The sequence below is a fragment of the Trachypithecus francoisi genome, unplaced genomic scaffold, assembly GCF_009764315.1.
Source record: "Trachypithecus francoisi isolate TF-2019V2 unplaced genomic scaffold, Tfra_2.0 Lachesis_group20, whole genome shotgun sequence".
In the NCBI taxonomy this organism is placed as follows: Eukaryota; Metazoa; Chordata; class Mammalia; order Primates; family Cercopithecidae; genus Trachypithecus; species Trachypithecus francoisi.
Window position 1 is genome coordinate 304552 of NW_022681466.1, and position 288358 is coordinate 592909.

Consider the following 288358-nt stretch of genomic DNA (forward strand, 5'->3'; position numbering starts at 1 on the left):
TTGGGTAATATTATTTCTTTATGGTTTTCCCTCAGTGCTCTATTGACCCCCTAGCTTTTGTTATAATATAGTCTTAAGAGGTCTGGACCATGTAGACATCCACAGAATATCATATGGACACGTTGATGGCATCATGCTGATTAGACAAAATGAGTAAGGGAAGATTAGTATGCTGGAGGTTTTGGTAGGACGCATGTTTTAGAAAGTGAGGGTTAAACCCTGTGAAGATTTTGGAGGTTTTCACTTCAGCAAAGGTTTTATGGATCCAGTGGCTAGGGGTGCTTTGCCTATCTCCTTCAAAGTGAAAGACAAATTACCGTATCTTGCAGCCCCAACCAATAGGAAGGAAGGTCAGCATCTGTGATGACTCTTTAGATTCTAATGGCAACACATTCAATGGCTGGATATGTGTATATATGGATATATATATTATACTGACTCATAAATATACACTGACATATATACGTGTGTGTGTGTGGTGTGTGTGTGTGTGTATATATATATATATATATTATATATATATATATAAAGACTTTGGGGTACTGTTGGGAAGGAATGACTGGTTTTGAAATGTAAGGATATGGTATTTTGAAGGGGCCAGGGGCAGAATGATATGGTTTGATTTTGTCCCTACCCAAATTTCATCTTGAATTGTAGCTCCCATAATTTCCACGTGTCATGGGAGATACCCAGGGGGAGGCAACTGAATCATGAGGAGTGAATCTTTCCCATGCTCTTCTCATGGTAGTGAATAAGTCTTACAAGATCTGATAGTTTTATAAAGGGGAGTTCCCGTGCACATGCTCTCTTGCTTGCCACCATGTAAGCTGTGACTTTGCTCCTCATTTGTCTTCTGTCATGATGGGGAGGCCTCCCCAGCCATGTGGAACTGTGAGTCAATTAAACCTCTTTCCTTTATAAATTACCCAGTCTCAGGTATGTCTTTATTAGCAGTGTGAGAACAGACTAATACAGATACCATCTCACACCAGTCAAATGGCCATTATTAAAAAGTCAATAAATAATAGATGCTGGCTAGGCTGCAGAGAAAAGGGAGTGCTTCTACACTGTTGGTGGCAATGTAAATTAGTGCAGCCACTGTGAAAAGCAGTTTGGAGATTTCTTAAATAACTTAAAAAAAGAATAACAGAATAACCATTCAACCCAGCAATGTCTTTACTATATACCCAAAGGAAAAGGAATCATTTTACAAAAATGACACATGCACTTGTATGCTCATGGCAGTGCCATTCACAATGGCAAAGACTTGGAATCAACCTAGGTGCCCATCAACAGTGGTTTGGATGAAGAAAACTTGATATATATATATATATACTATGGAATACTACACAGTCATAAAAATGAATGAAATCATGTCCTTTGCAGCAACATGGATGCAGCTGGAGGCCATTATGCTAAGTGAATTAACACAAAAACAGAAAACTAAATACTGCATATTCACACTTATAACTGGCAGCTAATCATTGACATAAACGTATTTTGACACATTAGTATTTCCACTTAGATTCCGTATAAGATTTAACCATTTCATTACATCAATAAATAAAAGCCTTTAGAAATTGATGTATCTAGCACAATTAAGGGGTAGTTTGTTTATTATTATAGGAGTCATTTAATTTACACTAATTTGATGTGAGGAGACAATCAAATTCCTTTTTTCCTATAAGAAAAACTTAATTCTGGGAGACTTAGGCAGAAGAATCTCTTGAGCCCAGGAAGCAGAGGTTGCAGTGAGCTGAGATTGCGCCATTGCACTCCAGCCTGGGCAACAAGAGTGAAACTCTGTCTAAAAAAAAAAAAAAGAAAGAAAGAAAAGAAAAGAAAAGAAAAAGAAAAACTTAACCCTCCCATTTTTTTCTTTAAAAACATTACACTATTGAAATAGAACAGTATTTTCAACCTCAATGTTTCCATGCTTTTTGACAATGTAAAGATTATATCAAGAATAATATTGACTCCTTGTGCACATGTGTGAAACTATGGCTAGCTGATGTATCCAGAAAGAAATTGCAGCAATATTGAGTATATAATTTCCAATTGCAACCTCCTTCTTATTGTGAAATAGAAATGTAGTTCCGCCTTCTCTGTTCATAACACATAAGAGTAGATAACCAGATATGAGGTGATTAGATATATAAACTGATTTCACAGCTACCATGGAAAGACCATAGCATGTTTGGATGAGGTGGTGGAAAGAGCCTCCCTCTGAACTGAGATTTGAATAGGCTTTAGATAGACTAAAAACCCATGGCCTGTCTTCTTCAGCTTCCTGTCATTGATCATCTGGGAGAATCAAAATGGCCTGGATTATAAAGTGATTACAACTAGTAGGGCAGGCATACTAAATAAAAATGGGGTGAGTGTGCTTGGATGGGAAAAACTGGGGTGGAGAGAAATGATATTTCCTGTTTTGAAGCCTTAGTTCATAGTGAGGCTGAGGATGCAGGTAATATGGAACATGAGCCACGCTAGGATATATATCCTCCTGCACAGTCTTCCCCGATCAGTGCTGTTTATTGCCTTAGGCACCATCCTCAGCCACTCTGTGTTAGGCACTTAGGACAGTTCTGTTCAAAGCATGATTGCTTTATGCTCAGTGAAGAAATAGTCAAGAAAGTGAGAATTTGCTTTTGAAGATTTTGTAGCAATTTAACATTTCCGCAACGTCATGGTACGTGTTTTATATTTTAAAAAGTATTCATCTGCAGATTCGATATTAGAAGTAAAATAATCCTTCGGCACAGATAGTTCGAGAGAGGCTACTGCAGAGTGTTCTGGGAGGATGGGATTCTTCTAGACGTTGACGGCTTCCTGGAGCGGTGCTGGAGCTTGTTGAGATGGGGATGCGGGGATTGCTGTGGAAGGCATGTTCTGAAAAGAGGCACAGATGGGTTGTTGCCATGGACTCAGTATTTGGCAGGCCCAGCCACCCTGCCCCAGGGAGACAGAGCAACAGCTGTCATTTCCAAAAATGTGACACAAATGTGACTTTGCTTTTTATTGTATGTGTATGCGTGTGTGCATGCACATGTGTGGTTGGCATGTGGGTAAATGATATTGGTGAGGGAATTAGCAGTCCTGAGATGCAGAGATGAATCTAATGAATTCATATTTGGAGGCCCTTGAAAGAAGCCCTGTGCATGCATAATCAGGAAGCAGAAGTGCAGTCATAGGCCAGTCCCATCCTCTAATGGAAACGGCAAATTACAGCCTTAGCACTTCTCACCTGCAGCAAAAGAAATGTATGCTGTACCTGGGAGGGGGAGGAGGGCTTCTTAGAATTTGATGGATTTATTAGTCAGGGTTGTGTAGAGAAACGAACCAATAAGATGAATACATTAGATAGATGATAGATGATTGATAGATAGATAGATATAGATAGATATTATAGATAGATAATGGATGATAGAGATAGCAAATAGAGCTATAGATATGAAAGAGAGAGAATGAGACAGATTTACATTAAAGAATTGGCTCACATGATTGTGGGGGCTGCAAATCCTACATCTGTAGAATTTGCTGGCAGGCTGGAAATTCAGGTAAGAGTTGATAGTCCACAGGGCAGCAAGGTTTCTAGGTTGCAGTCTTAGGAAGAATTTCATATTCTTTAGGAAACCTCAGTCTGTGTTCTTAGGGTCTTCAACCAATTGAACGAAGCACCCACATTGCAGAAGGAAATCTGCTTTACTCAAAGTCTGCTGGATAAAGTGTTAATCCCACCTAAAAAATGCCTTCACAGCAACATTTAGACTACTGTTCAGCTGAGTAGCTGGGCACCATAGCTCAGATAAGTTGACCTATAAAATTCACCATCACAAGGGAGGGATTTATATATGCATTTTATTGCAGCAAAAACTTTACAGTTTAACATTTTATGCTTTTCCTAGAAGGAAGCGTTTCAGTGTGGAGTTGAATATCGCATCTTTCCATAGCTCAGACAAATCCCATACAACTTTGATTTGCTGAGCTGCTCCCGAAAACTGTACGACTTAAGTGTTCATGAAAGGTTTTAATTGCTTAAGAAAATAGACTGTTCATATGAATTACAAAGAAAAAGGGATTTTAGAAGGAACATTGGTATTCTGTTGGGGCAGGTTGGGGCAAGGCTTGCATAAATGAATCAGAAGTTTTGGGCATGAAGTCAGCATCTCTGTCATGGCCTATGTCAGTTGAGTCTTAGGTCCTCATATTTGAGGGAAGTGGCCTCCTCCTTTTACATCATGTTGGCCAAGAATGGTCTACACAGTCATCATGGAATATTGCATGGAGATAAGGAGTGGATGTGCCCCTGCCTGAAGCACTTATCCCATTCATGAGGCAGGATGACCCTCAAGGCAGTGCTACTTTCTAGAGTCAAAACTCAGGTAAGGTATTTAGGGGCCAGTTGCAACAGGAAGCACATTAGCCAAGGCAGTCTCAGAGAGTATTGCCAGAGGAAGAATCTACACCTGGCTGCTTAATGAGGTTAAGAGGCAAATGTAGGTCAAGCAGGCCAAGTAAAGAGGTCAGCCCAGCACTTTGGGAGGCAGAGGTGGGTGGATCACCTGAGGTCAGGAGTTCGAGACCAGCCTGGCCAACATGGTGAAACTTTGTCTCTACTAAAAATACAAAAATTAGCTGGGTGTGGTAGCGCACACCTATAATCCCAGCTACTCAGGAGGCTGAAGCAGAAGAATTGCTTGAACCTGGGAGGCGGAGGTTGCAGTGAGCCAAGATCACACCACTGAACTCCAGCCTGGGTGACAGAGTGAGACTCCATCTCAAAATAAATAAATAAATACAAATAAATACAAATACAAATAAAAAAGAGGTCAGAAAGCCCATGAACAACATTTGGAGGTAAGAAGTTAGCCCAAGAATAAAAGCATTAGGTCAGGGTGTCTAAGATCCCCAAGGATTGGTCCTGGCTGTGTAGGCACTTAAAGAGATTGTGCATGGCTGGACAGGAGAGTGAATTGGCCAAGAAGGTGATCTCCTAACTGTGGAATCAACCACTGCCTGATGTCCTGGATAATTGAGTCTGACTCCCAGTGGTTAGGCTTACCATTGTAAATCAGTCCTGAAGTATAAACAAGTCCATTAAACTACCCCTCCTGTTTACATTTTCTTTTATTCCCTGATTCATGTAATCTCTGTAGCTCGTATCTGAATAAAAAATAATAAAATGGGCTTGTTATTATGCATGTCGTGTTTAATTCTAACTGTAAAGTTTCTGATATTCTCCTGTCATGCTGATCTTCATGTCAGAAGAAAACGCTTTGCTGTTCACCATGAGTGCAGAAAACTGCTTACTAGAAACGATTCTAAACAGCAAAGGATTTATATTTGAAATAATACGGTTGTAATGAAAAAGTACTTATTTCTCAATCTCATTCAATACATTACACCCATAGAGTAAAAGATACAGAAAAACTTCTATGTTTTAAAAATGTAAGGCTGAGAGCAAAAAACAGACAATAAAAACCCTTCTCTAAATATTATTGGTGGAAAAGTCTCAAAGCAATAGAAAGTATATATAAAATGCCTGTGAATTGCTGTGCAATAAAATCACATGTATATGTGTGTGTGTGTATATTTGTAACTCAGACTTGTAAATGCAGCCACATTCATAGCCACACATCAAATGCATCAAAAAGATTTACTAAGTTCTTCATAATCAACCCCTAAAATCTCCAACTTCTTCACATATTCACATTTTTTGTCTTAACATGACATAATAGTTAAAAAATCAAAAATTAATTACTAATCAAGTTTTTTTTCTTGTAGACTATATCAGCCATTATTCAGAAACATTAATTCGTTGTTTTAAAAATAATTTCTCTAGAGATGTTTGGCACTTAGTATATGGAATCATTTATAATTGCATAATAGAAACAAAACAGAAAAAAGAACTTACTTTTGGGACATCTGAAGAAAGTGACCTACAAACTCAGCTTTCCAGAGAGATTGTGATCCTTGGCCTGTTGAATATCAAATTTACATGATCGCTCTTGGGAAAAATTCCTTTTTTAGTGACTACAAGCCAGGTCCTGTGGCAGAGAAGCGTCAGCTGTATTTGGTTGACCGGCTGTATTAGTATGTTCTCATGCTGCTGATAAAGACATACCTGAGACTTGTCAATTCACAAAAGAAAGAGGTTTAATGGACTCACAGTGTCAAGTGGGTTGGCGGGGGTGCTGAAAATCATTGCGGAAGTTGAAAGGCACGTCTCACATGGTGGCAAACAAGAGAAGAGAGCTTGTGCAGGAAAATTTCCTCTTACAAAACCGTCAGATCTCATGAGACTTACTCACTATCACAAGAATAGTATGGGAAGGATCCATCCCCATGATTCAATTACCTCCAACCAGGACCCTCCCACAACATGTGGGAATTGTGGGAACTACACTTCAAGATGAGATTTGGGTGAGGTCACAGCCAACCACACCACTGACTTTCATCATATTATAAAGAACTATCCTACAGAGAGAATCTGCTTTCATCTCTAATAATTTGTTTATTCTGGATATTTCATATAAATAGAGTTATAAAATATATGGCCTTTTGTTGCTGGCTTTTTCATGTAGTGTAATGTTTTCAAGGTTTATCTATGTTAGAGTATGTACCTCTGCTTCATTCCTTTACATCATTAAATAATATTTGATTGTATGGATGTACCACATTTTGTTTAATCTCTTATCAGTTGACAGACTGTGGGGTTTTTCTCTTTTTGGCTACTATGAATGATGATACTATATGAACATTCACACACAAGTTTTTGTGGGTGTATGTTTTTATCTTTCTTGGGTATATACCTAGGTGGGGTATTGCTGTCATATGGTGACATTTGACATTCCTACCAGCAATACATGACTACTCTAATTGCTCCACATTCTCACCAACAATTGTTATTTTCTGCCTTTTTGATAACTATCTTAGTAGCTGTGAAGTGGTCTCACATTGTGGTTTTGATTTGCATTTTCCTAATGTCCAGTGATATTGGGCATCTTTTTATATGCTTATTGACCATTTGTACAACTTCTCTGGGGAAGTGTTATTTAGATGTTTTATTGAAGTGGATGCTTTTTATTTCATTTCCTTAACTAACCACCTAGCTAAAATATTGAGTGCAATGTCGAATAGAAGTGGATAACAGACATCCCTTTATTGTTCAGAGGAAAACATTCATCCTTTGATCAGCATGTTTTTAGATATAGATTTTCCAAAGATTTCCTTTATTAGGTTGGAAAAATTCCCTTCTGTTCCTACATTGCTGTTGTTCTTATCAAAGAATGTTGAATTTTGTCAAATGTTTTTCTGTTTCAATTGAGGTGACTGTAGTTTTGATATTTATTTTATTTTTAACTTCTTTTTATTTCCAAAGGTTTTTGGGGAACAGGAGGTATTTAGTTAGATGAGTAAGTTCTTTAGTGGTGATTTGTGAGATTTTGATGCACCCATCAGCTAAGCAGTATACAGTGAACCCAATTTGTAGTCTTTCATTCTTTGCCCCCTTCCCACCTTTTCCCCGAGTCCCCAAAGTCCGTTGTATCATTGTTATGCCTTTGTATCCTCATAGCTTAGCTCCTACTTAGGAGTGAGAACATTCGAAGGTGGGTTTCCCATTCCTGAGTTACTTCACTTAGAATAATAGTCTCCAGTCCCATCCAGATTGCTGTGAATGCCATTAATTCATTCATTTCTATGGCTGATGAGTAGCCAATCATATGATGGAATATATGCCACAGTTTCTTTATCCACTTGTCGATTGATGGACATTTGGGCTAGTTCCGCATTTTTGCAATTGTGAATTGTGCTGCTATAAACATGTGTGCACAGGTATCTTTTTCATGCAATGACTTCTTTTCCTCTGAGTAGATACCCAGGAGTGGGATTGTGGATCCAATGCTAATTCTACTTTTAGTTCTTTAAGAAATATCCACACTGTTTTCCATAGTGGTTGTACTAGTTTATATTCCCACCAGTAGCATAGAAGTGTTCCCTTTTTATCTCATCCACGTCAACATCTATTTTTTTTATTATTATTATTGTTATGGTCATTCTTGCAGGAGTAAGGTGGTATCACATTGTGGTTTTGATTTTCATTTCCCTAATCATCAGTGACGTTGAGCTTTTTTTCATATGTTTTTGGCCATTTGTATATCTTCTTCTGAGAATTGTCTATTCACCTCCTTAGCCCACTTTTTGATGGGGATTGTTTGTTAACACATCTGATTTTGACTGATATTTATTTTATTAATGTGATGTATTATATTGATTGATTTTTTGGATGTTAAACCACTGACATTTATGAGATGGATCCCACTTGGCCATTGTGTATGATCTTTTTTGTATGTTGCTGAATTATTTTTGCTAGTATTTTGTTGAGGATTTTTGCATCTATACTCATAAAAGATATTGATCTGTAGTTTTCTTTTTCTTGTGATATGTTTGTATGGTTTTGGTATCAGAGTAATACTAGCTTTATAAAATGAGTTGGGAAGTTGGGAAGTATTACTTTTCTTGTATTTTTTGGAAGAGTTTGAGAATTGGTATTAATTCTTATTTAAATATATCTTTGGATTTACCAGTAAAGTCAGCTGGGCACAAGCTTGTTTTCCTTAGGAAGTTTTAAAATGACTAATTTAATCTCTTTATGTTATAGCTCTATTCAAGTTTTCTGTTCAACTTGAGTCAGTTTTGCCACCTTGTGAGTTTATATGAATTTATCTGTTTTACCTAAGTTATCTGATCTGTTGGCAAACATTTACTCATAGTATTCCCTTATAATCATTTCAATTTATATAAGATAGTCATGTCCCCTCCCACTTCCTTTACTAATTATTTTTTTGAGACAGAGTCTCGCTCGTTGCCCAGGCTGGAGTTCTGTGGCATGATCTCGGCTCACTGCAACCTTCACCTCCCGGGTTCAAGAAATTCTCCCATCTCAGTTTCCCGAGTAGCTGGGACTACAGATGCCTGCCACAAAACCTGGCTAATTTTTGTATTTTTTGTAGAGATGGGGTTTCACCGTATTGGTCAGGCTGGTCTCAAACTCCTGACCTCAGGTGATCCGCCCTCCTCGACCTCTCAAAGTGCTGGGATTACAGACGGGAGCCACCACGTCTGGCCCCACCTCCTTCTTTAGAAAGCCACCACCCACCTGCCAGCCAGTCCTGCCATATCCCCTTTTGCTGTTGCTCTTGCAGAGCTCTCCAAAAGGACTGTAATCCCAGGGGCAGCCCTGGGTCTGGTGGCCTTCATTCTCCGCCTGCCAAGCCTGATTGATAAGGGCTGGCCATCAATTTGTGACTTAACACACAATCAAGTATGGAATCCATTTTCCCGAGGGGGAAATCTTTAAAAAGCATGAAAACTAATACCCTGTGGGCTAAACCTTATACAACAGGAAAATAGAAATAGGATATTGCTTGGAAGATAAATTCACTTTTCTTTCTGTCTTCCACGGACTACACCTGCAAGTACCCACTTGCAGCCATTCCAGAGAAGTCCTATGTGAATGGACATACTGACTTACCAACTGGCTTGCTTTTTTCTCAGCTCATGATGGAGCAGTAGCCAGTCAAGCAGCACACATAAAATCTGTTTCATCTTTCCTTACCTTCTTCCTCTTTTTCTTAAGCTCACTGCCCTATTCTTACACCCTCCAAATGAAATTGAATTATTAGCTAAGGCTCAGCTGTCTGTGGTTGTCAGATGGGAGGAGTTGAACAAAACGGAACACAAAGATCTAAGGATGAGAAGACTACCTATGGATAAGATCTCTAGTGCTGATGGATAATCTGGGAGTCTTAGACTTTTAATGATGATTTCAGTAAAGAGAAACTTGATGTGGTTAATTAGAAAGGCCTTTCTTTCTTTCTTTTTTTCTTTTATTGAGACGGAGTCTCACCTTGTCACCCAGGCTGGAGTGCAGTGGCACAATATTGGCTCACTGCAACCTCCACCGCCCAGGTTCAAGCAATTCTCCAACCTCAGCCTCACGAGTGACTGGGACTACAGGTGCCTGCCACCACGCCTGGCTCATTTTTTGTATTTTCAGTAGAGACAGGGTTTCACCATGTTAGCCAGGATGGTCTTGATCTCCTGACCTTGTGATCCACCTGCCTCGTCCTCCCAAAGTGCTGGGACTACAGGCGTGAGCCACCGCACCCGGCCTGCTTGCTTTTTTTAGTGGGAGGTGCATAATCAGTTCTAATTACTGTCTTTGAGAAGATTGTTTCTTAGTTTGTGGTAGAGGAGTAGGAGCAGGAGGGAATAGCTGGTTTGGCCTGCAGCACATGAAACTCCAGGTGTAGGCCTAGAATCCTGCTGTGGTCTAGACTTTTTTTGGAAACGTATTTTAAAGTCATAGTTCCTTTGTTTTATTACTTAGTGTTCATAAACCTAACACATGTTCAGTTGAGCTTTAAGAATATCAATCTTCTGATTAGCAATGTAGAATACCTACTCTCCAGGGTATTGAGAAAGATTTTCAACTTGAATAATAGGAGGAAAATTTAATCAGAATCCTAGCTGAGAAAAATGTTTAACATGGTACATTTTTAAAGAATGTAGAGTTTATTTTTTCGAAGCCAAAACATTACCTATACAATTTCATGTGTCCTGAATCCCCAAGGATATTAATCCTGCAGGATATTGACAGATGCAAATTAAATACATATACATACTGTCCTATCTATTGCATGATAGATGCAAGCATGATAAATGATTTTCTCCAACAATGCTCAGCTCCATGACTGGAAAAGTGGAAAACTGCAAGACTTGACTTTGGGAGTTTAGGATGGGTTTGGTGGAAGGTAAAATGTGGCCTTGAAAGTATAGTTTAAGGGATAAAGGAGATGAAGTTAGTCAGGGTTGGAAGGCGGGTCAAAGTATGGATGGGCCTTGAAACTGTAAGTTCTCTTTTGAGTATCTAAAATGAATGACATAATTAACAGGACAGAGTTTGAAAATAGTGAGGTAATGACCAAATATTTAGCAAACTGAGCTACTCAAACAAAGTGTTAGAATAACACATGAGTTTAGCAGGAGATAAATGATAAAAAGGACAATATGAAATCCACATTATCTGATAGAAACATTTTTGCTTCAATTTTCCATCCTTTTTTTTTTTTTTTTTTTTTAATAGGACAGTCTTTTCCACCATTTTCAGCTCATTGCTTCCTGGACTCAACACTGTCAGTCAATGGGCTCCACCTTAAAATTTGTTCAGCATTAAGGATCCTAAATGAAGGACTGGGCAGTGTGGTTCTAGGAAAGCATGAAACTAGACAGGGAAGAGTAAAAATTCAAACTAAACCAATCATAAAAGAGACTCTTCTCTTGGTCAAACTCATTATGATTTACTATGCATCTATTAGTGAGGGAAGAACTGTAAGCCATTATCCAGCCTCCAGTTACAGTCTTATATTTTATTATATGTAAACAGAGATATTAAAACTGAGTTTATATTCTATACTGCATTTCCCAAAAATAAGTCTGCAAAAGTTTACTGTGACCTGAGGTAAATGTCTCTCTATTCTGTAAGAGCAAGTAATAAAATCTGTCAGGTTCTACATTTGTGAAACAAGTAAATCACACTAGGATCGCTGAGGTCCTTTATTTTTATTTTTTAAAAGACAGAGTCTCACCTATTGCCCAGGCTGGAGTGCAGTGGTGCAATCGTAGCTCACCATACCCTCAAACTCCTGAACTCAAGCCATCCTCCCACTTCAGCCTCTCGAGTAGCTGGAACTACAGGTTCATGACACTGTGCTCGGCTAATTAAAAAGGGGTGTGTGTGTGTGTTTTGGTAGGGATGGGGTCTTGCTATATTGTCCAGGCTAGTCTCAAATTCCTGGCCTTAAGCAATTCTCCCACCTCAGCCTCCCAGAGTGCTGGGATTACAGGCGTGTACCCAGCCTTCGAGGTCCTTTTCTGCCAAGAATTCTAAGATTATTTTGTAGTGCTGGCTTAAGTGCACTTCCAGGGTTCATGTGAGGAGTCAGTGCTGAGTCAGGGTCTTTTTTTCCCTGTAAGCTAACACATCTGCTTCAACATTAACCTTTCCTGTCAAGACAACTCAAGGAATGGCTTTTTACAGTGCCACCCCAGAAAGAGAGACTTCATTTTATTTTCAACAGTCTTTGCCACACTTGTTTTGTCAGAAGTTTTGCTGATTCAGTATATGCTACAGTTTGTTGAGGTCTTTATTTTCCCTCACAGAAATAATCTACAGATTATTATGTGACCTTACTGAGGCCCATGCCGTCTTGAAAATATTCAAAGGGACATGAACTTCAAACAAAATGTGTTCCATTGTCTATAGGTATTTCTATTAATTACTGAACATGTGTATTGCTAATTTACTAGATTTGTTCTCAAAGGACAATTTTTGCAGGTGGGCCGATTGTGCTAAGCACAGAAACCAAAATTCCTAAATAAGGGAGATCAACTGTCCTGAATTCCTCATTTTTTTCACTCAAGATAAAATTATCAAGCAGTTGGTTTAAATAACATATAAATAGAGCAGATTAGGCGAGATTTTGGAAATTTCTGGAAATATTTTGGGTTGTAACACTTGGGGAGTGGTACTGCCATCTGGTGGATAAGAGACCAGGGATGCTGCAAAATATTTTACAATACACAGAACAGCCTCCCCAACCACCACTCCAACAAAGAAGTTTCCAATACAAAATGTCAATCGTGCCACTGTTGAGAAACTCACATCTCATATAAGAATAAACTAAGTATCATTAAGATTATTTCTTTATAATCCTTGTAATATTTTCATCTATTGAGGCCTCAAAATAAGTTATTCTTACTTTCTATTTCAAATACTCCAAACATTTGTGCAATATAACTTTTAATCGAGGTGGGGATATTTCTTCCTAGTCTTTTTATATTAAGTTAAAGGACAAACTCATCCAACGGCATTGTGTCTTGGGTTTGATTGTGTCCAAAGAGGGGTTTGGAGGAGACATTAAAATATTTCCACCAACTTATGATAAGAATTTCATTTCAAGACAGTGATTTTTTTTTCTTTTTGATGGAGTCTCACTCTGTCACCAGGATGGAGGGCAGTGGTGGGATCTCAGCTCACTGCAACCTCTGCCTTCCGGGTTCAAGTGATTCTCCTGCCTCAGCCTCCCGAGTAGCTGGGACTACAGGCGTGTGCCACCACACCCAGCTAAATTTTGTATTTTTAGTAGAGATGGGTTTCACCATGTTGACCAGGATGGTCTTGATCTCCTGACCTCGTGATCTGCCCGCCTCGGCCTCCCAAAACGCTGGGATTACAGGTGTGAGCCACCACACCCGATCAAGACAGTGATTTTAGCACAAGATTTCAACTCTTTTGCTTTGAAATTTCTGTGAATATAAATCAGTAAATCAAAACGAGAAGATAATTTATTTTAGCACTAGTAATAGGCAAGTTACTATTGCTTGGCTAGACACTTTCAGGTTGATGCAATGTGAATACACTGAGAATGAAGGAAGTATCCACTAGCCAGAGAGTCAACACAGATAAATACGTGGGAAGACAATAGGAAGGATCACGCTTGCTGAGTTCTGCACCAGGTAAGGACTGGCAATAGGAAGCATGGAACAGTTCAATTGCAATTGCATCAGTGCCCTGCATGCTTAAGAAATTCTTACCCTAGGTTTTTGCTTTCATTGTTTTCTTGGCATGAACTACTGTACTAGTCAATGTAATGCTGCCTATCTGTTGTAATCAACCCCTAAATCGCAACAATCTCTATATCTTAATACCTCATGGTGGTCTGTGGCAGTTTAGGTTTTTTTTTTTTCTTTTGTTTGTTTCTTTAAGTTACTACAGTAGAGGACACCCACTTTCCTTCCCCATGGCCCTCCCATCTTCAAAAACAGACACAGAGCAACAAGTCTTCATGTTTCAGATCTCTCTGACTTCCCCTTCTGCCACCGTCCTAAGAAAGCTCTCTACATTTAAGGGATCAGATGATTACATCAGGCCCACACAGATAATCTTTCTTTCCTAATGTCAAAGGTGTCATGAAATATAACAGAGACCACAGAGCAATATTGTGTTATATTCTTAGGGTCCAGAGATTAGGGAGGCAGATCTTTACTGGGCCATTTTGGAAATTCTGCCTCTCATATAAATAAGAATATTTGTTGGTTATGTTATTATGAAGATTGCATAAAATAATCAATATATGTTCAGAACCTAATTATAATGTGTATTCTTAGTCTTATAAATAATGATAATATTGCCATTATCATACTATGCTTCCAAAATTACTATAGCTCTAGAATTTTTGTGTGGCTCAAGTTTACTGTTTCCGTTTCTTTTATAGAACTGTTGGATATAAATCGTTTGCTTAACACACTTTCACTGAGATTATTATTAGCATTTTTTTAGCTTTGGGAACATACTCTTAGAATACTGAAATGATGTAAGCATTTCTTCATCAGCTCCCAACATATAGCACATTGACACATTCTTGTTGAAAAATGCTTCACTGAAGAGCTGAGTCTGAGTGTCATTAGTGTGGATGAACTCAGTCTTATAAAATCAAGTCTTATTTAAGGCACAGGCCTTACATACAATGATAATGGCACAGTCTTTGGCAATTTGGCTCATTGCAAGAAACACTCTACTACTAATATATGTAAAGTGAACTACAGTTTTCAATGTATTGACTTGTATCAACTCATCTGTGACTTATAAAAATCAAGTGACTCAGTAGGATCAGTATTAATGTCTCTTTTTAAAAAAAATAAGAAGTCTGGGCTGGGCACGGTGGCTCATGCCTGTGATCCCCGCACTTTGGGAGGCCGAGGTGAGCAGATCATGAGATCAGGAGATTGAGAACATCCTGAGTAACACGGTGAAACCCCGTCTCTACTAAAAATTCAAAAAAGTAGCCGGGCATGGTGGCAGGTGCCTATAGTTCCAGCTACTTGGGAGGCTGAGGCAGGAGAATGGTGTGAACCAGGGAGGCGGAGCTTGCAGTGAACCGAAATCCTGCCACTGCACTCCAACCTGGGAGACAGTGAGACTCTGTCTCAAAAAAAAAAAAAAAAAAAAGAAGTCTGGGGCCCTTGGCCCAAGGTCTCATATGAATATTCTCATAGGTTGATGGAAGCGTTTTATTTTTAAAAACTAGAAGAATGTAAGAAACAACTAAAATCAAAGCCAAGGTCTTTCACACAACTGCCTTCAAGTGTTCAATTAGATAGCAATAGTAATAGTATTAACAACAACAAAAACTCACCTAAATAAGAGTATACAAATATATTGTGTTTATTTTAAGGTGTTTATAGGGTTACCAGTTGGATAGGTCATAATATATAGAGATATGGGAAATTAAGACCTATGAAGTTTTAATTCTTTGCATAAGAGTATACCCTTGCATCATTAAAAAAACATAGAAAAACAAATATGTTTCAAACTTATATATAACATATATATATGTATATATATGTTCAACTTGATCATTCAGGTTCTTACTGAAATTATTTATTTATTTTTATTATACTTTAAGTTCTGGGGTACATGTGCAGAATGTGCAGGTTTGTTGCACAGGCATACATGTGCCATGGTGGTTTGCTGCACCCATCAACCCATCATCTACATTATGTATTTCTCCTATCCCTTCCCTAGCCCCCCACCCCTCAACAGGCTCCAACGTGTGATGTTCCCCTCCCTGTGTCCATGTGTTCTCATTGTTCAACTCCCACTTACGAGTGAGAACATGCAGTGTTTGGTTTTCTGTTCCTCTGTTTGTTTGCTGAAGATGATGGTTTCCAGCTTCATCCATGTCCCTGCGAAGGACATGAAGTCATCCCTTTCTATGGCTGCATAGTATTCCACGGTGTATATGTGCCACATTTTCTTTATCCAGTCTATCACTGATGGGTATTTGGGGTTGGTTCCCAGTCTTTGCTATTGTAAACAGTGCTGCAATAAACATACGTGTGCATGTATATTTATAGTAGAAGGATATAGATCTCAAATTTGCTTTAAAGGCACAACAGACAAAACATGGACTCACAATCTAAACTCTGAAAAATGACAGAAAAGGAAAACCAGTGAATTAAGAATAAGTATTTTAAAAGTGAATTATAAAAAGCAAATACTGTGCTGCTGGGTAATCAATTGACTCCCCTTACCCGAAAGTCAACAGGATGTCTTAATTTATACTTTAATCAAAAACATAAGAAAATGTTTAATATTTTGAAGTTCAGAGAAAGAAAATTAAGCATTCTCCATGAAATCCTCAGAAATGTAGACAATTCTATAATAAATGCATTTTTGAACTTAACACAGTAGGAAACATGGGATTTGGTTGCTGGCACAAAGGCTGCGCGGTGTCGCTTAGCCTTATGCCCTACCATCACCCTCACTGACATCCCCTGTTGTCTCGCTGTAAGAAATACTATTGAGGATAATTATTGCATGAGTTTCAAAGGCATTTTGTACTACCTCTGAGATAAGGTATATTAAGGCTATAAAATATTATCTTTTAAAGAGTCACAGGATTAAAGAAAGACATGGGGTATTTGGAGCTTTAAGGCTCTTCCTGAGGGAGGAGCTTCCACTTCACCGAGGGATTAAAGTTATCTTCAAGAACACCCAGCTCCTGCTCCTTGGCAAGCTCCAGGAAAACCTAAAAGGAAGGAAAGCAGTAAAGAGAGGAGAACAATGCCATACTGCCTCCTGCAGCTCCAAGAGAATGCATTATACAGGTATATTTCATAGATGATATAGAATCACTAAAAATGACTCACCTGCTCCAGAGTAGACTGTGAAAGGCTGTACTCCTCCAGGTCGAAGCTCTGTTTAACTGCATAAGAATGAGCATACATTAGGAATTCTATTTTTTTTCAGTGAGTTTTACTAAGTTATGAACCAAAATACATGCAAGTAGATCTTAAACATAAAAGATAAGGTAATAAGTATTCTTAGACTAAATATGGGAAAGCAAATGCATGATATAGTCATATAACAGGAAGGATACTCCACCCCATTCGTCTAGAGTATTGGTAGAGGCACTACAAAACTAGAAAGCAGTATCAGAGGTTCCAGAGCATCTGTGCAGAACAAGCTAAGAGATGGTACCCTCTGTGCTAGACGATGACCACGTACCCCTCTATACCAGCCCTCATTCTTGTCTACTCCAAAGGCTGATGTAACAGATGTCTTCTGGTGGATGTCACCAATGGCAAGCCCATCAGGAAGGACAGGGGATACAGGAGGTCAAGGCATTTATTCTTTCACTTCCTCCCTGACACCAAGTGTTTGCCTTGTTTCTCTCAAGGTAGTAGGTTCTACATGACTCTACCCTCAAGTTCAGGTCACTGCTTCCTCTCTTAGTCCCTTTGGACATAAGAATGGTAACACTTCTACCGCTTCTCGTCTCAGGTAATTGCACTGTTTCATGTACCTTTGCAAAGAGTCTCGTTGCGGGAAGTCAGGGACCCTGAATGGAGGGACCGGCTGAAGCCACGAGAGAACGTAAGTTGTGAAGATTTCATGGACATTTATTAGTTCCCCAAATTAATGCTTTTATAATTTCTTACACCTATCTTTACTGCAATCTCTGAACATAAATTGTGAAGATTCCGTGGACACTTATCACTTCTCCATCAATACTCTTGTGATTTCCTATGCCTGTCTTTAATCTCTTAATCCCGTCATATTTATAAACTGAGGAGGATGTATGTAGCCTCAGGACTCTGTGATGATTGTGTTAACTACACAAATTGTTTGTAGAGCATGTTTGTTTGAGCAATATGAAATCTGGGCACCTTGAAAAAAGAACAGGATAACAGCGATGTTCAGGGAACAAGAGGGATAACCTTGAACTCTGACTGCCAGTGAGCCGAACAGAACGGAGCCATATTTCTCTTCTTTCAAAAGCAAATAGGAGAAATATCACTGAATTCTTTCTCTCAGCAAGGAACATCCCTGAGAAAGAGAATGTGTCCCTGAGGGTAGGCCTATGAATGGCCCTGTGGGGGCGGCCATCTTTTACGGTTGAAGCCGAAGGGATGAAATAAGCCCCGGTCTCCTGTAGTGCTCCCAGGCTTATTAGGACAAGGAAATTCCTGCCTAATAATTTTGGTCAGACAGGTTGTCTGCTCTCAAACCCTGTCTCCTGATAAGATGTTATCAATGACAATGTGTGCCTGAAACTTCATTAGCAATTTTAATTTTGCCCCATCCTGTGGTCCTGTGATCTCGCCCTGCCTCCATTTGCTTTGTGATGTTTTATTACCTTGTGAAGCATGTGATCTCTGTGACCCACACCCTATTCATGCACTCCCTCCCCTTTTGAAAATAGCTAATAAAAACTTGCTGGTTTTATGACTTGGGGAGCATCACGGAACCTGCCAAAATGTGATGTCTTCCCCAGACCCCCAGTTTTTAAATTTCTCTCCTTTGTGTTCTTTCCCTTTATTTCTCAGACCAGCTCACACTTAGGGAAATAGAAAAGAACCCACGTTAAATATTGTGGGTGGGGTTTCCCCCGATAGAGTCTTCTGACAAACACAAGTTCCTTGAATTATCCTATTTTGAGTTTACCGTCTGTTTACCAATTTGAACTATGACTGAGACCCCAACCATGTAGATACATAAGAAGAGGAAGATAATGAATGGAAAAATAAGACTGGAAGGCAAATATTTCTTTTGGACAGTGTCAAACTGCTGTGGCATTTTCTTTCTTCTTTCCTTAGACATAGGACTAGTCCCTATCTTATATCTGGAAACATGTGAAGAAGAAATACAGTGGGTGGCTGACTTCCCTGTACTTGTAGAGTTTAGAGAAGCAAAGATGCTTGTGTGTTTCTCATGGATTTCAAAGGGGAGGTATCTTGAGAAGATCACCTGGAAAGGTAAAGGGGTTTCAAGGAAGGGACTCAGGGGCTGCCAGGTGGTCACAGGAGCCAAAAGCAGGATGCATCACCCACCCCAGGGAGCTGTAGTCAGAGATAATAGATGAGAGGGGAAAGAAAGTCATCAAGGAACCCATAAAAGCATCCAATAAAAGCAAGGGCCAGCAATTCCTCATTTCTATACTGGTGATCCCAATGTGATATCATAACTCTAATGATCAGATCAAGCTCTGATGCCATATTATCTTTTCTTTTTTCCTCCTACACTACACCCTGGAGAGGCCCAAAACATTCATTTATGAGTCATGGAGGAAATAGAGAAAGAAAAAACATAAAACTGACCATGTCACCTTCCTAGCTGTAGGTCTCCAAATTTGAAGCAAGTATGACCTGGAAAGGGCATGTGAGGCTAGGGTTTTGCTGGAGTTTACATTACCCAGAAGAGATTGGTGGTAGGAAAGAATGAATCTATGCAACAAGGCAAAGGGATTGCCATGGAGCAGGCATTTTGCTTGGACGACACTGTGACTAGCCCATTCAATAAGTGTATGGCACCTGAGAATGTAACAGTGTCCAAGAACATTTGGAGGAAAAAATGCTAGCTTACATCTCCACATTTTGTACTTTATGTCATCTTCACATATTGGAGCAAGAAATTCTGATAAATAGTTGTTTTCCCCCTAAGTGAGAATTTCACTTTTAGCAAATTAAGTACTGCAGAAGAAATTTGAGGTGGGAGAGAACGCTTTTGAAAGCAGAAACATGAGTAGGCTTTTTAAAAAAGCCTCTAGGGAGGCAGCCTTCCTGAAACATCAATCTCTGTTCCTAATCCATTATAAAATACTTCCTGTTGATCTCACTGTGGAATCCTTCCAACTGGAAAGATGCCAACCAGCCATCGGGGCATAATGGTCAGTGTGGTTAGTGTGAAAAATGGCCACATAGACCACAGGGTGAGGTTGACCAACAGGATGAGAAAGTGAAATGAAAACCTATTTGGGTGATCCTAATCCTGTCTCAAGAAGAATCTCATTAAAAGCTAGGATGACCATCCTGGCCAACATGTTGAAACTCTGTCTCTCCCAAAAATACAACAATTAGTTGGGTGTGCTGGCAGGCGCCTGTAGTCCCAGCTGCTTGGGAGGCTGAGGCAGGAGAATTGCTTGAACCCAGGAGGCAGAGGTGCAGTGAGCCGAGATCGCATCACTGCACCACTCCAGCCTGCCAGCCTGGTGACAGAGCAAGACTCCATCTCAAAAAAAAAAAACACAAAAAAAAGCTAGGATGCTTGAGGCCTCTGATGAAGGCGGGTGACAAGCCAGAAAGTATAGCTCAAGATGGGGCATGAGGTTTCATACACTAACTCATCAGATTTCATACACTAACATGACAGGGAAAAACCAAGCCCCTGATACATCGATGCAGTATGCAAAGACCAAAATCCAAGGGTCTAAAATGAGTCACAGATTAACACACCTAAACAGAGACAGGAACCTCCTTATCTGCATCTATTAATAGATGGCTATCAAACAATACATAGAGGCAAAAAACAAATTCATATGTTTCTGCTTGTATGAATTTGTGGATAATCTATGCCTGAATGTCAATGGCAATGGTCTCTTTCTCCCAGAACCTTGTTCAATTACAGTAGGGTTCCTTAGCCCCAGCTCTAATGACATTTTGGTTGATCATTCTTTCCTGTGATGGATGACCAATGCATTGTAGGGTGTTTAGCATCATCCCCGGCCTCCACCCACTAGAAACCAGTTGCATCCAACCTCTCTGTCCCCACTTGTAAGAACCCCAAATCTTCCCAGATAATTGCCAAATCACCCCTTATTGAAACACATGAATTAGCAGTCTTAGTAATGTATTAATGATGTGATAGCATAATTCTATGTTTATGCATTTTTTAAATAGTGGTTTTATGTCAGATTTAGGTTTATCCATTTCCCAGAGTTTTGTCTCTAAACAGTCACTCTTACCTATCTCTAATTTGAAGAAAGCCTGTGATAAAGGTCGCACATCCTCAACAGGCAACTTATAGACCATCAGGAAGGAGAACCTGTGAAGGGAAGAGAGTGAGGCTGAACTCCAGGTGTCAAGGTTGCAACTCCTGATGGGTACAAGTCTAAAAAGGGCAACAAGGCTAGGCACGGTGACTCATGATTCCTGTAACCACTGCAATTTGGGCGGCCGAGAGGGGAAGATTGCTTGAGCCTATGAGTTTGAGACCAGTCTGGGAAACAGATTGAGATCCCATCTCCACAAAAAAACTTAAAAATTAGCCAGGCATGGTGGTGTATGCCTGTATTTCAAGCCACCATGGAGGCTGAGGCAGGAGGACCACTTGAGCCCATGAGATTGAGGCTGCAGTGAGCGGTGACTGCACCACTGCACTTTAGACTGGGTGACAGAGTGAGATCCTGTCTCAAAAAATAAAGACAAAACAATTAAAAGGAGCAACAATATCGTCAACAACTTGTTTAAATATTCACATCTGTATGGTGTTAGAGAGACACTCATAATGTAAGTGCTCTTTGATCAGCAAGAAGTCAATCTACTAAGAGGAGGAATGAAAGACAAAGGGAAGGAAATTGACAGCCCCTGTGCCTTATGAAGGGAAGAAGCAGAACTACTTACCCTTCTTCTTAGTGAGAAGAGAGTAGCATTTCAGTAAAAAGAACTAGATTCTACTGCTGTCTCCACACTCTGAGCCTCAGTTGATTTTACTGATAATAATATATAGAAATGTTAAGAGACACTATTCACTGAACTTTGACTGATGCCTGGCACTCTGGCATGGGCTTTGTGAAGGTGACCTCCTTTAATGAGGGATGGTTTTACCCTCTGGAAGGAACCCCTGAGATGACCTAAGTGCATGCATGCATCAGGAAGTCTCTGGCGCATGTTAGAGCCCCCATGCATGCTGATTCTCTTACAAGAGTCAGCTTTCAATTCAGCACTTTGTCCTCTTATTTCCCTCTTGTGGGAGCCCTTGGAATTGAATTTTCTCTAAGTAAAGTACTTGCAATTACCATAGAGTTAAAGAAAGAGAAGATAAAGCTCTTATTCTGTCATCATAGTGGAAATACAGAAACAGAAACCAAGGACTGTGATAAAACAAAACACCTGTGTCTACCTTTCCTGCCGAGCAGCCTGGGGGAAAAGCCTCAGGATCTCTGCATGGAGGGGCTCCACTTGTGCCAGGTTCTTCACCTTCATCTCCAGCAGGTAATCTTTGCCAAATTTGCTTTTCAGGTGTTGGATGGAACCGATACATCTGGAGGTAAGAGAAGGATAAAGTCAAGGAAGAAAAGAGAAAAATGTATGGCTTGTGATGTTCAGCCTCTGGAGGCCAGAGTAAGGCCACAGAGAGTTGGGAGTAACCATGCGAGCTCCTCACAGTGGGTAGGCTGGTTCAGGCAAACAAACTTTGTTCATAGCTCGCAACCTGGGGGTTGAGCGCCGGCTTTGACAGGCACTCACCTCAGCCTTCCCGACACCATGATGGCCACTCGGTCACACACTGCCTCGGCCTCTGCCATGTAGTGGGTGGTCAGGAGGGCGCCCCTCTCCGTGTTTCTAAAGGTGGCCCGAATCACCTGCCTAAAGTTAAGTCAAGGGAAAACACAAACTCATGGATATACTCAAGGTATCTGGAATTTTTTAAAAGAAGTTTCCATCAATGCACAGATGAAACATGCAGCGAATTGAGACTAGACAAAGAAGGGGTGTGTGTAGGGATGACAGGCGTGGAAATAACCAAACTATTGGTTAGAGTATATAATTCAGAGCATAGAAAATGGTATTGGGTAAGATGCTATTTATAAAAATACTAAGTTCGGGAATATTTATGAGAATGCAGTGGGAGCAAAGAAAATTAGGAGAATTTACTAAAAAGCTAGATAATCATGACATACTCCCTATAGGTACAAAATGACAGAATTCAGAAATTTCCCAAAAATAATTTTAAAATATATCAAAGATTTGGAATGTTTTCTTCCTCCATAAGAACTGTATATCAGGTGATGTTGCAGAAAGATTTAAAGCTTAAATATCGATGGATTTGACTGTATAAAAATGTTTCATGTAGGAACAGACACAAAATTTATTCGAGCAAATATTAGGGTGAGATAATACAGCTTTTTCTTCTGAATAAAAGCTGGTTGTGATTTGAAATCAGATAATTTATTTTCCTAGAATATTGCTTTTCCTGATACTGTGTGTGTCTTTCCCTTTCTGAGCAAACAATGATTTTGCAGACCAGTTTTCACAGGATCAATACACTCATGCAGTGGTTGCTCATGATAGCACCTCACCACATTTGCTGCTGCCCCTCGGGGTCCATCCCGGTTGATGGCTCATCCAGAAGCACCACTGACGGGTTCCCCAGGATGCTCAGCATGAAGCACAGCTGCAACGGGAGGAACAGCCCCTCTGGTTCCCATCTATGGCCCTTGCAGAGCAACACCAAGCCCTGCCCATACCTTTCGCTTTATTCCCTCTGACAAGGTCTTCACAGGAGCCTTCAGCTGGTCCTGCAGCTTGAGCACACCCGCTAATCTGAAGAAAACAGAGTCAATCCACATGATCCCAACACTGGCGAATGTACATGGGAGAATGAGCAAATCAGGAGAAACACAACAGTGGGGAAGGTGTTTACAAATGGTCAGAGTGGTCATAAAATTTAAACCATCTAGGTACTTTATGAACCTTTCATAGTTATCAAACTCATATTTTCAATGATGTCTTTCCATATTGAGAATAATTAGGCTGGACTGGGCGCAGTGGCTCACGCCTGTAATCCTAGCACTTTGGGAGGCTGAGGAGGGCGGATCACAAGGTCAAGAGATCGAGACCATCCTCGTCAACATGGTGAAACCCTGTCTCTACCAAAATTACAAAAATTAGCTGGGCATGGTGGCGTGCACCTGTAGTCCCAGCTACTCAGGAGGCTGAGGCAGGAGAATTGCTTGAACCTGGGAGGCGGAGGTTGCAGTGAGCCGAGATTGCACCACTGTACTCCAGCCTGATGACAGAGCAAGACCCTGTCTCAAAAAACAAAACAAACAAACAAATAAAAACCAAGAATAATCAGTCTGGGCACGGTGGCTCACACCTGTAATCCCAGAACTTTGGGAGGCCAAGGTGGGCAGATCACCTGAGGGTCAAGAGTTCAAGACCAGCCTGGCCAACATGCTGAAACCCCGTCTCTACAAAAATACAAAAATTAACCCGGCATGATGGCGGGTGCCTGTAATCCCAGCTACTTGGGAGGCTGAGGCACAAGAATCACTTGAACCCAAGAAGCGGAGGTTGCAGTGAGCACTGCAGCCTGGGCGGCAGAGCCAGACTCCATCTCAAAAAAAAAAAAAAAAAAAAAAGAAAAGAAAAGAAAAGAAAAGAAAAGAAAAAGAATAATCAATAAACATTTTTCTCTCCAGGCTCAAAGTGAGAGAAAACAACACTGAATGGAGTTCTAGATGACCAAGTCTTCTCCCACAAGCATGGGGTCATCAATTAGCACCTACCTGTCTTCATTTTGTGTGTATGTCATTAATACAACATGCCCTCAGCAAAGAAGGGAAGCGCCCCCCAGCTCCAGGTACCGTGTGATGGCGATCGTTGCATCCCCTTTCCTGAGCCCTTTCACGGCGGCGTACACCTCCAGGTGCTGCCTCACTGTCAGGTTGGGCCACAGTGCGTTCTCCTGAGGGCAGTACCCCAGGAAGCCCAGGGGGTCCCCTCCGCCACTCCCTTTCAAAATCACCTACACGAAATAAGTTCATTATCAGATTCTATCCCAAATGTCATGTATATGTATGTGCACGTAAGTGCATACTTCAGTGATGCCCGTCTCTTCACACACACAGGTGCTAAGTGCACAAATGCAAATCAGCAATCACTGAGTTCTGGGGAAAAGGTGGTAAAAGCCCACTTTAAAAGGCAGACATTCCATGGTTGTCCATTATAGTGTAGACTTTATTACCAATTCCATGACCATGATTCAACTCAAGGTTGCTGATTCGAGTAGCTTTTACTTGGCTTCATTCATTGATCCAAATATTCACAGGAATAGATACCTGTTGAGAAATCTGTTTCGCCAGTGATAGTTAAAATTATAGGATTTATCTTGCAATAAGGCAGTGGTTCTCAGCCAGGGGAATCCTCCTCCTAGGAGATATTTAACAATGTCTGGAGATACATTTGGTTGCCACAATTCATGTGTATATGCATTGGGAAAACAGTATTACTGGCATCTAGTAAGTAGAGGCAAAGGGTGCTGCCAAACATCCTAGTATGCACAGAACAGCTCCCCACAACAAAATGACATTATCAAGTACATAATAATCAAGGTTGAGAAATCCTGAACTAAGATATAAGCAAAAAACTTTTAGCACTGTGTTTAGCCCATAGGAACCAATATATACATGACAGCATTTACTATTTTTATGAGGCAGACTATGCTTTACAATAATAACAACGTCTAATGTGTCCTCAGAACTCGCTATGTGCCATTATCTAAGCATATGATATATGTTTAATGACATTATCCTATCCTTACAGAACCCCTGTATGTGTTAGATGTTCAGTTTATCATTGATGTTTTACATGCAGAAAATTAACACAAGCATGGATTATGAAACTTGTACAAGGTCACAACAAGGTAAATCTGGGACTTGAAGCTGGGATCTACCTTTCTCCATATTGGTCAGGCTGGTCTCAAACTCCTAACCTCAGGTGATCTGCCCACCTCGGTGTCCCAAAGTGCTGGGATTACAGGTGGGAGCCACTGTGCCCAGCCCTCATTTGCATTTTTAAAGACTGTTCTTGCTGCGGTGTGAGGCAAGAGTGGAAATGGAAGGACAGGAAACCTCTGTAGCAATGAACATCACTGTGCGACCTTCCTTCGTAAACACTCCCTCTGACATTGACCTCATGTTAAAGGTCAATAGCATTTTCTCTTCGAAGTTGTGGTCCTTTGGCTTCTGTCCATCATTTTCCCCAAACTTGGCCTAGACATATCACCAAGTGGTACTCATATATTATTCTAGTTTTTGCTTTGCAATTTAGGTAATTATCCATTTTTTAAATTACATCTGATTTCTCTTGTCTTAATAAACCCTGGATCTTTTACCATTAGCCCAGAATCACCATTGTCCTTCAAGAATGTCAATGTATCTGCAATAATACCCTCAACTGCTCTGTCACTACATTACATAATCAGGGCCAAGAAATGTTTCAATAATTGTAAGAAAGTTTCTGTGGTATACACCTTCTTAAAGACCTGTGAAGTTTTACTAGCTAATGGACTCTTATTGTTACACGGGTCACACATAATCTTTAATTATATTATATAGGTAGAGGACAGTCATTAAATATGAAGGTTCATGACTCTGCAACCACATAAGCAGGAGTTGTCATTATTCTGACAGTGGTTTCTAGTGTCATGCTGGGTGAGGCCATTAAATTCAACAAAGTTCATGGGATACATAAATCAATAAAGCAAAGATATCTGACTTTGAAGAAGATATATTTCCTTTTAATAGCTTTATTTCTCACTCAATAAAAGGTGTAGTATATATGATATGTAGCCCTTCTCAGAAACAAACTGTTTTTGAAATTAAAGACATAAATTTTTAATCAATCCTCTTTACTCAATGCATAAATCACACTAAGTGATTAAGGATCAACTACATAGTCTATTGTTGCCATCGATATTCGTTGTAAAATGTTTATCCGAGGTAGCACTAATGACCACATTCCTGTGTGTTTTACTGACCTGTCCTGCAGTTGGTTTTGTGTCTCCAGTTATCATCTTAATAGTTGTACTTTTACCAGCTCCATTGTGTCCTAACAGCCCTATAACTTCGCCTGAAAGAAAGTGGTATGCTCAGAAATATACAAATACGTGCAACAAAAACAAAAGCAAATACCATCTGAGGGCTCACTGTGTGTCCAGTGCTATGTGAAATGTGCTGCATACATTATTTCACTTATTCCTCTCTCTCTCTCTCTTTCACACACACACACACACACACACACACACACACACACCCCTGAGCATTATAACTAGCTTCATTTTACAGGTGAGGAAGCTAAGACTTAAAGAGGATAAATAACTTGCCCCACGTCATACAGACAGTAAGAGGCTGAGCTATAAGTTGTAACATATTTTGATTCCAAAGCCTGTTGTACTGAACACCCCCCCACCACTTTCACAAAATGTGCTGTTTTGGGGGAATGAAGAAAGCACTGCTATGCCTCCGTTGGCTCCCTTCTGTGTAGTATTCACCACAATAAAATTACCTAAAACTATACCATCCTTCTTAACAGAAAGACCACCTCTTTTCATTTTTGTTGTTCTGTCTGTTTGTGCTACAGAACAGACATAACTGTCTTCCTATGTAAAGAAAAAATGTCATTATCATTTCAACTGAGGCTTTCAAGCAGAAGGAGCAGCCTTAGCCTGCTGTGTTTGTCAATAGATGCCCCAGATTCAGACACTCTTATTCCCTGAATAATCCAGTCTTCAGATTCAAGATTGCTCTACTAACGGAATTACTGTTTCCAACCTTTTTTAACACAAAAAGAGACATTTCTTGTGGCAATTTTTTTCTTCCTTTTAGAAAAGCAATTTTTCTTTTTGCCTGCATATTCCTTCCGTAGACAGCTGGCAATGATGACGGGTGTCTGTAAAGACAAGTAAATAGCAACAGGACTTTATTCTCATCTTGAACTGAGAGAATGCTCCTCACTCTTGTCACCAAACATTTCCTTATACAGAATCATGAATCAAACCACTTCTTCCCCTAGAAACTGCCATTTTCAAGTGAACTCTCACAGTCTATATTCCTACAAGGAAAGGGCATTTGCACCATATTCTGGGATTTGTTCTTTGGAGAGCAGGAAGAGAGACAGTCACAGAACCAACAGATTTGATAAGACACACACTCCCATAAACAATCATGCACACAAACACATATACACGTCAGACAAGCTCTCTCTGAGTGACTTGCAATAAGCTTTACTTTGGTTATAAAACACAAAATCTTACTTAAGTTTTGTAATGTTTAGCTGTACTTATCAAAACTGCGACCCTGAAAAATAAATCGATGTAAGTCAAAGTCTCTGTGTATGTGTGCACGTACACGTACGTGTGTTTCTTGAGACAGGGTCTTACTCTGTCACCCAAGCTGAGGTGCAATGGTGTAATTATAGCTCACTGTAGCTTTGAACTCTCAGGCTCAAGTGATCATCCAGCCTCAGACTTCTGAGTAGCTAGGATTACAGACACATGCCACCACACTCTTCTAATTTTTTTTAAATTTTATTTTTCATTTTGTAGAGATGGGATCTTACTTGTTGCCCAGGCTGGTCTCAAACACCTGGCCCTAAGTGATCTTCCCACGTCAGCCTCCCAAAGTGCATTGTGTGTGTTTTCTTTGCTCTCTTAGATTTGTGGGCCTTGCATACCCACTGAAGTCAAGTAATAAGCTGTATGTGTAAGAGTGAAAGAACCCAAGTGTTTTTCAAAAACTAAACTTAGAAGGTTTATCTGTCAGAAAAAAAAATATTCGATGAAGAACATTTCTGAGTTCTACCTCATCAAAGTCTCTGACAGCCATAGCATTCGCTGTTCTCATTCTTTCCATCTGGATATCTTCCTCCTCTCCTTCAGGCTCCTCTGGGTTTGGAAAAACAGCGTTGCTTCTTGGAGAAATTCTGAAATCAAAACAGTGTGATAATGATAAACTTCAGGTTAAAAATCTTGTATCAAAATTAATGAATTTTCCCTATACTTCCAATTTTTGGTGTAGATTAATTCCTCTCTATTCTTCTACTTGCACCATCTGCCTTTCAAATAGCCTAGTTTCCTTCAAGGAGTAGAGTAATTATATCCTACTATCATCTTTGCTTTTACCGAAGCTTAATTCTCCTTGTTGATGGTGAGTTTCCTTTCAAAGAAGAGAGTGGTATACACCCTCTGCCAAAGGATTTTGAAGCAGAGTTGCATGAGGAAAGGAATCTAGGAACTGTAGTTTTGACAACAGTTATTTTGGAATTCTGAGGTCTTTGTGAGAACCATGTGTCCAAAGATTTGGAATCAAGGATGTGTCCCAGAGAATCCAGGATATCTAATCACCATACCAATGTTTAATTACTTACTGAGCACAGTCACTTCTTGGGAATGTGTGACAGAATCATTCTTTCCTCTCTGCTACAGACTCGTGCTTGCCTTCATCATCCCACCATTGATTCCTGCTCATTCTTTTATCTCTTCCTTGTACTACGTTCTGACATTCTGGCTGCCCGTTGGTTTCCTAAAACATGGCTGTCATCTTGTCACTCTTCTCTGCTACCACAAAAATTAGACTTAAGCTTGGTTTATATTTTGTATGGAAGGCCAAGTGTTCGTCTTGGTTTCCCGTTATGTAATTTGCAAAACCTTTCCTATGCTTTTCTGTTTCAAGATCCTCCAATATCCAGCCTCCCTTTCGTTTTTCATTATCCCCCAGCACAAGCCTACAAAGGAGCTCCTGGTGCCTTCATCTCATCCTTGTTCTTATTGCACAAACTACTCTTCCTTCCTGGATTGGCTTAACTTTTCCAACGCTTTTCTGTATTTACCCATTATTTTAGAGATTCTACCTCTTACGTAGAACTTTCCTCTACAGTAAAATTATGGTCTGCCTTAATTTTCCAGTGTCTTGTGTGTGCTAATGTGGTCTCTCTCTCTAGATTGTAAGCTCAGTATATATTCCTATACTATCGGTTATAAGAATTTTATATATTACAGTCTTTAAAAATCATCCTCTGAAGTGCCTTTTACTTAATTCAGCATATTAAAAAGTTCTTAAAAATGAGTATCAAAATGAAACATGAAATTCTATTTGATTTTCTCAACCTGAACACAGGATCTTTTCTCATTAATTTCTTCCTGCAGTTCGTTTCCAGACATCGCAGAATGAAAAGAAAAATGAGAAAATGAAGGTAAGGCTAGGGAAAAAAGACAATCAAAATTAGTATCACTATAAGTACAATGATTTCAATATTAGAATTAATTTAAGGAGTTTGATTATATAAAAATTTGATTTGATAACATTCATTTTTTCAAGGCTGAAAGACAACCTATTTAATATTCTTTGAAACTGTCAAAGTTAGCCTCACTGCTATTCAGAGAGAGCCCTAACAGAAATATAATAGTAGGAAGTGAAACCAGTACTACCCATGACAGATGATTATTGTAAAGACAGGGGTCCAGCGCCGGGCGCATTGGCTCACGCCTGTAATCCTAGCACTTTGGGAGGCCGAGGCAGGTGGATCACATGAGGTTGGGAGTTCGAGACCATCTTGACCAACATAGGGAAACCCCATCTCTACTAAGAATACAAAATTAGCCACATATGGTGGTGCATGCCTGTAATCCCAGCTACTCGAGAGGCTGAGGAAGAAGAATTGCTTGAACCCAGGAGGCAGAGGTTGAAGTGAACTGAGATCGTGCCATTGCACTCCAGCCTGGGCAACAAGATCGAAACTCTGTCTTAATAATAATAATGGTCCAGGTTAAAAGCCATCGTGTGTGTGTGTGTGCACGCATGTATGTGTGTGTGTTGCTTCAAATGCCTAAAATGTCCAAACCTTCTTAATTTGATGAAATTCAGAGAAGCTCAAAACACACAAAGGTTGTGTTTCCTCATGCAAGAATGTTGAAAAAAATGTCTTCTTACTATTAGCAGTGCCAGGAATACAATTTCAGATTCTGAAGCTCCTAAGTAATCCATGGAGTCGGGAGAAATCTGTAAAATGAGCAGTAAGTGTATTCAGGTGAACCCTCTTTATTTATTCAAGGAATTTATCCCACTTAAGATAAATTGATGCCTATTCAATGGCCTCACAACTATTCTACCTGATGCTCCCTTGGGTATCATGTAAAAGTTAATTTCAGACTGTGCAGTATGTCTTCTTTGCTTCCAGTGTGTCTCTAGGCTGGGATGCCTTTGTATATAACACTGTGAGTCAGCAGGATTTGCTCTGTTAGGAGAATCCTGGGCTGGTGCTGGCAGGACTCTGAAGCAATGGCAAAGCCTCTCCTCTAACCTTACCTGTATTTCTCTCTTCATTTGTGGTCTTCCCTCGATGATGCACCCAAGAACCCTGAAATCTTTATGTTGCTCTTGCCCTCTTATAGCCACTTTTGAGAATAATCACGGCAATCTTTTTCAAACTGAAGACAAAGTTCTTCCCCTAGAGTTCCACATGTATACATATACGTACATTTTTCCAACATCCTCCACTCTTTTGCAAATAAAAGGCAAATGGACAATTTTCTTTCCTGAGCTATATTTACCAACACATTTCCTGAGCAATTTTAAGCCCTTTGCAGTAAATTTCTATCACAGCCAACCACCATCTAGAGAAGATGACTTTCCCACATTGGATGGCATCATTTCAAATGATTTTGTTTTCTTAAGTGCCCCAGTTGCCCACTTTCAATAACTGTGCTTCATTCAAACTGAACCTCAGGCTCCCAGATCTCTACTCTGTCTGCTAATACATTTTGTTTTTTTGAGACAGAGTTTTGCTCTGTTGCCCAGGCTGGTGTACAGTGGTATGATCTCGGCTCATTGTAGCCTCTGCCTGCCGGGTTCAAGCAATTCTCCTGCCTCAGCCTCCTGAATAGTTGGGATTACAGGCAACCACTACCACACCCAGCTAATTTTTGTATTTCTAGTAGAGATGGGGCTTCACCATGTTGGCCAGGCTGGTCTCGAACTCCCTGCCTCAGGTGATCCACCTGTCTCAGACTCCCAAAGTGCTGGGATTATAGGCTTGAGCCACTGCACCCGGCCTCTGCCAATACGTTTTAATTTTCCAGCATCCTTATGCTAATGTTCTTACTCTGTAATTTGGAGTTGGAGAACTTCTAACACACCAACTCCTTTTCCGCTGTCCATAATTACCCTCACGTCCTTAACTTCATTCTCTAGCTTAGAATCCATGATATCTTCAATTCCTTTTTATATAGAACTACTGCTCACTTATTCTTTTCTTTGTCAAATTTGACTGCCAAGCATCCAACCCTTATTGAACCCAACTCTCTGCCTTTCCTAAACTGCATTTGAGAAGCAGACTGTAATAAGGAAAACTCTACTTTGCTGACTTCACTGAAAAGTAGGGCAGAGGGTCTTTGGCACTGTCTGTCCATTCTACTGACCTATGCTCTGAAATAGTTTTTCACATCAAATTCTCAAAATCCCAAGCCCTCTTGGCCACTGTTAGTTAGTGACTTCCCCCCTTACTTTCCTAAAAAATGTAGAATCAGTCAGAAGAGAATCATCTCATCTTTCTACCAGCAAAGCCACAAAACTATCTGCCTCCAGTGTCTGTATTATCTGATTATAATTTCATGTTCAGTATATGGAATGTCCCTGCTTTTATGGACAGCACCCCCTCCACTTATGGACTTTATACTATTTTTTCTCAGCTATTCATGGACTTACTCATGAGATAACCTCTATCTCTTTTTTCCAGTGTAAATTTCTCTAACATCAACATGGTATTTTTTTTCTTAGCACAAACAGACAAAAATCTACTCTCCCTATTCATTTATTCTTGAATTTTTCTGCTACCATTTTTGTCAAATCTCCTAGAAATACTTACCTTTACCCACAGTCACCACATTCTCCCTTCACGTTTTCTACTAAGTTCACTCTTACTGTGCTTTCGTGTTGACACTTTCATGAAAATCAACCTTGTTAAGATCACCAATGACATTCGGGTAGTCAAAGCCAATGGTCTCTTTTCAGTTGTCAGCTTTCTAGAGCTCACAGTAGCATTTGATGGTTTAATCATTCCCTCCTTCTTGAAATGTTCTTTATTGCCACCTGGCATATACCCTTATGAGCATCTGAGAAGAGCTTCCAGCACACAGAAGCCTGTCATTTTTGTTCTCTATCTCCCTGGCTCCATCTCAAATGAATTTGCTGGCTCCTCCTCTTCACAACCTCTAAATTTTGGAGTTCAAGGTCATGTATTTGCTTTCCAATCTCTAAATTTTGGAGTTTAAGGTCATGTCATTGGCCTTTTTATTTCTATTTCTACTCACTGCATAGGTCACATTATTGTCACATGGCTTTCATACCATCTGTAAATGGATCAATCTCAAATATCTTTAATCCCAATCACCACACACCCTGACTCATTGAATTCCCAACTCATGCATCTAACTGGCTACTTGACATTTCTCCAACCCAACATATCCAAAACTTAACAAAAGAAGGGCATCTCTTTAGCCTCCCAGTAGGGCTCCCAACAGTGAGCATTCTCATGAGAACTAAACTGCTACTCCCCTGGAGTTGCCTTTGACTTTCATAAGCCAAAGCATGGCTTCCTACTGAATCAGACTATGCCCCTTACCCAGGCATGGCAAGAGAACTGACTTTCCAAAGACAGAGACCTTTAAACTGTACAGCTGAGGACTCTACCTATATTTCTGCAATATTCATGGCTTTCTCAAATGGTCACACATTTCATGACCCCTGGACAGAAGTGGAACTACTTACCCCAGAAAAAATGAAGAGAGAGCCAATCAATGTGAAGGGAGGTAATAAGATGGTGCCAAAAAATAGCCCTAGAAATCCATATTCATTTAGATCAGTAGCAACTATTGAGAAAATGACCATCTAAAACAAAAGCACAGTATAGCATCACTAAAGTGTAACAATCTGAATTTTAGGATGTTTTCTAAGAGGGTGGGAATTCATCTTATAAACACTGTTATTTTCAATTTCACCCCCCAAGCCAGTATTTATGTCATTTCTTTCCTTTGCCGCATAGGATTTCATCACAGTTTTCTAGTGGATTTATGATGAATTTTTTTAAAGACACAATAATGCTTCCCAATCTCAACTGGCATACAAATTGGGTGAGACTCTTGCTAAAATTTAGATTCTGATAAAGCGATTATTTATTATACATTACTCTGCATTTTTCTTTTCTTCATTTTGCAATAGTTCATAGATATCCTTTTAGGCTTAGGCATACCAGCTATTTGTTTTCTTGGCAATTATTTGTTTGAATGGATGTGCAAAATTCAACAACTTTGCCTTCAGAAAACATGTTTTTAATTTTTCTGCTCCTATGAATGATGGTCTACATAAGTCTTTATGTATGGACACTTTTAGTCTTGAAGGAGAGATTCTGAAAAGTGTAACTGCAAGTTAAAATTTATGTGCATCTAAAAGTTTAACAGTTACTAACACTTTGTTTAAAGTTTGTGACATTTATTCTACAAACCATGAATTAGAGTACACATTACACCACACATCATTGACACAGGAGGACATAGTTATTTATTGTAGGTATCACTGATTTTATTGCTGATATTAAGTAACTAACTTTATAATTTTACCATTTGATATGATATTTACCATTGGTTTAGGTAATTTGTCCTTCTTGTGTTACTAATTTCTTTATACTAGGTCTTTTTAAGGAACTATATGATCTTTACTTGACTCATATAGTTTTCTTCCTTTAGCTGCTAATACTGAACCATTATTGTGTTCTGAAATAAATCATACTTGACTATTTTTAAATGATTCTTTTCTTTTCTTTTCTTTTTTTTTTTTTTTGAGACAGAGTCTCGCTCTGTCACCCAGGCTGGAGTGCAATGGCGCAATCTCAGCTCACTGCAACCTCCACCTCTTGGGTTCAAGTGATTCTCCTGCCTCAGCCTCCCAAGTAGCTGGGATTACAGGCACATGCCATCACATCCAGCTAATTTTTGTATTTTTAGTAGAGATGGGGTTTCACCAAGTTGGCCAGGCTGGTCCTGAACTCCTGACCTCAGGTGATCCACCCGCCTCGGCCTCCCAAAGTGCTGGGATTACAGGCATGAGCCGTTAAACCCGGCCAAATTATTCTTTTTCAAACTTATTTCTGTGTTTGCTTTCTTTCTATTTAGAGAGTTGTCTTTCATTTTTCCAAGTGAATTTATCAATGGGTTTTTAAAGCTTTTAACGTTTTATTATTAAAGTTATGCTTGCTTTACAAAAGGAACTCTTCAACTTTGTGAATTTTTTTCTATTTAAATATTTAAGTATTCTATAACCATGATTCCCAAAGTTATTTGAACTTCCTAAATGTTTAAGTGAATTAAGCAGTCCTTATCAGTGCTTTTGCAATTTTGCCTTTCTTGAATTCTTTATTTCTTGGTTGGATTAATTTTAACCCTAAGTGGTTCATCTTTCATGTGACTGTGATTTGTTCCTGGGTATTTTTCTTTTCTTTCTTTCTTTCTTTCTTTTTTTTTGTTAGAACGATTTATTATTTATTTATTCTTTTTTTTTTGGAGCAATTTTAGCTTCACAGCAAAATTGAGTGGAAGGTTAAGAGATTTCTCATACACCCCCTGGCCTCACACAGGCACAGCATTCTCCAACAAAGCAGTACATTTGTTAGAATTGATGAGCCTTATTGATACATGTTTAACACCCAGAGTCCATAGTTTACATTAGAGCTTACTCTTGTTGTTGTACATTCTACAGGTTTGGACAAATATTTAACTATATGTATTCACCATTATAGTATCACACAGGCCTAAAAATCCTCAGTGACCCACCTCTTCATCCCTCACTCCCTGTGACCCCTGGCAATCATTGATCTTTTTACTGTCTCCATAGTTTTGCCTTTTCCAGAATGTCATTTAGTTGTAATCATACAGATTATTAAAAGTGTATAGACTTTTCAGATTGGCTTCTTCCACTTAGTAATACACATTTAAGTTTCCTCCATGCCTTTTCATGACGTAAGAGCACATTTCTGTTTACCCAAAATAATATTCCATTGTCTGGATGTAACACAGTTTGTTGATTCACCATTTTGGATATCTTGGTTGCTTCCAAGTTTTGACAATTATAATTAAAGCTGCTATAAACATCATTGTGCAGGTTTTTGTGTGGACTGACTAACTTTTTCAGTAGGGCTTTTAAAACATTTACTTCCTGATTTTATATTTGATTATGTCTCACCTTTCCTAGAACTGCAACTTGGTAGATATAATTTTGGAAGAGAGAAATTCCATTTCCTTTCCCTCAGATGTTTGAAAACTGACACACAGAATTGCAGGAGATAAATCTGGGGCAGCTGGAAGTTTTCTCTTTTATGATTGGTTTACATTTACTTCTTGGGTGCCTTTATTTGGAAGTTTCATATCGTAATGAATATTGATCATTCCGTAACAGTTCTTCCTAAATTTAAGAATTTCTTCGATTATATTTTTATACATAGAAGTATAATAGAATTATATTATTTTAAAAGGATTATACATATGTGTAACAATGGATTTGCTACATTAAAATATTAATTATTCTGTTGTTGGATTGGCTTTGTATTTACATCTTTTTTTATTGTTGTCTTGCTGATTCATGGGGATTATCTTAATCCTTTATTTTATATATGTAATTAGATTTTCAGCCTTTTTCAGAATTCATTATTAGTTCTGAAATTATACTGATGGTTAGTGTGTTTAGGCGGATCTAAAATTTCTTCTTTTTTTTTACATTCAGGATGTTTTATTATTGTGACTCTGAGCTTTTGTCTTATTAAATGTGTATTCTTCTAAAAAATCTATAGGAAAAGCTGTAACGGAAGTTTTATTTGTTCTGCATTGTTTTGGAATACTTTATTAATTTCTTTGCTATGGGGATGCCATGCAGTACCTTTTTATCTTGGACATGTCTAACATATGCAGGTCTACTGAGATCTTCTATTTGCTCTGATAAAGCGCTTATCATTTCTGAACACGCTTTCTTTCTTGGCTGATATTGGCTTATCTTTTTCTCTGAGTAAATATTTTGATGTAAGGCATTGCTTTCTATCAGTATCTTTGAAACCTGGAGGCCTAGATGTATGCAGTGTGCTTAGCTTAGGCTGTGTGTAGCCTTATTGCTTTCTCCTGTAGGTCATGTCCAGTGTTCTGCACCAGTTTTCACTCTCCCTAGTAGGCAGTGAATCTCATTGTCAAGGAGTGCGCATACTATTAGACCTTAGGCCACAGTCCAGTTCAGTTCAGAGCCCTGTAAAATAGCAAACCTCAGCATCCCGCCTCTCCAGATGAAGCATTCTTCTCTCAAGGGTTTTTACTTACCTGTGCTAGGATGTCAACTCAGTCACTCTTGCACACCTTTTTGAAGCCAATTATCAGTATTTTATCAATTAACTTTTCCTCATCAAAATTGCTTGTTGAGGATGGAAGCGGACTTAGGAAAAGCTCCGCATTAGGGACTTCATTCTTTGGCCACTATATTTCCACTTAGGTTTTCTTTGTTTCATGCTACCCTGCTCTATGAACAAAGAGGTTCTCTCTCTACATAACAAATCAAATACAACTTGTATGATGTGTAAGTTAAATTTCTACATGCTGGCTCATTTTTTTCCCAATGAATCTTCCAGTTCTGAAACAGGTGATTTAAGTTCCACTTGCATTGAATTCCACTTAGATCTTTAGAGCTGATTGTGTATTTTGCTATTGTGTATTATTTGCTAAACAAATTAGGAGACTTCCATTTTCTTCATGAATTTTGCATTTTGTCAACATATTTCTTTCCTTATTTAAGACTTTTGGTCTAGAATTTGACTTCATCTGCTATTTGTGTAGACACTTCTAATTTCCTCATTTAAAAAAATGCCTGTTAAGTCATTGCCCATGACTTACGTGTGTTTATTGTAAATAACATATAGCTAATTTTTTAAATCCAGTCTGGAAGTCATTGTCTTTTCTTCTCATTTTCTAATTTATATTTACTTGTGGCATTTTATTTTTGTTTCTTCCAAATGTGAGGCATCCCCCATATCATCCTCTGGAATTCTCATACTCTGTGGGTGGTTCCACCTCTTTGAAAAACTGTTTGGCAAGGTCAACTAAAGTTGAACATAAAGTTGAATACACTATGACCTAGTAATTCCATTGCTAGGTTTATGTCTCAAGACACACACACACACACGCACCAAAAGACATACAAGAAACAAGAAAGTCACGGCGGTGTTATTTATAACAGTGCAAAACAAGAAGCCACTTGAATGTCCATCAACAACGAATAAATAAATTATAGTACATTCATCAGGAGACTACTACAGCAATGAAAAGAAATAAACTATTCTGGTTGCTCTCAAATGCAACAGCATGGATGATTCTAAATAACCTGTTGTCAATTGTGTACAGATATGTAATTATGCCTTCTACATGATTCCATTTTTATTAGGTTCAGAAACTGGCTACACTAACCTATGTGAATACAATAGGAGTAATGATTTTTATAAGGAGGAGGGACATTGGAAATGGGATGGAAGGGGGCTTCTAGGGTTCTAGTATCATTCTATTTATTGATGCACCTGGTAGTTTTGGGGAAGTGCTCAAAAAAACTACAAGACACATCAATAAATAGAACATTACTAGTGTGCTTAAAATGTGCATACTTTTCTATAATGTAGGCTATACTTTCCAACTAAAATTTATTTTTAAAAGGTCTCATTGGATATTATATAGAAAACAGTTAACAGGAGGCAAGAGTAGAAACAGAGGGACCAGTTACAGATATGTTGCGCTACTCTAGGTGAGAGAGGACGGAAGGTTAGGCAATGGATATAGCGGTGAAGTCGGGACACATCAGGCCAACTGGGAAATGTCTAGAGTTTAAATGACATGCATGTGGATTGAATGCCGGAAAAAATGGAGGGTGATCAAGGAGGATTCCAAACTTTTGGAATAAGAAACTAGCTGGGTGGATTCTGCTGCAATAATGTAATCTATTCAGAAATGACGAAGGCCGGGCGTGGTGGCTCACGCCAGTAATTCCAGCACTTTGGGAGACCAAGGAGGGCAGATCACCTGAGGTCAGGAGTTTGAGACCAGTCTGGCCAACATGGTGAAACCCCGTCCTTACTAAAAATACAAAAATTAGCTAGGTGTGATGGTGCACACCTATAATCCTATCTATTCAGGAGGCTGAGGCAGGAGAATTGCTTGAATGCAGGAGGTGTAGGTTGCAGTGAGCCGAGATCATGCCACTGCACTCCAGCCTGGGCTCTGTCTCAGGAAAAAAAAAAAAAAAAAGAAGAAAGAAAGAAAGAAAAAAGAAATGAAGAATAAGATTGAGGCGACAATTATATTTCAGGTATGTGATCACTAAGGTCTTCTTTAAATATTCAGGTGAAATTGCAAGTGAATTGCTAGAAGCAGAAGTCTCTACTCAGGGGAGAAGTTAGACCTGGAAACATGTTTGAGGATCATAGTTTATAGATAACATACACTCACTCACAGAGTAGACTTTAAATAGAACCGTGATTATCTTAGAGTAATTAAAATTTTCTAGAGAGCAGTATTAATTTGCCACTCTGCTTAGTACAAAGATTGAAATATGTTCTTGGATTTACAAAAAATGATAAAATAATAGTTACTATACGCATACTTACAATTAAGAAGAAAAATGACCAAATGCCACTATTTTTTCTCCCATTGCGAAAAATGAATGAAATCACATATGTCAAGAAAACAAGAGATGAGACATAGCCAACACTACACAGGATCTGAAAATAGAAACGTTAAAGTCCAATAAGGTAAATGCTACCTAGAAGAGTACTCATACTTACTCCTCAATTTTCCAAAACTATACAATAGCACAGGTAATCTGAAGTTCTTTGGTTTAAGATTAATAATATTACTGCATTTATGAAAAAAATAGTCTAATAAAACCATTTCATAATTGCTGCCACTTACTTGAATTAACAGGTTTTGAATTATAAATATAATCTCCTCTGGGCTAAAAATATAATCCATTATTTGCATTAGCAGGAGGATCAAGAAGTATAGGGAAACATCCACCAGTGCCTGGCCAAACCAGTATGCAGAAGGGTAGAGGCCTGAAATCCGTAGCTGGGAATGAGCTTTTCTCTGATAAAAAAATAGAAGAACCATCAAAAGCTTCTGAAAAGCTGAAGTTTGGGAAACTGCAAATATATAGTCATGAAAACATTCATTTTTGCTTCGTGTTTTAGAAATATTATCCTGATTTAGCAAATGATACCACCACTCACCACACCCTTGTTCAGAGGCATTGATAATGCTGCAAGCCACGTCATGATTTCATCGTCTAAAGGGAAAATGCACCACCATAACTAGCTAATGTTATGTCACAGAATGATTGGGCATGGCCTCAATGAGAAGACATCTTTTCTTTTTGAGACTGTTCTTTCCTTTGACATGAAAACTTGCACATTGCACAAAGGTTCAACATAAGTGGGATTACCATTTCTTGTAAGATACTTAAAATTTATGCTGAATGTAAATGGTGCATTTATCATTGGCATTTTATTTTAGGTCTAAGAAATGGTCCTCTAGTTGATTTCATTTAAAAACTCTTTAGGTTGGAATCAGCAAGACTGCCTTTAAAATGTTGCACTATTCTTACTGTCTTGCCGTAAGTCATATTTTCCATTATCGCACTGTGAAAACTAGTGAGTGGATTTTGCTATTGTGACCACTATAAGTCACATTATTACAGTGATTGTCATAACACAAGGTCTTGAAAATATGACCTGAACTATTTTAAACAGTAAAGCATAAAGGCAATTAAAATTTCAAATCTAAAATTGAGTCTATATAAGGAGATTCATTAGCAAAAAACTGGATTGCAAATAATTCTGGAAAGGAGAGTACATCTGGAAGGAAGTAGGAAAGAGGATGACAGTGAGGACTGTTGGAGAGTTGATATTTTCTATTCATCAACTTATTTAATATATATTTACAGAATGTGTACCATATGACTGACTTCATGTTGATTATGGGGCACTTGTAAATTTAAGTTGCAGGGGAAGAGGAAATAGAAGCAATAAGCAAATAAATATAGTGATAGCTACCTAAGTAAAATTGTGCATGTGTTAAGAATAATTCAGGGTTGTATTACAGCCTTTCAAAGAGAAATGAATTGTAACTCGGGGGTCAGGTCAGAGAAGGTTCCCTTGTGAAGTCATGGGCAGTGAATAGGATATATCCGGGTGACAGGTCAGAAAGCACTATGGGCAGAGAACAGTGGGAGAGAAGACCCTTTCGTGGAAAGAGGCTGATGTTCTGGGAAACTGGAAAGGAGCCAGTGTGGCTGGAGCATAGTTATCAAGGTGGCAGTGGCATCAGATTAAGGGAGAAAGATACACCTGGGTCCAGATCACCCACGGCTTTCAGACAATGGCAAGGATTTCAATCCTGCTCCTTGGTATGTTGAGAAACCATTGAAGGAATTTAGACAGAGAATTAACAAGATCAGCTTTGTGTTTCTAAGGTATTCCTCTGTCACACCGGGTGAAAAATAGAGACAGCTAATGTGGCCTTATAGGGTGGCTGTTGTGCTCGTCCAGAAGAGAGATGATGATGGTTCTGGCTGGTGTATTGTAGAAGAGATGGAGGAAAGCAGAAAGATCCTAGAAATATTTCAGAAGCATATTCCGTGACTTCACCATTAACCAGCTCTGAAGATGAGAGAGAAAGAAAGACACTGACATCATGGGGCTGCCAGTTAAATTTGAATTTTAGATAAATAACCTTTTGAGTATAAGTATGTCCCATGCAATATCTGGAAAATGCTTACACTAAAAAAGTTCATTGTTTCTGATATTAAATCTTAACTGGGTGTCTGTAATTTTATTTGCTTAATTCTGGCAATCCTAAAAAAATAGCTCTTAGGTTTCAGTCAAGATAAAAGAATGAAAGATGAGCCATTATTTATGAGATGAGTAACCATGAAGTAGGTAAAATTTAGAGAAAAATATTCCTGTGCTGATGATGTTTATGTTTATTCCTAGTTGACAGGAGACAGTTAACAACAACAACAACAAAAAAGCAAAGGTTCAGATAATGATAAGCAACATACATAGATTTTTAAGATAGGCTCATATAATAGTTATGGGAAATCTATTTCAGACTGGTTAAGCAGAGAAGGGGTCTTGGCTGAAATATTTAAATATTTGTGCTGAGATCTGAATTACTAAAAGCCAGCTGTAGAAAGAATAGAAGAAAGAGCATTCCAGCCAGAAGAAATGGCCAACGCAAAGGTCCAGATGATATTGGCATATTTGAGAACCAGAAGGAAAAGTGGGGTAGCTAGAGGAAGAGAGTACAAGGAGGAAAGGTAGAGATATAAAAAAGAGACAAATGAGGGAGGGAGCGTTCTGCCAGACAACATAAAGAATTAGAATTTAATTCTACCTGCAAAGAGAAACTGCCAGGGTTGTTAAACAAGGTAATAAGATGATCTAATTTAAACTTCTGAAAGTTCACTCTGATTGTATGAAAGGAATTAACTGCAAATAAGGAAACTGATGGGTAGCTCTTGCAGTGGTTTAGGCAAAGAATGACGATGGCTTAGACCAGGAAGAAAATAGTGGAGAGGGAGAGAAATGGATGGAATTGAAGTAGAACTTAAAAGAATTTCCAATGGATTAAATAAAGGAGATAAAGAGACAATGATAATGCCAGAATTTTATGCTAGAGCAACTGTAGACAATAGTGCCATTTGCTGAAAAAAGAAAGTCATAAGGTGGGCATATCTGGTCAGGAAAATACAAGTTTTATTTTGCCTATGTGTGAAATATCTATTATTCAGCTATATGGTAATATCACAGAAGCAACTGTACATATAGAAGTCAAGAATTCTGGAACTAGCTGAAAAGGGTCCTAGAACTAAAGCCTGGACATTTAGGCATCAAGCATTAACATTTATGGGAAAGTTACTATATGGGAAGCATGGTTCTAAGTAATTCATTGGTATTATTTCACCACATCCTCACAGAAACCTATTTCAAATAGATGTAACTAATGTCTCATTTTATAGGTGATAAAAATGAAGCATAGAGTGATTAAGTAACTTTTGAGGTTCATGCAGCTTGACGATGGAAATATTGACATTTGAACTCAGAGGAGTTTACCCACCCCCCCCGCCCCCGACAAAGTGTGAGAAAGAGTGTCAAGAGCAGGAGGAAAAAGACAGTGAATATGTGGTCTTATAAGAGTAAAGGAAAAATAGTATTTTGTGTTTCCCGTGGGAGAAGTCACTAAAGATCGGGACAGTTTAAGAGCAGAATAAATAAAAATTAAGTCAAGCCCTTCAAAAACATGTCCTATAGTTGATGATGGCAAGGACATGAAGACATGGGAGAGTGGCAGATAGACTCTGTTACAGGCTCCTTGAATTTTATTTTTTAAAAACTCACAAAAATGGAGCTTTAAAGGGACAATATTTTCCAAAAACAAGTCAAAGTGCTGTGGTGAGTTGGTCAGGGCTTTTAAACTGAGTAGCTTTACCACCATCTGGAAGGTAGAAACCACCACTGGGAGATGAGATGTGATTATGTCTGTGGGTAAGTGTCATAAGTAAAATTTTGAGTGATATACAGTTGAAAGTTGTCATTCCCTGTTAGCAGATGACATCTAAGCTGTCCTTCCTGAGGTCTCACATTTGTTTAAGAAAGATAGCATTTTCTTCATATTTGGCAATTATTATTAAAGTGCTTGATTATTCATTGCATCAAGTACAAAAATTAGATTTACCACTTGCATGTAAATTTATAGTTGTAAGGGTGGGTGAAGGGTTCTCTAGATATAAAAAACATATGAAGACTTTAACTCTTCTTACTTTGTAGTCACTGATGCTGCTCATTGCAATGTATGGAGTGAAAGAGGCTGCCACCGGTATCCAGAAGAAGGTGTTACTTCGGTACCCATACTCATAATCCGTATGCTCCTGAAATCATATGGAACATGTTGAGCTGATAGCGATTGGGCATCTGTTTCATCTGTACTTTCTTAACTAAATCACTCAAATAAATGAATTGGGCTGATCACTCAAAGCACTTCTCAAGGTCCTATGTGCAACTTCTTACCCACATTCATTTTCAGCCCTGTAGGACCTTCTGAACATGTAGCCTGATTTACCTATGAAGAAGCAAATTCAACCAAGTGATATGAATTGTCTAAGGTCACACAGTTAATAACTTGTAAGGTAGGCATGAAACGTCTGCTCTCTGACTTTATGGTTACAGTCTTACATGCATTGCTTATATACAAGGCTGATGTTTTAAGAGACAATAGAGATTGTGGACTGTCAGTGGAGGGGCTAGGAGAAAACCGGTCAGCACGCCCTCCATGTCAGGCGTTATATTTTTTAAAAAAAAATCAAAGCCCTATACATGTTAAAGAGGATCTTGAGTTTTGCTACAAGCCTTAATTTTAAAAAAATTAAAAATTTTAATTGTGGGTACATAGTAGATGTATATATTTATGGGGTACCTGAGATGTTTTGATACAGGTGTGCAATGTGAAGTAAGCACATCATGGAGAATGGGGTATCCATACCCTCAAGCATTTATCCTTTGCATTACAAACAATCCAATTATACTCTTTTAGTTATTTTTAAATATATGATTAAATTATTATTGACTATAGTCACCCTGTTGTGCTGTAAAATACTAGGCCTTATTCATTCTTTCTGTAAATATTTTTTGTGCCTATTAACCACTCCCACTCCCACTCCCTTTCGCAGCCTTTGGTAACCGTTGTTTGACTAGGTACATGAGTTCAACTGTTTTAATTTTCAGATCCCACAAATAAATGAGAACATGCAATGTGTGTCTTTCTGTGCCTGGCTTATTTTATTTAGCATAGTGATCTCCAGTTCCATCTACGTTGTTGCAAATGACAGCCTCTCATTCCTTTTTATGGCTGAATAGTACTCCACTGTGTATATGTACCTCATTTTCTTTATCCATTCATCTGTTGATGGACACTTAGGTTTCCTCCAAATATTGGGTATTGTGAACAGTGCTGTAACAAACATGAGAGTGCGGATATCTCTTTGATATACTTATTTCCTTTTGTGGGGGTAGCAACGGTGAGATTGATGGATTGTATGGTAGTACAAACCTTAATTTGATCTGTCATCAGTCACCTCACTACATTGCAAGTCATCAGTATGATGAGTTTTGATTTCTTTACTTCTCTGTTCTCTTACTCCCTCCTAAAACTCAGCACCCCCTGAGATATTACAGCATATAAAAGTGGCTTGACTAAAGATGTATATGTGTAGATAAGACCCTGGGAGGGGAAGAAAGACTACACATCCACCAAAGACTACATGTCCCATCTCATATCTTTGTCTGTGGATACTGTGGTTGATTTTTCCTGATTCGGAAGGCCTCTGAGGGAGGAAAAATCACAATTCATCTTGTCAGCCAGCTTCCTTACTCATGACTGAGTTTATAAATGACACAGTATGTCCATGTTATATCATATCCACCCACACTCAGAGTTTTATGTGACTCAGCCTGACAGGGTCCTTCCTAAGCTAAAAGACACTTGATGCCTCCTGGGTAGTTCGGCCAGGTGAGGACTTGCAGGAGTGGCTGGATGGGAGCGCTGTAGGACACTCCAATAGATGATAAAAATTATTGAGAAGGAGTCAGCACCAAGGCCTGAGCTATAGTGAGCCTGGTACTTTAAGATCAAGTAGAACAGGCTCACAGAATTGTAAGAGAGAATGCCAGGAGCTGGGTGGGGAAACCAGAGGTGGCAATTCAAAGAGAGAATTTGTCTACCTATGAGCTCGAGGTCAGCTGGGCTGGTGGGTAGCAAATACTCTGTAGTGAAGACATCTTTTTAAAGGTGGGAATTCAGGTTACTTGCTTATTCTTGGGAACATCCAATTCTTTGTTATCCAGATAATTGGCTAGTCTACTCAAATCTAATAGTTAATGAAACACAGTGACACCTCAGTGGGCCACAGTTTCCCCAGCTGTCTAATAATAACACAAGTTGAGAATCCCTAATCTGAAAATCTGAAATCTGAAATGTTCCAAAATTCCAAACTCTTTGAGTGCCAACATGACACTACAGGTGGAGGATTCCTTACCCGACTTCCTGTGAAGGATCACAGTCCAAACATAGGCACACAACACAGAGTTTATTAAAAACATCAAATAAAATTATCTTCAGGCTCTGTGTATAAGGTGCACATGAAACATAAATGAATTTCATGTTTAGACTTGGTCCCATCTCCAATATACCTCATTATGTAAATGCAAATATTCCAAAATCTGAAACAATTGAGAATCTGAAACACTTCTGGTCCCAAACATTTCAGATAAGGGCTGCTCAATCTATAATAGGAATAGTAATAACTATCTCAAATTCTGCTTGGTACATTTAAATATGCTACTACATATAAATCACATGGGAAATATCTGGTTTTGCCCTAGAGATTTTTGAAGGAAGGAGGACTGCTGAAACGTGGCTTGAAAGGACAATGGTATGATGTGCTTTGGAGAAGACAGGGCAACCCCCTTGACATCCCAAACCTCTGTAGCTTTCAGACAGCATGCCAGAAGCACTCAACAGTTCTCATAGCTCTTTCTGAGGAAGCACAGAGGTTAAAGCAAGACAGAAGTTATTGAATTACCTGGAAGATGGACACATCGAACAATGAACAATGTAGACTGGAGAAAGTTTGACGATGTGGACTTTCCTGCAGCAGCCTACAGAAACTCTGCAACCCTGAGTGTGTCGTCACCTACAGAAGGGTCTGGAGCCAAGCTAACCACCACCCCAAGACAATTACATGGGTCACCTGGGCTATGGTGACCACATACATAGAAACTACTAGCAACTAGAGAAAGCATGATGTCTCCCCAGCACCAGTTCCATAGGAAGAGCTCCATCTCTCCATTCTTCCATTCTGCCTCCAGCACAGCAGTGCTTTACTCAGAAGGGGAGGGAAAGAGGATAGTTTCAGAGCTAGGACACTCTCCCTTTTCTATTCCAAGGTGTTAGACTTCAAAGGGGAATGGAAGAGCAAATCACACCACCACCCACCCACCCACTTCCATGCCCCCTTAGGCCTCAATTTGATCCTGCTAAGTTTAAACTGAATAGAAAATTGAAGTTTAGGACTGCACTAGAATGATTCTTCATAACAAAAAGTGACCAAGAAGCTATAGAATATGCCCAGGGTGTCATTTAAACCAGACGAAGGGTGTTTCAACACAACAAGATGAAAGGTGACCTGAAGACACAGAAGTGCACACCCACATCTCTACCCCAGATCTTCTGCCTCTGGGCATCTAAGTAGGCCTGAGAAACTAGATTTTAAAAAAGAACTGCCTTAGTTCTCATTCAGCCAGTCCCCAGATCTAATAAAGCTGAACATTCTTTAATGGAAACTTCTTTTGATGCATCCCAAGAAAAATAGTTTTAATAGCAATAATAATGAGAAATATAATTTACTCAGCACCAGGAGTCCTATTTTATGTGCTTCATCACTCATTCCTACAATAACTGGTCCAACTTAGCCAGGTGCTCATATTGCCTCATTTACTTCTTAAGAAAGTTTTGTGATAAAGTCTTTAATCTATTTTTTGTAGATTGATGACTTCTATATCCTATAGAAGTCAAGTTGCTTAAGAAGGTCACATAGCCTGACCTTTAAGTCTGTTTCAACAATGTCCCACTACCTACGGCCACAGATGGTGACAGATCTAGACCAAAAACCATAATGAGTTTTATTTTCTGTTGCTCCATTGACACCAAGTCATCTGAATAAGGTTATAATGTTCTGTGGTCATTTCTAAATGTGTGTGTGTGTATGTGTGTGTGTGTGTGTGTGTGTGTGTTATAATGTTGCGTGGTCATTTCTAAATAGTGTGTGTATATATATTACATATACAGTGATTTATATATATAAAATATTGCACACAGATACATATATATATATACACACACACAAGTTTAAGAATAGGTTCACAAAAAGTAATGTAATATTATTTTAGCATTTCAAGAATTTTCTTGAAAACTTATCATGACACAGTATAAGTGAGATACAATTATACTTACTTCAAAAAATGTGCTTCTGTCAGTCTGAATGTGTCCTGAAGAATTAAAAATTCCAAGTAGCCCATTGCTAATGACATCCAGGAGGACAGGAAAGCAATTCAACCGTTTTGTGTTACATGCCACTGAAAATCTGTGATCCTGAAATATAACAAGCACCAATTCTAAGTCTTCATAAAGCAAACACAAAATTTAATGAGTGAATGTGTTAGAAAATCATTCAAGTTATTGATAATATAATAAGGCCCAAGCACTGAGTGTGATTAATATCACTATCACTCATAATATTTGATTAATTCTTAGTATACTTAAAGAATCCAATATTGTGGTTTCTACCCACCATAACATCACCATGTGGCTATTTATGCCCAAACATCACAAAACAAAATACTTCAAATAATATTCAGCAGCAACACTATGAAATTCCATAGTGCAGCCTCAGTTTAACCTGGCTATAGACTTCATTTCAAAATGTGACACATTCATTTTATAAGTACATAATGTTTGGATACTTGAGAAATGGGAGGCAGGCAGAAAGTTGTAATGAAAGCACAGGTTTTCACAAATTCTGTGCTTACTTGTAAAGTCTCCTTTAAAATAACGTGTGTGTGTATGTGTATAATGTGATTATTTTTCCCTCAGAGAAAAATATAAGTAAATTAATTATCCATATTGCCCAAAATGTGGGCAAGCTTTGAGAACACATTTTTGCAATCATAAACAAATCAAGTGTATTGTATTTAACCTAATTACCTAAACCAATGTTTATTGATGTTAAAACTACTTTACTGAGCATACTGAAAAATAACTTAAGATGTAATGAGAACTATCTTGAAGGTAATTTCTTACTTTATTGTTGGCATGGAATTTATTCCTGAAAATTAGCTGTGACAAATTACAAATGGCCACACTTTATGACACCTAACAGCTGTGATTTATGCGTTTAACATAATTATCTCATCTTTTCCATTTGCCTGCTGTAGAGATCTCTGACTCAAATTCCTACAGGGTCTAGGCAGGGGATATGAATGAGTGAAGCAGTATGAAGACACAGAAAACAGAAAAGCAAAGGCCAAGTCTACATTGGGCAGTTGTTCTCAGTTCCAACTGAGAATGAGATTTAATTATTGGAATGGAATCCAACTGATAATAATGATCTAAATAAATTAATTATAGCAGTGCATTCAACTTAATCAGGAATAAAATCAAATTTCATTACATATTGTCATGCTGGAGGTTACGGGGAAATAACTGTAGTTCAGCTTCTCCTATAAAAATGAGAACTATCCCATTTGTTTGTGTGAAATTGGCCTTTCATTCAGTTGATATGAATTATTCAAATTGTACTCCCATAGTCCATCTTTGGTGAAATACAGCAACTGGAGTCCAGCATACCTTTTCATCACCTGACACAATGATAGCACCATTGTAAGATGGGTCATCTGTGCCATTTCTGGTTCCAAAGGCATCCACTTCTATAGCTATGTTCTGTCGCCTCAGTGAATGTAAAAAGTTATCAATGCTTGACCCTACCACGACGGCAAAGATTAAAGGAAGCAAAAATGAAATAAAACAATAGTTAAGTAATATTAAAAATACATTACATCACACAAAGCATATCATACAAAAGGACTGTCTAAGGATTTTCTTAACAAAGCAGAACTGATGTTCTGGTACTAAAATTCAGTCTAATATCATAGGTGTGACAAGGTTACTTTATCTAGAGCCTAGGCATTTCATTATAATTTCTATTAGTACAGAAATAAGAATTGCTGTTAACATTATAATCCTTGAAGCTATTAATAGTCTATCTTTTTTTAATTTGAAACATTTTTTCCAGAAGCCAGCACAGCACAGATTTACAAAATGATACACGAAGACCTCAGAGGTGAGTCAATGATTTACCTCCCTACCTCCTCTTTAGTTGCTTTGTGCAACAAATATTAAGGTTAAGTAAACTTGCAGAATCTATTTCTAAAACAAACTCTCCAATGTTGTATTTTTCATTTTTTAACTTATTTTCTGTTTGGCCTCATATATGCTTTCTAAAACATATAGAGTTTATTTTTTTTTCTTAGCAGTTCATGCTTTTTGGGGGCAATCTCTCAACAAGAACAACATTAGCAGCTGCATTTCAGTCCCATGTTCACCTGTCTTATTGATGACCAGTAAATGGGTCAGAGGATCCTGTGGTTGTTGTCCTGGTGAGAGGAAGTATGTATTTGGAGACAGTTCCCACGGGTAACTTTGCTGATATGACTCATAGAATAGATGCTCCAAAAGTTGAGGGATAAAGCTAATACCAAAAAGCAATAATCTATGCAAAGGAAAATGTAAAAGAAAAAAAATTTTAGCAACTTTTGTGGGTTTTTAAGTTTGAGGGGATAATGAATATAATAAAGGGAATAAATTATAATCAATAACCAAACATTTGAATGATACATTGCCCCATTTTCTTGTTTCTAAAATGAGATGGATCATATGTATCTACCTTTAGTCTTTTGTTCTCTCTCAAGTGCCAAGTAGGACAGCTTGGCTTTGGGTTTATGAAGTCTGTGGATTATGACTCTTAAATCTCTCTTTCCAATCCCTACCTCATTGCCTTATTTCAGTCCTGCATTTCTTTCTTTCTCTGCACTATTGAAATTGGCGTATCACTAACACGCATACTTACTACACTCTGAACTTTATCCCATCCTGTTACCAATTTCTGTAAATTACAGCATTTTCTCATTCCCCTGGGCACCAGGGCTCAATCATTTTCCACCCATTTCTCTCCCTTAAATTTCTTTTCTAATATTTGGAAATTCATATCTATCATAGCATCCTTATTGCTTGCCTCCAAACCTTGTTCTTTCTTCCTCTTCTTAAGTTGGGCTTTTATTAACTCCTTCCTGACTCTTTTCAATATTGTTCTAAATGTTTGTTTTCATTGTCTCCAAATTCTACTATCACCAAACAATTTTGCACAATTACCCAATTAAGCTTCTTAACATTTTGTTGAAATTATGTCAATGACCTATTGAAAATAAAAAAATAAAATATTAATAGTTCCTTAGTATTCACAAAATGCAAACTCTTTAGCTCTATGAATATATTTCAAAAATATTTTTACTTTTTCATACACTATATGTTGCAATTAACTCAGATTAATAGTTCTTTAGATTTCTCATGTATCCGTATACTCACTAACACTCCCTCAGCTTGAATTTCCATTCTCCTCTCTCTTCTTCAAAATCTCCCTGAGCTTCCTATTTTGACATAATCTCCCTCCTACTAAATGCCATAGTTCACAGGATTGTCTATTGTTTACTGTATGTCTAATCATCCTCAAGGGTGGACTGTCAGGTCTGATTTCTTTTGATATATGTTATAATCAGTTAATAATAGAGTGTTGCATAGAGGTGCTCACTAATATTTTTGGATGAATGAACGTTCTCAGTGAATGAGTGTTCCTGATGATGAGGTTGAAGTTCTAGGGTTATATGTGAACCTTATAGTGGGTTCCAGATATGATCGTGAAGCCAAGGCAGACTCTTTTACCTCAAGACTGTAACATGGAAATTATGCCTAAGTTTCCAGTCTTCCAACTACAACATTAACTCTAACCCAAGTTTCCAGCCTGATGTTCTGCCTTGTGGATTTCAGACGTGCCAGGCCTCACAATTACATAATGAAATTCCTTAAAATAAGTATGTTTATATATGTATATCCTATTGGTTTCATTTCCCTGGGGAATACTGACAGCTACAGGTTTTGATACCTTGGGAAAAGAGTAAATGTGTCTTTAGGATGGGACCTAAGTACTAATATCCACGTGCTTTTGAAGAACTACTTCAACCTATTGGTAAGAACAAAATGTGTGTGAAATTTAAAAAAAGAACAATTCCAACCCTTATCTGTTTTAATTATATATCCACATGATTAACAATGGTTTATTTAATTAAAAAATGATTTCTTTGTTTAAAAGACAATGTGCATCTACTGAAATTTATTTTACTTGAGTTTCTTTTATGTTTTGCTCTCAAGTTTATTTTTAGTTCACAGACAAAACAAATCTGAAACACTCAGATACTCACATAGTCAACAGGCTTTTTCCTTCATTCTTTAACTTTAGGAAGCGAACTTTTGCTATTGCACAGACCTGCTGCCTCCAGAGCGCCATGCCACTGATTGTTTTCCTTGTTTCATGGAAGGAAGACAAAACTTGTTCCAGCTCAACAAGGTTTCCTATATCTTTCGCCCCATCAGTTTGTAATTGTCCCCAAATTCCAATATCTAAAACATAAGATCAGTATTTTATAAAGTGCCATTTTAGTTGTGCATTATTTAGCTTTTCCTGTGATAAATTTTCCTACAAAGGTGTCAAAGTTACCCTCTTGGGCCAAGATACAAGTAATCTAATGTATGACATTATTAGAGCAACTATTGAAGAAATGAGACAGAAGCAGAAAGTATTGATATAATAAAAGAAAATCTAGTGTTTTCTGATTTTAAACATCTTCTGTGTGTAGCTTTATAGGACTTTATTTATTCTAAGGAAATCAATGAAAAAAACTCATTAAGAAATCTATTTGTTGTAAAAGATAAACCACTTAGTATTTCTGACCAAGATAGGAGAGTTAGTATATATAGAACCCCTCTGCTCCCCTTCAAGAACATAAAAATGGGAAAACAATATTTTTAAAATATAGCCATGGTTAAAAGCAAGATAAAAGTTACCTGATTTGAGGAGAAGCCTAGAGAAAATGACTAACTCTGGCTTCTCGAAAGCTATAAAACATGTACATACATTAAAAGTTAAGTATAACACTAAAAAATGTAACAAGCATATAACTTCAAAAATGAATAAAAGAGGAAAAGGAGGATTAAAGAAAAATATTTGATTAATCCAAAAAGACACCCAGAAAATTGCAAAAATGAAAATAAAGATCATGGTAAAGAGTAAACACCATAAGATGATAGAGAACCAGTAAAAAAAAAAGTAGCTTAGCAATAAGAGAGAAAAGACAGAATGCTTCTCAAGGAATAAAGATGAGGCAGAGAGCAAACTTTCCAAAAGCAACAACTAAATCCCAAATACATTGGAATAATATCATTGAAATGCTACCACAAAAATAATTGTCAATGTGAACTCTAATTTTCTTTTCTCTAATGTATATTCAGGTAATATCATACCATATATTTATTATTTGCTGCATAAGGAACTAGTGTTATACATTGCTATATTCCACAGAGATACATTTCTTCTCTAAGTTTTCCCAAGACAAGCCTGAATCACAGCACCAACAAAAGTATATAATCTCATAATTTGGACATATTTTCAAGATAAAATACTGCACACAAAAATAAAATTCTTTCTTTCTTTCTTCTTTCTTTCTTTCTTTCTTTCTTTCTTTCTTTCTTTCTCTCTCTCTTTCTTTCTCTCTATTTTTTTTCTTTTTCTTTCTTATTTTTTGTTACCTGATTCATCAATAGTTGATTTTCCTTCTAATTTCAGAAACACCTCATTCAAAGTTGTTACAGAAACACCATAATCCTCGATGCCTTGGTTAGAACATCTATCGAGATCCCTGTAAAGTTCTAAAAGTGGACACAAAAACAGATTATAAGAATATACTTTATAATGAGAATCATATTTCTCAAAAATATAAAACATTGGTGATAGGCCAAATGTACTAACCAGAAACAAAACTGTGATACAGATGTTCTCATTTCTAAAATGATCCATATGGTATGTTACTTTTCATGTCTTTCTGAGATCAAAGTCTAATCTAAACATTTATTTTTTCATTCTTAGGAAACTACATATGTGTTTTTTTGAAAAAATTATATTTTACTTAATACATTTTTTAAAATTTATTTTTGTTATATTACAGGGAGTGTTTAATTCTAAATTTCAACTAATTAAAACATATTTTCCAGAGAACAGAGATTTGTGCTTTCTTGTTGGGATTGTTAGGGAATTATAATAACAAATGTAAAAGAACTAATGTTTATAGAAATAATTAAGAATAGACTCTTTGCTAGATTACTTTGCTGTCCAGGCTGGAATGCAGTGGCTCAATTTCAGTTCACTGCAACCTGCACCTCCCAGACTCAAGTGATTCTCCTGCTTCAGCCTCCTGTGTACCTGGGATTACAGGTGCGCAACACCAGGCCTGGCTAATTTTATGTGTGTGTGTGTGAGTGTGTGTTTAGTAGAGGCGGAGTTTCACCATGTTGGCCAAGCTGGTCTTGAACTCCTGACCTCAATTGATCTGCCCGCCTCGGCTTCCCAAAGTGCTGGGACTACAGACATGGGCCACGGCGTCCGGCCCATAAGTATGTAAAGCTTTTGAAAGGACAAAATATGTATGTAACTTTGCACCTCCTCTCTCTCAGTCTCTGTCTCTCTGTCTCTCTCTTGCTCTCTTTTAGCTTCTGACCATGGTGTGAAAATTCAGGAAAACTGAAAAGTGGATAAAAGATAAACTAACTCAATTTTATGATAAATTAAAGACTTCAATCTTAATTATGTGTTGGATAAAGAAAAATAGAGATGCAGTCAAAATTTCTAATGAGTCCTTAAGTCTACCTAAGGGTTAATTGTTGTTCAGTCTTTCTCCAAATTTCTCATCCCCTTTGGAATGCATTTAATGAGCAATCAGCTAAAACTTTGCTGTGTGATCTTCACAAAGATTTCTGTTTTTATAAGGATACATATCTCAAAGACGTTGTGTATGCATTGTGAACCATTATTTCACTTATTCTAAGAGATATATTTCATCATCTTTTAATATATCTGAAATAATAATGGATCCTAAATGATAGCAGATCATATTTTAAATGGCAGCATTATTTCTTTGTGTTTCTTTCTTAGTGGTACATCCTGTAGTTGAGGGTTTCTGATACCTGATGAAATACCATAGGTTCTACATGTCAGGTATTATTCCAGGTGCTTTATTTATATTTAATATTTTAATAAATTTGAAGGTATTAAATCATTTAATACTCATAACAACCTGGAGTACTATTTCAGTTTTCTTTTCACAAGTAAGGAAACAGATACAGAATAGTACTATAACCTGTTAAGGATTATAGAGCTAATAATGGTATAGCTGGTGTTTGACTCTAGACTGTCTAGCTCTAGCACTGAGTTTTGATCTCTGCACTTTGTTGTTTGGTTCTGTGTTTCTTTATGGACCAAGATTATGTCATGCTTATTGACTCAAACATGCAGCAATGACCCCGGTATAATTTCTTGAACTTGATATGGCAAACACATTTTTACAGAGTAAACTTAAAAAACAGTCTACCTCAAAACACTTAGGAAATGAAACAGTGCATTGGGAGACACCATGGAAAAGTAATAACAGCAGTGGTTCTCCAAGCTTCTGTGTTTGCAGCAAAGTTGTGAATTAGAGTATTTGGCAGAATGCAGGCCAATCCAAGTTATGTTCAATAACTTGAATTATATCATTATGTGATGGTGTTTCTAAAACAACCTATTTATTGTGTACAGTTCTTTCAGCTCTTCTTCAATAGCCTGCCACTGTATTTACATACCTGTTCCTGTCCTGACCACACTCTCTCATTCATTCCTGAAACAAATTTTCCAAATATTTCTAATTTTATCTTGCTGCTAGCCTGTGCCTCTTAATTACACATGTTGTGACATGAAGCATATTTAACATCTACATGCCTTGATTTACTCATAAGTAACATGGAGATAATACTAGGGGGTAATATTATAAGTGACCTTGGAGTTGGGAATATTAAATGAGTAAATGCATTGTGCCGTTCATCTAGCAAGCATTAAAACTAGCCATCATTCTTGTCACTACTGTTATTGTTAATAACACCATTCCCAAATCATTCTGTGGTTTCTACATTTTGTTACCTGGAAATTTGTTTGTCCTTTCCAAAGGCAAAATATATACAAGTTTTTCTTCACTTTGTGCTGTCAATTTGGCATCAGAGATGTGCTGCTTAACCAGTGAAGTTATACTCTCTGGATCACACCTTTCATTCAGATGCAAACTAACATTTAAAAAGAATAAAAGTTATTTTTATCCAACTCTGTCTCTAAAACAATTTCCTAATTATGTAGTATCTGCTTGTCACTTTATTAATATTTATGAGACAAAACAATGTATAGTTTACTGGACAAAGTAAGATGTAAAGCTACTAATAAAGTCCAAACCATTAAATCTATGCAACATGGCAGAAGAATTAGTATAAGGGATGCTTACAGTGGGAAGAGGTAACTCAAGGACTCTTATTTGGAGAAAAGAGATATTAAGCCAGATCTTGCCTGGAGTGAGGTAAAGGGAAACGCTTAATTTGCCAGCATCTACTCAAAAACCCAACCTCCCAACCTTGAATTTTCCCTTTGTAGTAATGCATGAGTTCTGCCAAAACTCAGAATTGAGCATGAGAAAACAAAAAACGGAGGTAATGTGATACAGTCATTAAGAATATGGCACCATGTCATGCTAATGCAGGTTCTGCTAAAGCTAATTTTATCATTTTGGGGTCCAAAATTTATTCAAGTGAAATCTGGCCTGTCTTTATTAAGAATATATAAAGTTACCCATGAAATTATTCGGTTTTTGAAAAGCCACTGTTAATCACATACACTAAAAGGTGCTAAAGTGACAGAGTGGTGAGAAGATCACAATTGACTGATGATAGAAACGTAAACAATCAGTTTGAAAAAAAGGCTATTCTGTACTTACAAGGCCTAGTACTTACAAGTGCTATCAAGAATACCAAATAGGAAGAATGCAGTACCTTCTCTAAAGAAGCTTACAACATATAAATAATATAAAGAAGCGTATGACAGAAGATGTGAGGGAGAAGGAAGTTGAGTTAATTCAGTTGAGTACTTTGCAGCTTGTCAAGTATTCATTCACTCAATGTTTCTTAGCCTTAACTGCAAAGTACGTATTATTACTACTATTACATAAATGAAGTTACTAAAGATCAAATAAGTCAATTAAGTTGCCTAAGGCAACAGTTCAAAATAGTGCTTTCAGGGTTCCAGAAAAGAGGATACTTGTTAAGGAGAAAATATTCAGAAAATACTTTCAGAAATGGTTAAGACTTGGACATGGTTAAATGGGTTGAAGAAGAACATGTTTGACAGACGTCCTCCCTCAAGCAGAAACAAGACAACTGAACTATGAAACATACTTAGAGAATAGCGAGTATTCAGTAGAGGGTATTGATTCTATTAGATTGTAACAAGTAATAATGATAGATTGGTAGATTTGTAACAGGTAGTAATGATAGATTGGTAGATTTGATCAGATTAGGCACTTTGAGTAAAAAAACAGGGGGATCCATTTATCCATCAGGATGAAGTTATTTGAATCATTTTTTTAAAAAAATCAACATTGTAGCGCAAAATACAGGAAGCCATTCATATCACACCTGTAATTTTGATCCAACGACTACCATTTACAAGTCGTGTGAAATTGGCAGATTATTAAAACTATCTGAAGTGGTATTTTCACTTGTCAAAGGGGAATAACAACAGTATCTTCTTAGAGTTATTTAGAGGATTGAATACAATAATATGAATATTCTATATGTAAATATCTTAGCAAGTACCTAAAACATAGCCAATACTTAAAAAGTAGTAGACATTACTCAATGATAATAATTATTATCAGTAAGAGAAGAAAAACACACAAGGATGGTGGAAAGAAATGAAGTCAGGGAGAATACAGGGTATTGAAATTGTCAAGATGAACAAAAGTAAACATCTGAAATATGAGAAGAGAAAGCATCGGAATATCAACAAATTACTCTTAGCAGGCAACACGTTGTGAAAATACTTTTCAAAAATTTTATTTAAACCTAGATTAATCATCCTTGAATGCTCAATGTCTATAATCTCATATATCCTGTGTTCTAGCTAAAAAACAAAGCAATTATGCCTTAGTTCTACCATAGCTTTCTTGAAATGAACTTAGTGGTTATAGGGCCTGCTTTAACCCATTGATGCTGATACCACCTGCCCCCAGCATTTTCAGCATGTGTCAACATGTCTCCAACATTCAGGGCTGTACCTTAAATGGTAGCCTATGCCCCATTTCTTCTTCAGGAACAGAGAAGAGCCTGCACATTTCACCTTCCCACTGGATATGAACACCTTCCTGTCTATTTAGAAATAATCAAAAGATAAGTTACACAAAGGACTTATTTCTTTACTATTCACAAAATGCAAATCCATTAACGATGTATTGTAGCAGCATGACACACTAAAATAGATACATTCTAATTCTGGCCGTACATAAACCACTTTTTTTTTTTGTTATCCAACAGCTCGATTGATAAATTAAGTCAACTTATTCTCTAGTGTATTGAGAAAAATTATACATCTAAAGGATCTGTTTCAGTTAAACTGCCATCAAGACTACCTAAAACAAATTATATCTTAAAGAGTGTGATACATATTTTACAACCAGAAAGCTGCTCTGCAATGGACTCAGAATGTTTCCATGGGGCCAAGTACTGTGGGATGCAGACCCACAAATGAGTAAGAGCAAAATTCTCCTGTCTTGGGTCATGGCAGTTCCAGGGAGACACAGCTGTGGAGCATAACTGTTCATATTCCACACTGTCTCTAACTTCTCACGAAGATACTTAAGGGAAACAAAATATTACCTGCCAGAATATCAGCCTCATCTATAAACTGGGTGCTGAAGAGAATTACTCTGTCTGATTTCCCCTCTTTCAGGAGATTCCATATTTGGTGCCTCGAAAGAGGATCCAATCCAGCAGTCGGTTCATCCAATAGCAAAACCTGGACAGGAGGAAAGTCCTAAAGTAATTCCACCCTTTCCGATAAGATCCTTTTAAAAAGTACTCTACTTTTAAAAGTATTTGGGAGAAATTTGTTAGTGCTTAATATTTCATCCTAGACGTTCTCTTATATTTATCATTTGCAAATTGTTTGACCTAGTAAAATACTTTTATAGTCTTCAATCTGATTTCACCAGTAATTTTTGTTTGACTTACCTGAGGATCTCCTAAAATGGCAATCCCAAAAGTTAGTTTCCTATTTTGTCCACCACTTAAGTTTTGAGCAAGGATGTCTTGAATATTTTCCATTTCTAAGTCTTGTACAACGCGTTGTACCTAACCAAATAAGGAATATTTAGTCCCAAATCCAGAAAGTTTATTTTAAAAACACTATCACTTTTCTGTTCTTTACAAAGGGCCTTTTTGCCTAAAATTTAGATGAGGAATTATGTGGAAATAACTTAGCACAACATTTTCTAGGTAAACAATCTCGTTTTCACGGCTGTGTGACATCTAAAATGCTCACATACCTCTTTCTCCACTTCGTGTGGCAAAATCCCTTTTATTTTAGCAAACAGCCTGAGGTTTTCTTTCACGGTGAGAAATCCAAATTGCACATTGGATTGTGGACAAAATCCAGTGAGCTTGCTGATATTTTCTATGTCAGCCATTCCTGAAAGCGTGTGATTATAGACAGTGACTGAACCTGAAAGCAGAAGGCAGAGAGTGGCCATCAGGAAAACGTGTCATGCTTCACTAAAGATCTTTTAAAATGGAAAACACTGTATGCCAGTTTTTAGATTCATTTCAACATTGTTTACTTGTAAGGAATATGCAATGAACTGATTAAAAATGTAATAATATTCGCAATAACATCTGATCCAGCTGGAATGCTACTTAGTAACCGAATAATCATAAAACTACTTATGACATATTTAAAACACAAACAACATTTTTCTAAATAGGTATAATACAATTCAATAAAATAATAAGAGAAACTCCTAAAATTTTTCTCTTAAATGCCTGGGTATAATGGGTAATGAAACTATTGAATTAATGAAACCAATTAAATAATTTTTTTTTAGATGGAGTCTCACTCTGTCGCCAGGCTGGAGTGCAGTGGCGTGATCTTGACTCACCGCAACCTCTGCCTCCCGGGTTCAAGTGGTTCTCCTGCCTCAGTCTCCCGAGCAGCTGGACTTACAGACGCCCGCCACCATAGCCGATTAATTTTTGTATTTTTAGTAGAGACGGGGTTTCACCATGTTGGCCAGTATGGTTTTCGTCTCTTGACCTAATGATCCACCCGCTTTGGCCCCCCAAAGTGCTGGGATTACAGGCGTGAGCCACCATGCCCGGCCCCAGTTAAATAATTAAATGCATATTCATGTGTTTGCCCGGGTACTTGTCCTTGAATAACTGTCTTCTTACCTGATGTTGGAACTGACAGCCCACTAAGTATGTTTAACAGGGTGCTTTTCCCAGCTCCACTGTGACCAAGGAGGGCAGTGATCTGGCCTTCATATATGTCAAATACCACACCTGGCATGATTAAAAAAAAAAAAATTACACTCAGAGCCTACATATCAACTTTACAGTCTCTGAAACTGTTGTAATTATTTTGCAGCATGAATAGATTGAGCTAGCAATATTCAAAATAAAATTCATCTTAAAATTATTTTAAAACTGTATTTCATCATTTTATAGTGATAGTATTGTCAATATGTTATTATGCAATTAATTTTTTTTTTTTTTTTTTTTTGAGACGGAGTCTTGCTCTGCCACCCAGGCTGGAGTGCAGTGGCCGGATCTCAGCTCACTGCAAGCTCCGCCTCCCGGGTTTATGCCATTCTCCTGCCTCAGCCTCCCGAGTAGCTGGGACTACAGGCGCTCGCCTCGTCGCCCGGCTAGTTTTTTGTATTTTTAAGTAGAGACAGGGTTTCACCGTATTAGCCAGGATGGTCTCGATCTCCTGACCTCGTGATCCGCCCGTCTCAGCCTCCCAAAGTGCTGGGATTACAGGCTTGAGCCACCGCGCCCGGCCGCAATTAATTTTTTGATAAAAGTGGTTTTATCAATAAAGACAGGCTAACTAAAATAAAGAGTTTTAGAGCTGGAGAATAAGATGAGTTGAAAATAAAGAATTTCATAATATTATCATATATCTTTCAAACCCATACGATTTTTAATGATACATCCTACTTTTTAAAATTGTTTTATATATATATATATATTTTTTTTTTTTACATTGAAGGAAACATAATGTGTTCAAATAAAGGAGAGACATATGCAGAATATCTGTGCTTAATCCCTACCAAGAAGTTACAACAGTGAGGCAGCCACTAAATCAAGCAGCCCCATTAAATAAAATATTATTTTGTTACCTCTCAAAGCTTCTACTGTCTCATGCTTCCCTGCATATTCTTTTTTAAGATTTTTGATTCTGAAAAAAAAGAGGGAAATGTTTTCAGAGAATTGTGAAAATGTGCAGAGGATTGATAAGTCAAGTCTCTGAGGCTTAATCAAAGCCTCAAAGAAAATCTGGGATTCTTTTCTTTCAAAGCCTCAAAGAAAATCTGGGGATTCTTTTCTTTCACACAGGCACTGGCAGAAGCACCCAGGGTACCTAATTAGAAGCAGGATCCCTGATCTTTCCAAAATGAACAGGCTAAAATATGGAGGGCACAGCTAGCACATGGAAATATATTGTTGGAAGAATTGTGACAAATGACTGGCTATGAGGAAAGCTGAAGATAAAATCAATGGTGAATAGATACTATGGTGGAAAAGAGAAGAGATGAAACACACCATAATAGAAATAGTAGGCTTTGGAATCTAATCATTAAACGATTCACAACTGGTGATGTCCCAGTTGTGCTACACACTAGCTCTGTTATAAATGCTATTACTCAAGACTCATTGAGTTCAGTTATTCAGCAGTGATAGGGGGATGACATTAATTATCATACAGAGTTGGATTGTAGATAAATAAGTAATATAAGCAGAACACAAAATACTTGAAACCAGTAAACTTCCAAAGAAGATGAGAGAGGAGGAAAAAGACCAGGAAAAGGATTTAAAACAGAGAAAGATTTTTAAAAGAGTGCATAGAAAAATATTTTACCAGGAAAAATAACTAATGGGTAGTAGGATTAATACCTAGGTGATAAAATAATCTATAGAACAAACCTCCATGACACAACTTTACCTATGTAACGAACCTGCACATGTACCCCTGAACTTAAAATAGAAGTTAAAAAAAAGAAAAAAGATTTTAAGTGAGTTGAAAGACTACTTACTATAAGCCAGATCCAGAGCATTTTGTCTACATTTTTACTTACATTATCACAACAAACCAGCAGGTAGGTTGCTTTCTCCTGCTTGGGCTGCTATAACAAAATACCAAGAATACACATTTATTTCTTATAGTTCTGAAGGATGGGAATTCCAAGATCAAGGTGTCAATAGATTTGGCTTCTGATGAGGGCTCTCTTCCTGGCTTGCAAACAGCTGCCTTCTTGCTGTGTCATCACATGGCAGAGAGAGGGAAAGAGTGCAAGCTCTCTTGTGCCTCTTGTTATAAATACGCTAATTCCATCAGGAAGGCCCCACCCTCATGATCTCATGTAACCCTAATTACTTCCTAACACTTTATCTTCAAATACCATCATTTCAAGGGTTAGGGTTTCAATGTATAAATTTTGAGGGTTATAATTCAATTTATCGAATAGGTACAATCCAGTTAAATATGGAAGTAACTGAAGAGGCTGCGCATTCAGATGCAATGACTTTCAAGTTGAGCACATATGGATTCAAATACTGTTTCTCTTTAAACTTTGTGGCCTTGGGCAAGTGGCTTGGTTTTGCCTAGCCTCTTTTTCCCTATCTTTTCTTTTTGAGACAGTAATAGGTATCAGCTTGCTTTATTCCTTCATTTCATCTAAGCAATAAAAACTATAGATTTTTTCCATATATTTTGATAACATTTAACTTTCATGTTTAGATAGTAGATTATAGATTAGGTAGAATCTACTCTGTGGTTGGTATAATAATACCTGTTAATTGACATCTCACTTTTCTGCCTTCTATACTGAGAGGCGATTATGAGCCCAGCTGGCTCGACCTCTGGGATAGAATGGTGCAGGCTTCAGAACTCTGTGCACTGGTCTGTTGGATGTAGCGCCAGCCACAGTAATGACACAGGACTGGCAGTCTTGAGCAGCTATGCCACAGATAAAATCTCCTACACTTTCCTAACCATCAGCTATGTGAGACCCTGCTTCCAATCTCCACCCGTTGCTGGGGATAATTTTTTTAGACCAAAAGACTAGTCTTATTACCCTCAATTCACAAATCTTCAATACCCTCCTCCTTGCCCACTGGGTAAATGAAAATCCCTTATTTCATCATTCAAGGCTTTCTATGATCTCTCTGATAGGACCTAATTCTGATATAGGCACTGGAAAGAACATAAAACTTAGAGTTCCAGCTTAGAAAGATGCCATGATTCTTGAAAACATTGCTATGTTTACATGCTCATAAGGAATGAGCAAATACTGCTCTTTGTTGTATGTTCATATTGGACCTGTGTTCAGAGACTGTATCATAAATGTTCTGAGTTAAAATATTACTGAAAGAGATATATCAGAAAGGTATTATTGAGGAGTGAGATTAATACAACATTGAATTATGAACGAAATTTGAGCAAAGATCTGGGGTAATATTAGAGATTTCTAGCTGTTTGGAAATCAAAGCAACCAGAATTGAATAAAGCACGTCCATCATCTAAGAGGGAAGATAGGCATGAAACTAACAGTCCTGACTTCTCATGTTTCCTTCCCATCTCTCTGGAGTGTCCTCTTCCCATGCCTGCATCGCTTGCATTTCTCTCCTCAACTAATTATAAGCCAGGAAGGGAAGATGAGAGGGACAAAGTGAATTAACAAAAAAGGGGAGTGAGAATAAAAGCAAGGGAGACAATGGCAGTGTTTGTCACAAAGAGAACAACCGAGGGGAGAAAAACACAAAGAGGAGAAATGAGAAAGATATGGAAAATGGAAATTCAAAAATTATTTACTTGTGGACGGTTGTTACTATATCATGAAATATTAGTAAATGTAAATGCTGAGAATGTGAGAAAATAGTGTACTATGAAGAATGAGTGTAGCCTTTGATGAGTGCAGCAGGCTGGATGTAGGTGGGTATGGAGGGCACAGAAGGCGATCTTTGCTCCTAGTGTGCTGCCTGACAGATCCCTGGTCTTGCCTGTTCTCCATTTGTGGCTTCAAGTAATTTAGTGGTTACCTGATGGCTTCTTTCCCACAGAATTCTGGAGACACTGGTTCAAAAGAGTCATTAGGTGTAGGATCAGAATCTGTTTCATTCTCAAGGACCACATGATTAGCTCTTCCATGTTGAAACCAAAAACAGGATTTCAGGAAAAACAAGGGAGAACATCGATGTCCATATTCAGCTATGTGAACAGGAGGCAAATGAATACTGGGTCAGTCATCACTTCAAGGATTCCATCATCATATCCATGCAGCCCTTTTGACATTAAACCTGAACCCACATTATCGTATTAAGGTATTACTGTTTTAATGTGCTTTTGACACACATAGAACAGTGAGGAGAAAATAACAGAGATGGCTAATATGATGTTTTTAACATGAGAAGCATGTAGCATTGTTAACTAACTAAAAAGCTCCTCAAAATGCAGAGAGATGTCTCAGGAGGAATTTAAACCTAATTACGAACAATTTTTCTATCTAGCTGTACTTATGTGTCCTTTTTATTTTTTATTTTTTAAGATGGAGTCTCACACTGTCACCCAGGCTGCAGTCCAGACGCATGATCCTGGCTCACTACAACCTCTGCTTTCCGGGTTCAAGCAATTCTCCTGCTTGTGATTTCTTCCATGTGGATCAGATAAGGTCAATATACCAAGAATAATCGTAAATATCATAACACTAATGATACATTCTGAAATTTCTTACTTGGGAGGTTTTAAAATAATCAGCGAGTCATTATTCTGTATCAGTACTCCCAGAAATGTGATGAATAAACTATTTAGAAGGTCCCTTCCTTCACTTCATTTTCTAATTTCCCTTTCTGCCTCTTCCTTAGCACTTATCTAGTATATATGAGGAATTGACAGACAAACCCCAGAGATGCGCAGATAAAGATTTTGTTTCTCTATAGAAAATATTGTACGTAAGGGTGGCATGGTGGCTCACACCTGTAATCCCAGCAGTTTGGGAGGCCGAGGCTGGCGGATCACCTGAGGTCAGGAGTTCGAGACAACCTGGTCAACATGGTGAAACCCTATCCCTACTGAAAACACAAAAATTAGCCAGGAATGGTGGTGCATGCCCGTAGTCCCAGCTGCTCAGCAGGCTGAGGTATGAGAATTGCTTGAATAGAGGAGGCGGAGGTTGCAGTGAGTCGAGATCATGCCACTGCACCACAGCCTGGGCGACAGAGCAAGGCTCCTTCTCAAAAAAAAAAAAGTAACAAAGAAAGGAAAGATTGTATATCGATTATGCAATTATAATATTTTTACTAACAACCTGCTGTTGTCTATCAAGTGAGTTAAATAGAAAAAGCACTTAAAGATTTCTAAGATCAAGTATCAAGCACCAGCATTCTTCATCTAGTTCTGATACAAACACTAATAGTATAATTATCCATAATCTCTCGCAAGTGTCTCTTTTTAAAAAGAAACACCCTGGAGTGTTATAGCAGAGCCAAGTCTTAGAAAGTGATTCTATAAACAAACTACAGAATATCATTAGGCTTGTTGTAGAAATTTTGAAAAACTGCTTGCTAATTTTTATTTAGTACAATGTAGAGTTATTTTGAAGACATGTAATTACTGAAATTGTGTTAAGTTACAGCCACATTAGTACTTACTGGGCAAAATTTTGTCAAAATATAATGTCAATGCCAAATACAGAAGGGTGTCAAAAACCAACATGAAAAGAGTAGCTATTATTAGGTATGGATTGTGTGAGGAATCCAAATGGGCATTAGAATTCACATCATAGTCCAAATGTATAAGCTGAAAAAAAAGATACAGCGAATTTTAAAAGAATTAATATGGCATTAAGAATTATTATTGTCTTATTTCTGCTACAACTGGGTTTGCAAAGATAAATAAAATTAATCTTGTCTCTACAGAGCTCTGTCTACTATTATAGAAGATAATTTTAATAGCAATGAAGTGATGTCAATTTGGGAAATGAATGGAAGTTAGTACTGAGCAGGCACTATCCAGATCCAGATCCACAGGCAGCCCCAGATACATCTTCTAGGAGGAAGTACAAACTCAGGAAAGGTGATATTTGAGCAGGACCTAATATAGTTTACAGAACTCTCTATGTCAGTACAAGAAGTGTTTTTAAGTTCTTTTTTGTTTGTTCATTTGTTTTTTGAGACAGTCTCACTCTGTTACCCTGTCTGGAGTGCAGTGGTGCTATTTCAGCTCACAGCAGGCTCAACCTCCTGGACCCAGGTGATTCTCCCACATCAACCTCCAGAGTAGCTAGGACTACAGATGCACTCTCACCATGACTGGCTAATCTTTTTTTTTTTTTTTTTTTTTGTAGAGATGGGGTTTCACCATGTTGCCCACGGTGGTCTCGAACTCCTGCCACAAGTGATCCACCTGTCTTAGCCTCCCAAAGTGCTATGATTTACAGGTGTAAGTCACAGCATCAGTCTTTAAAAATTCTTTTTGATGGATGCACATTTTCCATTGTATGGATGGACCGTAATTTATTTAACCATTAATCTACCAATGGACATTTACATTGTTTTCAATCTTATTACAAACAGTGCTGCAATAGGACTTTATTGAACTTAGAATGAGAAAAAAGGAGGGAATTCTCAACAAGGAAGCCCATTTCAGAGTAAAAACATGAAGTAGTAAAATATTTCAGTAGCTGGGCAGAAGACAGAAGAATAATGTCTTAACTAGACTGCCGTAGGAGACAATGAGTTTATATCTGGCATAACTTTTCATTTAGCATTTTATAGTTATGATATCATAACTAAAATTAACTTTTCTGAGACAAGGTTCAGTTTCACGTAGAAATTAGCAATTAAAAAATAAATATGTATTTATTCCAAATTCCTGGTTTTTAAATGCTTTTGATAACATTAAGGGTCATGTTTCCTGAGCATTGAATGGGACAAATGTTCTTTGGGATAATCCATTAGAAGTAGAAACTGAAACACCTCAATAATAAGAGTATGATCCTATATTTAGTGACTTATGAGGAAACTAATTACACTAAGAGAGAAAAATTAAAGTCACTCCTGTCTCATAAATGTTTATTTTTACAAAAGTTATAGAATGGAATGCTTAGAGCATGTTGCGTGAATTATTAAGAGGAAATCTGTGTAGAATGGTTTGTAAAAAGTGAAATCGTTACCTTAACTCTTACCTGGGCCATCCCAACAGTGAAGGCAAAGGGGCTAAGAAGACACAAAGTCCATTCCAAAAATGCAGGAAGATGTGTATACAGTGCTGTGAATCCCAGGATCCCCCAAAAGACGATAAGGAGAAAAACAACCAAGCCCGTAAGGAAAGGTTTCTTTATCAAGACACTCATCAGGAAAGCTAAAGTTATCTGAGAAAAGAGAAAAACTTCAGCTGGTATATAATTCTGTGAGAACCATTAGTAGCACAAAATAGGAATTTTATATTATAAAAGTATATTTTATCAGTTTTCCACCCCTAGACACTGTCTCATGCAAATACTATAAAGAGAACAAAAGAGGTGAGACCAGAATTAGTGATAAATGATTGGCAGCAGAGAGAGAGAAAGAGAATAAAAGACTGAGATGAAATTCACCAACTCACCAAAGACAGGCCATAGAGGAGAAAGAGGGTGAAGACCATCACAAAACCAGTCAGGACAACAATTTGTGCAGATTTTACAATAAGAGCCATTAAAGTGGCCATGATAAGGATGAAGCCAGCATACATCAAACCCCAGGAAAGCCTAGCAGAGAAACAAAGCAGTCAGTTAGAATGTTGTTACTTCAACACTTCCTTGATTCATTTATTCAGCAAATGATTTGTGAAGCTCACCATTTATCAAGGGTAAAGAAAATGCAATAGCTAACTTATCTCCTACCCTCAAGATCACGTAATATAAGAGAAGGTAGGCAATAAACAAGTAGAGAGGCAAAATAGATAGGTAATTGCAAATTAAGTAAAGTTGGGTGATACAACGGATGTCACTGGGAGAAGTTTCCAGAGAGAGCTTTCCTGGGAAGACATCTATGATGATTTCTCAGCTCTGGACAAGTTTTTTCAGTAAAGTTATTATATAAACAATATGGACAAAAAATGTAGATAATGAAGCAGGGTTCAGCACTTTTTTCTAAATAGCCACATTGTGAATATTTTCAGCTTTGCAGGCTGTACAGTTTCTGTTGCCATTGTAGCACAAACACAGTCATAAACAATATGTTAGTGATATATGGCTGTGTTTCAATAAAATGTATTTATGGACAACAAAATTTGAATTTCATGTATATTTTCACATGCCACAAAATACTATTGTTCATTGAATTTTTTCCCAAGCATTTAAAAATGTAAAAGACATCTAGCCAAACTAAGCTTCATAAGTGAAGGAGAAATAAAATCCTTTACAGACAAGGAAATGCTAAGGGATTTTGTCACCACCAGGCATGCCTCACAAGAGCTCCTGAAGGAAGCACTAAATATAGAAAGAAAAAATCAATACCAGCTACTGCAAAAACATGCCAAAATAAAAAGACCAACGATGCTATGAAGAAACTGCATCAACTAATGTGCAAAATAACCAACTAGCATCATGATGACGGGATCAAATTCACACATAACAATATTAACCTTAAATGTAAATGGGATAAATGCCCCAATTAAAAGACACAGATGCCAGTATCCAATTTGCCAAATTGGGTAAAGAGTCAAGACCCATTCGTGTGCTGTATTCAAGAGACCCATCTCAGGTGCAAAGATACAAATAGGCTCAAAGTAAAGGAATGGAGGAATACATACCAAGTAAATGGAAAGAAAAAAAAGAAAAAAGAAAAAAAAGCAGAGGTTAGAATCCTAGCCTCTGATAAAACAGACTTTAAACAAACAAAGATCAGGAAACACAAAGAAGGCCATTACATAATGGTAAAGGGATCAATGCAACAAGAAGAGATAACTATCCTAAATATATAGGCACCCAAAATAGGAGCACCCAGATTCATAAAGCAAGTTCTCAGTGACCTACAAAGACACTTAGACTCTGACACAATAATAGTGGGAGACTTTAACACCCCACTGTCAATATTAGACAGATTAATGTGACAGAAAATTAACAAGGATATTCAGGACTTGAACTCAGCTCTGGACCAAGTAGACCTAATAGACATCTATAGAACTCTCCACCCCAAATCAACAGAATATACATTCTTCTCAGCACCACTAGCATTTATTCTAAAATCAACCACATAACTGGAAGTAAAACACTCCTCAGCAAATGCAAAAGAATAGAAATCATAACAAACAGTTTCTCAGACCACAGTGCCATCAAATTGGAACTCAGGATTAAGAAATTCACTCAAAACAAAACAACTACATGGAAACTGAACAACCTGTTCCTGAATGACTACTGGGTAAATAACAAAATTAAGGCAGAAATAAATAAATTTTTTAAATCAATGAGAACAAAGACACAACATACCAGAATCTCTGGGACACAGCTAAAGCAGGGTTTAGAGGAAAATTAATGGCACTAAATGCCCACAGGAGAAAGTGGGAAAGATCTAAAATTGACACCCTAACATCACAATTAAAAGAACTGGAGAAGCAAGAGCAAACAAATTCAAAAGCTAGCAGGAGACAAGAAATAACTAAGATCAGAGCAGAACTGAAGGAGATAGAGACATGAAAAAACCTTCAAAAAAAAAAATCAATGAATCCAGGAGCTGGGTTTTTTAAAAGATTATCAAAATAGACAGACTTCTAGCCAGACTAATAAAGAAGAAAAGAGAGAAAAATGAAATAGACACAACAAAAAATGATAAAGGGGATATCACCACGGATCCCACAGAAATACAAACTATGATCAGAGAATACTATAAACACCTCTATGCAAATAAACTAGAAAATCTAGAAGAAATGGATAAATTCCTGGACACCTACAACCTCCCAATACTAAACAAGGAAGTCGAATCCCTGAATCGACCAATAACAAGTTCTGAAACTGAGGCAGTAATTAATAGCCTACCAACCAAAACAAAGCCCAGGACCAGACAGATTCGCAGCTGAACGCTACCAGAAGTACAAAGGGGAGCTGGTACCATTCATTCTGAAACTATTTCAAACAAGAGAAAACGAGGGACTCCTCCCTAACTCATTTTATGAGACCAGTATCATCCTGATACCAAAACCTGGCAGAGACACAATAAAAAAAGAAAATTTCAGGCCAATATCCCCGGTGAACATCGATGCAAAAATCCTCAATGAAATACTGGCAAACTGAATCCAGCAGCACATCAAAAAGCTTATCCACCATGATCAACTTGGCTTCATCCCTGGAATGCAAGGATGGTTCAACATACACAAATCAATAAATGTAATCCATCATATAAACAGAACCAGTCACAAAAACCACATGATTATCTCAGAAGGTAGAGAAATTACCTTCAACAAAAGTCAACATCCCTTCATGCTAAAAACACTCAATAAACTAGGTATTTATGCAACATATCTCAAAATAATAACAGCCATTTATGACAGACCCATAGCCAATATTATACTGAATGGGCAAAAGCTGGAAGCATTCTCTTTGAAAACCAGCACAAGAGAAGGAAGCCCTCTCTTACCACTCCTATTCAGCATAGTATTGGAAGTTCTGGCCAGCACAATCAGGCAAAAGAAAGAAATAAAAGGTATTCAAATAGGAAGAGAGGAAGTCAAATTATCTCTTTGCAGATGACATGATTGTATATTTAGAAATCCCCATCATCTCAGTCCAAAAACTCCTTAAGTTGAAAAGCAACTTCAGCAAAGTCTCAGGATACAAAATCAATGTGCAAAAATCATAAGCATTCTTATATACCAATAATAGACAGAGAGCCAAATCATTAGTGAACTCCCATTCACAACTGCTACAAAGATAATAAAATACCTAGGAATGCAACTTACAAGGGACATGAAGGACCTCTTCAAGGAGAAATACAAATAACTGCTCAAGGAAATAAAAGAGGACACAAACAAATGGAAAAACATTCCATGCTCATGGATAGGAAAAAATCAACATTGTGAAAATGGCCATACTGTCCAAAGTAATTTATAGATTCAGTGCTATTCCCATCAAGCTACCATTGACTTTCTTCACAGAATTAGAAGAAACTACTTTAAATTTCATATGAAACCAAATAAGAGTCCACATAGCCAAGACAATCCTAGGCAAAAAGAACAAAGCTGGAGGCATCATGCTACCTGACTTCAAACTATACTACAAGGCCACAGTAACTAAAACAGCATGGTACGGGTACCAAAACAGATACATAGACAAATGGAACAGACAGAGGCCTCAGAAATAACACTGCACATCTACAGCCATCTGATCTTTGACAAACCTGACAAAAACAATAAGTTGGGAAAGAATTCCCTATTTAATAAATGATGTTGGGAAAACTAGCTAGCCATATGCAGAAAACAGAAACTGGACCCCTTCCTTACACCTTATACAAAAATGAACTCAAGATGGATTAAAGACTTAAACATAAGATCTAAAACCTTTAAAAACCCTAGAAGAAAACCCAGACAATACCATTCAGGATATAGCCATAGGCAAAGACTTCATGACTAAAATGCCAAAAGCAATGTCAACAAAAGCCGAAATTGACAAATGGGATCTAATCAAACTAAAGAGCATCTGCACAGCAAAAGAAACTATCATCAGAGTGAACAGGCAACCTACGGAATGGGAGAAAATTTTTGCAATCTATCCATCTGACAAAGGTCTACTATCAGAATCTACAAGGAACTTAAACAAATTTACAAGAAAAAACTAACAACCCATCAAAAAGTGGGCAAAGGACATGAACAGACACTTCTCAAAAGAAGACATTTATGCAGCCAACAAGCATATGAAAAAAGCTCATCATCACTGGTCTTTAGAGAAATACAAATCAAAACCACAATGAGATACCATCTCACACCAGTTATAATGGTGATCATTAAAAAGTCAAGAAACGACAGATGCTAGAGAGGACGTGGAGAAATAGGAATGCTTTTATACTGTTGGTGGGAGTGTAAATTAGTTCAGCCATTGTGGAAGACAGTGTGGCAATTCCTCAAGGATCTAGAACTAGAAATACCATTTGACCCAGCAATCCCATTACTGGGTATATACCCTAAGGATCATAAATCATTCTACTATGAAGACACATGCACCCGTATGTTTATTGCAGCACCATTCACAATGGCAAAGACTTGGAACCAACCCAAATGCCCATCAATGTTAGACTGGATTTAAAAAATGTGGTACATATACACCATGGAATATATGCAGCCATGAAAAAGAATTAGTTCACGTCATTTGCAGAGACGTGGACGAAGCTGGAAACCATCATTTTCAGCAAACTAACACAGGAACAGAAAACCAAACACCGCATGTTCTCACTCGTAAGTGAGAGTTGATCAACGAGAACATATGGGCACAGGGAGGGGAACATCACACAATGGGGCCTGTCGGGGGTAGGGAGCAAGGGGAGGGATAGCATTAGGAGAAATACCTAATGCATGTGGGGCTTAAAACCTAGATGACAGGTTGATGGTTGCAGCAAACCACCATGGAACATGTATACCTATGTAACAAACCTGCACATTCCGCACATGTATCCCGGAACTTAAAGTATAATTTAAAAACGTAAAAGAAATTCGTAATTTGCAAATTGTACAAAAACAGCTGATAGATTACCAATCCCCAGTATAGATAATTAGATATAGATACACATTTATACATACCCACAGGACATAGATAGATACAGACATATAGATGAATATGAAGACATCTTTTCCCTTGCTATCAATGCTAAGTAAACAGGAAGAAAGTTCTTTAAAGGAGAAAGAGAAAACGCTTTCTAATCACAGATCTGAGTTAGTTCCAGTTCCTCCTGCTACATTATAACTATACAATCCTGAGAGGTAGTTATTTAATCTCTTCAAACTTCAGTTTTCTCTGGTGGAAAACAGGAAAAATAAATGAAATTATTTATCTTATGGGTTTAATATGGCAACTGGCTTATAATGTGTCCACAATGAACAGTTGGTTTTATTTAAAGTAGAAAATGCCATCATGTTTTCGGATGACTTATTTTTAATGGCTAATTGTAATAACTCCCTTTGCACAGTACACTTTTATTCATCTGAAATTGTTCATCTATATTCTACAAACTCTCCTTAGTTCCACTTAAATGCTGTACAAGTAAAATGCCTCAGGCTTTTCTTACGAGAGGAAAAAAACTGCCCTGATTTTTAATCCTTTCTCACTGGATTATTATTTTTAAAATCATCTTGGTTATTTTTCTCTAATTATTTGTATATCATTTTTTAAAAAACAGGCTGGGGTGGCAGCTCATGCCTGTAATCCTAGCACTTTAGGAGGCCGAGGCAGGTGGATCACTTGAGGTCAGGAGTTTGAGACCAGCCTGGCCAACATAGTGAAACTCTGTCTCTACTAAAAGTACAAAGATTAGCCAGGCATGGTGGCAGTTGCCTGTAGTTGCAATTACTCGGGAGGTTGAGGCAGAAGAATCACTTGAACCCAGGAGGCGGAGGTTGCAGTGAGCCAAGATCTCGCTACTGCACTCCAGCCTGGGTGACAGAGCAAGACTCTGTCTCAAAAAAAAAAAAAAAGAAAGAAAGAAAGAAAGAAAGAAAAAAAAGAAATTATCTATCTATCTATCTATCTATCTATCTATCTATCTTGACCAATTTTTTTAGTATTGAGTTACTCAGTTTTGATACAGAAAAGGGCATCAGAGAAAAACTTTCATCCTAAACCGAAGAAGTAATTCATCTTCTCCACTTCTTCACCTGGTGTATTGAACACTTGTGTAGAAAATCACATAAACTTTATTTTTTTTCTACTCATTAATGTCTAATATTCTTTGAAAGCCTATGTATCATATACCCAGAACCCTTATATACATTCTACACATCTTATTTAACACTGAGGTAATATCACAGTGTGCAAACGGCAAATTCAAGATTCAAGTCATTTCTTTCTGACTCCAGAAACTCAGGCTTTTACCGCACCTGTCTCTAATGCATCACTTGGCTAAACTCTTGAAAAGATCTTGCCATTAGTTGACAATTCAACCCTTGTTTCCTAACTTGCCTCTACTGTCGTCTCTGGCCATAAATCTCCCCATATCTCCATCAACTGACACCTAATATGGAGTGTTTATTCTTAAGCACCATGTAAAATATTTTAGATATATTTCTTTCTTTTAATTATCAGGACCAGTGAGAGATACATATAAGTATCCATGTTTTACAGAAGAGAAAACTGAGGTTTAAAGAGTTTAAGTAATTTTCCAAGATGGTAGCTACTGAATGCTGAGATGGAGACAACCCGTGGCTTCTCGCCTCCCAGGCGTACCACAGTGCTCTATGGCCTCAACTGAAATATCTCAATGTTTAAAGAACATAAAAGGTTTTCTTTTTTTTCAGTGTCATAAAAGTGATGACTCATCCAACACTGGGTCAAAAAATCAATCACCATTCCTAACGTAAGGTATCTGAAACATGTATTTTACTGAACATTGGAAACCTCAAGCATTTGTGTATTTGGGTTCACCCATATATGGTAACTAGTGACCAAGTAATCATCTAGCATCCTGAGTATTGGCAAACTTCTACAGGATGAGGCTTTCTTTAAGTCAAATAAATGTGGAAAGTTTCAAGTCACCAAGTCTGTAGGGTCATCTGCTCCACTCATTTATAACGTACTACTTTATGAAAGCAGCAAGTGTATGTATGATACTTTAGAGATCTAAGGCAGCAGTCCCCAACCTTTTTGGCACCAGGGACCAGTTTCATGGAAGACAGTTTTTCCACAAACAGGAGTCGGGGGATGGTGTTGGGATGATGCATGTGGAGTACATTTATTCTGCACTTAATTTCTCTTATTATTACATTGTAATATATAATGAAATGATTATACAACTCACTATAATGTAGAATCAGTGGGAACCCTGAGCTTGTTTTCCTGCAACTAGATGGTCCCATCTGGGGGTGATGGGAGACAGTGACAGATCATCAGGCATTGGATACTCATAAGGAGCCTGCAACCTAGATCTCTTGCATGACAGATCATCAGGCATTGGATACTCATAAGGAGCCCTAGATCTCCCGCATGCACAGTTCACAATAGGGTTTCAGCTTCTATGAGACTCTAATAACACTGCTATTCTGACAGGAGGTGGAGTTCAGGTGGTAATGCGAGTAATAGGGAGTGGCTGTAAATATAGATGAAGCTTTGCTCACTTGCCTGCCACTCACCTCCTCCTATGTGGCCTGGTACCTAACTGGCCACAGACCAGTAGCAGTCTGTGGCCTGGAGCTTGGAGACCCCTGGTCTAAGGAGTCAACCAGCTAAGTTGTTCTGTTTGTGCTGCATAATGGATTGGAGTCATACGATTTACCAGAATGCTGACTCTCGGAGTCCCATCATTGTCATCAATGACGTAATGTATCGTCTTTCTTGCGTAACATTGACTGATACATAGTATATAAATGTAGAAAAAGAAATAATGCAGAAGAAAATGAAAAAATCAGTTGCAACTCCTCCTTGGGCAACAAAAGGTAATATCTTCATATGTATACCAGTAACTGACATCAGCTGTTCCATCACTGAATGATTTGTTGCGATCTAAAGAAAGATATCAATGAACAAATTGTTATCATCAATCTAATTCCAACCTTGGGCTTTTTCTCTAAATTATAAGGAATCATGTACATTCTACATTTATATGTTTTATGTACATATGCCCTTCATGATCTGGCCCCCTGTGGTTCCTGAAACACTTTAGGTTTTGTCGTGACTCCTTAGAACAACATCACCCTCACTGGACAAAACACCACTCTCTATTTTAAGATTAGCTGGAGTGTCACTTCAGTTAGTAAATTTGCCCTGATGTTTCTTATCAGAGTATATCCTGCTTTATAGTTTGCCTCGTGCACCATTTTAAATTCCATGATAGAACCAGGCATGGTGGCATGTGGCTGTAATCCCAGCTACTTGGGAGGTTGAGGTAGGAGGATCACTTGAGCCTAGAAGTTTGAGGCGGCAGTGAGCTATAACCATGTCTGTGAATAGCCACTGCACTCCAGCCTGGGCAACAGAGTAAAACTTTGTCTCTAAGAAAAAAAAAGTTAAAAATAAAAAATTCTATGATAGAATCTAAACTCTTATTATGACTATATATCCATGTTTCAATCTCCCCCAGTACCAGTATCCCTGGAGAAAAGTGCCTGTGTTTTACTTATTTTCTGATCTCCAGTACTTAGCACAATAGTTTTAATATGGAAGTCGTTCTGTATACTGTGCCTCATTAATGAAGTAAATAAATGATAGAATAAGATAATCCATTAAATCACCATCCAGCAAAATTCAAATGTAATGCAGTTAGATTCCTTTAACTTTATACTCACTTCTATGATAGCAGCATTAATGGCAGCTTGAAAAGCTACAAAGCCTTTCTCCCAGAACTCTGAACCTTCACATCTCATTTTTTCATTCATTGCTTGACAGTGAGCTTTAGAAGAAGAACACATCCATTATTATGGGATGATACAATCTTGGCTACAGAAAAAAACAAAATTTCAAATGTTTCAAAATGCAAAGTCCGTGATAATATAGTGGATGGTAAGTCTTCTCAGCTGAGATTTGCAGAGCACACCCAAATGGAATATAGCAGAATTACTTTACGAATATTTTTAAGACCAATTCTCAATGATTTTTCATTATATTTTATAATTCTTTCCATTAGTCAAGATTGCTTTCCTTGAGCTCGGATCTTCTGTTGCTTATGTCAAGAAAACACTAAACTTTAAGAAAATGTTTGGGAGTCAATGAGCAACATCATTTTGTTCAGGTGTTTTTTTAGGAGCAACTTACAAATAATAGTAAATATAATTTCTTAATAAAACAATGTACTTAAGCACATAAGCTTCATTTAATAAATATGAATCTCCTTTATGTTCAGAAATTAAAGGTATATGTTGTGGTTGTATACGTTTGGGTAGTTTCACCTCTGCTATCAGGTATGGTCCCTTTGTGGCTACTGATACAATAGCAAAAAAAAATGTTTTTCTTCTACAAAAGTTACCTGAATGGTCTCTGTGCTCTTTCATCATGGGGATTCTATGTCCCCAAGAAAACTTCAAATGGTAGGAGAAGGTATCAGTAAAGATGACTCTCACTGCATCTAGTGAATAGTTCAAATCCAATTCATCCATGCTTTTTTCATCAGGCCACCCCATGATTGTTCTTCCTGCCATGTGAAGAAAAAAAAGAAATAGTTAAGCAAGAAGATGTCTACCTGGCCATATTCAATTATGTTGAGGTTATTTTATGTTAAAGCTATTTCCTTCCTAAAGGCAGTGCTGGGCCTAAATAAGACATGGAGGGGAAAACGGTGGGAATTTCTGATGTTCTAGATAAAATCAGAAATGTATGGCGAACATTTGTATTTCAAATATAATTTACCCTTCCAAATAAATCATTTAAACAATGTATCATTCTGTTCTTACATTGCTATAAGAAAATACCGAGACTGGGTGATTTATGAAGAAAAGAAGTTTAATTGACTCACAGTTCCCTATGACTGGGGAAGCCTCAGGAAACTTAGAATCATGGCAGAATGTACCTCTTCCCAGGGAGGCAGGAGAGAGAATGAGTGCGAGCAGGGGAGATGCCAGATGCTTATAAAATCATCAGATTTCATGAGAACTCACTCACTATCATGAGAATAGCATGGGAGAAACCACCTCCATGATCCAATCACTTCCCACTGAGTCCCTCCCTTGACTCGTGTGGATTGTGGGGATTCTGGGGATTACAATTCAAGATACAATTTTGGGTGGAGACACAGCCAAACCATATCAAACAATAATTTAAGGCACAATGAATTTGAAGTAATTATTGGTATTGGAAATTCCAACGGTATTGGAAATAATCATGGGTATTTGGTACTGGTATAAATATTGACATTGGAAATACCAATACATTGATTTAAATTCACATACAAATAAACCTATCTAAAGTTGGAATATATGCTGCAATTATAGTACATATTTTCATTTGGAAGTGGTGTCAATATAGCCAAATTTCCAAAGACAGCATAAAACTGTTGCATTTAGATAGTGTTTCCTTAAGAAACTTTGTTTACTCTAAAATATATAGTGCAAATGGCTGACTGTTACTGATCTAACCCAGGCCATTTAACCCATATAAGGGCATTCTCCTGGTGTAATTCAACAAGTTCTTTTGTCCTCCGTATTTTCTACAATCCAGCAGCTAGATCCAGAGGCTTAATCAGACTCAGGTCTAATCCTTTTTTGCCAGCTGATAGGTGTTGATGTGTTGTTTTATGAGAGGCTTATAATTGCTCATTGTTTTTCTTTTTGAGACATTAGCAGCTGTTGACCCTCAGCGCCTAGGTCCATTAATTCAATGGGAGTTTCAAAATGGTGATGTTTTATTTCTATCATTTTCTTTCATCTACTAATATAAGACATTTATAAAATAACATTTTCCATTATCTATTTGGTTGTGCAATAGTTAGTTCATGTGGGATATGTGCTTGTATTTTCTCTTTATTTGCTATTTTCCATAATAAGAACTCATTACAATAGGCTGAGTATCTCTTATCACATGCTTGAAATAAGAAGTATTTTGGGTTTCAATTTTTTTGGATTTTATATTATTTTCATATACACAATAAGAAATCTTGAGGATGGGACCCAAGTCTAAATGTGAAATTCATTTATGTTTCACATACACTTTATACACATTGCCTGAAGGTAATTTTATACTCTCTCTCTCTCTCTCCATATATATATATATAATATATATATTATATATATTATATATATATATATATATTTTTTTTTTTTTGAGATGGACTTTCACTCTGTCACTGAGGCTGAAGTGCCGTGGCACGATCTCAGCTCACTGCAACCTTTACCTCCTGAGTTCAAGTGAATCTCCTGCCTCAGCCTCCCAAGTAGCTGAGATTACAGGCACATGCCACCATGCCCAGCTAATTTTTGTATTTTTAGTAGAGATGGGGTTTCACCATGTTGGCCAGGCTGGAACTCCTGACTTCAGATGATCCGCCCATCTCGGCCTCCCAAAGTGCTGAGATTACAGAAGTGAGCCACCACACCCAGCCTATACAATATTTTAAATGATTTTGTGCATAAAACAAAGTTTTGACTGCGTTTTCACTGTGACCCATCACACGAGGTGTACTGGTCTGTTTGCACACTGCAATAAAGACATACCCAAGACTGGATAATTTATAAAGGAAAGAGGTTTAATGGGCTCACAGTTCTGCATGGCTGGGTGAAGCAGGAAATATAAGAAAAACAAGTAAAGGGAAAACAAGTCCTTCTCTGACCAGGCTGACTCACTCCAAAGTCCAGCTGGAGCTATGATTACATTATCTGCAGTGCCAGGCAGGGGCCCTGAAGAAATGGATTCCAAGAGCAGGGACAAGAAAAGCAAGTTCTTATCAGTCTCCCCGTGAAATTCTCTCCCCACGCTATGCTCTTATAACTACTTTAGTAACTATTTCTGCAAGTTTGCAAGGATTTTGTAAGTTCCTATTTTCCCATTTGTGCAGGATGGCAAAGGTCACAAGACATGCCTAAGTTGCAAAACCTGTCACGGTTTGATTAACTGCCTTTGTTCTGCTTCTGTAAGCTCAGTTTCCCCATTCCACAAGTTTCACACCACTGGCTAGCCACCCGCCTTCAGTTGCAAGAATAAAAGTCAAGCCCTGTCTTTGTTTGTAGCTCAGCCTCTGGATATTAATCTGCTGGGCCAGTGGTCACCTAAATAAAATACTCCTGTTCCACCCATCTGGTCTCTCTGGTCTCCTGATTTCCACAACATGGGGAGACCTCAGGACACTTACAATCATGGCAGATGGGGAAGCAGGCACCTTCACAAGGTGGCAGGAGAGACAGGAAGCAAAGGGGGAAAAACCCCTTATAAAATCATTAGATCTTGTGAGAACTCACTATCATGAGAACAGCATGGGGGAAACTGCTCCCATGATCCAATCACCTCCCTCCCTCAAAACATGGGGATTACAGGTACCTTCCTCTACATGTGGGGATTACAATTAAGATGAGATTTGGGTGGGGACACAGAACCAAACCTTATCAAGAGGTCAGGTGTGGAATATTCAACTTATGCATCATGTCAGCGCTCAAAAGGTTTCAGATTGTGGAGCATTTCAGATTTTGGATTTTAGAATTAGGGGTGCTCAACCTGTATCATCCTCTAATGGTAAAACAGTTACTTATATTTTTCATTTAATAACTTGATGAAAGCATGGACTTGTGCCACATTAGCTGCTGAGTTCTTTTGGCATAACCTATCAGGTCTTGATGGCTCTCTAAGCTATCTGGAATGACAAAGTTCTTCACCTTGTAAATGTCCTGCCCTAGATCTTCTCTTCCATACCGTGACTCCCAAGTTTTAAGGACACATGGGTGAGAGAATGAGACTATTCCATACTTACTTATTTGGTCTATCACAGTTTACACATTTAACAGTTTCAATTGCATTCCAAAACTATACTAGTAATATAATTTCTAAATATGGTTTCAGTTGCTATTCTCAAATTGGTCCTCTCTGCTTTCTGGTGGATAATTATGAACTCTTAAAGAAGTTTCTTTAGGACCATCAGATACCTTATTGTTTCTCTTTGTTCTCTTCCTACATCCAGAGAGAGAAACCATGCCAATTTTGTGGCTTTTAGAGCTTCATCCCATCCACATATATACTTTGTGGTACAAGGAAACATGTCACCTCTTTTCATTGTAAATATTGCCCATGGGTTTTTGAAATGATGTCTAGTTTCTCTCTCAATATTTATGTATTTGAAAAATCATGCTGTCACTACAGTCCAATGTTTCCAGAATCTTTTCACAAACATACATTTAAATAACTCTGGACTATCTCATTTCGATATGTACAATTATGAGGATAACCCTTTTAATATGGAATTTCCTAAATGGGACACTAGTGAACAAACCACAAAAAATCTTGAGACTTGGAAGGAATACACATTAATGTTGTTAAAAAACTCTAGAAACTTGAACATTCAATATAATTTATGAAGGAAATCTCAAAATGAATTTGCGCCTTTTGCAAATAAGGAAATTACTGTGAACAACCAGGGAGCATACCTTTTAGGAATGGGGCTGAAGCCACTTTGTTCATTATCTCTTGGGTAGTTTTGGATTCAGGTGCAAATGCAATAACATAATTAGTATCATTAAAATTATCTACACGTCCCAGATCCATTGAAGGCATTTGAGGAGAGTCATGAACTTGATGTAAATTGGAGAAAAATAGGTACAGAAACAGTACCAGAAGAAATGAAAAGAGCCATTCCTATATAGCAATAAGAGAAAAAGGAAGCAAACTGGTAGATGTTATACCACAGATAAATCATCCACAAACAATTTGAAACACTTAATTCTGTTATTCGGCTTGCATTCCATTTGTTCTTTCTCCTAGTTTTTAAATATCCTGATTTTCTTTTGCCCATTAATCTGCATATTTTAAAATATGCACATTGTGTACCAAGACAGAATTGTAACATCAATTCCAATTATAATTGGGAATCTAAGTTTACCACACTTTAGTGCAAGTGATAAAGGCTGGATTACTTTATGAATGGCCCAACAGTTTAGTCATGTTAAAACTTTAGTGACAGTGATAAATAAATAGTAGGAGACATGGAATAGGTAACCAGCTTCCGTCAACAGGAGCAAGATCATATTTTTACCTTCTGTTGCTGGTATGTGGAAGAAGATAGTCCCAAAACGTTGTCCCCCCAAAAAATGTAAAAGTCTTTGTCATTGTGACCACATTCGGGAATTGGAAATACAGCAGAATGCAATTGAAACCCAGTGATAAGAAACTAGTTAATTATTTAGTTATAATTCTACACATATGTCATTTTTAAAAGAGCTATATGTCATCTTCATCATATGATCCTTTTTCAGCTATGTGTGTTGGTCTATATCTATATCTATTTCTATCTTAATAGAAAAATAAATATAATGTTTATATAAAAAAGAGGTAAAAGTTTAAAGGTAAAACACCTATATAGGGTGGGATCTCAAGTTTTACATTTATATAATCTTTTCCCTATGCAGGAATTGCTGTATACTTTATTCCCTGCCAATTCAAGCATTCAATACAGGAACACACACGTATTGACACATGCATGAACACATACACACACACACTAGTTCATAAGATCAGATGTTAATATAACGTTTGAACTATGAGTATTCTATGAGTGATTTTATTATATTTTTCTGAGTTTACTAAATTTTTTGCACAAAGCACATCCAGTCATTCTTACGATCAGAAGAAAATAAGTACTATTTTAATAGAAGTAAAATTTCACAGTACCATTTTCCCATTTATTTACATGATCATTATTTCTTTCAAACTGACATTGTCTGTGTCTATAGCGACATTGTAGAGAAGTGCTACAATTTGCCTTTTGATTGTTTCTTAAATTTTGGATTCCCTGCCTCTTTTTCACTCTGGCCCTGAACTTCTCTCTATACCAATGCGTTCATGAGATTCAAATGAGCTCAGAGGTTAAGAATTGTTATCTCTGCAGTATAAAGATATGGCTTTATTTTTCAAGGAGTTTCTGAATATGAATTTTTAAAAAAATGCCTCTGGTAAGACATAAAACAATAATACATATTGTAATTTGAAAAATAAATTTTACTTGAACAAATAGCAAAGCCCAGAATTTGAAAAAAAAAATCTAGTTTGTTAATTAGACTACACATATGTGCAATATTAAATAATGAAAAAAAGTGTTTATGTTGTCTGATAAAATACTTTTTCATCCTCTAAATATGAGAACACATAGACTCTGAACCATACCAACAAGGTCTGTCTTTTCATCCTCCATTTTTTAAGACAGTTCTTGCATAGAAGAGCCCATGTTTGCTGACCCACACTCATGCATCTCTTGCTCATTTTGACCTGTTTCCTTTAAAAAGATGAAAAAAATGAAGTAAATGTGAAGTTCTAAAGTAGAAAACATTGTGCAATCAAACATAAAAGAAACATTGTAACAGCTGTTTCTAGTTGCATTCCTGGAGAAGAAGAAAGTCAAAAGGCTAAAATAAAAACATATGAGGCAATGTTTAAACCCAATATTGAAAGAAATAAGAATTAAAACAACTATCAGATATCATTTCTCCATCATTGGATTGAGAAAATCAGAAGAGTGACTAGTGTCAATCGCTGCTAGCTCCTCAGCTGTGGGTGTTGTTAAATTGTCTAATGGGGAGAAAGGAACTTTCTGCTCTGTTGTTGGGGGTACAAACTTACCCAGTCACGTGGGTAATTCATTACTAATTCATTACTACTTAGCAGTATCCTACCATCAATCAGTTCTGCTCCTAGATATGTAGCTCAAGGAGATTCTCATATGGGTTCATGAGGGGACCAGTGCAACAATGTTCTTTATAATGTAGATTATTGTGGCATGGTGTTATAAAACAAATTTTTATGGATACAGCCCTAAGATTACTATGTAGGATTCAGGAGCACTGGATTGGCATACACCCATCCACTTGAAGAGATCTTAAAAATATAGCTCCAGTTCAAAGGAAGAAAGAAAGAGAAAAGGTTGAGTATTAGGTCACAATATCATTGGTATCAATTCACATTACATGTGATACATATTTTCCAAAAATATTCAGGAACTAAATAATCATCATCCCTAATACAATAAAAAGGTTATCTTTGGAAGTGGGAAGGAAGAATGGAGGTTAGGTGAAAAGTGGGAATTGGAAATTAAAGAAAATAAGTAACCAAAACAAGATAGGAGCTTTGTTTGAATCAATTATTTTGTGTGAGCCGGGCGCGGTGGCTCAAGCCTGTAATCCCAGCACTTTGGGAGGCCGAGGCGGGCGGATCACGAGGTCAGGAGATCGAGACCATCCTGGCTAACACGGTGAAACCCCGTCTCTACTAAAAATACAAAAAACTAGCCGGGCGCGGTGGCGGGTGCCTGTAGTCCCAGCTACTCGGAGGCTGAGGCGGGAGAATGGCGGGAACTCGGGAGGCGGAGCTTGCAGTGAGCCGAGATCGTGCCACTGCACTCCAGCCCGGGCGACAGAGCGAGACTCCGTCTCAAAAAAAAAAAAAAAAAAAAAAAAAAAAAATTTATTTTGTGTGCCACAAACTTAAGAGATAACTTTTACCCAGGACATCATATCCAGTTATAAAGAGAAAATTACAGCCTGCACACAGTGGCTCATGCCTGTTAGAGACCAGCCTGGGCAGCAAAGTGAGACCCCATCTCTATTTTTTAAAAAATCAAAAAATTAGCTGGGCATGGTGCCTGTAGTCACAGCTACAAGCTACTTGGGAGGCCGAGGCAGAGGATTGCTTGAGCCCAACAAGATTGAGGCTGCAGTGAACGATGATCATGCTACTGTACTACAGCCTGGGTGACAGAGAGAGACCCCATCTCAAAAACAAACAGAAAAAACTATAACACATACTAGAAGGCAAAATATATATATATATATATGGAGGGCAAGTATCAGAATCAAATTCAGATATGGCAGAAATGGTGCAATTATTAGACTAGGAATTTGAAACAACTATGATCAAAACACTAAGGGCTTCAACGGATAAAGTAGATGACATGTAAAATGGGGCGGGGAGTGGGGGGAAGCCCACACCTGTTTTTCTGCATAAAACCCTTCTGATAACAAAAGCGTGGGTTTTTCCCACCAAGAAATTCTCCAGTTCTCTGTGGACACCAACTGGGTGTCCTAAAATTCAATTGATTTCAATTCTGACACTATCCACTTGGAGTTACAGCAGATCCCACAGATTAAGGACTCAGTCCCAAAAGACGGCCCCCCACTTCAGATGCCAGTTACAAGCCTGGGTCTTTTGTACTTCTGACTAACTGGCTACATATTAGGGGTTCCCACATCCACTCCTTGGATTTGATAATTTGCTAGAGTGGTTCACAGAACTCAGAAAAACAGTCTACTTGCTATTATCAGTATATTACAAAGGATAAAGCTCAGGAACAGCCAAATAGAAAATATGCATAGGACAGGGTATGTAGGACGGGACGCTGAGCTTCCAGTAACTCTCTGGGTGCACCACCTTCCCAGCACCTTGAGATGTCCACCAACCCAGAAGTTCCCCAAACTCCTTCAGTTAGGGTTTTTATGGAGACTTCATTACATGAGCATGATTAATAAAATCATTGGCCATTGGAGATTAACTCGAACTCCATCTCCTCTCCTCTCCCTGGACATCTGGGGATGGGGCTGAAACTTTCTAATTACATGGGTGATTCCCTGGCAACCAGTCCCATCCTGAAGCAATCTAGGTTATTTCTGCCATCAGATATCTCATGAACACGAAGATACTCATTTCACTTCAGAGATTCCTGGTCTTAGAAGCTCTGTGTCAGGAACAGGGACCAAATACTATAACAAATGCTATTCCCATCACCCCCATGACTCCAGAAATTACAAGGGTTCTAGAAGCTTTTTGCCAAAACTAGAGGGCAGAGACAAAATACATACTTCTTATAATGTGGCAACATGCAAGAACAGATGGGCAAGGTAAGAAGGGAGATAAAACTTCTAAGACAGAACCAAAAATAAATGCCCAATATTAAAAAAATACTATCAGAAATGAAGAATGCTTTTGATCTTTGATGAGTTTATTAGTAGACTACACACAGCTGAGAAAAGAATCCAAAACTGAAAAGAAAACAAAACAAAACAAAAGACTGAAAAACAAAACAGAGCAGAATATTTAAGAACTGTGGGACAATTAAAAATGTGTAACATATGCCTAATGGGAATATCCAAAAGAAAGAAAGGAACAGAAGAAATATTTTAAACAGTAATGACTGAGAATTTCCCCAGATTATGGCTAGACACCCAACCATAGATTCAGGAAGGTCAGAGAACACCAAGCGGAATATTTGCTCAAACAACTTCACCAAGGAATATCATTTTCAAACTACAGAAAATCAAAGATAAAGAATAAAAATATTAAAGAAGCCAGAGGAAGAAAACATCATTTCTATAGGGGAGCAAAAATAAGAATTTTATCTCACTTTTCTTCAGAAATCATGGAAACAAGAAGAGAATAAGGTATTTAATGTGTTGAGAGAAAAAATCCCCACCAACTTAGCATTCTACCCTTAGTAGAATGTACTCTGTGATATTATCCTCAAAAAGCTAAAGAGAAGTACTTTCTCAGCCAAACAAATAATGAGAGAATTTGTTGCCAGTAAACATGCCTTGAAAAAATATGAGAAGAAGTTGTTTCAAAAGAAATAAAATTATATGTCACAAATTTATATATAAGGCTGGGCACAGTGGCTCATGCCTGCAATTACAGCACTTTGGGAGGCTGAGGTGAGAGAATGGCTTGAGCCCAGAAGTTCAAGACCAGCCTAGGCAAAGTAGGGAGATCCTGTCCCTACAAAAACAAAATTATTTAAATTAGTGAGGCATGATGGCTTATGCCTGAGGCCCTAGCTACTCAGGAGACTGAGGTAGAAAGGATCACTTGGGCCTCAGAGGTTGAGGCTGCAGTGAGCTGTGATGGCGAAACTGCACTCCAGCCTGGGCAACTGTCTCAAAAAAAAAAAAAAAAAAAAAAAAATCGGCTCTACATAAAGAAAGAAAAAGCATCAGAGAAAGAAATAATAAGTGAACGTACAATAAAAACTTTTTCTTATTTTTAATTGATCTGAAACATAATAGGATATAATAGCAATGTATTCAATTGTGTATACTTATGTGCATACATGTATATAAATGGCACATATATAATATATGTATTACATTAATATATAATGTTCATGTATACTTATTTATAAGTGAAATGAACGACAGTAATGGTATGAGAGACAGGAGGGAGGAATTGGGGTTATTTTATTACTATAAGATACACTAACGGTGAAGTGGTATAGTGATATTTGAAAGTTGACTTGGATTAATTGTAAATATATATTGCAAACTCTAAGGCAACCATGAAAGAAAGTAAAAACAAATAGCAAAATTAAATGACATTCTAAGAAAGAAGGAAAAATGAAATTATATTAAATACTCAATTAAAACCACACAAGGCAGAAAAATTGTAGCCCAAAAATAGAATTGAAGAAGAGAACAAGAGCAATAAATAGAAAATGGTAACAAATTTGGTAGATACTAATCCAATATGTCAATAATCACTTTGATCATCAATGGTTTAAATGCACCAATTGAAAGATAGAGATTGTCAGAGTAGATGACAAAAAAGATGTAATTACATGTTGTCTACACGAAACCAACTTTAAATAGAAAAACACATATAGATTAAAAATAGATGCATAAATATAGATGGACCATGCTAACACTAATCAGAAGAAAGCTGGAATAACTATATTAATTTCATATGGAGCAGACTTCTGAAACAGAACAGACTTTTCATTCAAAAGAAGGAAAATTATCAGGGATAAAGAGAGAAGTTACATAAAGATAAAGCGGTCAATTTTCCAAGAAGTCATAGCAATCTTTAACATGTGTATGCTAACAACAGTGTCAAAATACTGAGAGAACTGCAAAGAGAAATAGATGAATCCACTTTTATAGTTGGAGACTTCAGCACCTGTCTTGGCAGAAATAGGCAGATCCAGCAGGTAGAAAACAAAATCAGAGTTGAACTCAACAATATAATCAACCAACTGGATAAAATGAACATTTCTACACATTATTTCACCCAGCAATAGCAGAAAATACATTCTTCTCATGCTCACATGGAATGTTCACCAATATAAACCAAATTTGGGCCATAAAACACATCTTAGAAAATTTAAAAGAATAGAAATCATACAGTGCGTGCTCTCAGGCCATGGTAGAATGACACCAGAAAGCAGTAATAGAAAGATAGATGGAAAATCCCCAAATACATGGAGGTTAAACAGCACAATTCTAAATAACATAAAAGTCAAAGAAAAAAATCTAATGACAAATTAAAACTTATTTTGAACTAAATAACAATGAAAATGCTTATCAAAATTTGTGGCATATAGTGAAAGCTTTATGTAGAGAGAAATTCACAGCATCCAATGCATACATTAGTAAAGAAGAAAGATCTAAAGTAAACAATCTAAGCTTACACCTTAGGAAATTAGAAAAAGAAAAGCAAATTAAATCCAAAGAAAGCAAAATAAAAGAAATAGTAAAAATTATGATAGAAATCAATGAAATTGGAAACAGGAAATCAATAGAGAAAAATCAGTAAAACCAAAAGCTGGTTCTCTGAGATCAATAAAATCAATAGGCCTCTATCAACGCTAACTAGGAAAAAAGAGGGAGAGAACACAAGTTGCTAATATTAGAAATGAAAGAGGGGGCATCACTACAGATCTCATGGACATTAAGGGACAATCAAGGAATATTATGAACAACCCTATGCTCATAAATTTGATAGCCTAGGTGAAACGAATCTGTTCCTTCAAAGAGACAATCTGTTGAAACTCACACAAGAATAAACAGACAATCTGAATTAGCCTATATCTGTAAAAGAAACTAATTTAATAATCAATAATCTTCAAAACAGAAAGCATCACTGGTGGTTCCCCAGTGAATGGGTTCACTGGGAAATTCTATCAGACTGTTAAGGACGAAATTGTATCAACACTCTACAATCTCTTTCAGATGCTAGAAGCAGAAAATGGAATAAAATTCTGAATCTTTGTTCTGTATCTTTTAACTCCTCGTCCTTCATCCCCTGGGATATTTACAAAGCCTACTTCATAAGGTGAAGCCTAATTAGATAGGATATACTGTGTAAGAGATAATGAGCAGAAGGAACTCGAGTAGAGTGATGGTGGTAATAACTATTTTGGAATAGTTGAATATGTGGTGATGAAGAGGCACAGAAATAAAATCCAGACCTATGTCACTTGGTCAGTGGAGATTTTCCTATGAAATATTCCAAGAGGTAGGGAGACTTGGAACTCATAGTTTTAACTAGTGTTCAGTGGTGTGAAAATGCATTTTGGGGGGACAGTATGGGCATAAAAATGTAATTATTGTAGAAATGACTATTGAGTCAAGGAACAGTTTTCGTGTTATTATAGACAAACCTTATGCTTGCAAAGTGGATAGCCCACTTTTACTGTTGGTAGAAAAGAGCACCCAAATTAATCTTCACATCTATGATGGCTATAACCTGCCTACACATATGTGGATAGGCGGGAGGTGGAGTGAGGGATAATGAATCAGCTGAATAGAGATAAACAAAAGCACATAAAATTGTCCTTGAAAGTACTTAAACAGATACCTCATTCTACTACTGTATTATTTAAATCAATATAGGGATAATTATTTGTAGGCACCAATGTTGCTCTGCTATTTTCAATGAGAGACAATCACCCATGCCTGCCTGCTTATGGGCTCAGCCTTGGCCTGGAGGGTAATCCACATAAGGGCCTAGGCTTACAAGAGAGAAAGAGAGAGAGAGAGAGAGGGTGACCTTCAGGCTTGCACACAGATCCACCAGTCAGCCAGACTCTCACTTTCTAAAACATGGACCAAGGCTTTAGTAAGTCTTTATAGAATTGTTTTCAGAGAACAAACAAAGAATTCAGGACATGTCTGTCCAAAAGTCATTAACTGACCTACTACAACATCATGAAGGTAACTTATTTCAGATATGACAATTTCAGTCTGGTAGTGCGGGTATAATGTAATTATTTATACTCTTTCATGTTAGCACAGCTCAAAAACTATAGTCACCCATTTCTATTTGTGGGTTCTGCACTTGTGGATTCGACCAACTGCCGGTAGATAATGCCCAGAAAAAAGGATGGCTGGGTTTGTACTGAACATGTAGATGCTTTTTTTTTTCCTTGACATTATTCCTGTAACAATAAAGTATAACAATTATTTACATGGAATTTACATTGCATTAGGTATTGTAAGTAAGCTAGAGATGATTTAAAGTACACAGGACAATATATGTAGGTTAAATGCAAATGTGACACCATTTTACATAATGGTGCCGTATATAAGGCAGAATAACAAAAATGGTCTGAAAGTTGTAGATCTTTAATGACCAAGATAACTGATAAAGAAAATGTAAGACCTAATCTTAGCTAACAAACCCAATATTCTAGGATGGGAAACTCACCCAGGAAATGATTCAAAGGTAGTAGTTCAAGCCTTGGTACAGTGAAGCACAAGGCCAGTTGACTAATAAGTCCTGTGTTTTCACGTCAATACCATTGTGTTGGACATTCCTTTTATCCTCTTTTGGCGCCATATTGAACAGGAATGGCAATCATAAGATTGCATTGCCCGTTCAATGGTTTTATGGATGAGGGTGCTCCTGGATCCCAGGTTCATGGTTCATCCTGCCATATTCATGGCAGGAGCAAAGCCATGAATATGCTGACCCCTTCTAGTATTCAAGAGACAGCTCAAGTGGGAAGATGATTTATTCAAGTCAGCCGCAAAGGAGGTAGTACCAGAGATGAAGCCTATCCATGGTCTATTGCAGGGAATATTGTGCTGCCATTGAAGTCTGAAGGGCAAGGTGTATTAGTCTGTTCTCACACTGCTAATAAAGACATGCCTGAGGCTGGGCACGGTGGCTCACGCCTGTAATCCCAGTACTTTGGGAGGCTGAGGCAGGTGAATCACAAGGTCAGGAGTTTGAGACCAGCCTGGCCAACATGGTGAAACCCTATCTCTACTAAAAATACAAAAAATTAGCTGGGTGTGGTGGCGGGTGCCTGTAATCCCAGCTACTTGGGAGGCTGAGGCAGGAGAACCACTTGAACCCAGGAGGCAGAGGTTGCAGTGAGCTGAGATCGCGCCACTGCACTCCAGCCTAGGCGACAGTGTGAGACTCTGTCTAAAAGAAAAAGAAAGAAAAAAAAAAAAAGACATACCTGAGACTGGGTAATTCATAAAGGAAAGGGTTTAATTAACTCACAGTTCTACATGACTGGGGAGGTCACACAATCAGGGCTGCAGGCAAATAAGGAGCAAAGTCACGTCTTATATGGCACCAGGCAAGAGAGCTTGGGTAGGGGAACTCCCCTTTATAAAACCATCAGATCTTGTGAGACTTGAATACTATCATGAGAACAGCCTGGGAAAGACCTGCCCTCATGATTCAATTACCTCCCCCTGGGTCCCTCCCATGACAGATAGGGATTATGGGGGCTATAATTCAAGATGATATTGGAGTGGGGACAGAGCCAAACCATATCACAAGGCATAGTTGAAGAGGAATGTGATAGGCAGAATAATGGTTGCATTTTAATCCTGGAATTTGTGAATATGTTACAATATATGACAAAGGGGAATTAAGGCAGTAGATGGAATTGAGGTTGCAATCAGCTTACTTTGAAACAGGGAGATCATCCTGGATTATCTGGGTAGACCCAGTGTAATCACCAGGGTCCTAAAACGTAAAACAGGAGGCACACGAGGAGATCAGAGTGAGGCAGTGGAAGAAGGGTTTGATCTGCTGCTACTGGCTTTGAAGATGGAGGAGGAAGACCATGAACCAAAGAATGCAAGAAACCTCTAAAAGTTACACAGGGTAAGAAAACAGATTCTCCCCTAGCCTCCAGAAAGTGACACAGCCTAGCCAACCCCTTGATGTTAGCCCAGTGAGACTCACCTCACACTTCTAACCTCCAGAGCTGTAAGATGATAACTCTGTTTTGTTCTAAACCATTAAGGTTGTGGTCTTTTTTTTTTTTTTTTTCACAGCAGCAATAGAAAGTTAATATGGGGACAGGTTTGGGGAAAGGAGTCCGAGAGCCTGAGGCCTGAGAACAAGACGGGAAGACATTGTCGGACATTCCTTTTATGACGCTCCTCATCAGCATAACAAAGGAGGGCATGGACTTATGGTTAAAAACTGTCCAAAAGTGACCAAAGAGATTCACCAGTGATGCAGATGAGTTCCTGATAATCATGCCATCAGAGCAGGCTGTAATAGCCTGGAAATCCTGACTGAAACCAAACTGCTACATTTCCAATTAAGAAATCAATGCTGTGAAAAATCTCAGTATCTGAAAGGGTTAAATATGATACCCATGTGACTACTCTTCTTTCTTTCTGTGAATTAATGTGTGTGCCAGAAAATATTTGCGAATAAAAAAACAATTACATAATCCCATTGTCATGAACGTGGTTATTTGTCTCTGAGCGTTAAGACTGATTTTTTTCCCCCACTGAACATCTTGGTGTAAATATCAGAGAAAAAATACACCACCCACCATAATAATATAAAACATCTAATTAGCTTAAATTGTTCTCAATAGGAAATTGTATAATTTGGAAATAATAAATTGGTTATAAAAAGCCAATCATTTCCCAGTCAGATAAAATTCTTGTTATTCACAGAACAAATTTTTCTAATTTGTTGCACTAGGCAACAAATTAGATCAAAATTTTAAAAAACTCTAATAAATAAGATCAGTGAAAATCTTTCTGTAAGTTTTCTTGATGAAAATATTCTCAAGCCATTTAAAAACAATTCAAAATTCAGAAAATTGTGCATCCTGCAATGCTTACAATTCCTCTGGCAGTAAAATTAAAAACAAAGAAGAGTAAGTAATTCCAATAACTTTGGAAATAGTTCATACTTATAAAGAAACATCATAACGTTATATTTATTTTTATTTTTTCAATAGCCTATTAGATAATGTACGCTATTTGTCCAAACATGCTTTAGTTATGGGGTAAAAATACAAATTCTTAGTTCTTCAATTGGTTATTTAGTCACATAAAATAAAACAGATGATTTGAAAAGTCAAAATGACTCGTTAATAACTTACTACATTTAATGGTTTCTACCTAAATGTCTGGCATTCCTATTTATAGTCTTACATTATATTTCTATATGCAAAATAACCACAATTTTAGAGGTTAACTTACTCTCAGGAAAGCTGGAGGAAAAATCTAGAAACACAGTTCATCCACGGGTCTCTGCATGTTCTGGAGAAGAATTCACATTCCTTTTGGGTCACTACTACATCATGCTTTTAATTTCACGTTCATTGTGAACAGTTTCTGTTTTATACTGATTTCCAAGGAGAATCTGGTCTCAGTTCAGCCAGGCTGCCAAAATATCTTCTGCTCACATGGTGATTTCTTTGCTGTTTTCCATTTCTTTGTTTCCTGCTAGTTCCTCAGCAGGGAGTTTGTCGTTGCAGATGGTTGGCTGGACATATCAAAACATCAGGAACTATCAAACCAAGAAGAATCTAGCCTTTCTCAATCGGTCTTTTCATACAAGGCCCTAATGGGAGAATTGACCCCAACACAATGATTTAAACAAAGATAAGTGAGAACCCAATCCAGAGAAGAGTAGAGCAGAGCAAAGTGGAAAATACATACATACATACATATGTTTATATGTATAAAGCAATAAAGCAATGTAATTTTTTTCAGGGTAATAAAGGAAACTGAGTTTTCATCTGCACCTCAGTTTCATTGTGTGCATATTAATTATAGCATCTTTCATGGTACTGAAGCGAGGAGAATCTTTAAAGAAATCTCACATAACAATTATCTGTGCTCCCAAAGCCTCCAGGTTTGTCACTTCTGCAACAGTTCCCATGAAACAAACTACTTTCTCCACCAGTAACTACTGAATTTTAGTATGTCCTGCCTTCCAGTATTGTTAGAGAAACATTTTTAACTGGTAATAGATGCCACTCGTCTATTTTTGAGCATCTTGTGTAAGTAGAAGAAAAGACTGTTCCAAAATTCTTAAAATTCATGGAGTTTATCTTTGGCTGAAGAGGATGGGGTAAAGGACCACTATCTTTCTGCTTACAGCCGGTAAGTCTGTTAAATTCTTCTGTACTGTAATTTCTTCCCAAACACACAGCTGAAAGGGAAACAATAAATGCATGCAATTCTTAAATCAGCCTCTTATCTGTGTCCCATGGACCATGATAACCAAATGAAATCTTCCTCACCCATTTCCCATTCTCTCAGTATTGATGCAATTATATTTATCCTTTTTCTAATTATATGGGATCCAGAATTTGCTCAGCAAGCAGTCTGTGGAAGTAGGCTGAACTCCTGAATCCATGAGACTGTCAAACTTTAAAAAAAAAAAGACTTCTGATTGTTTCCGTATGTCTACAGAAAAGGTTGGATGGTTGTATTTTCTGCAGAAAATACAAAATTATCACATTTAATAACATCGCCAACATTTTGTGCACAGAGAATATAATTTAGGAATTTTTTTTTTTTTTTTCCAGTAACTTGTTTCCTAGAAGAACTTTGTACCTAGGTTAGAGCTTATGAGTTCTGGCCCTAGTGGACTTTGACTTTCGGTTCTAAATTCTGTTTTCAATATATTTCCTTCAATGTACCACACTGTAATCTCTGTGGCACTATAACAGAACAAGCTCCCTTTCATTGATCTTCTTTTTAATATTTTCTAGATTAAATAATATTTATTTACTTTTTTTTTTTGGAAACGGAGTCTCCCTCTGTCGCCTAGGCTGGAGTGCAGTGGCGCGATCTCGGCTCAATGGAACCTCCGCCTCCCGGGTTCAGGCGATTCTCCTGCCTCAGCCTCCACAGTAACTGGGACTACAGGTGCCCTCCACCACAGCTAGCTAATTTTTGTGTATTTTTAGTAGAGACGGGTTTTCACCATTTTGGTCAAGCTGGTCTGGAACTCCTGACCTCAAATGATCTGCCTGCTTTGGCCCCACATAGTGCTGGGATTACAGGCGTGAGCCACTGCGCCCGACCTATTTACTCTTCTAAAGAAGCTTTAGAATCAGTTTACCAATTCAAAAATAATCCATGGAAGTTCAAAAATGAAATGGCACTGATTTTATACCGTAATGTATACTTTTTTTAGCAACTACATAGAGCATTTATTGTGTCTAAGACATACTTAAATATTAAAACATTTAATCCACATAATAATCCCAAGAGGTAGGCATTATTCTAATCACCCCATTTTACTAATCAGAAAGGTGAGGCCCAGGGAGTTATGTAACTTGACCAAATTCACACAGATGGTGAGTAGCGGAAACCAAGTTAAAACTCAGACCATCTGTAGAGTCTATGAGCTCGAATTACAAATGCTATGCTGTCTCATTTGCATATGTCTCTGTTTATTCCATTATTCTTACTTTATGTGCACATATTTTACAATTTTCCTGGCCTTTTGTTTCATTTATTTTGCAGCAGTATTCTCCAGTGCCAGAAACCTTACAAATTTCATGTGATGTATTTTGCACCACACTAAAACATTCTTCTTGGAATCCTTGCTGGCTATTTGTAAGGAGGACTTGTCATCCCACGACCTGTGTGTAGCCCTTCTCAACACTGTGCAAAAACAGAAAACTTGGTCTGTAAAGAGAGAAGGATGAAGGGGTCCAGCTGCCTGATAAAGAAAGACTGAGAATGTCTGCTTGTTTCCCAGGGGCTTTTATCTTCTTGCTTTCAATTCTTTCTCAGATCCGGCTGCACTGACTGCATGTGAGTTTTATCAGATATCCTCCAAACATTTCTCTTTGTTCTCTCTCTCTCTCTCTTTATTTTTTGGTGGCGTGATCTCCACCTCCCAGGTTGACGCCATTCTCTTGCCTCAGCCTCCCAACTAGCTGGGACTACAAGTGCCCGCCACCACGCCTGGCTAATTTTTTGTATTTTTAGTGGAGAAGGGATTTCACCATGTTAGCTAGGATGGTCTGGATCTCCTTACCTCGTGATCCACCCACCTCGGCCTCCAAAGTGCTGGGATTACAAGCGTGAGCCACTGCACCTGGCCCTCTTTGTTTCTTAAAAATGTAATAAATTCTATTTGGTCTTGTTTTGTGCTTTTATTTTTGCCTTGAAGTATCCTTTGTGTGATATATTCCTGCCCTCCACTTTTATTTGCAATTTGCATTTCTCAGATATATTTTGACAAACTTATTACATGCCTGAAGGATGCCTGTTGAAATAGTATAACTGCATTTCTCTTTTTACCTTATCTGCCAATCTTCTACTTTCCATGGGCAGGGCAGGGAAGGGGATGTAAGTCCTTAGGTTACCCAGTCCTCTTCTTTCAGTCATCTTATTTTACGGTCTCTTTAAATTATGCTTTCCTGTTATTTCCCATGTATCCATTTCTATAGTGACTGTGTTTTCTCTGTTCCTTTTTTCAGGTTCCCCTTTTCCTTTTGCCCCACCTGTCATCTACAAAGTTCTGGATCAGTATTTTGTTCTATTAGTGATTACCCTCAAATGTTAACAAACATATCAGAATCTACACTACTCTGGCAATACAAAAAATCAGCCTATATCTCTATCCATCTTTCTCCCCCATCTTCCTGCTCCTTATAGGATACAACCGTTAGCATATTTGAACTTAAAACGTTAGTTCTACTCCTTACTAACTGCAATGCAGGGCAAGTAACTTACCGTGGAGCCCCAATGATTTATGCAGGGAGCTTCAGTTTTCTCATCTGTGAGATCCAGAGGACACAATAGTATTTAAGAAGGGTTATTTTAGAATTTAGAAATTTAGGATTGGTGTGGAGGGGAGATGGTAGGGATTAAAGGAAATAACATATGTAAAGTATTGAGTGCAGTACCTTGCAATGAGGGATGACTCACCAAATGTTAGAGACTATACTCTCCATGGCTGTGTCAAAACTGGACATTATAGGTGTTTGTAAATTTTACCAGTCTGATTAATAAAAAATAATACCACTTTCGCTGGGCGTGGTGGCTCACGCCTGTAATCCCAGCACTTTGGGAGGCCGAGGCGGGTGGATCACGAGGTCAGGAAATCAAGACTGTCCTGGCTAACACGGTGAAACCCTGTCTCTACTGAAAATGCAAAAAATGAGCCGGGCGAGGTGGCGGGCGCCTGTAGTCCCAGCTACTTGGGAGGCTGAGGCAGGAGAATGGTGTGAACCCGGGAGGCGGAGCTTGCAGTGAGCCGAGATCGGGCCACTGCACTCCAGCCTGGGCGACTGAGCGAGACTCCGTCTCAAAAATAAATAAATAAATAAATAATACCACTTTGATAACTTATATTTCCTAGTGTTGTCAAGCATAGTTTAATATAATTTTTGGCCATTTGTAAATTTGTTTTACTATAACGAATCTGTCCATTTTCTCCATCTGTATTTTTGTTACTCTGTTATTCTATTATTGTTTTCTGTTTTTGTTTATGCTCTGACTGAAACTGTCTTATATTTCTCACTTTAAAAACAGGTTATTGCTTTCTCAGCCAGATATGATGATAAAGCGCTTTTGGTACTTGTAAGTTTGAGGTTTTCTGTTTTTCTTGCGAAGACACTTTAGGGTTTTTTCTTTAACCACAAGTGTAGGGATTTTCACGACAGTGTGCTCAGGTATAGTTTTCTGGGTTTTGTCCTACATGGCACTTTGTGTTCACTTGTACCAAAATACCACACAGTGGGATTTTGTAAGATAATAGCAAAATATTTATTGCTATTTCTATTTCTATTGTTGAACTATGCTAATGTGAATGCTCCTTCAACAAGGATATAAATAAAATGGTTAATAAGAAGTAACAAAAACAGAGATCACATCCAAAGAAAAATAAATATCCAGATGCCAGAAATGAAACAGGAAAACAAAGCTAAAAGGAGATTGCTATTTTAAGCCAGTAAGTTTTAGGGTGTTTTGGCAAAGGCTGATTGACAAACCAGCTAAAATATAATTCATGTGTAAGGATAAAATAGATATATCTTTATCCCAAAAAACTGAGATTTCTATTTTATGGACATATCTGAAAGAACTACTAATAAATATCCTCCAAGAAGGAAAAAAAAAACTGAATCCAGAAAGAAGTTGTTGAATGCTAGCAACTAATAAATATATTAGTGAACTAAATAAATATTGATTGTGCAAACTAATGATGATAATGACTAATGTGTGCAGGGGGCAGTATTAAACACAATGGACAACTCAAGTATCAAACAACAGTTATATGGGAGGAGAGAGCCATGATCAGAGTTAAGTTCCCTAAAAATCTTATAGTTTAGGAAGAGGACAAAGATATGATTAACTTTAAAACTACATTCTTCAATAAGGTAGCCCAGGTGAGTATTTAAATGTAATTTTTAATTAATTAAAAATCAATAAAATTTAAAATTCAATTTCTTCACCTCCAACATGTAAAGAGCTTGGAAGTCATTATTTCCTTTCTTGCAATAAGAAAAAAGCTAAGCAAACTGAAAATCAGTGATGTTTCTTGGACCCATCAGGGACTGAGGTTTCAGGGCAAACTATAACCCCAAAATCCAGAGAAACAAGTGAATACAGAGAATCACAGCCAAGATCAGCTTACTTGGAGCAGAAGTCACTAGAGCCAGAAATTGGTAGGACGAAATGCATAAATGGTAATTTTGATGAACTGCTGGAGGTCGAGTGTGGCCTGCAGTGCGGGGAGCCATTCCTGGGGTCAGTACCCTTAAGGGGCAGAGGCAGGTGGGTGTAACTGGAGGAGGGCAAAACCTGTGGGCATCAAGGATCCATTCACCACTAGATCTGGCACCAAAGCAGGGGAGGAGGGTCTGACCTCCCCATTCTTCTATCCTCAATCTGTTGCTGCTACTTCCTGTTGGATTAATCAAACCCAACTGGCATCCAGGCATCAAAGAAGAGAATTGGTGATGCAATACACAGTGGTCAGCTTCTTCTACAAGGGGTGTGTTAGGGAAATAGAGAGTTAAGCCAGCACTAAATCTCTCTACAACAGAGTTGAAATAGTTTAGTTCTTTTTCCATTTTTCTTTTGGTCCCTTCTTTTGTTTTATTCTGATCTTCCGTTTTCATATTCATGAATCTGCTCCTAAATATAATCCTAATAAAATCCAAGTTAATAGCTTCAAAAACAACCATATTATGATATTTTTTGCAAACTATGTCCATTTTAATACTTTTAAAACATTTATACTATATCTGATATTGGTTATTCGATATCTTGTAAATATTTCCGTAACACTTAAGAAAACTCAGAGTTTATCAAAAATACAAGTGAATATTTCACTATATTGTTATCTAAAGTGGTTATATATATTGTCATGTTATTCATTTGAGCAAGACAGGAGAATGTATTGCTTGGGTTTTAGAAATCATTTAAATACATTCAATTATCACTATAAAACAAATATACATTTATAAAGCACTAATGGTTCCAGAATGAATAAATTATAGGTTATTTATCACAGGTTTGGAAATGTAACTTTTCAGATACAATTATATCTGTAAAATATACAGATAAAATATTTAATTGCATAAAATGCTTATATAATAGATAAGAAAAAGATTAAAGCACAAATATAAATGAACAAAAAATATAAAAATTTAAAAAATAAAATGCAGCTCCCGGGCAAGATGGCCAAAAAGGAACAGCCCTGGTCTGCAGCTACTAGTGAGATCAGTGCAGAAGATGGGTGATTTCTGCATTTCCAACCAAGGTACCTGGTTCATCTCATTGGGACTGGTTAGACAGTGGGTGCAGCCCACAGAGGGGGAGCAGAAGCAGGGTGGGCCATCACCTCACCCAGGAAGAACAAGGGGTCAAGGAAGTCCCTCCCTAGCCAAGGGAAGCCGTAAGGGACTGTGTCTTGAGGGACGGTGCACTCCAGCCCAGATACTATGCTTTTCCCATGGTCTTCACAACCCACAGACCAGGAGATTCCCTTGGGTGCCTACACCACAAGGCCTCTGAGTTTCAAGCACAAAACTGGGTGGCCGTTTGGGCAGACACTGAGTTAGCTTCAGGAACTTTTTTTGTACCCCAGTGGCATCTGGAATGCCAGTGAGACAGAATCATTCACTCCCCTGGAAAGGGGACTGAAGCCAGGGAGCCAAGTGGGCTAGCTCAGCAGATCACACCTTTGTGGAGCCCAGCAATGTAAGATCCACTAGCTTGAAATTCTCACTGCCAGCACAGCAGTCTGAAGTCAACCTGGGATGCTCAAGCTTGGTGAGGGGAGGGGTGTCTGTCATTACTGAGGCTTGAATAGGTTCCTCTCACAGTGTAAACAAAGCTGCCAGGAAGTTCAAGCTGGGTGGAGCCCATCACAGCTCAGCAAAACCACTATAGCCAGACTGCCTCTCTAGATTCCTCCTCTCTGGGCAGGGTATCTCTGAAAGAAAGGCAGCAGCCCCAGCCAGGGGCTTATAGATAAAACGCCCATCTCCCTGGGACAGAGCACCTGGGGGAAGGGGTGGCTGTGGTCACAGCTTCAGCAGACTTAAAACGTTTCTGCCTGCTGGCTCTGAAGAGAGCAGTGGATCTCCCAGCACAGTGCTCGAGCTCTGCTAAGGGACAGATCGCCTCCTCAGGTTAGTCCCTGACACCTGTGCCTCCTGACAGGGAGACCTCTTCCAGCAGGGGTTGACAGACACCTCATAAGAAGATCTCCAGTTGACATCTGGCGGGTGCCCCTCTGGGACAAAGCTTCCAGAGGAAGGAGCAGGCAGCAATCTTTGCTGTTCTGCAGCCTCCGCTGGTGATACCCAGGCAAACGGGGTCTGGAGTGGACCCCCAGCAAACTCCAGTAGACCTGCAGAAGAGGGGCCTGACTGTTAGAAGGAAAACTAACAAACAGAAAGCAATAGCATCAATATCAACAAAAAGGATGACCACGCAAAAACTCCATCCAAAGGTCATCAACAGCAAAGACCAAAGGTGGATAAATCCATGAAGATGAGGAAAAACCAGTGCAAAAAGGCTGAAAATTCCAAAAACCAAATGCCTATTCTCCTCCAAAAAATCAAAACTCCTCGCCAGCAAGGGAACAAAACTGGGTAGAGAATGAGTTTGATGAATTGACAGAAGTAGGCTTCAGAAGATGGGTAATAACAAACTCCTCCGAGCTAAAGGAGCAAGTTCTAACCCAATGCAAGAAAGCTAAGAACCTTGCTAAAAGGTTAGAGGAATTGCTAACTAGAATAACCAGTTTAGAGAAGAACATAAATGACCTGATGGAGCTGAAAAACACAGCACAAGAAATTTGTGAAGCATACACAAGTATTAATAGTTGAATCAATCAAGTGGGAGAAAGGATATCAAAGGTTGAAGATCAACTTAATGAAATAAAGCATGAAGACAAGATTAGAGAAAAAAGAATGAAAAGGAATGAACACAGTCTCCAAGAAATATGGGACTACATGAAAAGACCAAACCTATACTTTATTTGTGTACCCGAAAATGACGGGGAGAATGGAACCAAGTTGGAAAACACTCTTTGGGATATTAACCAGGAGAACTTCACCAACCTAGCAAGACAGGCCAACGTTCAAATTTAAGAAATACAGAGAACACCACAAAGATACTCTTCAAGAAGAGCAACCCCAAGACACATAATTGTCAGATTCACCAAGGTTGAAATGAGCGAAAAAATGTTAAGGGCAGCCAGAGAGAAAGGTCAGTTTACCCACAAAGGGAAGCCCATCAGACTAACAGCATATCTCTCAGCAGAAACACTACAAGCCAGAAGAGAGTCAGGGACGACAATATTCAACATTCTTAAAGAAAATAATTTTCAGCCCAGAATTTCATATCCAGCCAAACTGGATTTCATAAGCGAAGGAGAAATAAAATCCTTGACAGACAAGCAAATGCTGAGGGATTTTGTCACCACCAGGCCTGCCTTACAAGAGTTCCTGAAGGAAGCACTAAATATGGAAAGGAAAAACTGGTACCAGTCACTGCAAAAACAAATCAAAATGTAAAGATCATCAGTGCTATGAAGAAACTGCATCAACTAATGGGCAAAATACCAGCTAGCATCATAATGACAGGATCAAATTCACACATAACAATATTAACCTTAAATGTAAATGGACTAAATGACCCCAACTAAAAGACACAGACTCACAAATTGGATAAAGAGTCAAGACCCAGCTCACATGCAAAGAAACACATAGGCTCAAAATGAAGGGATGGAGGAATATTTACCAAGCAAATGGAAAGCAAAAAAAGAAAAAAAAAAATCAGGGGTTGCAATCCTAGTCTCTGATAAAACAGACTTTAAACCAATAAAGATCAAAAGAGACAAAGAAGGGCATTACATAATGGTAAAGGGATCAATGCAACAAGAAGAGATAACTATCCTAAACATATATGCATCCAATACGCATCCAATACAGGAGCACCCAGATTCATAAAGCAAGTCCTTAGAGACTTACAAAGAGACTTAGACTCCCACACAATAATAGTGGCAGACTTTAACACTGCATTGTCAATATTAGAAAGATCAACAAGACAGAAAATTAACAAGGATATTCAGGATGTGAACTCAGCTCTGGACCAAGCAGTCCTAACAGACATCTACAGAACTCTCCATCTCAAGTCAACAGAATATACATCCTGAGAGCACCACATAGCACTTATTCTAAAATCGACCACATAATTGGAAGTAAAACACTCCTCAGCAAATGCAAAAGAATGTAAATCATAACAAACAGTCTTTCAGACCACAGTGCAATCAACTTAGAACTCAGGATTAAGAAATTCACTCAAAACTGCAAAACTACATGGAAACTGAACAACCTGCCCTGAATGACTACTGGATAAATAACAAAATTAATGCAGAAATAAATAAGTTCTTTGAAACCAATGAGAACAAAGACACAATGTACCAGAATCTCTGGGACACATCTAAAGCAGTGTTTAGAGGGAAATTTATAGCACTAAATTCCCACAAGAGAAAGCAGGAAAGATCTAAAACTGACACCCTAACAACACAATTAAAAGAACTAGAGAAGCAAGAGCAAACAAATTCAAAAGCCAGCAGGAGACAATAAATAACTAAGATCAGAGTGAAACTGAAAGAGATAGAGACAGCCTTTAACTCCTGGGCTTAAACAATCCTCCCACCTCAGCCTCCTGGATAGCTTGGACTACAAGCATATACCACCACACCTAGCTAACTTTCACTTTTTTTTTTTTTTTTTTCGGAATTTGCAGTGATAGGGTCTTGCTATGTTGCCCAGGATGGTCTTGAACTCCTGGTCCCAAGTGATCGTCCCACCTCATCTTCCCAAAGCATTAGGATCACAGGTAAGAGCCATCATACCTGGCCTCTTTTCTTATTATGCTATAACCAGGTAGTGTGATTTATCACCTGGTTTTCTTAGCTCTTGTGAAGATCTTTTTGCTGATAGATAGTTACTCAAATAGATGTTTTTACAGAAGGACAATCAGTGGTAAGAACTATTCTACCATCTTGCTCCATTCTCTCCTTGACATCATGGTGATTCTTTTATTCAATTTTATTTAATTTCTATATTTTTCTCTATTATACAAATTTTCTTCATTGATCATAAAAATATTTTTATTTTTATAATTTCAACTTTTATTTTAGATTCAGGAGGTACACGTGAAGGTTTGTTACATGAGTATATTGTATGATGCTGTGTTCGGGATACTAATGATCTAGTCACACAGATAGTGAGTATAGTAAACAATGGTTAGTTTCTCCTTGCCTCCTTTCCTGTCTATTAGTCCCCTGGGGGACTATTGTTGCCATCTTTATGTCCATAAATACTCAATATTTAGCTCCCACTCACAAGTGAGAACATGTGGTATTTGGTTTTCTGTTCCTGCATTACTACACTTAGGATAATGGCTTCTAGCTGTGTCCATGTTGTTGCAAAGGATATGATTTTGTTCCTTTTTATGGCTGAGTATATTTCATGGCTGGGTGTTCCTTTTTATTCCAGGGTATGTATGTACTACATTTTCTTTATCCAATCCACCACTGATGGGCATCTAGATTGATTCCATGTCTTTGTTATTGTGAATACTGCTGTGATGAACATATGAGGTCATGTGATTTTTTGGAAATTTATCCATTTACTCTAGGTTTTCTAGTTTGTGTGCATTTTCCTTTGGTCACATACCCAATAATGGGATTGCTGGGTCAAATGGTAGTTCTATTTTAAGTTCTTTGAGAAATCTCCAAACTGCTTTCCACAGTGGCAGTGTTCCCTTTTCTCCACAGCCTTGCTGGTATCTGCTGTATTTTAACTTCTTAATAATAACAATTCTCTCTGGTATAATATAGTATCTCATTGTGGATTTGATTTACATTTCTCTGATGATTAGCAATGTTGTGCATTTTTCATGTTTGTTGGCTGCTTGTATGTCTTCCTTTGAGAAGTGTCTGTTCATGCTTTTTACCACTTTTTAATGGGATTATTGGTTTTTTGCTTGTTGAAATAAGTTCCTTATAGATTCTTGATATTAGACCTTTGTCAGATGAATAGGTTATGAATATATTCTCCCGCTCTCTAGGTTGTCTATTTACTCTGTCAATAGTTTCTTTTGCTGTGCAGAAGTTCTTTGGTTTACTTAGGTCTCACTTGTCCATTTTTTGTTTTGTTGCAATTGCTTTTGAGGACTTAGTCATAAATTCTTTCCTAAGGCAGATGTCCAGAATGGTGTTTCCTAGGTTTTCTCATAGGATTCTTACAGTTTGAAATCTTACATTTAAATCTTTGATTCATCTTGAGTTAAATTTTGTATATGGTGAAAGGTGGGGGTCCATTTTCATTATTCTGCATATTGCTAGCCAACTATCCCAGCACCATTTATTAAATAAGGAGTCCTTTCCCAATTGCTTATTTTTGTCTGTTTGTCAAAGAGCAGATGGCTATTGGTTTTATTTCTGCATTCTCTATTCTGTTCCATTGGTCTATATGTCTTTTTTGTACAAGTATCATGCTGTTTTGGTTACTGTAGCCTTATAGTATAGTTTGAAGTCAAGTAATGTGATGCCTCTGGCTTTGTTCTTTTTGCTTATGGTTGTTTTGGTCATTCAGACTTTTTTATATAAATTTAAAAATATTTTTTCTAATTCCATGAAAAATGACATTAATAGTTTGGTAGAAATAGTGTCAAATCTGTAGATTGCTTTGGGGAGTATGGCCATTTTAACTATATTTATTATTTCAATCCATAAGCATGTTATATTTTTCTGTGTCATCTATAATTTCTTTCAGCAGTGTTTTGTAATTCTCCTTACAGAGATCTTTCACCTCCTTGATTAGATAAGCTAGATGTATTCCTAGGTATTTATTTTTTGTGTGGCCATCTATTTGCATACTTTTTATTTCCTTTTCTTGCCTCATTACTCTGGCAAGAACTTTAGTACTATGTTGAACAGGAGTGGTGAAAGTGAGCATCGTTGTCTTGTTCCAGTTGTCAAAGGGAATGGTTCCATTTTTTGCCCATTCAGTATAATGCTGGCTATGGGTTTGTCATTGATAGCTTCTATTATTTTGAGGTAAGTTCCTTCAGTGCCTATTTTGTTGAAGGTTTTTATCATGAAGGGATGTTGGATTTAATCACAGGCTTTCCCACACCTAATTATATACTCATATGGTTTTATTTTTAATTATCTTTATGTGGTAAATCACATTTATTGATTTGTGTATGTTGAGCCAAGCTTGTATCCCAGGAATTAAGGCAAGTTAATCATGGTAAATTATTGATGTGCTGTTAAATTCAGTTTGCTTACATTTTGCTGAGGATATTTGCATCTATATTCATCGGGGATATTGTTCTGTAGCTTTATTTGTTGTTGTGTCTTTGGCAGGTTCTGGTATTAGGGTGATGCTGGCTTCATAAAGTGAGTTACGGAGTAGTCCCTCATCTGTGAATTTTTAGAATAGTTTCAGTAAAATTGCTCAGCTCTTTTTTGTAAGTCTGATAGAATTCAGTTGTGAATCCATTTGGTCTGGGTCTTTTCTTGGTTGGTAGGTTTTTCATTACTGGTTCAATTATGGAACTTGGTGCTGGTCTGCTAGGGTTTCAATTTCTTCCTGGTTGGATCTTGGGAGATTGCATGTTTCCAGGAATTTATCCATTTCCTCTAGATGTTCTAGTTTGTGTGCATAGAGGTGTTCATAATAGTCTCAGAGGAGCTTTTGTATTTCTGTGGGATCAGTGGTAATGTTGCCTTTGTCATTTCTGATTGTGCTTATTTGGATCTTCTCTCTCTCTCTTTTTTTTTTTCTTTTTTAGTCTAGCTAGTTGTCTATCGATCTTGTTTATCCATTCAAAAAACCAATTTTTGGTTTCATTTATTCTTCGTGTGGATTTTTGGGCCTCAATTTTGTTAGTTCTGCACTGATTTTAGTTATTTCTTTTCTTCTGCTAGTTTTGGGGTTTTGTTCTTGTTCTTCTAATTCCACAAGGTGTTATGTTAGAGTGTTAATTTGACATCTTTCTAACTTTTTAAGGTAGGTATTTAGTGCTATAAACTTCCCTCTTATCACTGCTTTTGCTGCATTCCAGAGATTTTGGTATGTTGTATCTCTGCTTTCACTTATTTCAAAAGATTTTTTTATTTCTGCCTTAATTTCATCATTTACCCAAAAGTCATTCAGGAGAAAGTTTTTAAATTTCCATGTAATTCCATGATTTGGGGAGATCTTGGTATTGCTTTCTATTTTTATTCCACTGTGTCTGTGAGTATGGTTGGTATGATTTCAACTTTTAAAACTGTATTGAGACTTGCTTTATGTCTGAGCATGTGGTCAATCTTGGAGTATGTTCTGTGTACAGATGAGAAGAATGTATATTCTGTGGTGATCAGCGGAGTGTTCTCTAGATGTCTATTAGGTCCAATTGGTCAAGTGTCAAATTGAAGTCCAAAATTTCTTGTTAGTTTTCTACCTCAATGGTCAGTTTAACACTGTCAATGGGATGTTGAAGCTTTCTACTACTATTGTTTGTCTTGCTAAGTCTTTTCATAGGTCTAGAAATCATAGTTTTAAGAATCTGAGTGTTCCAATGTTGGCTGCATATATATTTGGGATAATTAACTCTTCTTGTTGAATTGAACCCCTTATCATTATGTACAATATGTGAACACCAAAAAATCACAGAAGGAATACTGCTTGGTCTTTGAATTTTTGGGGGTGATATTCAGAATTAAACAGCTATTTTTAAGGGAAAGAATAAAGTAATATGTTAAACTGACAGATATTTTAAAATTAAATAATATAAAAGACATGTGGAAAATATATAGATATACATACATGCACATACACTTACATAAGGGAGAAATGATTTTAAAATAATATCAAATCCCATAAAACTATTCAAAGATGACAAGGAAAATTAGCACCCCCTGAAAACAATAAGTTAATGTTGTTCAAATACTACTGTGACTCCCTTTATTTTCAAAAGGTATCATGGAACTACTTTTCAATGTGAGTGCTTGTCTACTTGTATGTCGAAGGACCTCTCAATACTTGGGAGGTGTTTTTTTTGTTTGTTTTGAGACAGAGTCTCGCTCCGTTACCCAGGCTGGAGTACACTGGCACGATCTTGGCTCACTGCAACCTCTGCCGCCTGGGTTCAAGCAATTCTCCTCCCTCAGCCTCCCGACTGGGACTACAGGCAAATGCCAACGCCTGGCTCATTTTTGTATTTTTATTAGAGAAGGGGTTTCACCATATTGGCCAGGCTGGTCTTGAATTCCTGACCTCGTGATCCACCTGCCTTGGCCTCCCGAAGTGCTGGGATTACAGGCGTGAGCCACAGTGCCTGGCCCCATACTTGTGAGTTTTAAAGCAATTTCTGGAACATTTTCAGAAGACTCTTGAGTTGTACTTGCTTATAAAAGAAAACTTGTATACCTGTTGTATCACGAACTGGTGTGAAGTAGTCATGCAACTCTTGGCTACTGAATATATCCTTCACATATTTCAGCAAGAGAATGTTTTTAGTAAAAGGTAAAAAAGTCTTTTTTTTTTTTTTTTTGAGACGGAGTCTTGCTGTGTCATCCAGGCTGGAGTGCAGTGGCTGGATCTCAGCTCACTGCAAGCTCCGCCCCCTGGGTTTACACCATTCTCCTGCCTCAGCCTCCCAAGTAGCTGGGACTACAGGCGCCCGCCACCTCGCCCGGCTAGTTTTTTTTTGTTGTTGTATTTTTTAGTAGAGATGGGGTTTCACCGTATTAGCCAGGATGGTCTCGATCTCCTGACCTCGTGATCCGCCCATCTCGGCCTCCCAAAGTGCTGGGATTACAGGCTTGAGCCACCGTGCCCAGCCAAAAATGTCATTTTTTAAAAATTTTATGTTTATATAGTTTGATTTCCACAATACCCAGTGCCTGACTCTTTGGGTGGCTTTACTAATATTTTGCATTGCCTTTATCACAGGTTTGCTATCACCCCTATGTTTGAGAGGAAGAATAATTTTTAAATTTATGTATTTATTAACTAAATATACAAAATACACCTGATGTTAATTTTAAATGATCTTTAAAATTAAATGTACTACTAATTATTACATAAAACATAAGTTTATAGGACGTCAACAAAAAATTACTAGGTTTGAGGTTTTAAGGTTCATCTGAATGAGGGAGGAGTTTCCATCTCATTGTTGTATCAACTTCTTCATCAAAATTTCCCACTTCCTGCTCTTTAGAAAGCTCTAAGAATACCTAATTAGGAGACAAAGAAGAAGGAAAGAAGGAAGAGAGATTATCAAGTTGTTGGTCTTCCAAACGAATAGGAAAATGCATGTTGCTTTCATGTGAAATTTACCAGGATGATACAAAGTCAAACCAGTTGACTTACCTTCTCCAATGTGCACTGAGAGAGGCTGTATTCTTCCAGGTTAAAGTTATGCTTCACTGATGGAAAAAAAAAAAGACTAGTATTAAGAGTAGATGCTTACAATTTATTACCAATAATTTTTTCAAAATCACAAATAATAAAAATGTAAATCATTAATATAAATAAAGTTGAATAAGCAAATACCTGATGTAAGGATGAAATAATGAAAGCCATAAAGATTTAATGTACATACTATATTAATATTGATGTTATCATTTTCTCATATTATGTTTCAGTAATATTTGTTTTGGTATTGCATGCATATGTATTTGGAAGATACATATGTTCCTTGAAGAACTAATCATCGGTCAAAATATTGTTACACATGAGGAAGATCCTATCCCATCCTCTTTAAGAGAACTCAAAACTCCCTTCATCCAGTTCATCTGTTATATCACCTCTCTGCTGGACTTCCTCACCAAAAAGTCTGTGTGACAGTTGTTACCAGATTCACATATCCATGTGTGCATACTTCACCATTTATACACTAAGAATCTGCTAGGTGTGAGGCACTCGTAGATACCAGAAATAGAACAGTCAAGAAAATAGACAAATACTCCTGCCTTGATGTAGTTTGCATTTTAGTGGGAGGAATTAGTGACATTAAATACACAAACACTTAAATATATGATAAAGTTAATGATGACAGTGGCTTTAAAGAAAAATAAAGCTGATTAAAATAAATAGGGAGCACTGGGCATTCTTTTTTACCAGATAGTCATATCGAGAAGGCTACAGTAATCAGGTAATAATTGAAGCAACACCTGAAAATGGGAGGAAGAGACCTGGATGCTTAGGAAGGAGAATTCCAGGAAGAAGGATTAGCAAGTACAAAGTCCTGAGGCAGGAGCTTACATGTCTGGCAGTATTTAGGAAGAACTAGAAAGTCATCTGTCTAGTGTGGAAGGAACAAAGCAGAGATATACATTATGACATATATTATGTCAAACATAATGAGCCAGGCATTGTTCTAGGTGCTTAAAATATTTACTCATTTAATCCTAACAACGTGGCCAAGTGGGCACTAAGAGTATCCATCATTGTAGAGACGAACCATCTAGATATGCAGGGATTGAGTACCTCACCCAACGTCACCCAGCTAGTAAGCAACAGGCCTGGGCTGAGAACCCAGAAAGATGGGCTCTAGAGTTTGAGTTCTTCACCATTATGCTGTGCTGAGAAAACTACACCACGATGGTCTGCTGTTGGGAATGATGGGGTCGAAAGCAGAGAAAATGATGACAGGAGAGTGAGTGTGGACAATTTCAATTAGCAAGAGGAGTTACACACAATCCAGGGGACGGTCGAAGCTATCATTCAAATAAGAAGGCCAAATACACGTGCACAGACACAAGGAGGTTGATGGATAGATGGAAACTTTCTCTGTTGCTTCTATTTTATTAGTGAAATACAAAGCAAGGGCATCTACTGAGGGAGAAAAGTGGGAAGGAGGTGGATATGTAAGGAAAGAAAGGGAGTAAAGTAATAATTTGGGACACTTGGTGTGAATGGATTATACAGGCCACACACAGGGCTTTTAGGGTGGGATGCCATGGCTTCACAGTAAGAACAGTCAAGCATGTGTGTTTCCTGCAGCTTCAGTCCCTGCACTGGAGATTAACCTCTTTTCATAGAATCAGATTAACCTAAACTGGGGTTAAATCGCACCATTACCTACCATTAGGATTCTTAAAAATCATGCCCTACAGGCCTGTTTTAAAAAATTGTCACCCAATTAGCTTCCATTAAATTATTATTTTAGTGTTAGTTAATTCTTCAAAAGATTTATTTGAATGTGGTCACTCTTACCTGCCTCTAATTTGTGAAAGGCCTGCGATAGAGGGTAAACGTCTGCCACTGGCAGCTTATAGGTTAACAAGGAGGAATACCTGAAAACAGGAAGATGTCGTATTCAACTCTGAGTTTCAAGGGGAGAAAATGAGCATCAGAATAAATATTGATACTACCAACAATTTTCTTCTTAAAATAAAAGTAATACAAATTAATGTATGGCTTAAATATGAAATCATAGCATTGTTTTGAAATGATTTTTGGTATCTGGCTGTTGCAGACAGCTCTCCTGGTAATAACTCAGCATAATTACACATGTGCTTAGCTTATGCAAAACCTTTGCTTGTTGAAAATCTGGTATTCTGAACTATTCCCTCTGGTTAGTTCAAATTAGTTTGGCAATTAACCCAAAATAAGTGTTCATCTTTGTCATCAGAGAGCTAATTCATTGTTTTGTTTTTTTAATGAATGCATTTTTTCTTTATTTCTTACACTTCCAGCAATTTGCATTACATTTACAATGGAAAATATAAACATTTAAATAAAAGTAAATTCAGGACTATTTTGTAAAACCATAAATAGTGGCAAATCTTGGTGATGGAGGTTGATATTGGCAAAAGATCTGCAGAGAAGACATACTTACTTTGAAGGCTTTCTAGGCCCTAGGGCCATCCAGAAGTAAGGAAATTGATAGAGCTGGGCTGCCAATCAAAAAACCTCAGAATCTCCTTGATTCCCCCTCCTCCCAGAAGTCTAACTTGTAAAGAATAACATGAGGTTGGGAGAGTTGGAGTTAGCAGTAGAGGAAGGACATAAAATACTTTAACTAAATACTTCCCTGACCTCTAAGGAAGAGCTATAATTGATTTGGGGCATCTTGCTTCTGTGTGCTACTTCTGGCTGTAAACCCTCATGCCCTATTCCCAAACAGGGGTTTGGTGCTCCCAGGTGGCACTAAGGTTGACCAGACGTCCAGGATTGGCCCTTTTCAGACCAGCCCCTGCTCTTTCTGTCTTATCATTTTTGATCTTCCCACTTATATTAAAACCGCTTCTCTGATTTGTGACACCAAACGTCTGGGAATGGGACGAAGTTATATGTTCTGATATCTATCTTAGAAAATTTAATTACATTTACACTGGGCTAAAATAAAATAGTAGCTTTTATGTCCTATTTTTTGAAGTGCTTATCTCTCCACGGCAATTTCGAATTCAGTTTCTGCTCCACCTTCTTGCCCTCCCCCAAACAACATACAGACGTACACAAACACACACACACACACACACACACACACAGATATGTGGGCATGCACACACACATACACACACACCCCTTTCCAGTCTCCATTTTAAGGTACGAAAATTCCATTAAAGAGAGACTCTTTGATGATCTCAATTGCCATTTGTTTCCTATGGGGAAAATTCACCCTAAATATTTACATTTTTTACATTTAAAAAATTTATATATGTTAAGCGTTTATAAGGAGGCCCAGGAAGGACACCACTGTGGTCCTGTGTGGGTTTCAGTCATCAGAAGCTCCTTTCCCCAAGTCTTTCCAAGTCCCCCTCTGGAGCTGGGAATCAGCCTGGGATGGCCAAGGAGGGTGTGCCTGGGCTGCCCCGAGGGACACAGCTTCCTGAGTAGGTCTCAATCTCTTATAATCTGGAATACTGAACAAATCAGTTTCTGCGGTCCCTAACTTTTATTTTGAAGTAAAATCACCATGAATTTCTCACACAGCTAAAAGGAAACCACTGAGTGGATAAAGCCTCTGTATTTCTCCATAATCAAAAGCCCGTCTCACCTTTCCTGCCCTGCTGCCTGTGAGAAAAGCTCCAGAATCTCAGTGTGGACCAAAGTCACTTGAGAAGGTTCCTTCACTTTCAGCTCTAGAATGTAATCCTTGCCAAGTTTGTTTTTCAGGTGTTGGATGGAACCAATGCATCTATGGGCAAGAAAGAGAATATGTTGGAAAAAAATATTGCCCTTTTTTTTAAATGTTATTCTTAAATTTCAAATGTAGAAGAAAAGGTGTCACCAAGGAAGCCAAACGGAAGGGCTCCAGCCACACAGGGATTTTGCTCTTTCCATGGGAAATCTCATTCTGGGCATTAAATGCAGGCTCTGGAGAGACACCCACCTAAGCCTTCCAGACACCATGATGGCCACACGGTCACATAAGGCCTCTGCCTCAGCCAGATTATGGGTGGTCAGGAGGATACCCCTCTCTGTGTTTTTAATGACTGCCTGGATTGCCTGCCTGAAGTGAGCAAAAAAATTAACAGTATTTAAAACAACTAAGTGCAGAAGAAAAACAAGATAAAATACAATATATGAATGACATTCAGATCCTAATTCAAAAAAAATAGTGCAATGTAAGCACCGACTAGGTTTTTGATAACATAAAGAAAAATTATTAAATATTTTTAGATATGCTAATCATATTGTAGTTGAGTTAAAAACCTTTTTTTAAGAGTTAACAAAACTCCTTATCTTCTGAAGATACTAACTGAAATATTTATAAATTAAAGAATATGCTGCTTTGTATTTCCTTCAAAATAATCGGAAGGTGGAGAAAGGAAGTAGGTGAAGATACAGATGAAAGGAGATTGGTTCTATTGATACCTGCTGGAACTTCTCCATGGGAATAATGGATTCATAAGCAATTCTCTACATTTGTATAAAATTGCCATAACAAAGTTTTTGTTAAAGTTGGAAAAGTACTGGACAGTGACAAATATGAAACTAGATTGAAGATTTTGTTATTCCAAAGGGTAAATCCTAGATGGGAAAGTAAGAAAAAGAATAAACCCAAGAAAAACTGGAGGAACAAATTTGACAGGTCACATTAAAAAGGAAAAAAAAAAAAAAAAACCGGAAAATTGTGTCAGGAAGTTAATAGTCTCCAAGGAAACAAAGTAGAAGGAAAAAAAGAGGAAACAGTTATAGACATCTCAATAATTAAAAGGTAAAATATTTTTGTATTTTAACAGTCCACATTAAAAACCTAAAACCCCAAGAAAATGTGAGGTTTCTTAAACCTGAATACCACGTGAACATCATGCAGATTAGATCATCTATTGGTTAAATATTTGTTTTCCTGATAATATAAATTATGTCCACTGAATCAGGAACCAGTGGGTTTGAGGACTGATTTTCCAAGATCACTTAAAATATGCAACATTCCCCTAATGTGCATCTCGCAGCTCTGGGGTATAATGATGCTCACCACATTTGCTGCTGCCCCGTGGGGTCTACGCCCGTAGATGGTTCATCCAGGAGCAAGACAGGTGAGTTTCCCAGGAGGCTCAGCACAAAACACAACTGCAATGCAGAAAAACACCCGTTTGCTGCCACACCACACCAGCTCTCCATAGAGCATCACACACCACACATACCTTTCTCATGGTTCCTGTTGTTAATTTCTGCACAGGAACATTCAGCTGCTCATGCAGTTTGAAAGCACTCACTAATCTGATAGAAAACAGAATGAGGACATCTGGTCAAGAGAAGGTTTTTGGAAAATCCAAGCACACAGAACAGTAACGGCATTGGAGGGAAGTTTAGCAATATTATTGTCAAAATCCTAACTCACAATTTTAAAAAAGAGATTGATTTTGAAACATGAAATTTTTTTTTTAATCTCATAAACAGTTTTAGGAAAAACTAGAATTCTGAATGAGAAACTGAAAATGGATGATTATTTCATGTCCAGGATTTTTAAATTAGAAAACTGAAATGGATGATGACTTATGGTGATTCATTCACTTATTCCTTGTCAATTATTTTATACAATCATTTTTTAAAGATCTCTCATTCAGGGATGCAGGAAGTCAGGTCTTGTCCCTCATCCCTGCTCTGCCACTGACACTCTGGAAGGGTGGAGATATCATATTCACTCTCCGTTCTTTATTAGTGAATTCATCATCATTGCAACAGTCTCCCTGCATTCTGACACAAAGGAATCGCAGGTCCCATCTGTACCTTGCGATGGTGAGCCTTGCATCCGCTTTGCTGAGCCCCTTGACAGCAGCGTACACCTCCAGGTGCTCCCTTACCGTCAGCATGGGCCACAGCACGTTCTCCTGAGGGCAGTACCCCAGGTGACCCAAAACTGAACTGCAGCCTTTCAGTTCCACCTAAAAAAATAAAAGAGCTTTAGAAAGGCATGCAGCCTTTTTTCCAATAGTGCAATTACTCCAGAAACTGACATATATAAACGCCTACATTGTTTAACCATCAAATAAATACTATAGAAATTATTTCATATATTTATCACAGAAAATGATTTAAAGTACTAACATAAAAATATAGTTTTACATGCAAAGGAGAAAAGAGACCTAATAAGCTCAGGTAGTTCCTGAGAAACCGATGAGGAGAAGGTAATTGGTTTCTGGTAATATTCCAAGTCCTGTTATAAACACTTGATGCCCAGTAAAAATTTCAAGAGGGGTATAGTCTTTCAAAGACGGACTCTGTATGTATCATGAAATTTCTGTTTTGGAAACGGAAACCATTTCCTCACTACCTCTCCAGCAGTTGGCTTTGTGATCCCAGATATCATTCTAATAGATGAACTTTTCCCAGCACCATTGGGTCCCAGCAATCCGAAAATTTCACCTGAAAGAAAGAATCAGACTATCAATATTGGAAGTGAAATACTGAACAACATAAATCTTTTGTTCCAGTGAAATCTTCTAAGACCTCTGTACCCTTCAGTTAGTACTATTTTGAGATTGATAACATACATGTAATCCATGTCACCAAAGCATGTTCTTTATTTTCTGTAATTATGCCAAATGTTACGGCAAACCTTGTGAATTTGATGTCAATACATCTGTCCTTCCCCCTCCCCACCGGATTACTTGTTTCACTTGGAAATGTGCCCAATTGTTTTCCATAATAGATGGCTGATGCACTGAGTACGTGTATGAACGATTCTCAAACTTGAGAAGTTAGGGATATTTTCTTCATCCCAAATTCAACTACCTGTGTTCAAGTTACCATCATCTTTCATCCCAACTGATATAAAAGCCTCTGAACTTGTCCCCCCACAACCAAACTGACAAATAAACAATAGCCAATCTGTAATCTTTTCAAAATATAAATTAAATATGACTCAAGTCCACTAAAAACTCTCCAATGGTATTCCACTAACTTGTACAAAACACAAACTCATTGCTGTTTTCAAAAGCTGTACCTAATCTGGCACTGCTCAGCTCTATAGCTTTATCCCTTCCATTTATGGATGCATCCAGTGGCCTCTTGGCTGAAGATCTTTCCAAAGGTGTCTGTGTCCCTGCCCTCACTGTTTCCTCTACCTGGATTCTCTTTGTCTAGTTCCTTCACAATTGTATTTCCAGAGTCTAAAACACTCCCTGGCACACTAAAAATATATATACATTGAATAAATGCTTCAGCAAGTAAAACTGTGCCTATGACATAGATGCTCAACAGGTAGTTCTAAAAATAATGATGAATTGTAAAAGGGATTATTACAGACCTTCTTGAACACAGAAAGAGATATTTCTTGCTGCTATTTTCTTCTTCCTCTTTGAAAAGCAACTTTTCTTCTGGCCTGCATATTCTTTGTGTAGACAGCTGGCAATTATAACAGGTTTCTAGAAGAGATGACAGCATGATTTTCCTCTTAAATTTCAGAGACTTTAGTTCTCTGCTGGAACCATTCATGCCTTATGTCATAAACCAAACCATATTTTGAGTTGAGAGTAATTCATGCTGCTAAATGTAATACCCTTTCATTAACGTAGAAAATATTTCTTGCTTCTAAATAGACTAAATTTCATGGAAGCAGCTCATTGTCTTGCCAGAAGAGGGATGGCTAACCTCATGGAACCATGTCAAATAGTCAGATAGAGTAACCCTTAAAATCTTAATCTCTATTTAGCATTCTACGACAAATCTAACTTAAATTCTTTAATTCATGAGGTCTTGTTTGGTCTTGCAATTACAGCCCTAATTATGAAAGCCCACTTTTCTCAAAAGAAAAATAAAACCATTAGGTTTTGTGTTCTTTTTAGCTTCTAGGAGACTCCAAATAAGTGAAGTGCCTTGATTATGCAGGCACTTCTTTGGAGTGTCCTAGACGCATAATATAGAAATGCACCAAACTCCAAACTTTCAAAATGAAACCCAGCGTATCAAATCCTGTTCTTGACAGTTCTTGAATATCTCCATTAACATCCATTTTGCCCCTTGTTTTTTTACCTCGTCTAAGATTGAAGTGGTCAGAGCAGTTGCTGTTCTTATTCTTTCTGCTTGAACATCTTCATCTTCATCTATGGGTTCTTCTGGATTTGGTTTAGCATCTCTACTTTGGGGGGAAATTCTACAGAGAAAATGAAATGTTTTACATGTGGTATTCTAGCTGTTAAAAGATGTGTCAAAAATCAGCATTCCTGTGATTTTACTACTGTCCTCTTCTCTAACATGCAGGTGATGATGTGATGATGACTGTCAACATCGCTTCTGCTTTTGCCAAGAACTCCTGTCCCACTAGCCAGAATCCCTTTCTTGGTGTTGTTGCCATTCTTCCAGTAAGAATCTTTGACCCTTTCAAATCTGTCAGCAGATATTGCTCCTTTCTCTTTAAAATCCATGTCACTTTCATTTTCTCTACTCAGTCTGAGCCCATCTTCATCACACCAGATTTTTTTTCAACATCATTTACTGCTCACCCTTTCTACGCCCTCCATTTATAAAACACTCAACTATGTTGCTAAATCAATTCCTGCCCATCTTTTTTCTTCAAGGATGCACAATTATCTCGGAGGAGAGAATGGCATATTTGGGTGCTTACTAAATTTTGGATGGAGTGAAGGTTTCTTACAGCTGCTTACAGCCAGAACTCTGCCTGGGAGTTCTATCTCTTGGCAGTAAGGCAGCAATCCACCTTCCCTCATGACAATCAACATGTGCTTCCCTTGTAGATGTAAATCTGTATTAACAAGATGATAGCGCAGACACCATCTAAGAATGTTAAAATATGATATTAAGTATAAAGTTAAATTTCATCCCAACCTGAAAACAGGATCTTTTCGCATTCTTTTCTTTCCATATTTTAGTTCCATGCATCTTAGAACAAAAACGAATAGCAAAGTCTGAAAGTAGGGCTATGAACAAAGAAATACAGTTATATTTAGGCATAGGTTCACAAATATTATTTAAACATTTGAATTAAGTTGGTGGTATTTTGTCTTTGGGAAGTAGTTGTGAATCATTCTCATAAGTTGGCAGAGAAATGTAGCTATACATTCACAATCCAGGTTAGTGAAACCTGTCTTCTTTCTTCTTGCCACCCACATTCAGTTTGTAAGTAAATTCTATCTCCTCTATCTTCAAAATTATCCATAACCCAATTATTTCTCACCCCTACTCATGGTACTCCTACTCAGGCCTAGGTCATTATAATGTCTCACCTGGAAGGTTGCAACCCCTTCCTACCTGGGCTATCTCTGCCCCTCTTGCTCTAAACATCTGTTCTGAACACAGTATCCAGAGCTACTTTTTTAATACGTAAGTCTGAATTTACCGCTGTGCTTAAAACCCTCCAATGACTCCTCCTCCATCACTCAGAGTAGAGTCAAAGCCTTTAGAGTAATCTAGATTACCCTGTGCAACCCCTTCTCCTGGCCTCTCACTTTATCCCATGAATTCTGTGGCCATCTTTCTTATCACTCTTTATCTTGGTCATTCAGTCAAAACCACACTGGCCTGGCTGACCCTGGATTGAGCCAGGGTCACTCTTACTACTTCCTACTGAAGTGCTCTTCTCGAAGCCTTTCCTGACCACCCATCTGATACCACACATATAATCCATTTAGTTTATTATCCGTCTCCTTCCACTAGAATATAAGCTCCATGAGGGCAGAGACTTCTGTCTTTATTTTCTCCTGTGCCTAGAAAAGTACTGACACATGGGATTCAAAGACAGTAGTTTCCTGCAGCCTAAATACACCAAAATAATCATTTTCCCTTTCACTTGTATTATTCAATTTTTGCCTTTTTATCTATTATTCAAAGAAAGTAAGTTATATTGCATCTCTGTCTTTTACAAGCTCTCAAATTTAGAGGAGGGACAGTAAACAGGATAAGTAAACAAAAAATTAATTTAATATTAAATTTTGGACATATATAGCCAATCCAAGCATGTAAAAAGTAACTCTAAGGGTTAGAAACATGTCTGAAGGTAATTGCTTTATCAAGATCATATAAAAACATTTTTAAAGTGGCACATTTTGGACAAGATCAAATTGTTATAGTGAATGACAGTCATCCAAAAGAATGTGTGCTGAGGTGGAAAGTTCTTCTTACTATGAAGCAAACTAGAAAATCAGTGGCACTCAATTTGAAATTTGCCTCTGGAGATTCTCTGTAGTGCTGCTGGTCTCTCTGAAAAGACAAAACAAAACACACACACACACTAATGATAATTCATCTGCTTTATGATTTGCATTTAAATAATATAAAATTCACATATTGACTATTTTCCTTATGAAGCTCAATTTCTCTGTGTGCACTAGTGACAAAGTAATTCCCCACAGAGAAGGAGAACCTCCTACTCAACTCTTGCTGTCTCTCAATAAGCAAGTAGCCTATGTCTGTTGCTCTCTTCCGATTTTTTTTTTTAATTTGGTTTTAACATTTGCAGAAAGTCTACTGAAAGTATAGCAGAGAGAGGTGTTGGCACTGGTAAAATTTCTGGAGGTTAACAATATTTTTCTTAAGCGCCCCAGACAAGCCTTTTCAGAGCCCCTTCTTATCCCAATGGTGACTATTTGCCTATAATGATAATTAGTTCCAGCATGTTATTCTTTCTTCATCAATCAATTCATTCAGAAAGTTACTCATTCCTCCTAAATAATACATGACAGATCTAGATGAGTGTATTTCACCTTGCAGGTCTACTTAAGAGGAAAATGCTTTAAGCAAAGGGATTAGTTTCTAATCAAGAACTTCAGGCATTGCTCAGCCAATGGAGATGTATTTTTGCAAATGGAAGGCTTTTCCAGTTCGCCAAGGACATCCCCGATTACGGAAGCCCTCTTTACTTTCCTTAAAGCCATTTCATTGGGTGGTACAGAGCTCCAAAAAGGGTGTTCTCCACTGAACTATCTTGCCCTGGCCTCATCGTATACTTTTCTCCACTTGAACCACATTCAGTTTCTTTAATGCCTCCTGGCTTTTCCTGATTTGGTGCCTTTGCTTTCTTCTGCAGAACCTGCTTACCTCCTGTCCCATTAACTAATTCTTATTCATCCTTTAGCCATGTATTTAAATATAATGTCCCCAGAAGAATTGTCTGACTTGCTAGAACACACCAGCTGTGCTTTGTGTGTCCTCCCTTGGCCCTTTGCCCTTGTGCTTTGTAACCTTTAGGTTCCTTGTATTGACTTGAGTAAGTTCGGTCTGTCTTTGCCTCCACTAAGCTTTGGGGAAGTCAGGACTGTGCTATCTTGCTCATCAGGTGTCCCCAATTACTAGCACAGTGACTAACAGAGAATAGTATTTGATACATATTTTTGAATGATTGAATGGAATCGCATATGAGTTTATACTCAGCAGCTAACAAATACCTGTCAAACCAAGCACATTTTTCCCCCAATCTGGCATTACCCATATTTGAATGGCATTTGACAATGCCTATATTTGGCAAAGTGAATAGGGCAAAAGTTTAAATGTTTTATTGAGATTTAATTTTGCGTGTGATATAATTCACTCATTCTGAGAGTAGAACTCAAGGAAGTTTAGTAAGCTTACAGAGTTATGCAAGCATCACCACAATTCCCCTTTTGAACATTTTCATCATCTCCCCAAAATCTCTTATGCCCATTTGCTGTTACTTCCCAGTTCCACTACTGTCTGTCTCTCTTGATCTGGGAAAAGCACTTTAATAAGCTACATATTCAAAATTAATGACACAGTTGGTAACATTTCTTACCACTTCCAAAAATGTTTTAAATCCAAGCAAGGTATATGAAGGAACCAATACCATGGTGGTAATCAATATACTTAGGTCAAAATTACTGATTAAAGCGGTAACAAACATGATGATGGAGGCCTACAAGGGAAGTTCAAATATATTGTATCAGACATATTCAACCCATTGGTATTTCGTAAAACATTTAAGATACAGGTGTTCTCATGATGTATATCATAATATTCCTATACGCAGATATACTCATTTGGCAATGATAGTTTCTACTTTTAGAGAGAGTAGGGAAGAAGCTTTTGTTAACAAGAATACATATGATCCCCAATAGAAAATTCTTAATAAAGACTGGAGACTAAGGTGAAAGCTAAAATGACCAAATAGACTTCTTGCCAGTGTATTATTAAATTTAATCCAAGACAAGAGGATAGAGGGATTACCTTTTTATGGCTAAGGTAACAATATTGCTAATGAATAAAAACCTGTATATGTTGAAAGTTACATGGCTATCATAAAAAAATGAACAATCCATACTGTCTCTCAACCAGACTACTGTGGAGCTTTCTCATTGTCCTTCCTGCTCCATTTCTTCCCCCATACCAAACAAAGGACTCTTCTGAGAGTGTGTATTTTTATTGTGATGGATTTATTTTATTTTATAAATTTTTATTGGCAAATGGGAAGGAATAAGGATAATTGTTTATTTTTTTGTTTTAAGAATCAATTGATCATCCAAGTATGTATTGAGCACTACCCTTTGCCAGATCTTATTAATGTACTGATTATAATAAAAACAGAATCAGAATTGCTAAATTCACTAAGTATTACATAAATGCCAGGTTTTAATAATTTAGCAGGAATTATTTAATCCTCACAACTCCATAATGTAGATACTTTTATTATCTCTCCCTTTACAAATGAGAAATCTGGGGTTTACTCTAAGTCCTTTAGTTCACTTAGCTGACTTCTCTTATTCTACCAGACCTCCACATTTCTACAATCTTTCCTCTCTTCTCATCCACTGGAACAAGAGAGGAGTCTAAACTTTGACAGTATGAAAGATTACTCCAGGACTCAATGTGCTAAGATGTGCTACTATACCTCCACCACAGAGCATAATAGGCTGAAAAGGTACTTCCTTATCAGACAGGGGTCTGGGGTGCCCATGAAGCACCACAACCCTGGAGGTACGGAAGTCCACTGGACTCTAGAAACAAATTAACTGCTGACTGTGGCTTCACGCAACCATGGAGAGACATCGCCTGCACTGTCCTTCCAAATGGATCCCACATCACCAAAGGACAACTACACTGAATATCAACACACTATACCTTCTGACATATGATCCTGTGAGGAGTAAATAAATTACCTTAGTCCTAGGACTAGCTTGGTTTAAGTTGATACTAGCTGTACGATGAAAGACAAATTCTCACAACATCTATTTTCAATACATATTTAGAAATAAATTATAAGTTATCTGTATGCAAATGCAAATTTTAGTGCAAACTGCTTGAGGTCTTTGTGAAGAGGTATAATTTTGAAACTTTTTAGCCTACTGAAATCAAGATGTGTTAATCAGCACAAGTTTTGAATCAGTATTTCCAACCATGCTACTGTCTCATATTTTTTAACATGAGGAATGACATAAGGTCTGAGACTCAAGTTTATTCCTGAGCCTGTCACTATTCTTCGTGTTTTTCTGAGCAAGTTACTTAATTCTTTCCTCTATTGAAGTAGGAAATTAAGAAAATAACAGAATAATAGTATAAGTAATAATAGTAAAAATTATAGTAATATAAGAAAAATAACAATGACTCATAGAATGAATTGCTGCATTAACCAAGGCTGAAAAGAATTTAAGTGGCCTCCCTCCCAGAAGTTAAAGTTAAGAGAGAATACTGTCTGTCCCAAGAAACATTAACCATATCTCTTTCCCACATATTTTGTAAGTTCTGTAAGTCCCTGTTATTCTTGCTGTGCAGCTGCAAGGTCACAAGATAGATAAGTGAAAGTTAAGTTGCAACTCATGTTTCTCCTAAGATGTAAGAAATGGCATGAATGATTAACTGCTTTTGTTCTCACTTCTGTAAACCTGCTTCCTGCTTCACGTTTTTCCCACCCCAAAATGCTTAAAAGTTGCTCGCTTTCTTTGTTCAGGGCTCAGACTTTCAGGACACTTGTCCGCTGAGCCGGTGTACACCTAAAATAAAAGCTCTCCTGCATCCCGATCAGTCTCTCTGTTTCCTTAATTTCCTGCAACACTATAAAATTAGGTAAATCATACTAGACAATTTCAAATTTCTTTCAAGTCTGACATTCCATCATTCTAGAAATATGTAGATTCCTTCCAGTGACAGAAAAATGAAATAAATAAATAAATACACTGAAATAGATAAGCATAAGAAGGGCAAAGAAAAAATAATCGGAAATTACAAATATACAAATACACATTTTACTATTACACTGCGGTGTAATTTTGTTTTTACATTTTGGACAGTCTTTATTTTACAAAACATACCTTGCCTCTGGAATATTGTCTTGCCTTATCTGAATCCATAACAACTTAAGCATAAATGGCAGCAAAGGATAAAAGGCATGCAATCATGTGTATATGTGTTTTGATTTTAAAAATACAGTGTTTTTCAGTGTCATGTTTGATTTTCTGCTGTGATCTTTTATTTGTGACAATTTTTTTCAAATCACAGTGAGAGCACCTTAGTCACCACCTTAGTCCACAAGCCTAAGAAGCAGTCCTGCATTATCATCTTACTTTAGAAAGAACAAAGTTAAATTTCTTTTGTTCATCTATTCACTTGCTGCCATATATACAAGGCAAATTCATAATATGATAATGCAGATTCTGCCTTCTGCTGTGTTTTGAAGGAAAATTGCTCTCACTGCACTCTCACTCCTTACTCCACAATGGGAAAATGGTTTCTGCTTTCTAAGTCTAGAGATGAAACGTATTGTTTTGGAAGATTCTGGCATATTAAGTTCTAGAAGGTCTGTCACAGTCTATGGAATTGATGCGCAGGTTTGAACTCCTGGAACTTGGCTGAGAAAATCTTGTCTATAATGCTTTCCAACCCAAAGCATCACTACAGAGCCTGCAGCCGTGAGGAAATCAAACCAGATCAGCTTCTCCACTAAAAGCTAAAAGGCAAGGGCTGAGGTATGTTTCTACCACTGATGTTGAATGCTCCCTTGTCTGAAAAATTTCCAGCTCTATACAAACTGGGATAAGTTGTGAGTATATGGTAAACCAGGGGCAACTATTTCATGAGGCACATAGCAAAAAAATGTGTCCATCTAGATGTGCATTTGTTCCAGTTTGTAATGATTTCTGTGTAATAAGGGTCAACACAAAGAGTGGCAAAAGCCACAGAAGGAACCATGATTCTAGTACGCTGTTTACCTAGGACTGAAGCACAAGCTGCTGAAAGAGCGTCTATGAGGGGCACTCACTAGGGCACCGGCAGCATCACTCAGGCTGGCAGGAGCAGACCCAAGTGCAACCATGTTGAACAATAACCCTGACATTTCTTGGCTATCACCTCCACGGTAGACTTCGTTCAGAGCTAAAACTACTGGCAAACACAAAGAATGAATGTGAATTCTTTGTTCATCTTTGCCAGACAGATGCAAGAGTGCTGGCTGAAAAGAAACCAACTGAGTGTCAGTAAGACTCTCTTCTACAGACGTCTAATCTAGCACCTGGGATTACCCTGGACATGGCAGTAAGTCTGTTGGCTGAACAAAAAATAGTTTCCATGGAAAGGATAAATGGAAAGACCTTTGGTGCACCAAATCCTCATGGCTGCCTGAAAGCCAGTTTTTCTGAGTAAGGTAACCCTAATGTTCTTTCTGTAGTTTCTGTACTTCCACTGGATTGTGCTGATGGTGGTGAGAGATATAGTTATAGACACTATTTGCTGAATACAAAGAAATACAACCCAGAGAAGTCAAACCCAAGTGCTGTCCACTGAGTAGGAACAATAGCTACCTGCTGGCCAAAAGAGTCCCAGACTAATTTCTTGTAGAAGTCAGTGGGTGATATAGGTTAGTGCAAAAGCAATTGCAGTTTTGACATTACTTTAAATAGCAAAAAAAACACAATTGCTTTTGCACCGATCTAATATTAAATATAGATGATCTTTGGTTGGGTTCTTCTCATGGGTTCAAGATTCCCATTCCAAGAGTTGAGAGCTGTTTTCCAGACAGACATTCAATCACCAGTTGAGGATATCAGTTAATGGAGGCCTGAAGTGTAGGACCCAAGGCACTCTGGTGTCTCTAGAGTTTCAGCAAACATTTCCAGCAACGTTTTCCATGATCTTGGATAAGCTCTTTACTTTTATACTAATAAGTAACCTGGCATAAGTATAAAACATCTTTGGTATCTGAAACTATCAGCAGCTAAGGTTAAGAGAGGCCTTCTTGAAGACTGTAGAGATGGGTTGTACTGTCAACTGTCAGGAAGCCAATTTTCTAGTGTTGGCAGGAAGCCCTGTATTCTGAAAGAGACATAAACTCAACAGGATGTTTTAGACGTCAGGTCTTCTGTAAGATTCTCCATAACTTCTGTTCAATGGGTAGCACCTGATTTCTTTAGAAATATTATTGATTCAGTAACAGTGTTGCACTTCCCTCTCTTTTCTATGGTGTAATTTTAAAGTATTATTAATTTTCCCTACTGCTTAAGGCAGACATCTGTATTTAAGATTACATTGGAAGTTTAAAAAATAACTCTATTTCTCTATTTGTATGTATGTATATGTACTTACAAAAAAGAAGTAAAATGACCAAAGGGCACTGTTTTTTCTCCTTTTGCGAAAAATAAATGATATCATATATATCAAGAAGACAAGAGAAGCTGCATAACCGGGAGTAACTATAACCTGAGGATAATACAAATAATAACACAGTCAAAAAATAAAATATTACTGTGGAAAAAATTAGATTACAAATTCTAAAACACATTTTATCATGCATTTTATCATACAAATATCTAAAACACATTCATATCATACATAAAACTTTCCATGTGTTATGTTTTGGTTTATTAGAAAATATGAATTAAAACATCTTACCTACATAAAATAACAATGTTAACATTTATTATTAATTACTTTATGAAATTTGGTTTATGTACTGTGTTACTTACCAAAGCAAACACAATTTGGCTTGTAATAAGAAGGTACTGCATGTTTTCTATGTAGATAATTAAATACATTGAAAGGAGAATTAAAATGAAGAAGCTGACATCCACTAGTGCCTGCCCACACCAGTAAGCAGAAGTGTAGAGGCCCGAAATCCATAGCTGGGACTTAGCATTTTTCTGATTAAAAAAGAAAAAGAAAGAAATGTATATAGATTCAATTAAAATGTAAATCTAAAATAAACACAAACACATTGGAAGAAATTTTAAGATAAATATAATCTAATCTTCTAATATTAAAAAAATAATTATGCATATACTGCTTAGTAACCTGAGGCTTATAGAGCCAGTTCCATGGTTTACAAGTTGTCTATTTAAAAAAAAAAAGTACATTGTGATAGGCTTGACTCGCAGCACTACTTTAGCTCCTGCATGATGAATAGAAAAGTAACCTCATAATGTTCAAGGCATTAAACTCTATAAAAAGAAGTATTGGCCAGCATGGTGGCTCAAGCCTGTAATCCCAGCACTTTGGGCGTCTGAGGTGGGTAGATCACAAGGTCCGGAGATTGAGGCCATTCTGGCTAACATGGTGAAAGCCCATTTCTACTAAAAATACAAAAATTAGTTGGGTGTGGTGGTGCAAGCCTGTAATCCCGTCTACTCAGGAGGCTGAGGCAAGAGAGCTGCTTGAACCCAGGAGGCCGAGGTTGCAGTGAACCAAGATCGTGCCACTGCACTCCAGCCTGGGCAACAGAGTGAGACTCCGTCTCAAAAAAAGATGTATTATTTTGTGACCTGGAGGACATAATACATTTACCTTTGCCTAAACATCTTGGAGAGTTTCTAGGTCAGGATGGTGAACACTGATATATGTAACTGTTTTGTCTGAATAATGGGCATAATTGAATACAAATATAACATAAAATTGCAATTTCCAGAGTGGAAAAGGAATTCAAGTCTTAAATTTAGCCTTCAATTTCAACATCAATGATTTCCTTCTTGTGGTTGGGAAATAATGCGGCCAAAAGATTTACAATATTTCCCTTTGAAGGTGTAGACTAATTGGAGTCTCTGAAAAATCATTGTACTTTTCAGGTGACATTGGAATAAAAAAGCATTTTGAGTTTTTATAAGTAAATTATCTGACTTGTTAAGAATAAGGTTTAGCTACAATATCTAAATTAAACATACATTCAAACGTTTTTCTCAGAAGAAAACATTTGGAACACATAGCATTCAAAATACAGATATTGAAATTCCTGAAGTTTCTTCTTTTCCCCGCTTTTTCTTACCTTGTAATCACTGATGCTGCCCATGGTGATGTAAGGAGAAATGCTACATAGAACCAAAAATAAGAAAAAGGAACCATCCGGCAGCCCAGTCCAGAGTCCCATGTGGCTCTGAAAATATAAAGCGTAGCTTAAACTAGTGAATATTTGTTAAATGAAACAAATAATTATAGCCACAAAAATGCACTTTTTTGAAATGTTGAAAAATCAAAGTAAACGTGTAGCTCATCACCATCGATGCAGAGGTGGGAAGGAAAATGACTCTGATCTTCAACTCAAAGAACAAAGAGAAGTCAAAAAGTCATTTAGGACCTATTTCTGGGGATATTTCCAAAAGAATTGAAAGCAAGATCTCGAAGAGACACCCACACATTCATATTCACACCAACAATACTCACAGGGGGAAGTAACCCAAAAGTCCAAATTAATGGATGAACAAAATGTGTATGTATATACAAACAATGGAATACTATTCAACCTTAACAAGGATCACCTGAGGTCAGGAGTCCGCACCAGCCTGATCAACACGGTGAAACCCGTCTCTACTAAAAATACAAATTCGACCAGGCGTGGTGCATGCCTGTAATCCCAGCTACTTGGGAGGCTGAAGTAGGAGAATCGCTTGAATCCGGGGGGCGGAGGTTGCAGTGAGCAGAGATCGCCCCATTGCATTCCATCCTGGGCAACAAGAGCAAAACTCCTTCTCAAAAAAAAAAAAACAAAAAAACAAAAAAAGGAAGGAAATCCTGTCACATGCTACAACGTAGATGAAACTGGAAAACATGCTAAGTGAAATAAACCAGTTACCAAAAGACAAATATTCCACTTATATAAGGTATGTAAACTAGTAATATTCATAGAAACCAAGTAGGATGGTGGTTTCTAGGGGATAGGGGAAGGGGGAAAGGTTTAATGGGCATTGAGTTTCAATTCTGCAAGACAGAAAAGTTCTGGAGATGCATTTCACAACACTGTGAGTAGACTTAATACTACTCAACTGTACACTTGCAAACAGCTGAAATGGTCAATTTTATATCATGCATTATTACCACAACACAAACATAATAATTTAGAAGTTAGGATCTTTGATGAACACATAATTCAGGCCTGAGTGGCATGTCTTTCTGAGCAAACACAGAGATGGAAACCTCAGTAGCTGGGTGGATGTGTTCTGAAGCACAGAACTAAGAAGAAAACTTGTTGCTGCTTGTCTTAACTTCAGGGAAAGGAACTTTAAATCACTGCCCCCAAATCAGCATCCACTCGAGGCTAGGCCAAGTGGACACTCAAGCAGCATCTAGGACCACCTCATGGATATAATTAGAGGATAGACGCATAAGCCTGTCTCAGAATAATTCTGTAATTCTTTAACTTTATTTAAGGTTTTGAGGGCTATGTCTGCAAATTCCATTTTTCATCATAGGAATGAGGGAGGAAAGGTGTGTGCCATGGGGAAGTGGGAGTGGGGAACAGGTTCCTAATAGAGTGGCTATGGACTTCAGTCCATTTCGATCCTAAGCAAACACAATGGCATTAGGAAGCTAATAATTCAGAAGTTAGGACCTCTGATGAACACATAATTCAGGCTGAGCAGCACATCTCTCTGAGCAAACCCAGAGATGGAAACCTCAGTAGCTGAGTGGATGTATTATTTGGAAGGATAGCAGCATGAGCCTGTCTCAAAATAATTCTGCAATGAGACAGGCTTATGCTGCTATCCTTCCAAAGAGGAGAGGTAATCACTGTCTCTTTCTGCTACTCCTCTGGTTCCACTTTCTGGAGAATTCCCTTCAGACACCCCTTCCCTCAAGTCACCCTGTGCAGCAGACCCGTTTACGCGATCAGTTGTTCATACTCAACTCACGGAGGTATATGTCTGTCACGAACATCTCAAGTACTGTATATTTCATCCCCATTGTCCCCATGGCTTGCAGAAAATCTGTGCTTGCATATTCTCCCAGCACCACTGATTCACTGATTCAGTGAAGCCAAAACTGAACTTCACACTTTTGTCACACAATGGACTTCGCTTTGGATGGCTCCATTTCTAATCTGCTTCTTGATGTTTTAAACTTCTGGTGTGAAACAGTTAGAGTCAGCTTTGAGAGACCCCTGTTGGTATCAGGCAGGGTCTAACCAGAAAACTGTGACTACGTTAAGTACTTAGAGTGCAATTCCTTAATGACATGGTTAGGTGGGTGATGAGCATCCCACAAGGATGGTGAAGTGAGAAGCAAGCCATTGTTGCTCCTGTGCTGCAGGAACAACAGAAGGAGGTGGTGTGACTGGAGCCCAGCATAGGGGGTCCTCTGCTTTTCTGTCTCCCACCACTGCTTTCTGGTGTCTAAACTGTCTGAAGCCAGACTATAGCCAACTGACACAGAATCCAATGCAGCCTGTGTGTATTAGACTCCCTCGCAACATAGAGCAACTATGAGTAGGTGAAGAACTAAATCAACAGATAGCCTCAGAGCTGGCAGATTCCCCTTCATATTAGTCTGTCTACTATATATTTAGTCAATGGAGGGTCCACTAACTAATTATAATAGATGTATAAGTAACCAGGGTTACAAGTGCTTCTGATTTCCAAGTCGGTGTTTTCTTTCTTCTGTTTCTCTCTCTCATACATTCCCACAATCAAGTATGTACAACTTTTCAAAACATTCCCTACAAGACTGTCAAAATATTGAAAAGTATTCCCTCATGATAATTATCTGATAACTTGGCAAGAAAAAGAAATCCTGTTTTGTTTGCTATAACTCATTTAAAATATTAGGACAAAATAATAATTTTCAGGCTTAACAATCACTTATGGATATTTAAAAGCTAAAGAGAGAAAACATAGGCTATTTGTCCAATTCTTAATTGTTTAGACTCAGTAAATCCAATACTTACAAGAGGAAATGGGCTTGACTCAATTTGAATATGTTGTGTGTGATTAAACATTCGAAGTAGCCCATTGCTGATAATATTCATAAGAATCGGAAAACAGTGCAATCTCTTGGTATTACACACAACTGAGAATCTATAATCCTTAAAACAGAAACAAATAAATAATGTTAATACTAAATTCTTAAAGAACAAAGGCAAGGTTTATGTATAAAAGATCCTAACAGTGCTACATGCTTGCTGTGTGTCCCTCTTCAAGTTAACTAAACTTTCTGAGCTTTACCTTCCTCATCTATGAAAAGGAGATACTAAATGGATTGTTACAGGGCTTAAATGACACTCTATTCATGTACATTAAGCGCTAGCACAGAGTCAGCATACAATCAATATGAATTTTTATTAGTATTACTAATTTCAGATAATGTTGTCTTCAATTTGCTGATGGGGAAATTTCAGTTAGTGGAGTTTAAAAGTCTCCCTGACAAGGAGATGCTGTCAGTTTATGATGAAGAAGCAAAGGAAGATCGGGCACGGTGGCTCATACCTGTAATCTTAGCACTTTGGGAGGCCAAGGCGGGCAGATCACTTGAGGTCAAGAGTTTGAGACCAGCCTGGCCAACATAGCAAAACTCCATCTTTACTACAAAATACAAAAATTAGCCAGGTGTGGTGGCACATGTCTGTAATCCCAGCTACTCGGGAGGCTGAGGCAGAAGAATCACTTAAACTCGGAAGGTAAAGGTTGTAGTGAGCCGAGATCACACCACTGCACTCCAGTCTGGGCGACAGAGTGACAGTGTCAAAAAAAAAAAAAGGCAGCAGTAGCAAAGGAACGCTGGCCTTCTGGACAGGAGATAAGCATGGAGTTCATTAAATATTCATGCTTACCCTGCCAAAGAAGCATTTCCCCACTTCCTAAAGCAATCTTTATGTTTATGTACTTCATGTTTAGGAAAATGTTCATGCATCTATTAGGAGGTTTATTGTTTAAATCTTACCACTAGTTCATATAGTAAATATGTGAGGTAGGTAACATAGTAACTGACAAAGTAATTTCCCTAAACTGGCACAAAGGGATTACATTTTTTATAGCATATTTAGTTTACACAGAACTGAATTCAGTAATACATCTTCAAAGGCTTTTCTTTTTAAAAACTTTACTTTGTAGCAAGAAATAAAGAGGTAGCTTCACTTAATTAGGCCCCTTGCTTTTATTAGAATGCAAATAAGACTGAAGAGTTCTTAAGATTAAGATGTATTTTGAAGCCGAGCATGGTGACTTAGGCCTGTAATCCCAGCATTTTGGGAGGCCAAGGCAGGAGGATCACCCAAGGTCAGGAGTTTAAGACCAGCCTGGCCAACATGATGAAACCCCCTCTCTAACAAATATACAAAAACTAGCTGGGCATGGTGGTGCCTGCCCGTAATCCCAGCTACTCTGGAGGCTGAGGCAGGAGAGTCACTTGAACCTGGGAGGCAGAGGTGTAGTGAGTCGAGATCGTGGCACTGCGCTCCAGCCTGGGTAACAGAGAAAGACTCTGTCTCAAAAAAAGTATTTTCAATAGTCTTGTTCTCTGATGAATCTCTATGGCTTGACTCTTTTACCCAAATTGACATATGCTAAGGTAGCAGATCGAGAATAATTTTTTCTCAGGGATTTCATGTAGATATTATAGTATCTAATGTATTTTCTCAATATATAAAAACAAACATTCAGGTAGTTAGCTACTGAATAAAATTCCTTAGATCCATAATTATATTGATTGATAATTATAAGCTATAATATTTTTATTGAGTTTAAACAATACAATTAAATTTAGATCCTTTCAAATGTAAAAATTATCTAATTCAAAACAGAGCTAAGATAGAAAATGTTTTACAAAAACTTGGGAAAACTTCACAGTTTATTAAATAACAACCCAGAATGTTTTTCTGAGTCAAGTTGCTGTATACTAGCAGTAATTTTCTGCAGTTTTAAAACAACTAAAATGTAGTACTTTTTGCTTATTTTCATAAAAGCAAAAAGGCAAACATACCTTTTGTTTACCGGAAACTATGATAGCTCCATTGTATGAGAGGCCATCAGTACCATTTCTGTTTTCAAAGTCATCTACTTCCAAAAGTATATTTTGATACTTCAGTGATTTTATAAAATCTTCAATATTTGATTCTAATATGAAGTTAATAAAAGAAGGCCATAGAAAAGTAAGAAAACACATATCAAACTTTTAAAATAAATCATACACATGATTAAAGTTAATATTTATGGAATACTATGTATAAATATCTTTCTTTGGGTATCACAATAATAATATTGACCCACACTCTACCATCTTCTATTTAGCAAATTTTATACCATAATGAATTCGCTTTATAAATCTGTTTAATGCAAATTAACATGTAATCATAAGCTAATTCTATTGTATGACTTTTGGTAAACAACAACAACAACAACATTTGAATTGAATAATCTGTGGAGATACAATAATTTTATGAGGAGTACTTCAGACTGTCCAGCCTAAAACAGCCAATGATAACATTCTTCTCTCTCCCTTGTTCTTCTTCCAAAGAATGGACAGGTAAATATATATGTGTCTGTATAACACATACATATGTTTTACTTTATTTTAAACATTTACATACATATTACATACATGTGTATTGTATAAATATAATCTTTCTTAGGAAGTGAAAGAGGATGTCATTATCAGATCAGGGTTTTGGATATGACCCTAAAGAAGAAAGCAGATGAGAATGTCTGACCGAGAAATATGAGCTGAGAAAAATTCACAGCCTAGAGCACACCAGAGCAAACAACTGAAGGTAAAACCAATTTCCAGGATACCTGAACTCAGAGTGGATGAATGCAAGAGGGTAAGGTGGGCTCTGAAGCTATAGTCAGGGTCATGAACTATACCTGAAAAAAGATGACCTGTCAGGCCCCTCCCCACATTTGGCACAGAACACACAGTAGCCGCAGTTGTCCTCAGGGTAAGAGTCCCATATTTACTTACTAAGAGACATTATCTGAGGAGCACAGCTGGGCAAACCTGATGTAACTGCAGACAATAATTCGGGCAAGATGGAATGAATAAGAGGATAAGAAGGACTTTATTTATTTATTTATTTATTTATGTTGCCTTTGAAATGGGAGTTTATAGTGGGCTCTGGGATTGGAAAAATAAGGCCAAACCTTAGATGAATTAGGATCCCTCCACCAAGTGATACAGGGACATGCACATAGAAAATAAGCTTTCCATACACCTTGAGCAGCCACACACCCCACTCCACCTCCACAGTCACTTGAGGTGCAGTGCCATATACTGACCCACATCCACCTAGGGAGACAGGGATTCTCACATTAAAAGATAAACATGTTACCAATAATTGTCAGATTTTGAGAAAAGAGGAAAAAAATGGCACAGAAGCTTCCAACTTAAACCATAAAATACCTAAGTACAGAGACAAAAATAAAAAAATAAATTAATACAAGTCCACTGTCCTCAAGAGTGACCAAAGAGGAAAAGAGAGACCTGATTTACTTATCTTATGAGCTCATAGGTAAAGAAACCTTTCTAGATCTCGGAAATTAAACGTACAATTAGCATTTAAGGTAGTGAGGTGAATAAAATTTACTTTCCAAAACCCAAATGGTAAACAAGAAGAATGAGAAACGGAAAGGAAAAGACCATCTTTGTTTAAAGACCATACACCGCAGGCCTGAATCGCAAATCCATGGGAAAATCAAATGAGTGAGGAACTTGGCAAGGGAAGACTCTTACTGTAATTTTTTTTTTTTTTTAACGTCTGAGGTACTAACATAAAAGTTCCTTCTTCAAAGTTAATTAAGCGGTTAGAAAAAAAAAAAAATACCGACTGGGTACAGTGGCTCACATCTATAATCCCAGCACTTTGGGAAGCCAAGGAGGGCAGATCACTTGAGGCCAGGAGTTCAAGACAAGCCTGGTCAACATGGCAAAATCCCATTTCTACTAAAACTACAAGAAAAAAAAATTAGTCAGACGTGATGGCACACACCTGTAATCCCAGCTACTCAGGAGGCTGAGGCAGGAGAATCGCTTGAACCTGGGAGGTGGAGTTTGCATTGAACCAAGATCGCACCACTGCACTCCAGCCTGGGCAACAGAGCAAGACTCTGTCTCAAAACAAAACAAAAACAAAACCAACTACCCATTGTTTGGGATAATAAAATAAGGTGTCTTCCTGTATCTTGTACTTAATGAAGGGGCATGGGGGATAGATAGCCCATCTTCACATGGTGACCAGTGTGCATTGTCTTTGTGGTATAGGTTAGGCTGCTGTGTAACAAAGTGATCTCAAAATAGAATGGGTGTGCCAATATAGAAATGTATTTGTCACGTAATAGCTTAGGGTAGTCAGGTAGATAGACATCTTTACTCTTCCAGGTTATACAGTGACCCAAGTTCTTTTTCTCTTGTCCTCACCATCCTTGGCATCTCCAAAATCAGAGTAAATATGCACTGTTCCTCATAAGGTGTTTTCTATAAATGAAGTTTAAATACCCATTTTCTTCTCTTATGATTTACTTTCCCCTCCTCCTGTGCTATTCAACAATAAAAATAACTTATTTCTGGATTTAAATTTTATTTTTCTTTTCACCTGTGTTATTGATGATCAACAGGCTGGTACGGGGTTCCTGGGGAAGTTGTCCAGGAGATAGAAAATACAATTCGGTTTTAAATTCCCAATCGATCTTTTCATTTAACATAGCATACATTATATTTTCGACAATCAAAGGGAACACTGCGATTCCAAATACCAATAATCTAAACAATAAAGAAACATTAGCATATGAATCTCTAGGAATTGTATTTATTTAGTAAGACATTCCACAAGTATTTGTTGAGTGCCAAGCGTGCCTTATGCCTATCATGATTTGGTACTAAAATTCTGAAGGTAATACCCTAGCATGCTACACAGTACCAGAAGGCATTACTATATAAACACCAGGTTATGAAACCATGAAAACAAAACACACCTGCATGTATAAGCCTAATCAAGTGTGAACATTCAAGTATTCCCACTGTCAGAAAACTTAAATGCTGAATTTGTCCACCCCGTGGCAGGAATGTCAGATACTGTGTTCAAAATTATCTTCTAGTTTGAACCTCTTTTGAAACTCATGATCTAACACAGTACTCTGCTACTCACAGGGTCAACAACACTTTCGCTTGACGTTTTAACTTTAAGAAACGGAGCCACGCCATGGCAAAGACTTGCATTCTCCAGAGGCTCATGTCACTCATAGCTGTCTGCATTTCAGAGAAGGAAGAGTGAGCCAGCTCCATTTCATTGAGGCTTTCTGAGTCTCTTATCATCTCCACTTGTTCGAAATCTATATATACACACACACAAACACACATATTATAATATTAATGCCATCCTGGAGGCATCACAGATTTTCCTTAGTAATATTAAAAATAGTATTACATGGCCAGGCATGGTGGCTTACGCCTGTAATCCCAGCACTCTGGGAGGCTGAGGTGGGCAGATCACCTGAGGTCAGGATTTCAAGACCAGCCTGGTCAACATGGCGAAATCCTGTCTCTACCAAAAATATAAAACTTAGTCGGGCCTGGTGGCGGGCGCCTGTAATCCCAGCTCCTCAAGAGGCTGAGGTAGGAGAACCGCTTGAACCTGGGAGGCAGAGGTTGCTGTGAGCCGAGATTGCACCACTGCACTCTGGCCTAGGAGACAGAGCAAGATTCTGTCTCAAAAAAAAAAAAAGAAAGGTTTTACATTTGTTTTATTTTTATAACCAATTCAAAGGAATTATTTAGACAACGTTTTTCAATATTTATTAAGTTTATACTTCACCACTGTCATCTATATTTTCTTCCTATAGTTAAGTTTGTAATTGCCAATGGTGATAAAAAGGTAAAAGTTTAAATCAAATAAAGTTTTAGATTGCTTGTGGTTACAGTGCAAACAATATAAGAAGCATGTTATGATGCCCATATTCTATACTCAGTGAGAAAATATGCTGAATTCATACCAAAAGAATAATTCACAAAAATGGTGATCTCATTGTGCCCAATATTTGAAAGGCAAAGAAATTCCCAAGAGTATCATTACTTGGAGGGATTTTTAAGAAATCTTCTGCATAAAAATAGCTAATCATTATGACCTAAATATCTACTACTAAGGTATCAATCATTTAGCAGTAGAGGGGAAAGATCATCAGCTCTGAACTGCCAGATCTGTACATGAGTTTTACATCTGTGATTGGGGAAAATCACTTAACTGCTCACAGGTCTGATTTTCTCATTTGTAAACCAGTGCCAATGACACTTCTTGGAAAGGTTATTATAGGAAGATAATGTTGAAGGCATATATATCAATGTATATCCATACATTAAGCATAAGAGGAGCTCCATAATGACAATAATTATTATCACCCATTAAAATATACAAGAGTGGATGCTGAGAATTCTCCCCACTAAGACCTTAGTGGAATTTTGTATATTAACAAGCTAAGAGCAATTTTTATCTTAAAAAAAAATCTGTTCAGACCTCATTCCCCTAATTAAGAGCCTTTCACAGCCTGAAGGTATCTAAGAAGCAGGGAACATCTGAGGATAGGAAACAGTTTTCAAAAGGAAACTTGGTAGACTCCATGAAGGGATCTGTGATCAGTCTTAGTAATGATGCTAAGAAATAATGACAGCCCATCTTAAACAGCAGAGCCAAATTTGGAATGAAATCACATTTCTTAGTGTGAATCACCCATAAGAAATTATAAATACTAAATTGATACATGATCATTTGGGAATCGGTTTTCTGTGAATTGCACAAGTGGCTTTACCTTGTTCGATAGTTGACTGTCCTTCCAGTTTCATAAAGATTTCATTTAGAGTTGACATGGAAATGTCATAACCTGTCACTCCCTGGTCAGAACACTTATCCAGATTACTGAAAAGATCTAAGGCAAAAAATATGAATAGATACTTTGAAAAACCACATCGAGAACTAAACCAAGTAAATTAATACTTATTTAAAAGATGATACATAATATTGTTGGGCCGGGCGCGGTGGCTCAAGCCTGTAATCCCAGCACTTTGGGAGGCCGAGATGGGCGGATCATGAGGTCAGGAGATCGAGATCATCCTGGCTAACACGGTGAAACCCCGTCTCTACTAAAAAATACAAAAAACTAGCCGGGCGAGGTGGCGGGCGCCTGTAGTCCCAGCTGCTCGGGAGGCTGAGGCAGGAGAATGGCGTGAACCCGGGAGGCGGAGCTTGCAGTGAGCTGAGATCCGGCCACTGCACTCCAGCCTGGGCGACAGAGCGAGACGCCATCTCAAAAAAAAAAAAAAAAAAAAAAAAAAAAAGATGATACATAATATTGTTAAGAAAATTATGTCTTTGGAGTATCACAGTAGTCAAAAGCAAAATTTCATGAAAATCCTCTCCTTCTCTGAAATAACTAAGGAAGACCTCTTCCTCCATCCTCAAACTGTCTCACTTCATCTTCCATTCTCAGTTAATGAGCTTCCTGTAGATTTCTCTGCAGAAACCTGAACAATCAGAAAGACCATTATCTTCTCACCTCCACACTACAAACCCATGTATATCTCTACCTATATTCTGGGTCTTCTTTCTGTATTAAGTCTTTTAATGGTTTCTCAATGCATTTAAAATAAAAATCAAAGTCAATAACACAACCTCTGAGGCTCCAAAAGAGCCTGTCTCCATCTGCTCCCTCACTCATTGCCCTCCAGACATCCTCCTTTCCCCTCGACTTGGAGTGCTCTTGACCATTTTCTTCTTGTGGCCTTCAGTGGCCACTCTATATAAACCTCAGCCAGACACCAGTCATCACTGTAACTCACTGGCCTTGTTTATTATTTTAGTGTACAATTGTTGAAAAATTTGTATATTTTATGTGTCTACTTTTCCCTATCTAGTTAGATGTAGGCTGTGGTATTTCTAGTTGTTGGAGCAGTGCCTTTTATATAATACTTTCCCAGTACACATTTATTGGGTAACTCTTTCATGGAGATACTTGCATGAGATGGCAGGATTCTAGAAGACTCTTAGATGCTACTTTCTACTTTGGGTGGGAGGATGGGCCAATGACATTATTGAGAGGAACTAGGTGGATGAGACTGTAGCATACACTGTGTTTCCCTATGACCTGCACATGGCAGCAAGGGACCTGGGAGTCCCATGTCCTGAAAAGGATATAAGCATGCCATTCGACTAGCAGAGGCCTTAGGTCTGTGTAAAGGCTGCCATGGGCCAGGAGGTCAACAAAGTAATTCTGGCAAAGTAACATATTCCAGTAGTGGTACCAACATATAATTCCTTATTCTCCTTCTCTGACCAAAAATGAAAGTGGACCAGTTGCACGTCACAGGGCCTTAGTCCAAGAACAAAATGACATGATAGTCCACTGATCTGAGAAGAACACCATCTTCTATGCTACTGCAAGGACATAGAGAGCTGCCACATTGGGGAGTGAAGCTAAAATCTGGGAATTCCTGTGTATTTGCCTAATGAAACTGAATTATGTAAAAGAGCTTATTTAAGGCAGGTATATAGGGAGTTATACCTTTAACAAACTAAATGTTTAAACCAAAAGGAAGCTATTTAAATCAAAAGACACTGCAATACATTTCCTCATTTGTAAGATAGGGCAAGTTATAGCACCCATCTCACAGAAAAAACAGTTGTGAGAACTAAAGGAGTTAATATATATGAAACCATTAGAACAGTGCCTAACATGTAGAAAACATTACACAAAGAGCTAGTAATCTTTAGGATTGCTTATCAAACAAAGTCTAAATGGGTGCTGCTACCCAGTTGGCAGGGAACCGAGGGTTGGACACTTTTGTAGACTACGTAAGTTGTTTTTCTCTGCAAAATAACACATGCACAATTAAAATAGAGAAATACTGCCTTATCCACAGTTTCATTTTCCACAGTTTCAATTATCTACCATCAACTGCTGTCTAAAAACATAAAATGGAAAATTCGAGAAATAATTCATAAGTTTTCAGTTGTGTGCCCTTGTAAGTAGTGTGATGAAATCCTTCACCATCCCACTCCATCTTGCTCAGGCTCAGGACATGCATCATCCCCTGTCCAGCAGAACCATGCTATACCCGCCTGTCACTTAGTAGCCCTCTGGGATATTAGAGCAACTGTCACAGTATTGCAGTACAAGGCACCCCTATTTTACCTAATAAGGCTCCCAAAGTGCAAGAGTAATGATGCTGGCAATTTGGATATGCCAACGAAAAGCCATAAAATGCTTCCTGTAGGTGAAAAGGTGAAAGTTTTCAACAAGGAAAAAAAAAGTCTTACGCTGATGCTAAGATCTAATGTAAGAATGAATCTTCTGTCTGTGAAATTGTGAAGAAGGCAAAAGAAATTCATGCTACTTTTGCGGTTGCACCTCAAACTGCAAAAGTTACAGCCACAATGCATGTTAAGTGCTTAGTTAAGATGGAAAAGGCATTCAATGTGTAGGTGGAAGACATGAACAGAAATGTTTTTGGATCGATGGCAGTTAGGTTTGGTTCTATCCACGGTTTCAGGCATGAACTGGAGATCCTGGAACTATCTATTCCTTGTGAATAATGGGGGGCTAGCTTACAAAGAGAAACTTGTAGCAGAAACCTTTCTGCCCCACCAACATCTCTTCTGGATTCACCTGCACATGGTAAATCTACTTATTAAAAGCACCTGCCTGAGGTCCTTTTTCTGTACTTGGAAGTATTCTAAGCTCATGTTCAGAGTAAGCCAGATGGATGAGAAAGTTAATGCTCTTGTAGGCATCCCTTAATCAACAATGGATGGGGAACAGTGGGTAAGAACCCCAGCTTACTCACCCCTCTGGTGACAAAACGCTGAACCCATTTATTTCATTTATTTCCCTCCCATAGGCATTGCACCTCAATTGCCTACCACAGTAATCTGCTCCAGAATTCAGACTTCCCTGGCTGCCTTCCCTTCCCTCTCACCTGTCCCCATTATCTGCTGGTGCTTTGAGGAAGCAACTACCCAATAAATCAATGGCACTCAATCCTTCCTCTCAAGTTCTGCTTCTCAGGTGGCCAAAACTAAGAAAAAGTCTAAATTAATTAGACAAAGAAAATTACTATAATAATAAAGTGAACATTTTTTCCCAAATTTCATTTATTGTAATCATAGTTGAGTTACCTGGAAATACGTTTGTCCTTTCCAATGGCAAAGTATATACAAGCTTTTCTTTGTTTTTTGTTTTTAATTTAGCATCGGGGATGTGATGAGTAATGAAGGATGTTATTTGTTCTGGATTACATATTTCATTCCTATGTAAACTAATATTTAAAAGAAAAGACAAGTCATTTGCATTTTCTCCACCACTACCACAAAAGAAGAGCTTGAATTGAACACCTAGCTGTAGAGCACTACTTTGCTTGGCTTTATGAAACAAAAAGATGAGTAAATTATAACATGATAGTAATCTGTCAGTTTGAAAATTTTATAATCTATATATATAGAAAATGTATAAGCCCAGAACAATTACAAATATACAATTATATAATATAAATTAAATAATAAAGAGTTTTATATGTATAGTTATAGATAAATGTAGGAAGGTGAGAATGTTAGGAAGAAGAGACTTCTTAGGGAAAATAATTATTATACCAGACCATATCATTAGCTAGTAGAGAAAATCTGGCCCACATGCATGCTTTGTTTGGCCACAGAGTTTAAACAATTATTTTAGCCTGGATATACACTGATATGGTTTGGCTGTGTCTCCACCCAAATGTCATCTTGATTTGTAGTTCCCATAATTCCTACATGTCATAGGAGGGACCCGGTGGGAGGTAATTGAATCATAGGGGTGGTGACCCTCATGCTGTTCTCATGATAGTGAGTTCTCATGAGATATGATGGTTTTATAAGGGGCTTTTCCCTGCCTTCACTCTGCATTTCTCCTTGCTGCCGCCATGTGAAGAAGGGTGTGTTTGCTTTCCCTTCTGCCATGATTGTAAGTTTCCTGAGACCTACTCAGCCACGCTGAACTGTGAGTCAATTAAACCTCTTTCCTTTATATGTTACCCAGTCTCCGGTATGTCATTAGCAGCATGAGAACAGACTAATATATACACTTTTTTGCTAGCCACAGTTATCATTACTCTCTGCCCCTAGATTTCTCCTTGTTGATACTGGCTTCTGAAATTATTTGCCTTTTTGCCCTATGAAAGAATGAAAACACATTCCAGAATTATATGGATCGGCTAAGGAAAATGATGGTAGGAAGAAGGTAGAGGTTTAGGCTACACAGAACAGCTACCTGGAAAAATGGCACATGAAGTAGTCCTGCTGTGAAAAGTCAGGCTTGGTTTATCATGTTGAAATGTTGCCAACGATTAACATTGTAAAGACACAGGAGGAAGGAAAGTAGGAAAAGTATTCAGGAAACACTGATCAATCCAGTATGGTAGAGATGAAGCATGAAGCCAGTTCTGTTTCATAATTGTCCACCTTTTTCATATACCAGTATTGAAAACACATAAGTCCAATCTATTCCCAAAGCCTTTACCTTAGGTGATATCCAAGACCCCACCTTCTTTTCAAAAAGATAGAAGAACCTGCACACTTCAGTCTCCCATTGGACATGATCACTTTTCTATCTGAATGAAAGAAATCAAGTGAGAAAAGACATTGGGGGTCATTCATTTCTTCTTTCTCTAGTAAAGAAAGATGGGGAGCCAAGGCTCAGAAGTGCAAAGAAGAAGTATTCAACAGGGTATAACTAGATCTAGTGTGCATTTTAACATTTGAAATATACGTTAAAATTGATGCATTTAAAATGAACTCGTGATATTATTCAGCCATAAAAAAGAATGAAACCATGTCTTCTGCAGCAACATGGATGGAACTGGAGTCTATTATCATAAGTGAAACAGAGAAACAGAAAGTCAAATACTGCATGTTCTCATTTATAAGTGGGAGCTAAATAATGGGTATACATGGACATACAGTATGGAATAATAGACACTGATGACTTGGAAGTATGGAAGAGTCAGAGGGGGATGGGGAATGAGAAATTATTTAATGGGTACAACGTACATTATTTGGTGATGAATACACCAAAAGCCCAGACTTCACCACTACATAATATATCCATGTAAAAAAACTGTATTTGTACTCATTAAATTTATACAAACAAATTAAATTAAAAATAAAATAAGCTCATGAATACCAGTCTATCTGCACCTTCCAATACTTTCTGGAAAAAAAAAAAGCCACATAAATTACATGGTATACTCTATACTCTGATGCTAAACAATGAGTGGCTATTTTTCAACTAAATATATATAAAAGAAGATTTGAATGTTTAAATTAACTGATAGCTGATCTAAAAAAAAAAAAACGGGCAATCAGAATTTTTCATTAGTTGTCACTACCTAGCAAATGTACAACCAGAAAGGAATTCCACAGTGGAACTAGATTCTTGTCATCCTCCTGACTGCTATAGAATGTAAGAACAGTGCCATCATGAGAGCAGGGCTCTTACCCTGAGAATAGACTTCGCTTCTAAATTCCCCAATTGCACCATGGTAATACTGAGATAAAACCAACAATTACCAGCCAGGATGTCAGCCTCATCCATGGACTGGGTACTGAAAAGGATCACATGATCTGCTCTACGCTCTCTCAGGAGGCTCCACACTTGATTTCTGGAAAAAGGATCCAATCCAGTAGTTGGTTCATCTAAGAGCAAAATCTACAGAGAATGAAGATACATAAAATATGTCTCTCATATTAACTGAATCCAGATGATAGCATGAAAAACAATAAATACCATAAAATAATAACCATCCAGTCATTTTTCTCCAACATATATCTATTTATAGTTAAACATAGCAGGCTCTCTCTTGATACATTACAATGAAAGCTCTATCACCTTTAGTGGTAAAAGAACTTGACATTTTACAGACATTCAACCTGCTTCCTTCCCCATGCATAATCTCACTTACTTTAGGATCTCCTAAAATGGCAATCCCAAAAGTCAGCTTTCTTTTCTGTCCTTCACTTAAATGTTTGGCAAGGTTATCTTGAATGTTTTGCATGTCCAATTCCAGTAATATTCGTTGTACCTATATGAGAAAATACACAACTTTTAAAATCCAAAATGATTCATATTATGCAATTTTAACCGCTCATTAAAGCAGTCGATATTTGTTATGGGACCTCTTTGCCTAAATTTTATTCATAACAAGGCATATAAATCATTGAAGAGAATTCTGTGGTCATGATTTAATTTGGTAAGTGGGTGGCAGGTCAGTTAATCCAAGCATGCCCTCCTACCTCTTGTTCCACTTCCTGTGGATGAATCCCTTTTATTTTAGCAAACAGGCTGAGGTTTTCCTTCACGGTGAGTATGTCAAATTGAACATTGAATTGAGGACAGATACCAGTTATCTTTCTGATTTCCTCCAAGTCTTGCATTTCAGAGAGATTTTTATTATAGATGGTAACTGATCCTAAGAATAGAAGTTAAAAATAAAATTGGCAAGATAATACATTTTATTAACATTCATAGATTTCATTTAAGAAAATATTGGCATATATTCACAAATGTCTAAAATGATTTGTGAACAACTACTAATTATTCTTGACATAAATATATGCTTATAGAACTGCACATTTGTGAACACAATTTGTGAAGAACTACTAATTATTCTTGACACAAACATATGCTTATAGAACTGCACATTTACCCTGAAATATCATACGATGGAATAAATAAAATAATTTTATAAATATTGCAGAAATATGAAGCATATTCAAAATTATGTAGCTCTTGGAAACAACTTTAGATAAACATTATTTTCTCTTAAGTCATCAAATTTAACATTTAAAATGAAAGGCATATGCTTGACCTCATTTTATTATAAGACATCTTGCCTTTGAGAAATGTCTTCTTGCTCACCTTCTGTTGGAACAGACAATCCATTAAGAATATTTAGCAGTGAAGATTTGCCAGCTCCACTGTGACCCAGAATTGCCGTGATTTGACCTTCATATATGTCAAAGAGCAAGCCTATTTTTAGAACAAATTATTAGAACAAATTGCTAACAAATTATTAACAGTATAAACCGAAAGGCATTAGACCGGTCTGGTCCCAATATAGAACAAGGTTATTTAGTTTAGTGGTGTATTTCTCAGCATTTCAATACTTTAAAATACACAATGTTCAATATTTTCCTAATTGTCAAAATAATATGTGACAAAACTGTAATAATTAAAATAATATGTTACTGGTGCAGGATATAGTGACCAATGGAACAGAATAGAAGTCTAATGTGGACCAACGTAAATATAAAAATGAGATTAATAAAATGACCTTTCAAACTTATTAAAAAGATGGTTTATTTAATAAATAATTTTGGGACAACTAAACAAATAAATTAACAAATTGTATGTTTGTAAATTTTTTTTTTTTTTTTTTTTGCGAGAGGATCACATTCTGCCACCTAGACTGGAGTGCAGTGGAGCAAATGGAGCAATCACAGCTCACTGCAGCCTCAATCTCCCATGCTTAGGCAATTCTCCCATGTCAGCCCCCTGTAGCTGAGACTATCAGCCCACGCCACCACACTTGGCTAATTTTTGTATTTTTAGTAGAGACAGGGTTTCGCCATGTTGCCCAGGCTGAATTCAAACTCCTGAGTTCAAGCAATCAACCCACTTTGGGATTTACAGGTATGAGCCACCATGCCTGGCCTGTAATTTTTAAATGGAAAGTATACAGTGTTTTCCAGGGTAAGAGGGAAATGATACTGGCTGTTGGGACTGACACATAGAACTGGAAAAATAAAATAGAAGCCTCAGTTTCCTCATCTGCAATGTGAGAGATATATTAATATGTCTTTCACAGGCCTAAATGTAAAATGGCACATGTAAATTACTTAGCATAGTTTCCAGCACACACCAAGTCCTCAATGAAATCTAAGTGTTTATTGCTATTGTTGTCATTGTCATTACTATTCATTATGTATTGCTTCTGGGAGTATGACTTTTTATAATTTTAGTGGGAAATAATTTGAAATATGAATCAAGAATCTTGAAAGTATGCTTCCTTTGAATACTTCTGCTTCTAGAGATTTATATTCAAGAAACAATTTATGACATTTACAAAGATTGAACAAGGCTGTTCATTCTAGTATTTTTTATTACACTAAAAATTGGAAACAAACTGGATCTCATACACTGGTGTGTTAATAAGTTAATCCTGATATCCATATAATGGAATGCTATTTGGCTTCTGAAAAATAGGCCATAGATAAAAGATTTCAAAAGTGTGTCCCAAAGGTGCTGCAGATGTGCTCCAGAAACTAACTCCATGAGGAAGGAAGGGGAGGCTAAGGGAACGCAACCACTTCCCTGATTTCCCAAAGAGCAGCTTCACTTGGTTCGAATTCATATTCACATTTTTAATGTATTGACGTCCAATGCTTTTAATTTTTTAAGGTGCTATTTTTAAAATGAACAAAATGCTTAAAGAAGTTTTTTGTTTCGACAAAAAGAAGTTCATGACTTGATGGAGTGCAAAGGTAGTTCAAAATGTGTTCCAAAACTTTCAGTAATTGATTTAAAGTTATTTCAATATATCCTGAGCTAAAATTAAGAAAGAAATCACAGATCTGGATGGTATCTGATGAGAGAAACCTAGAGAGAATAAAATCGCTCATACAAATACATTAAATTCTCAAAGACCTAATCTAAAAGTAATGAATAAGACTGAATTAAAGGATGCTGCATTTATTACAAAATACATGCAATATAAACACAATGGTTGGAGAACTCTCCACTTCTGGAATGTTCATGGCTCTTCTTTTTCAGCTTTTAAGGCTTCTTTTATAACAATCATTTTTATTCCTCCTAAAAATTATTTTTAATAAAAGCAAATTGTCCTCCATGAAATATAGCTACTCACTTTGATGTTTGCTTAAATGTCTGTTATAGAAAACTGTATGTTAGAATATTTTGTATCAAAATGTGTTTTTTCATTTCAAATGATAAATTATGTTTGTAATAGGATATTGGCTTGTGAAATTTAACTCATAGTCAATTGTTTTACTCATCTTGCTTTAGTTAACCTCACCAGTACATATAAACTATGTAAATTCACCAGCTAGTATAAAACCTTTATCAGATTTCAGTCTAGATGTTGTTTCCTCACAGTGACAATATATAAAATATTGTTCATAGCAGATTAATCTTTAAAAGCAAAGATAAATTGCATCTTTCATTGTATGATACCATTTTTATAAATTAATAGATCCATGCAATATCTGGAAGAATTTTACAGCGTATTCTTAATCATGATTAATGTCCAAGTGATAGCGTTGAGTTATTTGCATTCTTTTTTCTTTTGCTTATCTATATGTTTCAAATTTTTTCACATTGAATTGTTTCCCTTTTTTATATTAAAGAAATAAGTGAAAGAATGAAATGTTTAAATGTTTTTCTTTACCTTTCAATGCTTCCACTTTTCCAGACTTTCCTTTATATTCCTTCTTAACATTTCTGATTCTGAAATAACAAAAAGGGTGCTTACTTAGCCAACACAGAAGTGAAAATAGCACAAGCCATTAAGAGCCCTAGTCATAGTGACAGCTGCAGCCAACCACTTTATGTGAAATAAGGGATGGCATAGTCTACTCAGAAAGTAAAATACCTATTTTTGATTAATCATTTCCCCTGAGGTGGAAAATAAAGGAGTCTCTCTCAAGTTACAATTAAACTACTAGTATTTTGTCTAGAAAAGTAGAATGCTGTGTAATTATCCTCACTTTCTTCCTCGAGTTTTAGAATAGTTGGTTCTTTCCCCTGTTCCAGCTCATTTACCTGGGGCCTTGAACTGGCATCCTGCATCCTCTCCATGTCTTGCTTATTAGTTTATTAGTCAAGACACTCTGGCACCTGCATCTTTTACAGTCCTCCCTAATAGCTCCTCTTTGAACTCAGCTCTACTTTGGACACAATTTGATTTCTCTCCTCCCTGTATTGTACAAAATTCTCAAAATAAACTTGCCATTTTCACTTCCTGACCTTTAATTCCTCTTCGATTGCACTGTGATTTCTGAACTCACCACTCCAGTGAACCACTTCATAATGAAATCATTAGTGACCTCCTAATTATAAAATACAACAAATACTTTTCCATTCTTATGTATTGGATTATGAGTCACTGTTGATGACTATCTCTTTGTTAGTGATGACTTAATTGCTTTGCTTCTTATTTTTCTAAATGTTCCTTTTCTGTTTCCTAATAAAGTCTTCTTCCTTCATTAGACACATCAGCTTGATGTTCTACAGGGTTCTCCATTTATAAGATGGATCTTCTCACTCGAGACTCTCTCTAGAAGTTTTCTTATTGGATTTTTTGTTTTAGCATCAACTTAATATTGACTCTACCCTTTTCATTGATCTTTAGACTCACACTTCTAATAGTTTGCTGGATAGATAGTCTCTCTCTGTCTCACTGTCTCTCACACACACATACATACACACACACACACACACACACACACACACTGCTCTCAATCAGTGGTTGTCAATTGTGAATACACATTAGAATTCCAAAGGGAACTGATGCCTGCAAACAACCCTCAGAGATTCATATTATATTCACATTAATTACTTCTCTGCAGAGTTCACAGAAAAAAGATTCACATTAATTGATCTGGGGTGATGAGTTTTTCATGGCAATAAAGGCTGAGGATTGGGATGTTTTAAATGTTCTTCCAAATGAGTCTAATGTGAAGCCAGGTTTGAGAATTAACTGCTCTAAAACTGCATATCCAGAACAGACTTCATTGCATTGTCACCTAAACCCACTCCCCCATTACGCTGGATCTTACTTGGCAGCATGGACATTCAACTACTCTCTTCTTGATTCTCACTCAGATTCATCACTTATCCAACCTGGTATCATTTTTGTAAAATTTAACTCTAAAATAGTTCAAGTCTTGGATCCATTTTAAAAATTGATATTTTAAAATCCATTTTATTTACTCCTCAATGTTCCTCATCAGCCTCAAAGGGAAAGTCAAGGCTACTTTGTACCACATGAAGCAGCCACTCATGGTCTGTACAGTGACATCTTTCGGCATCCTCAGCCTTATGTTTTATGTGTCAGGATCACCAAACCACCATTTATATCCTGCACAAAGTTTAGCGCTTTTTGTCTTTTCTGCTGGGTGTGTCATACACACATACATATGCACATGCACTCACACACACATATGTACATATGCACAAATGAACCTTTTTATCCTTTTTATCTGTCTTATTCTTAAAAGAATGTTCATTGCAACATCATTTGTCAGAGCAAAAAATTAGAAACAACCAGAATATTCTTTAATGTAAGAAAAGATAAATAAAAATGGTAGACTCATATCTTAGAATATTTTTATATAAAAATTAAAATCAATGCATTAGCCCATAGTTATCACTATAAATAGATCCCAAAAAGCAAAATGCTGAGTGTAGAAGGAATATGTAGAAACTTAAGTACAGTCTGATACTATTTATAGATTATAGGAGATAAAAACACACAGAGTTATATCACATATATCCATATCACGTATTGTTTAGGGCTATAAGTGTATGGTACAATATGTAAATATATGAATGGAAAGTGGGAACACCAAATCCATTATAAAGGTCAATCCCAATGAAGGAGGGAGAAAATATTTTAAAGAGATCAAAAGGGACTTTAAATAAACATATAATATATCCATCAAAAATACAAAGCAAATATGACAATAATGTTTATATCTGTTTAATATGACAATAATGTTTATATCTATTCAACCTGGATGGTGAATATGTCAGCTTTAAAAGCCTAAATTTATTCAGTAATTTTTAACTATTTAAAAGAAAAATAGATGTTCTCTTCTTCGATTTCCCTAAACTTGGGCAGTTAACACTTCTACTGACTAAATAACAGTAGTTAATATCTCTATCCCTACATTTATCACACTGAATTTCATGTACCTATTTATCTTCTTCCCTAGGCTGTGTGCTCCTTGAAAGACAGTTTATTGTTCATCTTTGCAGCCCTAAAGATTAGTAAAGAACCCAGCAGCAATATGTTTGTTGAATGAATGAATTAAGCAAAGTTAAAAGGTGATGAGTCTCACCAGGTATTTTATTTCAGCATTTCTTTGTAGAATGGAATCCCTGTTGAAGTGAAACTTTTTTTTTTTTTTTTTTTTTTTTTTTTTTGAGGCGGTGTCTCGCTCTGTCGCCCGGACTGGAGTGCAGTGGCCGGATCTCAGCTCACTGCAAGCTCCGCCTCCCGGGTTCACGCCATTCTCCTGCCTCAGCCTCCCGAGCAGCTGGGACTACAGGCGCCCGCCACCTCGCCCAGCTAGTTTTTTGTATTTTTAGTAGAGACGGGGTTTCACCGTGTTAGCCAGGATGGTCTCGATCTCCTGACCTCGTGATCCGCCCGTCTCGGCCTCCCAAAGTGCTGGGATTACAGGCTTGAGCCACCGCGCCTGGCCAGAAGTGAAAGTTTAATGTTTTGTTTTAATAAAGAAAATTCCATTTAGGAGGAGCTGGTGTTTCCTGATTTTAGACATGAAATCAGACATTTACATTTGGGGCAGGCAGACATCCTACCTGTGTTCTGGGAATATTGCCTGAATGGTCTATAGTTATAGGAATGCACATATGTGCACACAGTTGCCCCCAGAGAAAATGTGACTTGGGGGTTATGAATAAGGAAGAACCAGTTGTGAATAAAAACTGTATATTTTTACAAATCCAGAATCATGATTCTGGTTAGAATTCTACAAGCTTTCATCCATATCCCTGATACATAGAGCTTAAAGGTTACATATCCTGTAAGCTCTACGTATCTTAGGGGAAAAGTTCCTTTGTATATAAAGCGTTTGTATATAAAGGAGAAGAGTTCACTTTTATATAAAGCAGACCACATAGGAAGAAAAAAATCAATGCCTTAGTGCCTTTTATATTCATACAAAATAGAATTCACATGTTGGAACTGATTGGAAAAGATGTGACATTGTCTAGAGGTGGGGAAGAGTAATGATGCTACTAAGAAATGATCACTGTGAAGAAAGAAGAGATAAAACTTGTGAACTGGAAACTGCATCTACTGTTGGATCGTTGAAAGGCAGTTTTAGACTGCCTTGCAGCCCCAGACCTGCTTTAATAGTCAGTGAGTGTATACCACCTTCTCATTAAAGAGCTACAACATTGACTGCCTAAGCCTACTTTCTTGCTTTGGTGTGGATCTGGGGTGAGGTACCCCACAATGGAGCCAAAAGCTTTAGTGAATAGTACTTGCATCAAATGACTTTCTTTCCCCTGGTTTGTCAGTAGCCTTGGGTCTCCACCTGAGCTAAGAATCCAGACCAAGTGACAGGTATGCCTAGTCAACATTGTATACATTGGCTAGCTTTGGAGGCACAGTGGGGGTGTGGGAGAAGAGGGGAGAAGTCAGGAGAAGGTGGGGGTGGAGGACATTTTACTTTCTTTCCTAGGCCACTAGGCAGCAGTAGAAGAACAAAGAAAATTTTGAGGTCTTTGTAAGTAAAAGATTTTGTTAGAAGATTGGATCTGAGAATTACTAAAATTTGAATAATAATATAATACAATATGATTTTGTGCCCTCAACTGGTAAAGAAGGATTGATGACACTGGAACTGAGTTTTACGGAATTATTCCTCACTTGGCCTTTCTCATTTGGATGGATATTTTCTATAGAGCTGGTATACTCCTAGCTAAAGCAGAGGAATGGCTGTTGCCCTACTCAGAAAACTTAAATAGAAAACTGGTTAAGAACTAGATGGAGGAAGCCTAGGTATATAGGTTAGGCCTCTTTGTCTTGGAAAGATTTCACTTCCTAGCTATGGTTCTCTATTTATTCATTTTCTTTTGCCTCCTAACATCTCAATAGTATGTTAAGAGCATAGACTGTAGAGCCAGACTATGCGGATTACAATTCCAGTTCTCCACTTGTGAGTTGTATGATATTGGGTAAAAGGCTTAAGCTGTCATTACTTCACTTTTTGTATTTTCAAAATGGGGAAAATAAAGATACCTGCCTCATAAGCTTTTTGTGCGAATTATGTGCAAGTCAGGTACATAGTCAGCACTAAGTAAACATCTGTTAATAAATAAACGATTGCTATTTAAAGCTCTGATTCATTAACTTTGTACCAAACTTTGTAGAAAAATCTACAAAGCTATTTTGAAATCCATGATACTTGGGTTCAATCCCAAAACTGCTGAGTTAGAATCCCTGGCTAAAAACAGATATTCTAACTGTTCCTCATACAATTCTGTTATATGCTAAATCTCATAACAACCCTACAAAGTCAATATTAATCTTGTTTCATAGAAGACACTAAGACTCATAAAATTTACTCATTTTTCCGAGATTACACATCAAATGAGAGACGAGAGTATTAGGATCTAAGAATTTCTGATTCAGAATTTCTTACTTCTTCCAACTTACCGTATAAAGCCAGATGAAATCACGGAGAGAGGGGTTCACAGAATGAAAGGAGCAAGCATAAAAGAGAGGTAGGCACAAGAGAAAGAGGCAGAAAGGGGGACAAGATGAAGTGTGGGTGGATAATATGATATGGAGCTGATAATCAAGGAGAATTTTCCTTTCAAGTAACAGAAGAAATTGATGGTGATGGAAATGGAGCAATTCAAAGTAACATTGACAAAAACAAATATCTTCTCCTTCAATATTTTGCCTCAAGCTCACCCTGATGCTCTTGGTTAATAATTCTTTAGCTTTGTGCTCATGTATTAGTATTAATTATAAGTGTGATTACCTGATGGCTTCTTTTCCTTGGAATTCAGGAGCTACTGGTTCAAAATAATCATCAGAGGGATGCTCAGCATCAATTTCTTTCTCAATAAACTTATTATCAGTTCCTTGGTGTTGGAAACAAGATGATGAATTCAAGAAAAATAATGGAGAATAATGGCGCTCATCTCCATCTAAGTAACCAAGAGGCAACAAAATAGGATCAGTAATAGTAGAACAATGAGCAAAGAAGCCTTGCTCACAACAATGCAGAATGCCTTGAAGTTTTTAAGCATCATAGAGACACTTTTTTCTTCTAAAACCCTATTTATTATTAAGAAGAAAACTTGATAACGAAGTAAACAATGAGAATTCAAAGGAAATAACATATTGCAAAAGTTAAACAATATAATACAGCTTTCAACAAAGTATAAATAAAATGTGATCTAAAAAAAGAGAAAGTCAATAGGAAAGTGAGGTTCAAGTAAAATGTTAGGTATATGACCAGCTGAGTTGGACTCCAGCTTTTCCCTGATTAAGACATTAGTACAGATCTTAGAGCCTCTGTTGTCTACATCTGTAGAAAAGAACTCCCAACAAGGAAACCCATTATATCTCCTTTTTTTCCATTCTTAACAATGGGTTGCATTATCCTTGATAATAGACTCATGAGAAACAGATTTGTATCACCCAATAAATATCTTTATTAAAAATTTTTTTAATGTGGTCTAAAAGGTATTTAGGTGAATGAATGAAACCAAATATTTGGGAAAACACAAAGCCTTAGCATAGTACATAAAAATAATTGTAGACATGTTTGTGAACTTAAATAATTTGACCACAGCAACATAATTGAACATAATATTGAAATCTATATATTTCTGCTTAGGCATGAATACATGGAGAAACTGTATTTGTTTAGAATACATTTATAGTGATATTTTAAATATATTTTTCCAGTTTAAAAAATGAGGTTGAATTTATTATTAAGGGCCTTCACATATCAACCAGAAGTCACAGAAAGACAGGAATATGTACAAGTAAATACAGAGAAAACCTATAAGACAACCTTAAATAGTGGAAGGAAGGTATAAAATAAGAGGATAAACAAAAAGATTGTGCCAGAAAAAAAACTTTCTGATTCTAGAATGTGTGAAAAAATTCTGGGCTTACGTGAAATTTTTGGTTGTTTGCAAGATAATCTAACAGGGCAATCAATATACTTCTGCAAATATGAACAATATATAAAACATTTTGAGAATGATGCTGAACAAATGTTCATGAGAAAGCACTTCCACAGTATAATGGCCTCCCACCAGCCAAACCACCATAAGAACTAATTTATTTTATCTTGTTCTGACACAAGTCCTAATATGACCCTTTCAAAACACTTTCAGGGATCCATGAATACCTAACATTATTTAATTACCACATGATTATAAGATGTATTATAATTATTGTTGTCATATAATTATAATATATTGTTATAGTAAAGTCATAAGAAGAATTGTTTTTACATAAAAATTTCATTAGACCATTAAAAACTATGAAGTAGAAATAATGAACTTATTAGTTTGAAATGGGAAATATTTAATATTCATTTTAAAAGTCTATATAATCTTAAAAAATATATTCAATGTAATTAATAACTATAGAGGTCAGAGAAAAACTCACTATTACTTACAGGGTAAAATTTTGTCAAAGTATAATGCCAATAGCAAGTAGATGAAACCATCCAAAAGCAATATGGAAAAAGTTGCTATCATTGTATATGAGTCTCCTGAAGGGTCAGGAAAAATTACACCATTCAAGTTATAATCCAGTTTGATAATCTAAGATTCAAACAATAAAAATAAATGTTTAAAATAAATAAATAAATAGCCTGGCATAGCAGCAAAAAGTATTAATTTATTAACTAGCTTTTTCAAGAGGCACTTAGTAGTTACTAGTCAAATATATAAATAAGGAAATAAAGGTATTGGTCAAAATATTTCTATTTTACAGTGAAAAATAATTAGAAATAAATATGTATTTAATAAAAACAATGTTCTAAGTATAAGAATTTAAATTATAATTCATTTGTTTGTTTTCATAAAATCATTGCAATATTACAAATATCTATTCTGGGCAACAAAGGAAATACAAATGTTGGAAAGAATATAATAAATTCTTGGAAGCCTCTAATTAGATAAAAAGAGAACTTACCTCCTTTTCTAGTTATTGTTTCAAATAAAAGTTTGTATTTAGAATTTTGCTATATAATAACAGCAACTATGTTCTAGGCACTGTTCTAAGTGTTTTATATATTATCCCATTTAATCTTTCTTAAAACTCTATCAGATAAGCAATAAAGCTTATAAAAATAGTAAGATTTTAACCTGCATTTTACATACGATAAAACTAAGGCACAGCAAAGTTGAGTAGCCAAAAGTGGCAAAGTGAAATTAGAACAGAGAAAGTCTACTCCTAAGTCCAGTTCCTTACCCTGCACACTATACAGCTTCTCAGTCTATGTTAAAATGTTAACATTTTCATGATAAAGTTGAATTTATTCTAGGAATCCAAAATTGGGTCAACATTTGAAAATCAATCAATGTAATTCAACATAAAACAGATTAAATAGGAAAATAATGTGATCAATATAATAGACACAGAAAAACAATTTGGTACAATATTATATCTATTCATAACAAAGAAAATATCTTCACAAACTAAGAAGATGAATCTTCCTTAAGCTGATGAATTACATGTACCAAGACCAACAATAAGCATCATATTTAACGGCACAACGTTGAAAGCTTTTATTTTGCCTGTATTTCTATTCATTATTGTACTAGAGGTCCGGACCTGTGCAGGAAAGTAGGAAAAAGAAATAGAAAGCATAAGGATTGCGATGGGAAAAATATAAGCCATCATTATTTGAAGACAACATGATTATATATAATTCCAGTATAAAACTCAGAAAAATATTGGGTTTAATAAGAGAATATAACAAGAATGCTGGATATAACACCAACGTACAGAAATCAGTTGCATCTCTCTACATTAACAACAAATGTTTAAAAATAAGAATTTAAACATAGATGCTATTTATAATAGCATGAAAAATATCAAAAAGCATCGGAACGAATCAAATAAAAACGTGTAAGACCTCTACAGTGAAAACTAAAACAGGCCAGGTGCATGGATCACACCTGTAATCCCAGCACTTTGGTAGGCTGAGTTGGGAGGATCACTTTTTTGAACCCAGGAGGTTGAGATTAGCCTGAGTGACACAGTGAGACCAACTCTCTACAAAAATAAAAAATTAGCCAGGTGTGCTGGTGTATGGCTATAGTCCTAGCTACTTGCGAGGCTGAGGTGGGAAGATCACTTAAGCCCAGGAGTTTGAGGCTGCAGTGAGCTGTCTTCGTACACTCCAGCCTGGGTGACAGGGCAAGATCCTGTCTCAAAATAAAAATAAAAATAAAAATAAGATAATTATTAAAGAAAATTGAAAATCACTTAAATGAATGCAAAGATAGATTATGTTCATGGCTGAAAAAAGATGACAATTTTCTTCAAACTGATCAAAAAATTCAACTGCATCACACTCTTAATAGCTTTGCACGGGCATCTAAGTGTGTGATTATGTAACTTGATAAGCTAATTCTAGAATTTACATCATTGCAAAGAAATTAGAATAGACAAGGCTCTCTTGAGAAAGAGATTAAAGAGGTAAAACTGTTACTGCCAGATAACAAGACATATGATAAAGCAAAACAATTAAGACAATGTGGCCACAGTGCAAGGATAGGCATTTTGGCCAATACATGATTGGTTGAGTTATAATAAAAGAAAGATTGCAATTCATTCAGGGAAAGGATAGTCTAGTTGATAAATTGAGCTGGAGAAATTGGATATTTGTATAGCAAAATTAATATTGTCTCTACCTATACACACACAAAAGTTATATTGAAATGGATTTTATATCTTAATGTAAAAGCTGAACCAGTCAAAATTCTAGAAAAACAGCCAGAAAATATATTTGTAAACTTGGTGTAGGCAATGATTCCTTACTGATTTTAAAAAAACATTCTACATAAAAGAGAAACTTGAAAAATTGGTATTTCTCAATTATGATGTATCATAATTATGTATCTCTGTTCATCACAGGTACCATTAAAAGAGGATAAAAGCTAGCAACAAATAACGGAAAAATGTCGGATGTTCAACATGTATAAGGAATCCTTAAAAAGCAATCAGGAGAAGATAGAAAACTCAGAGGAAAAGATGGGTCAAAGACCTGGATAGGTAATTTATAAAAAAGAAAATTCGTAATCCACTAAGCATATACAAAGGCATTCAATGTCATCAAGAACTGGGAAAATGCAAATTAACACTACAATGAGATATCATTGCATAACCATCAGAATGACTAAAATGTGAAAGACTGACAACACTAAATCCCGGTGGAGTGTTAGAAAAACTGGAATTCTGAAACACTGTTGATGTAAAACTAAATTGATGCAACCACTTTGGAAAAATATTTGGTGGTAACTACTAAGATTAATATTTGTATACTCTCAGCCCCACTATTCTGTTTGTTATATTAACATAATGAACAGAATGGAATGTCCATATTCAGTAGGAAATGTGTACTAGAATGTTTGTAGCAGCTTTATTAAAAATGCTCAAAAACTAAAAATTATCATAATCTATTGATAAGAAAATTGATAGTATATTAACACAATAGGATGCTACATAACACTACACTATAGCTACACAAAAACTCTGCTGCCACCTAAAAACGTTATGTTGAATGAAAAAAGAGAGATTTTCAAAAATACACTTTGTGCAACATCACTCCTATGAAGTTTAAAATATGCAAAACCGAAAATTTTATTTAGGAATACATACTTAGGTGGTAATGAAAAGCAAAGAAGTCAATATCATAAAATTTTTACCTTTACGAAGGAGTGTTCCTAGGGGTTTGTGACTGGTGGTGACATTCTATTCCTTGATCTAGTTCATGGATACTTTGATTTACTTTTTAATTATCTATTAAACTATACTTGTGTTTGGAAAGTTTTTCATATCATAGTTTATACAATAAAAGTAGGTTCATATAAAAATTTTAATAAACTAGCAGATATTTTCATTATGTTAAATGAATAGTAATAAAAGTAAGTATTTGTATATAGGAATAAAACCTAGAAGAAAATACTTCAAAATGAAAATATATCTGAGAGGTGAAATCTGGAGGATTTTTTAAATTTAAGTTTCTTTGTGAGGTGACTTTTTTCTACAATGTAATAATAACATTTTAAAGTTTAACTTTAGAAAAATTGCTTAGAATAAAAGTTCTTAGTTTGAATAGTGCTGATCCTACAGGGTATAAAGTTATCTACTTCTTTTGACATTTCAGTAATAAACCAATTAACTAGGCTCTTACCTGAGTCATTCCAGCAGTAAAGGCAAAAGGGCTACAAATACTCAAAATCCACTCCAGAGATGAAGGAAGTTGTTCATAAAATACAGTGAACCCCAGACATCCCCAAAAGAGGGTAAGGAGAAACACAACCAAATTGGTAAGGACAGCTTTCTTTAACAACACACTCATCAGGAACACCAAAGCTACCTGCAGGAGAGAGAAGACGTTCAACTGCTATAAAATATATTTAACTCACTGAGAATCATTGGCAGCCCAATCAAATAAGGATTTTTATGTCATAACATAAGTATTTATCAGTGAGAAAGTCGTGAAAATATTAAGGTATAACGAGTCTGTTCTTTCCTCAACTTCTTTTGAAAGAGGATCCTTATTTGTCCTACTCAAATGCAGGGCTTTTGTTGCTGAGGAAAGGGTGGGGGAAAAGCTGGAATAAGAGCTGAGGATAGGGTAGAAATGCAGACTTGGGTCTAAATTAATGTAATGAAGCTAAATTAATGTAGGAAGGAGCAGCTACATACTTTCTGCAGAAAACATCCTGGTAGGTGGAAATTAGAGGACCTTGTTCAGAGAAGGGAGAGGGGAGTGAAATGAGAAGTGAGTATGAGACAGAATATTAGAGGGAGAAGAGATATTGTGATCAGCTACCATGCGAGGGGCACCCTTAAGGGAAAAAAAATGGGGTCCACCCCTAAAAAATAACCTCAATAATCATACAGAAAAGCCTTTGATATTTTAGAGTCAGCATTGTTTTTCCTTTTTGATACATCATTTCATTAGTTCAGACCTTCATGCAAAAGGCAGGTCAAATTTTATTTGGATTACATAATGTTTTCACTCCATAGAAACTATCTCGAGTACACACAAGGACACACACATGCACACACAATGGACATGAAAGTAGTGATTGCAATAACCTACTAGGGCATTAATATTAGCTACATATAGCGAAGATATAAAGCAGAGAAAGTGGTAATAAATGTATGAACTTACCAAAGATAAGCCATATAAGTAAAAGAGTATAAATATGACCATGAAGCCAGTCATGACTATAATTTTGGTGAATGTTATGATAATTGTAATGAATATGGAAATAATAAAGATGAAGCCAGCATAGATTAAACCCCAGGAGAGCCTAAATAAAAACAAAAATTATATAAATTATATTAACTTATTTACAAAATAGTTAATATACACAAAAGCATCTAAAGAACAATGTATGACTACCCTTGTACCTTCTAGATTAATAACTATACTGTTAATCCTACAGCAGAAGCTCATTTCATATCCTTTTTCAATCGCAATTCTCCTTCTTTATAATTGCCATTCATTTTCATTGCCTTTACCACATATGCACACAGAGATGATATATACTGAACACTGCTACAGGCACCAACCAATAAAAAAGGATGCCAAGGCTAGGCACGGTGGCTCACGCTTGTAATCCCAGCACTTTGGGAGGACAAGGCAGGTGGATCATTTGAGGTCAAGAGTTCCAGACCAGCCTGATCAACATGGTGAAACTCATCTCTACTGAAAATACAAAAAAATGTAGCCGGGTGTGGTGGTGCATGCCTGTAGTACCAGCTACTCAGGAAGCTGAGGCAGGAGAGTCGCTCGAACCTGGGAAGCCGAGGTTGCAGTGAGCCGAGATCACGCCACTGCACTTCAGCCTGGGCGACAGAGTGACTCCATCTCAAAAAAAAAAAAAAAAAGACAATTAAATTAAATTAAAAAAAAAATTAATTAAGCTACTTGTAAGCACAGCTGGGCCCTTGTACCTTGTTCGTACCTACATGTTAGACAACAGCTCTGTGCGCATGTGTTGTATATAAATAGTATGACTATTGTATTAAACAGTATCAACAATATCATATGTATGTATTCTTCCACAAGCTGTCTTTATCAATCAGCATTAACAATATTATACACTGCTGTATAATATTTCATTATGAGAATATGACCCAAAATTCTGCTGCCCATGGAATTTTAGGTTGTTTCCATTTTTTTTATTACAATGCCAAGAACATTCTCGTACTTGTCTTTTTTGAGAAAAATGTACAAGAGTGTTTCAAAGCATTTTGTAACTTCAGCTTTGTTAGATATTGCCATACCATCCTAATTGTAGAATTGTAAGCAACTTAAAAGCCTCTGATCAATCAAGTACCTCTAAAAACACTGGGGAAGTTGATAATTTGACTGTCCATGAGAATCTCAGCAGGCAGCACCTCCAGTCTCTTTTGTAGTAGAAAATCGAAATTTCACAACTCTACTAAGCCCATTCTATTCTCCCTATTCCTATTTATGATTCCTTCACTTAAATTTGTATAAAGTATGCTGCACTCTTAAATATTTGCATGATTTCGCCTTAGAGGTGCTAGTGTTGATATTTTTATGAAGTGATTATCAAGAAAGAGTATTCAATCTTAGATCTAATAAGACTATAGTGTGTTCTAGCCCAAGTGTCTCATTTTACAAATGAGGAAACGGCAATCCCTATTATTAGTTAAGGGATTTATCTAAGGTCACAAAATAAATTGGTAACAAAGTTCATGAAGATGTAGGCCTTATCTCTGTCAAGAGACCTTTCCTCTACTTAACATTGACTAATAAAATGAGAATTCAATAGCTGAAGCATATAGCACAAGTATTAAAATCAGGACTTTGCATCAACATGTCCCAATAGAACATGTTTACACTGGATTTACTGGTTATTTGACTTCTCTTTAAATTTCACGCCATTACAATGATTAAGCCTGTGTTAGAAATATCAGCATTTAAAAAAAACATATCACATTCTGTAAAGCCCACTTCCTGAATCCAGAAGAGAACTACTTTAGGTAGGAACTGAAAAACCACAGGATATGAAAACTACAAATGAAAGAAATTACCTAGAAATTGCCAGTACTTAGAAAAAGGAACCACTTGCAGGGGTGGAGTGGAATAATAAGTGTATAAAAACCATCTTGCTAAAAACAAAGCAATTCAGGCATTATACTTAAAGAATAAATACTGATTACATTTCACATGTATTACATTAGCAAAAAGAACTTGTCATAAAGTTTATTTCCACTAGATACCCTGCACTTAGTAGAAACATTTCAGAATCTTTTTTCTTCTTAATTTTAATGATGCATATACGAATTTATTTTGCTAAGTTTTTAGGTCGCATACTTACTAAGAATCACTTATCCTGAGAATGAATTCACACCTAAATGTCCCATACCTTTCTGACTTTAATATAGAGTTGACTCATGCCTCTCTGGTCTTAGGTGACTGCAGGGACACTGTCCCATAGGACATGCCCTGGACAGAAAGCAGGTCCCTTTTACAGAGGTTCCCTCCTGACTCCATGGGAGGCTCTATGTACATTATTTTGTATTTCCCGAAGTTCCACTGCAAAAACTTCTCCTTCTCTCTTTTTTATTTGAAAACACAGGTTCCTCTTTTTCTATCTTACAATTTATGTATATTAGAATTAAGATTCTCTCCATTAATAAAATATATTTTATAGAAAATTAAAAATTTACCGGACCATAGTTTCATTTCAGGTAACATGTGGCTCACAAGGAATTGTTCAATTCAGAATTTCTCATCCATTCCAGGTAGTTCCAAATCCATAAAGAGTGTTTGCTTGATACGGGGAGTAGATAGAAAAAATCTCCCAGGATTTAATATAACAAATGTTATATTTCTTTTGGGGTAAAATTAACAAATTATTTTTCCTTTTTTACTTTCTCTAGGCAGACAGTATGAATTTTGTCACTGATAGTATTGCAAAAGCCTTTTGGAAGCTTAGAGCTTGTATGATTTTCATTCCTATCTGCTAATCTTACTTACTGATTACTTGATAGGTCCTTCTTTTTTTTTTTTTTGAGATGGAGTCTCACTCTGTCACCCAGGCTGGAGTGCAGTGGTATGATCTCAGCTCACTGCAACCTCTGCCTCCCAGGTTCCAGCAATTCTCCTGCCTCAGCCTCCCAGCCTCCTTCAGCCTCCTAGCTGGGATTACTGGCACACGCCACCACACCCAGCTTATTTTTGTATTTTTAGTAGAGATGGAGTTTCACCATGTCGGTCATGCTGGTCTCGAATCCTGACCTTAGGTGATCTACCTGCCTGGGCCTCCCAAAGTGCTAGGATTACAGGTGTGAGCCAGTGTGCCTGGCCTATTTGCTAGGTCTTTATTTCTACTCCTAATTATTTGTCTTTATTATAATACAAATACATATCTGTCTACCTACATACATACATGAGTGTGTGTGTACATATGTGTATGTATGTGTACACCTGCTCATGTATATATACATATGTAATGTATGTAAATATGTACATATAGCACATATATATGTGTACACACATTATTTCAAAATCACTTTAAATTATATGTGGATTGGGGGCAAGATATAAATATCAATATGTAAAGCAAATGCCCTTACTAAGGCCTTCTTACATGCCAGCCTTTGTGTTGTATGTCCTAGGTATATTGTGTGAGCTCTCTCATTTAATTCCAACATATAGTATTTACTTGCTCCAAAAAATCTATGCCTTGTGGCCAAACCCCTGTACACAAGTCAACTTTTATATTATAGGATTATACTCTCTTCAACATGAGAAAATCTGGAGAAATCAACTGTTAACTGTAAGGAGACCACGCGAGTAAACAAGTTGCATTCAGGACACTTGGGCTGGAGTCTCAGCTCCAGCACTTACCCTTCATCTCACATTGGGCAATTCTCTTATTCTCTTTGAACTTCATTTTCCTTGCTTATAAAATGAATGACAGTTCCTCTATGTCAGGGTTGGCTTAACATATTCATGGCACAGAAAAAGTGCTCAGCACATTATAAGCACTATTTTGCATGGCAAAATTTAACAGACTAAATAAAAAACTCAGAACAAAAGAAAAAGTAGCCAATGCATCAAGTTTAAACCATGATGCTCTGCAACAATACTTTTTCACTGCTTCTTAATTTTCCTGTTTATTAATTTGTGCTACTTGAATTAGTTACTCACCAGAATGCTGAATCTTGGAGACCCATCATTTTCATCAAATTCTTAGACTTTTTTCTCTCTTTTGTTACATTGAGCGATATAAAATATACAAGTGGGGAGAAATGAAGCAAGAAGAATAAAATAAATATCTCATTGTGAAGAAGATTTTTAGTTATGAAAGGTAATGTCTTCATAGTTATAGCAGTAACTGACATCAACTCCTCCATCACAGGGTGATTGGTTGTGATCTAAAGTAGAGTTTAAACAAACATAATTATTATTTAAAAGATAGAAACTGGTGAACTATGAGTAAGCTCTGTGTATTTTACTAATGTCAGTTCTCCAATTTTTCTTACTGTATTATAATTATGCAAGATGTTCCCAGTAAAGGCAACTGGATGAAGGCTACATGGACTTCCCTGTACATTGTATTTGCAGCCTCCTGTGACTCTACAGCCACTTCAATATTAGTTTTAAAACCAGTAACATTAGCTTTAAAGTTTTCAAATAGATATGCAATGTGTTCCTTGGTCTGAATATCTACTTCATTATATAACCACAGGAAAATCTGATTATGTATCATTGCTATGGTTTGAAAATGGCCCCTCCTAAATTCTTGTTGAAACTTAATTCTCATTGTGATGGTATTAGGAGGGAGGGCCTTTGGGGTAGTGGTTGGGTCATGAGGGTGTAGCCCTCATGAATGGATTAGTGCCTTGTTAAAGGCTAGAGGGAACTAGCTGAGGCAGGTTTTGCTCTCCGTTATTCCATCACGTGAGGACACTTAGACAGTGCTATCTATGAGGAATGGACCTTCACCAGTCTTTCAACCTGCCAACACCTTGATCTTGCACTTCTCAGCCTCCAGAAATAAATTTCTGTCCTTTACAAATTACCCAGTCTCAAGTATTTTGTTGTAGCAGTACAAACGGACTAAGACAATTATCTTTCATCAAAAGCTTGAGATCTCTGGAAGTAATTGACATTAATTAGTAGAATTTTTCAATCAAGCACTTACTTCTATAATGGCAGTATTAATAGCTGTTTGTAAAGCCACAAATCCTCTATTCCAGTATTTGGTCAATTTACATGAAAACTCACCATATCCATCCCAGCAATGAGCTGTAAGCACAAAGAAAAGCACAGCCAACATTATGGGATGAGGGCAGTTGGAGAATATGAAACAAGTATTGGAAAGAAAACATTCTAGAGGAGACTCTACCAGTAAACTTTTTCGGAGGTGGTGTTTTGTTTTTGTTTTTGTTTTTGAGATGAAGTCTCACTCTGTTGCCCAGGTTGGAGTGCAGTGGTGTGATCTCAGCTCACTGCAACCTCCACCTCCTGGGTTCATGTGATTCTCCTACCTCAGCCCAAAGAGTAGCTGGGAATATAGGCACAGGCCACATTGCTAGCTAATTTTTGTATTTTTAGTAGAGATGGGGTTTCACCATCTTGGCCAGGCTTGTCTTGAACTCCTGACCTCAGGTGATCCACACACCTTGGCCTCTCAAAGTGCTGGGATTACAGGCATGAGCCACCATGCCTAGCTCACCAGTAGACTGTTAACTACATAGAAAAAGGAAGAAAATAAATGAAAGTTTTTAATAAGGCAATTTTATTCTTGCAGACCACAGCCTGCTTAGAAAGTCTTAGAAAATAAAAAGGAGATGAAAGCAAACACTCTGCTCCAGCCATAATGGACTCCTTGTTTCTTGACATTCTCCAGAGCCTCTTAGCAATCTATTCTCCGGGCTATATCCGGAGTGCTCCCCTAATCTTGGAAACCAAATTACATTTTTGCCCTGATTAAAGTGACTCAGTGGCTATTCCTTGCCTAGATTTACAAGATGCCACAGGAGGTAGCACTTGAATGACTTCAGCTTCACTCTCCCATTACATTCCTTTTCATGTTCCTTGTTCAGCTATACTGCTCTTCTTCCAGATATAGGAACAGATGTCCTTTCTCACCTCAGGGCCTTCACAATTACCTTTGTTCTATCTGAAACACAATGCTTCTAGCACCTCACACCTGCTATACATTCTGGTCTCCCTTTAAACATCATTTCCCCAGGTAAGATTTCTCTAATCTCACTATTAGGAACCCCCGGCCTGAGTGCCCATGAAACACTTTTTCTTGTACTTGTTCAATGTCTGTCTTTGCTGCTAAACTGGAATCTCACCTGAGGCTGGGGCCTGTCAGTCTTTGTTACTCATGCGCCCTTTGACACATGCATCTGCGTGCTCAAAACATATATGTTGGATGACTACAATTTTTGCAGTCATCCTGTAGCAGGAACATACAATTGACCTTGAAATAAGTTCAGTAATGAAATGGGCTTTCTTTATTTTCTCATGTGTCATTGAAAGCATCTCTGTTGCCCACCCTCACCTGTTCTTTATGCAGAAAACATGAAAAGTGCCATAATTATATTTGATATGGAAAGTCACCTGAGAAATCTTCTTCTTTCCAAAGTGGAACGTTATATCCCTGGAAAAATACTAACTTATAAGAGAAAGTTTCATTAAAGATGATTCCCATAGCATATGGAAAGTTTTCCAGAAGTATTTCATTCATGTATGTTTTATTTGGTGCCCCAATGACACTTGTTCCTGTGAATTACAAGGTAAAAATAGACAGAAATTGTAACAGAGTTTTGCTACAACATAATGTGATATTCAGCTGTTTCCCCATATAATTTCATTAGACTTAAAATCATTTTCCATTTAAATCAAACTTGAACCCAAATGCGAGGAGGGAAATTTTCTTTTAATGGTTTAGATTCTACAATCAGAAGACATGCATAAGAATTACATGTTTTCTTTTCATAATGACAAGTATCAGGGCAAGTTTTAGGTACATAAAAAAACATTGTGCCAGATTAAGTATGCATAACAGAATCAGAGTACAAAAACGAAGTAATTGTTGTAGTTACTATACAGTCAGGGATTCCTTATTTCAGATTTACTGAAGCAAAGACAATTTACGTGACCTTTGCCTTCTGCAGAAAACAAGATTTTTTAAAAGTGACTCTACTTTCAATAGCCAGGAATTTCACTTGTCAGGAATGGAGGATTAAAGAGTAAATAGCCAAACTGCACCCAATTTGCCCATTAATAAAATATGCATTTTGCTTATTTTGGTTACAACATAATGATCTCATTTAGAATAAAGACTTTTAGGCCGGGCGCGGTGGCTCAAGCCTGTAATCCCAGCACTTTGGGAGGCCGAGACGGGCTGATCACGAGGTCAGGAGATCGAGACCATCCTGGCTAACATGGTGAAACCCCGTCTCTACTAAAAAATACAAAAAAAACTAGCCGGGCGAGGTGGCGGGCGCCTGTAGTCCCAGCTACTCAGGAGGCTGAGGCAGGAGAATGGCGTAAACCCGGGAGGCGGAGCTTGCAGTGAGCTGAGATCCGGCCACTGCACTCCAGCCTGGGCGACATAGCGAGACTCCGTCTCAAAAAAAAAAAAAAAAAAAAAAAAGACTTTTAAAGATGTTTACTGATTGTACTACATTCAGAACAGAATAATCATGAGATTATTCATTTCTACTTTTCAAAGTTATGAAATGTTGTTCAATAACCATGACCTATTTTATTTATTTAGATGTTTTTCTCCTGAGATACAAATGTTAATCATTGTATGACATGTTAAAAACACACACAATTTTCAATGATTATATTCCTTCTAGATACTATCCTGCAAATCTAAAAGTATAAATCTGGGTTTAGTTATATTCCAATAGAAATATGGACCTCCCTAAACTGGACTCCCATCAAGCTGAAAATATTTCAAAGACTAATTGTTGTGAGAGAAAGCAATAATCTAACCAGATTTGTATGCTATTTTAATACTTAAGTTATTAGCATAACATATGACTGTAACTTCAAATTAATGTGTTGACAACTTATCAATAGTATATACACTTCTATCAGTAATTCTTTTTTTGCCATGAGTACACCTACCTTTCAAAAGAGGAGCAAGTGCTGTTTTATTCATTATCTGCTGGGTTAAATTAGATATTGGTGTATACACAACCTTTAAAGAAGAGCTATTAAATTTATCTACCCTTCCCAGATTCTGAGGAGCCATTCCAGGAAACTGGACATTTCTCATGGAACTGGAAAACAGAGCAATACACAGTCCTAGAAGTATTGAGAGTCCCCACTCCTGTAATGCACAAAAAAAGAAAAATAAGGAATTAAGGTTGCGTTTACTTAAAGATCTCAGTCAATACCAAATACTGTTGAAAACAAATTCCAATTGTGCTATACAGTTATGTTCTCTCTGCTCTCCAAGCCTCTGAGCATGGAGAATCAAATGAAAGATAAATACTAAGACAGTAGCCACATTTATCATTCTCTAATACTAGAATAAAACTTTTGCATTAAATCATGAATTCCTGCAGAAGCCCTCATAGAAACTAATGGAGTGAATAACAGGATAACAATGTCTATATGCATGGACAGCTGACTATAGAATTTATAAGACATGGAGTATCCTAGATAGAGTTTATGTTGGCAAATAGCAATATTTTTGCCAGTTGTCATATCCTTGTATTGTAAACTAAAGAATGTGAAAAGGAACTGGCTGGTGGAGGCTACTACTATTGCTGTTCACCAGTGTCAATCATCATTACCTCTTTGGCACCATGCTAGACTACATTCTCAGCCTACTGAAATTAAGTGGAACCAAATGATTTCCTGGCCCACAGGATGTGGGCAAAAGTTATATGTACCACTTCCAGGTCTGGTTCGTGGACATATACAAATTTCTACATTCTCACTGTCTTGGTCCCACTGTTTCCTGATCTTCTGACTGAATGCAGAGGATCCTCGAGAGGTCTTCAAGGTCCAGGATGGTGGTGGAGGCCCTGGATGAAGCCTAGGTGCCTGAATGATTGTGTGGAGATTTCTTCACCCACCCAACCTACTTTAATTCCACTCTCAACTTTCATTAGACCATGAGGAATTAAAAATAAATGTTTGCTGTGTTAAGCCACTGAGATTTAGGCTAGTCATCTATGATTAGCCCATCTGCTTGATGCAAACTATCAGTGGTGTTAGTTGATCATAATTCTTAAAAACAATCTTTGTGTAGAAAATTCATGTCCTTGAAAATAAATCCACAGAATTAAAATGTCTCCATTTCTCCTGGCAACATTTTTTTTGTACTTCTTGGCTGTAAGTGTATGACATTTGGTAGTAGCTCTAGCAGTTGCTGTAATTTACCATATAATTAAATGTTCACTTAATCTCTTTTTATATGAGTAATTCTCTTAGTCTTTAATAATTTTATGTTATTCTTCAGAGACTGGTGAGTCTCTCAACTCAACAAACATAACTAGAGAGAACTGTAAAATCAATAAATCCCATTTGCTAGTCAAAAGAGAACATAAGAGAATCAATAGATATTGACACACTGTAAGAGTGCTGACTGTGGGCCGGGCGCGGTGGCTCAAGCCTGTAATCCCAGCACTTTGGGAGGCCGAGACGGGCGGATCACGAGGTCAGGAGATCGATACCATCCTGGCTAATACGGTGAAACCCTGTCTCTACTTAAAAATACAAAAAACTAGCCGGGCGACGAGGCGGGCGCCTGTAGTCCCAGCTACTCGGGAGGCTGAGGCAGGAGAATGGCGTAAACCCGGGAGGCGGAGCTTGCAGTGAGCTGAGATCCGGCCACTGCACTCCAGCCTGGGTGGCAGAGCAAGACTCCGTCTCAAAAAAAAAAAAAAAAAAGAGTGCTAACTGTGGAAAGAGACAAATTTTTAAACATACCAATAAGCTCTCTCTTTTCATCCTCCATTTCTTAAGAAAATTCTTGCACAGAAGTGCTTTAGTTTGCTGATACACACTTTTCTGTTTCATATTCATTTAGCCTATTCACTGAAGGAGAAAGTAATCATGGTGGAATACAACCTAGAAAAAAAATAAGTGTAATAAGGAAAACCTTGATCATACTGTTGAGGAAAATATTCACTACCTTTAAAAAGTGTAAACATAAATTTAAAATACTTTTTCAATAATTTATGACTGTAAAATTTCACCTCAAATATTTCACCTTAAGCTTTTTAGGGGAGTGGGTGATGGTGGGAAGTCAGAGTGATTATTATCACAATTTTGCAATAAATTGGAGAACTGAAATGGAAAAGCTGTAATTCAAGTTCAGAACCTATAAGATAATTTCACATTTTTGGCCTTGTATAGGGAACTTTAAGTACATGAATAGAGTAATTAAATTAATTTCATCCTGTTAATAGCAGTTTCTTGTTCTTTACATTTAAACAGAAATCTCAGAGCTAATCAAATTAACATCAAAAGTCTGATTACTTAAATTTGTCTGAATAATAAATAAACACTAGATACAACCTCAATAAAGTGTTTTCTTGTAATTTTACCTTCAGATTGAATCAATTTTTATCAAAAGAGTTAGGCTGTAAACCATAATCCAGGCTCAAACTACTTGAAACTTGGTTCTGAGATACAGGAAGAATAAAGCAATTTCTCTCAATTTTCTGAACTCAGAAGTCCCTGAATAACTCAGGAAACTACAAAATTAGTTTTAAAAGAAACAAAAAGAAATCACATGGGAAAGTAATTTTGCCCAAAGGTTTGCAAATAAAGAAACACAAATAATTTGTTTAGTTTCTGTAACCTCAAAATGAAATTCTTTCATATTTTTACATCAAAATATTCAGATAATTCTCTAGCACAGAAGCAAATTTTTTCCATTTTTCTATGTCTTACTGTTACAATCTACACAATAAAAAGTGGTTGGGAAAAAGCAGAAAAATTTAGTCTTAGGTCTTTAACATAAAACACATAAGAATTGGGAAACATCTGAAAAACAGATTGATTTTAGCAGTGTCCACCCACATATTTGGCATAGCACAACAAAATAGAACTTTACTTACTGTCAGGAAAATAATAAAAAGCACTCTAGAAACACTGTCAAACCCAGTTCTCTGTTTGTCTAGGTAATGATTACAACTTCTTTATTGCTGCTTCTTCATTTTTTCTTTAAATGGGTGCCTACTCCAGCAGCTCTTGCACAGCCTGGTTTCTGGAAAAGGGGTGTAGCCAGACCAAGCTGTACATGATGAACTTGTTTTGTTTTCTGTGTCTCTTTCTCCCTAAGCCAATTATTCTGCCAGGAAATGACTGTTCCGTGGTTGGTTGGGAATAAAAAAAAACTCTGTGTTTGTTCACTTAGCCTTTCAACTACAGGGATAAGGGAGAAAATGCTTTAGGAGGAAAATGGAACTAGTTCTTCAGAAATGATGAGACCAAGATGGAGGCAGGAACAAGAAAGAATAAAAACAATAACTAATCAAACAAAGCAGTTAAATTTGTATGAGAAATCTGTATCTATTTTCTTTTCACTACTGATGAATAAACACAACTACCAGTTAGTTGTATATTTAACTAATTCAGACTAAGTTAGCAAAATATTCTGGAGCTGATTTTTTTCCGAACAAAGCTAAGCAATCCATAGTATGCTTTGGAGAAACTCCTAGGATAGACAAATGAAGACTTTTCCACAAATTTATTTCTCCCACCCTCTTCACAGTGGATGAAGGATTTCATAACACCCATGAACAAAATAAACCAGTGGTTTGCCAAGGTCTACAAAACATATAAAAAGATTCAGATAAATTTTTGTACATGAAGACTATAACAAACTGAAACGTGTTCAATTCATACAGCATAGTGTGTCTCCCTCTGCTCTGTAAAGACTTGCAAACTTTTCTTGACCTGCCACAGTGAATGACAAAACAGGAAGCCAAAGTCCATGAATTGGGAAATCTCAAATATTTGACATGGCTCCCAATCCACAGATGTTAATGATCATAAAGCTGAGAAACTTTCTGAAGCAAAGCAGATAATTTAAATGACGACGACAACTACAGCCATGATACTATTATGTGTATACGTGTGTGTGTGTGTGTGTGTGTGTGTGTGTGTAATTTCTCTCCTTGGCAATTACTTCTGTTTTAAAAATAGTCAACAGTGAAATGCCACTTCTTTTACATTGAAAACTGGCACAAACACTGCTAATATAGGTGTTCTAAAGTTCTCATGGGGTGTGGGAAGGGAGGTCATAACACTCTTAACATTTTGTATTAGTAATATAACAAAACTCAAAGTTACTTTTAAACCACCTGGAATACAGTTAAGGTTTTTATGAAAGTTTTTGTTGTTATCATTGTTTTAGACCCTTTATACTTTATTTTAGGAATCATTTTCATTCTACCATTCTTATAATTGTATTAAAATTTACAGCTACAATATCAATGATAATTATTTAGATTAAATATATTTATCAGTTTCATTTCTTACCATTGCTTCTTGTGCATGCTTTCTCTTCCTTTTTCTTGACCTGTTTCCTCTAATTTATTTTCATTTTCGGAGGCCATTCTCCTTATGTAATGTAACAATTTCCCCACAAATGGTGACCTAATATACTAAAGTGCCCACCCTCCACCTAGAAGGGCATGGAAATGATGGGTAAAATAGATCCCCAAATTGAATTTCCAATAAATAGTCAAATTCAAAAAAGGAAGAAAAAAGATGAAGAATGTAAACAATGGAAGAAACAAACAAACCAAAAAAGACAGAAAGACATGTTTCCAGGTGTTAAAACTGAAAAGGAATTTAAAGTTTCCCTAAAGTTGTGAGTGGCACTTCAGACACTCCAGCAGTTGAAGGATATATTGGACTGAAAACCAAACCTCAGGTGTTTTAATGACTCTCTGTCCTGAACTTGGTCCTTGAAACGTTGGTAAGCTGGAGTTCATATTCCTGGGAATCCAGAGGGTTTACAGAACTGTCCAGTGCTAAAAACAGACTAGGAAAATTTCACCTACAACCTCAGGGAAGGATAAAGCTGTATTCTCTGCCCAATTTCTGTAAGACAGACAGATAGATAGATAGATAGATAGATAGATAATTGCCCATAGAAAATGAAACCCCAGGCCGGGCGCGGTGGCTCAAGCCTGTAATCCCAGCACTTTGGGAGGCCGAGACAGGCGGATCACGAGGTCAGGAGATCGAGACCATCCTGGCTAATACGGTGAAACCCCGTCTCTACTAAAAAATACAAAAACTAGCCGGGCGAGGTGGCGGGCGCCTGTAGTCCAGCTACTCGGGAGGCTGAGGCAGGAGAATGGCGGAAACCCGGGAGGCGGAGCTTGCAGTGAGCTGAGATCCGGCCACTACACTCCAGTCCGGGCGACAGAGCGAGACTCCGCCTCAAAAAAAAAAAAAAAAAAAAAAAAGAAAATGAAACCCCAAAGTATCAGGTACAAGAGACAGGAGAATAATCTGAATTTATTCTCCCAGCATAATAACATGTCCAGAGATGTATTATAGGCATTAGTGTATACACTCTGGAGCCAAACTTGTGTTCAAATTCTGACTCTGCCATGTACTAGCTGTGTGACCTTGCACAATCCATTTAACTCTTACCCCCTCAGGTTTTTCTACCCCCAAAAAGTGGAAAAACAACAGTATTAATATATATATTTGGTTATTATAAGGGCTAAATTCATCTATGTAAGTACATAGAACAATGAGGGAAAATTGTAAAAGCTCAAAAAATGTTATGTGCTGCTACTTTCCCTCCTCCTCCCTCCTTCTCCTCCTCTTACTATCCTGGAGTGTCACAGAGAAAACACAAAAAATTCCATAAAGATACATCCAAATTTCAGAACACAAAGCAACAGAGGTAAAAGAAATATTCCTCCCAGAAGATAAACTCGTAATCAAAAGTCTACCATGAAAACAAATCAGTAGGACAAACAAATGAGACTATTAGAAAACTCAAGAACTAAGGAGGAAATTATTGTGAACTAAGCAAGCTCTCTCAAATGTGACTAATACAAAATTCTAAGTAGTAGCATTTTTAAGATCTTCCCTTTTTTTAAATAATTATGTGTGTTTCTTTGGGAACTTTGCTGATTGTTGCACTTGAATTTAATCATTCCGTAGTCTTAAGTTTTCTCATCTGGCCAATGATTTTTTCCCATTAATGACCCATATTAAAGAAGTCTAATTCATCAGCATGGTGGTTGGACTCTGTTGCCAATTGATTAGGTCAGTAATTCTTTTCTTTTCTTTTTTTCTTTTCTTTTCTCTTTACTTTTCTTTCCTTCCTTCCTTTTCTTCTTTTTCCTTTTTTTTTCCTGACAAGCTAACCCCTTTTTTTCCTTCCCCTTCATTTCTCTCTGTAAGACAGACACAAGATTCACCAGAAACAAAAGTCCTCTTCACTTCAGTTACTACCACAGCCTGGAGATGGTGTTGGCTGTGTAGCCAGGGTTCTTGCTAGGACTTTTTTCTTTCTGGGTGACCCCCTAGACTGGTTACAAGTGAAAAAAACACAACAACAAAATGAAACCACATGGTAGAATGATCATGAGGCTGAGCATTTTCTTCCTTGACTAAACTCTCTGTTCTGTTCAGTGATATAACAGGCTTTCCCTTAGCTGGATTATGATTTCATAAGTCCCCCAGCAAGGTCGAAGAACGTAATATGGGCTTTCAAATTTCTCTTCACTTTCCACCTTTCCCAATCTAATCACAGATGTGCTAGCTCCTGGCATCTTTCTTTCATGTGGCAAATAATTATTTGGGATGCTAACAATGTTATAATAAAAGCCTGGGACCTTTCTTGGTTCCATGTTAGCTGTATATTTCTGCCCTCTTTTTTTGTTTATGGAAATGGGCACTTCACTTGGCATTACTGCCAACAGTCTCTAATTCCTTCCTTTCTGGGTAAATTTCTGGACTGCTAGGGATGGAAAGGATTGGTACAACTCCACACAATGACCCAGACATTCTAGGAATATATTTGAAGTGATTACATAGATAATTGCTGTGATGGTTAATACAGAGTGTCAACTTGATTGGATTAAAAGACACAAAGTACTGATCCTGGGTGTGTCTGTAAGGTTGTTGCCAAAGGAGATTAACACTTGAGTCAGTGGTCTGGGAAGGGCAGACCCACTCTTAATCTGGGTAGGCACCATCTAATCAGCTGCCAGCTCGGCCAGAATAAAAAGCAGGCAGAAAAACATAAAAAGGCTAGACTGGCTTAGCCTCACAGCCTACATCTTTCTCCTGTGCTGGATGCTTTCTGCCCTCAAATATGGAATTCCAAGTTTCTTGAGCTTTGGGACTCGGACTGGCTTCCTTGCTCCTCAGCTTGAAGACAGCCTATTGTGGGACCTTGTGATTGTATGAGTTAATACTACTAAATAAACTCATATACATATATATATATATGGAACAATGTTGCATGTGTATGTTTGGCAGGGTTCTCTAGAGGGACAGAACTTCTGCAGCATTGTTTCTAATAGGAAAACTGAGAAACAATCTGTATATCTTTCAATTTATTCTTAACCAAAAAGTTTTGGTACATCCAAACACTGAAATACTAGATACGCACTACAAAAAACAAAACAAAACAAAAAAAACACACAAAAAAAACCTGACTCTAACTGACATAGGTATACAATAAACTAGGAAAGTGTGATGTTCATAGTATGATGTTAAGTATTTATATAATAGTAGATATAATATTATCCTGTGTGTATATGATAGAAAAATGTATTAGCCAAGAAAGAGTATTTTCCAGTTTAGATTGTATAGACAATATAATTTTTATGGCAAAACATAAAAGAATTTAAAAATTTTTATTTTTTAAAATTAAATGAATTATCCACTTTGACAAGTTTTAAGCGTACAATTCAGTGACATTAATTGCATTTACAAAATTGTACAACCATCGCCACTGTCTAGTTCTCAAATTGTTCATCAACCCAAACAGGAATTCTGTAACCATTAAGTGATAACTCCCACTCTCTCCTCCCCCGAGCCATTAGTAATCTTTAATTTCTTTCTGCCTCAGGGAATGTGCCTAATCTATAAATAGATATTCCATATGAGTGTAAGCATACAATATTTTTCCTTCTGTATCTGATTTATTTCAAGCAAATTTTGTTTTATTATATCTTTGCCACAATAAAAAAAATTAAATGGATTGAGACACTGAGACTTTATGGGCAAAAAATGTACATTCATTTTATTTGCAACAGTTTTTTTTTTTTTTTTTTTACCCAATCCAACACAATCCTGCTAAATTTTCTGATTCATTTGCTTCTGTATTCATCCAATCAATGTTTCTTATTGCTCTGCTGCAAACGCTGCTTGTTGGAAGCATGTGAAAGTCAGCAACTGCATGTCAGCTCTGCTTCCACCAGGCCTATCTTCTTACCGCCACTTGTGACTTTAGGGTGGTTTCTGTGGCAGTGGTCCTCCTGCTGCTTTTGGAACAAGACACATTTTCCATTGAAGTTGTTGCTTGCCTGACGTCCTGTCTTCCTAGGTGTTTCACAGGACACTTTTAGGCTGACTTTTTCAGTTGGGATTCTGAAACCATAGGTTGTACAAGAAGCGTGGTGCCAACATCTACATCTGCTGAGGCCTCACACTGCTTCTACTTGGCAGAGGTGAAGTGGGGCCAGCATGTGCAGAGATCACATGGTGAGAGAGACAGAGAGAGGGAGAAGGAGATGCCAGGCTCTTTTTAACTACCAGTTCCCCTGAGAACTAACAGAATGAGAACTCACTCACAATTGCAAGGACAGCACCAAGCAATTCATGAGGGATACATTCCTATGACCCAAGCACCTCCCACTGGGCCCCACCTCCAACACTGGGAATCAAATTTCAACATGAGATTCAGAGGGTCAAATACCCAAACAATAGCAGATGGATAATAACTTTTTCTTCAGGTCAGAGAATAAAGTTACATGAATCTTATAGAAGAGAGAGAACCATCAGTTGATATCTGAACCACTTACCTTAAGACTCTAGTAAACAAAACATAAGAAAAGTCCATCAAAGTTTTATCTCTAAGAAGTAAATTTGCATATAACCCAAACTTAACAACTCTGGTATTATATCACTACAGCTCTAACATTAATGCAGCAATTATATAACACAAAAGTGTTATAATGACATGGGAAATGTTCGTGAACTGTGAGGTGAAAAGATACAGAAAATGACTATGCCTACTGATATTACCTTTGAAAAAGGATCCATAAAAAATACATTGAATATAAGTTGGTTAAATAAAATATTAACTGTGGTACTTTCTTACAGATTATGGTTATTTTCTTCCATATAATTTCAATATGTACTAAAACTCACATGTATTTATTTTATAATCAGAATGTCATTTTAATGTTATGTTGTGCCATTTCATCAGATCTTCTTATAGTCAATGTCACATTAAATTAGAATCTGAGTAACTAACGTTTAAAAATAGCTAATACATTTGAAGTTTAGGCTAAAAAAACCTCATATTTTTATTTGTAAAATGTGCTCAGTGTTAGCTTTACTGATGATAACCAAAAACCAACCTAATATTATATGATTTTTAAATTATTTTTAAGCACAAAATAGACCATGTCGGGAAGGAATAACAGGTCCGATTTTGTTAATTTTTTCTACTGCTTTTCCCTATATTTCCTTGTTTCCTTCATCCTAAAATTTTTAAAAATGAAAACTTTAATCATTACTGAATGTTTAAACTATTGAATGTTTTCTTTTGTTAACTGAAGTAAAAGGAAACATTCTTGTAGAATTATGGAAACTAACAATGTAGTAGGACCTAAAATTGAATGTTAGGAGGTTCTTCATTTTAAGGGTCTTCCTGTGGGAGAAGTTTCCATTGAACTGTTGTATCAATTTTATCATCAACATTTCCCATCTCCTGCTTTTTACAGAGTTCTAAGAATACCTAAGTAAGAGAAAATAAAAAAGATACAAAAAAGTCAGGGTGTTTCTGAAAGACTGATTCACACAGAGGTCATCTGGATGGTGCTCACTCGTTCAGTTAAAACCCACCTGCTCCAAGGTAGCCTGAGAGAGGCTGTATTCCTCCAGGTTGAAGGTCTGTTTCACTGCATTTAAAGAGACTGACATTAGTGGCTTATATATTTTTCACCAAGTGTTTGTAAAGTCATACAACAGAGACAATAACTTCAAATTGTTTAGATACTGTAAGATATAGGCCAAATAATTACATTTCCATGAAGGATAAATTAAACAAGAGTGCTGATATGGCTAATAAAAGATAGCCATGCATGAACACATTCAGTTTCCTATAAACTCTCTCTAAAAAGCTCCTTGTGTCCTATTTTAGTATTATCCTTTTGATTCTTCACATGTATGCTTTGGACTCCAAATCAGCTGTCGAGAATAATTTATTCTATATTTATAAATCTACAGAGGAGTCTACTCCATGCTGGCTCCCTTTTAACAAATCCCATATTTGTACATTCTGCATCAATAGCCATAAATATGCAGTGTCTCTGGAACTAGTTCAGAAGCCCCTCCTCAATTGTGACTTGTTACACCTCATCCTTCTGTGTTTTCTTTTGCTGACCTTCACTTAGTCCTCCAATTGTTACTTCTGTACATTTGCTCCTGGTACCTTGGCTTTTAGAAACATAGAGACCTCAAAAGCTCCCCTTGATATTCTTTGGGACAACATTCTCATAATTATCCTTCAATTCTATGCACTGTTGTCATGGTAAGAAATAGCCGTGGTACCCCAATTCAATCCTGCAGGATGGAGTAACCTGACTGACTTGTGGCTGGGCTTCCTGGTCAGCACAGGAAGAATTAGGTGGAGTAAACTCACATCTAGGACCACCACTTCACTTCCTTTGAGATTGTTATGACTATCCTGGTAGGGATTTTTCAAGTTTTGATTGACTATTTAATTGTTCTACTTGAAATTACATAGTCTATATTCTACATAAAAATAATGCAAACAATATATAACGTCTTATTTATATATATCCAAACTTACCTGCCTCTAATTTGAAAAAGGCCCGAGACAGAGGGTGGACATCCTCCACAGGTAACTTATACACCATTAAAGAGGAGTATCTGTCAGGAAGAAGAGTGAGATTGATCACTGAGTTTCAGTGTGATAACACTGGGGAGGAATTAACAGGCAAAGTAAAATAATTTTTCAAAGTGTTCTTTAAATAAAAATGTCTCACTTGATACAGCATGAATCGATGTGAAATAACTTATATTCAACCATAAAAAATGTTATAACAACAAAAATCTAGTTGCTTCCAATTTTACGTTGAAGATAAATTCTGAGAAATGGCTCTGATCAAGAATCTTTCCCACTCAGCCTGCACTTTCTTATTGTGCTATATTTCTTACTCTCAAAAAGCAACCTTTCTAGAATGTTTGTGTTACCTTTCCCTTCTCTCATAGGAGAGATTGAGATTTAATTTTCAATCTCTCCTATAAGAATTAAAATATGTTGAACCCTCTCCTGCTAAAAAAAAATTCTTTCTTGACCTTCAGACCCCCTTTCATGTGCACAATCCAATGAACACTCTTCAATCCTCATTCTGCAGACTTCTCAAAAGCATTAAATAAAATTGTACACACCCTCCTTAAAACAAACACACTCTTTCTCTCTTAGCTTCTGAGACAACCACACTTATGATTTTCCTTCTAATTCTCTAGACCTGCACTGCTTAATAGAGTAGCTATTAACTCCATGTGGCTATTCAAATTTAAAGTAATTAAAATAAATAAAATTGAAAATTCAACTCCTCATTCACACTAGCCACATCTGAAGTACTCAAAGGCTACATATGTGTATTGACTACCATCCTGGACAGCACAGATAGGACATTTTCATTATTCCAAAAATTCTACTGGCCAGTGCTGTTCTAGATAATCCTCAGTATTTGTTGGTATGGTTGTGGTGGTACTGTCCACACAGGAAGATTTATTTTCTTCCTCAATCCCATCTCAAAGCTGAGAGCTCCTGGGGTTCATCCTAGACTCTCTTGACTTCCTATCTCTCTTGTTAGCCTCAACATTCTCCTAAAAAATCCCCCACTTTGTTTGTTGCCAGACTGGATCTCAATGACCTCTTCCTTCTCTTGTGAGCTACATCTCTGTATTTTGGCATCTCCACTTGGATATCCCTTTACACATCAACTACATGAGCTTTTGTTTCATCCTTCACATTTGTAGAATTCATTCTTGACCTAAGTTCTTTAAACGAGCTGTTTCCTGGAAACAGTGTCTGTCACTCCCACTTTTCAGCTGACCGAACCCTGCTCAGTCTTAAAGCCCTACCTCAATGTCATATCCTCATTTATTTGTATCTTCATTTGCTTAATATCCTCAGCTCCAAAAGAGAAGAACCTTGTCTATTTTGTTGACTATTCAATACATAGCCTGCAGCAGATAATAGGTGTTCAATAAATATAATAAATATTATAAAAATAAATGAATAGAAGTGGTATACAAGAAAATTCTGTTCATCTTTCAATTAAATTCAGCCTTATTCTGCTATTCACAAGGATTTGATTACCATTACTTGTAACCCATGGCTAACCACATACAACTTTAAAAGAAACATTGGGAGGATCAAATGATTTATAATTGAATAATATAGGATAGAGTCAATCCTTCTCAAGCATGGAAGTCTGTGTTATGGAACTCTTGATGCGATTTATATTCAGCAAAATCCTGTAGGTGAAAGCATTGTTTCCATTGTTTATTTTTTAAAAATCATTTAAAAGTTGATAGTTTAATTTGTCTGAACTTTGTTCTTAATCTCCAAGCCATTCCACCATTTACACACATACATATGAATGCACACACACACACAACATTCACCTTTTCTGCGGTCTAAAACACTCACTAAAAATAACTGTTTAGTTTTTGTAATGAATCCTAGCAATCCTCAAACAGCTTGTTATGTAATGAATAAATACCACTCTGCCTTTCTCTTCCTGTTTAGACTAGCACAAAACTAATTGATGCTAATACTGGAAAACACTCATACTTGTCACTCAAACCAAAAACATCCTTTACCTTTCCTGCCGAGCAGCCTGTGGGAAAAGCTTCAAAATCTCTGTGTGGAGAGCTTCCACCTGACTAGGTTCTTTCATTTTTATTTCTAGTAAATAATCTTTGCCAAACTTGTTTTTCAGATGTTGAATGAAACAATACACCTAGTTCAGGGGAAATAAAGAAAAAATACTTGTCTCTTAATTTATTCCTTGGTTCTCACTGTAGAGGAAGGTGTTTAATTATAGGTTAGGGAGCTGTAGAGCATCGGCTGTTCATAGCAAACTGAAACTCTCTCTATAAGAACACGTTAGTCTCATGCTGGCTCAGGACAGGCACCCACCTTAGCGTTCCTGAAACCATGATGGCCACACGGTCACACACAGCCTCAGCCTCCGACATATAATGGGTGGGCAAGAGGGCGCCCCTCTCCTTGTTTTTAACAGTAGCCTGAAGTATCTGCCTAAAGTAAGGGATTGTTTATACATTTATAAAGTAATTTGGGAAAATAGATAAATAGAAAAAAGCAGGAAATCTAAAGAGAAGTTGTTAAGTTAGGATGCAAGAAGCCTCTGCAAAATGGTGAAACCCCATCTCTAAAAAAAATTTAAAAATAAGCCAGGCAGGGCCGGGAGCGGTGGCTCAAGCCTGTGTAATCCCAGCACTTTGGGAGGCCGAGACGGGTGGATCATGAGGTCAGGAGATCAAGACCATCCTGGCGAACACGGTGAAACCCCGTCTCTACTAAAAAAATACAAAAAACTAGCCGGGCTAAGTGGCGGGCGCCTGTAGTCCCAGCTACTCGGGAGGCTAAGGCAGGAGAATGGCGTGAACCCGGGAGGCGGAGCTTGCAGTGAGCTGAGATCCGGCCACTGCACTCCAGCCTGGGCGACAGAGCGAGACTCCGTCTCAAAAAAAAAAAAAAAAAAAAAAGCCAGGCATGGTGGCACATGCCTGTGGTCCCAACTACTTGGGAGGCTGAGATGAGTGGATCGCTTAAGCCCAGGAGGTTGAGGCTGCAGTGAGCTGTGATCACACCACTGCATTCCAGCCAGGGAGATGGAGCAAGACTCTGTGTCAAGTAATACAATAAAATAACAAATAAATAAATACATAGATAGATAGATAAATAGATAAACAAGGCTATGAGAGAAAATCCTTGCCATAGAGAAAAAGAACAAAAATTGTGCTACATTACCTAATGATAGTACCATATTAATAGGCTTCATAAAAAGAAGAGTATTGGTTAAAATAATGCACTATTGGAGAAGAAGCGTAGAAAAGTTGGAGTAAAAAATAGAGAAACATCACACTATATGACTTTCAATAATTGAAAAATGAAATGGAAAAATAAAAAGACAGGGGGAAGAGGAATAAGAGAAGAAAAATCCAAACAAATATAATCAAGAGTCTATTTGGGTCTTAAAATATCTATTTTTTCCTTCCTGGAGGAATTTTGAATGCTGTATTAGCTTTCACTGAATTACAAAACAGAACATGTGCCCGTCAAAGGTTAATGGAACAAAATGTAACAAAGAAACATACAAAAAATAAAATAAAAACCTAGATATATTCTATTGACTCTGACACTTAATATTCACTCTCCTTACCACATTTGCTGCTGCCCCTCGGGGTCCATCCCAGTAAACGGCTCGTCTAGAAGCACCACTGATGGGTTCCCCAGGATGTTCAGCACAAAGCACAGCTGCAGTGGGAGGAACAGCCCACGGGCACCCAGCCAAGGGTGCACAGAGCAACCCCGAGCCCGGTCCATACCTTTCTCTTCATTCCCTCTGATAGAGTTTTCACGGGAACCTTAAGTTGCTCCTGGAGCTTGAGAGCTTCCACCAATCTGACAAAAAACAGTGTGATTATACATGAAGTATATGGCAAATGGACCTATCTAAAACAACTATAGGAAACCCTAAGCACTGTTATTCTAGACAGTAAATTTAAGCCTCCTTAACATTTTCATATATGCTAAATCTTAGGATTTGGTTCTTATTCAGGTAGTTCAATCATTTTATTTGCATGGAAATTTAAAGACATTGTTTATAATTTCCTTTTTATATAGAATGAAGAAATGACATATTTTTCCCTTCCTCCAGCTACAGATTGTGAGACTTCTCTCTGTACCGTGACATACTACGAGCAGCATCTTCTTTGTCCAGTCCTTTCACGGCTGCATACAACTCCAGGTGCTCTTTCATTGTAAGCTTGGGCCACAGTGAGTTCTCCTGAGGGCAGTACCCCAAGAACTTGAGACTGTTGTCATGCTGTTGCCTTACTGATGTTCTGCTGTCTTGTAACACCACCTACAGAAGACAATGAATGTCAGATCCACCTTTGGTTTTTGCTCCAATCCCCTTTCTACTAAAGGAGATAGAAGTGGCCATTAAGCTACAATATTTTTTGAATACGCAAGAGAAATTTTATAAATTATTTCATCTATTTTTAAAAAAGATATTTGATTTACTGATAGGAATAATAGAAGGATGTCATCAATATTTAAAACAAAATTTCCTTCACATATCACATACCACTCCTGCACATGGCTTTGTGTATCCAGCTATCATTTTAATGGAAGTACTTTTACCAGCTCCATTGTGTCCTAGTAATCCCAAAACTTCACCTGGAAGAAAGTGTCACCATGAATATTTGAATTTTCAAGGTTGACTTATCCAGAATTGCTTGGTTGGTTCCATAACATTTTGAAACAAAATGACTTTTTTTTTTTCCAGAGACAGAATCTTGCTCTTTTGCCTAGGCTGGAGTGCAGTGGTATAATCATTGCCTGCTGCACCCTCGATCTCCTGGGCTCAAGAGATCTTCCTGCATCAATCTCCCAGGTGGCTAGAACTACATGCATGCACCACCACACCCAGTTAATTTTAAAATTTTTTGTAGAGATGGAGTCTCGCTATGTTACCCAGGCTGGTCTCAAAATCTTGGCCTCAAGCCTCCCGTCTCAGCCTCCCAAAGCACGGGATTAGAGGCACAAGCCACCATGGCCACCCCAAAATAACATTTCTGAAACAAAAGCTTAGTTAGCACATTGAAAAATCTCCTGTATTACAACATTAATACAGAGAATTGGGGTCTTCTTTATCCAAGATTGGGTTTCTTGCCATTTGAATTGGGATATGATTTTGAAGTAGAAGATTTATCTGCTGACATGTGAACTTTTATAATTACACATTAACCAGGATATATGAACAGTCTCAAAGAATAAAAAGTTGTCCCCTTCATAGTCTTAAATCTAGAGAATAAGAAACATTACAATAATAATAAAAGAAGCAATTATTCAAACATTTTTTAACACAAAAGGAAACATTTCTGATGGCTATTTTCTTCTTTCTTGTTGAAAAGCAACTTTTCTTTGTGTCATAATATTCCTTGTGTAAACAGCTTGCAGTTATGACTGGCTCCTGAAAAACATGACAAAGCATGATTTCCCTGTTAAATTTCAGATACTTTATGAATTAATGTTTTATTTTCCATTCCCTAGTCTATAAACCGAACTAAATTTTGTGTCAGGCTGAAGAGCTTTAGCCTCTTTTTTCAAATAAAATGCCCAAATGTATGTTCATAAATAAGGGCTACTTAATCAACTACTAATAAAATTAATTCCTAATCAAATACATTTCCTTTGCATTATGCTAGCATCTATACTTGCTCTTTCCACTAATTTCATTCCTACTTTATTCCTTATTGATTTCCATGCATTGTAAATTCATTTGTTCTTGTTCATATGCTATTCAGTTATTAATACTACAAGTAAACTATAATACAAAATGAAATTGCAATTCTTGAGAAACATGTGCGATTTTGTTAAAATTGATTTAAAAAATCAGAGAACTTGTTGATTACACTGATGAATGAGGAGCTGGAAGATTAAGACTCACAGAAAACTGAAGAAGAAAAAATTAAAAGAATGAGAACAGGGTAGTTACTTTTAAAGAGAATAATTTGAATATAAGCTATAAACAGAAATATTAAAGAAACAAAAGCAGCTTTTCAAAATAAAAACCAACACTTCATCCATTCTACAGGACAAACTATCTGAGCATTTTATTAAGGGTCTAATCACTGTTGTCCACCTCCGCCAAGTTTGGAGTAGTGAGTGTATTTGCTGCTTGGACTCTTTCAGCTTGAACATCTTCATCTTCTTCTTCGGGCTCTTCTGGATTGGGATGAGTTTCTCTACTCTGTGGAGAGATTCTACAGAAGAAATAAAATAACATAGAAATGCAATTTTGGCTTACAATAACAGTTAATAAAATATAAACACCTATAATTAAATTATTATCCTTTTTAAAAAAGATTATCACATGATTAATTTATTACCTACAAGATTCTTCTTGGCAGTAATAACACCTCCAGTAGCCAAGTCTCTTGAAATCTTCTTTGACTATTTCTTCTCTTTAAAACATTGTATCCTATCTGTCAAATGGCTCTGTCCCTTCACTTCGTTCTTTTAAGTCACTCAAATGTAGACATATGAGTCTTTTAGTCTGTCATCAGTCAGATCATGACGACTTTCCTCATAAAAGATCATTCTAATTGGTTTTATATGGAACCAGTTTTTACTATACCTTCTCCTTAGGGACCCATAAAGGCCATAACCAGGAGAAAAGCAAGCTTCGATGCTTAAACACTACTGACAGAGATGTACAGGACAAAAACTCATCTTGCCTAAAATCAGAATCTATGACTTAGAAACTAAATATCCCTGCATCCAATCTAATTATTTTCTTTTTCTGAAAATAGCACTGTACAACGTGCTTAGCCAAGTGTTGGGTAGTAAATCCATTTTAATAAACTGATGTTAAATGTACTGCAATAAAGACTAAATATTTAAGATCATGACAGGAGGATTACTTGAGGCCAGGGGTTTGAGACCAATCTGAGCAATATAGCAAGATCCTGTTTCTACTTTCAAAAATAAAAACAAATAAAATTATAAATTTAAAAAGATTAAATATTAAAATTACATTCGGATCTCAATTAGTATTCTCCCAACCTGAAACCCTGTCTCTATTTTCAAAAATAAAAACAAACAAATAAATAAATAAATGAAATTACAAATTTAAAAAGACTAAACATTTAAATTACATTCAGGTTTCAATTAATATTTTCCCAACCTGAAAACTGGGTCTTTATTCATTATTTCATTTCCATACTTCATTTCCAGACATCTTATGACAAAAAGGAAAATAACGCTCTGAAGGTATGGCTAAAAGAAAAGAAAAATAATTAGAATTAGCATCACGATGGCATTCATACTCAATGGTCAATATTTGTCCATTTTTTGTCACAGAAGATTTGATCATTTTCTTATAAATTTGACAAACAACTTGTAAAATACTTCTCATGTGGAAGAAAGGTTTATTCAAACTCACCCTCCCACTGAGAAGGAATTAAAAATTCCACATTAATTTTTTTAAAACTTTAAAAAAGTATAGAAGAGCTAATAAAATAATATGGACTTTTTAAGCCAAATCTAAGTGAATACAGGAGATAGGGTTAGCCCCAAAGTTATCTTGTCCTAGAGTTATTCTTTATCCTTGAAATACTCAAACTTCCATTTTCATGCCATGTCCAGGGGCAGAAGACAGACGAAACTGTTGAAGCACAGAGTCTTCCCCAAGCAAGGAGTAGATAGGTCACTCTTTCTCTAATAAAGGATGGACCTCAAAGGGTTATACTTTTAGTGAGGGGTGAAAAGAACCCTCAGGACATTGCTAACATCATTGCCTTGAGTGCTCATCATGAAAAGAGAAAGTGAAGGTGGAAATACAAGCCAGCTTTTACACAGGCTTGGAGTCCAAATTCACATCACTGGATGGTCAAAACAAAACCTCAAGCCTAGAACGTGGTTTAACGTGGTACCAGACTGGTAGTGTACCTATGAACTTGACAAAAGCAAACAAAATGGAATAGCTATTCCAGAAACAGACTCTACATATATAGGCATCTGATATATGAACAGAAGTAGCTCTATCAACGGGAAAGGTACAGATTTTTCAATAAACAGTTGTCTCAACTGCTGAGACAACTGGACATCCTTAAAGATAGAAATAAAACAAGCCCATGGAAAAAAAAATGAATTTTAGATGATTGAAGACATAAATGTGAAAGGGAAATACAAATATTTTAGAAAATAATATAAAATAATATCTTCTTGACCTTAGGGAGGTGGAGATTTCTTAAACATTACAGAATATAAAATAAAATTTATTAATTTTTAATGTAAGTTTTATTTAAAATAAATTGATCATTCTTAACAGAGGCTCATAGGCTTTGAGAAGATTCTAGATTCATTCTTGATAAATACTAGAAACAAACAAAAGACAAAAGCTCTCAGTAACCCAGGAATTGAGGGATTTAGTGAGATAAACAGTTTATATTTTTAAAAGTTACTATGATGCTAATGGTTAAGCACTAAGAAAATTCTCAGTAAAATCAGAAACAATGTAAGGATGCCTTCTTGCAACAGTATTAGTGGATGATTTTTAGAAATTCAAGCCAATATCATAAAGCAAGAATATATAATGCAGTATATATTTTCAAAATAAAAAGATAATTATTTCATGATAACATGGTTGTTTCACAAGAAAAGGCAAGATAAGCATCTGAAAAAAATTGGAAATAAGAAAATTCAGTAAGGTAAACTGAGAGAAGATAATTGTACAAGAATTTTATATTTTTGTATAGAAACCTAGCTAGAATGTGCACTGAGAAAAAAAATTTTATGGCAAATAAATAAATGTAACTGAATATACACAAAACAGAAATAAAGTAAAAATACCAAATAAAATATTAAAGTATACAAAATAAACCTTAAATGCAGATAAACCTTTAAACATAAATATTTTCAACTCACAAATACTGTTCTAGCAAAATAAACATTAACAATAATGTCCATAAAAGTCCACATACCAGCTTCTGGCACTTGACTGCATTCTGATTTTCATCAATAAAATTGAGTAGGAAAATAGAAAAGTTTTGAAAAATTAATCCTAATGATGATAGGACATACGTATCATTTTGAATTGAGCAAAATATATAAACCTACTATAATTAAAACAATGTATTCCTGACACTGATGTAAACAAATGGATCAATGGAGAGAATATCAACACAATCAGTCCACAAATACAAGCAAATTTAATGCTGATAAAGATGCCACTTCACGGTAGAAGACATAAAATGGAGTATTCATAAATGGCATTGAGATAACTAAATGACCTTTTTTGGAAAAACTTAAAAAACGAAGGTTAGTCTATATCTAAAAACAAAAGGTAAAATATATCCAGAGGATTAAACATTTAAGAACTGTAAGAAACAGCAAAAATTATGAAACAGAAAAGGGTAACCCACATTCAGAAAAAAAAAAATCAGTTAATAGAAAGTGTTTTTGAGTGTTATCAAAGATGTACAAAAGCTACTGTACATTCACTGAACTAAATAAAGTCATATTTCAAAAATTAAAGTAAAATATGACTCAAATACAGTCTTTCTATCATATAATTGATCTGAAGAACAGACAGAAAAACAATGAACTATAAATAAACAGAGCCTCAAAGATTATCACGCATGCCAATATATGTAATGGGAGTTCCAAAAATACAGGGGAGAAAGAACAGAAAAACATTTTTAAGAAATGATGGCCCCAAAGCTTCCAAAATTTGTTTTAAAAAATATTTATATACACGTTCAAGGAGCTTAACACATCATAGGTAGGATAATTACAACAAGTTCCATATCTAGACAAAACAGTCAGATTGCTGAAAATTAAAGGCAGAGAAAACAGGAAGGGGGAGAGGACTCATCACTCAAAGAGAAGTAACAATACAATTTATTCTCTTCAGAAATTGGAGGCCAGGAGAAAGTGTAATGATGTATTCAAAGAGCTGAAAGAAAAAAATTTATCCAAAAATTGTATATCCAGTAAAATAATTTTTCAAAATAAAATCACCCCCATGTTGTTCCAAATTGACTTAATGTGGCCATCATTACATTGAAAAGGGAGACAAGAAAATAAAGAAATAAATCAGCTATACAACTTTTATTTTAAAATAGACCAATGGAATAGAATAGAGAGCCCAGAAAGAAACCCTCCCATATATGCTCAAATAATCTTCAACAAGGATGCCAAGACCACTCAATAGGAAAAAGACAGTCTCTTCAACAAATAGTGCTAAGAAAACTAATGCTAATATGTAAAAGAATGAAGTGGGGGCCTTATATTATATACAAATCAAACTTGCAGAAAAAAACTTCATAAAATTTGACTAGACAGTGATTTATTCAATACGACACTAAAAACACAAACAACAAAACTAAAAATATGCAAATGTGTTTGCATCAAACTAAAATCTTCTGTGCATCAAAGGACACAACTCATATGGTGAAAAGATAACCTACAGAATACAAGAAAACATTTTCAAATCATGTATCTGATAAGGAGCTAATATTCAGAATACATTTTTAAAACTCCTACAACTCAACAACAACAAAAAATTCAAATAACCCAATTTAAAAATGGGCAAACAATGGCCGGGCACAGTGGCTCATGTCTGCAATCCCAGCACTTTGGGAGGCTGAGGCGGGTGAATCACGAGGTCAGGAGATTGACACCATACTGGCCAACATGGTGAAACCCCTCTCTACTAAAAATACAACAATTAGTTGGCTGTGGTGGCGTGCACCCGTAGTCCCAGCAACTCGGGAGGCTGAGGCAGGAGAATCACTTGAACCCAGGAAGTGGATGTTGCAGAGAGCCAAGATCATGCCACTGCACTCCAGCCTGGTGACAGAGCAAGACTCCAAAAAAAAAAAAAAAAAAATTTTTAATTTTAAAAAAGCAAATAACTGGAATAAATATTTCTCCAAAGAAGATATATAAATGGCCAACTTCAAAAGTCAATGAAACGCATATGAAAACCACAATGGTATACCACCTCACATCCATTAGGATGGCTACCATATAAAAAAAAGTGTTGGCAAGGATGTGGAGAAATTGGAAATCTCGTACACTGTTGGTGAGGCTGCAAAATGGGGCAATTGCTATGGAAAACAGTATGGAGATTCCTCAAAAAATACAACTAGAACTATCATATAATTCAGCACTCCCACTTCTGGGTATATATCCAAAAGAATTGAAAGTAGCATCTTGAAGAGAGATTTACACACCCACGTTCATAGCTTGGCTTTTCACAATAGCCAAGAGGTAGAAGCAATGCAAATGTTCATTGACAGAATGAATAGATTTTTAAAATTATAGTATATATATACAATTCAATATTATTCAATCTTAAAAAGGAGTGAAATCTTGTCATACATCTCAACATGGATAAACCTTGAGAACGTTATGCAGAGTGAAATAAGCTAGTCACAAAAAAGACAGATACTTTATAATTTCATGTATATAAGATATATAAAGTAGTAAAATTCATAGAAACAGAAAGTAGAAGGGTGATTACCAGTTTGGGCAAAGGGAAAAGGGAAATTGTTTAATGGCTATAGAGTTTCAGATTTACAAGATTAAAAATTCTGGAGATTCTTTTCACAACAATGTGAATATGCTTAAAAAACTGAACTATACGTTTAAAAATCATAAGGATGGTAAATTTTACGTTCTTTTTTTACTACAATTTGAAAAGCTGAAAAAACTTATATGTAAAAAATAACTGCAGTTATTTTAGTCAGGTCACTGACTAAAAGCAAATAGGTAAGTAGCCATGAAGTAAAATATGGTGGGATGTGATGAAAGCCACTTCTAGGCCTGGCTCTTAAAACGAGGGGACTTCAAAAATATCATGAAAAATGCATATGATGAAAAATCTATGTGTGGATTTCAAACTTGGGGGGCAACAAAATAAACTTATCCTAACTTCTTATAACATGTTTGAACAGGATCTGGTTTGAGGTACTAAGAAGGGTACATTCATTTGAAAAGAGGTACATTCATTTGAAAAGAGCCCTTATCAGAACATGAATTCTGCTAAAACTGAAGCAAGAACAAACATCACATGTATGGAGAAGCTTGGAAGGAAGAATGGTCAAATCATCGATGATGTAAAGAACTTTATGAGGGCAATGGCCCAAAGAAATTCACAACTTACAAATGGTTAAGTGGTTTTAAGAAAGACCAAGACAATATTGAAAATAAATCCTATAGCAGCAGACCATCCACATCAATTTGAGAGGAAAAAATTCATCTCGTTCATCTCCTAATTGAAGAGGACTGACAATCAACAGCAGAAACAATAGTCAACATCATAGACATCTCAACTGATTCAACTCACAAAATTCTGACTGAAAAATTAAAGTTAATCAAACTTTCTACTTAGTGCGGGCCTAAACTGTTGTGCCCAGGTTAGCAGCAGACAACAGCAGAGCATTCAATGGAGATTTTAAACACATGGGATCCATACTCTAAAGCATTTTTTTTTTTTAATAATTGTTTACAGGAAATAAAACACGGCTTTACCAGTATGATTCTGAAGACAAATCACAATCAAAACAATGGCTACCAAAAGGTGGAAGTGAGTCCAGTTAAAGCAAAAGTGAATTAGTAAAGAGCAAAGGTCATGGCAACAGTTTTTTGGATGCTTAGGGCATTTTGTTTGTTGATTTTCTGGAGGGACAAAGAATGATAACATCTGCTTATTATGAGAGTGTTTTGAGAAAGTTAGACAAACATCCAGGAAATCTTTACTAGGAGGTCCTTCTCCATCATGGCAATGTTCCTGCTCATTTCTCATCAAACAAGGGCAATTCTGTGAGAGTTCCTTTGGGAAATTATTGAGGGGTATCCACCTACAGTTCTGATTTGGCTCCTTCTGAATTCTTTTTGTTTCCTAATCTTAAAATATATGTAAATGGCACCCATTTTTGTTCAGTTAGTAATGTAAAAAATACTTCAATGACAAGGTTAAATTCCTAGGATCCTCAATTCTGTAGGAATGGACTAAATGATTGGTATCACTGCTTACAAAAGTGTCCTGACTTTGATGGAGTTTATGTTGAAAAAATTACATATATACATATATATGTGTATGTATTTATATATATGTATGTATATGTATGTGTGTATATATATGTATGTGTGTGTATATATATGTATGTATTTGAGACAGAGTCTTTCTCTGTTGCCCAGGCTGGAGTGCAATGGCACAATCTCAGCTCACTGCAACCTCCACCTCCTGGGCTCAAGCGATTCTCCTGCCTCAGCCTCCCGAGTAGCTGGAATTACAGGCATATGCCACCACACCCATCTAATTTTTGTATTTTTAGTAGAGATGGGGTTTCACCATGTTGCCCAGGCTGGTCTTGAACTCCTGGCCTCAGGTGATCCACCCGTCTCGGCTTCCCAAATTGCTGGGATTACAGGCGTGAGCCACTGCGCCTGGCCAAAATTTATATATTTTTATTTTCAACTTTTAGTTACATTTTCCCATGAGGTTTTTGGAGTCCCATCTTGTCTAATGTTCTAAACTTTTCTTCCACTGCAGAGGCAACCCTGAAGATTGAGGGGTTTCAAAAAGCATAGCCACCAAATGGAGGTGGGCAGCCAAATACACAATAGAATTTATTTGAAAAATAAAACCCTATTAAGTCTTGAAGGTTCCAGGGTTTGTTTGCTGTGTCAGAGTTGCATACTTAAATGAACATATTCCCCAGTTAGACAATTGTATGCCTTTAAAATTCAATGGTCAATTAAAATGACTATATATGGGACATCTCTGCAGGTATTTACAAAACAGGAAAGATATACATTCATTATACAAAGACCCAGGTAAAAATGTATAAAAGTTTATGAATCAAAACAAATTTAGAGGTTTCTTCCTTGATAAACTGCTGTTCTATTATTAAAAAGGAAACAAGAGGTGTGCAAACAAGAATATGTTTCCTCCTTCTGTCTCATTTACCATAATAGACAGAAATAACATTTATATTTTGTTTCACTATCTTTCCCCACTATAAAATTTCATTTAATTTCTCTCCTTTCCTCCTCATTATTCAAATTAGTTGTTATTAATACATATTTACTTGATTTTGAGCCATACACCATATGCTGCATTTCTTACATACTGCCTCAAATTGTCTTTGGATGCATATCAACAATGTCTATCACAATAATAGCAACCAAGCCTTTAAATATTCTAGTATGTATTATATTATCTGTGACTCTATTTTAAAAATATCTTTAGTTTTTACTGCCATTATATTGGAATGGAAAATATAGGAAGAGTGGGTATTTAAAGACATTTAAATTTGGCATACCTTGAATAAGATTTCACAGGGCTATGAATCTTATGCAACACATATATATTTAGGCAGAAAATGTTTCTTACTATTAAGGTTGTTAAAAGAATGGTTTTATTGACTTCATTTATTCTACTGTCCAGACTGTCCAAGTTTGTCATATACATAAAGTCGAGCTGAAAAAAAACACACCAAGAGTTAAATGCAAGTTTCTCTATAAATATAAAACTTACACATTAAATACAGCCACATTGTAATTGTACTTGACTTTCTATGGGACAACAGTAGGTAATCCACGAATTGAGATAAGAAGAGTTGTTTTCTGATGCTAAAGTCTATTGATGACCTGACATCTTTCTTCAGTTAGAACCTCCAACACTGTTTATTTTCCAATTGTATGTAACAGGGATTTCCAACTTTCTTTTTAGTGGGAGTGACAAAGTACAGAACTATGAAGTAGGCCTAGCGCAGTGGCTCAAGCCTGTAATCCCAGCACTTTGGGAGGCCGAAACGGGCGGATCACGAGGTCAGGAGATCGAGACCATCCTGGCTAACACAGTGAAACCCCGTCTCTACTAAAAAAATACAAAAAACCAGCCGGGCAAGGTGGCAGGCACCTGTAGTCCCAGCTACTTGGGAGGCTGAGGCAGGAGAATGGCATAAGCTCGGGAGGCGGAGCTTGCAGTGAGCTGAGATCCGGCCACTGCACTCCAGCCTGGGCAACAGAGCGAGACTCTGTCTCAACAACAACAACAACAACAAAAAAAAAAGAACTATGAAGTAGGCAAGATTTGTCCACAGTTCCCCAAAATTCTCAGTGGTCTTTAGTTTCTGTCAGAAGTGGTTAATAGAATCATGTTTTCTTTCCCTCACTTGCAAGTCATATACTCCAAAAGCAATTTATTGACACTAAGCAGTATGCAATCAATAAGCCCAACAAGATTTTAGACATTGATCAACATTGAAATGAAAAACTTCTATCCCCTGGCAAGATGGATTCACCACAGAGAGCATGTTTTATAGCAATGGAAAAAGTTTTAGTCTTGTCTCAGAATCCCCTCTGGAATTCATAAACCATGGTTGGACTTCCTGCTGCATTTCTGCATGGATTGACCCTCTTCCTGCTAGTATGAGTAGTGATCTCAGCAAATTTGACAGCTTTCAATTTTATACAGCTTTAAAATCTTATTTTTAGAATTTATAAGCATTGAATAACTTCAAAATTTTATAAATGCACCTGTTCCAACAATGGGTAAGGATTTTATTAATGGGCTACAAGGTCAAGACCAGAGACACAGTAGGTATCACTGCTTACCTGGATCAATAATATGACGTATCCCAGCAAAGTGAAGGAAGGTATGAAAATCATGCACAAAATTAAGTTGAGGTTTTCATATTGAGTTGATACCAGAATTGTGGATACACATATTAAGATCTAGAAAAAAAAATCCAGAGGTATTATAATTTTCTCTGTTATATTTGATATCTTAAGATATTTCCTATGAATAATCTGTTTTCCTGGGAGATACAGCCATTTTCAACTTTCACCTTACAGATAGAAATATTCTTAGGATATCCTCTTTAGGAAGTATCAAACTTTCACAGCAACTAAAACACAGGATTACAATAAGTTCTGACATAAATGTCATGAAGATTTTGCACTACCCAGTAGAGATAAACAACAACAATAAAAGAAGGTGATATAACATTATTTATTTTGTCTATTATAATAAATCTTAATACGTTTTCAGTACAGGGATACAGTGAAGAATTAACTGATGATTTGACTTGGGAACTTAAAAGGCAAAATAAACTTTGAGGTTGGTGTTTATTGTCATATCTAAGCAGTCAGAAAAATGTAGGAATTATCAGTCTTGATATCCAAGGTAGGAATATTGAACAGTTTAGAACAGTCTTAGAGGTCAATTATATGGATGTCACTTTAAAGGGCAGCCCTATCCCCACTCAGACTGTTAGTAGTTTCCAAAAATGGCTCCCTGGCTCCAGTTCTTCTGCCATTCAAAATTCATACGACATTCCAAAGAGTATATACAGTTGGCTTTGAACAACATTAGTTTATTATAGGTGGATTTTTTTCAATAAATATGTGAGAAATTTGGGAGAAGATCTGTGACAATTTAAAAACCTCACAGATGAACCACATAGTCTAGATATATTGAAAAAAATTAAAGAAAAGTTAAGTATATCATGAATACATAAAATATATGTAGATATTATTTTGTCATTTACTCCTGTAACCTATAAACAAATCTATTATTAAAAGTTAAACTGTATCAAAACACACAGAGAAACTCTTACATACCACACAGAGAAACTCTTACATACCACACATGTTGCCATTAGCAATCAAGAAAAATATAAAGATGCCGAATTAAATCGTGACTGCATAAAATTAACTGTAGAACACGCTGTGCTACTGTAATAATTTTGTAGTCACCTCCTGTTGCTACTGTGATGAGCTCAAGTGTTGTGAATATTCCCTTAAAATGCTGTGTGAGTCTAATCATCTCCTTACTCTCAAGCAAATGGTATATCACAGTAAAAAGTGGCCTCTCATGGTTCTTGCAGATCTTTCACTGTGTTTAGTGCAATACCATAAACTTTGAATAATATCATAGGACCTGTCCAAGTTGGAATTGCCACTAGTGATTCTGGAAGTTCTCCCAAGAAACAGAGAAAAGTCATGACATTACAAGAAAAAAGGTGAATTGCTTGATATGTACCACAGATTGGGGTCTGCAGTTGCAGCTGTCTGCCATTTCAAAATAAATAAATCCAGTGTAAGGACCACTGTAAAAATAAGAAAAGGATGTTTATGCATCTGCCACTGTAGCCACACCAGCAGGCACAAAAACCTTGCACTTTTTTTGAAATACCTTTTTATCTCCTATTGATGATCCAACTTTTATACCTATAGGCTTTAATACAATTTGAGAAAAAGTGAAGTCATTATATGACAACTTAAAGTAAAGGTTAAAGATTTAAAGCTGGAGTATGTAATGACCTCAAAGGATGCTTTGATAATTTTAGAAAGAGGTTTAACTTAAAAAATGTCAAGATAACAGAGAAAGCAGCTTCTGCCAATCGAGAGGCAGCAGACAAGCTCCCAGTTGCTATTAATAAAATCATTGAAGAGTAAGTATATTTGCCTGAATGCGTTTTTAATACAGATGGAAGTGCCCTATTCTCGGGGGGAAAAATGCCACAAAGGACAGTGATTATTAGAAAAGAGAATCAAGCACTAGGACTTAAGATAGAAAAGGATAGGCTATTTGTACAAATGCAGTTGGGTTGATGATCAGTACCGCCATGATCTATACAGCTGCTAACACTCAAGCCTTGAAGGGAAAAGATAAACACCAACTGCCAGTCTTTTGGTTATACAAGAAGGTCTGGACAATGAGAACCCTTTTTCTGGATTGGTTCCATCGATGCTTTGTCCCAAAAGTCACCAAGTATCTTGCTAGTAAGGAACTGCCTTTTAAAGTTATTTTGCTATTGGTCAGCACCCTTGGTAACCCAGAACAACATGAGTTCAACACTGACGGCAACAAAGTGGTCTGCTTGCTCCCAAACACAGCATCTCTAATCCAACCTCTAGATCAGGGGTCATAAGAATTTTTAAACGAGTTGATGGGTGCAGCACACCAACATGGCACAAGTATACATATGTAACAAACCTGCACGTTATGCACATGTACCCTAGAACTTAAAGTATAAAAAAAAAAAAAAAAAAAAGAACTTTTAAGGCTCATTACACACAGTACTGTATGGAAAGGACTGTCAAAACTATAGAAGAGAACCCCAATAGAGAGAACATCATGAAAGTCTGGAAGGATTCCACCACTGAGGACGCCATTGTTATAGAAAGAGCTGTGAAAGCCATCAAGCCTGAAACAATAAATTGCTGCTGAAGAAAATTGTGTCCAGATGTTGTGCATGACTTCACTTCACAGGATTTACAATAGAACTAATCAAGGAAATAAAAAAGAGATTGTAAATACGGCAAATAGGGTGGGAAGTGAAGGGTTTCAAGATCTGGATCTTGGAGAAATTCAATAACTCATAGACACCACACCAGAGAAATTAACAGAAGACAATTTGATGGAAAGGAGGGTTTCCATTGCCAGATGATGAGAAAGAAGATGTAGAAGAAGCAGTGCCAGAAAAAGAACTGACAATCCGAAAATTAGACAATCTGAATGAAGGATTCTGATTATTCAAGGCTCATTTTGACTTATTTTCTGACATGAAATCTTCTATGATACAGGCACTGAAGCTAAAGCAAACAGTGGAAAAAGGAATGGAGCTATATGGAGATATGTCCATAGTTATATAATGGAGTCAATTGCTGGAATCAAAACTTTAACTTTGGCTCAAAAATAAAAATATCTAAATGTTAGCTCAAAGCCTATGATTACATGATATAGAGGATTTTTAAAGTACTCTACAAAATTGGAGAAACAAGAATATATGATGCCAGGCGCAGCGGCTCATGCCTGTAATCCCACCACTTTGGGAGGCCGAGGAAGGTGGATCATTTGAGGTCAGGAGTTCGAGACCAGCCTGACCAACATGGTGAAACCCCATCTCTACTAAAAATACAAAAAATTTAGCCGAGTGTGGTGGTGTGTGCCTGTACTCCCAGCTACTTCAGAGGCTTAGATAGGAGAATCACTTGAACTTGGGAGGCGGAGGTTCCAGTGAGCCAAGATTGCGCCACTGTACTCCAGCCAGGGTGACAGAGGGAGACTCCATCTCAAAAAAAAAAAGGGGGGGGGACATATGAATAGTTGCCAAAATAATGAGACTCATCCTAAGTTACAGACTGATGATTAAGTTCAGGGGGAAATGTATATTATTTACTTGGTTGTATTAATATTCCTAGCAGTCATTCCAAACAGGGGATTCCATGAAGTACCAAAAACAAATTATAATCAGTTTTTGTACAGTTACCTGTGTATTCAGAGTGTTCCTTTAAAATTGGGATTCCATATCCCCAATTAAACTTCAGCTGATATGAGAAAGTATCACGAAATATAACTCCCATCATTTGATGGTACTTTTTTGGAAGTACTATATCCATGGTCTCTTCGTCTGGTGTCCCAATGACTGTTCTTCCTACCATGTATGAAAAATATAAATAAATAATCATGTAAACTTATTACTAGAGGACACAAAAACAAAATACAATTGCTTGTTTTATATAAAATTAGTGATATTACATATTATTTCTGGATAGTTGCCTCTTAGTAAAAGGCTGAGTGAAACTCGATTGTTTTAAGTTCAGTGTAAATACATGAAAAGACACAAAGGATATATTGTCTTTTAAAAATTTGTAGCATATTGTTTTTAGTGTGATCTCATTTTGGTAAAGAAAAACTGAATTTGTGTGCCTATGTAAGCATACAAACATATTCTATATATGACCATGTGCATATTTGCCTTAAAAGATACACACAATTTGAATGAGGGGCAGGGGAGGAGAGGAAGCAGTGGTGAAGACGAAAGGAAAAGCTCTCATATTTTTGCTTCATACAAGTTTATACTATTCAACTTTTTTTAAAAGTAGATATTACTTTAGTAACTAAAATAATTTAAGAATTAAAAGGAAAAATATTTAAAGTAAGCAATACAAATACTGAGAATTTCGTGTTTTATTTTTTTCTGCCGAGATTATAAACTGATATCTATCACACGAAAATAGTATGCTAGAAGTAAATTGTATACAAAGAATCAGAGTACAAAAACCAAAAAGTATAGTCTACCTACAGATTCTCTGAGGTCAAGAACACTCTCTAAGAATTAAGTTTATAGTAATCAGTGCATAATGAATGAGTTTACACTCTGCAGGAGTAATACACCCAATAAGTGCTTAATAGATCTATTACTAACAGAAGCCTTGAAAATCACTGAAGTCCAGTTAGTGCCTCCTTTTTTACATGTTTATGTATTATGTTCTCAAAATTTTATTAATTTTAAATTCCACTCAGGTTGAAGTCTACATTAAGATGAAAAAGCTGTTTATTTTATGCTGTAGCCATACCTTTCAAAACTCCTCATCCTTCCAAATATAGAGTCAGGTGGTAAAACTTTTATGAGGACAATGCTAACATCACTGATTTTTTCTAGAGATATAAAAAATACTGTCAAGGCCAAACCATGAATACTTATGCTAAAAAGCAAGAGTTAGATAAATGTAGAGTAAGACAGTGAGAGAGGAGCTGTGGTTGGAACAGGCCAGCATAGTAGCTGGAATGAAGTATTTTATATAAGAAAGAGGCAGAGTCCAATGGTCCATGAGACTAAGACAGAAAGTGGTAATTAGCTTACACTGTGCATACAGGAAGAATAGTCCCTGAGGCTTCAGTAAATGCTTCATGAGTTCAGAACAAATGAGGTAAATGACAACACAAAGGAAACGAGTAGAGACAGATCAGGGCAGAATCAACACTGTGGTGAGGCAGAACATGTAAACAATGCAAGTAAGGGAGGCTGACCGAAGTCAAAGCTCCAGAAACTTCAGTGAAGGATTACAAAACAGGGTAAAGCAGCCAGGGATAACAATACCCATTCCAAAGCTTGGATAGGTTAGGCACAGAATATTAGCAACTTGCATAAAATAATTAAAATTCCGAGTTTGGAGGTGTCCCTTGGCATGGCAATCCAGATACCAAAACACTAAAGAAGTTTCAGAAAGACAAGAAAAAGCAGTGATTAGAACTGAGATATTAACAGATTGGATAAAATGTACAAAAGGATGAAATGGTCAATGTTCAGAACGCTAGCAGAATGAGAGCTAACAACAAGAGAAATTTGATGGTAGGCTAAGATTACTGAAGAAAAGAACATTTTATCCTGATATCTTCCCTATGCAGGAGCAAAGGCCTCTATGGAACAGGCCAGAGACCACAACTGACAGCCAGTAGTTACTCCTAATGGCAGTAGAGATATAAAGGATGGTAGGCAAAGGTCTCACACAGTAAGTATGACTCTTAGGTGTTCTTATTTCTTTATAAGATGCATACATCAAATTAATGCAGCAGCCTACATAACATAGAGACATCTATTTTCTGAGTCCAGATATGCAGAAAAAGCCTTATGGGGAAAAAAAAAAGTGCCTCACTACTCTATGATCAAGGGCCGTGAATTTGTTGACTTTCAGTAGCCAATACCTGATTTGATTTTAAATAGATTTTACATGCCCTGAGCTATACATTTTAACTATTTTTATACACCAAACAGTAATGCTTTTTTAATGCCACTGCTAAGCTTGAGTTTGAATTTCAAGCATCTTTGATTTATAATTCCTATATACTGGGAACTATATTTATTTCAATCTCAATTGAAAATAATTAAAAATCCTTAAAAAATTTTGAAACTCTTTAAATTATAGAATACCAACCCAAATAGAAAGTTTTTAAGTTAAGTTTGGGAAAAGTGAAATTTGTATCATCTAAAATAGGTCAAATCTTTTTTTTTTTTTTTTCTTCCTACTGCAACAACATGTTCTAGTATAAAGGGCAAATGGCATGTGTGTCATTAAAAAAAAAAACAAAAACAAAAAAAACAAGTAAATCTATTTCATCTCTTACCCACCTACCCTTAGCCTCACACTAACCCCTGTACTGTATATATAATGAGAATCTTTGCCTCAGTTGAGAATGACTGACCCATAAGCTAGATAAATAAATTCAACCTGCAAAAAGAACTTGAAAATTAAGCCACATAATACTGAAACATTGGTTATTGGACAACACACCTTTCATAAAGGAAGCCGAGGCCATCTTATTCATTATCCTTTGTGTTACATTACTGACTGGTGTATATGCCACTACCAGGCCAGAGTCATTAAACTGATCCACACTTCCCAGGACTTTAGGAGGCTGTTCAGGAAAACGGGTAGCTCTGAAGTGTTCCGAATAGATGCACAAATATAGCCCTAGAAACAATGTTATTGTCCGTTCCTCCAGCACACAAAAGAGAAATAAGCCATGTTATAACGTGGTCCAGACCAGTGAGAAACATCCAAACACATTTTTAAGGCAGAATGCATTGTCATTGAGCATAGCTTCATTTCAGTCTGTAATTTTTTTCTGTCCCAATTAATATCTATCCCTTAAAGAAAACAACACCTTTTCAAAAATACATAACTTTTGAGATAATATCAACAATTGTAATCAATCTTAACCCAGTGATTTAGCATCCCTATTAGTGGGACTGCCACTGATTTTGCATCCTCATATTTGAAACAACGTAAGTATATGGCATCATACAGAAGATATTCTTGCCAAAAATATTTAACCAGAATTGGATCCTGCTTTTAGAGCCAACTCACTGCTTACAAAAAATATAGATGATAAAGGGATGACTTAAATGACAACATGGACAAGCAATCAGATAAAAAGACAACATGGAATATTCAACAGGAAAACTACTTTTGTCTCATTGGTTCCTGAACAAATCAACCTTAAAAGACATTTTGGGGGAAATGTGGAAAATTGAATTTGGCCATGGAACTAGATGATATGGAATTATTTTTAATTTTGTGTAGTGGGATAGTGGTGATGTAGGGAACCAGGTTCTTAATTTTTTGAGACACTAGCTAAAATATTTAGCCATTACATATATTTTGGGGAAGAAGAGGAGACAGAGAGATGAAGCAAAGCTGGCAAGATGTTAACAGCTGTCAAATCTGGATGGTGGATGTATAGGTGTTTATTGTACCAATATTTCCACATTTCTGGATTCATATATTTTTTAATTCTAGTGAGTGATAAATATAGATGTATCCTTCTTCAGTATACGAACCAAAATATTTGATTGAACTGCTTCAGAAGCTATTGCAGAGATTTAAAAGGACGATATGAATCCTGTTAGTTCCCACTGAAATGGTATTGACTATTTCTGAACAGACTGCAATCTCTACATGGTCAATGCAGATCCAGTTATGTCTCATAGTAACACAAAGCAATGTCTTAATATTCACGTCAGCATACAAGAAACTCAACAGAATGCAAAGGTATTGACAATCTGTGATCTTGTTCCATGAAACCACTCCATGTTGACAAAAAGCATGGCTTTGAAGAGATTCCAAAAAAAGTTTGCAAATTTTTACTCATAGATATTTTCCCAGCCTTACCAAATAACATGACATTAACCGAAATGTTCCCAAATAGTATCGGGGTTTGCCCATTTAAAAATCTATTTTATTTTGCCTAGCTTATCTTTCCCTTGGCTGTCCCTGCCCCCAACACAGAAGTTAGCTAAGGGGGTAAATCAGAATGACTCTGAGATTTGAATGCATTAATTATGTGGAAAACGGCTGATTCTATTCTGCAAAAGATTATTTTTCAGGAGCTGTCAGATGAGCTCTTTTTTTTTTTTTTTTTTTTTTGAGACGGAGTCTCTCGCTCTGTCGCCCGGGCTGGAGTGCTGTGGCCGCCTCCCGGGTTTACGCCATTCTCCTGCCTCAGCCTCCGGAGTAGCTGGGACTACAGGCGCCCGCCACCTTGCCCGGCTAGTTTTTTTTTGTATTTTTTTAGTAGAGACGGGGTTTCACGGTGTTAGCCAGGATGGTCTGGATCTCCTGACCTCGTGATCCGCCCGTCTCGGCCTCCCAAAGTGCTGGGATTACAGGCTTGAGCCACCGCGCCCGGCAGATGAGCTCTTTAGTTAATTTCACCTTTGATACAAATATTATCCTATTTTGCAAAATATATCATTTTGCAGTATTTAGAATCTCAAATCAACTAGCCAGTATAATTAAAAATCAGAATTTATAAACAAGAAAATAAAGATGACATAATACCATATGATGGATTTTCATTTATTAACCATGAAAAAAAATATATATAGTGAATCATACCAATAAACTCTCTCTTTTTATTCTCCATTTTTAAAGAAAATTCTTGTACAGAAGAGCCTGAATTTGTTGACACACACTCATCTCTTTTTTAACCATTTTGTCCTGTTCATTAACAGGGTAAAGTAAATATTGTAGAGCAATAACTAGGGGAAAAAAGAAAAAAAAGGAAGTTCAGTTACAGAAAGCCTTTGAACATTTTGAAAGCATAATTTTCAGATGCACCAACTAAATGCCTTATATGACATTGTAGTAACATATTCAATCAGGATTTTTTAAAAGAATATGAAGTATTAGTGATTGTAAAATGTCTTCTCCGTTGCTATTTCTCGCCAGGCTTTTATGGCTATGAGGGAGATAAAGGCGATAGTATATAAGTCTTTTCTCCTTTTGTCTCAGGAGTCACTTTTTTTCTGTGAAATCTTGACATTACATCCACCTAAAGTAAATCCCTCAATAAGATCTTAGCAGTGTTTAGAATCCAAAAACCACTTTCTCTTTACTTGTTAAGAAAAAGAAGTTTAACAGGAAGAAACCACTTTGCTGTTCCTCGTCAGTCAGCAATTTGACCACAAGCAGTCTTATTTTGAATTGCACATTTGGCACATTTATTTGATATCTTGTTAACCACTGAGCAAAGCAAAGTCGAAAACACTATGGTCATTCTTAGAATCCCAAAAAGCTAATTCCTCTTTTTAAATCTCCATTTATGACGTAAATATGTAAGACACATACAGATTAAAACCAAAAACATTAGCTAATATGACTAGAGTAATTGATTTGTAATAATGATCCTTATTCTTTGTTTTCAGTTTGAAAATCCAGAACTGATCATTTAGTATCACAACTATGACTACTGAAGTCCATTTGAATAAATGTTGATGTTACATACAAGTTACAATGTTCGGAGAGAACTTGCTATATTTCCCTTTTTTCATAAAATAAAATGCAAAGCCAGCAAAACCCAATATAATCTCTACATTCTAACTTAAGAAAGTAGAAACATTAAGACACCAATCCTCACTTTATGGATGCAGAGGTCTACTTAAATAGCTCCATAAGCAAACCACAAAAACATTTTAAAAGAACAAAAGAACACACAAAAAAGGAACTTGCTGTAATGCTCACACATTCTAAAGAAGTAAAACCTTACAAATTCTCCGAAGGATATTCAGAGCAGTGTCAGAGAGAGAATTTATTGTCTGATAATATTTATATACACCTCTGAATCCACCCATCTTTCATTTATCACACTAAAATGTTACATAAGTTTTTAAAATAAAATCACTAGTACTATAACATAAAGCATAAAATAATTTAGAACATCTGAATAATACAATTTTAAAAATTTCAATCAATATGTTTGGCATTGGCTATATACTTTATACCTTAATAACCTTATGCAAAGTGAAAATGTAAAACAAATTTTAACTTACAGTTAAGAAAATAAGAGAGAAGTATTTAGAAGCACTTGGATCCACTGGTCTCTTTTTGTCCAAGAAAACAATGGAGAATCCTTCAAGGACTCCTCTACAAATGGTTGTCTCTTTTAAAACTGTTTTTATTCAGTTTGGCTTCTGAAAAGCCATGGTCTGTGTGTAGAACATGCCAACAAATTCTGTTGGTTTTTTTTCTATGTTTTTCTTCTTGTCCAGTTACTCTTCAGAGAGCTTAATGAATTGTTGGCTGAGTGTGTTATGTGGTATTTGTTTATTGCTCTATCTTTTTGGCATACACACAAAAAAGAGATCAAATTCAAAAAGAAAAACCCACATATTTACAGTTGCATAGATAACTACATATTTACAATTGCATGACTTTTAATAATTAAAAATTTGACAGCCAAGCTAAAAAAGGAGCAAATTAAAGAGAAAGTTGAACACAGAGAGACAAAATGAGGATTGTTCATCTCAGAAATCTGAATCGTTCCAATGAGAAAGTTTTATCTGAAAGTTAACTACATTTCAGTTAAATGGTTCCCTGTATTCACTAATTCCTATGTACTAGAAAGTGTTCTAAGAGTTTAAATGAATTCTCCCATTTGATACTTAAAGCAAACCTACAAAGTTGGTACTCTATTTATATCCGTTAAACAAATTTGAAAGGTGGGGTTAACAGATGAAGTTATTTGCAGATGTTTAAATAAGTGTGAAGCCAACAGATGAGTCCAGAATAGCGTTTGGACTCCAAGGTCCCTCATTCTCAACTACCACTATGAAAATCGTACTAATCAAGACAATGATATCTAATACCCATTTTAAAAGTGTAGTGGTATAGACTAGACGGGCATAACTTTAATGATTTTGTTACTTTTTTTTCCAGCTACAACTAAATTGGATATTCTCAGAATGGCAAATAATCCCTCTTAATCAACGCTGAAAATCTTACTATGTGATTTTAACTATAAGAATACATTTCTTGGTATGGATACAGAAGCTAATGACCATTCATGAACATGACAGAGACAGAAAAGGTAAAGGACTCAGAGACTCTTCAAATTTTCATTAGGAATACAGAAATAAATGGTTCCTTTAATTGTAAATGTTACTAACAACAAAGGAAGCATACTTTAATTGCTTTCCTTTGTTGTTAGTAACATTTCTCTTCCTATTCAGGCAAAATCATTACTAGAAGTAAAAGTTCATGAAATAGACAACATGAAACTTAACCTGGTTCCAATCCCAGACATTAATGGTAATATTCAGTTAAATGGGTGGGGAAAACAACTAAAATCATACTATAATACAGACATACACCCTTCCTAATCACCAAATTTTTAAAATATTTTTTATTTCTATAATTGCTGTGATTTGAATGTCTCCTCTAAAATTCATGTTAAAATTTAATTACCAATGAAACAGTATTGAGAAGTGTAGCCTTTAGAAGTGGTGATTAGGTCATGAGGGCTCCACCCTCATGAATAGATTAATACGTTATCTTGGGAATGGACTCCTGATAAAAGGATGAGTCAGGCCCAATTCTCTCTCTCTGTGTCTCATTCACCTTTCACCTTTCCACCGTGGGATGACCCTCACCAGATACCAGTGCCATGCTCTTGGACTTCTCAGCTTCCAAAATTGTGAGAAATAAGTTTCTTTTCTTTATAAATTACCCAGTCTGCTGGGTACAACTAAATCTGTGGTGTTCTATTGTAGCAATAAAAAACACGCTAAGACAATAATTTTAGGGATTTCAATCTCCAATATGGTACAGTCAGGAGTCTGAGACCTGCATTGCAGACCTGTCACTCATTGTCTGTGTCCCTTGGAGAGGTCATATAAAATCCTCAGGTCTCTGTTACACATTTATAATAGGATTTGGATCCTTTTCATTCTAAGCCTTTGTATATTTATAATTATACAGTTCTGCTACAGAGTCAGAATGTTGAAATACCCCAGATTTAGGCTTATGCACATCCACATTACATGATACCAACTAGCGCCTCCTCATCAAACTCTTCCTTACTCTTGAGTCCTTGACCCCTGAAAGCATGATGGCTTTCAGCAGGTAAATGTACTAATTAATGAACAATCAGAGGCAATTTGGCAGAAGTTGTCCTCCACATATCTCTACTTCATTCTAATTTCCCAGAGGAAACTGAGCCAATTTTTCTCTAAATTCAACACCGCTGCATAATCCTTCAATCAAATCCTATTACCTAATCTAAAAATCTGGCTCTCTTGGTTATCTCTTTTTATTTTATTGTTAATTTCTATTATAATCTCTTCTCTCCTTCAGCAGACTACAGCAAGGGCTTCTCTCCTTCCATCTTTCTTTAGATATGTCTGGCAATTACATATGAAAAAATATTGCCACTGCCAGCTTTCTTAAGCTACCTTATCTTATAAAGTATCTTATACTTTCCAAAATTTCCATTGTATTAGTTTCCTAGAGCTGCCATAACAAAGTACCACAAACTGGGCACCTTAGAAATTGATTCGCTCAAAGTGTTAGAGTCTAGAAGTCCAAAAATCATTGTCGTATCTGAAAAGCCATGCTCTCTCCCCCAGCTTCTGGTGATTGCCAGCAACCCTTGTCATTCCTTGACTTGCAGATACATAACTCTAATATCTGTGTTGTCATTACATGGCATTCTCTCTTCTGTGTGCCTGTGTCTTCAAGCGGCATTCTCCTGTGTATTTGTCTATTTCATTCTACTAATTTTGAGTTAGTTTGCTCCTGTTATTCTAGTTTCTCGAGTTGTCATTTTAGGTTATTTGAGATCTTTCTACTTTTTTGATGTAGGCAAATACTGCTACAAACTTCCCTCTTAAAAATGCTTTTGCTATATCCCATTGGTTCTAGTATATTGTGTTCCCCCTTTTTGACTCAAGAATTTTCTTAAAAATTTCCTTTTTAATTGCTCCATTGATCCATTAGTGGCTCACAAGAGTGTTGTTTAATGTCCATGTATTTGTACCATTTCCAAAGTTCCTCCTGTTACTGATTTCTAGTTTTATTCCATTGTGGTCAGAAAAGCTACTTGATAAAATTTTGATTCTTTTAAACTTGTTGAGACTTGTTCTGTGGCCTAACATATGACCTTTCCTGGAGAATATTCCATGTGCTGTTGAGAAGGATGTATATTCTGCTGCTGTTGGACAGAATGTTTTGTAAATGTCTGTTATGTCCATCTGGTCTAATGTGTGGTTTAATTATAATGTTTCCTTGTGGATTTTTTGTCTGGATGATCTCTCTATTCCAGTTCCTTACAATTATTTATTGTAGTATATTTGTCCTTTTAGATCTATTTATATTTGCTTTATATATTTCGGTACTCTTATGTTGGGTACATATGTATATATAATTATTATATCCTTTTGCTGTACTGGCCTCTTTATCATTATATAATGGCTTTATCTCATTTTACAGTTTTGGTTATTTTATCAGATGTAAGTATAGCTACTCCTACTTTTTTTTATTTCTACGTGCATAAAATATCTTTTTCCATCTCTTCACTTTCAATATGTGTGTGTCTTTACAAGTGTAGTGAGTCTTTTGTAGGCAGCAGATAGTTGGGTTTTGTTTTTTATTCAATCAGCCACCACTTTGTCTTTTGATAGAAGAATTTATTTCATTTACATTCAAGTTAATTATTGATAGATAAGGGCTTACTGCTGCCATTTTGATACCTGCCTTCTAGTTGTTTTGCAGACCCTTTCTTCTCTTACAATCTTCCTTTGTGTGTAAATGATTTTCTCTAGTAGTATTTTGATTCCTTGCCTTTTATTTTTAATATATCTATTATAGGTTTTTGCTCTGTGGTTACCACAAGGCTGACAAAAAACATCTGAGTTATGACATGTTATTATAAAATAACTTCTTAACTTTGATAGCAAAGACATAACAAAAAACTGTACACTTAATTCCATTCTCCTCCCACATTTTGAATTTTTGATGTCACAATTTTTATATTTTACATTTTATATCTCCTATTTCTTAACAAATAATTTCACTTACTATTTTTAATAGTTTTGTTTTTTATTCTTCATACTAAGGATATAAGTGGTTTATGCTCCACAATTACAGTATTAGAATAACAATCATGTTAGCATTCTTGTCTTTAGATTAGAACGCCCTTCAGCATTTTTTACGGGACAGGTCTGATAGTAGTGAATTCCCCTCAGCTTTTGTGTGTCTAGTAAAGCCTTTTTCTCTCCTTCATTGCTGAAGGACAGCTTTGCTGGATACAGTATTCTTGGTTGGCAGTTTTATTTTTCTTCAGTACTCTGAATACATCATGTCCCACTCCATCCTGGCCTGTAAGGTTTCTGCTGGCAAAGTTTGTTGTCAGGTGTATTGAAGTTTCCTTATATGTTATTTGCTTCTTTTGTTTCTCTATTTTCAGGGTCCTCTATTTGTCTCTGACCTTCCAAAGTTTGATTATAATATATTTTGGGGTATTTTTATTTGGTTTGAATCTGATTGATGAGCTTTCATCTCCAAGTTCCTGTATATTTATATCTTTCTCTGGGTTTGGAAAGTTCTGTTATCATTTATTTGAATAAACTTCACACTGCTTTGTCTTTCTCAACTCTCTCTTTAACTCCAACAACCGGAATATTTTCTCTTTTAATGTTGCCCCATCAATTCCATAAGCCTTCTTCATTGTCTTTTCATTCTTTTTTTCCTCCTCTGATTATTTCCAAATAGCCTGTCTTTGAGTTCACTAATGTTTTTATTCTATTTTATCACTTCTGCTCTTGATGGTCTCTATTTCATTTTTCATTATGTTCCCTGTATTTTTCAGCTCCAGCATGTTTGTGGGTTTTTTTATTATTATTTCAATCTTTATTACATTATCTGATAAATTTCTGAACTGTTTTTCTGCATATTCTTGAAGTTCATTGATCTTCCTTAAAACAGCTATTTTACATTTTTTGTCTAAAGATCACAATCTCCATCACTTTAGGGCCAGTCCCTGGTGCCTCATTTTGTCCACTTGGTAAGGTCATATTTTCCTAAATGTTCCTGATGCTTGTGGATGTGTGACAATGTCTGCACATTGAAGGATTAGGCATTTATTCTAGTTTCCCTAATCCGGCTTTGTTTATGTCCATTCTTCTTCAGGAGATCTTCCACAGACTCTAAGGAGACTGACTGTTGTCTTTCCTGAGCCCAAGACCAGTAGAGCTGTCTCAGTATTACAGCATTAAAGGGCATGCTAAGCCCAGGTTTGCTGTGAGTCTTGTGAGAGCTCTGAGATTTATGCAGCTTTCTAGCCCAGATAGACCGGAGGAAGACCCAAGGAGGGTACCCAGGTTGTATGAAAAATCTGGCCAGAAACCTAAACCCAGAAGACTGTTCTGGTAGCTAAGATGGATGCCCATCTCCTACAGTCCCTGGACAGGTGAGGTAGTTCCTTGATTGCAGCAGGAGAGGCCAGGGCTGAGACTGGGGACCCTTGGATCTCCTGCAGAATGGCAGCTGGCAAGCCTATCTTATTGGCTCAGATGAGTATGCATCTCCCAGCAGGTCTCTGCACAGATGGGCTAGTTCCCTGACTGCAGAGGGATCAGAACTGAGGCTGGTTTCCCTCAGGATCTATTATGGGACAAAGGCTGGAGAGCACAACATGGAAGTTCAGGCTCCCAGGATGCAAGATATGGGCGAGTCTCACTCTAGGTCCTTGTGTGAGCAGGTCTGAGCTGGGACTTCAGCAGAGATGGGCTGAAGTCAAGTCACAGGGCAACTTTCAGATTCATTGTCTGCAGTCAGAGGAGGCTCTCTGTTGAGGCACTAGCATACATGATTCTTTCTGGACTCCTTGGCAGATGGCTTTGGTTGTAGGCTCAAGACCAAATGGGTTTTTAGCCAAGCTCCTTGGGGAATGGAGCCATTTCCAGGCTTCAATCCAGAAGCAAAGTCAGCAGATCAGCCACTAGGGTGCTAGTCTGCACTCTCAAAACAACCTCTAGGTCGTGGGATCCACTGGGATTTCACAACCTTATACCTGAATCATGAGGCTCCTGCACAGAGACTTTGGTCTGTGGTGGTGCAGAATTACTGTTGTTATGCAGGGTGGAGGGGTAATGAGTGGGTTGCCTTCTGTTACGCCATCTTGCTGGCATCATTCTCCCCAGTTAATTTTGATGCTGCTGGTCAATGAAATAATAGTCTACAAAATGTGCATAGAGCAATGAAACAATGGCTTTCACAGAGTAAACCTTCAATTAATGTTAATTACCATTTTTAATGCTTAGTTCTTATACATCGAGTCTCTTTTAACAGTTGGAATTGTTTTACTTCTTAAATATCCCAATTAAAATGACACTTGTTTTTTGCTCATCTTGATGCTTTCTCCCAGTGGGAATTATCAATGAAATTCTTAAGTAATGATTTGTTTAAGGAAAAAAAATTACCTAATTTTTCTGAAGGATGTGACTATCACTGGTTTTACTTTTTAAAGCAAAAGAAGTGAGAAGTAAAAACTTAGATTTGAGACTATGGTTATACCTTTATTTAAAAAGATGACACTCAAACAACACCATTCCTGGAGGTTTCCTTTAACCATCTCTGCCTATATCCCTCCAAGTTATCCCAGTTATCAAGAAAATTTACTTTCAATATTAGAGATAACAAGATTCTGTGCCATTTGGAGAGTGCCTGAAACGTTTCCTATTTTGTGGCTCCTCAAAGAGACCAAAGGAGGGATTTATAACTGATGATTACCATCTAACTTCAGGTTCTTGTCCTGCCCTTTCTAAGGACCATTTCTGTCCTTTTCAACCTCTAGCTGTTCTGTCTTCTTTAAGTTTGGTGAATGGCTAGCACTATCTTCTGGCTCACCCCTCTTACTCTTTGTTCTGACCTCTTGAACTCTGTTACTGCCTCATCAGTTCTCAAATGAACTAGCACTTGGGTGACTGGCTCAGAAGAGTTCAGTTCTGGCTTCTTAGTTCATTCAGTTCTGGCTTCTTAGACTGCCTTGCTGTCACTGCCACTGCTCAAGCGGCCTTACCCCACCCCTTTCTGGGACCAGAAAGGTATCCCTTTGGCACAAGCCTCTGCTGCCATCTGGTGGTCAGAGTTTCACTTTTTCTGCCCCATTTCGACTAGACATACTAACTAGGCACCCACCCACACCTTGCATCGTGCTGCTTCCACCTGGCAGGATTAGAAACTGTGTATCTCATGGTTATTGAGATTTAAACAAACAAAAAACACTTAATTTTAAAGTTAGAGATACAGTATTTTAAAATAATCTTGACATTGTCACATTTCAGTGAAAAATTCATTGTCCCCCAGCACAGTTACAACTCTGAATTTAAATTGTACATTCTAAATTCTTTTGAGCCTTAACTAGGCAAAAGAAAACTTTCAGTGGCTTTCTATATAATTCAGTTCTCAACTTCTGTCTCAGTTGTCTGCTGTATAGGTTTTACATCCTCAGCTGCATGAAAATAACCATGAGGACAAAGATAAGATCCTGGGCTTGCATCTTACAGTAACTATATATATAGTTATATATATTATAGTAATATATAGTAGTAACTATATAAACAGTTATTGTAATAACTATATATATAGTTATTATGATAACTTACAATAACTATATTCCCCATGGCCACAAGTCAAATAGTAGTAGGATTTCTTGAAAAGATTACTTCTTTGAACTTCAAAATGTAAGCAAAGCTATTCAAACTTGTGGATCTGCCACACTGTCTTCATAAACAGTTTATTTTTATCGAGGGCGCTACTTCTAACATTTATAATGTAAACAGTGATCCCCCCTGCCCAAAGCGAGTAGTCCCAAATTGGGAACCCCATTGAGAAATGACTTAAGAATAGCAAATAAATAACTCCACATGTAAGAAGATAGTTCACAAAATATTCAAAGATAACCTAAGATTAACTCAAAACAGCACTGAAAGAAGACATGCATTCAAATATGCACAAAGACCTTGAGAATAAGTCTGCAGATAGAGCCTATAAAACTCTGATAGAAAGTATTTATTACAAGATTAGAACTGAAATTTTCTATCTACTACCTCAGTCTGAGTGAACCAGAATCAAGAATCTACCTGCTCTGAGAACCAAGTATGAAACATTACTTGTGTATGGAAAAACTACAGAAAATCGTTAGAACTAACTTTTCCACTGACACCTCTAGATAAATGAATCTATTTCCAACCCAAATCAATGCATTAAATCAGTATTTTCAAATGGGAGTAATTTTGTCTTCCTCCCCCTACCCCCACCCCAACCCTCCCTCAGGAAATATTTGGCAAAGTGTGGAGACATTTGTGGTTGTCACTTGGGAGAGGGTGCTACTGGCATCTGGTGGGAAGAGGCTAGGAATGTTCCAAATGCCCTATTACGCACAGGACAGCCTCTCACAACAAAAAAGTATCCAGCCCAAAATGTCAATAGTGCCAAGGTTAACATACCCTGTATTAAACAATAGCAAATAACTTTGGTGCAAAACGCGTTTCCTAAGGAGAAATCCAGTATATTCTGGATAAAGGGGAGATGGCAAAAGTTATTATTTTCTGGTCAAATATTAATGGCACTGGATTTTGATATCCTCTTTCTACAGCACAATGTTTAACCAAGGCTTCCAATGTACTAGCCACTTCTTACTCATTTAATCCATGATGTCATCAATGGAGTGGACAAGTGTCATGTTCTATGAAATGTCCAGCTGATCCAGGTCTCTTTTGGAATTTATTGGCAGAAAGAAGGAAACCCTTAAACAGAACCTTAGGACAAAGCAAAATGTATACTTCTGTACACTCCAGATTAATTCAAAATGTTTCTGATTGGAATGGAAAATGAGCCATTTGCCAAATCAGTGGTTGTACACCACGTGACAGAAACTCTTCTTAAACAGCTCCGGCAAACAGCACATCTGGTTAAGCTACGCAACTGAAGCCAACAGTTGTCTGAATTTTCTCTAGACTAATCTCTTCCTCTAGAATTGGATTTTTGCAGGAGCAAGATTAGTGTATTAACATGGAAATAATTATAAAGACCATCTCCCTCCCACTTGCATCTTTAGGTCTTTAAGGGTGGCACTAATTTCTTCCATTCCTTTCCCATTCCCTCTCCCAAAATGAAATGTTTTTGTTTCCTATCTTGGCTGGGGCTAGGACAATTTTCCTACTGTAGTTTCCCAAAATTCATGTCCTTCCTAAAAGCCTCAGTATGTGACTGTATTTTAAAAAAAGATCTTTGCAGATGTAAAAAGACAAGGTAATATTGGAGTAGGGTGGACCCTAAATTCAAAATGACTGGCGACCTTTGAAGAAGACACAAGACATTCACAGGGAAGACAGCTATGTGACAAGATTGGAGATAAGCATCTGCAAGCTAAAGAACATCAAGAATTTCCAGCAACTGGCTGGGCGCAGTGGCTCACACCTGTAATCCTAGCACTTTGGGAGGCCAAGGTGGGCAGATCACGAGGTCAGGAGTTTGAGACCAGCCTGGCCAATATGGCGAAACCCTGTCTCTACCAAAAAAATACAAAAATTAGCTGGGCATGGTGGCAGGTACCTGAAATCCCAGCTACTCGGAAGGCTGAGGCAAGAGAATTGCTTGAACCTGGGAGGCAGAGGTTGCAGTGAGCCGAGATTGTGCAAATGCACTTCAGCCTGAGCAACAAAGTGAGACTCTGTCAAAAAAAAAAAAAAATTCTGGCCAGGCGCAGTGGCTCATGCCTGTAATCCCAGCACTTTGGGAGGCTGAGACGGGTGGATCACTAGGTCAGGAGATTGAGACCATCCTGGCAAACATGGTGAAACCCCGTCTCTACTAAAAATACAAAAAAATCATCAGGCGTGGTGGTGGGCGCCTGTAGTCCCAGCTACTCGGGAGGCTGAGACAGGAGAATGGCGTAAACCCAGGAGGCGGAGCTTGCAGTGAGCAGACATCATGCCACTGCACTCCAGCCTGGGCAACAAAGCAAGACTCTGTCTCAAAAAAAAAAAAAAAAATTCCAGCAACTACCAGAAGCTAGAAAAAGAGTCATGGAACTGATTCTCCCTCTGAGTATCCAAAAATGAACCAACCCTGCTGACATCTTGATTTTGGACTTTTGGCCTCTAGAACTGTATGAGAATAAATTTCTGTTGTTTTAAGCCACTCAATTTGTGGTCCTATGTTACAGCAGCCCTAGAAAACTAGTATACACACGATGATAGTTCTTACCCCGTAAGTCAAGAAAACAATGGGGGTTGTGCCAACTCCCATATCTATTCCAATTACAAATTCAGGGAGTAAAGACATGACAGATAGGTGTACAGACTAATGGATTCTCTATGAACTAGATCTAGACTAAGATTTTAGTTATTACCTAGACCTCAAATGCCCCCTACTCTGCCAGAGGGGCCATGATGATACTTTGGGTCTTTGGACTTGTGTCAACTTTGACCCTGTGGTAAACAGACCTTAAAATGATTGGGCATTCCCCTTTCCCCAGTATATAATTACCTGAGTTAAAGGCTATATGTTACTTTGGAGGAGGTCTGAGGAAACCAATACCATATATCCTTGCAGGGTCCCTCCTCCTAGGGACCCAACTTCTCTTTCAATGGGTTGTGGGTACAAAAACTGGCTCAGATCCAGAAACTAGAGAGGGCTCATGACCTTTTGTTGACACAATTGTCTTCAACCTCCTGATCACCCATCACTGACTTAACTGTAAAGACTGAGTACTCTGCTGATGATCCATTCATCTGGCCCCCAGTGATGCAATGTTCTATTAAATATCTCCGTAACTGTGGATCACTGTCCCCATCCCCTACAGCCTAGCTATTGTCAAAGATAACATGGCCTGAATACTAAAGCAGTGAAAACAAATTATGTTTGGTAACTACTGACAGTAGAGGAAAGAGCTGAGTTGCCTTCTGATCTGTACAGAGGTGACTTAAAAAGGAGAGTGGGAGTAGGGAGGTTGTAGGGACTCAGCAGAGTCAGAGAAATAGAAAAGTACAAAGGGTTGGTCAGTGTGAATGTGATTAGGTCAGTTGTGTTTCTTAGCTGGCAATTATCAAAGTTAGGATTCTATCCTCTCACAGAGACTGGAAGACAGAGGCCTTATCTTTCTTGATAACTATTTTTAAAAAGAATGGTTCCCAGGTCGTTGGAGAAAAGAAACGTGTGAACTGCAAGAGACACATATTTATAATTGTAAGCTCCTTTTAGTAAATCAATGCTCTAAGAAAGGAGATCAAGGGCCTGTTATCATGTGTTGGCTACACAAAAAGTAGATTTTTTCTGGTAGCATTTGGCTTTCTCAGACAGGTTTTTTAATGGGGATAGGGACTTGCGATCACCCTAGGGACACTGCCTTATGCTGCTAGAGGCCATGCTAAAATTTGGTCAAGTCTCTCGGTGTAAGGCTTTCAACAGAGTTGTTCTGTGTTGAGAGCTCTGCAGTTCTTCTTACAGTAATTGTGTCCACATGGTTTCTTAGCTGTCTAATAGTTAAGTGCTGCCACCTGGCCTCTATTAGTCCGGACTTTATCATCTCCATTGCTCTCTGTGAGCCTCGTGTTATAATGGTATCACTTACCATCAGCTCATAGAACAGCCACCACCAGCTGTATAGTGATATTGGTGTGCCCTTCAATAGTACATTCCTTGTTCGTTTGAATTGAATAATCTACTGTGTTTTCCAAACTCATATAGTACACCCACACAGGATGCCTGATTTTCTGGGTGTTTTCATCCTTTTCTTGCATCATGTACCAAGGCTTTTCAATATTTATACATGACCTTGGGTTGGTCATTGCTTTTTCCATGCAGGAACCATCTTAACAGTGTGTTCTTGCTAAGAACCATCTCTTGGGATTCTTGCCAGGATATTAAAAATCCTTCAGGCCAGAAGAGTACTCTGAATAAACTCTTATCCAACTTTATATTCTGCATCATTTGATCATGCACCCTTAGAATCCAGTCCCATGCATATTCTTCTAGCTCTTATGGGTAGATGTGGCTAGTTCCTGCAGCTCTTGTGTGATACAGTACGTTTCTTCCCTCAGAAATACCAGCACAATTTTGGCCAAGTTACTTTATGTCTTAATCCTTGTTACTGGCCATTAGGAAGGAAGTTAGGAGCAGATTCTGGAATGGGGCTTGTATTAGTTTGCTAAGGCTGCCCTAGGGAGTTGAAAACTGTGACCTATTTTATGGTGGCACTCTCCGAGGCCGGAGAAATAAGTTCTGTATTTCTGAAGGGGAATACAGGCAGTTCATTTCAGCATCCACAGGAACCTGGAACAATGGGCCATTCTATGGTCCTGGAATAGAAGAAATGAAGGGTTTGGAGTGGCTAACCTAGTTTCCAAACTAACACACTCTTCTGTGGGTACAGTGAAATGCAATTTAGCAAATAGTACCATGTAGGGAGATTTTGGTGGTCTGTCTTCTGACTGTGATATTAACTTGTTTCTGTAGAACTCTTCAGCTGCCTGACTTCTCTACATCATCAAGCCTCCAAGGGATGGGCCCCTTCCAAAGCTGTCTTCCTCTTTCCCAGCAGTGCTTTCCCAAGAAATCAATCACAAACTCAATTTCACTTTACAATTTCCTCTTTTCAGTTATTCAGTAGCTAAGATTTGTGCCACTGGGTCTCAAATCTGTTCTCAGAATTTCCTTACTCTGGGTAAGACCCCTTGCCTTCTGGCAGTGTGCCTCAGTTAACATTACCTATGTTTCATTACTGCTAGGGCCTTGCTATACCATTCCATACCCCTTGACTCTCAGCTTGTGAGTGGGCTCCAAAACTAACACTGCTCCTAATATTTATTTCTTTTGCTTACTGGACATCTCCACTTGGATGTTAAATGAGCAACTCAAACTTAACAAGTACCAAACTGACCTTTCCCTCAAATCCTCAAACCTGAACTTCCATTATCTTCTTCATCCACTTGATGATACTAGTAGAAGACAGGTTCAGAGACATAACTGCTGATAATTCTACTCTTCCAGAGGCTCAGACAAAACAAAAAACAAAAACCCGGGTGTCATTGACTCTCTTTCTCCCATACCCCATGTACTGTAATCTCCGCCTTCACAATATTCAGAATTAGACCACTTCTTATCACCTTCCTGATTCAACTCACCATGTCTTGCCTAATCAAATGCAATGGCCTCTTAACAGGTCTCTTGTGCTCTGCCCTCTCATATCTGATTTATTTTCAACACAGCAGCTAAATTGTCCCTTTCAAATATGCCTAATGTTGTCACACCTCTACTCAAAACCCTCCAATGACTTCTGATCTCATTGAAGGTCAATAAAATGTCTATAAGGGTCCTTTGGTGTCTGTCCAATCCCATCTTCCACTAATGCCCCCTTGATCGGTTAGCTAAAGCTTCACTGGTCCCATTTCTCTCTCAAATATGCCACTCACATCTTGCCTCAGAGCCTTTGTACTTGCAGTACCAACTCACCTTCTCAGTATAGTCTTGCCTACATGAGATCAGTGTGCTTTCATCTGCAGCACCAAGAGTCCTTATCTCCCTCCCCATCATGTAACATGTTATGTATTTTTTAAAGTAGGTAATTTGTCTTATTATAATAAAGCTCAGTGAGGGCAGAGACTTTTGTCTATTGTTTCAATAATGTATACATCTAGTGCTGCTTAACTGACATACAATAAAATATTTGTGAATACTGAATAATAATGAAAAGCAGTCTTTCTTTGAACCTTAAAGACTTTATGCACCATCATAGATGGCTCTAAAAACTATCTGGTGTCTTAATTTGGTGAAGGTAAATTCAAAGGCTACATACTTACTAAAGAATTAGAAGATGCATATAAGGTATTTTAAAATTAGCAGATAAGATAACACTAGAAGTTGAGATTTCTTACCAATTTGTAAAGCTTGATGTATAATTTTAATGTCATTCTATCACAAACTTGATTTCATGTACACTTATGTATGAGAATTTAAATGTAGTCAACAGAAAACAAATATCAACTACATATTAATCACATAACAATATCAATAGTATAATTTGGCCAAAGAAATTACTAGCCAATACATATACATCACAACTAGCACTCAACATCTTTTCCTACAACTATATGACAAAGATATATTAATAAACAAAATTTAGATAAGGTGAACCAAAACAATAATGGTATCATTCTGTCGGTAAAATGACCATAGTATTATGGTTAATCAGACACATAAGAATTACAAAACAGAAAGGAAAGTAAAATTGAAAACCAGGTGAGGAATTCATTTTCTTTCTTTCCTTTTTTTTTTTTTTTTTTTTTCTTGAGACAGAGTCTCACTCTGCCGCCCAGGCTGGAGTGCAGCAGCACAATCTTGGCTCACTGCAAACTCTGCCTCCTGAGTTCAAGCAATCCTCCTACCTCAGCCTCCCAACTAACTGGGATTACAGGCATGTGCCACCACATCCAGCTAATTTTATATCTTTAGTAGAGACAGGGTTTCACCATGTTGGCCAGACTGGTCTCGAACTGTTGACCCTAATGATCCACCCATCTCAGCCTCCTAAAGTGCTGGGATTACAGGTGTGGCCCACTGTACCCAGCCTGAGGAATTCATTTTCATTAATTAAGCACATTATACTATAGTCACAACACAGAAATTGGAAAGTCCTATTATCATGAATTTGGATGAAATGTAATAATAAAACCTAAATAACATCTTGTTTTAAGGGAAAATACTGGGTTGCAAAAACCTGAAACTTAGATTGAGTTAACTCACAACTTAAAAGCTCAAAAATCAAAGTTTGAACATAAACGAAGGGCCACCTCAACAGTTGCCAGCTTAGTCTTAGAAGGCAGATCCAGGTTCTATGCTTGTATCATTATTTAGTTTAGTTGACAGATACCCCTTGATCAGTCCCAATCATTAACTCAGAAACCTAATTAGCATCCATCTCTTGGTCTGAAATTATCAAAGGGATAAATTTTGACAGTGTGAGCTCTTTTACTGACAAATGTGTAACTCTGCAAAGGTATATATGTAGACATGGTGAAAAAATTACTTCAGATTAGTGTACTGATACTGTATTTATTTGAGAATCTTGTACACACATCATGTAACAACAGGGATATGTTCTGGGAAATGCATCATTAGGCAATTTTGTCACTGTGCTAAGGCAATAGCCTACTACACATCTAGGCTATATGATACAGCCTGCTGGTCCTAGGCTGCAAATCTGGACAGCACGCTACTATACTTAATATTGTAGGCAATTGTAACACAATAGTTAAGTATTTGTGTACACAGAAAAGACACAAGAAAAATACAATATTGGCCGGGCGCGGTGGCTCAAGCCTGTAATCCCAGCACTTTGGGAGGCCGAGACGGGTGGATCACGAGGTCAGAAGATTGAGACCATCCTGGCTAACACCGTGAAACCCCGTCTCTACTAAAAAATACAAAAAACTAGCCGGGCAAGGTGGCGGGCACCTGTAGTCCCAGCTACTCGGGAGGCTGAGGCAGGAGAATGGCGTAAACCCGGGAGGCGGAGCTTGCAGTGAGCTGAGATCCGGCCACTGCACTCCAGCCTGGGCGACAGAGCGAGACTCCGTCTCAAAAAAAAAAAAAAAGAAAAAAAAAAGAAAAATATACAATATTATATTTTATAATCTTACTGGCCCATTTTTGACCAAATGTTGTTATGCAACACATTACTATATTTATCCAGGTGTGGTTGCAAGCCTTATAACCAGGAAGTTTTGTATATGTTGCCTATTTTTAAGATGCTTGAAGGCCAGGTACAGTGGATCACACCTGTAATTCCAACACTTTGGGAGGCCAAGGCAGGAGGATCCCCTGAGCCCAGGAGTTAGAGACCAGCCTGGGCAACATGGCAAAACCCCATTTCTACAAAAAATATGAAAATTAGCTGAGCGCAGTGGTGCATGCCTGTAGTCCCAGCTATTCAGGAGGCTGAGGTGGGAGGATCACCTGAGCCTGAGAACTTGAGGCTGCAGTGAGCCGGGATTGTGCCACTGCACTCCAGCCTATGCAGCAAAGTGAGACCCTATCTCAAAAATGAAAGAAACACCAAATGATGCTTGAAATTCTTGAGAACTTGATTTTCTTAATGTAAAAAGGTAATCTGATTTGCAAGAGTTGTTTAGGCACTTGGGAAGAATCTGTTCATTAAAATTTAAAATAGTGCCTAGGTGTTTGTATGAATCAATTTATTCAAAAATTCTAAGGAAAGTGATAAATATGTAAGTAGTGTTAAATATTTGAGAATAATTTAACCTGTTATATGTAATAACATGTAAGTTAAAGTGATTGCTTTCTATTTACAAAAAAATACATTCAAGACAAAAAGATCTATAAACATACCTAATTTATGTTTAAAATCTGAATGTAAATTAAAACATAAAGTAATTGTCAATGTTCCTTCTGCACTTGAAAACTAGCCTCAGATACTTAAAAAAATTACTAACAATTTTAGTGCCAGGTTTTTGCATCATTTTTAATATGAGCTACTCATTATTCAATTACCAGCACTAAATAACAAAGAACTCACTTCAGTATACAAAATGACTTGTCTTAAATTTTCAACTCTTCAAGCTTATTATTAATATAATCATATTTATTTTTCTTAAAGAGCAGCATTGAGAATTGCTTACATACAACACATTATAAATAAAAAATAATTAAACTTTTACCTTATAAGAATAGCTGATACAAAAATTATTCATCTGAGAATAAATTCTTTCATTTTAGGTAATATGCTATTTCAGGAAAGAAATTAAAAAATCAGTGTTAGCAAATTAAAAATACATTAAGGATAAACATTTCTATTTCTCAAAAATTAATGCCTATTTACATGTTACACAAAAATACACTATGGTATTTTAACAAACTCAGGGCACAATTAGAATGAAATTTTGAGTGACCAACAGAACAATAAAAACAATGACAATAACACTTAGATCTAAGTAAAATTAATTGTGCTCCTATAAAACATTGTTAGTACTACTAGCAAAGGATTTGTCATATTATAGCTAGTTATATAAAATAATAGCTAGTTATATAAGTTATATGATATATGTATTTTATGTAAGTTATATAAGTATCTATCTTATAGATCTCCAAGATCTTACAGGGCCAAAACTGATAGTCATCCTTCTCTCCAAAGAATCCATTTCTGGAAACATAATCACTTAAAATAGTTGTTGAATTACATTACTCTAAACATGTTTTAATGATTAAAACAAAAATACTGACCTAAAATAATTTGTGCCAATTTAAAAGAAAAAAATATTTTAAAGAAAACTCACAGTCTTTACTGAGAACAAACTGGAAAAAAAAATTAAGAGCCCACAAAAGTAAGATGTAAACTACATTCATCATGTTTTTTCTTGCCTTATTAGTCAGTAAACACTCACTCAGTAAAGCTCAGCTTTTACTCTCCTTTTAAAATTTGATCATGGATGGGAAATATAAGGTTGGTGATGTTGCTTTTGCCTAACATGTATATTTATTTATTTATCTGTATTGATATAGAAAAAAGTTTTGAGATCGGTAATTTAAGACATTTTAAAATTAATATGTTCAGAAACATGAACTGTACATTGTAAATAAATATCATATTTGACTTTTTGTCCCCTTTGCTTTCCAGCTCACTTACCCTTGTTTTCCTAAGAATTAAGTTATATTTCTCCTGAGTCAGATTTTGTTACTGTGAAAAAGGGAACATATAATTTAATTAACAACCAAAATATATTCTGAGTATATAAAAACTAAAAATAAAATTGAATGTCTTTTAAAATTGTTTACAAGAGCATGTATTCATACTCAAAAAGCAAAGTAACTAAATGAACAAAATTAATAACATGATTGTGACTATCACTTTGCAGGAAAAAAAATTTACTTTGCACCAATTACACATTCACAAATGTAAAGTGAAAGTTACCAAACCTACATGCAAAAGCAGATAATTTTCTACATTAGTCATGCTCTATCTTCATTCTTAGGATGGTCAGGTTCTGAAAAAAACCTATATTTTTTTGTGACTGCCTTAGCAAACAATAGATATAATTTTGTCATTTTTATTAAACTTAAGTATTCAAGGTTACACATAATTTCAAAAGCACATCCCAAAAAAGAGGTCCCTGGGTACTTACGTGAACATTATATATACTTTAGGAAAGCATATAGCAACTGCCCCAGCAATGGGGGGAAATACCAGTCATGTACTTTGTACCAAGAAAGAACACTTTTAAATCCACTGCTAGAGCCTAAAATCACAGATGTCTTATTACACAATAAAGCTAAACATTCATTAAATTTTGCCTATATCAAAGAATTAATAATGCCATTGAAAGGGTTTGCTTATTTAAAGTAACTCAGTCCTTAATCCTTCTGTCATTGATGTTGTTGTTAAGTCTCTCTATACAATAATCACACTCCCAATATATTTGTTTTACGAAGTTAATACTTTCATTTGGTTGAAATGTAATGTCAACTAGCATTATTTACACTATTTTATACCTTTAGCCAATACATGGGTTCTACAAGGAAGGAAGTATTTCTAAGAAAATATTAGCCATGCCTTCAACTCTATCAAATAATGAAATTCTGGTTCTTATTAAAAAGAATTAGGTGCACTACACTTATAATTCTTAATTTAACCCTTGAAAGAGTTTATTCATATCCCACTATGTTCCAAAGTCAATGAGGTAAAGTTACTAAATAAATCTATACACTGATCTACTTAAAACTCTATAAAAGAGAAAGATATTCACTAAAGTTTATCAATAAAAATATCCAATAAAATATTTTATTCAAGAACAAAATTAAATGTGCCCTTTGCAAGGAAGATGACAAAAAATTTATATGTCCTAAGAGTGATGAGGGAAAAGGTATGGCTTAATTAATTCTTCCACCTCCATAGATAACTATCATTCTAGCCACAGAGTCAGAGTCAGACTATTACATAACATTCTACACACAGTATTCCTTTAATTGTGATAACTAAAACCTTCTGAATTTTACTTTAAATAAAAGAAATGTAATTTCACATACCTAATTACCTATGTCTAAAATCATCTAATAGAACAAGGTCTCATTTCATTTACTATGAGCAATGACTGCCCCCTAGTGGATATCACTTTCCTCAAATCTCTATATTGAGATTTCCTAGTGCTTACTCTTTAGCTTTTACGGATGACAACCTCCATTCAGAGTGGTTTTTTTAGAAATTAAAAAGGAGAAGCAAGAAACTTTCACATTGCTTTACGTATCTTTTCTATGCATTAGTTATGAATTAGTTTTTTATTTAGATTGGAACATTACATACTTATTTAAGAAGATGGCATAAACTTAAAGATAACTTCAAAATAAAACTATTCTATCACTATTCCTTTAAATCATAAATTCAGAAGCACTGTTTTTGAAAGGTAAAAAAGATGACATACAAACTATATAGTTCAATATGCTTCAATACAAACATGCAGTTTCACTTAATTATACATAAGTTTTATTTAAAGAAAAGCAAAACACACAACCAGAGCATTTCAATGAAGGAGCTTAGAAAAATTTCAAGTGCGTTCATGGTTCTCCAGTTACCATTCCAATAAAAAACTTTTTAAACCAAAGTTAAAATTAAGTGAAGAAGAAATAAGTCCCAGTAAGCAGACTGAACAACACACATTCAAAATACTACTCTGTCTTCTTGTGTTCGTTCCCACCAAAGTGTACTGTTTAAAGTTCCACAACTATTATCTTCCTCCTCTTGTTCTTTAGTGAGTTCTACAAAAACCTAGGTGAAAAGAAATAAATGAATACAATATTCTGTATCTCAAGTATCTCAAAGAACTTTTAGCTAAATCAGAAATGGTACACAGCTATATCTAGTTATTTTAACAAGTATCAAGAGATTTATTAACGTTATTCAAACAGAGTAAGTTATTTCCAAAAGTTACATGAAAAGATGAATACTTTAGATTAATAGATTTTTTTAAAAAATAATTCATAACTACTTAAACAATGTAATTTCAAATACACTAATTTGAAATACTACCATCATGATACTTTCTTTACAAAACGAAAAAAATAGATATTCAAAATAAGCAAATGGAAGTTAGCTTGATTTAAGCATTCCATACTATACACAGGTATCAAAACATCACACTGTACCCGATAAACAGTGTGATTTGTCAATTTAAAACAATATCAATTTAGAAAATAAAATGTAAAAAATTAGTAAGTGAAGAACCTATGGTTGATTAAAATTATACCAAGTTTAAGATTATCCTGTAACAATTTGTCGCTGGTTTACAATATCTCTCCCTCTCCAATATAAACCAAAACAATCGATATCAGATACTTTCTTCTATAAAATAATTTTTTTTTTTTTTTTTTTTTTTGAGACGGAGTCTTGCTCTGCCGCCCAGGCTGGAGTGCAGTGGCCGGATCTCAGCTCACTGCAAGCTCCGCCTCCCGGGTTCACGCCATTCTCCTGCCTCAGCCTCCCGAGTAGCTGGGACTACAGGCGCCCGCCTCGTCGCCCGACTAGTTTTTTGTATTTTTTAGTAGAGACGGGGTTTCACCGTATTAGCCAGGATGGTCTCGATCTCCTGACCTCATGATCCGCCCGTCTCGGCCTCCCAAAGTGCTGGGATAAAATAATTTTTAAAAATTTAACTTTATAGTACCTGTTCCAATGTTGCTTGAGAAAAGCTGTATTCTTCAATGGCAAAAGCATGTTTAGCTATTAAAATACAAAAATAGTATTGTACTTATCAATATTTGAAAAAATGGCCATACATACCAAAGTAGTTAACAATCTGTTTTAACATGTCTCTGTCATCAACTCACTTAAAGTTGAATCTGCCAAAACAAGTTATTTTTCCCTCTTCTTCCTTTCTCTTCCCCACACCTATAATTCCTCTATAGCCCTAATTACTACCTGTTTAATGTTACTTGTCTTATTTCACTTTTTCTAAGTTCTCCTCCATTATCTTTTTCCTGGTGATTCTTTTCATGTGATCCCTGCTCTCTTATCTTCCATTCTTCAACTCCACTGTAGCCTATTCTGGCTTCTTGAACTAGATTCTGGATATTGGTCCTATCTCCATAAACCGTTTTTTGTGTGTTTGGTTCTGTTTTTAAGACAAGGTCTTGCTCTGTTGCCCAGGCTGGGCAACGTGGCCTGGGCAACGGAGCAAGTATACAGTCATGGCTCACTGCAGCCTCGACCTCCCAGGCTCAAACAATCCTCCCACCTCAGCCTCCTGATTAGCTGGGACTGCAGGCACAAGCCACTATACCTGGGTAATTTTAAAAATTATTTTGTAAAAACAGGCTCTCACTGTGTTGCTCAGGTTGGTCTCAAACCATGGGCTTAGGGGATCCTCCCGCCTCAGCCTCCCAAAGTGCTGAGATTATAGGTGTGAACCATCATGCCCGGCCCATAAATTTTTCTGTATTTATTTCAGATTCCTTTGCAATATAAGTTAATACCAAATTTCTGTTATTCTATTCATTCCTTTAATTCTCCATAAGTAGTTCAGGTGTTCTCTTTGGTCATAAAGAAATCGCCAGGAAAGCAGAACTTTACCTGACTATGTGAATACATATATTACAGACACAAAAATAATTAATTAGTGTTCTTTGCAAAAGAAAACCCATTAATCCATAGCTGTGACAAGAATATATACAGTATCAGGAAATCGTTCTATATTCAGCAATCACATGAAAAATAATCATAAAAATCCTGTAGTTCTTTTGAAAATTATTAATAATAAACCTTATACATAAATATAGGTTGTTTCACAGTTTACAAATGCCATAAAATAATCTGCATATGAATACCTGATTCTTCCAGGAGGTAATCTCCCTCAACTGTCACCAGCATATATATATTTATCCTACATACCACTTATTTTTTAAATGCCAAGATTCTATAAGCTTCCTTAAAATTTTGGGGACTGCCCACCCCTCCTACACTCAGAATTCTCTTTGCCACTGGAGTATTGATAGTGTTGCTATTTCTATGGACCAGTATGAGGTAAGGATTCAAGAAACTCAGAGCTCTTGCTGCTGGACTAACTGCAAAGACTCGATAATTAAGCTGACCCTTCCCATAGATGTAATGTGATAAACTGTGTCAATGCTCTCTAAAGATTGTAAAAGGTTTACATTACAATAGACTTTATCCACAAAGTCCCTATGACGTTAGTGTTTACCTGTGTCTTAGATTAAATGAATAAAAGGTTATCTTCTTATCTGCCATAGTTTCTAAAATAAACTGAGTCCCCAGTTTTAAACTTTTAAAATAAAATTCTTTCATAATTTGAAAGCTACAACATAAATGTTTTTCAAATACTACTTACCTTCTTCCAGCTTAAAAAAAGATTGCGAAAGGGACTGAACATCTTCTTTAGGAATTTTATAAGCCAAAATAGAAGAAAAACTGAAAACAAAGATAAAATATGGAAAAAAATTAAAAATTAATACTATTGTGTTCTAAAGCTAAAGTTCAACATGTTTAAAATTCAAAATTAAATTTAATAATTTATTTTGATATTTATTTGGATGAAAATTGCTTAAAATAATAACATATTTTCATGCAAAACAATTCTCATTGCTACTAAAAATGTTAAAAAAATTTAAATACTACAGAATATTGAAAAATCTAATACTAAGGCAGATATAAAACACCAGCCATCAGACTTCATTATTCCAGTATTGGTGATAATACAGATACATATATATATATATATATATATAAATTATCTACAGACACATATATTTCACATATATGAAATATATATATATATTCACACACAGATATACATATATGGTCTATGAATAAAAAGATGATTTTTCACTTATTAATATTATATTAATCCTTAATATAATAACTTTTTATAATCTTTGCTCTATAAAGAAATATAACCACATTTTTAAAAATTTTACCTTTCCTGTCGGCTTGCATTTGGGAAAATATACTGAATTTCTCTTTGAAGGCGGTCTACTTCTAGGTTTTCTATCCAGTCCTTCAATTTAATTTCCAAAAAGTAGCCTTTTCCAAATTTACTCTTTAGATGTTGTACTGTTCCAATACATCTGAAGTAATTTTTTAAAAGAAAGCTCAGATATAAAATGACAGCTTCAAATAATAATTTCTCACACATATCACTACATTTTTAAAAAATATACCTTCACATTTATAGAAAAATTACAAAGAAAATACAGCATTCCCATACACTCTTCATCCAGTTTCAGTTTCCCTAATCTTATCATCTTATATTTCCATGGTAAATTCGTCACAACTGAGACACCGACATTGGTACATTCCTTGTCACTGAACTCCATACTTTATTTAGATTTCACCAATTTTCTACTAGTGTCCTTTGTTTATTCCAGGTCTATCCGTATACCATGGTGTTCTTAGCTATCGTGTCATCTTAGTCTCTAACTGTGGGTGACAGTTTCTTATTCTTTCTTTTTCATGATTTTGACAGTTTTGAGAAGTACTGGTGTGGTAGAAGTTCCCTCAGTTTGGGTTAGTCTGATACTTTTCTCATGACTAGACTTGGGTTATGGGTTTTGGAGAGAATACCACACAGCTGTAGTACTTTTTCCATCATATCATATCAGTGAATACATGATATCTGCACAACATTGTTTAATTAAGGTAGTATTTGCCAGCTTTCTCAACTGTGAAGTTACTATTTTCCTTCTTCTGTAGTTTATTTTTTCCAAGAAACTGGCTAAGTCCCGTCCAAACCTGGGGGATAGGAGATTAAGCCTCCTCCCTTGAAGTGGCTATTACCTATATAAATTATTTGGAGTTGTTCTGTAAGGAAGATGCACCTCTTCTCTCACACTTATTTCTTTACTCATTTATTTATGTAAGTAGAAACTCATATATTTATTCCATATTTGTGTTATATAATTAATCCAATATATAACAACTTTTAAAATAACAAGTACTATGCCTAAAAATAATATTCCAAGTTATTGAAATATTAAGTAAATTCAAATTCAAAGTAGTCAGCCACACTTTAAAAAAACTCAACATACTTCCAAGTCAATCTATAAACAGCTAACTCAAAAACTAAAATATTTAACATTTAAATTACTAACTATTGCCATGTTTTTGAAATGATGACATTCAAAATCCAGCCCCCACCCTCTTCCCCTAAATGGCATGCTATTTAGACATCGACCTTAACTGCCCAGACACCATGATAGCTACTCGATCACAGACAGCCTCTGCCTCCTCCATATAATGAGTGGTCAGAATAGCAGCCCGCTTTTTGTTTTTAAATGCAGTTCGAATTGCTCGCCTATAAAACATAAATGAAATAAAAAGAGAGGAACACATCTGATTGTTAAAAAACATGGGTTTTTAAAAATCCAACTGGTTGGTTAACTAAGTCAATTAAAACTTACCAAATATCAATTGCTATGGATACTACATCCTGCCCAACTGTGACTTTTACATTCTTTTTTTTTTTTTTTTGAGATGGAGTCTCGCTCTGTCCCCCAGGCTGGAGTGCAGTGGCACGATCTCGGCTCACTGCAAGCTCCACCTCCCAGATTCATACTATTTTCCTGCCTCAGCCTCCCAAGTAGCTGGAACTACAGGTGCTTGCCACCATGCCTGGCTAATTTTTATATTTTTAGTAGAGATGGGGTTTCACCATGTTGGCCAGGATGGTCTCCATCTCCTGACCTCGTGATCCGCCCACCTTGGCCTCCCAAAGTGCTGGGATTACAGGCGTGAGCCACCGCGCCCAGCCATGACTTTCATAGTCTAATTTATTTTCCCTTCATTTTGAAAGCCTATCAAATGGAAAAAAACTCTATGATTCCAAATGTTACTATGGGCTAAAAGTATGACAATAAATAAATTTTAAAATTGATGCCTTTTCTTGTTATAACCAAAACAGGCTTTGAATCATAAGGAAACTTTAACATGCATCCAAACCAAACCTTACAATTTATAGACATGGACGTCGAGGCTTAAAGAGTTGTTCAAGACCAGGTGCTGTGTCTCATACCTGTAATCCCAGCACTTTGGGAGGCCGAACGGGCGGATCACCTGAGGTCAGGAGTTCGGGAACAGCCTGGCCAGCATGGTGAAACCCTGTCTTTACTAAAAATACAAAAAGTTAGCTGGGTGTGGTGGCTCTTGCCTGTAGTCCCAGCTACTTGGAAGGCTGAGGCAGGAGAATTGCTTGAGCCCGGGAAGCAGAGGTTGCAGTGAGCCATGATGGCACCACTGCACTCCAGCTTGGGCAACAGAACAACACCCCGTCTCAAAAAAAAAAAAAAAAAGAGTTATTCAACTAATTAGCACTTTACATGAACTGCATAATGACATTTCAGTCAATGATGAAACACATTTCCAACCACGATCCCATAAGATTATAATACTTTATTTTTACTGTATCTTTTCTGTGTTTAGATATGTCCAGATACACAAATACTTACCATTGTGCTACAACTGCCTACAGTATTCAGTGCAGGGACATGCTCTACAGATTTATGGCCTAGGAGTAATAGGCTGTACCATATAGTCTAGGTGTGTAGTAGGTTATAACCACCCAAAGATTTATATAAGTACACTCTATTATGTTTGCACAATGACAAAAATGCCTTTCTCAGAATGTATCTCTGTCATTAGGCAATGCATGACTGTACTAGAAAGAGTCCCAACATAAATTCAAGACACCATTATTTTGGGAAAGATCATTTGTATGCTAAATGACCAGAAAAAAACTTAAAAACTATTCAGAACACTAGAACTCTTTATTTTAATAATGACTCATATGCTTATTTGTGTTTCGGAATATGTAAAATATTATGAACACTTCATGAAAAATACGGCAAAGTTTCAAAAGCTTAAGGAAATCTCTAAATCTAATTTTTAATTACTATTGTATCCTTTGAATAGGATTTAAAATCAAGATGTACATATAACATAAAACTAATATAATAAAAGAAGCTGTTCTATTCTGAAGTATGATGTACTGTGTCACAAGCACCGTACTCACCACATGTGCTGTTTGGCTTTGGGATCCATACCTGTAGATGGTTCATCTAGCAAAGTAATCTGAGGATTCCCTAGCATACTTAGAGCAAAACACAACTACATGGAAAGAAAAAGACGGGTGGGGAATTAACAAAGGTTCACTATAAGGAATCTATCAAGACAGTATCAGGTACTAAACTATCAATAAAAAAATAGAGACATTATTTGGTGTTTAATGAAAGTACCTTGCGTTTGATTCCTGCAGGTAGTTTCTTTACAGTTTTCTGAAGATGTTCTTTTAAATCAAGTGCATTTGTTATTCTGCAAAATGAACATTACAAAATGAGAGCACCATGACATATATAAACACAAATATCAACTGGGTGTGATCCCTGATGTTGTGAATAGTTACTCAGTTGAAGCTTATTATAAGTATGTAAGGGCAAAAGTCTCCAATTTACATCATTTTAAATAAATTAATATCTTGATAAAATGGTTCACTTTCAATTAAAGTAAGTTTCATGACATCTACAGGTACATTCATCCTGCAACTAGAAATAGAAAAATGACCTTTTTATAACTATCATAATTTATAGCTATCAATATATTTTCATATATCATAAAGAATATATGAAAAATAAACATTTTCTATAAAAATCATTGTCCACAGAAATGCCTGTTATGAAATTTTAAAAATATGAAATGTAAACCTTTCTAAGTAACAAAAGGAATCTAAAGACAATTATTTTACCGACTTATGACTTCTTTCATGTCACTTGCACTCATTCCTTTTACAGCTCCATAAATTTCAAAATGTTCCTGCAATGTAGTATCTGGCCACAAAGGGTTTATCTGAGGACAGTAACCCATACACTTCAGGGAATCATCATCTTCATTTGTCTCTGAAGAATAATCTCCTAAAAATACCTATAGAAACACAAACCAATTTTTACTATTTTGTTTAATTTACATTGTGAAGGGAGTGGCAAGTACATTAATTAAAACCCCTTCCTACAGCCACAGTAATATCAAGTCAGATTTGTACTCCTTTATTATTATTATTATTATTGCTAAGTAACTGAGACTACAAACAAGTGCCACCATGCCAGGCTATTTTGTTTTCTTTTTTGAATTTAGCAGAGACAAGGTCTCACTATGTTGCCCAGGCTAGTCTTGAATTCCTGAGCTCAAGCAATCCTCCTGCCTCAGCCTCCCAAAGTGCTGGGATTACAGGCATGAACCACAGAACCCAGTCAGATTTTTTACTCCTTTTTGATGTTTGATGATGGGAGGACATATATAGGTAAGTCAGAGTTCAGAGACATGGTCAGAAAGAGTAATACAGAGTTGGATGAAAAAGCAAGATGTAATTCTAATGATCAGGGAGCTTCACTGGACGGTGACAGTTGAGCCAAAGAGATAAGTGAATTTAGTACATATATTTCTAGGGTATAAGGTATAGCCAAACAAAGGAAATATCTTGGGCAATATGTCTGGCATTTTCCAGGAAAGCAATGAGTTAGTGTGGCTGACACAAAGTAAGCAAGGGGAGAGAAGCAGGAAATGGGATCAAGGTAGTTTTGTGAAGTATCCACTAAGTGGTGAGTGACAGGCTTATAATAAAAGACCAGCTGATGGCAGGTCTAAACAAGCTCCCACATCTCCTGAAGCTAATAAAATGGTCTTCCATTAAGTTGGCAAATAACTCATGCATATAAGCACTGCAAAAGCAGAAATACTGTATATATGTGTGTGTCTACATGTGTCTGAAAATTTCACCATGCACATTATTTTTACAGATAACCCAAAAGATCATAATTTGATCAAGCTGTATAAAAAATGCTAAAAATATACATAAAAATTAAATATCAAATCCTAATTTGTCATTAAAAGTTTGTTAATTAAAAAGATAAATCACATTCAACATATCCTATACTCTTATATATCATACCTGGCCTGAAGTTGGTTCAGTATCACCAACCAGAATATTAATAATTGTGCTTTTGCCAGCACCATTTGGACCCAGCAGTCCTAAGATCTCTCCTAAAGGAATTGAAAGAAAACTCATAATCCAATCATACTAAAAGTGGAAATTACTCTTCCAGAAAAGTTATGTAATAAAAAATTAAATACCAGCCTTTTTTCACACAGAAAGAGATGTATTTAGTTGCCACTTTCTTTACTTTTCTTGAAAGAAGAAAATCTTTCTTGTCATCATATTCTTTATGCAAATTGCTGACCATAATGGATGGTTTCTAATAAGAAAAATTGTATTTAAAAAGAAAGTTATAAAACCTATCATGAAATGACAGGCTGCACATACCTCATGTCCATATTACAAAAATTATATTGGCTAATAAGGGGATACTGTACAAATAAATATCCATTTGACTGAAATCCTGACTTATTCAAAAGTAAGTAAACAAAGTAATTTTTTTCCAAGAAAGATTTTTTTCAGATTGCTTCATATGCAAAGAAAAATATTTTTCAGATTAATTTCCATATACTGGGAATTTATCATTTCATATTTACTATGACTTAGTCATAAAGAATAAATTACCTCCTCACAACACTGGCAACTCATCAGCTCTTTGACCTTTAGTCTTTCAGCTTTGACATCTTCATCTTCATCCTCATTGTTTGGTGGTTCTGGAAGCTTCCTATTTTTGGACTTCGTTGAAAGGTTTCTACATATATATAATAATTATATAAAGACAGTAGGTTTTCAAATAATTAAAAATAGTAAGAAATTCAGATACTAGGCAGAGAAAAGACTGAAAAAATACACTAACATAAGATCTAGGATTATCTCTGAAAGGTGGAATTACAAGCGATATTTTTCTTTTTCTTTCTTTTTTTTTTTTTTGAGACATGGTCTCACTCTGTTGCCCAGGCTGGAGTGAAGTGGTGCGATCTCAGCTCACTATAACCTCTGTCTCCTGGGTTCAGGCGATTCTCCTGCCTTGGCCTCCTGAGTAGCTGGGATTACAGACACGCGCCACCACGCCCGGCTCATTTTTGTATTTTTAGTAGAGACAGGGTTTCACCATGTTGCCCAGGCTGGTCTCAAACTCCTGGCCTCAGGTGATCCACCTGCCTTGGCCTCCCAAAGTGCTGGGATTACAGGTTCAAGCCACCATGCCCAGCCACAAGCATTATTTTTCAATGACTGATAGCATTTGGATGATATTACCTAGACTCATTCATTTATTCAACAATATTATTTATGACTAGTAGGTGTCAGGTATTATTACACAAAAAGAAAGATGAAAAAACATGAACCTTGCCCTCAAAAAATTTACAGCCCGAGTATAAATGAAATTGCCCAGAAAGAGTAGATGTAGAGGGTTGATGTCAGAACCCACAGTAACACTATCTTTAGGGATAGACAGTGTATGAAGTGCTTGCAAAGGCAATTTTGAAGTATAGAGGCAAACAGGAGAAGACATAATGGAAAACAAAGAACAAGAAAAATGTGGCTCCTGCCTGTAATCCAGGCACTTGAAGAGGCCAAGGCATGTAGATCACTTGAGGTCAAGAGTTTGAGACCAGCCTAGCCACCATGGAGAAATCCTGTCTGTACTAAAAAATAAAATACAAAAAGTAACCGGGTTTGGTGGCACATGCCTGTAATCCCAGCTACTTGGAAGGCTGAGGCAGGAGAATCATTTGAACCTGGGAGGTGAAGGCCGCAGTGAGCTGAGATCACGACACTGCACTCCAGCCTGGATGACAGAGTGAGATTCCATCTCAAAAAAAAAAGAAAAGAATAATGTGTAAGGAGAACAATGTCAATCATATTAAAGGCTGCAGATTAGTTAAATAAGTTGAGCCTACTAGACAATTAAAAGACAAAATCTTTAGTTATCTTATTGAAAATAGTATCAATGGAAAGGTAAGGGAAAATCCAGATTGCAGGGAGTTATAGGAGTAGATGGAAGGTGAGTAACTGGAGATAGAAGGATTTGGGCTATGAAAGGAAAGAGAGATATAGAATAGGAATTAGAGATGGATTCATGTTCAAATAAGATCTATGGGTTCTTTCATATATGGAAGAAAGGTGACCCTCCCCAACCCCACAAAAAATATACCATTGAGATCCAGAAAGGAAAGAGAAAAAGAGAAAAAGAAAATTGAGCAATATTCCAGGTATATAGAATAAATGAAGACCTGGATAATAGGATGGGCTGCTACTTCCTTTAGGATGGGGAAAAGGCAAAAATGATGGAAGATGTGAGTAAGTTTGTAGAAATTTATAACTTATAATTAAGTGCTTCTATTTTCTGAGATAAATGACAAGATTATTTACTGAGATGCAGGAAGGTGATTTGAGGAATATGAGGAATAAAGAGAAAGCTTTGGATAACTATTGAAAAGAAAGAGATAAGAAGGTGCTAACTAGGAAAATGTGATATATTTCCAAACAGTATTAAAATATAACTACCATTCAACCCAGCAATCCTACTACTGAGTATATACCCAAAGGAAAAAAAAACCATTACATAAAAAAGACACCTGCACTCATATGTTCATCATGGTACTATTCACAATAGCAAAGTCATAGAACCAACCTAAGAGTCCATCAACAGTTGACTGGACAAAAAACATATGGTATATATACACCATGGAATACTATACAGCCATAAAAAGAATGAAATTATGTTCTTTACAGCAACATGGATGGAACTGGAGGCCACTATCCTAAGTGAGGTAATTTGGAAACAGACAATCAAATACCACCTGTTTTCACTTATAAGTAATCACAAGTATAAAGAGACAAATACAACATGTTCTCACTTATCAGTGGATACACATGAACATAAACATGGAAACATTATGACTATGGACTTCAAAAGAGGGCAGGGATGAGGGTTGAAAAACTACCTATTAGGTACAATGTTCACTATTTGGGTAATGTTACACTAGAAGCCCAATTCCGATCAGTATGCAATATATCCAGCTAACAAACATGCACATTTACCCCCAGATCTAAAATCATTTTTTAAAAAAACCAGCTGAATTTATATGGAATAAATATGTAGTATTATTAAATGGAACTTTCATGTTATTTTTTCCAGTATATAATTCAATTCACCAATAATTATAATTTTTAGTAGACAGGTCAAAAAGACAAAAGTTGAGGATGCTGAAATGATAATAAAGTGATGAATCATGTAAGCAAGGCTGGACAGAAGAAAAAGTAAAAATAAATTAGCTAATATATTTGGAAGAATGTGTAAAAAAGACAAACAATAACAAGCATTGGCAAGGATGTGGAGAAAACAGAACCCTAAAACATTCCTAGCGGCAGTGTAAAGTCGTATTACCACTTTACAAACAGTCTGGCAATTCCTCAAATGATACAGCAATCCCATTTCTAGGTATCCACCCAAAAGAAATGAAAATATATGCCCATACAAAAAGTAGCATACAAATGTTCATAGCAACATAGTTCATAATAGCTGAAAAGTAAAAGCAACTCATTGATATAAATAAAGTGCAGTACTGATATAAAGTGCAGTGTACAATGTACATACAATGTAATATTACTCAGCAAAAATAAAAAGGTAGTGAAGTACTGCTACACGCGACTACATGACGAACCTTCCAAACATTATACTAAGTGTAAAACCATATGCTAGATACTAATTATAGAGCCCAAATCCTAGTAATTTTTAAAAGATGTTATCTGGCAAATCTGATGATTTTCCAACATTAAAATAACATGCCAGGCCGGGCGCGGTGGCTCAAGCCTGTAATCCCAGCACTTTGGGAGGCCGAGACGGGTGGATCACGAGGTCAGGAGATCAAGACCATCCTGGCTAACACCGTGAAACCCCGTCTCTACTAAAAAATACAAAAAACTAGCCGGACGAGGTGGCGGGCGCCTGTAGTCCCAGCTACTCGGGAGGCTGAGGCAGGAGAATGGCATAAACCCAGGAGGCAGAGCTTGCAGTGAGCTGAGATCTGGCCACTGCACTCCAGCCTGGGCGATAGAGCGAGACTCCGTCTCAAAAAAAAAAAAAAATAATAACCTGCCAACCAACTATGGTAAAAAGCAAATAGATATAAAAGTTAAATGTAAGGATTTAAGAGTATCGTTGGCCTTTTGACTGAAGTTTTCCAAAGCATATTTCCATTGTCCAGTTATATAAAGTGTTCAGAATAGGCAAATCTGACAGAAACAGAAAGTAGATTAGTGGTTACCTAAGTCTGGGGGCTATGGAAGTAGGGATAAGAAAGTGACTGTAAATGGGTACCAAGTTTCTTTTTGGAGTGCTGGAAATGTTCCAAAATTATGTTATGGTGATAATTACACAGTTCTGCAAATATACTAAAAACATTTAAAACTTTAAAAAAATCAACTGACCTGAAAAAGGGATCTTTTCTTATTGATCTGCCTCCATATTTTTTCTCATAGTATTGTAAGAGGAAAATCCACAGTACACACTGCAGGTAGGGCTAAAAGAAAAACATGTAGCAGCTCATGACTAAAAGATTTGTTGTTGTAGTTTTTTCCTTTGCCAACGGAACTAAGACTATATACATCAAGTTCCTTGCCATTACCAAAAGAAGCAATCACAACCTTTTTCATACTTGACATGATAAAGATAATTAAAAATAAATTTTAATACAAACCGAAGCAGAATTATTTTTAGCAAATTCTTCACTTATTTTCTACCTCTGTATCATTCATTTATTGTCAGCTTTATAAAATATAATGAAACACAAAAACTTTGTTTTTGCTTCTAAGAAAGACACAACTGTAATTAAATAGAATTAATAACATGTAAAAGGCTATATTAAAGTGAACACATTCAGTAAATGAAAGGTACTCCCCACTGAAACACAGAATAGCTAGCGTTAAGTAACACGCTTAACTTTTTATGTACCTTCTTTTTCATGCAACAGGATAAAAAACTAAATATAGTTAAAACCACAGGACCAAACTATTCTTAAGGTAACATGCTAACTCACAAAAACACTTTATTTCTTACCGATATAACAGCTACTGAAAGCCTATCCCATGGATTATAGGTGTCCACATTTTTTCGTACATTCTTCCAAGAAATCTAAGACAAAAAGTTTTGAAAATGTGTAAGCTGCAGTATGTAGAAATATTTGGATTAAAATGAAAAAATGTATTTTGTTTAGCAAACGTGTACTTTCTATAAATAAGTTAGCTATTCATATTAGTAAGTTATATTTTTTACTTAAAATCTTCCCTGTCCCAAAATATTTCTGAGGATCAATATAAATTAAACACATTGAACTGAGACCTAAAAAGGGAAGCAGGGGAAGTAGGATTAGAAAGTAGAATTAATTAGCAATTCTAAATTAAGAATTCATAACAATATTTTTTCTAATCACATGGAAATTTTTTTCAATTATCCAGTCTTAATAAAATGAATCTGGTTTTTGTCTCTATTTTTTCTTGTAGAAAATCTCTTATACTTTATTCTTTCTCAGCCCTTTATAGTAAAATATATTATTTAATCACTGATAAACTCCTAAAAACAAATACGGACTGAAATCATGTCACACTTCTAATTATATACATCATTTTGAGCATCAGAGAACCTGTAATGAACATAGCCCTTTTCCTTTGAGAATTTACAGTTTGACAAGAGCTTACAATAATTTACGCTGCATTAATAATATCTAAATCAAGCAGTAGCCACTAGCCTGATGCATTTTACTATTTTCTGAACAAGAACTAACATCCCCAATTTAGACCATATTTATTTATGTTTTTTAACATATTAAAATATTTAGCTGAATTACCTTTATGAAAGAAATCAGGCAACCTAGAAGTGGATAGATTGGAATGATGATACAAAAGGCATAATGAAGAATAGTTGCAATTGTGTATCCCATAAAGAAAGTTATTTCAGTGATTGCAACACAAGCCAACGCTGTCTGAAGAAAAAATAAACAAGAGACGAAGTGTTTACAAACTTCATACAAACTGACTTACAAATTGGTGTCTAAGCATTAAACTATTTTTTCAATCCTCTAATAAAACATGGAACTAGAGATGATATTTAGCCAGCAAGCAACAACAATATCACTTGTTTGTAACTAGTGTCCTTGATACACTAGTTGCTAATGTCTTCCATATTGTTCCTAGGTGGAAAGGATGATTCAGAAGACAAATGTACACAAAAAGAAGTTGCCAATTATCTACCTAAATTCTGCACTTACAAAAGACATGTAACATTTTTAGTATAATCAGGAAAGAATTCGTGACTTTTAATTAAACTGCTATGGAAAGTTGAAATAACGTAAAATGTGACTTACCACAGAATAGACAAATGACCAAAATTCTTTGGTATTTAAAATTTTCTTAAAGGTGAAAGAAGCAATATAAGTGAACAGAATAAGTGATGGAACATAACCAATAAGGCAAAAAACCTGTAAATCAGAAATATGTTTCTATAAAAATATGAACAGCTTACAATACACATGACATGAAATACTAGTCATATTAAATATTAAGAAATAATTATTAATACAATCCTAAATAAGTCATTTAAACTGAACACTATTTGTAGTTTTTTATACCAAGTAAAATACTATCTCTCATAATTGTAAAAAGCAAGTATAGCTAGCTACAACTTAATCTCTCTCAAATATTAGCTACTATTTTAATATACAGCACTTTATTTTTTAAAGTTTAAGAAAAACATTATTTTATATGGCAGAAACTAACATATAAGGTCATTATGATCTCTGACAAAATTGATAAGTTTAGTTTCAGCCTCACCTGAAACTAACCTTGATGATGAGGTTGAGTCATCAACCTCACCTAACTCTGTTTTCCCTTTTTCCTAATATTAAAGTATTCAATGAAAGGGCCTACTGTCAGTCATTTACATGTGCATACGAATGCAAATCAGTCTCTTCTTTGATATTTTAAGTTATATTTTATTTTATTTTAAATAATTTCCAGTTTTACTTTAGATTCAGGAGATACATGTGCAGGTTTGTTACACAGGTATACTGCATGATGCTGAGGTTTGGGGTATAATTGATTCTGTCACCCAAGTATTGGATATAGTACACAACAGTTAGTTTTTCAACCCTTGCTCCCCTTCCTCCTGCTCCCATCTAACAGTGCCCAGTGTCTATTGTTGCCATTTTTATGTCCATGTTTACCCAACTGAGCTCCCACTTATAAGTGGGAACATGCAATAGTTGGTTTTCTGTTCCTTTGTTAATTCACTTAGAATAATGGCCTCCAACTGCATCTGTGCTGCCGCAACAGACATAATTTCATTCTTTTTTACAGCTGCACAGTATTCCATGGTGTATATGTAACACACTTCCTTTATTCAATCACTGGTTGATGGGCTCCTAGGTTGATTCCATGTCTTTGCTATTGTGAAAAGTGCTACAATGAACATACCAGCTCATGAGTCTTTTTGGTAGAATGATTTATTTTCTTTTGGATATATACCCAGTGATAGGGTTTCTGAGTTGTAAGGTAGTTTTGTTTTAAGTTTTTTGAGAACTTTCCAAACTGCTTTCCATGGTTGCTGAAGTTTACATTCCCACCAAAAGTATATAAGCATTTCATTTTCTCCGCAGCCTCGCCAGCATCTGTTGGTTTTTGACTTTTTAATCATAGCCATTCTAACGGATGTGAGATGGTATCTCACTCTGGTTTTGATTTGCATTTCTCTGATGATTAGTGATGTAGAGCATTTTTTCATACACTTGTTGTCCACTTACATGTCTTCTTTGAGAAGTGTCTGTTCGTATCTTTTGCCCACGTTTTAACGGAGTTCGTTGTTTTTTGACTGCTGAATTGTTTAAGTGCCTTATAGATTATGGATACTAGGCCTTTGTTGGATGCATAGTTTGTATTTTCTCCCATTCTGTACGTTGTCCATTTACTCTGTTTATAGTTTATTTTGCTGTGCAGAAGCTTTTTAGTTTAATTAGGTGCCACTTGTCAATTTTTATTTCTGTTGCAATTGCTTTTGAAGACTTATTTAGTCATAAATTCTTTCCCAATGTCCAGAACGGTATTTCCTAGGTTTTCTTGTAGAATTCTTAAAGTTTGATGTCTTACCCTTAAATCTTTAATCCATCTTGAGTTACTTTTTATATATGGTAAAAGGTGGAGGCCCAATTTCATTCTTCGGCATACTATCCTTCGGCCAGCTATCCCAGGACCATTTATTGAACACAGAGTCCTTTCCGGTCGCTTATTTTTGTCAACTTTGTTGAAGATCAGATGGCTATAGATGTGTGACTTTATTTCTGGGTCCTCTATTCTGTTTCATTGGTCTACATGTCTGTTTTTGTACCAGTATCATGCTGTTTTGGTCACTGAAGCCTTATAGTATAGTTTGAAGTCAGGTAATGAAATGCCTCTGGTTTTGTTCTTTTTAGGTAGGATTCTTTTTTTTTTTTTTTTTTTTTTGAGATGGCATCTCTCTCTGGTGCTCAGGCTGGAGTGCAGTAGCACGATCTCAGCTCACTGCAACCTCCACTTCCTGGGTTCAAGCGATTCTCCTGCCTCAGCCTCCTGAGTAGCTGGGACTATAGGCACATGCCACCACGCCCAGCTAATTTATTGTATTTTTAGTACAGATGGGGTTTCGTCATGTCGGCCAGGATGGTCTTGATTTCCTGACCTTGTGATCCACCCGCCTCGGCCTCCCAAAGTGCTGGGATTACAGGTGTGAACCACTGCGCTCAGCTTACCTAGGATTCCTTTAGCCATTTGGGTTCTTTTGGGGTTCCATATGAATTTTAGAATAGTTTTTTTAGGCCGGGCGCGGTGGCTCAAGCCTGTAATCCCAGCACTTTGGGAGGCCGAGACGGGTGGATCACGAGGTCAGGAGATCGAGACCATCCTGGCTAACACAGTGAAACCCCGTCTCTACTAAAAAATGCAAAAAACTAGCCGAGTGACGTGGCGGGCGCCTGTAGTCCCAGCTACTTGGGAGGCTGAGGCAGGAGAAGGGCGTAAACCCAGGAGGCGGGGCTTGCAGTGAGCTGAGTTCCGGCCACTGCACTCCAGCCTGGGCGGCAGAGCGAGACTCCTCTCAAAAAGAAAAAAAAAAAAGAATAGTTTTTTAAAATTCTGTGATGAATAATGTTGGTAGTTTGATAGGAACAGTGTTGAATCTGTAGATTGCTGTGGGCAGTATGGCCAGTTTAACATATTGAGTCTTCTAATCCATGAGCATGAAATGTTTTTCCATTTGTTTGTATCATCTCTGAATTCCTTCAGCAATGTTTTATAGTTCTCCCCGTAGAGATCTTTCATCTCCTTTGTTAGATGTATTCCTAGGTATTTTAATTTTTTTGTGGCTATTGTAAACGGGATTGTGTTCTTCATCTGGCTCACAGCTTGCCCATTATTGAGATATAGAAATATTAAGCTATGTTTTAAACTATGGAATAAAAGAGCTTATCCTTTGTGAAATTATTTTCAGGCATAAGTAAAACCAAGAAAGGCATTTTAAGGAAGGAATATATTAAAGCGTTCCTGATTACACCCAAGTAGGTGGTCTACATGAAAGATCACTTTAGTTTCAAGAAATTATTTTAAAATGGTGGTAAATTATTGTTTTTAAAAGTCACTTATTATCATATAAAATGATTACATGTATTAAATACAATAGATACTTGCTCAATTTTCTTTTAAAAATAACCAAATTATTCAATAAGTCAATTGTCATGTTTATAAATAGTTTTTAAATAAAATTGTATCTGTAAATAGCATGAGTACAACACTAACTTACCACAGCAAGGAACTTTACAGTATAAAAATACAATCCATAATGAAATGCCAATAAGCTTCCTAGCATCAAAATGAGAATGATAAAAAATAAGGGGATATCAACAACAGCTTGTCCAATCCAATATGCAGATGGCAAAAGACCTGAAAGTTTAAGTTGAGTATAAGCTTTGATCTAAAAAAAAGAAAAAAATTATAAATTTAGACACTTTAGAAACATACAAATAAATTAGTAAATTATTGCAGATCTCTTAATATTACATCAGTGAAACCAAAAAGGTCACATTCCAGGCTATAGGTAATAAAAGTCCTCCTCACACTAAATAAAAATTCCATTTAGCCTTTAATTTGGCTCATTATCTCTAAGTAGTAACAATTTCAACAAAATTTTTAAGAATCAGAATACAGTAGTGCTAAGAAACTGAGATTAAAATAAAACAAAAGGTGTCACGGCAGTTGGGGTTAACAGCCATACAAACAATAAATAGCCAAAACATTACAGCTTTTGAAATACTGTGGAAACAGATGGGAAGATACGTTTACACAGAAAAAGAATTCTCATTTTTAAAAATGAACCTTTCATAAATAAAAACACTAATAAATTGCCAAGTATCCTTTGGATTTACATAAGGCTTTCAGCTTAAGTGAAAGCTTCTGTAATGTTCAAAACCTTTTATGTACACTGGCATAGTATATAAATCCAAGGTGTTACTTATGTCACAAGTAAACTTAAATGATCATAGTTTTCCTATCTCAGGTTCTCATTTAATTTCAAATTTCTAAAATATTTCACAAATCCAAATACCTAACAACTTTATTTAGTTGATTTTTGCCATCTGTAAAAATATCTACTCCAAATAACTAAAGGTATTATATGAAAGAGCTGTCCACAGAGTGAGATAAAGGAAGCATGAAATATAAAGATTAGTTAAGAAGAGGAGAAATGAACAAAATTGGCAAGTTTTCTGTTCAATGAATTATGAGAACATGAGACACATGTAAATTCTAATACAAGAATAAAAACATAAGCCAAGGCAAATGCAATTATTTTGGATAATTCAAACTTCTGTCATTCACACATTGCTGGGAGGGTAATATAAAATGGAATACTCATCCTGGAAAATAATCTGGCAATTTCTTATAAAACTAAACACGTATGATTCAGCAATTACACTCTTGGGCATTTATTCCAGAGAAATGAAAACTTATGTTTACACAAAACCTGTATGCAAATGTTCACAGCAACTTTTTCATAATAGCCAAAAATGGAAAATAATCCAAATGTTTTTCAACAGGCAAACGGTCAGAGAAAGTGTGATGTATCCATACCATGGAATATTACCCAGCAATAAAAAGGAATGGCTTATAGATACATACAAATTGGATGAATTTCAAAAAAAATGCTAGTTGATAAAAGCTAATCCCAAAAGAAAACTTATTGTGATGCCATTTTACATTTTTGAACTATCAAAATTCCAGAAATAAGAGAACAGAGTAGTGGTTGCCACAGGTCAGAGAGGCTAGGAAAGGGCAAAAAATGGGAATGTTTTTGGTGACAGAAATGTTCTGTATCTTGACTATCAATGCCAATATCCTGTTATATTTTTCTATAATTTTACAAGATGTTATCATTGGGATAAAATGTAAAGAGTGGCCGGGCGTGGTGGCTCAAGCCTGTAATCCCAGCACTTTGGGAGGCCAAGACGGGCAGATCACGAGGTCAGGAGATCGAGACCATCCTGGTCAACACGGTGAAACCCCGTCTCTACTAAAAAATACAAAAATCTAGCCAGGCGAGGTGGTGGGCGCCTGTAGTCCCAGCTACTCGGGAGGCTGAGGCAGGAGAATGGTGGGAACCCGGGAGGCGGAGCTTGCAGTGAGCTGAGATCCGGCCACTGCACTCCAGCCTGGGTGACAGAGTGAGACTCCGTCTCAAAAAAAAAATGTAAAGAGTACACTGGATCTCTCTGTCATTTCTAACAAATAAACATGAATATACAACTATCTCAAAATAAAAAGTTTAATTTAAAATGTTTCCGTTGAAACAAGAAAGAAAAATGCAAATGTCCAGTAAGTTTTATTATCGTGCAGTGGGTTATGGATTTCTATGTTCCTTATGCTTTTCTATAATTTATACATTACTACAATGAGTATATTTATGACAAAAATTGAATATTATTTTAAAAATAGAGATATGTGTTACTTTTATACTAAACAAATTAATAACAAAATTTCTATTAGAATTTATTTTATTTATTTATTTACTTATTTATGAGATGGAGATTTTGCTCTTGTTGCCCAGGCTGGAGTGCAATGGCATGATCTCAGCTCACCTCAACCTCCGCCTCTCAGATTCAAGTGATTCTCCTGCCTCAGCCTCCCGAGTAGCTGGGATTACAGGCATGCGCCACCACGCCTGGCTAATTTTTTTTGTAGTTTTAGTAGAGACGAGGTTTCTCCACGTTGGTCATGCTGGTCTCAAATTCCCAACCTCAGGTGATCCGCCCACCTCGGCCTCCCAAAGTGCTGGGATTACAGGTATGGGCCACCATACTTGGCCTAGAATTTATCTTTTTAGAATTTATTAAAATAATGAGTTCATTATTCATCACAGTCTGTAAGTTAATTTAGACAAATTTGTTTTTACTTAATTAATATCATCTGTGAAGAAGATCAGAATTTTTATTAGAGGAGTAAGATATAATCTCAGCAGAGTGAAAGAGTGGGAGACTTTGAACAGCCAAAGACTGTACAAGATCACCATATGCCTGAAGGAAAACAAAAGGGAAAGACGCAAAAAGAAAGTGAAAGAATACCAAAGAACCTCTGTATACTTAGCAATTTCTCCAAGGCCCTAATGATGACAATCACTTTCACCTTTTTTTTTTCCATTAATAAGAATTTAGCACCTTGACTACTTAATACCCCTGTTAAAGGATAAAAGGGACAGGCATGTTAGTGTGCCAGTTAAGGACATAAAGATCATACTCAGTTCCCAAATCCACAATTTAAACAAGTTGAGTCAACCTGAGCAAGTCATATGAACAATACCATCTTTGATTTCCTGATCTATAAGAAATCGGTAACAAAAATCTTACCTCACAATATTGTGAGAATTAGAGAATATAATTTTTAAGGCATGTAGCAAGTCTCAAGTAATAAATATTAATTATCACTACTATTACAATAAGAAACTATAATAAATGTATTTATATTTCATTTACTTATTTCTAAAATAACAATTATAGTAAGCCTTGCAATCATGCAAATAGGTTATTTTTATACGACACTTCTTATTAGCAAATTATATATTTTTAACTGAGTCATTACCTTATGATTCTCTGCATTTTCCATGGCAAAGTAAGGTGGCATTGCAGTAACAATGATTCCAAGCAAAGCTGCTTGAAAATACAGCTCAATTTTAAAAACTATGTCGGTAATTTCCTGAAAGACAACCACAGAATAACAAATGGAACTGAGAATCATTTTATGTCTTAAAATATATCTTAGGATATTTCTTATATCCTAAAAAAAAAATCAAAACCTCAGAAAGAACATATTAGCATATCTAACCCAGGCATAGTCTACATGAAAGAATGACTGGCATAGTCTACATGAAAGAATGACTGGCCAAGAAAGACCCACAAATATGTAGACTAGTAGTGCAAGAAGTGGAAATGAATGAGACTAGAGTTGGATCCAATCATACAGAATCTAATGAAGGAAGAAACAAATGTGAAATATTAATATGAGTATCTATATGAATAGTTAGCTTTAAAAACTCCCATTTATTTCTTTCAAAATATAATATGATTATATGTCAGTGTTTGATGAAAATTATAAGTTGTAAAATCTTGTGTAATAGTTACGGATACAGACATATGTAGTAACATCATAAAAACAAGTATGGGAATTACAAATTGTGAAACTGTGAATTGTGGTTACTTCTATGGGAGAGAAGGAAATAAGGTTGGAGAGGGGTAACATGAGTTTTCACCTGTATCTTTAAAGTTTTATTAAAAACAAATATTATGCAATATTAACATTTGAAATATTTGGATAGTAGGTGGTTCATTTTCTGTAGGTTTGAAATATTTCATAATATGAGATACCTCTCCACAGACACTGCTGCTGGAAATGGAAAATGATGCTAACATTTTGGAAGGCAGTTTGGCAGTTCTTCAAGTGTTAAACATAGAGTTACTAGATGATCTAGCAATTCCACTCCTAGCTATTCATCCAAGAGAAATAAAAACATATGCTCATACAAAATCTTGTACTGAAATAGTCATAGCATTACTCATAATAGCCAAAAGGTAGAAATAACCCAAATGCCATCAACTGATGAACAGATAAATAGAATGTGGTATTTCACATAAACATTCCATACATTCCACACAATGAAATATGATTTAGTAGTAAAAATAAATGAAGCACTGATATGTGTTACAACATGGATGAATCTTCAAAGCAGTATGCTAAGTACAAGAAAGCAGACAAAAAAAGACTACATACTGTATGATTCCCCATTTATATAAAATGTCTAAAATAAGGAAATCCATAGATACAGAAAGTACATTAGTGGTTGCCTAGGGTTGGGAGTGGGTATGAGAGGAAATGAGTGATTACTAATGAGTATAGGGGTTATTTTTTGGGGTGTGGGGTAACAGTATATCTAAAACTGGCTGTAGTGAGGACTGCACAACTCTATGAGCATAATAAAAAACACCGAAGTGCATACTTTAAATAATGGTCAGGTTGATTGGGCATTATATTTCAATGAAGCTGTTTTTAAAAGTATGACAAGAGAAAATAGAAAATATTGTTCCAGATATTTGTCCATTTATTTTTAGCATATGACAATCAAAAGGATTAAGAGAAAAAATGTTGAATGCTTTTCTGTAATCTTAAGTTGACTCTGATATGCACAATCCAACAGTTCTATCTAGAGGAAAAATGGTTGTCCGGGTGACTTCTCAAGTTTTTTTCAATACCCCAATATCTGGATTTTGGGTAAAAACCATTCATTTCAAAATTATATTATATTCTATGATCAATACAGAACACACTTATTCCTTATACAAATATCAATACCAAAACAGAATCTCCTGTACCCTGAAACATACTTATACTGGGGAATCATAAACCTTAATGTAAACCATTTCTCACTTGAGTTTTAAGAAGACTAAGAGACCTCACAAGATAAACTTCTACATATTTAGTTATTTTTGCTTGTTTTTTTAACGGTTATTATATATATGACACGCATATGGAAATTTATCTGTATATACATTGGCTTACTTGAAAGAATGGGGTACTCCAGATCTGGATGGTTTCAGTCACATTTAAATGATAAAGATAGTAGTTACTAATGATATTCACTAATATAGGTAAAGAATAAACCATAGTACTGTTGAAAACAGCTGCAAAAACATAGTCCTACAATTAAAAAAAAAGACACTTATTACATACTGTATATAAATGGATATATTATTGCTGTGTACCAAGCTTTTCTCACCAACAAAGCTAATTCTCATACTGAAAAACTGCTTCAACAACTCACAGAAATAATACTCAATGACAGATAAAGACAATCTGGTTTGGAATGTACAGATATTTTAATATTTTAAACAAGCATGTACTTTTTAAAAAAAACTAAATTTCTGTAACTTTATATATTGGTCATCTGTGAGGGAATGAAATGTATCATAAATAAAGACAGCTACTTATTTCCAAAAGTAAAATCTAATTTCTAACTCATAAGGTCAAATCAACAAATAATTAATTTTAGAAGAAATGTTTTAATCTTGCATAACTCCCAAATGGATATTCCTTCAGTGCATTCATCTTACCTTTTCTAAACGCATCACATTTAAAGCCGCACTATGGGGAGCCACGGATACATAGTCACTGTCATTAATCATGGTTACCATTATGTTCTGGCTTGTGAAAAAGTCAATAAGATCACTGATATCTGAGTCTGGTGTTAGAAAATAAGCAAATAATAAAGAATGAGTTAAAACGAAGCTTTTAGTAACATTGGGAAGATAATTCTAGTTTTAGAGTAATATTTTATTTTCGTTAGCAAATACACAAGTAAGTACATTGGCTCTGAAGCCAGTCAGCCTGGTTTTAAAGCTGAGTTGTAACATTAAATTATTTGTCCTTCAAGCAAGTTACCTAGATGCTCTGGACCTTAAGTTTCCTCTTTTGTAAAGTGGGTAAAATAAGTATAACTGCCTCATAGGTAGAGTGATCATGAGGATTAAATGACTGAATATATACACAGACTTTAGAACCTGACACATAGTAACTGTGCATATTTTAGCTGCTGCTGTTGCTACTACAACTATTATTAACATTAAAAAGTTAACCTATAATACAAGAAATTTGGTTAAATAATAAGAATAAAAATCTATCTGACAATTTTAGGTAACAAGATAACCTGCTAAGCTCAGAAAGATATAGGCATGGTAACATCACTCGCTAGAGGATTTTTTTGTAGGCTCTGGGCAGACATGTCAATTGCCTTAACTACCTTAAAATATTCAAACACATAATCACATCTCTATCTACATTCTCTAAAGTACCTGGAGCCAAGAGTAAGATTTTAAATCCTGCCAGGATTTAAATCTATACCAACATGTCTGCTGAATACATGCAGTTTCCCCTCTATCATAACAAAAACCAGGATTCAGGGAAGGACAAATGTGACTTTGAGAGAAATTTAAATCAAACAAAGCAAAACATTACTAGTAACTGAATAGTATGGCAGGGTGGATCAGACACAGCACCAAATCTCAGTGTCATAGAGAATGGTGACACTACTTTACTCCCAACCTAGTACCTTAACTGATCTCTTATCTCTAACTTGCAAGAACAGCTATGTACCCTGAGAAGAGAGATACATTATAAGTGAAGGAAGCACAGCACAAGAGATACAAAAAGCTCTGCAAGGTGGGCAAGATACCACCTAATATATATATACACAGAGAGGCCAGTGATTCAAAAAAGAAGTGGTTTTATTTTGGAACACACACAAGGCTTAGGAAGGCATGCATAAGCAAGCAACTCTAAGAATAAAAAATAAAGAGAAACTGAAAATACTAGAATTTCTAAAGCTCAGTGAGAATTAACTCAAAGCAAAAAGATTTTATTTGAAGCCAAGGTCCTTTTCTTAAAAAAAGAAATATTTGAGATGCATGTACAATTCCCTGGACATATATAAAAAATGTCAAGATTATCATAGTGTAAGGATTATATGTTAGCAATATAAAATGTATTTTAAAACCAAAACGAGAATTCCTAACGAAAGACAAAAATTGCAAAACCTAACATTTTCCATTCGAGTAATTTTCCATTAATTTTCCACGCTCCAAGTAATTTTCCATGTTCTCACTCATTTATCCATCAATAAATGCATCTTTACCCGAAAGAATGAAGGTTATATAACAAGCACCAGATTTTAACAGTGATGATTTTAATAGTAATTTATAATCATTCCTAGCCACGCTTATTATTTTAATACTTGCAAAGTCTTTTTTGAATCAGTTGGTGAATCAAAAAGGAAAGATACTAGAATGTAGGTAAAGTGTTAGAAAGGTTAAACCCCATGGAGTTTGTTACAGAACAGGAGATGTTTTAGGAACAACTGATCACATATGAATAAAGTTTGTATTAGCTTTGAATATTTTGAAAATCAGAACACTATGTCAGTTTTTTGTTTTGAGCTTTGCTCAAGTCTGTATGTTTAAATTTTTTTCATATTTGACAACTATGTGGTAAGGATACTAATAGCAAAGCCAAAAATATCCATTACAAATCTAATGTATTCAATTAGACAGATTTATATTTGTCTCATTTTTCTTAGTTTTAACTAATTCTTCAGACTGTCCTTGAAGAATTAAACACTTCTATGCAGACACATACTTCTATAAATATTATGTACTATAACTCTTTGTAAAGAGGGTTTTTCAACTTCTGAAGTATATTTTGCTCACCATGAGCTTATCAGCATAAAACATGCTGGTAAGAATAACATTATTATTAAAAAAAAAGAAATTTTACTATTATACAAAGTATAAATTAGAGTATTTTTAAAAACTATTTATTTATTTTTACCTTATTTTATTTTATTTTTTGAGGCAGAGTCTCCCTCTGTTGCCCAGACTGGAATGCAGTGGTACGATCTTGGCTCACTGCAACCTCTGCCTCCCAGATTCAAGCGATTCTCCTGCCTCAGCCTCCCGCGTAGCTTGGACTACAGGCGTGTGTCACCATGCCTGGCTAATTTTTATAGTTTTAGTAGAGATGGGGTTTCACCATGTTGCCCAGGCTGGTCTCAAACTCCTGACCTCAGGTGATCCACCTGCCTCAGCCTCCCAAAGTACTGGGATTACAGGTGTGAACCATCACGCCTGGCCAAAACTGTCATTTATTTGTAAACCAAAATCTACTGTAATATATTCTTCAGCATCAATAAGAGATGTATTGAACTATAGATTTCATGCAGATAGACCACGCCTTTACCTTAAATATATTTCTAAAATCTAGACCTTTATCCACCCCTCAACCCCACGCTCCACGCCCAACATTCATTCACAGACCTTCACACACTCACCAGTAGAATTTTGAAGAAGCAGACTTGTTTTGTACTTATGAGGTTTCTCTCCAGGTTTTAGAAAATATAAGTCTGGAACAAGTTTGATGGGAACCACAGCATTTTTAAAAGAGTGATGCACCAAAAACATAAAAATCTGAACTGTGAAAAAAATTAAAAGCAGAAGCAACCTGAAAAGAAAAAAAAACACAGCTCACGGTACATATTACATTAATATGAAAATCAATTAAAACTCTCCCTTCACATTGATAATCAGGACTTTTTTTGTTTTTATGTGAAACAGGGTCTGGTTCTGTCACCCAGGCTGGAGTGTAAGGGGTGTGATCTCAGCTCACTGTAACCTCTGCCTCCCAGGCTCAAGCAATCTTCTCCCCTTAGCCTCCTGAATAGCTGGGACTACAGGCACACACCACCATACACAACTAATTTTTGTTATTTTTTGTAGAGATGGGGGTTTCGCCATGTTGCTGAGGCTGGTCTCGAACTCCTGAGCTCAAACAAGGAGCTTGCCTGCCTCGGCCTCCCGAAGTGCTGGGATTACAGGTGTGAGCCACCTCACCCAGCCCACACTGGTATAGATTTAAACTCTAGATAGTTAAAAGATAATAACTGAAAAAAACAAAGGAAAAAAACTGAAAAAAAAAAAAAAAAAAAGAAATCCTATTCCCCAAAATGATCTTATGACAATACTGGAGAGAAAGCCAATACTCTATGACAAAAATTAAAAGTTATAAAAGTATATTTTAGATCAGTGACGCCCTTAAATTTTCATAAGAGTATGTAAACACGTAGTTATAACTGTTAAAGCACAAGACGTTATGTCTCAAATATTTGTCTCTACTTCTGAAGGAATTACTTCCTGTCCTGTCCTGTCTCTATCTTAACCTTTTTTTTTTTTTTTTGAGAAAGAGTCTTGCTCTGTCACCCAGACTGGAGTGCAGTGGTGAGATCTCGGCTCACTGCAACCTCTGCCTCCCAGGTTCAAACGATTCTCATGCCTCAGTCTCCCAAGTAGGTGGGACGAGTGGCCTGTGCCACTGTACCCAGCTAATTTTTGTATTTTAATAGAAACAGGGTTTTGCCATGTTGGCCAGACTGGTCTCAAACTCCTGGCCTCAAGGGATCCACCTGCCGCAGCCTTCCAAAGTGCTAGGATTTCAGGCGTGAGCCACCGCACGAGGCCCCATTTACTTTTCACACATGAACAAAAATATTTTAGATATAGAGAAGCAAATAAAAATAAAATTAAACTCTGAATGGCTGATATCTTTGAAATATCATCCTAATCGCAATTTTATCATATTAATTGTCATTGCTGCTCTCAGGAGGCAAAGCAAGGTATACTACAATGCCCTTTTATCTGGAGGGCAGCTACTTATCTGATAAAATATCTCCATATTACATGTAATAAGTGTCCTAACAAGTGGTTGGAGAGGTTAGATCATCATACTTTATTTAGCAATTTATAATTTTCACATACTCCATAATTTTCTAAAAATATTTCTTAAATTGTTATATCTAAGACAAGATTTCAAAAGCATATGACATGGATCCAGTTCCACAATAAGTTAAGAAGTGATTTGGGTTAAAAAATATTCACAATTGGCTGGGCACGGTGGCTCAAGCCTGTAATCCCAGCACTTTGGGAGGCCGAGACGGGCGGATCATGAGGTCAGGAGATCGAGACCATCCTGGCTAACCCAGTGAAACCCTGTCTCTACTAAAAAATACAAAAAAAAAAAAAAAACTAGCCGGGCGAGGTGGCAGGCGCCTGTAGTCCCAGCTACTCGGGAGGCTGAGTCAGGAGAATGGTGTAAACCCGGGAGGTGGAGCTTGCAGTGAGCTGAGATCCGGCCACTGCACTCCAGCCTGGGAGACAGAGTGAGACTCCGTCTCAAAAAAAAAAAAAAAAAAAAAAAAATTCACAATTAAATAATATTCGGAACATGAGGTTAAACAAAGTTGAAGGAATTTCTTTACCATAGAATATCTCATGTGTTTTTCTACGCTAATGAATAACTCTTTAATATAGGGAATATAAGAGTAATATTTTCAAAATGTATTTGACCATAGAACACATTTTGTTGTGGATTGAATGTTTGTGCCTCCCCAAATTTGTATGTTGAAGCCCTAACTCCCATATAATGGTGTTTGGAAATGGGACTTCAGAAAGGTCATCTGCATAAGTTGGTGTCATGAGGGTGGGGTCCCCATGATAGGATCAGTACATTTATAAAAAGAGACACCGGAGGGTGCATGCCAGTATACACAAAGAGGTAATATGAGCACACAGTGAGATGGTGGCCTTCCACAAGCCAGGAAGACAGCCCTCAACATGCTGGAACTCTGATCTCAGACCTGCAGGCATCAGAATTGTGAAAAAATATATTCTGTTTAAGCCACCCAGTAAATAGTATTTTGTTATGGCAGTCAAGGCTGACTGAAGTTTTTTTATTTTATTTTATTTTATTTTATTTTAGATGGAGTCTCACTCTGTTGTCAGGTTGGAGTGCAGTGGCACGATCTCGGCTCACTGCAACCTCTGCCTCCTGGGTTCAAGCAATTCTCCCGCCTCAGCCTCCCGAGTTGCTGAGACTACAGGAGCACACCACCACACCCAGCTAATTTTTTTGTATTTTTAGTAGAGATGGAGTTTCACCATGTTGGTCAAGATGGTCTTGTTCTCCTGACCTCGTGATCTGCCTGCCTTGGCCTCGCAAAGTGCTGAGATTACAAGCATAAGCCACTGAGCCCAGCCAGTATTTTAATTATTTTTCTGAGTGTATTTTATGAGAGTGGTATTTAGAAAATGTGGTACATATACACCACGGAATATTGTGCAGCCATAAAAAAGGATGAGTTCTTGTCCTTTGAAGGGACATGGATGAAGCTGGAAGCCATCATTCTCAGCAAACTAACACAGGAACAGAAAACCAAACACTTCATGTTCTCACTCATAAGTGGGAGTTGAACAATGAGAACACATGGACACAAGGAGGGGAACATTGCACACCGGGGCCTGTCACGGGTGGGGACTAGGGGAGGGATAGCATTAGGATAAATACCTAATGTAGATGATGGGTTGATGAGTGTAGCAAACCACCATGGCACGCGTATACCTATGTAACAAACCTGCAAGTTCTGTACATGTATCCCAGAACTTAAAGTATAAAAAATAAAATAAAATAAAATACATTGAAACATGCTAATTTAAATAAACATTTTTCTTTCAGTAATGCTGACCTAGGAATAAATCAGATACATGACTGACATTTGTTTGACACTGAATTTGGTCAAAGAAGAGCATATAAATTTAGCATATTCCAAACATATAACTATATTCTTATTCTTAATTATTAAGCCTTATTACTACTGCCATTTTGGACTTAAGATAGGTGTGTGGTATATGAAAGTGGTTAATGTTATCTCCAAATTATTCAGTTCCTAGTACCCTAGAGAAAGGCTAAAGCTAACTTGAAAAGATGTCATTTTGATCCCAGATCTACTAGCTATGTAGCCTTCTTTATTTTTCAGTTTCCTCATATGATAAATAGAGGTAAAACTCACTTTTCCTGCTATTTACAAAAAGTAGTTATAAAAACTAATAGATGCAAAAAATAGTGAAAAAATAGAAACACAAAATAAAATTTAAGATACAATGGGGAGTGTATTAATATATTCAAGGAAACTTGAATCTGTGCTCCCAGGTGAAAGAAAGAAAAAGATACAATGAGAGTAATTCAAAAATTATACAATTAGGAAATATTTGTTATTTCCTCACTTTATAGATGAGACAACAAATGCTAGTTTAAAAAGTGTAAGACAGGGTATTTGATGAAATCATTGTAATTTTTTTCTCTAACATTGTGAAATTATAGTGGTAATCTTTCAAAACTATATAAATTATTTACATATGTTAACATTTTAAAAATTAAGATGGTAAAACCAATTTGTATCCTTAAAAAACAATCCATCAGGTATAAGGGTGATAATTATACTTACACTGATCTCACTGATTTACTTTCACGTTTCAAGGTAAAGAAATGAAACTTTGCTATTGTATACATCTGTTGTTTCCAAAGGCTCATGGTGCTCACTAGAGAAGCCTTGGTTTCAGAAAGAATAAGTAAGCTCTGTTCCATTTCATCAAAAGATTTTGAATCCATTTCTTCCTCCAGTGGCTGCTGAGTAAATACACTATAATCTATTTGCCAAAACAAAACAAACATTTCAGTATATTCATTAAAAAAGATAAAATCTTTCTGAAGCAGGGAAATTTAAAGAAGCATAGGTCTGGCAGTTATGTGGAACAAATGGAACTCTCCTATATTCTGGCAGTATCTATTAAAGCTGAACATACATATATCTTTTGATCCAAGAGATCCCCAACAGGTATAAATCCAACAGAGATATGAATATAGGTTTCACCAAAATACATGTATAAGAACATTCTTAGTAGAGCCCTATCTAGAATACACATATCCTGGAAAGAACCCAAATGTCTACTGACAGGTGAATGGATGAATAGTTGTAACATATGAATATAAGAGAACAGCGTAAACCAATGAAAATGAACCAACTACTGTACCCATAACAACATGGTTGAACTTCACAAATGTCATATTGAGTAAAAGAGAACAGATGCAAAGGTGACACATGGTATAATTCCACTATGGAATCAAACTGGATGCACGTCCATATTTAAAATCTTATTATCTCTGTATCTGTACAATATCCAACTTTTATGTCAACTTTTCCTCTCTGACTACAACCTAACATCATGTCCTGATCATACACAAGACTTCTCTCTTATCTCCATGTTTGAGAGTCCTCTCCTGGCTTTACATTACTTCTCAATTAAAATTTAGCCTCAGGCTCAGTTTTCAGCCAAATTCTGCCCTTCAACTTCATCTTCAGTCTTTGGAAGGTTTAAGAGTCAAATGCCTACTTCAATATGATTTCCTGGCATTACTGAGGTTATACATGATCGATGACAGTGTGATCATACAGATTATTAGCACAACACTTAAAAGGTATAACAAATTCAGTAGTGTGAATAGGGTATGTCATTCAGATTTCATTTTAATATTCATTTAAATTACAGTTAAACATTCCAAATGTATTTGGAATAAAAATGTATTTATGTACTTCATGTTAAAATTCTACCAATGAAACCATAAACATATATTTATTTAATGGCGAGAATAAAATATTACACAATTGAGGTTTATTTTAAACTCAAAAACAGACACTTAGAACTTTAGATGCAGAAAAATATTGACAGTTAATGCAAATATTAAAGAGAATGTACTAGTTAGATAACTTTAGGAAGCACATTATAATTTTTGGGCCAATACATGTATTCTTTAATTTAGATAATAATATAAAAAGAAATGATTATATAATATTAATTTTAAGTAGTGGTTCAGTACACTAGTACTCAAGGTATTAAAACAAATTTGGGAGACTTACTTCTTTTTTTAGTTATTTAATTCCATTAAGACCATACACTTTCAATACAAAAGTTTTATTTTAGATTCTTCCACAATTTGTGAGGGTGAAAGAACTAAAAGCAGAACGCCAACTTCATCATTTAAAAATTTCAAAAGAAGGAGAAACTACAAAATCACATACATTAATTTTCAGATAAATCTTCATTGATCCAGACATAATAACAAAAGAAAAATTAAGAACTCAAAAACATATGGCTTCTCCTCACTGCATTTGAAAGTGAGCATCTGGGATCATAAACGTAGGACTACAGGAGCAATTTTACAGTTTGTGATGCTGACAAATTATTGTTCCCACACAATAAGGCCAATCTTTTAAAATTTGACTACCAAATCATGAATAATTCCTGTAAGATTTTTTTAAGTTTCAGAATTATTTTAGCATAATATAATGCAAGTTTACTTCATGATGATATATTCAGCTTGATTCTTGACTTTGGTATCACAATGATTTTAATCATCAGCCACTCGACATTCATCCAAAATGTGTATTTGCAGCATCTCAACTCTTTTAACAACTGTGAACTAACATCCTGGTTTCCTTTGCTCTCCTCACCTGCCACTACAGACATTCTGCCAACCTTCAATCATAAGAAACATTCCTCAACTCACGTTCTCACTATAAACTAAATAGATCCACCTTGGTCCTTACTGCATCAAGAACTTGATTTGTCAAGATCACCATTCTTACACTCTACCAAATCCCTCACTATCTTCTACGTTACCAAAACTACCGTTTTTGTCCTCATCTTATTCTTCACAGCAATCAACAAATAACTGACCACTTCCTCTTTCCTAAAACACCATTTTTCAAGGTTTTTCCATTTCCACTCTTTCATGAAAAAGTAGAGTAATAATTGCTCATTCATGGTCAGCCCTTTTGGCTCCTTCTCCACTGCTCACCCAGGGGGCTTGCCCCTCAATTCTTATCTACACTCCCTACCCGACTAAGAGATTTCATCCAATTCCACAGCACCATCTATCTATGAGTGACTTCGAAATCTATATCTTCAGCCCTAACATATTCATTTAGCTCCAGATGCATCTCAAAAAATATACTCAAAATTCATGCCTGGGCTGGGTGCGGTGGTTCACGCCTGTAATCCTAGCACTTTGGGAGGCCAAGGCGGGTGGATCACCTGAGGTCAGTTCAAGACCAGCCTGGCCAACATGGCAAAACCCTGTCTCTACTAAAAAACACAACGATTAGCCAGGCGTGGTGGTGGGCGCCTGTAGTCCCAGCTACTTGGGAGACTGAGGCAGGAGGATCGCTTGAACTTGGGAGGCGGAGGTTGCAGTGAGCCAGGATTGCGCCACCGCACTCCAGCCTGGGTGACAGAGCAAGACTCCATCTCAAAAAACAAAAAAAAAAAAGGAAAAAACTTGTGTTTGCATTCCTTCTTTCCACATACCTACTCTTCCCCTATTTTCAGGAAATGGCAATCTCATTCCCAGTTATCAAGGCAAAAGCTTAGGAATTATTCTTCATTCCACCCTCTCCTGAACCTCTAACACTCAATCTATCAGCAACTCATCACCACTACCACCAATATAACCCAAATCTGTTCTTTCCCTTTTTTTTTTTTTTTTTTTCTTAGTCTCCTTCTGATGCCCAGGCTGGAGTGCAGTGGTGTCATCATGGCTCACTGCAGCCTTGACTTCCTGGACTCAGGTGATTCTCCCACTTCAGCCTCTAGAGTAGCTGGAACTACAGGCACATGCTACCACACCAGGCTATTTTTTGTGTTATTTGTAGCAACAAGGTTTTGCCATGTTGCCAACGCTGGTCTGGAACTCCTGGGCTCAAGCGATCTCCCTGCCTTGGCCTCCCAAAGTGCTGGGATTATAGGCATAAGCCACTGTGCCCGGCCTCCCTATTTTCATTGACACCCTAGTTCAAGGTAGTATTAACTATAACAGTTTCCTAACTGGTCTTCCTACTTCCACACTTCCTTTACAATCCTCTCATCATTCAACAGCCAGAATGTGTTTTTTAAAAACTCAAATCAGATCATGGTACCTATTTGCTTTAAAACTCTCTGATAGCTTCACACTACAATAAGAAAACAAATGAAATTGTTTTCCAGATGTTCAAAGGCAAAATATGATCTATCCCTTTGAGTATCCTCCTGACTCTGCTGTGTAATATCTTCACCATGGCTCTGGCCACGGTAGCCTTTTTTTATCCCTCAAAGACATCCAACTCATTCCTCAGTTAATATCTTTGCAGTTGCAGTTCTTTATCTGAAAATTTCTACCCTAAAATCTTCACTTACTTGATTTTTCTTGTTATACAGGCATCAGGTCAAGTATTATCTCAACAAAGTCCTTCCTGATGATATAAGCTAAATTCGCTGCCTTCTAAGACCACCCCATTATTTCCTGCATAACTCCTATCATTATCAGTAAGTATCTCATTACTTATTTACTTGTATACTTTTACCCTTTCTTCCAAAAAATAATATAAAATTCACATTTATATAATTTTTGTCTTATTCACCATCTGTCTGGTCCATTGCCTAAAATGTTTTGTTAGTTCTGTTTTTACCTGCTTGGTCAATTTCCGCTTCAACTTCTAACTTTAAAAATACATCTTCCAAAGTCGTCATGGAAACACCATAAGAAATGACACCCAAATCTGAATGACTGTCTAGGGCGGAAAACAAACCTAAAAGAAAAAAAATGAAAGAACAGTATATCGTTAAGCACATTATCATAAATTATTGTAAAATATCCTTTAAAAATAAGTTCATGAACAGCCTGTGCAACATACCATGACCCATCTCTACAACAAATAAAAATAAATAAGCTAGGCATACTGATGCAAGCCTGTAGTCTTAGATACTCAGGAGACTCAGGTGGGAGGATCACCAGAGCCCAAGAGTTTGAGGGTTCAGCGAGCTGTGATCATGGCACTGAACTCCAGCCTAAGTAACAGGCTTAATTAACATTCTTATAAATTAAGGACCTTAAAGAAATTTTATTTATGAGAATATATCTATTATCATATTATATCTATATATTATAAACGAACAAAAATTTTATAGTATTTGAAATTAAAACTGAGAATGTTACTATATTGAACAATAACATAAATATGTATATTAGAAAATATACAGAAATCATTTAAATACTTATTCATATTTTTAAAAATAATAAAAAATAAACCTATTACAGGTTAACACAATTTTATCTTTAAAAACTGCATCTTTTAAAACAAAAATAATGAGAAGAGAATGTTGCTTTATATTTCTGCAAATCTCATTAATGTCTGTCTTAATTAACAGAGGACAGATGGGTTCTCATATTTGTTTCTGCATTCAACCTGTTGTGATAGCACATATTATGCAGTCTCTAGAAAACACTGTATAATCATGAGAAGCTGAGGGTCAATAAGGCAAATAACATTTTGGTATTACTAGAAAAAGTGCTGACATTATGAATTCCTTTAAGAGGTCTTACGGTCCATCCTGCAGGAGATCCCAGAAGACACTGTGAAATTCAGTGAAATACCGTGACAATTTATCAAAGAAATATAAGAGACAACAAAGAAAGTATGGTGGTAAAAACCAAGAGTTCCGGAACTGATTTGCCTCGGTTCAAAACTCAGCTCCACCACTTTCTACTTGTGTTACCTTGGGCAAGTTCCTTAAATCTTTTTATGCCTCAGTTTCTTCATTTGTAAAATGAAAGCAATAATAGTATTTATCTCATGTATTTCTTGAAATATTGGGATAATGAAATAAACTAATAATTGCCAAAGGCACAGACCAGCATCTGGTAGAAAATAAGCCTACATGAATGTTACTAAAGAACAGGAGATAGGTAGGTATAAGTAGATAGAATGATAGGCAAAGTGTGTTAAGTTGGCAAGTGTACTTCAGTCCACTTAATTTGTGATTTCTTTCTTTTAAAAAAAAGTATTTTTCTGATTATGAGATAAATGCTATGAAAATTCTGCACAATGTACTTACATCAATAACATCCTTTTGGCTATCAAGAAATTCCTAAACAGAGGAAGGAGACTGAGTTTGAGTTCCTCGTTAAAAAGTTAAAAAATAATGCCTCGATTAAAAGAATTCAAGGATTTGTCATATAATTCATTATGAAATCACGAAACTAAAAAAGAACCTGAGAATGTATACAAACTATATACATACATGCCTTACTCTCAGGAGGCCTACAAGCAATTTCTTTTTTTTCTTGACAACAAAGTAAACACAATTATTTTTACATTTTTAAAACATTTTCTTAAGTATTTAAGATATTAGTTACAGTTTCTTGCATGGTGTTTGTAAAAAAAAATTTTTTTTTGCTGAATTTTTTCTGCCTTTCAAAAACAAAATAAAGCAGAAACAGAATATTAACTCTGGCCACCTGGGAGCATGGCAATACTACATGGAGAAGGAAACAAAAAGGAAATCAATGAAACCTATTCCCAATATAAGATTCCAGTTCAAACACCAAGAAACTGAAAAGTAAGTAATACCTGAAAATTTGTCCATGTCCTTGAAAGGCAAGCTATACACAAGTTGTTGGTCATTCTGTTGTAATAAAGTAGCTGCAGGTATATGTTGTTTAACCAATGAAGAAAGAGATTCTGTGGCACAATATTTGTCTATGTACATGCTAGAGAATACCAAAAATCATAATTAATGATTATACAATAAACAGCCAAAAGTAAATTAAGAAGGCTTTAAATTAAATTTAGTACCATAAATGATGGTCAAAGCATACGACAGCAAGCCCCTAAAATAATAACAGTATAGCAAGAGTATAATATAGAATAATGTCAATAAAAATGAATGATACCTCAGGCGGTAGCCAATCCCCCATTTACTTTTGAGGAACATTGAAGAACCAACACATTTCAGCATTCCTTGTGATATCACAGCTTTCCTATCTGCAGATAAATATTTATATTTCAATTTCTAAGTTATCAATAGCATTGATAATTGGCATTTATATTGTATGGTTTATCATATGACAGTCATCCATGTTACATCATTAATCATCACAACAATCTTATGAGGATGGTACCAGATTATCATCAACTGTTTTTCAGATATGAATACTAAGGCAAAAAGAAAATACATTCCTTCTACATGTTTCATATAGCTATTAACAAAGCCAGGAACTCTTCTCAAGGAGTCTGACTCTAGAGTCCACTTTCCATATATTATTCCAAATATCTGATTTTTCCTAAAAGGCTTACCAATACAAGCACTTTCACAATTTCCTTTATAACCAAATGTAGAAACAACTCCAAAAATCGACAGAAGTAATAAGAAGAACAAATGTTAGTTTGTTGGGTTTTTAAAAACAAAGGTACTACTGAAGACATGAATGACTTGCCCAATTTTATTAGATTATATTATAAGCAGACAGAAGTTGCTCTAGAATTTCAAACTTCTATATCTTGTCATTAAAAGTCATGTGTTGACTTAAACTTGGATTCTTTATATGTATGTATGTGTATAAAATTGTGCAGAAAAGAGTTAACATAGCAGGTCAGGTTCTATCCTTAGAAAGGCCTGCTTACAAGGTTGGCACTTGGCCGTTGAGAACTTGGATTTGGGAGGGTTCCTACTATTCTCAAAACAGATAAGAGTGGTTCAGTGTCTAACCTGTACAAACAATGTGGTTTATGCTGAACAACTTCTTTCCTTCAGAGAGTCTGGAACTTTGGTATGTGCTAGGCAGAAGATGTTTATATGATCGGCAGCCAGTAAGAATCTTGAACACTGAGTATATACTAACTTTCCCAAGTAGATATTTCACACATGTTGTTACAACTCAATGCTGAAGAAATTAAAGCACATCTCTCTACTCCACTGGGAGAGGACTCTTGGAAGCTTCTACCTGGTTTCCTCTAGACTTTGCCTCATATACCTTTTCCCTTTGCTAATTTAGCTTTGTACCCTTTTGCTGTAATAAATTATAGTCATAAGTATGACTACGTGCTGAGTTCTATGAGTTCTTCTAGGACATCACTAAACCTGGGATGGTCTTGGAGATTCTCAATGCAAAAATATATCGTTTTACATTTTTTTAAAACTTTTTTTGTGAAGGAAACATACCACTAGGTAAAAGCTTCTCTATTTGTATCTCAGGAATTACCATCTCTATGTCCATCTTCCTTTTGGCCCATGACCTCAGCCTTCGAAAATAAAGCAAAAATCTCACCTGCAAGAATGTCAGCTTCATCCATGAAATGAGTACTGAACACTGTCACCCGATTGGCTTTTCTGTATTTTAAAAGATTCCAAACAATATGGCGAGAACAGGGGTCCATTCCAGCTGTTGGTTCATCTAGCAGCAGTATCTGTGAGAAAAGAGGTTAAGAAGGGCACGGAATCCTCAGAAAAACTAAATATTAAAAACACATATGGACACTAAAAAAATGCCCCATTTCAAATTATTATTTTCAATCAGAAATATATTAGACCAGATTTTTTCATTCATAGTTGAGTTCACATAAATTTTTTAAATTCTAAATTTGACATGTGAATATTTTCCCTGGTTTAATTCTAAAAGACTGCCTGTAATACATAACACAAAAGTATAACAACAGTCAGACAAATAAACTAAAAAACAAAACATTAAGTATATTGCTATTATCCTTAACAATTAAATTTGTAGATGTAACGCTTGCTTTTTTGGAGAAGAATATACGGTTTTATATTAGTTCAAGGGAAGCAATTTGTTTCAAGACTATTTTTAATATTAAAAAAAACATGGTGGTGGAGGCTGAGAGGAAGACTAATGAACATAAAGCCAGGATCCAGAATCATTCCCCAGCTGCAACAGCAGGGGGAATGTGGCAGGATGGTAGGGATCCATAGGAGATCATCCTAGCTGCATGCATGCACCTGTCAGTTTTGATGCCCTGTGTAAAGTAGTACATCGGTTTGTTTCTCTGTTTCTACAACAGAGAACAGCATAAAACAAATACATACAAAATCAAAGCAGGACAGTGACAAACTGAATTACTCCTTTGATTTTGTTCTATTTAACTTTTGTTATTAAGCATAACAAATTTTTTTTAAACTATAGAGAACAAGAGAGTAATACTATTATAGCTACCATTCCAAATCAGCAATGTTATTTTTTGGCCACATTTTCTTCAGATCATTTTTCAAAGAAATAAAACATGGAGGCCAGGTGTGGTGGCTCATGCCTGTAATCCCAAGACTTTGGAAGGCAAAGGCGGGAGGATAGCTTGAGGCCAGTTCAAGACCAGCCTGGGCAACATAGCAAGGTCTCATCTCTAGGAAAGAAGAAAGAAAGAAAGAAAGAAAGAACGAAAGAACGAAAGAACGAGAGAAATAGAGAAAGAGAGAAAGAAAAGAAGGAAAGAAAGGAAAGAAAAGAAAGAAAAGGAAGGAAGGAAGGAAGGAAGGAAGGACGGACGGACATGGCAGTCATAACTAAAGTCTAATCTTCCATTCTCCTTCCTATAAGTAACCAGTTATCATAAAGATGTTATAGCTCAGAAAGGGAAGGGTGGAAGGGGGGTGAGAAATGAAAAAAAACTACATATTGAGTATAATGTATACTACTCAGGAGATGGGTGCACTAAAATCTCAGAAGTCACCACTATATAATTCATCCATGTAACCAAAAACCTCTAGTACCTTGAAAGCTACTAAAATTAAAAAAAAGTTATACATCTTTCTGACTTGTTTTAAAATCTCATTACTATGATTGCATCCATAATAACATACAGTATTTTATGTATACTTAACCTTTACATAATGTACTATATCTTTCTACAACCTGCTTTTTAATTCGACATAGTTTAAAATGAGCTCATTTGTAAAAGCAATATTTATTTACCTTTGGGTTCCCAAGAACAGCAATTCCTAATGACAGCTTTCTTTTTTGACCACCACTTAATTTTTTAGCTTGGTTATCTTTGATAGTCTGCATGTCTAAATCTAGTAAAACCTTCTGTACCTGTAAAAGTAAAGCATGAACAATGTTATTTTAAAAGTCATACTATTTACATAATTATCAATATTACTTTTTAAATGTTTTAAGTTTTAATGTGTTAAATATTTAAGTAGCATAAGTTTTTAAATAATTTTAATATCAACTTTAAAAATGTTCCTTTAGCATGGAAATTCCTTTGACATATATTCATAGATAATTATGAAAACAACAGGTAACAAGATTCTTGAGGGAAAGATTTTACTTTTGTGCCTTCTTGGGTGGTAGGGAAAGAATAAGAAGAGATCACTGTGATGGCTCTTAGTGTATGTGTGGAAGTGGGAGGGGTAGAGGAGATGAGAGGAAGAGAGGCGAGAAATAAGGCAGGCAAGCATCCTCCAGATGAAACAAACTTTTATGTGTGCTAAAACATTTACTCCAAATTCTGTCCAATTCTTTGTAATAGCTTTCTGTTTATTGGCTCAGAACAAGTGTTATATTTAGATTTTAGATTTTCAAGCATTTTTTTATTGCACAAGTTATTACAAAAGGTTATTGATGACAGAAAATAAAAGTAAAGATTTCTATATGAATAGCATACTTCTTGTATTATATTGTTGGCTGGTATCCCTTTGATTGAAGCCAAAATTGATAAATTTTCTTCTACTGTCAAAACATCAAAGTGTATATCTAACTGTGGACAAATGCCAATCATTTTTCTTGCTTCAAACATTTCATCTATTTCTGAGACTCTGTGTCCATATATAGATGCAAACCCTAAAAGCAAAATATATATTTAAACGTACATTAATGATTTTATAATGTGTATGTTTTGAAGTATCCTGACAACTTACTTATTTGGTTATAACAGACATATCAGGTAAAAATTAATAAAAATTTACAAGGCACAACACACCCTTATTTCCATATTATTGGTGATCTGCATCCACTTATATTTCAACCTCATTTTCCATCACTTACAGGTCATATAACATAGTGGGAAAATCAAGAAACTAAAAGCTTGTCACTAAATATAAATATCTATTGATGTATTACTTACACTTGTATTCCAGTAACAATTTTCTAGACATTATGCAATAGGGGAGGGATTAAAGAACTATAAATTTTATCCTAACTAGTTGTGTGGTCGTGGCCAAATCACTCAATCTCTTTAAATTCCAGCTCTCCTTTTTTATAAAGTGAACACTAATATATCCCACTAAAGAACTATTAAATCAAAACAATCATACATTATGAAGAATCATGAGAAAAATCATATATTCTTATACAAATGTAAGATATTATGACTACCATCAAAGAGTGATACAACTAAGGACAAACAACGAAATCAAACTAATTTTAAAAGTTAAATAACATTTAAAGAGTTGAGGCCGGGCGCGGTGGCTCAAGCCTGTAATCCCAGCACTTTGGGAGGCCGAGACGGGCGGATCACGAGGTCAGGAGATCGAGACCATCCTGGCTAACACGGTGAAACCCCGTCTCTACTAAAACATACAAAAAACTAGCCGGGCGAGATGGCGGGCGCCTGTAGTCCCAGCTACTCGGGAGGCTGAGGCAGGAGAATGGCGGGAACCCGGGAGGCGGAGCTTGCAGTGAGCTGAGATCCGGCCACTGCACTCCAGCCCCGGCGACAGAGTGAGACTCCGTCTCAAAAAAAAAAAAAAAAAAAAAAGAGTTGAAATGCAGATTCAATACAATTCAGCCCTTTTGTAAAGTAAAATATTTATTGTACTGCCACTCTATTTGGTTACTGTCAAAATATGGAGCTACTATAATGAATTCTCACCTACCGAACAATCACATATCAAAATTATACTTTTGAGGTATGCTTTTAAAATTCTATTTTAGAAGATAGTATGAACATTTATGATTATTGCCTTCTGAACTACTGCTGTATATTTAGATATCTATATTTATTTTCTCAACTTCAAAGTCATTTATTTATCCTTTATAAGTTATTAATTTATCCTTTCTTGAAAATGATTAATAAAAACACATACATACACAATATCTATGTGTGTATGTGTATAGAAATATGTATAATATTAGATCCCTTTTACTTTATTAAACATGATAGAATCATTTTTATCTTCTACTAAAAGCAACCAAATGTGTATAGCCAAGAAAAAGAGAAAACACCTTTACAGATACGGAAAGTAGTCCCAATCACTGACAAAAATTATTCAATACACATTTAAATAATATATACAATGAATTTTTTTTTCTTTGAGACAGAAAACTCTCACCATCAGAAGGTGGGCAGAGTCCACAAAGAATATTCATCAATGTACTCTTTCCGGTTCCACTGTGGCCAAGTAAGGCAGTAATCTGACCCTCGTATATGTCAAACGACAAATCTAATTCAGGAAAAAAGAAGACTCAAATGTGATTTTTATGTCTATTCAGCTATGTATGATAATTCATATTTGAGCAATCTTTAAGGCAATATATCTATAAATACATATTTAAAGCTACCAGCATATTTGATAGCAGGTAAAATAGTTTCTTTGTTACAGTCAATGATATAAACAGTAAGGAAAGTAAATAAAAATAAACGGCCGGGCACGGTGGCTCAAGCCTGTAATCCCAGCACTTTGGGAGGCCGAGACGGGTGGATCACGAGGTCAGGAGATCCAGACCATCCTGGCTAACACGGCGAAACCCCGTCTCTACTAAAAAATACGAAAACCTAGCCGGGCGAGGTGGCGGGTGCCTGTAGTCCCAGCTACTCGGGAGGCTGAGGCAGGAGAATGGCGTGAACCCGGGAGGCGGAGCTTGCAGTGAGCTGAGATCGCGCCACTGCACTCCAGCCTGGGGGACAGAGCAAGACTCCGTCTCAAAAATAAAAATAAAAATAAAATTAAAAATAAAAACTTTATTTGTTCATACAGTAAGATTTAGGAGTATATGAAATATTTGGGAGTTTTCTATGTCCCAATTTTTGGGAATTACCAAGGGAATTAAAACAAACAAAAATTTGTTCTCAAGGATATTTGGGCATTTAAATAAACTAGCAAAAACAAAACAAGAAATTAACTAATAGTATAGAAATGGCTTGAAAGGTTAGATTTAATGAAGCAATATCACTGAATGGATATGTAAAGGAATGAAGGAAGACAGGAGATGGGGATCTGAAATGATGAAGCAGAAATGGCTTATCAAAAAACTAGGCTGGCCAGGCACAATGGCTCATGCCTGCAATCCCAACACTTTGGGAGGCTGAGGCAGGAGGATCACTTGGGCCCAGGAGTTCGAGACTAGCCTGGGCAACATGGTGAAACCCCATCTCTACAAAAAATACAAACATTAGCTGGGCTTGGTGGCACCTGTAGTCCCAGCTACTCGTGAGGTTGAGGTGGGAGAATCACTTGAGCCTGGGAAGTCAGGGCTATGATAAGCCAAGACTGTGCCACTGCCCTCCAGCCTGGGGGACAGAGCAAGACCTTGTCTCAAAAACAAACAAACAACAACAACAAAAACTAGACTAAGAAGGCTAAAATATAAAACAAGAAGGAAAAAGTCTCAGATCCTAAGGCCAGTAATCTAAGTTAAAAGAAGAAAGAGAACTCAACAACCAAATGTTAAGTGTTCTGCCTCATGAATGTGGTATTTCTACTTATTTAAATCTTCTTTAATTTCTCTCAGCAATGTTTTGTACTTTTCAGGATATATCTTTTACATCTTTTGTCTTATTTACCTGTAAGCATATATTTGATGCTAAATGCTATTTTTAATTTTAATTTCCAATTATGTGTTGGTAACATATAGAAATACAATTAATTTTTCCATTATTTATCATGTATCCTATCATCTTGCAAAACTCACTGTTGAGTTCCACTATTATTTTTTGTCAACCTAAAAGATTTTAAAAATAGATTATTGTGTCAACTGCATATAATTTTACTGCATTCTTTCCAATCTGGATGCCTTTTATTTCATTCTCTTGCTTCTTTGCATTAGAAACAATTAGTTGTAATTGTTACTACAATTATAATTACAATTAATTAGCTATTCCAATAACTTACATTGGAGGTTATATATAATCTCCAATGTTTAATAAAAAGATGTGAAAAGCAGTATAACCATAAAAGAACAGATTCATAAATTGGACTTCATTCAAATTAAGAACTTATGTTTGTCAAAAGACACTACTAGTAGAATTAAAAGGCAAATCTCAGACTGAGATCAAATATTTAAATACCTGTATCTAACAAAGGTCTTGAAACAAAAATGTGAAAAGAACTTAAATAGGCATTTCATAAAGGAAAACTTCCAAATGCCAATACTCATATAAAAAGGTGATTAATAACAGTTATTAGGCAAATGCAAACTAAAACTCTATTAATATACCACTATACCTACTTTCTTCTTAATTAATTAATTTGCCTCCTAGAAGACATTTGGCAAAGCCTGGGGACATCTTTGGTTGTTACAACTAGGAGAGGATGTTTAGCAGTGTGCCAGGGATATTTAGCAGTGTGCAAGGGATGTTTAGCAGTGTGTCAGTCTCCAGAACCAATAGAATATACACACACACACACACACACACACACACACACAATGGAGCAAGTATGAGTGTGGGGTTGGAGGATTAGAGAAGGTTTATTTTAAGAAATTTCTTGAGAAGATTGTGGGGTCTAGTAAGTCCCAAAAATTTGTAGGGCAGGTTGAAAACTCAGGCAAGAGTTAAAGTTGCAGTCTTGGGTCCAAAATTCATGGGCTGGAAACTCATGCAATAATTTGTTACACTCTTGAGGCAGAACTCCTTCTCTCTTCAGTGATCAAAGCCAGGGATGGTGCCTATGAAGGTTAATTTCATGGGTCCCCCTGGCTAGGCTATGGTGCCCATTTATTTGGTCAAATACTGATGTAGATGTTGCTGTAGATGTCGTTAACTTTTATAATCTTCTGACTTAAACTTGATTAGTCTTGATAATAATGGTAAACCTTATTCAATCAGTTGAAGGCCTTAAGAGAAAAAACTTGAGGTTCCTTGGAAGAGTCCTGCCTCAAGAATGTAACAGACTCCTACATGAGTTTGCAGCCTGTGAGCCTGTCTACAAATTTTGGACTCAAGACTGAAACTTCAACTCTTGCCTGAGTTTCCAAGCTGCCTTACAGATTTCTACATTTACCAGGCCCCACGATTTCATGAATTACTTAAAACAAACCTCCCCTAATCCCCCACCCTACACTCATACCGGTGTGTGTGTCTGTGTGTCTGTGTGAGTGTGTGTGTATTCTATTGGTTCCGGGGACTGACTAACACATTGACATAATGCTAAACATTCTACAGTAAAGAACAGTTCTTCACAACAAAGAATTATCAAGACCAAAATGTCAGTAGTGCTGAGGTTGAAAAACCCTATGATAGGCCAAATGAATTTTTTAAAAACTAACATGCATTGTATATACATGCAAAATAATAAAGAGAAACAAGGACATAGCCTTATTCAAATAATTGAGTATTTTTCATTTTAATAGATATTACATTTTACTTTTACAAATTTCATGTTGTTAGTTTTATTTTTAATATTAATCACATAAATGAAAGTATCTCAAAAAGCAAGACAGAGACTGGGCACAGTGGCTCATGCCTGTAATTCCAGTACTTTGGGAGCCTGGGGTGGGCAAATCACCTGAGGTCAGGAGTTTGAGACCAGCCTGGCCAACATGGTGAAACCCCGTCTCTACAAAAATACAAAAATTAGCTGGGCATGGTGGCATGCACCTGTAATCCCAGCTACTCAAGAGGCTAAGGCAGAAGAATCACTTGAACCCAGGAGGCGGAGGTTGCAATGAGCCAAGAGAGTGCCATTGCACTACAACCTGGGTGGCAGAGCGAGACTCCATCTCAAAAAATAAAATAAAATAAAACAAAATAAAAGCAAGACAGAAAATCATGGTAGAGAAGTTTAAATTTCCCACAAGCTATGCAAATTATTTTTCTATTTGTACTTTAAATACTATGGCCTGAATACCAGGAAAACAACTTACTTCTCAAAGCCTCCACATTTTCACCTTTCTTTCTGTATGTTTTCTGAATACCGCTAATTCTGAAATATAAAGTTTTATATTTTAAGTATTTAAAGCAATTTACAAGTATGTTTGTTTACATGTATATGTTTATCAAAGCTATATTTTATAAGAATAATAAAATAATAATAAAGTACTTTCCTACTAAAACAATGAGCCAAATAAAGTTGATAATAACTATACAACTGATGCTTGAAAACACAGGTTAGGAGTGCCAATTCCCACACACAGTTGAAAATTCACGCCGGGCACGGTGGCTCAAGCCTGTAATCCCAGCACTTTGGGAGGCTGAGACGGGCGGATCACGAGGTCAGGAGATCGAGACCATCCTGGCGAACACGGTGAAACCCCGTCTCTACTAAAAATACAAAAACTAGCCGGGCGAGGCGGCGGGCGCCTGTAGTCCCAGCTACTCGGGAGGCTGAGGCAGGAGAATGGCGTGAACCCGGGAGGCGGAGCTTGCAGTGAGCTGAGATCCGGCCACTGCACTCCAGTCCGGGCGACAGAGCGAGACTCCGCCTCAAAAAAAAAAAAAAAAAAAAAAAAAGAAAATTCACATATAACATTTTTACTCCCCTAAAACTAATCTATTAATAGCCTACTATTGATAGGAAGTCTTGCAGATAACATAAACAGTTGGCTAGCATATATTTCATAGGTTTTACATGTTAAATACTGTATTTTTATAAAGTATACTGGAGGAAAGAAAATGTTAAGAACATTATAAGGAAAAATATATATATTTACAGTATTATACTGTATTTATCGATGCCATCAATTTACATCATCTATTTATAAGATTAACAAGATGCATACTCCATCCGAAATAACAGGCAACTGCACCCACAGACCTCAATCTATGGTAAATATCAAGCAATTCAACGTTTTCTTATAATGTCATGACCTTTCTCTGCTTCTTGAGAGCACTTCCAGCATCACTAGTGGCAATTCCTATGGATTCCATGATGCTATTCAAGGCTTATGGTATTGCACTAAACATGATAAAAAAATAAGCAAGAACCCCTGAGACATTACTTTTCATCATGATATGCAATTTACTGGAGAGATGAACGGCTCACAAGGAGATAATCTGAGTCACATGGCATTTGAAGTATATACTTGGAGCACATAAGCTCACCATAACAGCAAAAGAAAGTGCTACAAAATCATCGCAGTGGTACAGTAATACTGTGGTTAATATTATGCAGCTATGATTTAATACTGCATCTTCACATTTGTTTACATTTCTCTCAACTGTGCATTGGCATATAATGTATGGTCTGTCAGTATTGTGTACATTAAGCTTTGACAAAGTATAACTTACTATAATCTGTGTATATTTTATGGTAGTAAATGTTAAAATAGACTAATATCTATAAACATGTTATGCATTCATGACATACTTAACTTATTTGTTTTTGGTATTTCTAGGCTAACAGTTTACCTGTGAGTTTTTTCAAATTGTTGCAAATCTCCAAAAAAATTTCCAATATATCTACTGAAAAAATTCCATGTATAAGTGAACTGGTGTAGTTCAAACTTGTGTTTTTCAGGGATCAACTATAAAATTATTTTAAAGAAGGTACAAGAGAAAAGCATAGTATTCCTTTCCATTGTTAGTGTCATTGATTCATTTTTCATGCCAACCCAACTTCTAAAACCAAGTGAAGCATTTGATTTAAGCAATTTACGGACTGTTTTTTCATTTCTGATTATCAAACACTTGTTACGTCAGTGAAGGGGGATATAAATCAGATGTAATTTCATGTCAGCACAAATTTCAAACCATTAACAAATGTGAAGTGATTTTCTTATTCTACCTTATTTTTTCATATTTTTTTAAGGAAATGATTTGTTAATCAGTTAAAATTTACCCTTGAGAAAGCAGGCCACTGACCAACGAATTACATCTTAAGTATTTTGACTCTCTCTGGAATTTTTATATTTTTCTTAAATTTAAAAAATATTATGCTTCACTTTTTTATTTCATTTTATTTCTTTTCTTTCACCTAATTTTATTTCTAAATTTGGTACTGACTGACCTAACAAGGAATAGTAATGAATTTCTTTGGTTCCTAAACATTAAAGTAATGAAATGTTCTAATTATGTCAAAAACCCTAAAAGTCTATCAAATTAACAGATGACAATTTAATATGCTATATAAGACAATGTAGCATGAATAAAATTATAGAGTTAATATTTATCATGTTTCCGTCTACATAATGGGAAAAGCTTTAAACATTAATTGTATAAACATCGGGTTTTATTACTTTTAACCTTTTTCATTCAAACATAAAATTTCAGGGGACAGGTGTGGTGGCTCACGCCTGTAATCCCAGCACTTTGGGAGGCCAAGGCAGGTGGATCACTTGAGGCTAGGAATTCGAGACCAGTCTGGCCAACATGGTGAAACCCTGTCTCTACTAAAAATATAAAAATTAGCCAGGCATGGTGGCGCATGCTTGTAGACCCAACTACTTGAAAGGCTGAGGCACAAGAATTGTTTGAATCTGGGAGGCGGAGGTTACAGTGAGCCGAGATTATGCCACTGTGCTCCAGGCTGGGCGACAGAGTGAGATTCCATCTCAAAAAACAGAAAGAAAGAAACATAAAATTTCAAACCTAGCACCAACTTTATTCTAAATGGTTGCAAAGAAAATAAGAAAAAGAGAAAAGTAGCTCTTATTAATGTTTTAAAATCCTGGTGTACGTACCAAATCTAAGATACCATACATACATATTTAAAGAACAGGATTTAAATGTGGCAGATTCCATCAGCAGTTCTTACACGTAAATTGCCAAAGATTGAACCATACCTTATGGCTTCTTTTCCTACAAATTCTGAAGAAACAGGCTCAATAATTTCACTAAAACTAATATTCCCGTTAACATTGCCCTCTGACAACTCCTCATAATTTCTTTTGCTCTTTGACCAATATGAAGGCTTCAGAAAATATAAAGATGATCTCCGTAAACCAAATTCCCCTGAAAGAAAACATTAAAAACTGAGTTATCATGATTAGTTTTTAAATCATAAAGACAGCATTTGAAACATATGACAACCTGCATCTAAAGTTTAGGTACCATTCTGCAACATACATATATTTCCAAACATCATGTTGTACACAATAAATATATACCATTTTCATTTGTCATTAGAAAGTAATAAGTAAATAAAGTTTAGGAGTAAAGTATTAAATCAATATTGTATGAATCACAGTTGTACTGATAAATAATTCTAGTCCATAAATAGTTTCAGACTTGCTGAGTGAGATGTAAAAGTGAATAAAGCACATTTTCTATGCTAACAGAACTAAAACCTTTATGAGTACAAGCAGATGGCAAATGGCAAGAACACAACACAGGCTGAATGCATTGAAGACTTGAATGGGCACCATCTTAAATGGTCTTTGAAAACAGGTAGTATCTAGAAAAGTGGATATGCTTCATGGAAAAGACTACAGAATTAGGGAGAGCAACAAAGCAACAGGATAGAAATATGAGACTTAGAAATGGTATACAGTGAAGCTAGGCATGGTGGCTCTCACCTATAATCCCAACACTTTGGAAGGCAGAGGCTGGCATATTGCTTGAGCCCAGGAGTTTGAGACCAGCCTGGGCAATACGGCAAAACCTTGTCTACAAAAAATACAAAAAATTAGTCAGATGTGGTGGTGCACACCTGTAGTCCCAGCTACTTGGGAGGCTGAGGCAAGGGGATCACTTGAGCCCAGAAGGCTGAGGCTGCAGTGAGCTGTGATCATATCACTGTACTCCAGCCTGGAAGACGCAGCAAGACCCTGTCTCAAAAAAGACACAGCAAGACCCTGTTCGAAAGAAAGAAAAGGAAAGAAAAGAAAAGAAAATAGTATACAGTGGTAACTGCCCACACAACATGTTCCATTTTCTCCCTTTTCCCCCTCAAAATACCTACACTCCTCAATGTTTTCAAATATCTACTCTTCTTCTAGATTGGCCACATTTCAAAGGGATCTGATGCCAAGTACAGAGGATTCCAATTGATTTTATCAGTACTTGGCATTCCTCTGGGAACTGTTACTGCTCCAACAGCAAGCAAACAAAAACATAAAAGTAAGGAAAGGACACTCTACTCAACAAATGGTGCTGGGATAATTGGCAAGCCACATGTAGAAGAATGAAACTGGATCCTCATCTCTCACCCTATACAAAAATCAACTCAAGATAGATCAAAGACTTAAATCTAAGACCTGAAACCATAAAAATTTGAGAAGATAACATCAGAAAAAACGGCAAGGATTTCATGACCAAGAACCCCAAAAGCAAATGCAACAATCAAAAAAAGATAAATAGATGGGACTTAATTAAACCAAAAAGCTTCTCCATAGCAAAAGAAATAATTAGCAGTTAACAGACAACCCACAGAGTGGGAGAAAGATTTCATAATACATACATCTAATATCTAGAATCTATGAGTAACTCAAATCAGCAAGAACAAAACGAACAATCCCATCAAAAAGTAGGCTAAGGACAAGAATAGATAACACTAAGAAGATACACAAATGGCCAACAAACATGAAAAAATGCTCAATATCACTAATCATCAGGGAAATGAAGATCAAAACCACAATGGGATACCACTTTACTCCTGCAAGAATGGCCATTATTGAAACATCAAAAAATGATAGATGTTGGCATGGATGTGGTGAAAAGGGAACACTTTTACACTGTTGGTGGGAATGTAAACTAGTAAAACCACTATGGAAAATAGTGTGGAGATTCCTTAAAGAACTAAAAGTAAGTCTACCGATTGATCCAGCAATCCCACTCCTGGACATCTACCCAGAGGAAAAGAAGTCATTATGTGAAAAATATACTTCCCCACACGTTTATAACAGTATAATTCACAATTGCAAAAATACGGAACCAGCCTAAATGCCCATTCCAACAATTGGATAACGAAAATGTGATACACACACACACATACACACACACACGCCACACGCTATGGAATACTACTCATCCATAAAAAGGAACAAAATAATGCCATTTGCAGCAACCTGGATGGAAATGGAGACCATTATTCTAAGTTCTCAAGGATGCAAAGACACAGCAACAATACAATGGATTATGTGGGCTCAGGGAAAAGGTGGGGGGGGGGGTGAGGGATAAAAGACTACACACTGGGTACAGTGTACATTGCTAGGGTGATAGGTGCACCAACATCTCAGAAATTAACACCAAATAACTTATTAATGTAACGAAACACCACCTGTTCCCCAAAAATCTATTAAAAAATAATAAAACTTCAAAAAAAGAGGGGTGAAGTGCTGAGACAGACTTGAGGTATGTAACTAGATGAGAGGTACTGCAATGGTCTAGACTAGTGGTCCCCAGCCTTTTTGGCACCAGGGACCGGTTTTGTGATAGACAATTTTTCCACAGACAGGGGGCAAGGATAGTTTCAGGATGATTCAAATGCATTACATTTATTGTGGACTTTATTTCTATTATTATTACATTGTAATATATAATGAAATAATTATATAACTCACTATAATGTAGAATCAGGGGGAGCCCTGAGCTTGCTTTTCTGCAACTAGGTGGTCCCATCTGGGGGTGATGGGAGATAGTGATAGATCACCAGATATTAGATTCTCCTAAGAAGCATGCAACCTAGATCCTTCACACGCGCAGTTCACAACAGGGTTCACACTCCTATGAGAATCGAATGCTGCCACTGATCTGACAGGAGGCAGAGCTCAGGTGGTAATGCGAGCGATGAGGAGCAGCTGTGAATACAGAGGAAGCTTCACTCACTTGCCTCCTGCTGTGCAGCCCAGTTCCTCACAGGCAACTAGTAAGGTCCGTGTCCCTAGTCTAGACTAGTATTATACAATACAACTTTCATAATGGTCAAAATGTTCTACAGAACACCTAGATTGCACCATGCAATTCAGTAACTAACAGCCATATATGGCCACTGAGCACTTGAAGTGTGGCTTGTGCTACTGAAAAAAAATAGTTAATTGATTTAATTGTAATCAATTTAAATTTTAAAAGCCACACGTGGCTAGTAGTTACCAATAAGACCATACAGGTGTAGAATACAGACACAGGTAATGAGGAAAACAAGGGGAAAAGGTAAGATGCTCGATACTTAATATTACTATTGAATCTATAGGAGTTTGCTATATTGGCTATAGATATGGACAGGAGATAAAGAAAATGGTAGGAGTTACAAGATCACTTCACAGTTTTAGACCTTAGAGGGTAAAATATAATATTTCAATTAAAAGACTGATATAAAGAAGGACCAAGTTAAGATCAACTGGAGACTTAAGGCTTTCAAAACAAACTGCTCTCTTTGTACACAATCTCTTTATGTTCACTAGTGGCTATAGCCTAACGTACAAAATATACTTATTTAAAGTCAAATTAAAAGCTTTAACAATGAATATGACTTAGGGTACCCTGGCTAGGAAAAAATTCTTAAAATTAAGCTGAACCTACGTGGGCAAAAAAGCCTAAACATCTTTAAAGTAAAATTCAAAGACTATCTGCATACCTGGAATGACTTGATCAAGATAGACAGCCAAGAGGACATAGAATATACTATTAAGTGTGAGCATGATAATTGTAATAATTAGAGGATATGGGCCCGCAGTCAAATTTGAAAATAAAGCACCTTCATTAAAATCTTCTAAATGCATGACCTGAAAAATAGAAACACTAACTTTATTACATAAAAATGACAAAAACAAGCAAAAGCTAACACTACTTAGAATTATTTAGCATATCCAGAGTGACAGTAACCAACTGCGCCTTTTAATAGATTAAACAGTTTACCAAATTAATAATATAAATTTATAAGGAAAACAATAAAGACTTTACAAAAATACAATTCCTTTCAATCATGTTTTTTTTTTTTTTTTTTTTTTTTTTTTTGTTGAGACGGAGTCTCGCTCTGTCGCCCGGGCTGGAGTGCAGTGGCCGGATCTCAGCTCACTGCAAGCTCCGCCTCCCGGGTTTACGCCATTCTCTCGCCTCAGCCTCCCGAGTAGCTGGGACTACAGGCGCCCGCCATCTCGCCTGGCTAATTTTTTTGTATTTTTTTTAGTAGAGACGGGGTTTCACCGTGTTAGCCAGGATGGTCTCGATCTCCTGACCTCGTGATCCGCCCGTCTCGGCCTCCCAAAGTGCTGGGATTACAGGCTTGAGCCACCGCGCCCGGCCTCAATCATGTTTTTAATGCTGTGCTTCTTTAACTAGGATATATTCACTCTAGCGGTATTTAATTATAATGTAATTACTAACAAATGAAATAAAAATAAACTGCAATATTAATAATAACAAATGCAAACAAAAGGGTTATGATCCATATGGAAGCCAAACAAATTAAATATCAGAGAATAAAATTATGGTTAGCATCTTTCCAATAGTGAAAAGAAAGCAAATATTTTGATTAATTAACACAATTATTAAAGCATTCATAGTAGACATTTGTGATAGCATAGAAAGAGAAATGTACTGGAGGTTGAAGCCTCATTTAGGTCCTAGCCCTGCCATTAAGTGAATACGCTTTAATTATATTATTCTAGGCTTCAGGTCCCTCACCTATAAAATGAAGAAGATAAATTCAATGACACTGAAAGGCCATCCCACTCACAACACAAACCTACGAATCTATAATTCTGTGTTCCTAGAGAATGTGGACTCGGGGACTCAATGAACTCTCAAAATGTGTAACAATCACTCTTAGGTCTCAAACAAGTAAAATGATTAACTCAATATTTAATTATATCTCATAAATCAGAATTTCTATCCAACTAACATGAGTAATTTCTTATATTTAGTAATTATATTCAGTAATTATATTTCTTATATTTAGTAATTATATTTTATTTGTATATTAGCCAAATTTATGTTCCACTATAAAGCCATTTCTTATAAGCCTTCTTTCATTTAGAACCTGACTACCTCTGTAAGGACTAATAAAAATAATATTTAAAAGTCTGAATGTTATTTAGAATGACAATTCCTGAAGCCTAGGCCAACAAAATCCACCAGACCTACTTATTCCAGCACTACACTCACAGTAAATTTGTTCTGCTCCACACACAATTTTCTCCCACACGTTCTTCTGAGATAAATGTACAAATGATAGCAATATAACCAGGCCATAGGCAATAAGAACTACTTGACATTTAAACACGTTACTATCAAACAGAGTTTCTGCAATGAAACAAATTACTGAGATACACTGAAGTAAAAAGTGAAAAATTTATAAACAGAACATTTAACTAAAAACTTAAAATTGGACAAACATAAATAAAACTAGATGTAAAATATACTCTAGAAATCATTTATTTCTCATGCTAAAATTTTAAAATAATTTTTTTGGTAAATCAAAGGTAGTATTCATGTGAGTATAAGAAGCTACATAAAACAGAAAGAAAATATTTAGTGAATGCAAGATTAATATATTACCTACCTGTGCGATACCAATCACAAAAGTACAGTGACAGAAAGGACTGAAAAGCCACACTAACGATTTGGGAAAACTTTCTATGAGGATTATTATAAGGCCAATAAATCCAAAAGCCACAGTGATAAAAAATTCAACTATTCCCACATGTTTTGATTTTTTAAAAAGAGGTGTCAGCATTAAAGCAAAAAATACCTATAAAATACAAATATTAAGGTTAGTGCAATGTTCATACACACTGGTATGAAAACAAAATTAAAGTTTGCTTCTGAAAGAACAAGTTATTTTCATGAAAAATACATTCATTAAAATACAACTATAATTTCTAAATGCTGTGGTAAGATATTTTATTTTCATACAAATAGTGATATACCTCTTAAAAATTTAAACTAACAAATATTTTTGTGTTTGTTTTTTGTTTTTGTTTTTGAGACAGGGTCTTGCTCTGTCACCCTAGCTGAAGTTCAGTGGTGCGATCTTGGCTCACTGCAACCTCTACCTCCTGGGTTCAGGTGATCCTCCCACCTCAGCCTCCCGTGTAGCTGGGATTACAGATGTGGGGCACCATGTCCAGCATTTTACTATTTTTTTGGTAGAGACAGGGTTTCACCATGTTGCCCAAGCTGGTCTCAAATTCCTTGCCTCAAGCAATCCTCCTGCCCTGGCCTCCCAAAGTGCTGGGATTACAGGTGTGAGCCACCATACCTGGCCTTAAATTAACAAATATTAAAGATTGTATTTTTATCTGTATCATAGGTAAACATGACCACCTCTACATTATAGAAACCATAAATAGCCATGTGTTTCTGCAATAAGCTGCATAAAATATGTGAACAAAATAAATCAACAAAAACTTTAAGTACAAGACCCATCTTTTAAACTTAATTTATTCATAAGATAAAAAGTCAGTTTAAAGAGAAGAAGAAAAAAAAAAAAAACAGAAGGCTTGCTGCAGTGGCTCACTCATGTAATTCCAGCACTTTGGGAGGCCAAGGCAAGTGGATCACTTGAGCCCAGAGTTCAAGACCAAACTTGGACACATAGGAATACCTCAACTCTACAAATTTAAAAAATAATAATACAAAAATTAGCCAGGTGTGGTGGCACACAACTGTAGTCCCAGCTACTCAGGAAGCTGAGGTTGAAGGATTGCTTGACCTTGGGAGGTCAAGGCTGCAATGAGCCATGAGGGTGCCACTGCACTCCAGCCTGGGCCACAGAGCAAGACCCTGTCTCAAAAAAGTAAAACTAAACATTAAAAAAAGAAAAAAAAAAACAGCAATTACATATAGAAGTATGTTAGTTATCTGCAATTTATCATTTTAAAGAGCAGAAATGAGAGCCAAAAATTTAACAACTGATACAGGGTTGGCACATAAACCAATCAGAATGGAAGATGGAACCACTTAAAACAAAGGCTGGTTGTTAAAACTCATTATTCAGCCAATATACGAAATGAATATCAAGACTGCTAAAGAGTTACATTTGCAAAGACATATCTTTAAAAATCATCATCCTGGAGCATAAATTAACTTGAAAGAGTAAGGATTTCATGAAGATTAACAAAAGTAGTCCAATACTCGACAGTCTTAATTATATACATCATTATATAAAGACAGTAACAGATAGACTCAGAGGAGTTGTATGTGAAATACATTATATGGCAAAAGCTAAATCTAAACCTAACACTATTTTGTAACGTTCCTAAAAAGACAGGGATACAGTGATGCTACATCATTTATTTATGAAGTCACTTATCAATCACTAAAATCTGTCTTTCATGGCAAATTGACTATAAGTAAACTGAAGAAAAAGACTTTGCTATATTATCAAACATTTTGACAACTCTTTATTCCTATCACAAGTTAAAATACTTACAGATGATAATCCATAAAGGAAAAAAAGCAGAAATATCACAATGCTGCTACTTTGAGGAAATAACAAAGAAGCTGTTGCAATGACTGCCATAAGAAGGGACATAAGAAAAATTAAACTTGTATATAGAAGAACCCAGGAAAGCCTAAAATGAGAATACAGATATATTTATGGTCAAATGCATAGGCTTAGACAGTTAAAAAATCATTTTAAACAAAATTTTAGATTTTAGTTATTTTATTCTTAAAATTAAGTCACTGTTCATTTCTGTATATGCTTATGTATTGAAAATTAATAGTCAAAAGTAATTTAAAATATAGTATTGGTTAAGTGATAGGTAAAAGTGTAATCTGGTAAAAAAAAAAAAAAATGCTATCTTCCAGAGTTAAAAAAAAAAAGCTTTCAAAATGCATAGTAATTCATAATTAATTTAAATCTAATATTCTCAAAAGTTCAATAGCACAGAACGTCTCTGATTTTCTTAAAATGTAAGAGTTTAGCGAGTCAAGATAACAATTTTCTTTATGGCATGTGCTACAATTAAACTTCTGATGGCTTCTGTAACTATAAACAATAAAGGCTACCTTAACTCACTAATCAATGACATAATTACTACAATTACACAATGTGAAATAAACAAGATCAGTAATGAAATCACTATTTTTACTCAAGACTTCTTTACAAATCAGAGCTCAATGGAACTGCTGCAATATTAAGTTTTATTTCACACATTTTTTCAAGTTAGCTCAGGATTTGATGATGTCATAAAATCACTGAGTGAAGGCTAAAAAAGGTAGCGAAATTATCAAAATTGAATCCATCATTTTACTGAGGCAAAACTGAGACCCCAAGAGAATGATTTGCCTAAATTCTTCCAGCTACCGATTCTCCATAAAATACTTTAATAACCCAATAAATGTTAAAACCCAATCCATTGGCCAGGCACAGTGGCTCATGCCTGTAATCCCAGCACTTTGGGAGGCCAAGGTGAGAGGATCACTTCAGGCCAAGACTTTGAGACCAGCCTGCACAACATGGCAAGACCCCCGTCCCTACAAAAAGTTTAAAAATTACTTGGGCATGGCAGCATGCACCTGTAGTCCCAATTACTTGTCAGACTGAGGTGGGAGAATCTCTTGAGCCTGGGAGTTTGAGGCCACAGTGACCCATGATCATGCTACTGTACTCCAGCCTAGGTGACAGGGCAAGATCCTGTCTCAAAAAAAAAAAAAAAAAAAAATCCAAAACCAATAATTTCTAAAATAACAAATGAAAGAAAAACAAGCAAAGGACATATGTTACATACAATAATCCCATTACGTAAAGTGTGTAATTAATTGTTATATTGTAATTGTTATAATTTAAAAAGTGAAGTGTAAAGTAAAAAGAAAGTGTAAAAAAGTAAAAAAAAAAAAAATAAAGTGTAAAAAAAGTGTATAATTAATTGTTATATTGTAATTGTTATATAACCTTCCCCCCAGAATGAACTTCACTACATAGTGAAAAGAGTAAGGAAACTACACTTAGAATTATTTATAAAAATGCAAGCCTTTGTAAAATTATCACTGTATAAAATGCTGATACATTAAAGGTCACTAGTGAAAACATGTTTTTCTCATTTCTTTCTCTAACATTACTTCCATATTCATCTTAATTCACCCAAGTAACTAAAACTTCTGAGGGAAAAAAGTCCATATACCACATACACAGACTTTAATCACTGTAACTAAATGTTTAATATTATATATATGCTATATTATGGAAGAACTGTAACAGGCAATTATTAATTTCTAATGTTTTAAGATTTCACATTTCCTGAACTCTGAAATACACAGAAATATACATGAGTATATTGAAATACTCTGAAATATACACGAGTGTGCCCATGATTCAAACAAAATGTGAAATAAAATTTAAACACATATTGTCAACATAAGCTTTTGACATTCGTCATCCCTTATGTTAAATGAAGCCAATTAGTTGTTGAAACTTGTTGACTAATCTCAAATTCCAAGACTAAGGCGATCATTGTAAGAAAATAGGATAAGCACTTCATCAACTTAGGTAAACATCAAAATTACAATTTTGAAAATCTGTATATTTAATACAATTTTTAATTACATTAAGTAATAAATTTTTAATAACATACCAAAAGGCAGTATCATGAAGTCCCATTATCTTTAAAAATTCTTTTATTTTTTTTTCTTTTTCTGCTACGATATGAATTGCCAAAAAGTATCCAAAAGGTGAAAATGCTATAACTAGGTATATTAAAATTACTCCTCGGGGAAAGGTATCTATTTCTACAACAGCAGTTTCTTCCATAATAACAGCTTTAGTTGACTCCAGCTCCTTCCAAAGAGAAACATTGGTCTTCAACTATAATTAGAAAATGTAAATACATTAAATTAATTTAGTTATGATAGTAGCCCCTAGTAAAATGGGACAGCTGTATCCCTAAATTTGGTCAATAACCTAGTACAAATACAATCCTCAAAAAGCTACATACCTGAAATAAAGTGAGTGACCCCAATATCATAATTCAGAGTAGAATATTGCTTTCAATTTATTCTAAAAGTATACCACAAAGTTTAAAGTTTAAAGTTGGTAAGTGTATAAATTTTGATTAAATAATTTGTCAAATAAAATAAAATTGCACAATTATCATCTTAAGCAGACAATTAATTATATGTATCTTAGGAAAAATATACATCTTCAAAATTTAGGAATTTAGGAGTGATTATTAGTGCCATCATTCCTATGATTGTTTAAAAAATGTTCTTCTAAATACCATGCCCTTCTATTGCTTTAAAGTCTATATATGCAGCACATATAGCACAAATAATAAAACTATTTATGCCACATAATACTTCTAACATTCCAGTTAATGCCTAAATTGAAATCTGTCCTGCCTATTCATCCAGTGTGGTCTGGGCTGTGGATGGCTAAAAACTTTGGCCAAAACACAAATAGGTAATACAACAACATAAATGTAATAGATCTGTATTTCGCTATCTTTACCTTAAATTTCTGTATTATTGAATTTGTGCAACATTACATGTCCCTAATATGTTTAGACTATACTGCAAAAGTTTACAAGACAATTCTACATAAATCATCTCATTTGGTTCTTACGACAATGCTGTCAAGTATTATTATTATAGTCATTTTACTACATAGCAGTGTAACAACAAAGATAAGACTCCTGTTCAGATTTTGATTCAGGTTCTATCATTATTTATACATACTTTAAACATATAGTTTAGTAGAGAAGATGGTTGATATAGATTTTGACTTTACAATATTTTGTAGCACAGTAAATTTTGTAGTATAGTAAGTTCAATTAGAAAGAGCAAATGGAAAAAAAAAAAAGCCACAGATCCATACAGAACATGGAAGAATGAAATACGGTTAACTTGAATAGTTTGAATTCTAAGGTAACTTCGTCTACTGCTATCTAGCCCAGACACAAAGGTAAGATTTTTAAAAATAAATTTCATGGCTAGTTTTTCTGCTAAAATATGAAACACAACAAAAAGTACCAAATCAGAAAATATGACTTCTTTTTTCTCTTTTATCTTAAAGGAGTTGTAGTAAGTTACATATTTTATACATTTGACAGTAGTCAAACCAAATACTACTGTAAAGAATTAGGAAATACTTATTTTAAAATGGTGTCGTTTTTGTATTTCTTCCTTTATCATATTTACCTGTATAATGGCAGCATCTATGGATGCTTGTAAAACTGTGAAACCTGAGGACCAGTACTGAGCAGCCTCACATGATTTTGAACAGCCAGCTATGGGGGGAAGAATATGAGATCTAAGATTCTGTACAACATGCAAGTGCATTGTTTTAAAGATATTATATGGAGAGTGACCAAAATAATATAATCAATCAATCTCTACAGGACCAAAGAAATAAGCTACTGACTTTCAAAGGTAAATAATACCTATAAGATTTCTGATCATTTACTTGAAATTTTGAAATAAAAGTTACATGTGTTAGAATACTAAATAGTGAATGAATAAAAACGTAAAGAAAGAAATTAATTATAGTTATTTAAAACAAGTTACTTTTTTGTTTTAAAGTAAATCACTCTACATGACTTAGCTCCAAAGCACTTCCAGAAGCAAGGAAAAGTCAAAGTTAAGCAAACAGGAAAAAAGAATTTTCAGAAGGGCTTTTTGAAATAAAGTCACAAATTCAGTATTTAGCATAGTGACTTTAACACTGCTCAATATATGTTTGTGGTTGATAATATTTCTTCATAGGTTTAAACAACCAAAGGTTGTTTCCCATGTTTCAAATATAAAACTAATAAAGTTCACTAGTAGAAGACCTTAAGATTTTAAAGATTTGTACATAACAAAGATTTTAAAATATTTTTACATAAGTAAAAACAATTACATGAAAAACCTAGAGATTTAGAAAGTCATATAACCCAAAATGCAGTTTTGTGTTATGCTATTGTTTTTAATATATACAAGTGTATCAAATCAAAATGGATATTATATAAAAATATATATACTTTTTAAATTATACTTTAAGTTCTAGGGTACATGTGCATAACGTGCAGGTTTGTCACATATGTACACTTGTGCCATGTTGGTGTGCTGCACCCATCAACTCGTCAGCACCCATCAATTCGTCATTTACATCAGGTATAACTCCCAATGCAATCCCTCCCTCCTCCCCCTCCCCATGATAGGCCCCGATGTGTGATGTTCCCCTTCCCAAGTCCAAGTAAAAATTTTATGTGTAGAAGTAGACAGGTATTTATAAATAAATATTTTTATGCTATTCTTCTCAGTTTTCCTATTGGAACAAGTAAGAATAGTTGAAAATGCCAATATTGAACTATATCAAATTTCGACTATGAACTGCAAGCAGCAAAGATATGAATTTAATTGATCTTCAATGATTATATAGGGCTATCTACCTCTTGAATCCATATAAATAGAAGATACTGGAATCATATCAGGAAAAAAACGAAGTTCATAGGACATGGAGTCTTTGAAAACCACACCTACAAAGTTGCTGTGCTTAGAAAGACTGGATGTTAACATTTCTTTTTCATTTGTATATTCTTCAGTAATTATAACTGTAAGATATCATAACAATATAGTTAGCTCACAAATTAAAATACCATAATACAGTAGATCAAGTTTACAATTATTTTGATGAATGGAATATTTTATAAACACTTTTGCTATGTTTGCTTCTTAAAAAATGAAGACAGGCCAGGCACAGTGGCTCAACCTGTAATCCCAACATTTTGGGAGACCAAGACGGGAGGACTGCTTCAGCTCAGAAGTTGAAATCCAACCTGGGCAACATTGTGAGCTTCTATCTCTCCAAAAAATAAAAAAATTAGCCAGGTGTAGTGATGTGTGCCTGTACTTCCAGCGCTACTTGGGAGGCGGAGGTGGCAGGATCATTTGAGCTGGGAGGTCAAGGCTGCATAGTGAGCCATAATTGAGCAACTGCACTCCAGTTTAGGCAACAGAGTGAGACCATGTCTCAAAAAAAAAAAAAAGAAAAAAAGACATCGGGGCTGGGTGCGGTGGCTCACACCTATAATCCCAGCACTTTGAGAGGCCAAGGCAGGTGGATCACGAGGTCAGGAGTTCGAGACTAGCCCAGCCAAGATGGTGAAACCCCGTCTCTACTACAAATACAAAAGAAAAAAAGACAATTCTTCCAACAAAACAATAATAAATAATAAAATGGTACAAAGATGCAGACACTACTCAGCTGTCATTTGATTACAGAAATGTGTCAGTGTTATACTTATGTTATAAACATACGAAATATAGTATAAAACAATATACAGAACTCATATTTCTGAAAGAAATTGCTGTTTCTCAAAACCTTAATGAATTATACTAATTTCAGGCAGCAATGAAATTATAAAAATTATTAGTAATGCAGTGCATTTATCTATCTTGAAGTAAAACTAAAAAATAACTTTGTTATTTTATTTTATATTTTTTTAGAGACAGGGCCTTGTTCTATTGTCCGGGCTGTAGTGCATGGGATCTTGCACTCCAACTTCAGGGGTCAAGAGATCCTCCCACCTCAGCCTCTGGAGTAGAGCTGCGTCTATAGATACTCATCACCATGCCTGGCTAATTTTTTGTTTTTAATTTTTGTAGAAATGAGGTGTCACTATGTTGCCCAAGCTGGTTTTGAACTCCTGGCCTCAAGTGATCCTCCCACCTCAGCCTCCTGACTAGCTGGGATTAAAGGCATGAGCCACCGCACCTGTACAAAAATAACTTTTTAGTAAATATATGAATCGTTTATTTTTAAATATTTCTTATAAAGAAAATTCCACAATCCTCAGAAACCAAATAGGCATTTTAGTAACTATGAAACAACTCCTCCTTAAATAAAAATTGTCATTCAAATCCAATATTGCTTGTTCCTTTCTTAGGAGATAAGTGGAAGAAATACTGTAATCATTCTTTCTCATCAGATAAGACTAATTTTTAAATATTTTCTTGTAAGTTTTGTTTACAAGCAACTAATTTTCACTACAGAAGCTTCAAATATGTGGTGAAATGGAAAGAACATAGAATTAGTACTTAACTTCTTCATTTATTAACTGTGTGAGCACAGACAGGCGATTTAAACCCTCAGACTTTAGTGTCCTCATCTACAATGCCTAGCTGATGACACTGGGTTGTTGTGAAGAACAAGTGAAGTAACAAACATCAAAATGCTTTGTAGGCTGGATGTGGTGCTTCACACCTATAATGCTAGTACTTTGGAAGGTGGAGGCAGGTAGATTGCTTGAGTCCAGGAGTACGAGACCAGCCTGGGTAGCATGGCGAAACCCTGTCTCTACAAAAAATACAAAAATTATCCAGGCGTGGTGGTGTGCACCTGTAGTCCCAGCTACTCAGAAGGCTGAAGCAGGAGTATCATTTGAGCCCAGGAGGCAGAGGCTGCAGTGAGCTGAGATCACGGCACTGCACACCAGCTTGACAGTGAGATCCCATCTCAAAAAAGAGAAGAAAAAGAAGAAAAATAATGCTTTGTAAAGTATTACTTCAATGTTAATTAATAGATTTTCCAGGCCTTTTAAGAGGGACAGGGAATTCCAGGATTTACATAAATAAACAGGGTGTTAGTTTAACATCCTACCAGTCATGCTATGTATGTATGCATAACCCATTTTCACATAGTTCTGTTGTTAAAAAGACAGAAGTCTAAAAAATGTGTGTATGTGTATACACTATTTTGGCATCTAAGTTAATATACACTGACTTATTTTTTTTTCTTTTTTTGAGATACAGTGTTGCTCTGTCACCACGCTCGAGTGCAGTGGCACAATCTCAGCTCACTGCAACCAACCTCCATCTCCCGGGTTCAAGCAATTCTCCTGCCTCAACCTCCCAAGTAGCTGGGACTACAGGCACCCACCACCACGTCTGGCTAATTTTTTTGTGTTTTTAGTAGAGACGGGGTTTCACCATGTTGGCCAGTCTGGTCTTGAACTCCTGACCTCATGTGATCCGCTTACCTTGGCCTCCTAAAGTGCTAGGATTACAGGTGTGGGTCACCATGCCCGGCCTCTTATTTCTTTGGTTTATGTTCTTTCCTCCTACTCAGAATTATCAATGAATTTCATTTCAATAATTTTAATCAGCTTTTTGAGCTTATACACTAAATTCTCATGGTAATCTATACCACTTGTGCCTAATGTGATACACTAACATATAACAATAAGAAGTGTATTTGATCAAAATATTAAATAGAAATAACCAAAGAAAGAAACCAATGGAATAGGTTACTTGGCTTCTGGCTGTATAATTAACACTTTCCATTCAATGATGTACTATCCAATAATGTGATGATATATAAGCTAATTACAACTATCCCATTAGCAAAAAATAACATGCTAATCTGCTATGTTCTACAATTCAGCACTTCATTGTTTAATCATTAATAGTATAAGAATATCAGTCACTTTTTCCAGTTTTTGCTTTAGGTTCTCTCACAGCCACTTTAAGTTCACTGGAACTTCACTGCTTACACTATTTTCTAGTTCATTTCTTTGTGAGAAGTGCACATTGAGGAAAAAGACTTAGGTGGCACTTTAGGTGGCCACTTCTTCAGTTTACACCACATACTTCCATAAACAAGCTGAAAAGGTGACTGCTTTACAATCTTTATCACATATTTCTAGCTTCTTTTTTAAATTTTTATTTTTAGAGATGGGGGTCCCATTCTGCTGCCCAGAGTAAGGAATGCTGGAATGAAGTGGCATGATCATAGTTCACTGAAGCCCCAAACTTCTGGGCTCACGGGATCCCCCCACCTCAACCTCTTGAGTAGCTGGGACTACAGGCAAATGCCACCACATTCAGCCAAACATTGCTAGCTTCATAATTATATGAAAGTCAGAATCAAATGAAATAGCCCATCAAAGCTTGTATCTTAAACAAGTATACTTAAACTATTTTATAAATGGTCTAAGAATTAAATATAAAAGTACATAAAACATGCTTCCTACCACTAAGAATATAAAATAATTTTTCACAAGAAAAGTAAGGCAACAGAATTAAATAACTTTAGTATTTTTATAAAACTATACTTTGGTGGAGCAACACATCTCTAAGTGTTAAGACTGCTATTTATTCAATAAAGCAGGTTGATAAATATTGAACAGGCTTAATATTATAAATAGAATATATATAAGCTCACAATACCATCAGGTAGATGATCAGTAGATACTTTTTGCATGATGCTGCTTGTAATATTAGTCACTGGAGTATATCCAAGAATTAGATTAGAAAGAGTAAGTTTGTCCATAGGATTAAGTTCTATATTAGGCACTTCTTCATATTTCTTATTTGGATGCATCATGCTAATTAATATTAACCAAAATAAAAAAAATAGTGGAAAAAGAATTTCCTACAATAAAAGAAACAAAGTGATTACAAAGTATAACAACAGCAGCAAAAATCAAGATTTATTTGCAGATAATATAATACTAAGAAAAAACAAGAAATTTGGTTGTCCTTTCTTATGAATAAAAAGTAAAAGCAATTCTATCCCAAAAGAATTATTGTGTTGAACACCTCATCAAACCCAACATGCATTTAATATGATTTTTTCCTTTGCATTTAGTTTTTCCAAAATATTTTAAAATTCAAGTCACATAATAAATTAAGGTAACATAAAAGATAATAAACATCTTAGATTATTGACATAAAACACAATAAATTTACTCATATAATTTTATCTAAAGCAATTTACCAAACATCCCTATATGGATTCACCATAAAAATGCCCTCATTCAATTCTGAATTAGAAACCATACTTTAATTATACCTAAATGTACACTATCAAAACCATACTTAATTAAATTCTATAGTCAGTTTTAGGAGAAATGAGCTATTATATCATCTTGCTGTTTCATTATTTTACCAGTTTCAGGAGAAGATGAATAATATATTTTCATCCTTTGAAATTATTACTAGCTGGTTAGCCAAAGTTCTTCCTTTCTTTTACCTTTATCAAAAGTAATGTACGCTGTGGGTACAAATCTGTGTCATAATATTAATACTTATGGGCAACTCAATCTAGACTCCAAAAAATACGAGGTTGTTCATGAAACTCAGGAAA

The 288358-nt window shown here is 36.4% G+C and overlaps 4 protein-coding genes and 1 long non-coding RNA gene across 11 annotated transcripts in view; 1 reads left to right on the forward strand and 4 right to left on the reverse strand.

The window, feature by feature from the left end:
- Window positions 1-15268: 15268 nt before the first annotated feature.
- On the reverse strand, window positions 15269-94460 carry ABCA9 (ATP binding cassette subfamily A member 9). Of its 3 annotated transcripts, XM_033181965.1 has the most exons (40): window positions 93953-94456; window positions 92904-93861; window positions 82840-82948; window positions 81108-81315; window positions 77012-77176; window positions 76335-76438; window positions 75326-75552; window positions 67482-67623; window positions 67063-67248; window positions 65528-65675; window positions 63920-64088; window positions 61000-61058; window positions 60047-60157; window positions 59146-59321; window positions 58832-58951; window positions 58478-58616; window positions 57880-57970; window positions 55704-55843; window positions 53285-53404; window positions 51901-52099; window positions 49972-50138; window positions 49217-49350; window positions 47825-47962; window positions 43578-43685; window positions 39671-39844; window positions 39367-39480; window positions 33459-33578; window positions 30624-30692; window positions 29801-29892; window positions 28497-28617; window positions 27468-27585; window positions 26675-26766; window positions 24501-24661; window positions 23379-23454; window positions 23211-23305; window positions 22378-22497; window positions 22031-22171; window positions 20874-20953; window positions 16780-16835; window positions 15269-16658 (listed from the first exon to the last, which is right to left on the reverse strand). In XM_033181965.1, exons 3-40 carry the CDS (start codon window positions 82933-82935, stop codon window positions 16560-16562), a joined length of 4875 nt encoding a protein of 1624 aa, XP_033037856.1. In that variant the 5' UTR covers window positions 82936-82948; window positions 92904-93861; window positions 93953-94456; the 3' UTR covers window positions 15269-16559. The 3 variants fall into 3 exon arrangements, 2 of the variants coding, with proteins under 2 accessions (XP_033037856.1, XP_033037857.1); XM_033181966.1 differs by lacking the exon at window positions 39671-39844 and having other exon boundaries at window positions 92904-94456; XR_004430392.1 differs by lacking the exons at window positions 15269-16658; window positions 16780-16835; window positions 20874-20953; window positions 23211-23305 and having other exon boundaries at window positions 92904-94460.
- LOC117066600 lies at window positions 43583-49881 on the forward strand. Its single transcript, XR_004430394.1, has 3 exons — window positions 43583-43704; window positions 43841-43943; window positions 49662-49881. It is a non-coding gene; the product is annotated as an uncharacterized LOC117066600 (long non-coding RNA).
- A 13605-nt stretch (window positions 94461-108065) lies between the features above and the next one.
- On the reverse strand, window positions 108066-169144 carry ABCA6 (ATP binding cassette subfamily A member 6). 3 transcript variants are annotated; one of them, XM_033181972.1, is made up of 39 exons: window positions 168896-169144; window positions 167760-167900; window positions 165945-166149; window positions 164424-164585; window positions 162994-163097; window positions 161997-162223; window positions 157974-158115; window positions 156984-157169; window positions 153234-153381; window positions 151575-151743; window positions 146222-146280; window positions 143674-143784; window positions 143049-143224; window positions 142718-142837; window positions 142326-142464; window positions 141277-141367; window positions 139902-140041; window positions 136540-136656; window positions 134886-135069; window positions 134334-134500; window positions 131729-131862; window positions 129699-129836; window positions 126807-126914; window positions 125518-125691; window positions 125138-125251; window positions 120363-120482; window positions 118736-118813; window positions 117443-117534; window positions 116630-116750; window positions 115905-116022; window positions 114930-115021; window positions 114386-114540; window positions 113800-113875; window positions 113631-113725; window positions 112542-112661; window positions 112206-112346; window positions 110420-110499; window positions 108572-108627; window positions 108066-108435 (listed from the first exon to the last, which is right to left on the reverse strand). In XM_033181972.1, the coding sequence occupies exons 2-39, from the start codon at window positions 167853-167855 to the stop codon at window positions 108334-108336; spliced, it is 4857 nt and encodes a 1618-aa protein (XP_033037863.1). In that variant the 5' UTR covers window positions 167856-167900; window positions 168896-169144; the 3' UTR covers window positions 108066-108333. The 3 variants fall into 3 exon arrangements, with proteins under 3 accessions (XP_033037863.1, XP_033037864.1, XP_033037865.1); XM_033181973.1 differs by lacking the exon at window positions 162994-163097 and having other exon boundaries at window positions 161997-162054; XM_033181974.1 differs by lacking the exons at window positions 162994-163097; window positions 165945-166149; window positions 167760-167900; window positions 168896-169144 and having other exon boundaries at window positions 164424-164555.
- Window positions 169145-173688: 4544 nt separating this feature from the next.
- LOC117066599 (ATP-binding cassette sub-family A member 10-like) lies at window positions 173689-200537 on the reverse strand. Its single transcript, XM_033181976.1, is given in 16 exon segments — window positions 173689-174483; window positions 175896-175951; window positions 176866-176945; window positions 178914-179053; window positions 179229-179352; window positions 180500-180594; window positions 180666-180741; window positions 181026-181204; window positions 181430-181521; window positions 182200-182317; window positions 182990-183110; window positions 184034-184125; window positions 191255-191341; window positions 192481-192600; window positions 196143-196307; window positions 198949-200537. Coding segments are annotated over 14 exon segments (1410 nt in total). The 5' UTR covers window positions 192535-192600; window positions 196143-196307; window positions 198949-200537; the 3' UTR covers window positions 173689-174387.
- Window positions 200538-221750: 21213 nt separating this feature from the next.
- ABCA5 (ATP binding cassette subfamily A member 5) overlaps window positions 221751-288358 on the reverse strand; it is a 79918-nt gene continuing 13310 nt past the window's right edge. For all 3 annotated transcript variants that reach the window (XM_033181963.1, XM_033181962.1, XM_033181964.1), the window contains 37 exons: window positions 287440-287644; window positions 283662-283823; window positions 282430-282518; window positions 280869-281098; window positions 278723-278864; window positions 276851-277039; window positions 274925-275072; window positions 271194-271362; window positions 268338-268396; window positions 264587-264697; window positions 262921-263096; window positions 262227-262346; window positions 260574-260712; window positions 259200-259290; window positions 258877-259016; window positions 256936-257055; window positions 252880-253081; window positions 248878-249047; window positions 246110-246237; window positions 245559-245696; window positions 243588-243701; window positions 240262-240432; window positions 236801-236914; window positions 236285-236419; window positions 235498-235572; window positions 234870-234961; window positions 231060-231186; window positions 230637-230754; window positions 230451-230542; window positions 229251-229426; window positions 228745-228820; window positions 228522-228616; window positions 226689-226808; window positions 225433-225582; window positions 224847-224926; window positions 223167-223222; window positions 221751-222271 (listed from right to left, as the gene is read on the reverse strand). In XM_033181963.1, the coding sequence (XP_033037854.1) occupies window positions 222164-222271; window positions 223167-223222; window positions 224847-224926; window positions 225433-225582; window positions 226689-226808; window positions 228522-228616; window positions 228745-228820; window positions 229251-229426; window positions 230451-230542; window positions 230637-230754; window positions 231060-231186; window positions 234870-234961; window positions 235498-235572; window positions 236285-236419; window positions 236801-236914; window positions 240262-240432; window positions 243588-243701; window positions 245559-245696; window positions 246110-246237; window positions 248878-249047; window positions 252880-253081; window positions 256936-257055; window positions 258877-259016; window positions 259200-259290; window positions 260574-260712; window positions 262227-262346; window positions 262921-263096; window positions 264587-264697; window positions 268338-268396; window positions 271194-271362; window positions 274925-275072; window positions 276851-277039; window positions 278723-278864; window positions 280869-281098; window positions 282430-282518; window positions 283662-283823; window positions 287440-287644 (4827 nt within the window). In that variant the 3' untranslated portion in view covers window positions 221751-222163. The remainder of the gene's footprint in view (window positions 222272-223166; window positions 223223-224846; window positions 224927-225432; window positions 225583-226688; window positions 226809-228521; window positions 228617-228744; window positions 228821-229250; window positions 229427-230450; window positions 230543-230636; window positions 230755-231059; window positions 231187-234869; window positions 234962-235497; window positions 235573-236284; window positions 236420-236800; window positions 236915-240261; window positions 240433-243587; window positions 243702-245558; window positions 245697-246109; window positions 246238-248877; window positions 249048-252879; window positions 253082-256935; window positions 257056-258876; window positions 259017-259199; window positions 259291-260573; window positions 260713-262226; window positions 262347-262920; window positions 263097-264586; window positions 264698-268337; window positions 268397-271193; window positions 271363-274924; window positions 275073-276850; window positions 277040-278722; window positions 278865-280868; window positions 281099-282429; window positions 282519-283661; window positions 283824-287439; window positions 287645-288358) is intronic.

What these genes read in the sequence shown, in the direction of transcription:
- ABCA9 (XM_033181965.1), bottom strand. Translation starts at nt 82,935, where the DNA reads ATGAGCAAGAGATGCATGAGTGTGGGTCAGCAAACATGGGCTCTTCTA. An exon ending in GACAGTAGAAGCTTTGAGAG is followed by an intron (nt 60,158 to 60,999) that starts GTAACAAAATAA and finishes TAATCATGCCAG; the next exon opens with GTGTGGTATTTGACATATAT. An exon ending in CTCTCTTCATTTTTTCTGGG is followed by an intron (nt 30,693 to 33,458) that starts GTAAGTAGTTCC and finishes CTCATTTTACAG; the next exon opens with ATTTCTCCCGACTCCATGGA.
- ABCA6 (XM_033181972.1), bottom strand. Translation starts at nt 167,855, where the DNA reads ATGAATATGAAACAGAAAAGTGTGTATCAGCAAACTAAAGCACTTCTG. An exon ending in ACGGGGCAGCAGCAAATGTG is followed by an intron (nt 112,662 to 113,630) that starts GTGAGCATCATT and finishes TGCTCACTTCAG; the next exon opens with GCAGGCAATCCAGGCAGTCA. An exon ending in CTTTCACAAATTAGAGGCAG is followed by an intron (nt 108,628 to 110,419) that starts GTAAGAGTGACC and finishes TTTTTCCATCAG; the next exon opens with TGAAGCATAACTTTAACCTG.